Genomic DNA, 288,358 nt, shown 5'->3' on the forward strand with positions numbered 1-288,358 from the left:
TATTGCTGTGGCAAAAGGATGAAATCCAGGTACTCTCCGGACGTAGCAGTCACTACACACACACACACACACACATAGCACACACATGTATACACTGAGCAAATATACACACATATGTATATGTAGTGCCCCTTAACCCATCAGTGCACTACAAGGTACATGATCCTGTAAAGATGCAGCGCCTACCCCCCAGGGACCTGGAAGACCAGTGTCAGTAACAGCAAAACACATTGTAATCCTAGTTTTCCTCCATCCACACAGACTGGTGACAGACTAGAAATGGACCCAATGGATGGACACCCAGGGGTGGAGCCGATCCAGTCCACTTCACAATGACCAGGTGGGAGGGGACAACGGTTGGGCAGTTAGAATTAGTAATTGGATGTGAAAGGAGACGGACGTAACTGCTCAGACCCGGGAGTGTAACAGAGACCTGAGGCGTGTGGTTGCCGGTGGAGTACGGCAAAGTACTCCCGGAAACATAGCACCGACGGGGCACAGAGCCCTAGGTCCGGCAAATGCTCCAGGCAGACCTGATAAAAATCTGCACAGTGAGGGGACCATCCAGGACCTCACTACCTTAGAAGTCCGAGGGCATCAGCAGTAACTGGAGAACCAGGGACCGGAAGGGAACACCGACCCTACAGGGTTCACACTGCCCACTGTGGACCAGAGACTGAGAGACAAACAGGAGAGGACCCCAAGATGCTCCAAGTCACGGGGACCCACCAACTTGAGAAAGGTGCAGGGGAAAGAAGCTACCAGCTCACCAACCAGCACTAGGACTATGGGAGCCACAGGTGAATACCAGCCTTCCTCCGGGCACCAGTTACCATCTACTGTGAGTAAAGAGAACCAGTTAAACAGTAACCCCTCGTGTGGCCTTCCCTTCTTTCCGCACCTAACTCCTTCACTTAACCCCCTGGGGCCCCGGCCCTACTTGCAGAGGGCCCAACATCCAGGCTGCAATCACATCAGCCCCAGTGGAACAACTGTGCAGTGGAAGTTCCATCACCATAACCGCAACCCGCAAATGGCATCATGACATAAACTCTATTGAACATTCCCTTGTATATAAGTCCCTTTTTAACACGACCCCAGGGTCACGGAACCGGACAACAGCCACCCAGTGACACATCCCAGTATTACACAGCCCGGGACTGAGTACCCCATAGCCCTGGGTGGCACAGCTTTCTTGCCATCACGAATAGGATTAGACTGGACCTGTTAAAACCGGGTGACGTGTGCCTTATGGACTGTTTTTGTGCCTTGTGCAACTGTCGCTGTTTTGTGTGAAAAAGTGACTGCGCCATCATTGTGGGGAAAAGCGTGCAAACACAAATTCCGCCCCCGGGGGGTGTGGAACATGTAAAACGAAACTGGAAGCAGGGAGACTGGGAACCCTGCGACAGTATGCTCCCAGACTCACCAGGAGAATGTTGACTCCAAAGGACCAGGGGAACAAATCAGGTCGCTCTGGGGCCTGGACGGCAGACAAGCTAGAGGCAGAGGTCCAGCGGCTGTGTTGGACGATGCGGGCACAGCAGCTTCGACAAATTGTGGAATGGTGGACAAAAATGATGAAAGACGTAGCTGCCGTACGGGCCCAAGAGTTCCGGGCCCCGATGGCAGAGACGGCATCAGGACCACCCAGACCACTGCAACCCGAATGCTGGTGCTGTTCGTCGACCGGACTGTATTGCCGCCTGACCCGGCCAGACTAGACCAGGCTGCACCACCTTACCCAGCCGAGAAGGACCAGTGCACACAAACCCAGAGTGCTGATCCCAGCAGGCCTGTTGATAAAGAGGGCCCCTTTCCAGTTCCCTGGTAGCTATGACCTGTTGTGCTACCGAAAAGGTTTTCTGATTCCATTTTAAAAATGTTGATTGATGTTGCCTTTAACCAGTTTTGAATAATGTTTGCTAATAAAAATGGACCCAGACTGCAGGACTGGCAGCAGTCAAAAGGTTTACCTGTAAATAAGTTACACCAGTTGTGCCTACTACCAGAGTACAACTCTGCCAAAAAGGACCCTCATTGACACCACCAGCAAGAAGAGGAATAGGTCGCAGCAAGGGTCTGCGGCAGAGGCGACCGAGACCCAGTCACCATGGAAACCGGTGACATTCCTCCTAGGGGTTTTGGGACCAGGACCTTTGAGTGGTGGTTGAGGGGGGGGGAGTACTCCAGTTTGCAATGTTTAAGAAAGTGCCTCCCTGCGAGGGAAGAATGTTTCATGTTTAAAATACCAAAAAAAAAAATGTTAACCTGTGTTACCCTTTGCAGCCCGAGGACGTGCTGAAATTAACCAAGGGGGAAGGTAGCGCCCCTGTGAACCCATCAGGTCACTACAAGGTACTGCATCCTGTCAAAGATGCAGGGCCTACCCCCCAGGGACCTGGAAAACCAGTGCCGGTAACAGCAAAACACAATGTAATCCCAGTTTTCCCCCAACCACACAGACTGGTGACATACTAGAAATGGACCCAATGGATAGCCTCCCAGGGGTGGAGCTGATCCAGTCCACTAGACAACGACCAGGTGGGAGGAGACAACAGTTGGACAGTTACAGTTAGTAAGTGGAAATGAGAGGAGAAGGACGTAACTGCTCTGACACGGGAGTGTAACGGAGACCTGAGGGCCCAGGCATGTGGTTGCTGGAGGAGTACTCCTGGAACCATAGCACCGACGGGGCACAGAGCACTATGTCCGGCAAATGCTCCAGGCAGACCTTATAAAAATCTGCACAGTGAGGGGACCATCCAGGACCTCACTGACCTTCAAAGTCCGAGGGCATCAGCAGTAACGGGAGAACCAGGGACCGGAACAGAACACCGACCCTACAGGGTTCACACTGCCAGGCGTACGGAGCAGAGACTTAGAGACAAACAGGAGAGGACCCCAAGATGCTCCAAGTCACGGGGACCCACCAACTTGAGAAAGGTGCAGGGTAAAGAAGCTACCAGGTCACCAACCGGCACCGGGACTAAGGGAGCCACAGGTGAATACCAGCCTTCCTCCGGGCACCAGTTACCATCTACTGTGAGTAAAGAGAACCAGTTAAACAGTAACCCCTCGTGTGGCCTTCCCTTCTTTCCACGCCTAACTCCTTCACCTAACCCCCTGGGGTCCCGGCCCTACTTGCGGAGGGCCCAACATCCAGGCTGCAATCACATCAGCCCCAGCGGAACAACTGTGCAGCGGAAATTCCATCACCATAACCGCAACCCGCAAATGGCATCATGACATAAACTCTATTGAACATTCCCTTGTATATAAGCCCCTTTTTAACACGACCCCCAGGGTCACAGAACCGGACAATGGCCACCCAGTGACACATCCCAGTATTACACAGCCCGGGACCGAGTACCCCATAGCCCTGGGCGGCACAGCTTTCTTGCCATCACGAACAGGATTAGACTGGACCTGTTAAAACCGGGTGACGTGTGCCTTATGGACAGTTTTTGTGCCTTGTGCAACTGTCGCCATTTTGTGTGAAAAAGTAACTGCGCCGTCACTGTGGAGAAAAGCGTGCAAACACAAATTCCGCCCCCTGGGGGTGTGAAACATGTAAAACGAAACTGGAAGCAGGGAGACTGGGAACCCTGCGACAGTATGCTCCCAGACTCATCAGGAGAATGTTGACTCCAAGGGACCAGGGGAACAAATCAGGTCGCTCTGGGGCCTGGACGGCAGACAAGCTAGAGGCAGAGGTTCAGCTGCTGTGCTGGACGATGCGGGCACAGCAGCTTCGACAAATTGTGGAATGGTGGATGAAAATGATGAAGGACGTGGCTGCCGTACGGGCCCACGAGTTTCGGGCTCCGATGGCAGAGACAGCATCAGGACCCCCCCCCCAGACCGCTGCAACCCGAATGCTGGTGCTGTTCGTCAACTGGACTGTATTGCCACATGACCAGGCCAGACCAGACCAGGCCGCACCGCCTTACCCAGCCAAGAAGGACCAGTGTACCCAAACCCAGAGTGCTGATCCCAGGAGGCCTGTTGATAAAGAGGGCCCCTTTCCAGTTCCCTGGTAGCTATGACCTGTTGTGCTACCGAAAAGGTTTTCTGATTCCATTTTAAAAATGTTGATTGATGTTGCCTTTAACCAGTTTTGAATAATGTTTGCTAATAAAAATGGACTCAGACTACAGGACTGGCAGTAGTCAAAAAGTTTACCTGTAAATAAGTTACACCAGTTGTGCCTACTACCAGAGTACAACTCTGCCAAAATGGACCCTCATTGACACCAGCAGCAAGAAGAGGAAAAGGTTGCAGCAAGAGTCTGCGGCATGGGCGACCGAGACCCAGTCACCATGGAAACCGGTGACATTCCTCCTAGGGGTTTTGGGACCAGGACCTTTGGGTGGTGATTGAGGGGGGGGGTGAGTACTCCAGTTTGCAAGATTTAAGAAAGTGCCTCCCTGCGAGGGAAGAATGTTTCATGTTTAAAATACCAAATTAAAAAAAAATGTTAACCTGTGTTACCCTTTGCAGCCCGAGGACGTGCTGAAATTAACCAAGGGGGAATGTAGCGCCCCTGTGAACCCATCAGGGCACTACAAGGTACTACATCCTGTCAAAGATGCAGGGCCTACCCCCCAGGGACCTGGAAAACCAGTGCCGGTAACAGCAAAACACAATGTAATCCCAGTTTTCCCCCAACCACACAGACTGGTGACATACTAGAAATGGACCCAATGGATGGCCTCCCATGGGTGGAGCTGATCCAGTCCACTAGACAACGACCAGGTGGGAGGAGACAACAGTTGGACAGTTACAGTTAGTAAGTGGAAGTGAGAGGAGGCGGACGTAACTGCTCTGACACGGGAGTGTAACGGAGACCTGAGGGCCCAGGCATGTGGTTGCTGGAGGAGTATGGCAAAGTACTCCTGGAACCATAGCACCGATGGGGCACAGAGCCCTAGGTCAGATAAATGCTCCAGGCAGACCTTATAAAAATCTACACAGTGAGGGGTCCATCCAGGACCTCACTGACCTTAGAAGTCCGAGGGCATCAGCAGCAATGGGAGAACCAGGGACCAGAACAGAACACCGACCCTACAGGGTTCACACTGCCAGGCGTACGGAGCAGAGACTTAGAGACAAACAGGAGAGGATCCCAAGATGCTCCAAGTCACGGGGACCCACCAACTTGAGAAAGGTGCAGGGGAAAGAAGCTACCAGGTCACCAACTGGCACTGGGACTAAGGGAGCCACAGGTAAATACCAGCCTTCCTCCGGGCACCAGTTGCCATCTACTGTGAGTAAAGAGAACCAGTTAAACAGTAACCCCTCGTGTGGCCTTCCCTTCTTTCTGCGCCTAACTCCTTCTCTTAACCCCCTGGGGCCCCGGCCCTACTTGCGGAGGACCCAACATCCAGGCTGCAATCACATCAGCCCCAGCGGAACAACTGTGCAGCGGAAGTTCCATCACCATAACCGCAACCCGCAAGTGGCATCATGACATAAACTCTATTGAACATTCCCTTGTATATAAGCCCCTTTTTAACACGACCCCCAGGGTCACAGAACCGAACAATGGCCACCCAGTGACACATCCCAGTATTACACAGCCCGGGACCGAGTACCCCATAACCCTGGGCGGCACAGCTTTCTTGCCATCACGAACAGGATTAGACTGGACCCGTTAAAACCGGGTGACGTGTGCCTTATGGACAGTTTTTGTGCCTTGTGCAACTGTCGCCATTTTGTGTGAAAAAGTAACTGCGCCATCACTGTGGAGAAAAGCGTGCAAACACAAATTCCGCCCACTGGGGGTGTGCAACATGTAAAACGAAACTGGAAGCAGGGAGACTGGGAACCCTGCGACAGTATGCTCCCAGACTCATCAGGAGAATGTTGACTCCAAGGGACCAGGGGAACAAATCAGGTCGCTCTGGGGCCTGGACGGCATACAAGCTAGAGGCAGAGGTCCAGCGGCTGTGCTGGATGATGCGGGCACAGCAGCTTCGACAAATTGCGGGATGGTGGACGAAAATGATGAAGGACGTGGCTGCCGTATGGGCCCACGAGTTTCGGGCGCCGATGGCAGAGGCAGCATCAGGACCCCCCCCCAGACCGCTGCAACCCGAATGCTGGTGCTGTTCATCAACTGGACTGTATTGCCACATGACCAGGCCAGACCAGACCAGACCGCACCGCCTTACCCAGCCAAGAAGGACCAGTGTACCCAAACCCAGAGTGCTGATCCCAGGAGGCCTGTTGATAAAGAGGGCCCCTTTCCAGTTCCCTGGTAGCTATGACCTGTTGTGCTACCGAAAAGGTTTTCTGATTCCATTTTAAAAATGTTGATTGATGTTGCCTTTAACCAGTTTTGAATAATGTTTGCTAATAAAAATGGACCCAGACTGCAGGACTGGCAGCAGTCAAAAGGTTTACCTGTAAATAAGTTACACCAGTTGTGCCTACTACCAGAGTACAACTCTGCTAAAAAGGACCCTCATTGACACCACCAGCAAGAAGAGGAAAAGGTCGCAGCAAGGGTCTGCGGCAGAGGCGACCAAGACCCAGTCACCATGGAAACCGGTGACATTCCTCCTAGGGGTTTTGGGACCAGGACCTTTGGGTGGTGGTTGAAGTGGGAGGGGGAGTACTCCAGTTTGCAACGTTTAAGAATGTGCCTCCCTGCGAGAGAAGAATGTTTCATGTTTATAAATGCCAAATTAAAAAAAAATGTTAACCTGTGTTACCTTTTGCAGCCCGAGGACCAACTGAAATTAACCAAGGGGGAATGTAGTGCCCCTGAACCCATCAGGGCACTACAAGGTACTGCATCCTTTCAAAGATGCAGGGCCTACCCCCCAGGGACCTGGAAAACCAGTGCCGGTAACAGCAAAACACACTGTATTCCCAGTTTTCCCCAAACCACACAGACTGGTGACAGACTAGAAATGGACCCAATGGATGGCCACCCAGGGGTGGAGCTGATCCAGTCCACTAGACAACGACCAGGTGGGAGGAGACAACAGTTGGACAGAGTTAGTAAGTGGAAGTGAGAGGAGACGGACGTAACTGCTCTGACACGGGAGTGTAACGGAGACCTGAGGGCCCAGGCATGTGGTTGCTGGAGGAGTATGGCGAAGTACTCCTGAAACCATAGCACCGACGGCGCACAGAGCCCTAGGTCAGGCAAACGCTCCAGGCAGGCCTGATAAAAATTTGTATAGTGAGGGGTCCATCCAGGACCTCACTGACCTTAGAAGTGTGGGGGCACCAGCAGTAATGGGAGAACCAGGAACCGGAACGGAACACCGACCCTACAGGGTTCACACTGCCAGGCGTACGGACCAGAGACTTAGAGACAAACAGGACTGGACCCCAAGATGCTCCAAGTCACGGGGACCCACCAACTTGAGAAAGGTGCAGGGGAAAGAGGCTACCAGGTCACCAACCGGCACTGGGACTAAGGGAACCAGAGGTGAATACCAGCCTTCCTCCGGGTACCAGTTACCATCTATTGTGAGTAAAAGAGAACAAGTTAAACAGTAACCCCCTCGTGTGCCCTCCCCTTCTTTCCATGCCTAACTCCATCACCTAATCACCTAGGGCCCCGGCCCTACTTGCGGAGCACCCAACATCCAGGCTGCCATCACATAACTCCCGCGCAACGACTGTGCAGTGGCGGTTCCATCACCATAGCCACAACCTGCAAGTGGCGTCACGACAAACTCTATTGAACATTCCCTTGAATATAAACCCTGCGCCACATGTCAGTTTATGCTGCGGAGAAAAGAAGCACAGTGGGCAAGAGATTACTATAAAGCCCATCCACTGTGCCTCTACTGTGCAACACGTTTTGGATGCAGTGGAAACATGCTGCATCCAAAACGCTGCTATTCCTGATCGTGGGCACAGACCCTTATACTTTTCCTCTGATTATTCCACTCCACAATTCAACAGCGTAGCCTTTTAGGGCAGATCTATCTGCACCAAAAATCACTAGGAAGATACTATATTGGCAACGAGATTGGTTATGTGATAAAAAGGTCTAGATATTGCTGTGATCAGCCATACAAACATTTGTAAATTGTTACATACATTTAATTTTTACAAACAATATAAAGAATCTGCCATATTGTTCCCACTTCTGTAACTGACCTGATTCTTACATTTGTCTCTTTTTTGTTATTATGGTACTTACTAACCAATGTACAAATATTAGAAATAACATTGATACAATGTGTAATACTGCATCAATAAAAGTCATTCTACTATAAAAAATATACAGTATATAAACTACTTTGATGCTATGATGTTTATTACACTTAGTTTGCATTTGCTTTACGCCATTCTTGCCTCCAATAAGTTATCATTAAAATATCCTGAAAACTACATGAATTAAAGGGAACCTGTCACTACTTTTTTGGCTATAAACTGCGGCCACCACCACCAGGCTCTTATATACAGCATTCTAACATGCTGTATATAAGAGCCCAGGCCGGGGGTATAACATAAAAAACACTTTATAATACTTACCTAATGGTCGCGCGGTTGGCCATATGGGCGCCTCTGTTGTCCGGTGCCGGCACCGCCTCTTTCGGCCATCTTCGTCCTCCATCTTCTAAAGCCGCGGAGAATGACGCGTCCAACGTCATACGCACTCGCCGCCATTCAGGTCCGGCGCAGGCACAATTTGATCTGCCCTGAGCAGAGCAGATCAAAGTATTGTAGTGCGTCTGCACAGGACCGGCGAGTGTGTATGACGTAGACGCGTCATGCACACAGGCTTCAGAAAGACGACGAAGATGGCCGAAAGAGGAGGCGCCGGCACCGGACAACGGAGACGCCCATATGGCCCACCGTGCGACCGTTAGGTAAGTATTATAAGGTGTTTTTTATGTTGTCACAGCAGCCTGGGCTCTTAAATACAGCAGGTTAGAATGCTGTATATAAGAGCCCGGTAGTGGTGGCCGCAGCTTATAGCCAAAAAAGTGGTGACAGGTTCCCTTTAATACACTTGCCTGAACATTAGACTATTGACCACCAGGTGGCGATATATAACAACAAATGAATAGGACACAATACTAAAGGCTATTTGCAGTATAGAAGTAATTGCTTTGAAATAACTACTGTACATTTTTAATATTTCGAGAGTTTAAAGAAAATTGTCCACTTTAAAAAAAACCTGTAGATGAGTTCATAATATTATTATATAGAAGTTACTCATTCGCTTGTATTTCCCTAATCTTAAACAGTTAAAGACCACATCATTTTGCCTCATTCGTGACCCGGCTCATCTTTCTTTCTGTACAAGTGATTTTAAAAGCTCTAGAATTTTTGAACCTTTTAATATTCATCAATTTTTTACTTATTTTCAAGATATATTGAGGTTAATTTTTAGGCCAGTTACAGAATATATTTTCATTTTTCTTATGCTGATTTCTGGGGAAAATGCAAAATAGAAAGTAAGTATTTGTATGTTTTTCCCATAAAAAAAGGATGACCACAAAGGATTCATACAAAATAATAAAATACATCTTAAATTGTATTTACCTTTGCGTAGCAATTATTTTCATGTATCTGACATGTGTTGACAGCTATTTGTACTAACAGCTATCAGTGTCTATCTTTTTATTTCATTTTATTTATTTTTTTCCTGCTTTCTTTTTATTCTTCCGTATTTTTGTATTTATTTATTTCATACATTCTGCCCACCATAAGCTCATAAGTCCTTTTGGGGACATATTTCAATATAATTCCTATGGCTGATTGCCCCTGTAACTGAGGCTGGCATAATATGCTCACCAGTCATATGTTGTAAATTGTTGGGTAGTTCATCTTAATCTTAATTAATCTTAATTTGGTGCAGAAATCTGGTGCGGACAATTCAAAACCAAATTTGCATCTCCTGGCAAAAAACCGCACCAACACAGCGTTAAAACTGTTTTTGTGCATTTTTTTGCCAGGAGATGCAGATTCGGTGCTGAAATTTCTAAACCAAAATCATGCACAAAATCTGCATCTCGTGGCAAAAAATTGCATCAAAACAGCATGCGTTATGATGCAGTTTTGATGCAATGTTTTACCAGGAGATGCAGATTGGGTGCAGGAATATGGTGTATAAATTTCAGTACGAAATCTGTATCTGCTGGGAAAAAAAATGCGGTTTTCTGCCAGAAGATGTAGGTTTGTAAACTGATTGACCTCACTCAAGGTGAGGTCACCGAGTTTAATGCGGTCACCTGAGGTCAGTTTACCCGCAGTCACAGGTGTGGGGTACCTTGGGAACCTCCAGCTATGACCGCAGATAAATTGAGTGACGCCACCGCTCATCGCTGTGGGTCAGTCAGTCTCTGCCTGAAGCTCACAGCATTTTGACGTTCTGTGGCCACGCATTGTGACTTCAGTATCTAGTGGAGTCAGGATTGTCATGGGACCTTGTGTGGATTACATCAGAACTGGTTGTTTGGAGTTAATAAAGGGGTGAGAAAGGGTTGGGTTTTTTATTTTAGCTCAAATAAAGGATTTTTTCGATGTTTGTGTTTTTTTCATTTCATTTACAGATTAGTAATGGGGGGATTTCATAGATGTCTCCCATTACTAATCTAGGGCTTAGTGGCAGCTGTGAGCTGTCATTAACCCCTTATATTTCCCCGATTGTCATCGCACCAGAGCAATTGGGGTGAGCCAAGTAAAGTGGTAGAATTGTCACATCTAATGGATCTGACAATTCTGGGCGGCTGCAGGCTGCTATTTTTGGGCTGGGGAGGCAATAACCATAGGCCTTCCAAGCCTGATAATACCGACACCCAGCTGTTGGCTTTATCATGGCAGTGTATAAAAATTGGGAGGATCGCACGCCTTTTTTAATTATTTAATTAATTAATTTAAAAAAGCTGCATGGGGTTCTTCTCAATTTGATACACACAGCCAAGATAATCACATGGCTGGTGGCTGCATCCTGTAGCTGTATGCTTTATCTGTGCTGAGTATCATAATATGGGGGGACCCTATTCCAATTATTTAATTTATCTATTTATTTTTACACCACAATAGAGATGCACACAGCGTGTACAATTGCAAGCAATCAGACATGCTGTCACACATTGTGGGGGCTCAGACTGACTGCAACCAATCAGAGACTCCGGGACTGCAAGTGGGTGGGGAAGCAGTGAATATATATGAGGGTAATGAGCGGCTCAGGAATTAGTGTTAGAGCCGCAAGGAGACTGGTAAATATAACGCACCTGCTTTCTTCCTAATTTCTTTCTTTTTCTGTTATTTTTTTTTAATTACTCAGCCGGAGTTCCCTGAGAACTTCAGGCTCGGGATCGGTGCACGGATACTTGGTGAACTTTTACAGTCCGGCTTCGCCCATTACTAGTTAAGATATCTTCAGTGTTCAACAGTTCGTGTTTAGTGTTCATGTTCAGCAGCTTCAAAACAAACAGCGTTGTTATCAGAGGGCTTCATTTCAATAGCTAAACTAACCTCCTATTTTAATGTGTATATATATATATATATATATATATATATACTAGAAGGTGGCCCAATTCTACGCATCGGGTATTCTAGAATTTACGTATTGTGTAGTTTATGTATGATTTTTGTTATATATATATATAGATGTTGTTGTGTGTAGTTACCAAGTGTTTGTGTAGGGCGCTGTACATGTTCTGGGTGTTGTCTGGGTGTGACGGGGGGTGAGAGTGGTGTTGTATGTGTGTTGCGTGTGTTGCGTTGTTTGTGGAGCGCTGTGTGTCTGTAGCGTTGTGTGTGTGTTGCGCGGTTTGTGTGTGTGTGGTGTGTTTTGGGGGAGGTATGTTTTGTGCAATGTGTGTGTTGTGCGGTATGTGCATATATTTGTGTGTGCCGCGGTGTTTGTGTGTTGGGTGTTGTGTGTGTGCAGCGTTGTCTGTGTGTGTGGGTGTCTGTGTAGGGCAGTTGTTTGTGGTTCCCAGTGTGTGTGTGTGTAGTGTGTTGTGCAGTGCGCGCGCGTGTGTGTGTTGGGGGGAGGTGTGCACTTCCCATCGTGCTCCATCCCCCATGCAGCGCACTCCCCATCGTTCTCCATCCCCCATGCAGCGCACTCCCCATCGTGCTCCATCCCCTATGCTGCGCACTCCCCATCGTGCTCCATCCCCTATGCTGCGCACCCCCCATCGTGCTCCATCTCCCATGCTGTGCACTCCCAAATGTGCTCCATCCGCCATGCTGCGCACTCCCAAACGTGCTCCATCCACCATGCTGCGCACTCCCAAACGTGCTCCATCCGCCATGCTGCGCACTCCCAAACGTGCTCCATCCGCCATGCTGCGCACTCCCAAACGTGGTCCATCCGCCATGCTGCGCACTCTCAAACGTGCTCCATCCGCCAAACTCCGCACTCCCCATCATGCTGCATCCCCCATGCTGCGCACTCCCAAACGTGCTCCATCCGCCATGCTGCGCACTCCCAAACGTGCTCCATCCGCCATGCTGCGCACTCCCAAACGTACTCCATCCGCCATGCTGCGCACTCCCAAACGTGGTCCATCCGCCATGCTGCCCACTCCCAAACGTGCTCCATCCGCCATGCTGCGCACTCCCAAACGTGCTCCATCCGCCATGCTGCGCACTCCCAAACAAGCTCCATCCGCCATGCTGCGCACTCCCAAACGTGGTCCATCCGCCATGCTGCGCACTCCCAAACGTGGTCCATCCGCCATGCTGCGCACTCCCAAACGTGCTCCATCCGCCATGCTGCGCACTCCCAAACGTGCTCCATCTGCCATGCTGCGCACTCCCAAACGTGCTCCATCCCCCATGCTGCGCACCCCCATCATGCTCCATCCCCCATGCTGCAACAGCATCAGCCTCTCTGCCCGCAGCATCAGCCTCTCTCCTCCCAGCATCAGCCTCTCTACCCGCAGCATCAGCCCCTCTCCTCCCAGCATCAGCCTCTCTGTCCCCAGCATCAGCCTCTCTGTCCCCAGCATCAGCCTCTCTCATCCCAGCATCAGTCTTTCTCCTCCCAGCATCAGCCTTTTCTGTCCCCAGCATCAGCCTCTCTCCTCCCAGCATCAGCCTTTTCTGTCCCTAGCATCAGCCTCTCTCCTCCCAGCATCAGCCTCTCTCCTCCCAGCATCAGCCTCTCTCCTCCCAGCATCAGCCTCTCTCCTCCCAGCATCAGCCTTTTCTGTCCCCAGCATCAGCCTCAGCCTCCCCCAGCATCAGCCTCCCCCAGCATCAGCCTCTCTCCTCCCAGCATCAGCCTCTCTCCTCCCAGCATCAGCCTCTCTCCTCCCAGCATCAGCCTCTCTCTTCCCAGCATCAGCCTCTCTCCTCCCAGCCTGCATCAGCCTCTCTCCTCCCAGCATCAGCCTCTCTCCTCCCAGCATCAGCCTCTCTCCTCCCAGCCTACCCCAGCCTCAGCCTCCCCCAGCATCAGCCTCTCTCCTCCCAGCATCAGCCTTTTCGGTCCCCAGCATCAGCCTCTCTCCTCCCAGCCTACCCCAGCCTCAGCCTCCCCCAGCATCAGCCTCTCTTCTCTCAGCCTCCCCATCCCAGCCTTCCCCAGGATCAGCCTCTCTCCTCCCAGCCTCCTCCAGCACGCCGTGCTCCTCTGCCGACACACACACACCTGATCGCATACACTCTCACACACACACACACACACACGATCGCATACACTCACACACACCCGATCGCATACACTCACGCACACACACATTGACGATATTGCACATACGCGCTCACACTCACAACATCCGGAGATACCACATGCTTCTGGCCATGTGATCCTCCGGCAGGTCCTGGAAGCTCACAGCACAGTATCGCCGCCGAGAAGCAAGCGATATCCCAGGATGTTGTGAGTGTGTGGATGCGATGTGATGTGTGTGTGAGAGTGAGTGTGATCTGATGTGTGTGTGTGTGTGTGTGTATGTGTGTGTGTGTGCTGTTGTGTGTGCGTGTGTGTATGTTCCGCCGCTGCAGGACCTTGATGCGCTGGTAACTATGCTACCATGGTTACCAGCGTATCTCGTCCCCCGCTCGCACGGGAGCCCACACCAGCATACGCCGGCCAGCCCCAGCAATGCGAGGGTATGTGTCGGCTGGTTTGGCGGCGTACGCTGATGTGGGCTCCCAGGGGTACAGTACTCACCTGGGAGTCGTGGCTCCGTGACCGTGTCGGTTCGGGGAATGCGTGGGGGGGCGGGGCCAGAGCTAGCGTGCATTGCGTGAGGGGGGCTGGGCGTGGCCGAGTTGCAAATGCCTGCAGGGTGCCGGGGCGAGAGGCCAATCTGTGGGGGGGGCGGAGCCTGGGCGAGCGGCCGGCCAATCCGTGCGGGGGGCGGGGCCATGGCAAGCCCAGCGGCCAATCAGCTTTGTGTCACCGTAAGGACACAATTTTGGAGCAAGACAGACAGACAGACAGACAGAATAAGGCAATTATATATATAGATATATATCAGAAATAATTGAGAAGGGGGCTAGGTTAGCTATTAAAATGCTACTCAGAATCAAAGCAGGAGTTTAAGCCATTCTACAAAATGCCCATCTAAGACTGGGTGCACACTGTCAGGGTTTGCAGCGTTTTGGGCGCATCATGTTTTTGCTACATCTAAAAACGCTGCATTGTACAGTACAAGCACAGTGCATAGATTTATAAAAACCCCATGCCCACTGTGCTTCTTTTCTCTGCAGTGTAAGCTGACATGCCGCATGGCTCTCCGAGCCGTAGCATGTCAATTTATGCGAGTGTTCTCCACAGGGAGAATAGAGCTAAAGTCCGAAGTGCCCCGAACCCTAATTGTGGGCACAAGCAGCTACATTCTCTTGCAGGCAACACTCGTGGCCCCACAGGAGAAGACACGCTGCATCCAAGTCACAACGTGTCCTGATTGTGTGCACCCACTCTTAAAAGGAATCTGTCATCAGACTTTTTTACTCCATCTTAGAGTGGGACAATGTAGGATGTGTCACTTACTGGACTGCTTGCCGTAGTGTTGATATAATCATTGATTGACAGCATTGTGTGCACGCTGTGCATAGGCACAAAGCTGCCAATCAGATTTTTGGATGTGCGGATCATGTCTTTTTCTAGTTATACGGAATCTATGTGTCACTTACTTCTCCTTGTTTTGCTGTGTCATTACAATCAGTGTATTAACGGCAGGAGATTATCAATACAGAACAACTGTCCTTGTGCTTCCAAGTCCAACCCCGTGCCAAGCACTGATTAGCAGCTCTCTGTCACTATAGAATGTACACAGAAAGCTGTTATGTGGGCAGGGTTATAGGATTATATACAGCTCAACATTTCAGCTCTGCTAGAACTGCAGCAGAGAAAGTTGTGATTCTATTGTAACTGCTGCACCCAGTATACTAAGTGACATATTGCTGGAATCAGTCTCTCTGTCTCTGCTGATCGATTCCCTTTAATGCTAACCGACACAATGAGCAGCAGGCATTCATTATACTTAATGAGTTTTGATGTCCTTTTCAATGAATAGTCTTTATTTTTTTTATATATTTCACGGTTTTCTTGCTTGCGCCACAATTTTTAACCCATTAATGACTCTATGAGTCTAATGCCATTAATGAATTTTCATTGTTGCATTTTAATTTTTTCTTTTCCTTTTTGAAACAGCCAAAACTTTTTTTTCCCACCAATAAGGATGTGTGAGTGCTTGTTTTTGGTGGAATAAGTTGTAGTTATGAACGACACCATTCATTCTACCATATAGAGTAAGGGAAAATTGTAAAACAAACAACAACAACAAAAAAATAACAGTGGCTGTTCGTATAAAACATCAAAAAGTTTTATTATATAAATTTTTAAAAATTGGGTTTCAATCATTACAAAAAATATATATGGTGCTAATAGCGGACAAGGTGAAATACCACATATAAGTGGGGGAGCAAAGGTGACAAACACCCCAAATGGGGAGGTAATCTTAGCAGGGACAAAGGATCATAAATAGTCATAGATGACAGCAGATGTAATCCGTGCGAAACGCGCGTAGGAAGGCTCCTCTCACTGGTGTGGGACGCTCTGGTGATCACCCTCTTGACTATGTGTAAGTTATGGGATTGTTATTGGATCTTCTTCATATGACTAGTCTGGTCTCTGGTGCCTCTGCCCTGTTCAATGGTTTTATGCCGATTTGGCTATACGTCTTCACATACCTTGTCAGGACAGAGGCGCCATATTTGTTAGCCAGCCATCTATGACTATTTATGATCCTTTGTCCCTGCTAAGATTACCTCCCCATTTGGGGTGTTTGTCACCTTTGCTCCCCCACTTATATGTGGTATTTCACCTTGTCCGCTATTAGCACCATATATATTTTTTGTAATGATTGAAACCCAATTTTTAAAAAAATTTATATAATAAAGCTTTTTGATGTTTTATACGAACAGCCCTTGTAAGCTCCAGTTCTTTCTTGTTTGTTCCTGTGCCTTATGGAGTGGCGTTGATTCTGACGCGAGATGTGCTTTGGTTCAATGTTTTTGTGTCTCAAAAAAATAACAGTGCAGTGAAGTGGGGAAAAACCTCAATTCCGCCATAGTTTTTTCGAGTTTATTTTTGCAGTTGTCAAATGAACATTGAAAATGAATTATAGTGATACCAAATGTGTATAGCTTTCTTTCTACTTTAGTGATTTAAAAAAAATCCAATTTTTGTAAAAATATAATAATAATAATAATAATTAGTTTGTGTTGCTGTTTTCTGAGACTTATAGCTTTTTGTTATGGGAATGTGTTTTTGCTTTTATTTATACCATTCTTGCTTACATGCTATGCTTTGATTGCTTCATATTGCATGGCATTTTTGTAATTTTGGTGTTTGAATTTCGATTCCATTTAACGGCATATACTGATTGGGTTAATTACCGTAATTTTAGATTTTGATGGATGGAATTTTATGGATGCTGCAATAGCAAATATGAATATTTCATTTATTTCTTACATTTCTTTATTTTTAACTGTGGAAAATGTGGGTGATTTACATTTTTATATTTATTTTTATATTTTTGCTATTCACTTCTATGGGATTTGATTTTGCACGATATATAGCAAACTATACAATATTGCTATATATACTCTGGAGATCAAAATTAAAGAACAATGTATAATCACTTGCTTTTTTCATAAATAATGTAATCTACATTGATCAACATTTGAAGGGGTTTTTTTTGGAAAGGGTACACCATGCCACTTAAGCTGGTGTCACACTAAACGACAGCGACAACGACGTCGCTGTTACGTCACCATTTTCGGTGACGTAACAGCGACCTTGTAAGTCGCTGTTATGATCGCTGCTTAGCTGTCAAACACAGCAGAAGCAGCGATCATAAGGTCGCTGTGCTACATGTGCAGAGAGCAGGGAGCCGCGCTTAGCGCTGGCTCCTTGCTCTCCTGCAGCACACATCGGGTTAATTAACCTGATGTGTGCTGCAGCTACATGTCACAGTTCAGAGAGCAGGGAGCCGCGCTTAGCGCTGGCTCCTTGCTCTCCTGCAGCACACATCGGGTTAATTAACCCGATGTGTGCTGCAGCTACATGTCACAGTTCAGAGAGCAGGGAGCCGCGCACACTGCTTAGCGCTGGCTCCTTGCTCTCCTTGCTACAGTATGCATCGGGTTAATTACCCGATGCATACTGCAGCCACATGTCACAGTGCAGGAGCCGGCACTGGCAGCAAGAGCGGAGGCCGGTAACCAGCGTAAACATCGGGTAACCAGGGAAAGGTCTTCCCTTGGTTACCCGATGTTTACGCTGGTTACAGCTTACCGCAGCTGCCAGTGCCGGCTCCTGATCGCTTCATTTCGTCGCTCTCTCGCTGTCACACACAGCGATGTGTGTGTCACAGCGGGAGAGTGACGACCAAAAAATGAAGCTGGACATTCAGCAACGACCGGCGACCTCACAGCAGGGGCCAGGTCGTTGCTGGATGTCACACACAGCGACAGCGACGGGACGTCGCTGCAACGTCACAGAAAATGGTGACGTAGCAGCGACGTCGTTGTCGTCGTCGTTATGTGTGACACCAGCTTTAGACTTTGCTTAAAACAGTGTTTTAGATAAGATCCAAAGCTTATCAACATAAAACCTTTATTTTGTCCAAAACGGGATGAGCATAATTAGTGAACAACAATGACTGTAGCACAGAGGAAGATTATAACTAAATTTTCTGAAGGTAACAGTCACCAATCAGTGGGAAATGTACAGGCCTTTGCTTTGAATCACTTCTGCACATCTGCAGCCACAGGACATCACTAGTCTCTCACACTGCTTTGGGCCTGTGCCACACTCATGTGGAAATCACGCACGTGCCGCGAAACACGTATTTTCCCTGCGTGTTGTGTGTGGTAAGTACGTGTCTCCGGTACGTGCGGTCCACGTGTGTTCTCCGTGTGCTATCCGCGATAACACACAGAGAACCGGTAATTTGCATACTCACGTGGTAGATGCTGCTGTCCAGGGTTCTGATCTTCGGCTCCAGCCCCGCCCACTCCCTGCTGATGCTGCTTCCGGCCGAGCGGAAGGGCGGAGATTAGAGCCCGTGACAGCAGGCCCACCTCCATAACACACTCATAATGACCAGCGAGCAGCAACAACTGTTTGGAGGGGAAGGTTCTGCAGGGCTGGTGGAGGTGAGTATGTGTTTTTTTTATTTTAAAATAATGACACGTGTTTCTCCGGCGCATGTCACAAGGGACCGCATCCACACTACATCCGTGTGGTACGGGTGCGGCCCGTGCTGCCGGAGAAAACGTGGACAAGTCGGCGTGAGGAACACACGGACACACGTAAGTACGGATCGGACACACGTTCTGTTCCAAAATACTTATGTGTGTCCAAACCATTATGAAATCATATGTCCACGTGTGTACATGTCTCCGGTATGTTAAAAAACTGCCAAACACGTACCGGAGGCACGAACGTGTGACAGAGGCCCAAATGCGATTTTGGTCCACTCTTCTTCCAGTCTCTTCCACAGTTCTTTGACTGTTGTGGGTATCGTGGTCATAACTTTGTCACCAAAGATTTTCCAGAGGTTTTCTATTGAGTTTAGATCAGGACTCTGGCTGGCCATATTATTGTTTCAATGTTTTCTGTTTCAAGGAACTGCTTTATCCATTTTGTTGTGTGACAGGGGGCATTGTCCTGCATGAAACTTGCTGGCTGATTGAGTGATGAACACAAGTAAGGAACCATGTGTTGCTGAAGAAGGTTCTGATACAGACTTGCATTCACTCTGCCATGTAGCTATATGAGAGGTCCAACTCCTTCTGCAGAAAATATTCCCAAAACCATGACACTTCCTCTACCACCACCTTTTACTCACTTCTTAACACACTTTGGGTTGAGTCCTTCCCCAGTTTGTCGATGAACATAATGTTTTCCATCAGACCCAAATAAATTAAACTTGCTTTCATCACTAAAATTAACTGTGGCCCACTTCTTCACTGTCCACACAACATGCTCCTCAAAAGGTAGGTCTAGCTTTTTGATTCCTTCTGCTAATGAGATGTTTGGTCACTGCAGAGTGGGTTTTCAGTCTAAATGCTCTTAAACGTCATGACACTGTATGACAAGACAGATCCTTACCCTGTTCAGTGCTGAACTGGCAAGCAATTCCATCTGTAGTGTTGAAATGATTACCCATGGCGATTCTCCGCATTATCTTGTTCACTCTTGTATTTGTCTTTAGAGGTCAATCAGCCTTCTTGGGGGACTTGAAAGAGTTTGTGATGCTGTAAAGATGCAACATTCTCGAAATCACAGACTTGAAACGACCAACTTCTCTTGCTATGACTGATACGGTCACTCTTTTGACCTTAATCTGGACAACCTGCTGCAGGAGGGTTTCAGTCACGTTGGAACGGCACACCATTTTTGCCAAAATCAGTGCAAACTTGAAAGTTATGCTGACAGTTAAATAAGGTTTGTCAGATAATTAAGGAAATTAGCACCAGGTGCCAGATTAACACCAATAACCTGCAGGTATTTGAAACTGTTCTCTAATTTTGCTCAGTGTTCTTTTTCATTTATCTCATTTATATTTTTATTATGTGCTTTGGAATAAATTCAACTAATGAAATAAGCTTAAAATACTGTGAGTTTACTCATGTTAGGATATAATCACATAGGACAACACACAACAATGACCTTAACATTTAGGAAATTGTGTGTTGTTCTCTAATTTTGATCTCCAGTGTAGTAAAAATTACAGTCTCCTATGATGCCCACTCATTAGAACTAAAATGACAGGCACAGAGCCTTCAGCAAGTCCCCAACTGTCATAGTAGTTATCCATTGGATGATGTGCACCCAAACATTCAAAACAGATCGCAGAACCTAAATGCCACCATCAATGATTGACAGCAGCATTTAAGGGGTTAACAGCAGCAATTGGTTGTAATCTGTTACAGGCAGATGCCAGTTATGTAATATAGCTCCTTAGCACACTCCAAACACACTAACACCCTGACACACTCCATGATTGCAGTAGTTTCTGGGATTTAGTTCTTGGCTCCGACTTAGGCTTTCAAGAGCCCTCCAGTTGTTTTATCAAATACCATGCTATGGTCACTTTTTGCAGAGAAGATGGGTGTGTATCATCTTCAACCTCCCCTCTGTTATATCATAAAGAATTTATATATTTCCACCATTATTCTTTATAGTTGTTTTCAGGTTCTTCCAGTAAAATAATATATTAGTTTTTCCCAAACAGATGTAATGTTGCTGCGGCCAAATTACAGTATTTTACTTGTTTGTCCAGAATTAATAGTTTAAAGGGAACCTGTCACTTCGTTTTTAACACCTAATCTGACAACAGAATAATTTTGAGACAGAGACCCTGATTAAAGCGGTGTGTCACTTATTGGGCTGTTTGTTGTAGTTATAAAATCACAGAGTTGTCAGCAGAGAATTATCACTAGAGAACCAGTAAACCTGCTACTAGCTATTCCTCCATATTGTAAGCTGTGTATAACCCAACCCCACCACTGATTGGCAGCTTTCTGCATATGCACAGTATACATAGCTGCCAATAGTGGTGTGGGCGTGGTTATTCACAGCTCAGTATTCAGAGAACTGGTAGTGCTGAAGCAGATAAAACAGTAATTTTATCAAAACTACAGAAAGCAGCCCAGTAAGTGACACATCACTAGAATTAGGGTCTCTGCCACTACATTGTGCTCCTCTCAGACACAGTAGCAAAACCCACTGAGACATTCCCTTTACGTACTCCTGTTATTTTCTCAAGTGTTTATTGATGCACTTTAGTATTTTGCTAAAGTTTTCTCAGGACAGCAATGATTTATTATTACTATCACAATCTCAAGATGATGGACTTGCAACCAAAATTATTCAACCCGCCATTGCAGATTAGGTTTATTAATAAATGTACAGATTTGCTGCTGTTTGCAATAAATCCATGGAAAAAAGGCATATCTCCAATCAACTAATATAACAAGTGGTTTCTCAAGATTTTACATAAAATACCACTTTTAATGACTATTGCAGTCTCAGAATTGTTTAACCTCTTCATGAGAACTGTCTTTAGTACTTAGTAGAGCCCCTCTGGCTGTTATGACCTGTTACAAACATGATGCATATCCAGACAGCAGCTCTTGGCAGCATTGCGGATGAATCTTAACTAAAGGGTACTTCATACGCTGCGATATCGTTAGTGAATTATCGTCAGGGTCACGGTGTTTGTGACGCACATTCGGAGTCATTAACGATATCGCAGTGTGTGACAAGTACGAGCGACCTTAAACGATCGCAAAAGCGGTCAAAATCGTTTGCCGCGGAGAGGTCATCCTGAAACCAAAAATCGTTCTCTGCTTATTAGCGATGTTGTTCCTCGTTCCTGCGGCACCACACATCTCTGTGGGCTGTAAAGGACCCATATTTTGTTCTTCCACAGGGGCCCCTTTCTGTCTGTGTTTGCCAGTGGAATAACCTGCACGTTAGTAGCGTTCTGAAGTTGCGCAGCACCCGCATTGAGAGCCTAGCTGATGGTAGATTATGAACCTTACTCCTCCTGGCAGCCTCGGGCTTTCAGTCATAAGGATGGCACGGCATGGCTTCAGCCACCACTCTGTGCATAGTGAATGGCGACTGTAATCACACTGTAGCACTGACTGACAGCCTACTGCTGAGCTGTCGCCAACCCTATGACTGAAAGTCCAAGGCTGCCGGGAGAAATAAAGTTAGTTTCTTCCCGGCAGTGGGGCTCTTATTGTAAGCACCAGGCAGCTTCAGAACGCTAATAACTCAATTTCTTCAGATCAATAGCGTTTTTTTTTAAATGACAGGTTCCCTTTAAGTGTTTATTAAATGACGTAGAACATTTAGTGTGACAATTATGCAATATATGTTTTGAGGGTTTTTTGCTTCTTTGTTTATGTACATAAAAATACAGCAGCCTGTCAAATCACCATAGACTTATTCAAGGAGTACCAGTACTTTTGAATGTACGTATATATCTGATTCTAGCTGTATGTTATGTAATATTGCCGTATACAAAGGAAAGCAACTTACACCATTTTAGCTGCTCTTACAAAGTTTAAAAGAATAAGCTGCTGGAGAAGGGGACACAAAAGGCGCAAATAGGGTCTTACCCGGTAATAACCGTATGAAGATAAAGATAGGTACACTCACCTGGTAAGGTTGTGCCAGTCACAACCCCTTATTTGGCATGTGAGTGCCCGCGTGGATCAAGCAGCGGCCCCGTGGAGACTTAGTAAAATATATATATACTAGAAGGTGGCCCGATTCTACACATCGGGTATTCTAGAATTTACGTATTGTGTAGTTCATGTATGATTTTTGTTTTATATATATATATATATATATATATATATAGATGTTGTTGTGTGTAGTTACCAAGTGTTTGTGTAGGGCGCTGTACATGTTCTGGGTGTTGTCTGGGTGTGGCGGGGGGTGATAGCGGTGTTGTTTGTGTGTTGCGTTGGGTGTTGCGTTGTTTGTAGAGCTCTGTGTGTCTGTAGCGTTGTGTGTATGTTGCGCGGTTTGTGTGGGTGTGGTGTGTGTGTGTGTGTTTTGGGGGAGGTATGTTTTGTGCAATGTGTGTGTTGTGCGGTACGTGCGTATATTTATGTATGCCGCGGTGTTTGTGTGTTGGGTGTTGTGTGTGTGCGGCGTTGTCTGTGTGTGTGGGTGTCTGTGTATGGCGGTGTTTGTGGTTCCCAGTGTGTGTGTGTTGTGTTGTGTGTGTGTGTGTTGGGGGGAGGTGTGCACCTCCCATCGAGCTCCATCCCCCATGCTGCGCACCCCCCATTGTGCCCCATCCCCCATGCTGCGCACCCCCCATCGTGCTCCATCCCCCATGATGCCCACCCCCCATCGTGCTCCATCCCCTATGCGGTGCATTCCCCATCGTGCTCCATCCCCGATCCTGCTTACCCCCCATCGTGCGCCATCCCCCATGCTGCGCACTCCCCATCGTGCTCCATCCCCCATGCTGCGCACTCCCCATCGTGCTCCATCCCCCATGCTGCGCACTCCCCATCATGCTGTCAGGGCCGGGAGTACTGGTGGGCCCAGGAGGTGGATCCACTGGACATTGCACCCCACCGGAGGGCAGGGCACACGGCAGCCGGAGCACTGACGTGGCAGGGACAAGTATAAGCAGGTCACCAGAGTCACAGAGTTCTTTAGGACAATAATGTAAACAGGCACAGGTACCAGAGTGCAAGGACAAGAAGTCAGTAGGACATGGTACCAGGGGACCTGAGCACCTAGCTCATAAGACTAGCTACAAGACACGTTGATCAGGCCCCGCCCACATGGAAAGGCAAGTCTTATATACCCAGCACAGCCTCATGTCATTTCCTGCTGCAGGTGTGCTGGGCTTATAAGACCAGGAGAGTGGGCGCGGCCCGGTCCTATACAGAACCATGAGGCCAAGACTCAGTCAGACTCCTGAGACCAGGACTCAGGGGAGCAAGAGCGGGAGCGGCAGCAATGACTGGTGAACACATGGACTGGAACAGTGGGTAAGGAGCGGTGCTGGGACACGGGGAGCGTGACACATGCTCCATCCCCCATGCTGCGCACTCCCCATCATGCTACATCCCCCATGCTGGGCACTCCCCATCGTGCTCCATCCCCCATGCTGCGCACCCCCCATCGTGCTCCATCCCCCATGCTGCGCACCCCCATCGTGCTCCATCCCCCATGCTGCGCACCCCCCATTGTGCTCCATCCCCCATGCTGCGCACCCCCCATCGTGCTCCATCCCCCATGCTGCGCACCCCCCATCGTGCTCCATCCCCCATGCTGCGCACCCCCCATCGTGCTCCATCCCCCATGCTGCGCACCCCCCATCGTGCTCCATCCCCCATGCTGCGCACCCCCCATCGTGCTCCATCCCCCATGCTGCGCACCCCCCATCGTGCTACATCCTCCATGCTGCGCACTCCCCATCATGCTCCATCCCCAATGCTGTGCACCCCTCATCGTGCTCCATCCCCCATGCTGCACACCCCCCATCGTGCTACATCCCCCATGCTGAGCACCCCCCATCGTGCTACATCCCCCATGCTGCGCACCCCCCATCGTGCTCCATCCCCCATGCTATAATAGTTCTCCTATTATACTCAGAGAGGAATATAATAGGAGGACTATAATAGGAGGAGTAGTCCTGGGGGAAGAGGAGTATAATGCTGGCTCCCCGGGAGGCGGTGTACGCTGGTAACTATGATACACATCGGGTAACTAAGGGACCTTAGTTACCCGATGTGTATAATGGTTACCAGCGTTCACCAGCTCCGTCAAGATCCCAGCATCGCAAGGTTATGTCTGGCGCTGCTGGGATCGTGACGGAGCGGGTATACACTGGTAACTATGATACACATCGGGTAACCAAGGGACCTTAGTTACCCGATGTGTATAATGGTTACCAGCGTTCACCGGCTCCGTCACGATCCCAGCATCGCAAGGTTATGTCTGGCACTGCTGGGATCCTGACGGAGCCGGTGTATGCTGGTAACTATGATACACATCGGGTAACCAAGGGACCTTAGATACCCGATGTGTATAATGGTTACCAGCATCGCAAGGTTATGTCTGGCGCTGCTGGGATCCTGACGGAGCCGGTGTATGCTGGTAACTATGATACACATCGGGTAACCAAGGGACCTTAGTTACCCGATGTGTATAATGGTTACCAGCGTTCACCGGCTCCGTCACGATCCCAGCAGCGCAAGGTTATGTCTGGCGATGCGTGCGGAGGGCCGGGGCCAGCGGTCAACACATGCGGAGGGCGGGGCCAGGCCGAGGCGAGTGACCAATCCGTGGGGGGGCGGAGCCGAGGCGAGGCGAGCGGCCAATCCGTGCGGGGGGGCGGGGCCATGGCGAGCCCAGCGGCCAATCAGCTTTGTGTCACCGTAAGGACACAATTTTGGAGCAAGACAGTCAGACAGACAGACAGACAAACAGAATAAGACAATTATATATATAGATAAGGAAAAACGGGTTTTAGCCGCGCTAAAAAACCACTGTTAACAGGATATTAATAAAAATCTCTTTTATTTCAGAATTCCAGCATTGGAATGCTGAAATAAAAGAGATTTTTATTAATATCCTGTTAACAGTGGTTTTTTAGCGCGGCTAAAACCCGTTTTTCCTTATATATGTATATATATATATTTTAAAAGAATAAGCTGACAGATTACCATTTATAATGAAAAGAACACACAAAAAAATAAGATCTTATCCAATTGCCATTAAGCATATGCCATAAAGGTCAGGTGCTGGTAGATGCCAATATTACTTCCAATCACTGCTGTTTAACCATATAGATGCTACTGTCAATTACTCACAGCAGCAATTAAATGATTCCCAAGTGTATGTTTTGGGACAACCTTTTCTCAATCCTATGACATGATCATAGAATACAAATGCATTACTATTAGTGATGAGTGAGCACTACCATGCTCAGTACTAGTAACAAGCAGTTGGACGCTCGTTACGAGTACCGAACATTCAGGAAATCATTCCGGAGAAATGTTCGAGTTCCCCATTGACTTCCATTATATTTGGTACACAAGTACACAAGTCAAGCCCGTCTGACCGTCCATCTGCCCGTTATGAGTATTGAGCACCCGAGCATGGTGGTGCTCACTAATCAATAATTACAAGCACATATCAGGGATACAGGTGGTGGGGGAGGGTGAGGACGTGCAGTGCCGGACAACCCTTGCCCTACGGGAGGGGACACTCACCGCTCCTTACTTAAAAAGGAGTCCAGGCTAATTATGGATTTGAACGCTCTCGGGCCCCTAGGCTTAAATGATAAGAACGACCTATCAGTCTTTTTGTAATGTTTAGGCTTGATAAATTTCCTTCCGCACAAGATATATAGTGGATAAAAAAAAAAAGATAAGAAATTTATATTTGATATACTGTCAATGAAAATACACTGTATTCCATGTTTGTACTCTTGATGTAGTGATTACAATTATTTATGCTATGCTGCATGTTATTTGTTCTATGTCCACTCGATATAATTGCATCTGGTCTTTTTTTATTTTAACATATTTTAATCACTCAGTAATGCTGCACCTGCACTCACCTTGCATTTAAGGGCGGGTGCAACATCCCTGACTTCACTGGACCCGTAGAAGCAAGTTATTTGCAAAACGGTCCGCCGTTGTCCGGCGCTGCACGTCCTCACCCTCCCCCACCACCTGTATCCCTGATATGTGCTTGGATTAAAGCTTCATCTTTCATCCAGATCCTTGTCTAGTGCGACCCTTCTTTTCTATACTTGGATTTTGCATTGTCTGTGCTTTGGAATACGCACCCGGATCTCCCCTGACTTATTGGGAAACTGTGACAGCCAGTCGTATGTGGATCAGCTGTGCCCGGTACTCCTCACTGCTGCTCTAATCAATAATTACCATAGTGTAACACCTGCCTGGATAAACAGACTCAGGTAGGATGTAATGGACAGACTAGAGGGAAGCCCCTCACCAAGCAGGACCCCAGGACCCTGAAACCCTTTAACCCCTATACAGGGATTTGGAATTACACAAGGCCCTGGAGATCTCTACCCGTGGAAGGCTGCAGTCCGATGAGAGTAGTCGTCAGGCAGGGTCAAACCAGGAACAGCAGAACAGGGACAGAATCGGCAGGCAAAGGCGTAAACAGAAAACGTAGCAGTGGTCAGATCCGGGTCGGGCAGCGAGGTACAAAACAGCAGGCAGAAAGGTAGTCAACAACAAGCAAGTCCGCGCACAGGAATCACAAAACAAACAGCACATGAGCCAGAATCAGAACTATCTCTGGCAGAGGCCAGCAGACAGGAGGGGGAATAAGAAGAATGTGGTGTCTTCCCATTAGCTGTAGCTGAATGATGGTACTTCAGCTGGGACACCTGCCACCTACAGTCAGCCAGCGGTACTGCAGATCCCAAGATAACCCAGCCCAGTGGATGATTGGAGCCTGTGCCCACCGGTGCTGCTGGCATCGACTCCTCTCCCATCACCAGCACCATCCACGGCAGGAACACGGCGTCGCCTCGCGATCGGAGCAGAAGTCGCTAGAGCAGACTCCGGCGGTGACGTAACAGTACCCCCCCTCCACGAGGGGCCTCCGGACCCTCAAAACCCGGCTTCCCAGGAAATTGGAGGTGAAACCGCCGGACCAGACCCTTACCATGAATATTGCTTGCAGGGACCCATGACTTCTCCTCAGGGCCGTAACCCTTCCAGTGCACCAAATACTGTACCGCCCCTCTGACAATACGGGAATCAAGTATTCTCTGTACCTCATACTCCAAGTTACCTTCAACCAAAACAGGAGGAGGGGGGTCACTGACTGGATGAATGGGGACACGATATAACTTGAGAAGGGACTTATGGAACACATTCGATATCTTAAAGGACGAGGGGAGTTGCAGACGGAAAGCTGTGGGATTAATGACCTCGATTATCTCGTAAGGTCCAATAAATCTCGGACCCAGCTTAGCAGAAGGGACCTTGAGTTTGATATTCCGTGTGGATAACCATACCTTGTCCCCAACTCCAAGGCTAGGGCCCTTGGAATGTCTCTTATTAGCAGAGGAGGCTTGACCAACCTTTGCCTTCTTCAGGTTCTCTTTCACCTCAGACCAGATAGCCTTCAATTTGTCCACAGTTGATTCAGCCTCAGGAGTATCCACCACAGCGGAAGAAAAATAACCAAAACGGGGATGCAACCCTAAATTGCAGAAAAAGGGGGTAGTCTTGATGGATTCCTGATACTGATTATTGATTGCGAACTCAGCTAGCGGCATATCTTCCACCCAGTCAGACTGACGGTCATACACATAACACTGGAGATATTGTTCAAGGGTTTGATTGGAACGTTCGGTCTGACCATTGGTCTCTGGGTGGTAGGCAGAAGAAAAAGATAGCTCTATATTGATCTTCTTACAAAATGCCCTCCAGAATTTCGAGACGAACTGTGTTCCTCGGTCAGAAACAATATTTTCCGGAACCCCGTGTAACCGCACAATATGCCTAATAAACAACTTGCTAAGAGTTTCAGAATTGGGTAATCCGGACAGAGGAACAAAATGACACTGTTTGCTGAATCTATCCACTACTACCCAGATACAGGTCTTCTCTTCTGAGGGTGGAAGGTCAGTGATGAAGTCCATGGAGAGATGTGTCCAAGGGCTTACTGGGGTAGGTAGGGACTGGAGAAATCCGGCAGGGCGGGTACGAGGTGCCTTGGCTCGAGCACAAGTTTCACAAGCCAGTACATATTCCTTACAATCTTTCGCTACGGTTGGCCACCAAAAATGCCTGGTTACTAATCGGAGGGTATTGCCGATACCAGGGTGACCTGCCAGCACAGACTTGTGGGATTCCTGAATATGCCCGTAGGCGAAGTGAGGGGGCGACAAACAGTTTATGGACAGGAGTGGTTTCAGGAGCTTAATCTTGGGTATTATGGACCTCTTCTATCAAATCTAAGGAAACAGATGACATAATAATGCCTTTAGCTAAAATATGCTCTGGTTCAGAGTTTTCAGACTGAGAGGGACAGAAGCTACGGGAAAGTGCATCAGCTTTGGTGTTCCTGGTACAGGGCCGGAATGTTACTACAAAATCAAATCTGGAGAAGAACAATGCCCACCTAGCTTGCCTAGGATTGAGTCTCTTAGCAGATTCCAGATAAGTGAGGTTCTTATGGTCTGTGATGACTGTGACCTTATGTTTGGCGCCTTCGAGGAAGTGGCGCCATTCCTCGAAGGCCCATTTAATTGCCAACAGCTCACGATTACCAATGTCATAATTTCTCTCTGTGGGAGAAAACTTGCGGGAAAAGAAGGCACAAGGACGAAGCTGAGTGAGAGACGGAGTACCTTGTGATAGCACCGCTCCCACTCCAACCTCGGATGCATCGACTTCCACAATAAACAGACGCATAAGGTCAGGCTGAACCTGAATCGGGTCTGAGGAGAAACATTCTTTTAATTTTGAGAAGGCATGGATCGCCTCTGGCTTCCAGTTAACAACATCAGCCCCCTTTTTAGTCAAATCAGTGAGGGGTTTGGCAATTTTGGAAAAATCTCTAATAAATTTGTGGTAATAATTAGCAAACCCAAGGAAACGCTGCAAGGCTTTCAGAGACTTTGGTTGTACCCACTCCTTAATTGGTTGAAGCTTAGAGGGATCCATGCGGAAGCCTTCTGCGGACAATATATAACCCAGGAAATTAACCTCTGCCTCAAAAAAAACACATTTCTGATATTTAGCAAATAGGGAGTTCTCTCTGAGTCTCTGGAGTACAGTGCGGACATGTTGGACATGTGACGTAGCATCAGGAGAATAAATCAGGATGTCATCCAGATAGACCACCACATATTGACCACAAATATCTCTGAAAATGTCATTTACAAAGTTCTGAAACACCGCCGGCGCATTAAACATTACCAGATACTCATAGTGTCCCTCTGGAGTATTAAATGCCATTTTCCACTCATCCCCTTCTCTGATGCGGATTAGGTTATATGCTCCCCTGAGATCCAGCTTTGTGAACCACCGGGCTCCTATGAGCTGGTTAAACAGATCGGGGATGAGTGGCAGAGGGTACTAATTCTTTACAGTAATAGCATTCAGTTCACGGTAGTCAATACAAGGTCTGAGGCCACCATCTTTCTTATCAACGAAAAAGAATCCAGCGCCGACTGGTGACCTGGATGGTCTGATGAACCCTCTCTGCAGACTGTCTGCTATATAATCTTTCATGGCCTGACGCTCCGAACCAGAAAGATTATATATTTTACCCTTGGGGAGTCAGGAATTGGGGACCAAATCTATGGGGCAGTCATAATCTCTGTGCGGAGGTAATTTTTCAGATTCAGATACAGAAAACACGTCAGCAAAATCCCTGAATGCATGAGGTATGAAGATAGGTTCAGCTCTGGTCAGGTTAACAGATAACGACATACACGTCTCCTGACACTCAGGGCTCCATCGCACAATCTCACCCTGATGCCAGTCTATGACGGGGTTATGCTTACGTAGCCATGGCATGCCCAAAACCACCGCTGACATCAGATTCTCAAGAACAAAAAATGACACGGATTCTACATGCAGAGCCCCAACAAGCATGGAGATCTCTGGAGTTACAAAAGTAACCACACCCTGCGTGAGAGGTGTACTGTCAATAGCAGAAATTCTAATAGGCGCATTTAACCTTAGCAAAGTCAAACCCAGCTCTTTTGCTACAATAGTGTCTATAAAATTAGCAGCAGATCCACAATCAACAAAGGCCTGCAGCCGCACAGAATTACCCTGGTGAAACAATGAGACAGGTATCATTAACCTCATAGGGTCTGCAGGAAGTACCTGGGCACCTGAGCGGGTATCCTGGGGCCCGCTCAGGTGCGGTTGCTGCCTTGGAAACGATTGCCTCAGAGATCCAGGCCCTCCACGATCGGCTCCACAACGTGATCTGTTCCCTTGCAGTCGACGGGACTCTGGACATGCGGAGGCCGGTGCTGTAGGGGCTTGAACCTGAGCAGACCTGAGATCCTGCACTTGCTGTGTAAGTCCATGTACCAGGCCAGAAAGGGTGTGCACCTGATTCAGCACAGCATGGAGAGAATCCATTTTTTTTTTGTTTAGTGGGCCAGAGATAATGTAACACCTGCCTGGATAAACAGACTCAGGTAGGATGTAATGGACAGATTAGAGGGAAGCCCCTCACCAAGCAGGACCCCAGGCCCTGAAACCCTTTAACCCCTATACAGGGATTTGGAATTACACAAGGCCCTGGAGATCTCTACCCGTGGAAGGCTGCAGTCCGATGAGAGTAGTCGTCAGGCAGAGTCAAACCAGGAACAGCAGAACAGGGACAGAATCGGCAGGCAAAGGCGTAAACAGAAAACGTAGCAGTGGTCAGATCCGGGTCGGGCGGCGAGGTACAAAACAACAGGCAGAAGGGTAGTCAACAACAAGCAAGTCAGCGCACAGGAATCACAAAACAAACAGCACATGAGCCAGAATCAGAACTATCTCTGGCAGAGGCCAGCAGACAGGAGGGGGAATAAGAAGGGTGTGGTGTCTTCCCATTAGCTGTAGCTGAATGATGGTACTTCAGCTGGGAGACACCCGCCACCTACAGTCAGCCAGCGGTACTGCATATCCCAAGATAACCCAGCCCAGTGGATGATCGGAGCCTGCGCCCACCGGTGCTGCTGGCATGGACTCCTCTCCCATCACCAGCACCATCCACGGCAGGAACACGGCGTCGCCTGGCGATCGGAGCAGAAGTCGCTGGAGCAGACTCCGGCGGTGACGTAACACATAGCTACTGGAAGCCTTCTATAAGCCATGTCCAGCCATGGGCTGATATCTATAGAAAATTGTTATTTTGATTGTATACTGAAGTATCCATAGGAATACTAAAAAATAAGTGGTGTAATAAAAAATATTTTTTAAAAATATTTAGAAAAAAACTACATTTTGAATCACCTTTCTTTTTCCCCATTCAGAAGTGAAGAACTTAAAATAATAAATATATCAGAGATGGCCGCTTTTGTGAAAGTGCAATGTATGAAAGTATAATGTTAATGAACTCAAATTGTATACAGCATAAAACACAAAAAAAAAATAAAAGCTGAAATCACCATTTTCCAATCACTGCAGCTCCCCCAAAATGTCAATGAGTCACAAAAAAACGTGGACTGTACCTCCAAATGGTACAGTACAGTTTGCCACAATAAAAAAAAACCCAGCCCTTTTACATCTCTATTTGCAGAAAAATAAGAAAAGTTAATGAGTCTCATTAAATGGTGGCACACATAAAAGATTTTTTGCAGAGTTTCTGATTGTTTTGCAACCATTCAAATATAAAGCAAAACTACATACATTTGAAATCACCGTAATCAGAATGACTTGGAGATTCAAGTTCCCAGGTCATTTTTATTTTCAGTAAAACATCCTTGTGTTGATGTAAAGTTTTAAAAGTTATGACTTTTAGGTGAAAAAAGGCAAAAAAAAGCTCAAAAATGAAAAATTGCCAATTATCGAAGGGGTTAATTAAAATTATTTTTGTCAAGTTTTTACCATTCAACACAATAAATGCACATGGAGAAAGGCTAACAGGTTCCCTTTAAGGGATATTAGATTATATAGTGTGTGTCTTTTAGCTAAAATTGTGTTAGCGTTTAGATTGTAAGCTTGTGAGCAAGGGCCTTCACTCCTCTTACAAATTGTGAATTATGTACTGTCTGCATATGTAAACCCCTCTGATTTATAAAGTGATAATAATATGATTATTATTTATCACGTTCACTGTTCCTATATCCAAGTTTATATATTATTAATGTTTATATAGTATGTTGTGTATAGTAGGGAAACTTTAAAGGGAACCAACCATCAGGATTTTCATATATAAGGTAAAGCCAGTGCTATACTGGCCCTAGGATGCTGAATGTAAGCATAGCTTTTGTTCAGAGACTGTATGTTTTATTTCAGAAATATGTGCAAGTAAAGTTCCAGCAATGCACTGCTATTTGATTGACAGGTGCAACAGGGGCGGGAATATGTGGGTCGCTTCTTGCTATCTATTCCCGCCCCTGTCTGTCTGTGCCGGATTTAACGTCTATTACGGCTACAGGGGAGGAAGGCCAGGCAGGCAGACAGGGGCGGGAATAGATAACAAGACCCGACTCACATATTCCCGCCCCTGTTGCACCTGTCAATCAAATAGCAGTGCATTGCTGGAACTTTACTCGCACATATTTCCGAAATAAAACATCCAATCTCAAAACAAAAGGTATGCTTATAGTAAGTATTCTAGCGCCAGTATAGCACTGTCTTTACTTTATATATGAAAATCCTGCTGGTTGCTTCTCTTTAAGTATAATTTTGGGAGGATATTTTGTAGAATGTCACTTGAATAGCTAGAGCGTTCACGAACCTGTATTATTTATTTAATATTGATACTGGTTAAGTATTGTCTCTTCTCAAAACTGTAATAAAGTCTCCATCATATCGACAGATGTCACCTTAGTTTAAGGCACAGCATGTAAAGAGCAGTGTGACTTTGCAGAATCATCCCGTTGTAGCTGCACTTACTATTAGGTACTGAGGGGGAACAAGCTTTGTCATGTAAGTACCAAACATGCTTCACATTCTTGACAAATAATTGCACAATGGGAATATTTCCTTGCAGCAAGGCCTTTGCTACATTGAGACCCATATTTAAATCAATAAAATGTCTTACGAAACATATAACTTATGATATTAAATATATAATAAATAAAACAAAACTGATCACACGCACATTTATATGGCTCTCTCCCTGCTGCCAAGTTATAGCATTTCTGTGATACAACAGTTTATGCAACTGAACCGACATCAGCTAGAGATAGAGCCAACGCAGTGTACTTAGCACCTTGGTTGGAAAACATTGTCCTACAGAGAAAGCGACTGAACATTGCCCCCCAGTGTGAAAAGTAGAGCAAAATGAAGTTAACCCCTTCACTTCCCCAGTAATTACCTCTGTTACTACAGTGGCCTCAAGCTATTTCCCCAGTCACATTTTCTACCGCCAAATTATTTTTGTAGAATTTTTTTGTGCATATAAACAAATGAGATTAAAGATAACGTCAGGAGTGATTTGTACCACTAACTAATGGTAGTGTCGTATGGACTCCGTTCCTATGTGTAAATCCGTTCCTTTTTTATAGAAATCCGACTTTGAATTTATATGCAAATTGTCTGTAAGTGCTCTAAACGTCTGTCAGTGCACTTTCAGCGCCAATTGCTTACGAGCCTAGCGACTCCTTCTTGCCTAAGAATAAGATAGCGGTCCACGTGTTGTCATCAGCTTTTCCTTGCTGAGATCTCTAGGAAGCGCAGTCACTGCCTGGGTGGGCTCAGTACTGTAGACTAGTGCTGGCACATAGATGAGACTGTACTGGACCACTGTAGGCAGAGATAGGGAACTCAACAGATCAGGTAAGGGGAGGCAGATGTCGCCTGGACTGATATATGAATCATAGTCAGGAGATAGGCATCGGGCCAGGTAAAGCACTGAGGACCAGAGAGATGGACTGACACACCCAGAGCACTTACAGCTAATTTGCATATAACTTCAAAGTCAGATTTTATATCAATTGTAGGAGAATTTCTTCTAGAAATTTATCAATTTTATCAGGGTAGCAGCATTTATACAGCCATATCATTAGTCAAGAGTGGAAATTCCTTCTAACAGGATCCTTTTAAAGGGGTTGTCCACTACTTGAACAACCCCTTTTCATGCTCCATGTTTGCCTTCATAAAAATGACAAATCATATACTCGTCTCCAGTGCTGGCGCTATGCCAGCGCTGTTCCAGTGATGATGGAACAATGATGTTCCCAAGCTCTACTTGACATTGTTATGACACCCGAACCCTGAGACCAATCAGAGACGGCTTCCTTCTCCCTGCCTCCAAGGAAATAACTCTGGAACACTTCAACGGATCAACGGATCCTAAGACTGTTTTTTTGTGACATATTGTACTTTATGATAGTGGTAAATTTGGGATGATATTATATTATATGCATTTATTTGTAAAAATATCAGAAATTTGTTGAAAATTTTAATTTTTATGCCCTAATCTAAAGAGTTATGTTGCACTAAATAGTTAATAAATAACATTTCCCACTTGTCTACTTTACATCAGCACAATTTTTGAAGCATAATTTTTTTTTTGTTAGGAAGTTAGAACGGTTAAAGGTTTATCAGCAGTTTCTTGTTTTTCCAAGATTTACAAAATCATTTTTTAGGGACCTCATCACATTTGAGAGGCGTAGGTGACAGTAAATACCCCAAAGTGACCCCATTCTAAAAACTGCTTACCTCAATCAGCTCAAAACCACATCCAAGAACTTTATTAACCCTTTAGGTGCTTCACAGGAACTAAAGCAATGTGGAGGGAAAACATGAAAATGTTACTATTTCCCACAAAAATGTTACCCCAAACTTTGCATTATCACAAGGGTAATTGGAGAAAATCCCCCATACAATTTGTTGTGCAATTTTTCCTGCTTGTTCAGGCACAACAGGGGTCTCCAAACGCGACATAGTATCTGTTATAATCTCCAGCCAATTTTGAGCTTCAAAATTCAAACTGCACTCCTAATCGGAGGCATGCTGTAAGCCCAAACAGTAGTTTTCCACCACATATGGGGTATTGGTGTACTCAGGAGCTACTCAGCTACAACAACATTTTTGTTGGAAAAATATGATTTTTTTTATTTTCTAGGTTGAACATTATACAATTCTGGGAAACACATAGGGGTTCAAGGTGCTCAGCACACATCTAGATTAATTCCTTGAAAGGTCTAGTTTCTAAAATGGGGTTACTTGTGGGGAGTTTTACTGTTTAGGCACTTCAGGGGATCTTCAAACGTGATATAGCGTCCACTATCAATTGCAGCCAATTTTTTGTTTCATAAGTCAAATGGTGCTCCTTCCCTTCAAAGCCCTGCAGTGCACCCAAACAATAGTTTTCCACCACATATGGGGTATTGGTGTACTCACGAGAAATTGCACAACAATTGTACAAGGCATTTTCTCTATTTACCCATGTGAAAATGATAAATTTGGGGCTACAACAACATTTTTGTGAGAAAATATGATTTTTTTATTTTTTTCTCGGCTCAACGTTATAAAATTCTGTGAAACACCTAGGGGATCAAGGTGCTCAGCACACATCTAGATAAATTCCTTGAAAGGTCTAGTTTACAAAATGGGGTCACTTGTGGGGGGTCAGCATCACTGTCCTCATTAGGGCTCACAATCTAAGCTCCCTATCAGTATGTCTTTGCAGTGTGAAAGGAAACCCATGCAAATGTGCCGCCCCCATGTCAGCAGCCGGGCTGCTCGGATCAGGATCCGCAGTGGCTCGAGGGGTCTCCGGACCTGGGGGTCGTGCGGACACTCAAATAAAAGGGGCGTAATATGTGCAGGGGATTGTTGTAAATACTTCGTGACACCACCCACGGTGTGTGGTAAGGTGGAGTACCACCGCTGCTGTTGGAGAACCTCAGGGGCAATGGAATGGCAGGTGGATGTTAACCCCTCCGTATGTTGGGGTGGATGCCCTAGCGCTCAGTGTCCAGAACACTCGAGTGTCAGTGTCAGTGGCCGGCTGCCACTTCCGGGTGTATTCGGTTCCCACACCTGGCTGGTGTACCAATGTCCCTTCCTCCGGCACTCTGTATTGTCCTTCAATTTTAGATGACCTCGTATGGAACGGGAAAGTCCACTCCCGGTTTGGTTTTGGTTGGGATATGTGCCCACGAAAACTGACCCTTGGGATCTCAGTCGGTTGTTGTGGATACCCTATTCCCCGCGGTGGGCTGCCGTTTCGCTTTATCTGGGCTAACACTCTGGAATAATGTCTGGAACAGGGGTGGGCAATTAATTTTCCCGGAAATGAAGAGAGGGAACAGGGCACTACTCAGCAACAACCATATCCATAAAGTAAAGTCCGAAGCATACAGGCATGAATCAAAGCTGCTCTGGGGTGCACATATGCAGAGAGACAAGGTATAATCCAATGTAGGAAGGAAAACGGCACTCACCAGATCTTTTGCTGTGCAGGATACGGCTTTATTTCAAGCGTGGAGGTTACATGTGCGGAGGGGGCTGGAGGGGAGGGAGAGCACGCCGGGCACGTCAGACGACGGCCATTTCGCACTTACACAGTGCTCCAGCTGAAGCACTGTGTAAGTGCGAAACGGCCGTCGTCTGACGTGTCCGGCGTGCTCTCCCTCCCCTCCAGCCCCCTCCGCACATGTAACCTCCACGCTTGAAATAAAGCCGTATCCTGCACAGCAAAAAATCTGGTGAGTGCAATTAATTTTCCCATGGGGCCGCATGAGAAGTTGGGATGGTTTTAGAGGGCCGGACTAATATAATTAACTCGGTTCTACTATATATATATATATATATATATATATATACATATATACACACACGCATATATACTGTGTGTGTATATAATATATATACACATACACACAATGTATACATACATACACACACAATCCCCATATACTACATCACTACACCCGCCACATACTACACCTGTAATATACATCCCTATACACTACACCTGTAATAAACTACACCTCTATATACTATACCACTATATACTACATCACTACACCCTTACATACACCTGTAATATACTACATCACTATATACTACACCTGTAATAAACTGCACCACTACATCACTATATACTATACTTGTATTATACTACACCACTACACCCCTATATACACTTGTATTATACGACACCACTACACCCCTATATACACCTGTATTATACTACACCACTACACCCCTATATACACCTGTATTATACTACACCACTATATACACCTGTATTATACTACACCCCTATATACACCTGTATTATACTACTCCCCTATATACACCTGTATTATACTACACCCCTATATACACCTGTATTATACTACACCCCTATATACACCTGTATTATACTACACCCCTATATACACCTGTATTATACTACACCCCTATATACACCTGTATTATACTACACCACTATATACACCTGTATTATACTACACCCCTATATACACCTGTATTATACTACACCCCTACATACACCTGTATTATACTACACCCCTATATACACCTGTATTATACTACACCTCTATATACACCTGTATTATACTACACCCCTATATACACCTGTATTATACTATACCCCTATATACACCTGTATTATGCTACACCCCTATATACACCTGTATTATACTACACCACTATATACACCTGTATTATACTACACCACTATATACTACACCTGTATTATACTACAGCACTACACCCCTATATACACCTGTATTATACAGGTGTATATAGGGGTGTAGTATAATACAGGTGTATATAGGGGTGTAGTATAATACAGGTGTATATAGGGGTGTAGTATAATACAGGTGTGTATATAGGGGTGTAGTAAAATACAGGTGTATATAGGGGTGTAGTATAATACAGGTGTATATAGGGGTGTAGTGGTATAGTATAATACAGGTGTATATAGGGGTGTAGTGGTGTAGTATAATACAGGTGTATATAGGGGTGACTGTGCGGAGCTGCAGTGCGGACTGACTGTGCGGAGCTGCAGGATCTGTCATCTGTTTCCTACTCGGAACGCAGCGTGTGATGAGGGCAATCTGACCACGGGCCTCCCGGAGCCTGGAGCTCCGGACAACAGGTCAGATTGCCTTCATCAGTGACCGGCCAGCAAGGATGCCCTGGGCCAGGCGGGCCGGTCACAGAGAATAGGCGGGCCGGATGTGGCCCGCGGGCTGCCCCTTGCCCAGGTCTGGTCTGGAACCTTGCTCCCGGCCTGGTTAATTAGAAAAGGGGCTTGCAACCATCTTCTAACTAGGGTCCAGGTACCCCACCTGTGCACGGTTTCCGGACCGGAACTCCGCTGTCGGTACCGGCAGGCTCCAACCCTGTCCCGGTCCACTCTGGATTTCCTGCGACCGGACTCCCGTCGCCTTTGGACATGGTCCACTGCTTGCCACCTATCCAGTAGACCAGGGCCACTACCCTGGCTACCCTTCACTAGGCTCAAATGTGACTCCTCCAACTTGCACCTCCAACTTCAACTTGAACTAGCACTTCACTCAAGCTTAAATGTCACTGACTGGTTCCCTCCCCCGTATCCTCAAGACCCTTAGGTGAGCGCTCCCAATCCGCCTGGTCCCGTCCACTGGTGTGTCCTTCCTACCCTGAGGGGGTGGCTAGGGTTTTGTGGCTGATGGAACCTGGCTTGGGATGGTGTTGTGTGGGGTGTATGTTTTTCTGTGACCACCTGGCGGCGCCAGGGCGTCACATTCCCCCTTGGTTTAATACAGCCCGTCCGCGGGCTGTCCGACCACTGACATTTATTTTTACAGCAACTAGAAATAGAAAAGGGGTAACAAGCATATAGAAAACGTTTTAAAAACATTTCATCCCTTACAGGAGGCACATTACTTGAACGTTGCATAAACAGGGTTAAACATTACTTTCCCCTCCTCCGTTCGCCACCCAAACAACCTGGTATCTTGGTGCCACCTCTAATAATGATGGGCACCCCTTTTCCCCAGTCCCAAGCTGTTCCAGGTAATGCCTGCACGGTCCGGGTAAAAAGTTCCTTATCCGGCAGTCCATCTCAAGGGCCCGTAGTCCGGTGACCCTTGGCCTGGAGGTTAGCCACCGGCTTCAATAGTGGCTGGGCCTCGGCCTACTTTACTGCAGGCCCTTCCTCCAATCTACCTCTCCAGAGGCAGTGCAGGGTGAGGAGTAACAAGAAGGTAGGTAAGGGTATTTACAGGACCCAAGAAAGTTTTTGGGGTGACCTCACCAGTCCTGAGGTCTTGGTCCATGAATATAAACTAGAAATGGGGGTCAACATTAACAATTTAACGGGTAGCTGGGAACCGCTACCTACTCTTTATCTTCATGCAAGAAGCGGTGGGAGGTGAGGCAGGGGGTTTCGTTCACTACCACCCACTTCTTTATATCAAGGGCAAACCACCCTCGCTCCCCACAGTGTCGGGTGTAATTCACCAGGTTCCCGGGCTCCAGATCTCGGTCCGGGTGACCTGTTGGCAAATGAGGGGCCACATCCCTCCGGGACACGAAAATTTCGGAGTCCAGTCCTGGCTCATAGCTGAACCCCCATCCCTTTTGGGGGTTAAAGTGGCGGACCTGCCCTCGGTAGGTCGGGCCCCGCACCCGGAAGGTAGACTGCTGTAGGTGGTTCTTTTCTTGGTAGGTGTGTGCCAGCACCTCAGCTTTACGTTTCTCCCGGGCAGCGATTTCCTGCTTCAGCTGCTGCTGCTGTCGCTCCCAGTATGGGGCACGGGTACCGTGCTCCTCCTCCTGCTCGGGAATTTGGCCCACACGGATGCCCTCGGTGCCGGCTATGACCAGTCTTTCTCTCTGCAGAGGGCTCCACTTTTCATCGGACTTCTCTGCTTCCCTGAAGGTACATGCCGGCTGCTCCACAGCCGGGATCGGGCACTGGGTAGCAACTTGCACGGCTGCCACAGGTGGCTTCCGATCGGCACCGCCTCCGTTGTGGCTGGGCGAACTGCCGGAGCCGACGTCATCACAGTTGCGGCCGGGCGGACTGCAGGAGTTGACGTCATCACAGTTGCGGACAAGCGGACTGCCGGAGCCGACATCATCACAGTTGCGGCCGGACTGGGGGCCAGAGGGGATGTCTTCCGGACTGCGGTCCGGCGCGGGGCCGGGACGGGTGTCGGAGAGGGGTTGCAGGTATGGCCCGAGGTCCCCATTGCTGGGTCCTCTTCGTTAGACATGATGGGTTCCGCTGCCGTTATTTGAGGTAGCGGGCCGATTGGGATGCTGGCCGCGGACACGAGTGGCGAGGGAGGCGACGTGCTGGACGAGTGCAGGCCAGGCCCCTCAGCTGATACAGCCAGTTCCTGGGGAACATAGGGGCGTGGTTCACCGCTTACCCGCTCCTCTGAGGCCATCCCCATCTCGCGCGCCCGGACAGCTGCAGCCAGGCCAGCGGTCCACCGCGTCATGAGGAAATGCGCCTGGGCCTGGATCGTCCGACACATTTTATCCGTCTGCGCTTCAATCCAGTCAGCGGTACCGGGAATGGGCCTCTCCACTTGCTGGTTGCCGGACCCCTGAGACATCCTGCCGCTTGCTTGTCCAGGAATGGGATTTGGCAAAGTCCTGGTGTCCTTGCCTATTATCTCCTTGTGTCACATGCCGCTTTTTCTGTCCTCCCCGTTGGTTTTTCGACAGCAGTCTCACAGGACCCACTGTCCTTTGCACTTCCTGTCTGGGGAGTCACCAACTCCGCTCGCGTTCCCAGGGGGCGGGGCTTCAACTTTTCGCTTTTTTCCGTGGAAGAAAACGCCAGGCTTGTTGTTTTTCGCGCCCAAAAATGGCGGCAAAATGGCGGCTGTCGAAAAACCTTGAAACGGAGCACCATTTACAGTCTAAAACAAGGCACACTTCTACCAGGTAGGTGGATGGGTTACAATCCTGTTCGTCACAGCAGGTTTTGAGGTGTGACGCCCCCATGTCAGCAGCCGGGCAGCTCGGATCCGGATCCACAGTGGCTCGAGGGGTCTCCAGACCCGGGGGTCGTGCGGACACTCAAATAAAAGGGGTGTAATATGTACAGGGAATTGTTGTAGATACTTTGTGACGTTACCCACGGTGTGTGGTAAGGTGGAGTACCACCGCTGCTGTTGGAGAGCCCCGGGGGCGATGGAATGGCAGCTGGATGTTAACCCCTCCGTAGGTAGGGGTGGATGCCCTAGCGCTCAGTGTCCAGAACACGCGAGTTGATAGCTGTTGGTGGTGATGCACCGGGCCTGACAGGAGGGTGTTGGTGTACTCCTGATTGAATAAATGCACACGAGTCTGCTGGTAAACCAAGGTGTCAGTGGCCGGCTGCCGCTTCCGGGTGTATTCGGTTCCCACACGCGGCTGGTGTACCAATATCCCTTCCACTCTGTATTTTCCTTCAATTTTAGACGACTTCGTATGGAATGGGGAAGTCCACTCCCGGTTTGATTTTGGTTGGGAGATGTGCCCAACCAAGGGTTTTGTGGCTGATGGAACCTGGTGTGGGATGGTGTTGTGTGGGTTGTATGTTTTTCTGTGACCACCTGGCGGCGCCAAAAAAAAAACCAAATAAAAAAAAAACTGGTCCTTTATCTAGTAGTTTGTCCAGAGAGTTTGGATGTGACGAATGACAAGGGAACATTACCTGCCTGACTGCAGTGTGCCAACTGTAATGTTTAGTGGGGGAGGGACAATGCTATGAGGCTGTTTTTCATGAGTTGGCCTGGGCCCTTTAGATCCAGTGGTGGGAAGACAATTGTATGCTTCAAACTTTGTGGGAACAGTGTAAAAACGACCCTTTTCTGTTCCAGCATGACTATACCCCAGTGCACAGAACATGGTCCATATAGGCATGGTTGGTAGAATTTACTGTAGAAGAACATGACTGACACAGATCCCTGCCTGCAACCTTATCCAGCACCTTAAAGGGAACCAAACATCAGGATTTTCGTGTATAAGGTGCAGCCAGTGCAGTACTGGCACTATCAGGCACAGGCTGTACATACCATTAGGGTGCAGCTCGGGTGTTTAGTCAGTGAAATCCAACTTCATAAAGTTTGAAAATTCGTGCACTTTTTGATTGACGTGTGCACCTCGCTGCTAATGTCCGGGCGTGTTATGGACGTTTATCCCCGCTCCCCCGCCGCCTGTTCCTCCCTCTCTCCTAATGTCCAGGCGTGTTATGCACTTGTATTCCCGCACCCGCCGCCGCCTGTTCCTCTTTCTCACTGGCCGTATCTAAATTTCTCTCTTCAGAAACATGGCGCCGGAGTTGGCACCTGCGCATAGCGCTTATCTCCGGCGCCATGTTTCTGAAGCCCGCTAAGGAGATTCTAAACCCAACAGTGTATCACATAGATTACTGGGTGCAGACATTCTCACATAATCAAAGATTTGAGTTTTAAGCATGTAGCCCGGCCCAGAGACCTGTCCCGCCCACACAAGGCTCTCTATAGAGAGTGTACAATGACTGCGAGGTGTCAATCACAGCAGCGAGCGTGTTGGACTTCCTGCATGTGTGTTTGTAGTCCTGCAATGTTAGGGTACCTTCACACTTTAGCGACGCAGCAGCGATCCCACCAGCGATCTGACCTGGTCAGGATCGCTGCTGCGTCACTACATGGTCGCTGGTGAGCTGTCAAACAGGCAGATCTCACCAGCGACCAGTGACCAGCCCCCAGCCAGTAGTGACGTGCAAGCGACTTTAAGCTGCGGACACTGGTAACTAAGGTAAACATCGGGTATGGTTACCCGATGTTTAACTTAGTTACCAGCGCACACCGCTTCGCTTAGCGTGTGCAGGGAGCAGGAGCCGGCACTGGCAGCGTGAGAGCTGCGGAGGCTAGTAACGAAGGTAAATATCGGGTAACCACCTTGGTTACCCGATGTTTACCTTGGTTACAGCTTACCGCAGTCTGTCAGACGCCGGCTCCTGCTCCATGCACATTCAGGATTGTTGCTCCCTCGCTGTTACACACAGCGATGTGTGCTTATCAGCGGGAGAGCAACAATAAAAAAACGAACCAGGGCTGTGTGTAACGAGCAGCGATCTCACAGCAGGGGCCAGATCGCTGCTCAGTGTCACACACAGCGAGATCGCTAATGAGGTCACAAAAAACGTGACTCAGCAGCGATCTCAGTAGTGATCTCGCTGTGTGTGAAGTACCCCTTAATCAGAGGGTAATAAAGCCATTAGTTTAAGTAAACAACAGCACACACAGATAAGAGAGGCATAGTTGCTTCTTGTCTTTTAACCCCTACAGCATGCTGTCCTCAGCTTACATAGCAAAAACCTGCTGACAGATTCCCTTTAAGAGCTGCAAAGGAGGGAAAACAACTCCATTTTAATGCCTATAGATATAGAATGGGATATCAAAAAAAGCTCCTATAGGTGTAATGTCTAGTTGTCCCAATACTTTCGTCCAAATAAAGTTTATGCACTGAGTTTACTCTTTTGCAAGGTGCAGACAGAATGTTATAATTTTTTCTATGGATGTTAGAAAGTAGGGGATTTGAAGAATCAAATAAAGGGGAGTTTTTACTTTTCCCAGATAGTCTTATATGAGGTTGTTGAGTTCTGATCAGGAGACCAGCAGATTCTCCGGACATTGCAATCCATTTCTGAATGTCTATTGTGTATAAACGACCTTCGATGAATTGGAGGTATAGTTAAAAAAATCCAAAATGATATAGGGAGATATCTAATGATTTAGCATTCAAATTTTATGTATGTTGTGATTTCTTGAAAACATTATCTCTGCTCCATTAGGCTGAGTTAACAGGCACACAAATGCTGTATCCATGCTACAATCAATTTCTTATGCACATCAGACCAGTTTTCTGGCAATTGGCCATTTATACGCACCAATTTAGATTGACATTGGTCTGCATTGTTTATGTGTGTACATGGACGGTGCATTTGTACATTGTCACTCATGTTTGCTGTTTATGAACTTACCTGATTTAATGTGCTTTTAATTTAGAGGTTATTATAGTTGTCATTGTTTAATATTAATAGAATTGACACTAGTTTATGATGAAAATGTCACACTTTCCTAGACCTCTGTGGGGTGAAACATCACAAAGTTGATTATACAACATGAGTTGAACATTATTTGTCAGGGATCCCTAGCAGAAGGCCCTGTATAACCCAGCACCCACTATCTTTGCATCTGGTTTGAGGATGTTGCACTGTGCCATTTTTCAGAACATAACAGTACAGTGGCTTGGGAAATGTTGCACACATACCCATCGCTGTTCATTTTCTTCTTTTCACTCAGTGACTAACATAAAAGCAATAATTAGATCTAGAGATCAATAGTGTACTGTCTGCGCGCTGAATCTGAACTCTTGTATTATAACAGGATGAGAATCTGTGACTTCTAAAGCTTCTAGATTCAAAACCACCACTTTAATGTGAAGTTTTCTGCATTTTCTACAAAAGCTACTACAGAGATCCAATAATAGAGACTGCACATTTATATATCACATATTTAGTTAATGGTCATATTAATACATGCTGTATTATTCCTTCATCCTTGCAACGACACCATTGGAACTATTGTAATGACACTCTTATTAAGGGACCTGTGTCGGAATGTGCTGCAGAAGACCAGAGAAGAGGGAAATCTGCAGAGGTGAGCTGTGACTGAAAAGTCAGCATGGCATCTAGACAAAGAGACAAAAAGAAAGTGATGAATTCAACCAAAGAAGACGTCACTTATAGGGTACCTGGATGTAAATGTTTAATCTTGATATTGATTGCGTCTCATCAGTACTGTGGTTCCTCTATAGTCCGCAGTCTGATAATGACTGATAACAACTCCCAGCATCCCCTTACCATTGTGAAAGATATACTGGAATTTGTAGGTTTCAGGCGATACCACTGTATATGGGGTTGATCTGACAATTTGTCGCTGTACTAACCTTGGTTCTGGTATTCATAGTAATTCTGGTGATGTACTATATTCGTGTATGAATGGTGGTTGTGATGATGTAGTCACATAATAGTATTACTTTACATTATTACATTACATTATCTGGTGATGAAATTTTGTACTGATGGTGTTTCTGGTGAAGCATTCAAGTACTGATGGTGGTTCCGGTGATATATTCATATATTGGTAGTAGTTCTAGTAATGTATTAATGTACTAAGGGTGGTTGTGATGACATATTCATGTACTTATAGTAGTTTTGTTAATGTATTAATGTACTTATGGTGATTCTGGTGATGTAGGCATGTGCTGATGATGGTTTTAGTGATGCATGCATGTACTAATAGTGATTTGGGTGACGTAGTTATGTACTGCTGGTGCCTTACTTGTTTACTGATGATGGCTGCGGTGTCATATTCATGTACTATTGACGACTCAGTTGTTCTACTTTGGTTTTGTATCCATTTACTGATTTTAGATGAGCAAACCTTTGGAAGTTCGGTTCGCAGGGTACAGTCGAACCCTAGATAAGGTTCGGTTTGTTACCTTGACTTGATCCAAACCTCATTAGAAGTCAGTAATTGTGCAGTTCATGTCTCCGCCCACATGCAGCCACCCATAAGCAGAACAATTCCAGGAAAAGGTGGGTGGGGTTTTTCAAATTTCTTTCCATTTTTTTTTGTGTGTGCACATTACATCAGATCATGCTTATTTTACCCCCAGTGTGAGCCTTTCAAACACTGCATGTGACTTGCACAGAGCAGAGCATCAACAATACCCAAGCACAGTGCTGCTCGCTTGAGTGGTTTGCAGTTGTAACTCACTTGAACTTCAAACCTGAACTTTGTTTTTTTGTTAGTTGGTTTCCGAATCTGAACCTCAAACCTCAGGATCGCTCATCTCTAGTATTGATGATGGTTCTGATGATGTATACATCACCAGAATCATCACAACTACATAAATACATCACCAAATCCATCAGATGTACATGAATAAAGCACCAGAACAACTGTCACTATATGAATATCTAACCAGAACCATCAACAGTACATGAATACATGATCAGAACATTCCAGAAAGAACTAAAGTTTAAATGACTAAAACAAAAGTCATACGAAATCTTTTCTAATACAAATATATATCAATCTGCTCAGCTCCCCCTGTTCTATAAGGCTACTTTCACACATCCGGTTTGAGCACTGCGGCTCAATACGGCTGTGAAACCTATGCAACGTATGCGGCGAAAACACCGCATCCTTTGCATACGTTTTTACATGCGGCCCGTCCGTTTTTTTCCGGTTGTGGCACGCTACTGAGCATGCGCAGTGGAAGAAACCGCATGCGGAAAAATGCGCCGCAGTGGCCGGATGCGGCTTTTTTTGCCAGAGCAAAAAACGTGCCAGGGAACGTTCCATCCGCCGCATTGGCTAAATCTGCCGCATGCGGCAAAAAACGGACGGAATACAAGCCCATGCGGCACAATGCGGCGCCAATGCAAGTCAGTGCTGGAAAAAACGAAACCGGCGGCAAAAAAAAAACGGTTTCGTTTTTTCAGCAGAGCACCGGATTGTGCCGCACTGCTACAGCCAGATGTGTGAAAGTAGCCTAAGATAATGACTGCAGATTGGACTGCATTATCATGGTGACAGGTTCTCTATAAGTGTTTCTATATCCATTTTAATCTAAGATATATTTATTTTTATTTTTTAAGTGATGTACAAGTTATTGGCAATTTTTACAAATTTCTTGAAAGGATAAATGTGTCTTGTTCAAAAATAGGCAAGCAGTTAAAGGTTACATTTTCTGCTTTCGTTTCAGTAAAAAAAAGAAATACAGACCAAACAAATAATTTCAAGTATGAAAATGCTATAATGCTAAACAATTAAGTAAATGTATTTATTATATTATTTATAGTGGTAAATTTTAGATCATTTGTAGAACTACAATGTAACATGCACTTTCATGGATGAAAGACTCTAAATTTGTGTTTCTGTTCCTGTCTGGGAAATAATTTTACAATGTAAAAAAAAATCCAGTCTTACAGCTTTTTTCATAGTTGCAAATTTTCAAATTGCAGTAATTTTCAGTAAATTTATCCAAAACATCTTAATAATTGTCCTTGTTTTCTCAATTATGAGCATAAACTATAAAAATCATATTCTTACTTGATGTTTTTAATGCAACAAACAGGTTTTCAAGTTTTCTTTTTTTTTTTGCTGTGGTTGTTCTACTTGTTCCCTTAAAAGCATGTGTGAATCAATGGTCAGTGTGAATGCCACATGTTCTATGGTAAAAATGTGTTCACATACCTACGAAGAAAAGATGAAAACCTTTCCCGAATGTTCCTGTATGTACTGCAAGGAAAAAAAATGGGACTGTTTCTAATTATTGAGTTTAGACATTTTGACCCACTTATCTGCTAACAGGCACTTAAACTGAAGCTTGCTACTTTATAATCTTTATAGGTAAAGCATGACTATTATGGGTTCTACTGAAGAACTTTCTGATAATCAGCACGGATCATGAAAAATGCAAAGTGGAACCGTCTTAATTATAATTGTTAGTCCCATGTCCATCACCGACCAAAAAAATAAAATATATAAACAGAAACAGGAATGGACACTGAGAGAACAAGATATGCGCCTTTTGTGGTCCAATAGGTCATCATTTGCACAATTCAACCTGCTTTTGAGGTAGAAGTGACCCCACTTATCTCTTGGGCCTCTGTGCAGCTGCACAAGTTGTAGCAATTATATGTCCATCCCTAAGCAGATACCTTTGGACTACCAATTCTGTGATCTTGTGAAGTGGAAATGGCATGGAGCAGCTGCAAGGTTGTAGGCCATACAATCTCGGAGAACAATGTTAATGCACGTAAAAAAAAATCATATCCCCTTCATCGTACCACCATCCGCAAAGTTGGAAACTGCCTCTGGAAGCCACATCAGCACAAGGACTGCTCGTCAGAAATGTAATAGATTAGGTTACTATGGTTGAGAAGCTGCATAGAAATCTGAGCTCGCCAAGTACAATGCCAGAGTAGCCTGGAGTTATGTAAATCGCACCCACTATAGGACTTTGAAGATGTGGAAATTCATGGAGCAATAGAAAAATCCTACCTGGAAATTTGCTACATAAGTCTGGGTTTGGGGCATACTCAGGCTCGGTCTGGCGTGGCGGGGTACCGGTGACACCCCCGGTAGGCCCTGCCCTTGTCTATAATTTATGCTGTCTCCGGCAGCCTGCAGGGCCCCCCGCCGGGTGTATTATGACCTGCGGCCGTGGCTCGCCAGACGCCACCGTAGGTGATAATTTTGTATACAGGCAGCACTCAGATGACAGCGGGGTGGAGGGAGGGGCGCTCGTGACCTGGAGGTTTGCTGCAGTGCGGCAGGGGCAGAGCAGGATCCATCCGAGAGGAAGGAGATGCATTCTAGTGGTGCATCAGCAGGACCTGCGATGACTCATGCCCATGTGACCGTGTGGGAGGAGCCGGGCAGGAGCTGCCGTTCAGGGATGATGTGCCGAGGAAGAAGTGTCCAGTGAGGGGGGGGGGGATGAGTGGGACATGGGGAGGGGGGTGTGCAGGATGAGTGGGACATGGGGAGGGGGGGTGTGCAGGATGAGTGGGACATGGGGAGGGGGGGTGTGCAGGGTGAGTGGGACATGGGGAGTGGGGTGTGTGCAGGATGAGTGGGACATGGGGAGGGTGGGTGTGCAGGATGAGTGGGACATGGGGAGGGGGGGTGTGCAGGATGAGTGGGACATGGGGAGGGGGTGTGTGCAGGATGAGTGGGACATGGGGAGGGGGTGTGTGCAGGATGAGTGGGACATGGGGAGGGGGTGTGTGCAGGATGAGTGGGACATGGGGAGGGGGTGTGTGCAGGGTGAGTGGGACATGGGGAGGGGGTGTGTGCAAGATGAGTGGGACATGGGGAGGGGGGTGTGTGCAGGATGAGTGGGACATGGGGAGGGTGTGTGTGCAGGATGAGTGGGACATGGGGAGGGGGGGTGTGCGCAGGATGAGTGGGACATGGGGAGGGAGGGTGTGCAGGATGAGTGGGACATGGGGAGGGGGTGTGTGCAGGGTGAGTGGGACATGGGGAGGGGGTGTGTGCAGGGTGTGCAGGGTGAGTGGGACATTGGGAGGGGGGGTGTGCAGGGTGAGTGGGACATGGGGTGGTGTGCAGGGTGAGTGGCATATGGGGGGTCCAGACTGTGACAGAGGGGTGTTAAGAGTTACAGGGTGTGTGGCACATGCGATTTCAGTGTGACTGAGAGAGGGGTAATATAATAATAATAATATTATACGGAAAAGGGTGTGTGCCGTGTGATTTGGGGGGTGCTGGGTGTGTGTAATTTGGGGGGTGCAGCCAGGGTGTGTGTAATTTGGGGGCTGCTGGGCGTGTGTGAGCCCCTGCTGCATGATGTGAGTGAAGTCCACACAGTAGACATATATCAGTAGTAGGGATTAGGGAAAGAGGGATAGCAGCAGTCACAGCATGGGATGGGATTGGGAAAGCTGAGTGCTGTGCTGAGGGAAAGAAGCTCTTTTCCTCCTAATCATCTTTTCTGTGGTGTGATAGATATCCATCTTGTCCTCAGCTTTCCCATTCTTTGATATGAAGTGTCTTATCCTGTACCCCCAGTGTCAATGGCATTATCCTGTACCCCCAGTGCCAGTGTCAGTATCCTGTACCCCCCCAGTGTCATTATCCTGTACCCCCAGTGCCAGTGTCATTATCCTGTACCCCCAGTGTCAGTGTCACTATCCTGTACCCCCAGTGTCTTTATCCTGTACCCCCAGTGTCAATGTCATTATCCTGTACCCCCAGTGCCAGTGTCATTATCCTGTACCCCCAGTGTCAGTGTCATTATCCTGTACCCCCAGTGTCAGTGTCATTATCCTGTACCCCCCAGTGTCATTATCCTGTACCCCCAGTGTCAGTGTCATTATCCTGTACCCCCAGTGTCAGTGTCATTATCCTGTACCCCCAGTGTCATTATCCTGTACCCCCAGTGTCAGTGTCATTATCCTGTACCCCCAGTGTCAGTGTCATTATCCTGTACCGTCAGTGTCATTATCCTGTACCCCCAGTGTCAGTGTCATTATCCTGTACCCCCAGTATCAGTGTCATTATCCTGTACTCCAGTGTCAGTGTCATTATCCTGTACCCCCAGTGTCAGTGTCAATATCCTGTACTCCCAGTGTCAGTGTCATTATCCTGTACCCCCAGTGTCAGTGTCATTATCCTGTACCCCCCGTGTCAGTGTCATTATCCTGTACTCCCAGTGTCAGTGTCATTATCTTGTACCCCCAGTGTCAGTGTCATTATCCTGTACCCCCAGTGTCAGTGTCATTATCCTGTACCCCCAGTGTCAGTGTCATTATCCTGTACCCCCAGTGTCATTATCCTGTACCCCCAGTGTCAGTGTCATTATCTTGTACCCCCAGTGTCAGTGTCATTATCCTGTACTCCCAGTGTCAGTGTCATTATCCTGTACTCCCAGTGTCAGTGTCATTATCCTGTACCCCCAGTGTCAGTGTCACTATCTTAGGCTATATGTAATTACTCTTCAGGGGGCCTCTATATGTGATGATAGTACAGGAGGAGCTTCAATATAAATACTGAATATGTAAAAAAAAAAAAAAGAAAAAAAGCCTAATCTGTCTATAGAGCAGTGTTGTCAGAATACACAGGACTAGTGAAGGGTTTATCCAACATGTAACACTAGTTTAGAAACTATAGTGAAGACAAATATTCACCACAGTCTCCAAATGGTAAAGTGTATTGGGTGGTAATGCTTCACACCACCACATACTGAGGGTATGTGCCTACGATCAGGACTCACTGTGTTCTGCATGGAGCGGGTCCTGACCTGCGGGGCCGTGCCTCTCCTCCGCAGGAGACCGCAGCTGTCAGTACCCACAATCAGGCTTCAGTGTGCTGCGGTCTCTCGCTTGTGTTCTTCCTACGGAGGATCATGGAATTACGCAGCAAACAATTGACATGCTGCGGTCTAGAAAGAAGATCCGCAGGTCAGTGTTTGCTGCGGAAAAAAGAAGCACATTGGGCACGGGATTTCTAGAAATCCATCCACTGTGCTTGTACTTACAACGCCGCGTTTTGGATGCAGCTGAACCATGCTACAGCCAACATGCTGCAAACACTGATCGTGGACGGCTGGGCACGCACCCTTACAGGGGATTTCCCAGATAGATGGGGCAGAGGGGGATTAAGGTTAGTAAATGTTTCCATATGAAGATGCTGGATAACGTTCTGCTTCTCTTTGATTATTGTTTGGCTGATGGACTCGGTGGTTTTCCTAGGACAAGGAACGTCCGTGTGTAATAAAAACTGCGACTGACTGTAAATAACAGATTCCATTATTAAGTACAATAAATAAGAGGCTACAAGAAATCCTGTGCTATCTGCAGGCACAATACAGGTCTCTATGCGCTATCTGCAGGCACAGGACAGGGCTCTACTGCGCTATCTGCAGGCACAGGACAGGGCTCTATGGACTATCTGCAGGCACAGGACAGGGCTCTACTGCGCTATCTGGAGGCACAGGACAGGGCTCTATGGGCTATCTGCAGGCACAGGACAGGGCTCTACTGCGCTACCTGCAGGCACAGGACAGGGCTCTACTGCGCTATCTGCAGGCACAGGACAGGGCTCTACTGCGCTATCTGCAGGCACAGGACAGGGCTCTACTGCGCTATCTGCAGGCCCAGGACAGGTCTCTATGCGCACTGTAGAGTTTGCTAATAAGCTCACATTATACTGAGAAAAGCCGAAAATGTACAAGTAATAAAAAAGTGAACGCTGTCTCCACGTGGATTTTGCAGAGGCTGGGAACGCTCTGAATATTGCAGGGAGCCCCAACTACATGCTGGTATATAGTTTTAAATTTATTTGGACCGGACATACCAATTGCAACCTGAGGGGACCCTAGTCCATTCATCCACACTGACACAGAAAAGAAAAAAGCTTGTTGAAGGGGAATTATGAATGGGCATGTCATTAATAGGTGACACCATCATTCACCTAGAACGTACAGCTTTGTCCCCGATGAGATGACAAAAGTCTGAAAAATATTTCTATAACAGGATTTTTTTGTTCTGTAACATCCACACTAATATTTTATGGAACTCTGTATTACCTGGCAACCTTTGGAGTCTAAAGATACGCCAGCACCAGAGGAGACTATAATAGTCATATGTACAATCTGAAGATCATCTGTTTGATGTACTCTGTTTGGGGAGATTACAAAAACTATGTCTGCATTCACTTTATGATTGGAGGATAATGTATAAATTATTTGTATTTTTCTATACTACTTTTTGATGACCCCTGAGGAACCTTCTATTAGAAGGGGAAACGCGTCGGGTCGATTAGGGGTAGAAGGTTGACAGCCTCCTCACTAATATAGGAAGTGGCAGTATATACAGAATTATATCTCAGTGCAGAACCAACTAATTTAGGGTAAAGTGCTGCCTTTAGGGATCTTGACTGTAGGACCCTTGACTATTGGACTGTTTAGGGATATATTTTTGTATTGCGCCTTACTGACATTTGTTCTTGCTCCTAAATTGGGGAAACACATAGGAATATAAAAATAAGGGGGATATATGTTTGAATTTGTTGTATGGCACCAATGAATATTTTCTATATAATGTGGAAGTGTGTTTTAATTGCTTCTGTTAATAAAATTAATATTTTTTAAATTAAGGAGTTTTTAGTCTGTGAACCAGTTTTGAGCTCTCCTTGTATTACTTTTTTCGTGAGAACTGATGGACTCAGTGGTTTTCCTAGGCCAAGGAACGTCCGTGTGTAATAAAAACTGCGACTGACTGTAAATAACAGATTCCATTATTAACTACAATAAATAAGAGGCTACAAGAAATCCTGTGCTATCTGCAGGCACAATACAGGTCTCTATGCGCTATCTGCAGGCACAGGACAGGGCTCTACTGCGCTATCTGCAGGCACAGGACAGGGCTCTATGGGCTATCTGCAGGCACAGGACAGGGCTCTACTGCGCTATCTGCAGGCACAGGACAGGGCTCTACTGCGCTATCTGCAGGCCCAGGACAGGTCTCTATGCGCACTGTAGAGTTTGCTAATAGGCTCACATTATACTGAGAAAAGCCGAAAATGTACAAGTAATAAAAATGTTAAAAATGTTTATGGTAGCTATAGTGTGGGCCCCTAGAGGCAATTTCCCTGGTAGGCCCCTGGCACCCCAGTCCGACCCTGGGCATACTGCTCTCAGCTTAAATGTACAGAGCTGAATATAAAGTTTGGAGTGGGGAATCATTTTGTGATTCATCATCATGTGGGTTGACTTCAACCTTTTTGGCTGGGTCTGCAAAATTTGTGAGTGAAATCTAAAAGAGACTCTCAGACGAAGCAGAAAATATCCACTGGATTTGTTTATGGATTCATTTTTCTGCGGATGTATAGCATACAGCTACTTTCTAGAAAATTCTGAGTTTCTAAGTTTGTGGCAACATTTTGGGGAATGATGTTTCCTGTGTGAGTATAGAAAAATCTCAACACCTAAAGCAACATCGTTTGGCATGGAAGAACATTGTTGGCCTATCCATACATACCACTTTATATCTCTGCCCATGGATACAGAGGTGCATATTTTTGGTAGAAATAGAGTGAAAAAAAAAAACGTTGATCTGTCTGTATGTCACATTCATACTAAACAAGATAGCCAATGTTTCGGTCCCGCCCGGTCCTTGATCATAACTTATTAGGAGCTGTGTGATGGATGAGCATTCATCACACTGCTACTTAGGCTGTGTGCACACAATGCAGATTTGCTGCGTTTTTCAGCGTAGATTTGCCACAAAGCATGAAGGGTTTTCAGAAGCCAGCAGATTGAATGAGAATCCTGAAGGCTCATGCACAAGTTGAGTATTTTTTCCTTGCAGATTTAAATCTGCAGCATGTCACTTCTTTTAGCGTTTTTTGCTACAGATTTAACCCATACTAAGGATTAGGAGATAACTTTATACCAAAACTGTGTGGCAAAAAGCACATTTTTCCTGCTAAAAGATGCAGAAATAGTTGAGAAATTTTTGCACCACTATACACATACCCCAACTGGTTGTGATGAAGGGCTAGGAAGATGAAAACATTGGCCATCTTGAAGCGTGTGCTACCCTTTAACATGAAATGCTTTCAGATCAATATTTTCTTCACCGCAAATAAGGAGTGCCGTGGACTTTTGTACATTATGTTCTGGATATCTTTCCATCCTACCAGATCACCACCATCCACCTGGATTGCCAACCATAACCTTTCATAGGCAAAGATGAGGCTGCTGAATTTGGATCAGAACAAATGTGGATGTTTGAAACTGTGCAAGCTCTAAAGCTGATAGGTGTAAGACATGTCCCAGTCAGTATGCACTGTGGAGGTGGCGGTGTATACATGGGCCTATGGGGATAGAGCAAAAACATTACATTTAAGTAGGGTGGCACGGTGGCTCAGTAGTTAGCATTACAGTCTTGCAGTGCAGGGGTCCTGGGTTCAAATTCCACCAAGGACAACATCTGCAAGGAGTTTGTATGTTCTTCCTGTGTTTGCGTGGATTTCCTCCAGGGTCTCCGGTTTCCCCCCACACTCGGGGCTCACAATTTAGATTTTGAGCCCCGACGGAGACAGTGTTGCCAATGTATGTAAAGCGCTGTGGAAGTAATAGCACTATGTGTGAAGAATTATTTTTTATTATTATTAAATCTAGTTAGAAGAAAAAAACAAACAAACTTTTCCCTGATGGTAAAGTTTCTATAGACAGCATCACATTATGTAAGTGAATAAAAACCTTATTTATTGTGATCTAGAACATTTAATAAAAAAAAAAAACATTACCGCAAGAAATAAATGACACAGATTAACTTGCCCATACTGTTTGTTAGTCTGCAGGATTTCCCGCATGTACACTGGGGTTAATCTCCTGCTAATCTGTTCCATTTTTGGCAGAAGATCGTCTGAGGGGTGGCGCTTAGCTATAGGGCGGACATTACCATCATTATGTCCCACTGGTGACAGGGAGGGTGGTGACTCCTGCTGCAGCCGGTTGTATGGTGAGGAGGAGGTATGGCTGATGTCCTAGGTCACCCTGGAAAGATTGCTTTACACATTTCTGTTTTATCAGCCAAATTAAGATCAAATTGTGAGATACTTATTAGATCCACATAAATAGAATCAGTACAGGCCCTCAATTAGATAAAGGAGTTTTCTAGGACTAACATATTAAGAGCCTGTCCATAGGATAAATCATCAATGAGATCAGCAAGGGGCCCACATCCACCATACTTACTGATCAGACAATAGCTACACTGGCAGTGGCTGCACGTAGGCAATGTACAGAGAGGAAACTCACACAGATACCGCAGATCAGCTCCAGTGCAATAAACAACATGCAGTGTGCCGCTGTCAATTGTTTTCATCTGGACGGTGCCTAGGCAGATAAAAGCTAAGCAGTGCGGTGCCACATATCAGATCATGTACTAATCTCAAATTGATGATTTATCCTATAGCAGCTCCCTTCTAAATAAATCTGTCACATTAAAACCTAAAACAAAACCACTACTAACTGGCAGGTTAATAGCGTTATGATGCAGTGTGACTTCTGCACTAAAGAGCCCCGCTGCCAGGAGGAAATGAACTTTATTCCTTGGGAAGCCTTGTATTTTCAGTAGAGGGTTCAGTCACTGCTCAGTGCATAATGGTGACCATCTACATCCCCAGCACTCACTGACAGCCGACTCAGCAGTGCATCGATATATAGAGCCAGCTGTCAGTCAGTGACGGGGACGTAGTCACCACTATGCACTGAGCAGCGACTGAAACCTCAACGGCTGCGCCCTATCACTGAGAGCAAAAGGCTTTCAAGAGGAATAAAGTGAATTTCCTCCAATCAGCAGAGCTCTCAGTGCAGCAGTCAGTATCAGAGAACTATTAACCTATAGATTAACCCTATACCTGCACTCTTTTTACATGCCAGGTTCCCTTTAAAAGGTCACATTGGCATTTGCCTATTTTGGAGTTAAGCAATAAGCACAAAGATTCATGTAGCCTGGTCCATCATCTCTTGTGGCCAGACCTGGGGAGTCTGATTCTGCAGCTAGCATCCTGAGCACTTTTGGAGCACATACTACATCTCAGAACATCCCAGGCCCGAGTAAGAGCAAGATTCTAGGATACCAGCCCCAGGAGTGAAGACCTCCCTGGTCCACCTGCCATTAAAGACTGGATGACAGACCAAGCCAACAGGAATCTTTTTGGTCAACTCTAGTATTTAGGATCAAACAAGCACAAGGGGTAGTCTCAACCCACCAAAGCACAAAACTTTCACTTATACTTTCTATTGGTCTACTTCCAATTTTGTCCTACAATATTTATGTAATACAAAATACCCAAGTTTACATTAGTCTTATTCTCAACATCTGCATACTGTTTTGTAACTTGCTGACTGGGTTACATGCAACTAGGGTCTTAAAACTATGGAAGTCAACTGTCTAGTTTAAAGGGAATCTGTCACTAGGTTTTTGCCACCTTATCTGAAAGCAGCATAATGTAGAGACAGCAATCCCGAGTCCAGTTATGTGTCATTTACTGAGCTGTTTGCTGTCATTTTGATAAATTCGCTTGTTTTCTCTGCTGCAGATCTAGCAGTTATACAGAGCTTATGAATATGCTGCACTATCTGGCAGCAAGCCAAGTAGTCCTCTAATGATGATCTACTGCTGATTAATCAGTTATTTTTTCAAAACTAAACTAAGCAGCCCAGTTAGTGAAACACCACTGGAATTAGGATCTCTGCCCCTACGTTATGCTGCTCTCAGATTAGGTGGCATAAACCTGGTAAGCTACCCTTTCGGTAACATAACATTTGTACTCTTGCTACTTGCTCATTTTCCATTCTTGGTTCACTGGTACCGTCTTATTTTGATGAACACTGTTTTTAGCACTTTATTCAAATTTAAAAGGATCAGTATTGCAGGTTGTTAAATAACTATACGTAATGCCTTAAAGTGGTAGTCCTATACCTATAATGCCCTTCATACAGTAAATAACCCTCTTTAAACCTCTAACCACTTTTATAATTAGCGTTATTATTGAATACCCTACACGTTTTAGGACGTTTCATTTGAAAGGCGCATCAAATGAAGCTTAAGCCATACTCACTTCTCTGCAGCAACTCTCACACCTCAGGGCAATGCAGCAGTCACCAGCTATGGTCACCACTGGCCCGATAACATCTGGTTCAGTAGGTGATCCAGTGAGCAGTGTCAGTCGCTGACACCAGACACTGCTTCTAACATTAGTCTCTGTCCCTGAAACAAATAGTCATCAGGGGGCGGTGATAGAAGCAGTATAAGTGACACCAGTGCTGCCTCCTGCTGACAATTCGTTTAAAGGTAGTGATAGAAGCAGGGTTACAGCAGTACCACACCACAGCTTCAATCATCACCTTCAAAATGGTCATTAGGGGGTCAGTACTAGTGACACGCACACAGCGTCCATCTCTGCCAAAAATGATTATTTTTTTTTTTTTTTAGGGATACAGATTTGTACAGCTAGACACCGTAACAGCTACTGAAGCTGCAGTCACTTTTCAATCAGCTCCAATGAGCCAGTATGTTATTAGGGAGTGACAGCAGCTGTGATAAATTACCAGTGACCCCCGATAACATCCTGATTCAGAAAGGGGCGACAGACGCTGTAGAGAAGCGAGTGTAACCTCAAACTCCTTATATGTTCAGTTTGAGATTCCTCTCAAACGAAATATCACAGTAAGTTAAAAACAAACAAAAAATAACCCAAAACACCCACATAGGAAATAGCAGGATAAGGAGAAGTGTATGGAATGTAATAATAAAGCCAATTTAAAATAAAATAAAAAAAGTGGTTAGGGCTCAGAGATACCTATTAATATCACAGGTTCATTACGGCCCCCTCCTTACTGCCCGATTCAACCTATGTTGACAGAAAGCAAAGACAGCCCTGCACCGCTGCAGCCTTTCCACCGTGTCCATGCACAATCACTTAATTCTGCAGGTGAACAGTTATTGACCAATAGTTTAGTATGTAAAAAAAATAAAAACCGCTTCGGGCCAGGGAAGACCGTCTGAGTGGGGGAGCTGTCATCAAAGAAGAGGGAGAGTGTGGAGATTAGGGGAAAACTAGCAGGTTGAAAGGTGTATGTAATGATTAGCCCCGCCATGATGGGCAGAGCACATTTACTTGGCTTGAACAGTCATGCTGTGGTAACAGAGTCCCTTTAAGTGCATGTACATGGAAACTATGGAAAAACCACAGCAACACAGGGTTGTTGTGGATTTCAGCCACAGGCTAGTCTGTGTGCAAATGCAGCCTTTACACAGGCCAACAAAACTGATGGGAGCAGAACAATTGTTATGAGCCTTTTGTCCCCAAGTAGTATGTTGTAAACAGGACTCTTACTACCAACAAGGGGAGATACACAGCCAATTACAAACGTCTTCCCACTTATAACCTTGGAATATATATTGTGTAGATAGAAATACTGACCTATTTGGTCTCATTAATGGATTTTCCTTAAACATCCAGGACACTGGCTGTGTATGGCAAATTTAACCTCTCTAATCTGGGTATATATACTGTGCAGATAGAAACATTGACTATGTGTGATATTTCTCGGGCCTAATATCGATATACATTGTATGGTTCCTTGTGGACATATTTATGTTAAGTTACCGTGCCTTGTAGACCTATTTTGCACATGTGGGGACCTGTAACATTTTCTATAGATAAATCCATACTATAATGCGGTTCATATTATATTCCGTGTATTAACAGAGAACCTTTTATATCTATGCAGTCTATGGTCTGTCTATTGTTCTACACATATTGTTGATTGTATCCACATAGTGGTTTACCATACTATGTTATCTATGTTTTTCTGAGTACTCTATAGTGCATTTTTATGTCTGATTATCATGCCAGATATTTAAAATTGCAGGAACGGGCCTTGTGCAATATCTATCAGAGTGTCCTTGTCATATTTATATTGTTTATTATACACCACTGGTTCCTGGCGGACATGTTCTTTATGCCTATGGCTTTTTAAGTGTTTTTATCCTGTGTCACTGTGTTTAATTCCTAGTGTGGCGACATGTCTCTTGTTGTTTTGTCTGGCTACAATTTAATATAATAAAAATTATTTTCTACATTATCTCATGGTGTGGTGATCAAGTGTTGGTATACCCTTTTCTCTCTTGGGACCTTAAGAGCTCATTCATGCATCTGTGACTATACCATGATGCACAGACTGGCCACAAATCTCATGGCATGAACTCCACCTCATATGGCCATAAAGCCGTCAAGTTTGGGTCAGGACACGTCACAGATGAATGAACTGACCTCAAGAATAGGGAGCTGTCCAATAAGTAGCCATTCATTTAACTTCTATTTATCTGGTCTAGTAAGAAAGTTTGGACGTTACTTCTGCATGTCATTTTTCTGCAGTTTTGGAAGGCAAAACTAGCATGAATTGAAGTCTTAATGAATAAAAACAAGACTCAAACACCACACAGTTAAAACAAAAAGAAAGCCTGCAAATTAAAATTGCAGTTTTATTGACAATACTGCCGCACACATCCAGCCAGGCCAAGAAATGACAAAGTAAACAGCAACTTCAGACAAAAAAAAAAAAAAAATTATATCTTTGGCCATTTAACTCATCCAAACCCATCTAAAAGTACAGCTAAAAATATGCTCGAAAAAAAAAAAAAAAAAAAAAAAAAAAAAAGTAAAAAGTTACTGGAATGATCAGAATATTTTTTTCTTATATGGGAATTTTGTCTTATTTATTTAGGTTTTTTTGTAACAACTTTTTTTATTTTTTTTGTAAAGATTTCTCCATATGCTCCCCTTGGAGAAGAAACAGCCCTGGTCTTACTCCACCCTGCCCGCCACCCCACCCGGAAAAGAAAAAAAAAAATACATCAGGGTTCAAATTGGCAGAAAACTATAGGTGCAATTTAAAATTAAAATAAAATTACATTTGTAATTTAAAAGCCCCACACCCTGTCAGCCGGATTCCCGGTACAGAAAAAGGACAGCTGTATACCAATATGTACAAAAATATAAAATGTAAATAAAAAATACAAACATAGGAACCCTATTGAAGGGTGCTTTTTAGTTTCCCATATCATAATTTTAAAAAAGAAAGCAAATTATTCTTTTTTTGCTGCTGTGAGCCTCACACCCCTTTTTCTTCTCGGGACTGGGGAGGACAGCAGCAAGTGAATGCAACCCAAACTGGCAGTGAAAGGGTTGGCCCACCAAACTAAAGAGGGCCAGGGGGGCTGTTTTAAAAAGAATGCACCAAGGGCACATTGACTGGCACCACAGATGCAGTAATGTGCACGGACGGAGAGAAGGGCTATGGGAGCCTGTGAGAAGGGCAGGTGGGACGGATGCATCACTTTAAGTGACCATATTCTGAGCGTGATAAGGGTGGGGAGGCAGTGGAGAAGGATTATATATAGAATTTATTTTAAGACAGGGAAAAGCTCCCCTCTAGTCATCTTCATCTCTTTTCTGCTTCTTTGTTGTTTCAACGTCATCTTCGTCCTTGATCAAAGAAAAAAAAAAAATTTAAATTAAGTGGTATACATTATAAAATATGACACTGAAAAATAATACCAAAACACATTTCTTAATTATGGTCTAGTCCAGGTCTATTTTCCCCATGTGGTTTAGACAATCCTTTTTGCTAGAATGTTCCCCTGACAAATGATCAAAGGGTGTCCCATTTCAGAACCCACACCTCCCCAGGGAACAGATGTAATTGGGTTTAATTCCCCTACACAGCCTTCATCTAAATCAACCGGCTGTCAAAATAATCCCCCAGTGAATTGCCAGACTCTTGGAAGTAGATGATGCTCATTATCCTCCACCTACCCCTTTAACATCCCTAGTAAGTTATAAACAGACACCTAAAATGTAAGTTTACATGATGGGTGTCCTTTAAGATTAAGTACACAAATTGTACTACCCATATCAAACACAATTTATTTATTTTTTTTATAAAAGCCATATTAGATATAAATTTGGTAAAGAATAATACTATCTGCAAAGGGTTTGCCTTGTAGAAAAGACACCAATAGAGCAATTAACTGTTTTTCATTGCGGCACAGTACAGCTACATCCGACCATGCATCTCATCTGAAGTTGCAAAGTATTGTTCCCTTAATTTTAAGTTTGGAAGAGTCTATGGAGTTCTTAATAGAAACATATAAGCTCAAGAACGTCTGCCCCTCAGACCACTTTCTCCTGAGATCTGTTCTGACATTTCTAGAAACATTAACATATTCATTTGTTTATCGATTATATTTTTTTTAATTTTAGCCTCTATACCAGGGCTGGATAAAGTTTGGCCAGCAAGCCACATCTGGCTCCCTGGCTGTTCCAGATACACAGCTAAAAAGGTTTCAAAACAGTGGACTGCAGGCCGCACAGTGCCCTCCGCCGCCCCATGTCACCGCTATGTGCAGGATGCAGATAGCAGTGAATACATTGGTGGAGGAGGGGTCGCGAGCCCCTTCTTCCACCAATCTGTGTGTAAGACAGCTGTGCGGCGGGTTAGTGCCACAGGGCTGCAGGGGAACTGGAGAGAAGTGTATAGTGGTTTGTTGAGCACATACTGTATAGAGCACTAATGCTGTATTTCAAATGCTTGGTGGGGGAGTCATGCTGTATTTAGAAGGCTATCTGAAGGGTCATGCTGTATATGCTGTATATAGAGAGGCTCACTATACATAAGGGGCTATGCAGGGGCTCATACTGTAAATAGTGATCTCTGTGGGCTCATACAGTATATAGGGAGCCTGTGTTTGAGCTCACAGTATATTGGGATCTCCGCACACTTAATTCTGCTCAATATTAAAATGATACAAATGTTAATATAAAATTATAATATGATACTGGAGCCTATTGGTTCAACCCAAAACACCAGTCACTGTCTCATATGGCCTCTTGGGAAATTGAATTGCCTACCCCTGTTCCACATCATAAAAAAATGTATCCTATGCAAAAGGAAAGCGCCTGTCTATATACGGCTTAAAAGAAAACCTGTCAAACTTCTACATAGCCAAACTATTTATATGGCTGTGTAGCCGTTTAAATGATGGGAAAATGTATCCCTTTATAACCCTGAAGTGATGATCCTACTTTTGAGGTTCTTCAGGTATGCCTGCCAGTTGATAAAAGGCAAGACAGCGTACTTACAGCTTCTTAGCTTCAAGCTGTATTCCCTGCCTTGTATGAAAGCCACAGACGTGTAAAACAGAGTGGCGCAAGGCTGAGGAGCTGTAAGTGCATCATTTCACCCCGATGCAAATATAATAACTTTAAAATGTGATTTCTTGCTGGTGGGCATCAGTTGATGGGGGGGGAGGAGGGTCAAAAAGATTAAAGGGGTATTCCCATCTCCAACATGCTATCCCAATATGTAGTAGGTGTAATAATATTAGGGAATGCCTCCAATAAGAAATATAGTATAGTTTTCCTATGTCTCTTGCCTCATGTCCCTATATGTGTGGCCGTAACCTTGGATACCTAACCTACTGTAATGCCCTGCACATGAGGTAAGGGACATCACTTTTTAGAAGAACTATACTATATTTCTACTTGGAGGAATTTGCTGATGCTGCTGATAATAATCTACTACCACTAATAATAATAATAATAATAAATAATAATATTAATAATAATAATAAATACCTACTACATATTGGGATAAGAACTTGGAGGTGGGAATGTCCCTTAACTTGCTCTTTTTTTTTTTTTTAAAAGGCTACACAAACAAATGGTTTGGGCTTGTACCTGACAGGTTCCCTTTAAGGGCATAGTGACATTAAGTGCATGTCCTCTCTTGGAAGCCATCCTTAGGAGCTAGATAAAATAGCAACTAAGGCAAGTTGTTTGATATGGTTGCCAGTTAATTTGCGTTCTGTAACGCCATACTATGACTGTGCAACTACTCAATTTTTTTTTCCCCCCAACCTACATCGTCATCATCAGCTGCTCTTTTTCCAGTGGGTCCATCTGCTTCATCATCTTCATCCCCCTCATCATCGTCTCCTAACAAGAGAAGTGACATATTAATACATAACTAAAGTTAATATTGGAGCAACGCTAAACCAAAACTGAATTCTATCTTTTTTTTCCCCCCAAACAGAACTTTTAGGTGGAATGCATTAGGTTACATATTACTCCATTCCCTAACCAAGCACCCTGCCAATGTACTACCCTAGTCACATGGCACGTGGAACCTGGACTGCATTCTGGATGCCAAGTTAAACCAATATTGGTAATATAAAACTAGCTAGTTGTCAAGAGTTGAATTATAACGGAAGTGTCCAATCCACAGAGCAAGCCATTTTCTAGAATGTAGTTGCAATAATATCGAATTTAAAAAAAAACCAAAACAACACCATATTGTCAAAATATACGATCCATTTTCTACAGGAGGGTGCTTTACAGGCTTCAGTGCCAAATACACTAAAGTAATGTTCTGTGTAAAGTTCATTTCCCCTCTCTGCCTGATCTTCACTTTAGGCTTGTTAGTGCTGGAGTGTATGGAGGTATTGGATCTAAGTGCACTTCCTTAAGAAGAAGAGGATTTAAAATTAAAAAAAAAAAAAAAAAGCTTTAAGAAATTTTAATGAAACCGCACCTTCTACTTCATCCTCCTCGTCTTCTTCATCAACCTCTTCCTCTTCATCCCCATCATTGTCTCCCCCATCATCGCCATTCTCTTCATTCTCCTGCAATAAGGGTGACATTTTTAGGTCAGTAAATATAGGACGCGTTTAGTTATGTGGCTATGCTCCAGATAACGTCTGTTATACATATTATATATCACAGCATGTAATTTTTAGTGATCTCCAGATTGTTCTAAGGAAATAGATTAACCCATTTGTGACATAAGCTGAAAGAAAACAAGTCACTCAGGTAAACAGCTGGTACGGCGCAGGAGTACGGATTATACAGCAGAGCCCTCTACAGGCCTGTGCAAGCACTGCAACCAAGCTGCGGAGAAGTATGGGGAACACTTACTGCGTTTCCATTCGCCGGCTTCTCCTTTCCATTTTCTGTTTCTTCAACAACCTCTTTTTCTTTTCCCTTCAAGTCCTGTATAGAAAAGAAAAAATAAATCTGTGAGAACTCAACTTCTACTAACTCCCAGAAGACAAGCACTTGGCCGGGATATTCAGCTATTACTATGTTTAGGGCATTCCTGTCTTCACAGCCTGAGTGCCACACTGACCAACACTGCAGTTTTCCTGTTGATCGTTAGTCTGGAGGCCATGTTCAGGAATGGGAGACAGGATACCTGCCACCACACAGACCAATCTAGATGAACAGATTATCAGGCAGATTAGAGCCAGCACACTCCATACAACGGCCTGTTATAAGTCTCATTGATTGATGAGGCACAGGGCAAATTACACAGCGGCCGTGCATGATGGGGCCTGATCATCTCTCACATCCTGAGTAATAAATTAGGGACGCAATAGTAACGGAGAATCCGGTAACGCTCTCCCATCAGAATGACTACTGTAGTACATCACTAAGATGTGGACATTCTTTAATGTCAAAGTTTACTAAATGGCTGTCATACATGAAGCATGGGATTACACGGCAGACAGCACTGTGATGGGGGCACCACAACTCAGCCAGACTGAACTACAGGTAGCATTTAAACATTTTGCTTTAGCTGGACTCTACAAGGCACTGTCTGCAGAATGAGTTAGCTGAGAATCAGTCAGGGAGCTCATTCTTAGAGGACAGTTTGTAATTTGGATGTGACTTTCTGAGCCCCCTTTCAGCTGGTTTCAGACCACATCAAATTGGAATGTGCAGGAAAACAATTGTTTAAAAGAACTGAAGTCCTCAGTGGTTGATACCTTTTAATGGCTAACTGAAAAGATGGTAATAATTGCAAGCTTTCCAGACTACTCCGGCCTCGAAAGCAGGAAAACAATATTAGTAAAAGGCACAGGTGCACATTTTGTAATGACACCCAATAGCAGTAATGATTTTTCTGGCCAGATCGCAGTGCTGGTACCATGACCTGCCCACTAGCTGGCACCCACCACAGTCTATGCACACGCTGTAAACCCTAGTTCAAATTTAGAGCCTCTCATGCCCCGCAGCCATTGGCTGGCTCTGTGCTCTTGTTCCCGCCCTCCGTCCTTACCCTGCGTTTCGGAGCCGCTGATTGGCTGCCGCCTCCTGGGCCCGGCCCACATGTAGCGCACAGGCTCTCGGGATTTGTAGAGCGCTTCCCCTAGACTCGCCCTACTCCCTCACGCAGACACGCCCGGAGAGGAGGCGGAGAAACTACAACTCCCAGTAGGCTGTTCAAAGCAAGTTCTGCTGAGTGACGCACGGGCTTCACGCGGGGGGTGAACAATGATGTATAGAATAAACGAGGTAACATGGTAATTGATGAGCTGCACTCACTGTAAGTGATCGCAGCTGACGTGCCCGAGCGCCGCCGGCCCCTTCAGCCACACGGCACCGGAGGGGTTAAAGGGGATCCTATTTACCACTGTCCTTGTATGAAATTACAGCGCAGGTAGCAGACATCGTGCCACGAGCGGAGCCAGTAATTAGCCCTCCCCCACCTCTAATTAAGGCTCTGCCTTCAAAGTCTTAATCCGGTTACCATCTGTCCCCCTCCCCTATTCCCCGTAGATCCATCGTCTCCCGGGATTGAGCCGGTGGACGTGGTGGAGAACTGTATACAACACAAACAAGTGGCAGAGCCCTCCCCCCATCATAACTCATCCACGCAGCTGGGACCTTATTAACCCCTGCACGGCAACAAAGGCTTTCCGCTGGGGAATCGCAGCGACTCGCCAGAGATCCGCACCGATCAGTGCCCAGGATACAGATCGGCTGCATCAATCTGGACGGAGAGTCCGCCTACCTCCCGGCACATCAGCCGTCAGCGAGATCAGAGGGCACTGCCAGCTGTAGACGCCTCTGCCATCAGTGACAGGAGCGGCGATCACAGCTCATCACTGATCAGACAGTACGGGAGCCGTGGATAGCAGCATCTGTGTCCGGGGCTGCCGTGACCGATCACCCCGTATATACAGGGGGCTAGTGAGCGATCACCCCTTAATGACAGGGACGGGTGAGCGATCGCTCCATACAGCTCATATACAGGGGCTAATGACAGACCAACCCGTATACACAGGGGCTAGTGAGCGATCATCACATACAGCTTATATACAGGGGCTAATGACAGATCACCCAGTATACACGGGGGCTAGTCACCGATCACCCTGTAACGCGCATATATACAGGGACTAGTGATCAATCACACCATACATAAATGGACTAATGACTGATCACACATTATGTACAGGGGCTAATAACCGATCGCACCATACAACTTATATACAGGGACCAATGACAGATCACCTTATACAATGCATATGCACAAGGGTTTAATGACAGATTACCCCATACGTAGTGACTAGTAACCGATCACTTCATATAGACTAATGACCGATCTCCGCCGTCTGTACAGGGGATTAGTGACCGATCGTCCCACGCACAGTAGTTATTAATGACTGATCATCCCATACAGTGCCTTTATACAAAGGGTCAATGACCGATCACTCCATATTTGAGACAAATAACTGATCGCCCCATACATACAGAGTGACTAATGACCGATTTGTGCAGTTTGTATAGGAGCAATGACGGGTCCCCATACAGTGAATATATACAAGGAGCTAATGACCGATCACCCCCCACACAGTGGCTACTGACCGATTTCGGCAGTCTGTACAGGGGCAATGACGGATCCCCATACAGTGCATATATACACAAGGGGTTAATGACTGATCGCCCCCCCACACACGGACTAATGATCATTCTGCGCAGTCTTTACAGGGGGCAATGACAGATCTTCATACAGTGCATAAATAGAAAGGGTTAATGACCGATCGCACACACCCTCCACACACACGGGCTAGTGACCGACCTCCGCACAGTCTGTACAGGGGACTAATGGCCGATCTCCGCACAGTCTGTACAGAAGCGATGACGGATCCCCACAGAGTGCATATATACAAAAGGTTAATGACCGATCGCCCCCCACACACAGGGACTAATGACCGATCTCTGCACAGTCTGTACAGGGACTAATGACCGATGTCCGCACAGTGGCAGTGACTGATCCCCACACACCGCCCGCACGTCATCCATCAGGAGGCAGATCTGCCATCACACCGCGGTGCCACTCTCTCCTGTGGGGGTGCCAGTCCTCCCACCCTGTTGCGTGGGCACCGGCCGGGAACACGCCGCTCCTCGGCAGCACTACCCGGAGCCTGGAAAGTTTCGCGCCCGTGTGCAGACATCTGGTACCCAGAGCGCCAGCCTCATCTCCTGCCTCCGTGTAATCACCCAAACTTGTGCTGAGCGCAGGTGCAGCCACAATGGGGCGCCGGGCACACAAAGCTGCCGCTCACCTTGGCTGTCTTATCCACACTGGCGTCCAAAGCTGTGTCTGATGACATGGTGAATGGAAGAAAATAGAGTCTAGTCTAGAGATGGAGAAAGTAAAAAAGAAAAGTGCAGGTAGATCCCGGGGCTGGAGGAGCGGAGGCTGTGCGGGAACAATGCAAAGATGGCTTTTTTTATTTTTTATAGTGACTGCCAGTGAAGGACTCACGCGGCGCCAGGGACTTTAATATAGATTAGTGGGAGGAGCAACGCACCGGCTCCTCGCCACCTCATTGGTTAATGTGTCCTGTGAGAAGGGGGGTGAGGCCCACCAGGCTCCGGATTCGCCTGAGCTCAAACAATGGGGGAGGGGGGCTTGTTTGCCTTTCCTCTCTTAGCTGCAGTACCAGCAGTGACCGCTGCGCCCCGTGTCTCGTTTGCGGAGCATGCGCAGTAGCTCAGCATTAGCAGCTCTTAGCTTTGGCAATCCAATGCAAATGAACATCATTTTTTTCCCTTCTCCTGGAGAGGGAGGAGGGGCGCGGGATAGTGGCGTGTGCAAAATTACACACAAAAAAGCCGAGCAACCCCTCTACATTGTGAAACATGCCCCCTGGGCATTTACTCGCCCTGTGCGCACACTGCTGTGTATTGTCCTGGAGTAGAGGAAGGGCGCACGCTCAGACAATGCAGCGCTTCCATAGTGTCTCCAGTGTGGGGCGCTGTGGAGCACGATCTAGTCGGCAGTACAGTGGGAAGACATAAAAGCGACGATTGTTATCTGCACGATGACGATTGTGAGCGGAATAGTCTACGGTAAATATCGGCCGACCAGAATCCACAGACGCCATATTCCACGCGCGCCGGTAACCTTCCCCCACGAGGCTCACTTTGCGAGGGAAGGGGCTCTTTCCGCTGTTAACCCTTAAGGTGAAGGGCAGACGAAGTGGGAATTTTCCACTCGCCATTAACCCTCCCCCTCAAACTGTCACCCGCGCGCCCTCCCCTCCCGCACACCCTTTCCCTGCCGGGTGGCGGTGCAGTACCGCTCCCTGCCGCCAGGCACAGCTCAGAGCCGAGTGTGGAGACTGCGGACAGTGAGCGCAGGTGTCGTGCACACAGTGACTGTCGCGATACAGCGACTTCAGTCCTCACATTGTCCAATTATTATCGGCTGAGTGCGGAAATCGCATTGGGCTAGCCCGGCACGGAGGTGGGGGACGTAGAAAGACGGTAATCGGGTTATACAGCCCCGAGCGGGCTCCATGCGCTGCTCACGGACGAGGTACAATAAGCCCGTCACAAGCAGCCGGTACACCGGGCTTAGCAGGGGTTAAACGCGCCATATCGGTTCCCCTGTATGCCCCAGCCTTATATAACACCTCTGCACACAGAGCCGACCCGCTGCAGCACATGCCCAGCCCCTCCCTGCTGAGCCCGCGCCTCACAAAAACGCGCCAAAACACCCCAAACACGACTCGTACTCACGGCAGCTACTCGGAATGTGCCACCGAGTGAAAACGCCGCCGAAAAATGGACAATTAATAATACAGCTTATAACGGGCAATAGGGCTGTGCGAAGCAGAAAGAAATCGCCACAACTAATATGGCGCTCGGACAACCAGTGTCACACATTTCATCAAATAGTCCGCGAACTTCCAGCTAAAAGTGACACTCTTTACCCACAATGCATCTGAAAGGTACAGACAAAGCGCGACCTGCAGAGAAACAGGACCAAAAAGCCTTCATTGGGGCAAAAACGTCGACGAAGACGGAGTAAAAACAGCTACGTTTGTGCCACACACAACATGGCGCATGGAATATGTCAAACAGTGACGCCACTGCAAGGCTCGGCTATGATTGGTGCCAGTAGCGATGTTTGTAGTTAAACACGCCCAGAAACTGTGTGATTGGCTAGAACATTAGAACGAACACAAAACTGACGCTTTGCGGCTGCCCATTGGTCAGAGGTAATGCCCATCATATGTCATGTCTAGAGTGTGGCGTTGGTAAAACCCGGAGACCAGAGAGGAGCCTGGAGTCCAGACTGATGTGAGTCAGGAAGCTGGTGGAAAGTCTTAGGTCAGGGAGAGGATTTGTCTTCCTGACGGATTAGTTGTGTGCAGGACCATGGAGTCCCCACCTGAGGAGAGCATTGCTGTGGCTGCACAATATTCTGCCTTACTGACAGATGGCCCTGTAATTGGCTCAGGAGGGCAATGTCTGGATTTGTACAGTAGATTACAGTGGACATTTCACAAACCTCATCCTTTTGCTGCACAATGTTTTTCTGCTGAGAAATTCAGTTTCAGCTGCAGATTTCCCCACTTACAGCACAGAGGAGGAATTCTCTAAATGTACACTGCGCGTCTGCTACCTTTATGCCTTTTTTTACATGACAAGATCTCCAATGAGGTTTAAAGTAGAAAAGCGTTTTTTTAAAAATCTCATCCACATCAAGCTGAAAAAATCCGCACAAAAATTATAGCTTGCTCCACATAGTGCCCTCTGTAGCACATTTATCCTGTGCAGATTTCACCCAGTGCAATATTTTATTATGGTGTGTCCACATGTCCCAGATAGTGCCCTCTGTAGCACATTTATCCTGTGCAGATTTCACCCAGTGCAATATTTTATTATGGTGTGTCCACATGTCCCAGATAGTGCCCTCTGTAGCACATTTATCCTGTGCAGATTTCACCCAGTGCAATATTTTATTATGGTGTGTCCACATGTCCTAGATAGTCCCCACTGTAGCACATAATCCTGTGCAGAGTTCATCCAGTGCAATACTTTATTATGGTGTGTCCACATGTCCCAGATAGTGCCCTCTGTAGCACATTTATCCTGTGCAGATTTCATTCAGTGCAATACTTTATTATGGTGTGTTCACATGTCCTAGATAGTCCCCACTGTAGCACATAATCCTGTGCAGAGTTCATCCAGTGCAATACTTTATTATGGTGTGTCCACATATCCCAGATAGTCCCCTCTGTAGCACATTTATCCTGTGCAGATTTCACCCAGTGCAATATTTTATTATGGTGTGTCCACATGTCTCAGAAAGTCCCCTCTGTAGCACATTTATCCTGTGCAGATTTCACCCAGTGCAATACTTTATTATGGTGTGTCCACATGTCCCATATAGTCCCCTCCGTAGCACATTTATCCTGTGCAGATTTCACCCAGTACAATACTTTTTATTATGGTTTGTCTACATGTCCCAGATAGTCCCCTCTGTAGCACATTTATCCTGTGCATATTTCACTGAGTGCAATACTTTATTATGGTGTGTCCACATATCCCAGATAGTCCCCTTTGTAGCACATTAATCCTGTGCAGATTTCATCCAGTGCAATACTTTATTATGGTGTGTCCACATGTACCAGATAGTGCCCTCTGTAGCACATTTATCCTGTGCATATTTCACTGAGTGCAATACTTTATTATGGTGTGTCCACATATCCCAGATAGTCCCCTTTGTAGCACATTAATCCTGTGCAGATTTCATCCAGTGAAATACTTTATTATGGTGTGTCCACATGTACCAGATAGTGCCCTCTGTAGCACACTAATCCTGTGCAGATTTCACCCAGTGCAATACTTTATTATGGTGTGTCCACATGTCCCAGATAGTCCCCTCAGTAGCACACTAATCCTGTGCAGATTTCACACTATATAAGGCCCCCTTCACACATCCGTGTCTCCGGTACGTGTGATGGCCGTTTTCACACGTATCGGAGACACGGACACATGCGGAGCCATTAAAATCAACGGGGCTGCTCACACGTGCATGTTTTCACTTGGTCCGTGTGGTGCATATGTGTGTTCGTGTGCTCCATACATAGACATGTCCGTTTTTCTCCGGCAGTAGGGGTGTCCCACAGACCACACGGATGTGATCCATGTGACATCAGTGTGATATGTACTGGAGAAAACCACGTTTTTTGTGAAATAAAATTAATTTCTACACCCACCTTCTCCAGGACTGCTGTCTCTGCTGCTGCTGTCATTGCTTCCGATTCCCGCTCATTATGCTCATCGCATATTCACTGCACCGAGGACCGGAAGCAGCAGCAGCGAGGAGTCAGCGGGGCTAGAGACCGGAGAACGGAAGACATCAGCACCATGGATAGCAGCGCCAGGGACAGGTGACCATAAAGCTCCTGTTCTCCATGTGTTATCACGGATAGCACACGGAGAACACTCATATGCCAAAATCACGGCACACGGAGGGCCATATGCACGGACGTGTGAAAGAGGCCTAAGGCTGCATGCGCACGTTGAAGTTTTGTTGTCACAAAAAAACTGCACCTTTGAGACATCAAAGACTGCACCTTGTCCCAGAGAGCCTAGAAATGTAAAAAAATAAATAAAAATCCCGCTTGTAATGATGCTGCGTTTTTGGCAATTCTGATATGATGTGTTTATTTGTGAAAAATAGTGATGGCCACACGGGACTGTAAAGTACAACCCCCACGGGTTCAAAGGCAAATACCAAGTTTCCGGCACAGCTGTAACTGCTCCCGCGGTCACTCATTCTTCTTCCAAGGCCATTCATTAGGCTCATGCATATTTACTTCTTCCACCCACCGACATCGGGTATTGGTTGCAGTCACACAGTGTTCCCATCCTGCGTGACAGCCTGTCTGATGCTTCCAATCACAGACCCGGTGTGCAGGTCTATGGCGTACAGTAAAAATAAATAAAAAAAAAAATTGGGTTAGGGTTCACCCATATTATGATACCCAGGACAGATAAAGCCAAGGCTACAGGCTGCAGCCCCCAGACATGCGCTTATCTTGGCTTTGTATCAAAATAGGAGGAACCGCACGGCACTTTTTTTTTTTTTATTAGTTAAATAATTTTAAAAAACGACGTGTGGTCCCCCCCAATTTTGATACCCAGCCAAGATAAAGCCAGACGGCTGGGAGCTGGTATTCTCAGGCTCGGGAGACCCATGCCTATTGCCCCCCCACCCCCCCCAAGCCTGTGTGACAGCGTCTGATTGCAAGCAATCACAGGCGCTGTCTGCGGGTCGATGTTGTACAGTGAAAAATAAATTGGCTTACGGTCCCCCCCATGTTATGATATCTAGAACAGATAAATCATACGGCTACAGGCTGCAGCCCCCAGACGGGCGTTTGTCTTGGCTGTGTATCAAAATAAGAGAAACCGGATGCGTTTTTTTTTTTTAATTACTTAAATAATTTAAAAAAACAGCTTGCGGTCCCGCCCAGTTTTGATATCCAGCCAAGTTAAAGCCCGACAGCTTGGAGCTTGTATTCTCAAGCTGGGGAGACCCATGCTTATTGCCCTCCCCAACCTACAAATATAAGCCTGCAGCCGCCCAGCATTGTCACATCCATTAGATGTGACAACCTCAGAACTTTACCCGACTCCTCCTGATTCCTCTGGTGTGGTGGCAGTCAGGGTAATAAGGGGTTAATATCAGCTCATGGCTAATACTAAGCCCTAGATTAGTAATGGAAGGCGTCTATGAGAGCCCACCATTACTAATCTGTAAATGAAAAGAAATAAACAAACACCGAAAAAATCCTTTATTCGAAATAAAATAGAAAAAACACCCTCTTTCACTACTTTATTAATCATCAAAACACCCCTTCAGGTCCAACGTTATCCACACAAGGTCCCACGACAATTCCTGCACTGCTACATCTGAATCACAGCGCGCGATTATGGTACATGACCGCACTCTGTAAATTCAAGCAGAGATTGTGCAGCTATCAGCGTTGACGTTGCTTAGGTTAACCGCGGCCACAGCTAGAGATTCCCATGGTCTTCCAACTGTGACCACAGGTAACTTGACCTCAGTTGACTTCAGGGACCTGAGTTCCTTGAGGGTCTCTGAGGTCAGGTTACCTGCGGTCACAGTTGGAGGACTGTGGGCAGGGGAAGGAGTGAATATGGATGAGCCAATTGAGCTGCCCAAGAAGAAGAATGAGAAACCACGGGAGCGTACAGCCACACCGGTGAATCGGTAAGTATGAAGCACTTGCTCCTTCCTACTCCTTTGCGCCAGATTCTGATTCCCATAGATTATATGGGGCCCGGCCTCCGTCCAGATACCAGGGATTGATTTGCGAGTCCTCCCATCAATAGTGAAAAATGCAGGGATAAAACGCAATAGAATAAACATGCTGCAGTTTATTTGTCAGAAGTTTGTGACAAATAAACAGCAGACAAAAAAACCCTGCACCATGCGCAGAGCAAATCTGAATTCTCATAGACTTTGCTGGGAAGTTAAAAGTGAGAACTTTCTGGAAACAAAACTGTGGCAAAAACGCTGCAAAAAATCCAACGTGCACTTGTATGTAGCCTAATACTTTATTATGGTGTGTCCACATGTCCCGGAAAGATTTTTGGTGGCCTTTCCTGCAGAAGTTAAGTTTACTTCAAAACGCGTTGAATAAACCACCTTTTATTTTCATTTCTTACATTGGACTCCTTCACTGACTGCAGCGCAGGACTAACCACGATTTTATTCCTGTCTTCCCCTGGATTTTGCTTTCAATCAGAGGCGCTGTGTGTTTATTGCTGTAAAAATAAAAAAAATTGCTTTGCATCCGCCCATATTACGATACTCAGCCATGATAAAGCATACGGCTACAGGTTGCAAATCGCAGCTGTCTGCTTATCTGGGCTATGTATCAAAATAAGAGAGACCACATCCAGCTTTTTTATTTTTAACTACAGTACAGACCAAAAGTTTGGACACACCTCATCTCTAGAACAACTATCAAGAGGAGACTTTGTGCAGCAGGCATTCATGGTAAAATAGCTGCTAGGAAACCACTGCTAAGGACAGGTAACAAGCAGAAGAGACTTGTTTGGGCTAAAGAACACAAAGAATGGAGATTAGACCAGTGGAAATCTGTGCTTTGGTCTGATGAGTCCAAATTTGAGATCTTTGGATCCAACCACCGTGTCTTTGTAGAAAAGGTGAACGGATGGACTCTACATTGCTGGTTCCCACCGTGAAGCTGGAGGAGGAGGTGTGATGGTGTTGGGGGTGCTTTGCTGGTGACACTGTTGAGGATTTATTCAAAATTGAAGGTATACTAAACCAGCATGGCTACCACAGCATCTTGCAGCGCCATGCTATTCCATCCGGTTTGCGTTTAGTTGGACCATCATTTATTTTTCAACAGGACAATGACCCCAAACACACCTCCAGGCTGTGTAAGGGCTATTTGACTAAGAAGGAGAGTGATGGGATGCTACGACAGATGACCTGGCCTCCACAGTCACCAGACCTGAACCCAATCGAGATTGTTTGGGGTGAGCTGGACCGCAGAGTGAAGGCAAAAGGGCCAACAAGTGCTAAGCATTTCAGGGAACTCCTTCAAGACTGTTGGAAAACCATTTCCGGTGACTACCTCTTGAAGCTCATCAAGAGAATGCCAAGAGTGTGCAAAGCAGTAATCAAAGCAAAAGGTGGCTACTTTGAAGAACCTAGAATATAAGACATATTTTCAGTTGTTTCACACTTTTTTAAGTATTTCCTTCCACATGTTTTCATTCATAGTTTTGATGTCTTCAATGTAAATCTGCAATTTTTAGAGTCATGAAAATAAAGTAAACTCTTTGAATGAGAAGGTGTGTCCAAACGTTTGGTCTGTACTGTACTTAAATAAGTAATTTAAAAAACTGGTACGTGGTTCCGCCCAATTTTGATACCAAGCCATGATAAAACCTACACGTGGGAGCTGGTATTCTCAGACTAGGGAGACCCATGGTTATTGGCCCTCCCAGCCTTAAAATAGCAGCCTGCTGCCACCCAGGATTGTTGCATCCATTAGATGGAACAATCCCGGAACTTTACTAGGCTTATCCCGATTGCCCTGGTGTGGTAACAATCGAGGTAATACACCGTTTGCAGAATTATTAGGCAAGTTGTATTTTAGAGGATTTTTTTTATTGATCAACAACTATGTTCTCAATCAACCCAAAAGACTCATAAATATCAAAGCTTAATATTTTTGGAAGTTGGAGTGTTTGGTTTTTTTTAGATTTGGCTATCTTAGGAGGATATCTGTTTGTGCAGGTAACTATTACTGTGAAGAATTATTAGGCAACTTAATAAAAACCAAATATATTGCCATCTCACTTGTTTATTTTCACCAGGTAAACCAATATAACTGCACAAAATTTAGAAATAAACATTTCTGACATGCAAAAACAAAACCCCAAAAAATTAGTGACCAATAGAGCCACATTTCTTTATGATGACACTCAACAACCTACCATCCATATATTCTGTCAGTTTATTGATCTGTTTACGATCAACATTGCGTGCAGCAGCCACCACAGCCTCCCAGACACTGTTCCGATAGATAAATATAAATAAATAAAGACAGATGTACTGTTTTCCCTCCCTGTAGATCTCACATTTTATGAGGGACCACAGGTTCTCTATGGGGTTCAGTTCAGGTGAACAAGAGGGCCATTTCATTATTTTTTCCTCTTTTAGACCTTTACTGGCCAGCCATGCTGTGGAGTAGTTGGATGCCTGTGATGGTGCATTGTCCTGCATGAAAATCATGTTTTTCTTGAACGATGCCGACTTCTTCCTGTACCACTGCTTGAAGAAGTTGTCTTCCAGAAACTGGCAGTAGGTCTGGGAGTTGAGCTTAACTCCATCCTCAACCCGAAAAGGTCCCACAAGTTCATCTTTGATGATACCAGCCCATAGCAGTATCCCACCTCCACCTTGCTGGCGTCTGAGTCGGAGTGGTGCTCACTGCTCTTGACTGATCCAACCTCTTGTCCATCCATCTGGCCAATCAAGAGTTACTTTCATTTCATCAGTCCATAAAACCTGAAAAATCAGTCTTAAGATATTTCTTGGCCCAGTCATGACGTTTTATCTTATGTTTCTTGTTCAAAGGTGGTCGTTTTTAGCCTTCCTTACCTTGGCCATGTCCCTGAGTATGGCACACCTTGTGCTCTTTGATTCTCCAGTAACGTTGCAGCTCTGAAATATGGCCAAACTGGTGGCAAATGGCATTTTGGCAGCTTCACGCTTGATTTTCCACAATTCATGGGCAGTTATTTTGCGCCTTTTTTGCCCAACATGCTTTTTGCGACCCTGTTGGCTATTTGCCATGAAACGCTTGATTCTTCGGTGGTCACACTACAAAAGTTTGGCAATTTCAAGACTGCTGCATCCCTCTGCCAGACATCTCACAATTTTGGACTTTTCAGAGCCTGTCAAATCTCTCTTCTGACCCATTTTTCCAAAGGAAAGGAAGTTGCCTAATAATTAAGCACACCTTATATAGGGTGTTGATGTCATTACACCACACCCCTCCTCATTACAGAGATGCACATCACCTGATTTCATTAATTGGTAGATGGCTCTCAAGCCTATACAGATTGGAGTAGGCAACATGTATAAAAAATATGTGCTCAAAATACTCATTTGCCTAATAATTCTGCACACAGTGTAAAAAGTTAGTGACAGCTCACAGCTGCCACTAAGCCCTAGATTAGTAAAGGATGGGATCTATAAGACCCCCCCACCACTACTAATCCATAAGTGAAAAGAAGAAAACACAAACACTGGAAAAATAATTTATTTGAAATAAAATACAAAAAACACCCTCTTTCACCTGTTTATTAACCCCCAAAACACCCAGGTCTGACGTAATCCATATGATGTCCCATGACGATTCCAGCTCTGCTACATCTGAAGTGACAGCGCGTGGGCATAGAACATGATTGCCCGCTGTGCGGTCCAGGCAGAGAATGATTGAGCCTCAGCAATGAGCAGTGATATCACTCAAGTTAATTGCATTCACAGCTGGAGGTTCCCACTGTCCTCCACCTGTGATCGTAGGTAACCTGACCTCATTGAACTGAACTGAGTGACATCACCGCTCATTGCTTGGCTCATTCTGCCTGAAGCGCACAGCGGGTGGTTATGTTCTATGGCCGCACACTGTTACTTCAGATGTAGTAGAGCTGGGATCGTCGTGGAACCGCGTGTGGATTACGTCAGACCACGGTGTTCCTGGACTGCAACCAATCAGAGACACCAGGACTGCTGGTGGGAGGGGAAAGCAGTGCATATGCCTGAAGATAATGAGCAGCCGTGGAAGTAGAGTAATCAACTTGGAAGCAGTTACAGCCGCGCGGAGACCAGTAAGTAAAAAGCTCTTGCTTTATTTTTTTTTCTTAACCAGGTGACCAAACCCGGATTATTATCCGAGTCCGTCCATCACTAGTCCTGGGTTCAAGTACCACCAAGGACAACATCTAGAAGGAGTTTATGTGTTCTCCCCGTGTTTGTGCGAGTTTCCTTTCCTCACTCCTAAGTCTTAAGGCTACTTTACACGCTGCGATATCGGTCCCGATATCGCTAGCGTGGGTACCCGCCCCCATCTGTTGTGCGACACGGGTAAATCGCAAATCGCTGCCCGTGCCGCACAACATTGCGCAGACCCGTCACATATACTTACCTGCCCGGCGACGTCGCTGTGACCGGCGAACCGCCTCCTTTCTAAGGGGGCGGTCCGTGCGGCGTCACAGCGATGTCACTGAGCGGCCGCCCAATAGAAGAGGAGGGGCGGAGATGAGTGGCCGGAACATCCCGCCCACCTCCTTCCTTCCTCATAGCGGCCGGGAGGCAGGTAAGGAGAGGTTCCTCGTTCCTGCGGCGTCACAAATAGCGATGTGTGCTGCCGCAGGAGCGACGAACTACATCATTACTGCTGCAGTAACGATAATCGAGAATGGACCCCCATGTCACCGATGAGCGATTTTGCACGTTTTTGCAACGATGCAAAATCGCTCATCGGTGTCACACGCAGCAACATCGCTAATGCGGCCGGATGTGCGTCACAAATTCCGTGACCCCAACGACTCCGCATTAGCGATGTCGCAGCGTGTAAAGCCCCCTTTAGTGATGGGGAACTTAAATTGTGAGCCCCAATAAGGGCAGTGATGTTAATGTCTGTAAGGTGCTACAGAATCTGATGGCGCTATAAATTCAAAGCATAATCCCTACAGATTTTTTGCAACAGATTTGGCTTGTTTATTCAAAGAACTGAGTAAACTGTGTACGTAGAAAGCCAATTTTTTTGTACCAAAGACAGAATCAGTAATTATCAGGAGGGATGAGCGAACCCAAACTGTAAAGTTTGTCTTCAATACTGGGTGTTCGGGTCCCGGACCCGAACACAGACTTTTACCTGTATGTTTGGTTCCTGTTCAGGTTTTTCATCCATATAAAGCTTGTTAACAGGCCGCAGTGCAAATCAGTGCAAATCAACGGGTCCGCTCATCTCAACTTATCAGCCACTTAAGGCTATGTTCACATAGGGAGTTTTTGCTGCATTTTTTTGCAGGTATAGTTTGTAAAATGGGGTAATTTATGATGGAATTCTACTGTTCTGGTACGTCAGGGGCTCTGCAATGTGACATGGCACCTGCAAACCATAACAGTCAAATCTGCACTGAGATATGGTGATCCTTCCCTTCTTCACTTTGTACTGTGCCTCAAAAGTAGTTTTCAACCACATATGTGGTATTGCCGGACGCATGAGATATTGCATAAAAAAATTGTACCCTTCGTTTTCTCATATTACTCCCTTTTGAAAACTTGAGGTTAGTGAAACATCTATTTTTATATTTATTGGAAAAAATTGGCATTTACTAAGCCCAATTTTATACAATTCTGTGAATCGACTGTGGGTTAAACATTCTCATTACATCCCTAGCCGAATTCCTCGAGAGGTGTAGTTTCCAAAATGGGGTCACTTGTGGGGGCTTCTGCTTTTTTGGCATGTCAGGTTCCTTTGAGATCTGACATGGCGTCAACAATCTATTTCAGCCAAAATGGCGCTCCAAATTTGAAATAATGCTCCTTCTCTTCTGACCCCTGCCAAGTGCCCAAACAGTAGTTTTCCCTCGCATACAGTACAGACCAAAGGTTTGGACACACCTTCTCATCTCTAGAACAACTGTTAAGAGGAGACTTTGTGCAGCAGGCCTTCATGGTAAAATAGCTGCTAGGAAACCACTGCTAAGGACAGGCAACAAGCAGAAGAGACCTGTTTGGGCTAAAGAACACAAGGAATGGACATTAGACCAGTGGAAATCTGTGCTTTGGTCTGATGAGTCCAAATTTGAGATCTTTGGATCCAACCACCGTGTCTTTGTAGAAAAGGTGAACAGATGGACTTTACATGGCTGGTTCCCACCGTGAAGCATGGAGGAAGAGGTGTGATGGTGTGGGGGTGCTTTGTTGGTGACACTGTTGTGGATTTATTCAAAATTGAAGGCATACAGAACCAGCATGGCTACCTCAGCATCTTGCAGCGGCGTGCTAATCCATCCGGTTTGCGTTTAGTTGGACCATCATTTATTTTTCAACAGGACAATGACCCCAAACAGACATCCAGGCTGTGTAAGGACTATTTGACTAAGAAGGAGAGTGATGGGGTGCTACGCCAGATGACTTGGTCTCCCAAGTCACCAGACCTGAACCCAATTGAGATGATTTGGGGTGTGCTGGACCGCAGAGTGAAGGCAAAAGGGCCAACAAGTGCTAAGCATCTCTGGGAACTCCTTCAAGACTGTTGGAAAACAATTTCCGGTGACTACCTCTTGAAGCTCATCAAGAGAATGCCTAGAGTGTGCAAAGTAGTAATAAAAGCAAAGGTGGCTACTTTGAAGAACCTAGAATATAAGATATATTTTCAGTTGTTTCACACTTTTTTAAGTATTTCATTCCACATGTTTTAATTCATAGTTTTGATGCCTTCAATGTGAGTGTACTATTTTCAGAGTCCTGAAAATAAAGAAAACTCTTTGAATGAGGTGTGTCCAAACTTTTGGTCTGTACTGTATGTGTAAATGCAAAATTTGGGCTAAAGCAATATTTTTGTGGGAAAAAGTAATATTTTCATTTTTTCCTTTCACATTCCTTTAAAGGGAACCTGTCATCAGAAATTTGGCTGACAACCTAAATGTTTCCCCCTCTGCAGCTCGTGGGCTGCATTCTAGTAAGGTTTCTATACTTTTTGTGCCCCCTTTTAAACCAAAATAAATACTTTATAAAACTGTACCTTTCGGTTTGAAAATCTTGTAAATTATCCATGGGGGCGGGCCGTGTGGCGTCCGTTGCTGTATCTTACGCCGTCCCCCATGCTCCAAATCATCCCTCAGGACACCGCCCACTGTGCCCGAGGTCCCGTGCACGCCAGGACACCTAGTGACGTGGTCGCAGGCACGAGAGTATGGGCGGCGCCGTGATTGCATCGCAAGTGCCCGCCCATACTCTCGTGGGCGCGCTCTCCCCTCTGTACGTCGCTCAGATCCTCCGCTTCTCCTGCAGTGGCCTGCTCCGCTCCTCCCATCTATTTCTTGATGCAGGGTACGATGGGAAGGAGGTGACGTCGGGCCGGCGCAGAACGCTGGAGGCAGTGGGGAAAGGGCGGGCACGAGAGTATGGGCGGGCACTTGCGATGCAATCACAGCGCCGCCCATACTTGTGCCTGCGACCACGTCACTAGGTGTCCTGGCGTGCACGGGACCTCGGGCGCAGTGGGCGGCGTCCTGAGGGATGATTTGAAGCGTAGGGGGACGGCGTAAGATACAGCAACGGACGCCACACAGCCCACCCCCATGGACGATTTACAAGATTTTCAAACCGAAAGGTACAGTTTTATAAAGTATTTATTTTGGTTTAAAAGGGGGCACAAAAAGTATAGAAACCTTACTAGAATGCAGCCCACGAGCTGCAGAGGGGGAAACTTTTAGGTTGAAAGCCAAATTTCTGATGACAGGTTCCCTTTAACTCCTGTGAAGCACCTAAAGGGTTAATAAACGTCTTGTATGTGGTTTGGATCAGTTTGAGGGATGCAGTTTTTAGAGTGGTATCACTTTTGGGTATTTTCTGTCACATAGGCCCATCAAAGTCACTTCAAATGTCATGTAGCCCCTTAAAAAAAATAAAAAAAAATTTTGTTGAAAAAAAATGAAAGATTCCTGATAAATATTTAACTCTTCTAACTTCCTAACAAAAAAAGCATTTAAAATAAAAAAAAAATTGTGCTCATGTAAAGTAGACATTTGGCAAATATTAACTTTTTTTGTGTGGTATAACTATCTGGTTTAACCCCTTCACCACCCAGACTGTTTTTACCTTGATGACCAGGCCAATTTTTTTCAATTCTGACCAGTGTGACTTTATTAATAACTCTGGAACACTTCAACGAATCCTAGTGATTAAGAAATTGTTTTTTTTCGAGATATATTGTACTTCATGTGAGTGGTAAATTTAGGATTACATTTTTTTGCGTTTTTGTAAAAATATCATATTTATCGGAAATTTTGCAATTTTAAAAATGTAAATTTTTATGCCCTTAAACCAAAGAGTTATGTCACAGAACATAGTTAATAAATAACATTTCCCACATGTCTACTTTTACATCAGCACAATTTTTGAAACATAATTTTTTTTTTTAAGGAAATTAGAAGGGTTCAAAATTTATCATCAATTTCTTATTTTCCTAACAAAATTTACAAAACCATTTTTTTTAAACACCACATCACATTTAAAGTGGCTTTGAGAGGCCTGTGTGACCTTAGTCCCAAATTTTACATTTTCACAAGGGTAACAGGAGAAAATGTACCATACAGCTTGTAGTGCAATTTCTCCTGAGCACGCCAATACCCCATGCGTCGTGGGAAACTATTGTTTGGGTGCACTGCAGGGCTCGGAAGGGAAAAATCACCATTTGTATTTTAGAGTGCAAAACTGTCTGTAACAGAGACGCTATGTTGCGTTTGCAGGGCCCCTGATGTGCCTGAACAGTGGAGCACCCCCCCACTCCCCTGAAGCTGACCTCATATTGTAAACTAGAACCCTCAAGGAATTTATCCAGATATTTAGTGAGCACCTTGAACCCCCAGGTGCTTCACAGAATTTTATAGCGTTGAGCCAACATAATGGAAATATAAGTTTTTACCCCAAAAATATTGCTTTACAGGCAATCTGTCACCCTTTTGCATTTTTTTGTTGTTCTTAATGAGGGTATACAGGTGGCATAAAGGTGAAATTAGCCATACCTGTATGCCTCCTGGATGATGGGTCATTTGGCAGAAATCCTCTTTTATATCTTCTATCTTCAAGGCTATGGGAAGTGAGCTTCACAGAAGATAAACAGGCCTCTAGTATTTATTATGCAGGTTTCCTACTCCCCTTCTAACCCCTGATGTCTCTGTGCCATCAGATGCACGGCCGGAAATCTCACGCCTGCGCATTGGGCCTGCAGTCCCTCCTTGTACTGTCCTTCTCTTTTTTAATTTTGCTGTGCGAGGGCACTGGAGAGTCACTGCTGGTTCACAGTGCAGGGGAGACAGAATGTGCAGGTGCGGGATTTCTGGCCGCACGCCTGATGTCACAGGGACTCTGAAGAGAAGGGGAGGAAGAATCTGTACATTGGAGGCTGGCTTATCTTCTGGGCAGCACACGCCCCAAAGCCTGGAAGATTGAAGATATACAAGAGAATTTTTGCCAAACGACCCATCATCCAGGAGGCATACAGGTATGGCTAATATCACCTTTATGCCACCTGTATGCCCATATTAACGACTACAAAATGCAAAAGGATGACAGGTTCCCTTTAACCCCAAATCTTTCATTTTGACAAGGGTAACAGGAGAAAATAGGCAGTACCTGTTGTGCAATTTCTCCTGAGTTTGCATTGTGGTGGAAAACTGGGCACACAGCAGGGCTCGGAAGGGATAGAGCGCCATTTGACTTTTTGAATGCAAAATTGGCTGGAATTGTCGCGCTTGCAGAGCCCCTGATATGATTAAAGCTAACCAATCACCAGGATTTAGCTATGTAAACTAAAGCCAGTGCAATACTGGTGCTATCATGCTGAATCTATACATACTATTAGTTGTCAGATTGGATGTATAGTTTTTGAAATATAGATAAGTTACAGAAATGTACAACTTTTTGATTGGCAGCAGCTGCCGAATAGCTAATATGTGGGTTGGGTTTTGCTATCTATTCCCGCCCCTGTTTGCCTCCCTGGCCTCTATGGATGTTAGACTGTATGGGCTGCATTTCTAAAACACTCCTATCATGTGACAGAAATGATTCATACCTGGAAGGAGCCCATACAGTCTAGCATCTACAAGGTCAGGCAGTAGACAGGGGAGGGAATAGATAGCAAAACCCAACCCACATATTAGCTTAGGCAGCTGCTGCCAATCAAAAAGCTGGACAAAACAATAACTGATCTCGGGGAGACCAGCCAGAGAAAACACTGCCGGCAGCCAGCAAAGGCGCTCAACACAGTGAAATCCTAGGTGCATTGCCCCCTGGGAAGTATGCAAATCAAAAAAGGTACGTGGAGCCTCTGTTAGGAATCAAAAAGCTGTACATTTCTGTAACTTATCTATATTTAAGAAACTATACATCCAATCTGACAACTAAAGGTATGTATAGGATGAGCATGATAGCAGCAGTATAGCACTGGCTTTAGTTTATATAGCAAAATCCTTGTTGATTGGTGCGCTTTAAACAGTGGAAAACTCCACACACACCTGACCCTATTTTGGAAACTAGGCCCATCAAGGATTTTTTTTTATTATTTAAATTTTTATTGAATTATACAACCATATCCATCAAGGAATTTATCTAGATGTGTGATGAGCACCTTGAACCCACAGGTGCTTCATAGAAATTTATAACGTTGAACTGTGAAAATTAAAAAAAAACATTTTTGCCAGAAAAATGTTGCTTTAACCCCAAGTCTTTCATTTTCACAAGGGCAACAGGAAAAAATAGACTATACAATTTGTTGTGCAATTTCTCCTGAGTTTGCCAATACTCCATATGTTGTCAAACTTCTTTTTAGGTCCAGTACATTGTAAAGAAGGAAAGGAGCGCCATATTGGAGTGCAGTTATAGTTGGAATGGTTTGCGGGTGCCCTTTCACATTGGCAGAGCCCCTTGAGGTACCAGAACAGCAGAAATCCCCCAGAAGTGACCCCATTTTAAAAACTGAATCCCTCAATTAATTTATCTAAGGGTGCAGTGAGCATATTGACACCCAGGGTGTGTTACAAAATATTATATAGCCCCAGAATTCCAATTTTCACATGGGGAACAGGTAAAAAGGTCCCATAATATGTTACACAATTTCTCGTGAACGTGGCAATACCCCACATGTGAATGTACAGTACTGTTTGGCCAGACTGCAGACCTCGGGAGGGAAGGAGTGCTGTTTGACTTTGGGAGCACAGGTTTTCCTAGAATAGTTAGTGGACTTCATTTGCAGAGCCCCTTAGTGCCAGAACTGCAGAAACACCCTCAAGTGACCAAATGTTAGAAATTACACCCCACTGGGAATTTATCTACGGGTGCATTGACAATTTGGTCTGTGGAATACAGCCATGGAGTCAAATGCAGTTAATGTTGCAGAATTGAAAATAGCAAATAAGCCCTTGTCGTGCCCAGTACATTGTAGTGCCCGAAAAGGAGAAAGAATATCTGGACTAAGGTGCATTGAATTAAAACAAGATTTTTACAAGATACATTTTTAAAAAGTTAATTGGACAAAACAAACATAAATAAGCTTTGTAGACATTAAATACAATGAGCAATAAGTATAGTGAGCACAACAAAAAAAAAGAAACCATATAGATCAGTATGACAAATGCAGTCAATGTTGCAGAATTGAAAATAGCAAATAAGCCCTTGTCTTGCCCAGTATATTGTAGTGCCCGTATGTGGACGCTTAATGTGGTTTAGGCACATTGTGGGGCTTTGAAGGGAGGGGAGCATTTTGAATTGGGAGCCCAGATTTTGTTGGATTTTTTTTTCTTTTTTATAGTGGGAGCTATAGCGCTTCTCCAGAGCCTTTGTGCTACCAGTAACCTCGAAGCCACCTATATTTCTGTTAACAGATGAGAGACCTGAGTGGGAACTTGTGTTTTTGTGGGTTGAGTTAAATGCTATTTGGAGTACAGAACATTTTGGATCAGTTCACATTTATCCTGTGCCCTCTGCTGACCAAATATATTAGGGTTTCCATCTATATCTCCGAAATACTTGATTCAGGTGAAATGCCTGACAGATCTATTCACTACAATGAGGCAGCAGAGTTACTGCAGACTCCATTTGGCCTCTGTTCAGCGATGTTCATCTTTTAAAAGGTGCAGAAAACTGTTGTTGACCACTCTTTTGTGCACGCGTAAGTAAATGGCCACTGCTGGACCACAGGCCAGATGGGAGTTCAAAGTGACACCCTCTGCCCCAGCACAGAGAATTTGCCATTGGAATTTTGTCTGAATCACATTTTTCAGAGATTTACCGTACACATAATCCGCGGTGTAAGTGCTCAGCGTACAGCGCAAGCAAAATGTGAGCCGCACCGTACTGCGATCTTTGGAAGGCAGTATGAACAAATTAGCAGCAGTTGAAGAATTTGCTTTATTACTAGTTTTTTACACCATTCACCATGTTTTATAAGTGATTAGGAGACATTATTCCTCAGGTCAGTACGATTACAGCAATGCCAGATTTATATAGATTGTTTTTTGTTTTGTTTTGTTTTTTTTTTAGGTTTGGCTATTATAACACTAAAAAACAACCCGCTTTTTAACAAAATAAAGGGTTTTGTTGTATCACCGTACTTTTTTTGTTCCGCTGTACACCGTATTGTAAAAGACAGCTTTATTCTTTTGGTCAGTACTATATTGCAGCGATACCAGGTTTATATTTGTATGTATGTGTATATATATATATATATATATATATATATATATATATATATATATATATATATATATATATATATATATATATTGTGAGGTATCAACCGGCTGTATTACAAAGGGCCGGTATGTTTTGCAGAAGCGTGGGTGCTCTGCAATGTGAAGCTGGCTGGGACCTGTGGTTCCATAGGATTGCATTACATGCAGAGCCATGGAAGGGTGTGTGATGCTGATTACACACTCCTTACCACCTGTGGGTGTGGCTCCAGGGGTTAAAGCAATCCTGTCTCTGAACCTGGGAGAAGTGTGTCTAGGGCAGTCTAGAGAGAGACTGGCTCTAGATTTCCAGTGTGTGGACTGGAAACAAGTGAGAGCAGAGCCGGGAGCTTTGGGTGTATCAGCCTGCATGGAAGCTGATCACAAGGCTCTGATATTGAGTCTGAGGTGAGTGCGGCCAGGCCAGGGCTGTAGGGCCGAATCTCTCCTGGAGGAGAGACAGACAGGGGTCTGCAGAGGGCCCTGGGTGCTGGAAGGAACCTTGGCTAGAGTTGTACGCTGGCAGGAGCCAGAGAGTGGGGAAGTTGCTAAACTTCCATTATGGACTTATTGTTTATGTTTGAGGGCAGTTTATGCTGAGTGTTTTTAATAAACTGCCAGAATTTCTATGAAGAGACTGTGTACGTGTGTTGCTGAAGCTACCTCACACCGCTGCAAGCGAGTGAAACCCCCACGTTGCAGGGCGCAACGTTCACATATGGTGTCTCGAATGCGGGCATGCGGTCCGGTTGCTAGGGGCAACGCAGCCTGGTTGCTAGGGGCAACGGCCTAGGACATATTCCTGTGGATACGGACTGCTTGCGGTGGATCGGCGGGTCCACGAAAATTGTCTGCGCACTCAAGCAGCTGGCGGTGGATCGGCGGGTCCACGAACAGGGACAGCGCTCTCAAGCACCTGGCGGTGAATCAGCAGGTCGTTGGGGACCCGTGCTGCAGTGGCGAGAGTCCAGCGACTGGAGGTTCCAGGCCAGCCGGAATTGCAAGGCCCTGCTTGGTGAGCAGTGATACACCACAGGCTGGAGATCCTGGTTGTACGGGCAGTACAACCCGGAAAGGTTAGTGGTTCTCTAACCCCCCCCTGTCTTTGACCACCGGGTATTACCCATTGGAGCGCCCCTCCTGTGCCTCTTTTTCGTTACAGCATGGAGGAGCTCCTGAACCAGCTGCTGCAGCACCAACAGCATGTGCCTGGAGGTCCAGTGACAGCAGTGGGGGCTAAAAGCCAAAAAGAGGGAATGGTCCCTGCGGATGTTGTGGAGGAGCTGTACCAGTTCCTGGTCCAGGGACAGCAGGAGCTGTCGGTGTGTAGCGATGTCACAGCCATGGACCAGTTTGAGCGTTCCCTTCAGGGGCCAGTATGGACACTGGGTGCCCAGGGAGACAAGGGCAAACGGTGTGAACTGGGGGCTAAGGACATTGCATGGAAACCGCAAAAGGGGGCGGAGTCCCAGAAGGGAATAGTTGCCCATAAGGGGGTGGTTGCCCATAAAGGGGTGGTTGCCCATAAGGGGGTGGAGGCCCATAAGGGGATGGAGTCCCAGAAAGCGGTGGTCCCCCAAAAGGGTGCGGCGCATCCCAAATCCAAGGGTGAAGTGGCGCAGATGGACTGTAGCCAGGGACAACAGTGTTCATGCCACAAGTGTCCTTTTTGCAATATAGACCACCCATCCGACGAGAAGCCACGTCTGTGTTCCGTGGAAGTGGATGGGGAATCTGTAACAGGAGTCGTAGACTCAAGGAGCTTAGTGACCCTGGTGAGGGCCACCTCTGATGTCCACTTGATTCCTGGAAGGAAGATCCACGTCGGCTGCACCCACAGTAATGAGACAGAATACCCGGTCTCCAGCGTGGTCATTAAGACAGCCTGGGACAGTGGTTCTCATGATGTTGGAGTAGTCTCAGATTTACTGCACCCAATTATTATAGGTTGGGACTTGGCACTTGTGGAAGCAGGGGGACGTATACGGTTGCTTGTGTAAGAGCCGGAACAGCCCAAAGGAAACCCCACCACATTGGGAGGTGAAAAGGGGTCCTTGTTGTGCAGTTATGTGTGGTAAGGAGGAGATAGCACCTCCTAAAATTGACTGTCCTAAGTTAGGGGTGACCAAAGAAAATGATGGACGGACCCAACTTAGTGTCATAAGGACTAAGGGAATAACCGATAGTGTGACCGTTAAAAACGGGGTAGCCCCAGAAAGGGAGGCAGATATCTGGTTAAGTGGGGACATGATAGTCCAGGATACCAGGGGGAGTGATGATGACTCCAGTAAAGACACTGACTCTAGTAAGGTGACAAACGAGTACAGTGTGGTACAGATGGGCGAGAAGGGCAAAACTTCCTCCCGACGCCGAAGACGTAATAAGCGCCAAGAGGGGGCACAGGGTATGCCGTCTGAGGAAGCAGAGAAAGTGACATGCCTGGTTAATGAAGACATGGTGCTAGTAACAACTGCTACGGTGGAGTCAGACGGTGATATCCTACAAAAGACTGAGGAATCAGAGATTGAACTGACACATTGTGACGACAGAAATCAGCGGGCTGCAAGTGCAGAGAAGGAGCCAACCAAGGACGTAATGGTGGTGGTCCCTATGATTTCAAAGTGTGAAGTTGATAGTCTGTCAGGCGAGAGTGGTATAGGAAATGGAATCCTAGAGAGTGTGGGGGAAGGAATAATCCCCAACAGTCGTGGTGAGCAGACTGGTGAACTACCAAGTGCTGGGGTGGATGACAGCGAATTTAGCCCCAAATCTCTAAAAGGAACAGAGTGCCATGTTGAAGGGTGTGACACCCAGGCTGAGGGTGACACTGCAGAGACCCCAGAGGAAGTGGAAGATAATGCAGTGAAGAACCAAGAAACAGCTGGCGCTGAAGTGAAGAGAGCCTCTGAGGAGGTGAAGTCTGGACCAGAGGTCTCATCCAGGACTGGGAGCCTGCCTGACCTGCTTGGTAAAACCACGATGGAGGATATAGAGAAGGTCGTGGGTAAGGTGTGTAAGAAACCCAAACGTTCTGAAACTGAGATGGAAGAAGCCTCAGAAATAGTGTGTCCTAGACCAGAGAGGTCCGCAAGTGAAGACTCATTCAAGAGGATGAGCAAAGACCATCTGCAACAAGAGATACTTCTTAGGCAGGCTACTGAGAGTCGAGTAAGGGAGCTGGAGAAAGAAGTGGCTGAGCTCCGAAGTCGCTTGGCAGAGTACCAGTCCAAGTCCCAGGGAGCCTTGGAGCAGATGGAGCAGCGAGTGTCAATCCTGACCAAACATGTTGAAGCAGAGGAGGCCAAAAGAGAGCTGACTCTGGAAGCTAAACTTGACAAGCATGTGGCAGGGATGAATGAGACTTCTGTAGTCAAGTGCATGGTGGATATACCTAAGGACTTAAGAGAAGCGTGTGCCACCGAGTGCATGCATGACGAATTTAAGAGAGCTGTGGAAGCGTGTGAGGTCTACTGTACCCCAGGGGCTGAACAGTTAGTGATATTGTCCACCAGTGAAATTACTGGGCAGCGGGTGGCTATTCTAAAGGACATGCACTTCAGATGTGTTCGTATGAAGTGGCAGGTCCAACTGCAAAAGGAAGAAGCCACTAGACAGCTAGAGTATAAAAGGAAAGCGCAGAGTCTGGCGGAAGATATTGTCCAAGTACCCCGGGCTCTGGTGGGGAGAGTCATTGGAAAAACCGGACGAGTCATGCAAGACATGGTGAATAAATCAGGATTGGTGAGATTAAGAATCCCTGCTGCTAATGAGAGCAAGATACCCAGGGAAGCTGGTATGGTTGCGTTTGTTTGTGTCGGGACTGTAGAGAGTCTTGGAAACATTCGAAGCCTTATTGAATATCGGGTACACCATGTACGTGACATGGAGCGGTTGTGGCAAGAAAGCCTGAAAATTAAGGAGCAGCTTCGCCAACTGTGTGGGGGACAGCAGCCGTCTTCCACCCGTTGTTCAGGGGAAAGAAGTGGAAGATGGCGTGTCGGTCCAGTAGTTCAGACGCGCGATAAAAGGAATCGCCGACAGAGAGGTAACCTACAATGTACTGTAGATAGTGGCCGCTATCAGCTTAGAGTTCCCGACAGTAGCCTTGGGGGTACTCGAGAAAGCCTAGGTTCGGACAAGACTGTAGGTTTGACTGGGGACGTGTCTCTCTACTGCAGTGACCCTGGGAGGAGGTCAGGGAGAGAACGGTCTGGAAATGGGACGTCCTTTAACCCTAGGTTGACCAGACAGGGTTTGGTGACAGTGTCGGGCGATGCCTCAGGGACTACTGCTCTTGGACGGCCCTCTCAACTGGTGGGGCATGGCAGCGGGGATGCCCTGTCTCGCGGCCCCAGGTCATTGGCAAGTGTTCTCCCCTACGGGTTTGAACAGAGGGGGAGGGTATGTGAGGTATCAACCGGCTGTATTACAAAAGTGTGTCTGGGGCAGTCTAGAGAGAGACTGGCTCTAGATGTCCAGTGTGTGGACTGGAAACAAGTGAGAGCAGAGCCGGGAGCTTTGGGTGTTTCAGCCTGCATGGAGGCTGATCACAAGGCTCTGATATTGAGTCTGAGGTGAGTGCAGCCAGGCCAGGGCTGTAGGGCCGAATCTCTCCTGGAGGAGAGACAGACAGGGGTCTGCAGAGGGCCCTGGGTGCTGGAAGGAACCTTGGCTAGAGTTGTATGCTGGCAGGAGCCAGAGAGTGGGGAAGTTGCTAAACTTCCATTATGGACTTATTGTTTATGTTTGAGGGCAGTTTATGCTGAGTGTTTTTAATAAACTGCCAGAATTTCTATGAAGAGACTGTGTACGTGTGTTGCTGAAGCTACCTCACACCACTGCAAGCGAGTGAAACCCCCACGTTGCAGGGCGCAACGTTCACAATATATATATATATATATATATATATATATATATATATATATATATATATATATATATATATATATAATGTTATGCTGCTTTTATACTGTAAAAACAATCTTATAGAAAGAAAAAAAATAGTTATAGCTTTTTTATTTTTTCACCGATGGAGCTGTATGGCAGCTTGTTTTTTTGTGGCACAAGATGACTTTTTAGCTATATCATTTTAATTTAAATGTGCTTTTTTGATCATGTTTTATTCCACTTTTTTTGTCAGCTGTATGATAAGATATGTTTTTACTACGTTGTGAGTGTATTTTTTTTTTTTTTACTATGACCACTGAAAGGGGTAACTAGTGTGACCGTTTTATACATCAGGAAAACCGAGGCAATTATTTCCATAGGAATCAATGTAATCCAATTCATTTGTTTTAGACGCTCCAAAATACAAAATATATATTTTATAGAGAATAAAGATAGTGTTTAATACTAAAACCAAAAGGAAATTAATATAAAATTAATATTAAATGAATATAAAACATTAATGTAAAGAATAAATACATTTTCTTACATTTGTTACATACATTTTGAAACTGACGAGTAGGGTGATACATACAGTGCCTTGCGAAAGTATTCGGCCCCCTTGAATTTTTCAACCTTTTCCCATATTTCAGGCTTCAAACATAAAGATAAACATTTTAATGTTATGGTGGAGAATCAACAAGTAGGACACAATTGTGAAGTTGAACGAAATTTATTGCTTATTTTAAACTTTTTAAAAAAATAAATAACTGAAAATTGGGGCGTGCAATATTATTCGTCCCCTTTAATTTAATACTTTGTAGCACCATTTTTTGCTGCGATTACAGCTGCAGTCGCTTGGGGTACGTCTCTATCAGTTTTGCACATCGAGAGACTGAAATTCTTGCCCATTCTTCCTTTGCAAACAGCTGGAGCTCAGTGAGGTTGGATGGAGAGCGTTTGTGAACAGCAATTTTTAGCTCTTTCCACAGATTCTCGATTGGATTCAGGTCTGCACTTTGACTTGGCCATTCTAACACCTGGATACGTTTTTGTGAACCATTCCATTGTAGACTTTGCTTTATGTTTGGGATCATTGTCTTGTTGGAAGACAAATCTCCATCCCAGTCTCAGGTCTTTTGCAGACTCCAACAGGTTTTCTGCAAGAATGGTCCTGTATTTGGCTCCATTAAGCTTCCCATCAATTTTTAACCATCTTCCCTGTTCCTGCTGAAGAAAAGCAGGCCCAAACCGTAATGCTGCCACCACCATGTTTAATAGTGGGGATGGTGTGTTCAGGGTGATGAGCTGTTTTGCTTTTACGCTAAACATATCGTTTGGCATTGTGCCCAAAAAGTTCGATTTTATTTCATCTAACCAGAGCACCTTCTTCCACATGTTTGGTGTGTCTCCCAGGTGGCTTGTGGCAAACTTTAAACAACACTTTTTATGGATATCTTTGAGAAATGTCTTTCTCCTTGCCACTCTTCCATAAAGGCCAATTTTGTGCAGTGTACGACTGATTGTTGTCCTACGGACAGACTCTCCCACCTCAGCTGTATATCTCTGCAGTTCATCCAGAGTGATCATGGGCCTCTTGGCTGCATCTCTGATCAGTCTTCTCCTTGTTTGAGATGAAAGTTTGGATGGACGGCCGGGTCTTGGTAGATTTGCAGTGGTATGATGCGCCTTCCATTTCAATATGATTGCTTGCACAGTGCTCCTTGGTATGTTTAAAGTTTTGGAAATCTTTTTCTAACCAAATCCGTCTTTAAACGTCTCCACGACAGTATCACGGACCTGCCTGTTGTGTTCCTGGGTCTTCATGCTGCTCTCTGTGCTTTAAACAGAACACTGAGACTATCACAGAGCAGGTGCATTTATACGGAGACTTGATTAAACACAGGTGGCTTATATTTATCATCATTAGTCATTTAGGACAACATTGGATCATTCAGAGATCCTTAATGAACTTCTGGAGTGAGTTTGCTGCTCTGAAAGTAGAGGGGCCGAATAATATTGCACGCCCCACTTTTCAGTTATTATTTTTTAAAAAAAGTGTAAAATAAGCAATACATTTTGTTCAACTTCACAATTGTGTCCCACTTGTTGTTGATTCTTCACCATAACATTAAAATTTTTATCTTCATGTTTGAAGCCTGAAATGTGGGAAAAGGTTGAAAAATTCAAGGGGGCTGAATACTTTCGCAAGGCACTGTAATGCCACACAGAGCAGGAGAATGAATGGATCACTCTTGGTTGTCGCAAAATTAACAGCGTAGTCACATGGGCATGCCGACAAAAGCAATGAAATCCGAGCCAATCCACGAAAACCGAAGCAACATTTTAGTGCAAGAAATCAACGATAACCGATGTCAAAGAAAACCGAGGTACCACTGAATTTATTGGGTTTAGGGGGGTTGTTTGTTTGTTTCTTCAGATTTTTTGTAAATATTTTTTTAGTCTCCTTGTTTGGTTTTTTTACTTAGTCCCTATATGGGTCATTAGCCTTTATTGTCCTGCTTGCTGGTATAATGTGTGACCATGCACTAGCATTGCAATACATTATAGCTGTCAGTGATGCACTGACACAAGCCTCTGAGATCATGCTCCTGGCACAATCTCGGAGTCTTTCCGTAGCTGGGTGACCCGGAGGTTGTCATGACTACCTCGAGTCACAATGGCAACGATAGGGCCCGCGCGATGATGTCGCGGGGTTACCATTTGAACAGGAGAGGGAGCGCACTCCCTCTCCCAGCCCCCTAAATACTGTGATCAATATCTATTGCGGCATATAGGGGTTGAACAGTCAGCAACGGCGTGGGGATCATCCCTGGTTGTGACAGCCAGGGTTTGGCTATCATGTAAGCCGAGTTACCGGCAACGATCGCGTGGGAACAGCTCCTGTGTCCGCACAATTAGTAGGATGTATCAGTATGTCCAAGGTCGGGAAATCCTCGCCAAATAGGACAAACCGATACGTCCAAGGTCCTCAAGGGTTAAATCCATAAAAATTCAAAATGTGAAAATTGTGAAATTTTACATTTTTGTAAAAAAAAAATTTTCATAAATAATCGCATCCACCAAAATTTACCATTAACAGGAAGTAAGAGTCATGATAAAAACAGTCTCAGAATCACTGGACTATATTGAAGCGTTCCAGAGTTATTACCATGTAGAGTGACACTGGTCAGTATTGTCAAATTTGGCCTGATCAGAAAGGTGAAAATAGGCTCAGGTGTGAAGGGTTTAAAGAGAAGATGAAGCTTTGTTCTTCCGCAGCCACCCGCTTCCAGTTATCTGGGTGCTGCAGGGAGCTGTAATTGTCACCGCTATATGCTATGGTCTATTAATCTTAGGTCACTATTGCTGTTTCCTCCTTTTTTTTTTAGAGTATTTTTCTGTTTTTGGACTGGAAACAAGTGAAGTCCAGCATGTTGAATTTTTTCCTTTCTAAATATCTAGAATCCAGACTAACCCCATAATAAGCAATGAGGTCTCCCCTACTTCCATTTGCATAGTAGTGCATAGTTGATACAAGTGACTAATTAGGGCCTGTGCACACATTGCAGATTTGTCACGTTTTCTTCTGCACAGTTTTGTCACAATTTCCTGATGCCAGCAAAGTGAATGGGAATCCTGAAGTTCCATGCATACATTGCTTATTTTTTCCTTGCAAGCCAAGGCCCCTAATTTTACCTCAAAAGACTGGGAAACCTTATTGACTCGAATATAAGCCCAGGGTGGGAAATGCAGCAGCAACTGTTAAATTTCAAAAATAAAAATATATACCAGTAAAATGTAATGTGCCCATATTGTCTCCTATAGTAATGTGCCTCATCCTTCTGCCCTTTAGTAATGTGCCCATCCCCCTGCCCTATAGTAATGTGCCCCATCCTTCTGCCTTATAGTAATGTGCCCCATTGTGCCCGTCGCTGCTGTCAGTGCTTACTGCAGTTGAATCCTTTACGATGCCGCAAAGCATTCAACTGCAGTAAAGCCATGATGGCAGCTGCAGCTGCGTGCACTGGACGAGATAACCGAGGGGTCTGTGTGCCTGTAGACTGCAAGATGCAGCTGAGGACACCACGGGAACAGAGGACAGGTGAGAAGAATTTTTATATGGGAATCTCACTCGAGTTTAAGCTGAGGGATGTGTTTTCTGCGTAAAAAATGGGCAGAAATACTCTGCTTATGCTCGAGTATATATGATATATCTGCAGCATGTCAATTTTTTCAGCGTTTTGTAGATTCAGTCATCCTAAGTGGGAAAATCTGCTCCGAAAACGCTTTTTTTTTGCCTCTGCGTTTTACCTGCCAAAAAATGCAGAAATTTTTGCACCTAACATGTAATGTGTTTTCATACCCTAAAGGCCGCTTTACACGCTGTGACATCGCTCAAGCGAACTCTTTGGGGTCACGGAATTTGTGACGCACATCCGGTTGCTTTAGTGATGCCGTTGCGTGTGACACCTTTGAGCGATTTTGCATCCTTGCAAAAACATGCAAAATCGTTCATGGTTCATGGTGGTGACATGGGAGTCCATTCTCTAATATCGTTGCTGCAGCAGTAACGAAGTTGTTCCTGATTCCTGCGGCAGCACACATCGCTCCGTGTGACACCGCAGGAACGAGGAACCTCTCCTTACCTGCCTCCCGCCCGCAATGTGGAAGGAAGGAGGTGGGCGGGATGTTACGTCCCGCTCATCTCCGCCCCTCCACTTCTATTGGGCGGCAGATCAGTGACTCAGCTGTGACGTCGCTGTGACGCTGAACGAACCGCCCCCTTAGAAAGGAGGCGGTTCGCCGGTCACAGCGACGTCGCAGGGCAGGTAAGTAGTATGACGGGTCTGGGCGATGTGCGCCACGGGCAGCGATTTGCCCATGTCGCACAACCGATGGGGGCGGATACCCACGCTAGCAATATCGGTCACGATATCGCAGCGTGTAAAGCGGCCTTTACTCTTTCTGTTCCTAAAAAGAAATAGAAAAAGAGTATATCTGAATGGACATGTGAACTGAGCCTAAAGTCTGAGTTTGTAGTTCGTTGTGCCCGGGAAGGATCGCAATGCCTGAACTGGCCGGCGGCTCTTCTGACCTGAGCAAGTCAGCATGTATTTCTATGCAGCTGTCATGCTTGGGTCACCAGAGCCGCCAGCCAGTCTGGGCATTGTGCTCCTCGGACGAGTCATATGTCCCTGTGTACCTTGCCTAAGGCTGGGGTCACACAAGTGTATGGCATCTGATGCAAGAGCATAGGATGCGATATGCTAATAACCCTCAGCTCCCGCTGTGTTGCGAGTGATGCGAGTGAGAACTGACATGTGACTGATCCAATCTTGCAATCAGATCACAGCTGCAGAGGAGAGGGAGGGATTATACTCTCCATCTACTCCATTGTCAGCTGATTAGATTATCGCACTGCACTCCAGTGTCATCCGAGTGCAGTCCGATGCTTTATTCGCACCCCTGGACTTGTATGGGTGCAAGTGAACTGTCAGCATGCTGCGATAGTTTTCTCAGTCAGATTAAGGCCCGTTTCACACGTCAGTGAAAAACACTGACGTTCTTCACTGACGTGTAAAACACGCACATGTCCCTCCGTGTTCCGTGATTCACGGCACACGTGGGTTGTCCATGTGCAATCCGTGATCCCGTGATTGCATATGGACATTACTCACCTGCCTTCACTGCTGCTGTCCATGGTGCTGAAGTCTCTGGCTCTGCAGCGTCCGCCCACCGCTCTCAGCACCTACTTCCTGGTCGGCAGTTCCTGCTTTCATGAATATTCATGAGCCAGGCAGGAGCTGCCGAGAGCGGAGCAGGCACAGCGAATCGCAGGCAAGGTAAGTTGAACATTTTTAATATTTAATATGTCCATGATTTTCTTGTACGTGTTTCACTGATCACACCATAGTTTGGTCCGTGGGTCATCAGTGATGCCAAAAACTGACATGTCTCCGTGCAGAATCACGGCCAAGGGTGCACGCTGCACGGAGACACGTTCAATGAAAAATCACTGATGTGTGAGCAGACCTATTGATTAGAATGGGTCTGCGTATGTCAGTGATTCTGGTACGTATAAAAAAAGCACAAACGTACCAGAATCACTGACGTGTGAAAGGGGCCTAAGGCTGAGAAAAAAATCGCAGATGGGAATGGCCCCATAGAGTAACATTGGTCCAAGTGGAATGCAATTTTTTTTTTTGTCGCATTCCACTAGTCTGATTTTAGTTGCCGTGTATCCTGGTGAATCTCTGAGTTAGGCGGCTGACATTGCCACAAGTTTTTATGTGCATTTTGACAAATGTTTATTTTGTAAGTAGTATTAAAAGGCTTCTTGCGATAAAACATATCCACAGGGCTTTTCACTATAGGGAGGACGTGTCTTCTTTCTTTCTTGTTTCACAACAGGCGATACGGGAGACACCTACAGATGGTGTGTGTGCAGCATGGATGAATGAGGGAATTAACACCTGTTTTTGCTGACAGGGATGAAACTGAATAAGATCTAACAAGTTCCATTTACTCAGAAAAGAAACCTGTCAAATTCAAGATAAATCCTACAAATACAAGGACGTTTTATTTGTTTTGTTTTTAAAGCACCACTCCAGCATTTTGCTTTTGTTTGTTTTTTTTCAACACTGGAGTGGCGCTTTAAATATAAGTCCCCTGTCCTGGTATTATACTTGCTCTCTGGCATTTTCATGCTTTTTCAGCGCCACTCTGGTCCCGCAGTGCAATCTTGTGACTGTAACTTCTGCTGGGCCGACGTCAGAATATATAATAATAATGAATATCACCATTTGTCCCTTGTAATATGTGAATGGTCCGCAAACAATATATGTAACTGAGAAAATGCACTTTCTATTAAGTCAGACCCCTAATGTACACCACCTTTTTACCTATGCTGTATCATATTTTTTGGTGAAAAAGGTAACAACTTAGGTCAGGTAACAAGCTACGATGCCCACTTGCACTATCAGTGGGTGGGGGGAGGGGTTGCATTTGGGGTCCTTTTTAGTGATGGACGGACTCGCAGATAACTTGGACTAGCGGGTCTAAACCGGGTTAATAAAAAAACTGATCACGTGGTTGACTCAGTTTCTGCCTGCAGTTCACAGCAGGTGATCATTATTCTATGGCGCTCACTGTAAGCTTCAAATATAGCAGAGCTAAAATCGCCGTGGGATCTCATGTGGATTACGTCGGAGCTGCAGGGGTGTTTTGGGGTTAATAAAGTGGTGAAAAAGGGTGCTTTTTGTCTCTTATTTTAAATAAAGGATTTTTTTCGATATTTGTGTTTATTTCTTTTCACTTACAGATTAGTAATGGAGGGGTCTCATAGACACCTTCCATTACTAATCTAGGGCTTAATGGCAGCTGTTGGCTGTTATTAACCCCTTATCACTCCGATTGCCACTGCACCAGGGCAATCCGGAAGATTCGGGTAAAGCGCCCCAGGCTTGTCACACCTAATGGATGCAACAATTTCAGGTGGCTGCAGGCTGCTATTTTTAGGTTGGGCTGTAGCCAATAAGCATGGGTCTCCCAAGCCTGAGAATACCAGCCCCCAGGTGTCGGGCTTTATCATAGTTGGATATCAAAATTGGGGGTTGTCACGAACCACCGGGGGGGTCACTCAGAAATTCCCCGCGCTGGCTACCAGTACGTCACAATCAGGGGGTAACAAGTGGGGTCACCCCTCCTTTATACCTCCCGACCGACAGACAGAGCACGTGACGCGCTCTCTAGCGCCCCTCTTATAGTCAGGCCAATTATGGAATTGCCCGACAATAAGCAAGGAGGCCGCTATACTACTTATGCCGATTATTGAAGGGTCCCCGGTGAGAGTAGGGTATATATTCCCCCGACCTCCGCGGGCGGAATATATAAAACCTCCCCGGATCTCACTGGCCTCCCCACAATAATCCTTGGCACAACTCGCTGCCACCAACCGCTTCACGGTAACTATTAGCCGAACACACAGACGTGGGATTCAAGATCGAGATAACAGAACAGCCCAAGATTAATTATATAATTTAATCAGCCTAAAGCACACTAGAAACTACAATATATACAATAGGGAATCTACAGAATATACATATGTCAGAGTACAGTTACAGATAAAGCATGGTTTACAAACAGGTATGCAATTCAATCAGTTACCTTGTGCGTCTGGCCACAGGGGGGCGCTGTAGACCAGGTTTCTAGGAACTCCCACAGATGTTTCCTGCACGTGACCCCCAGCGAAAGAACACTGGAAAATGGCCGAAGTAGGGTTATCAACCTGGGCAAATCCAGGTCCCCTCCTACCTTAGTGACCTCAGAGGGAGCACTGCTCCACCCCTGGCTGGAGTTATGGACAATCCACAACATGGAATATGGCCATAACTTTGCCTGGGAGCGTCGTAGGCGGACGCCGACGCTCTCATTGTGACAGCTATGAATTTAGCTACAGAACGAGAGGTTTCATGACTTGTCTACTAGTTCCCCATTGGCTGATATCACGCCTGGGGTATTTCCCAAGCTCCCGCTCCCATAAAAAGGGTGTGCCAGCATCGTCCGCATGCGGAGACACCATTTTTATGGTTGCCATATTTATCGGGAATATGGCTTGCGAGATATGAACCATTTTTTACTGGAGTCGTTCTGTCTGGATACTTCCAAGCTTGCTAATTAGATAGCAGCTCCTACCACAGGGTCACGGCAGGGAGTCATCCTGTGTCCATTGTTCCCACATCACCTAATTTCCATATCATAGGAGATGGCCATGGGATGTGACACCTTCACAGATGCTGGACATTGAGAACAAGAAGGGAGGGGGCACTGCCAGGGAGTGATGAGCGATTATGACTGGAAGTCATAATTCATCTTCATATCCCGGGGTTTGCCTCACACCTCCCCCCTTTTGAGGGCGCTAGGGGGCAGCACACTCCGGTGTTCCCCCGTGCGCCCGTCCGCGACCTCTCCTTGTCGGGACAGCCCGTCTGCGTTACCGTGGTCCCGGCCCCTTTTGTGGCGAATGGTGAAGTTGTATTGCTGGAGCGCAAGGCTCCATCGCAACAATCGCCCATTCGTCCCAGAGACGGTGTGCAACCAGCTGAGGGGATTGTGGTCCGTCTCCACGATGAAGTGGCGCCCGTATAGATAGGGTTGCAGACGCTGCAGGGCCCACACTATGGCCAGGCACTCCTTTTCCATCGTGGAATAGGCCACTTCCCGTGGTAACAGCTTCCTGCTCAGGTACAAGACTGGGTGCTCTTGGCTCGCAGAGTCCACCTGGCTGAGCACCGCACCGAGGCCAAAGTCACTGGCGTCGGTCTGGACTACAAACGGCCGCGTGAAGTCGGCTGCCTGTAGCACGGGCGGGCTGGACAGGGCGTCCTTTAGGGCCCGGAAGGCTGTCTCGCAGTCCATTGTCCAATCGACTGCAGAGGGCAGCTTCTTCTTGGTGAGGTCCGTCAAGGGCTTTGCCAGGCTACTATAGCATGGAACAAACCTCCTATAGTACCCAGCGGTCCCCAAGAAGGACATCACCTGCTTCTTGGTCCTGGGGGTGGGCCAGGATGCGATGGCTTCCACTTTCTCAGGCTCGGGCTTCAGTGTTCTCCCGCCTACCCGGTGACCGAGGTACTGGACCTCGCTCATGGCCAGCTGACACTTTCCCGGCTTGATGGTCAAACCTGCCTGGTGGATCCGCCTGAGCACCTGTGCTAGATGCTCTAGGTGATCTTCCCAGGTGGGACTGAAGACGGCAATGTCATCCAGGTACGCGGCCGCGTACCCTTCAAGTCCCTTGAGCAGGGTGTTGACCATCCGCTGGAAAGTGGCAGGGGCATTCCTCATCCCGAATGGCATCACCGTGGACTCGTACAGTCCAAATGGGGTAATAAAGGCAGAGCGTTCCCTGGCCTTGCGAGTCAGGGGGATCTGCCAATATCCCCGGCTCAGATCCATGATGGTCAGGTACTGAGCCCCGGCCAACTGATCGAGCAGGTCATCGATGCGTGGCATTGGGTACGCATCGGCGACCGTGACAGCATTGAGCCCCCTGTAGTCCACGCAGAACCGAGTGGTTCGGTCCTTCTTAGGGACGAGGACTACAGGCGAGGCCCAAGCGCTGTTGGATGCCTGGATCACCCCCAGCTTCAGCATCTCGTCAATCTCCTGGCGCATGTGTTGCTGCACCTCCAGGGAGACCCGATATGCTGAACGCCGGATCGGGGGATGATCCCCAGTGTCCACGTGATGGACAGCCAAGTTAGTCCTTCCGGGCTGGTTGGTAAACAACCCCCGGAAGGGGTGTAGGGTGGCCCACAGCTGGGACCGTTGGTCCTCCAAGAGCTGGTGGCCAACCTCCACATCCTCAATGGATCCGCCTGCCCTAACCTGGGCTAGCATATCCAAGAGGGTCTCCGCTTCTCCCTCCTCGGGCAGGTTGCACACGGGGAGCGCACATGCCTCCCGCTCATGATGTGCCTTCATCATGTTCACATGGAAGGGCTTCCGCCTTCCACGGGCAGGGTCCAGGGTGACCAGGTACGTCACAGGGTTGAGCTGCTGGTACACGAGGTATGGGCCTTCCCAGGCTGCCTGAAGCTTGTCCTGTGGTACGGGGACCAGTACCCACACCTTTTGACCCACTTGGTAGGTCCTCTCACAAGCGTTCTGGTCGTACCAACGCTTCTGATCGGCCTGGGCTTGAGCCATATTGTCGTGTACCAGTTGCGTCAAGGCCTGCATTTTGTCCCGGAAGCGCATGACATACTCGATAACCGACACTCCAGGGGTGGCCAAATCCCCTTCCCAAGCCTCTTTCACCAGAGCCAGGGGGCCCCGCACACGTCGCCCGTACAGGAGCTCAAACGGTGAGAATCCTGTTGAGGCCTGTGGAACCTCCCGGTAAGCAAATAACAGGTGTGGGAGATACCGCTCCCAGTCACGCCCATGGGAGTCGACCAACATCTTAAGCATCTGCTTTAAGGTGCCATTAAACCGCTCGCACAGGCCATTAGTCTGTGGATGGTACGGGCTGGCCACCAGATGTCGCACCTGGACTTGCTTACAGAGGGCCTCCATCAGCTGGGACATGAATTGGGTCCCCCGGTCAGTGAGCATTTCCTGGGGAAAACCCACTCGGGAGAAAATCTCCAGCAATGCGGTGGCCACCTTGTCAGCCCGAATGGACGACAAGGCCACTGCTTCTGGGTACCGGGTGGCATAGTCCACTACCGTCAGTATGAAGCGTTTCCCGGAGCTGCTGGGGATGGCCAGCGGGCCGACCAGATCCACAGCCACCCTCCTGAAAGGCTCATCGATGATGGGCAGAGATACCAGTGGGGCTTTGGGGCGTGGCCCCGCCTTCCCCACTCTCTGACAGGTTTCACACGAACGGCAGTAGGCAGCCACATCGGCCCCCATTTTTGGCCAGTAGAAATGCTGGTTTAACCTGGCCTTGGTCTTAGCGATCCCTAGGTGTCCGGCCATCGGAATCTCATGTGCGATCTGCAACAACTCCGTCCGGAACGGATAGGGTACCACCAACTGTCGGTCCCTGGGCCACGCCTCCGGTGAACCCTGCTGGACCGTGGCCCGGTACAGCCGTCCTTGGTCCCAGACCACTCGCTCCGGGTCCGAGTCCGAGGGAGGCTGTGCCGCCTGCTCCTTTAGAGCTTTCAGGCTGTCGTCAGCTTCTAACGCTGCCTGAAACCCCTGACTAGATGTGGCCAGAATCGACGAGACTGTCACATCTTCGGTCAGTACCCCGGGACCTGTGTCCTGGCCTCCACCTGACTCGGCTGCCACTTGGTCAGAAGGGGAAGAGCTATCGGACCTCCGGGAGGCCCCTTGGCTTCCAGCACTCCCACTGCGGGTGACAGCGGCCACAGCCGCTGCGACCGTGGGTCGTGCCTGCTCCTCCTCCGTTCCTGACCAAGTCGCCGGTTCAGGCAGACCTACCTGGCTTCCTGACACCCCGGTTGTGGGGGAACCATGCACCGAGATCTTACCTGGGAGCACTTCCGCTCCTGGACCGGCCCCAATCTCACCTGCCTGTTCCCCTCCTGCAGCAACAGAACCCCGCTGTGAAATCTCTGGGGACCCCACATTTGCTGTGGTAGCCCCCACCCCACACACTGGTCCCCCCCCTGCAGCACCCTGCTCTCTGCTTATCCCTGCAGAGGGCAACAGATCCCAGCTCACAGGCTGGTTACTTGTAGAGGCATTGTCACACCTTTCTCTGACCCCCTCCCCTGTCACAGCTGCAGCTGTGTGTGTGTCTATGGTGTCTGTGCAAGCAGAAATATCAGAGTTCACTCCCTCCTCCCTTACATCATTCATAGATAACACATTAACATTGTCAGGAGTCATGTCAGTACTGGCTGAAGGTTCAGCCCTTGGGGGGGGCCCAAACTGGGAGGTTATCTGCCCCAAATCTGTCCCAAGTAGCACGTTTGCAGGGATCCGATCAGTTACCCCCACCTCTCTCACCCCTCGCCCTGCGCCCCAGTCCACATAAATGTCAGCAACAGGCAGCGCCGGGTCAATGCCTCCAATCCCGGAGACAGCGAGGGTTTTTCCAGGGATCAAGTCTTGGGGGGACACCATCTCAGGCCGCACCAGAGTCACCTCCGAGGCGCTGTCTCGCAGTCCTATGGTCACAGACCGGCCGACGGTGACAGGTTGGAAGCTGTCCAGGGACCTACCACCACCCCCACCCACACAATACACCTTGGGCGGCCCTTGGGACGGGGACGGAGCCGGGGCCTTGGGACGCTGAGGGCACATGGCCTTGAAGTGTCCAGGTAGGTTGCACTGGTGGCACCGTCTTGGTTCTGCCACGGGCCTGGAGAGGGGAGTTGAGGGGGACACCCCCTGCAGTCTAGGGGCAGGTGGGGCAGTCGCAGAGTTCATCTTACCCCCTCTCCAGGTGCTGCTGGTGGCTGCTCTCCTGGCCTCAGGAGCCCGATTGTTGGTGTAGTCATCGGCCAGGGCAGCTGTAGCCGTGGACCCCTTTGGCTTCTGGTCTCGGATGAACTGGCGGAGATCCTCAGGGCAGTTCCACAAGAGTTGCTCCGTGATGAACAAGTCCAGGATCTCCGGTCCGGTGGAAAGCTGCAGGCCTTGGGTCCAGTGGTCGGCAGCTCGGGCAAGTGCCCGCCGGTGGTCAGCCCAGGAGTCCTTTGGTCCCTTTTGCAGGGTCCGGAACTTCTTGCGGTAGGACTCTGGAGTGAGGTTGTACTGTTGGATCAGGGCCCGCTTGATGGTGTCGTAGCCCTGATCTGCCTCAGCAGGCAAGTCCCCAAGGATATCCAGGGCCTTACCCCTTAGACGGGGGGTCAGGTATTTGGCCCACTGATCCTTGTCCAGATGGTGCTGCAAGCAAGTCCGTTCAAAAGCAGTCAGGAAAGAGTCCAAGTCTCCATCCTTCTCCAGCACTGGGAAGTCCTCAACACGGACCTTTGGAAGTTTGGTGTTTTGAAGGTCACATGTGGCTGATGAGGGCCGGAGCTGAGCTAGCTGCAGCTGGTAGTCACGGTCTGCCTGTCGCTCTCGCTCTCGCTCTTCACGCGCTGCCTGCCGCTCCGCAGCCTCACGCGCTGCTTGCCGTTCCGCAGCCTCAGCGTCACGCGCTGCTTGCCGCTCCGCAGCCTCAGCGTCACGCGCTGCCTGTCGCCCACGCTCGGCCATGAGTATCTCGTAGGTATCCCGGTCTCCAGCCATAAGCCTGGCCAAGGCAGCTTGAAGGAGGGCCTCTGCACCTCTCAGGCCGGAGGGATTGGCAAGTGGTGATCTGCGGCACGCTGCAGAGCCAGGTGATTCACTGTCCATTTCAGAGCGGAGGGCTGGCATCTGGCTCGTTGAGGACCCTTGGGCGAGCTCCTCCTCATTTTGTCCAGCAGTGCCAGGTTGTGCGATGTCCTCTGCAGAGCTGTTCTCTGGCGTCTGGCTCCTGGAGGACTCGTGGACAACCTCCTCATCGTCTCTGGCCTTAGCATCGGCCATTCCTTTGGCTTTGCTCCTGGTGCTCTCAGCCATTCTTGCAGACTTTTGGTCACTGACACAGAACTGACACCTGATGCCTCCACACACCTTACAGTATCTGCACTCTGACACTCTAGTGTTGGTCTAGTCTGAAGACCCCAGCAGCCACAGCTGCTGCAGGCAGTCTTTAGTGTCTGGGAGTATGGGTCTCACACTCACACACACTATTATCTCGATCCCACCGCTATGCCACCAATATGTCACGAACCACCGGGGGAGTCACTCAGAAATCCCCCGCGCTGGCTACCAGTACGTCACAATCGGGGGGTAACAAGTGGGGTCACCCCTCCTTTATACCTCCCGACCGACAGACAGAGCACGTGACGCGCTCTCTAGCGCCCCTCTTATAGTCAGGCCAATTATGGAATTGCCCGACAATAAGCAAGGAGGCCGCTATACTACTTATGCCGATTATTGAAGGGTCCCCGGTGAGAGTAGGGTATATATTCCCCCGACCTCCGCGGGCGGAATATATAAAACCTCCCCGGATCTCACTGGCCTCCCCACAATAATCCTTGGCACAACTCGCTGCCACCAACCGCTTCACGGTAACTATTAGCCGAACACACAGACGTGGGATTCAAGATCGAGATAACAGAACAGCCCAAGATTAATTATATAATTTAATCAGCCTAAAGCACACTAGAAACTACAATATATACAATAGGGAATCTACAGAATATACATATGTCAGAGTACAGTTACAGATAAAGCATGGTTTACAAACAGGTATGCAATTCAATCAGTTACCTTGTGCGTCTGGCCACAGGGGGGCGCTGTAGACCAGGTTTCTAGGAACTCCCACAGATGTTTCCTGCACGTGACCCCCAGCGAAAGAACACTGGAAAATGGCCGAAGTAGGGTTATCAACCTGGGCAAATCCAGGTCCCCTCCTACCTTAGTGACCTCAGAGGGAGCACTGCTCCACCCCTGGCTGGAGTTATGGACAATCCACAACATGGAATATGGCCATAACTTTGCCTGGGAGCGTCGTAGGCGGACGCCGACGCTCTCATTGTGACAGCTATGAATTTAGCTACAGAACGAGAGGTTTCATGACTTGTCTACTAGTTCCCCATTGGCTGATATCACGCCTGGGGTATTTCCCAAGCTCCCGCTCCCATAAAAAGGGTGTGCCAGCATCGTCCGCATGCGGAGACACCATTTTTATGGTTGCCATATTTATCGGGAATATGGCTTGCGAGATATGAACCATTTTTTACTGGAGTCGTTCTGTCTGGATACTTCCAAGCTTGCTAATTAGATAGCAGCTCCTACCACAGGGTCACGGCAGGGAGTCATCCTGTGTCCATTGTTCCCACATCACCTAATTTCCATATCATAGGAGATGGCCATGGGATGTGACACCTTCACAGATGCTGGACATTGAGAACAAGAAGGGAGGGGGCACTGCCAGGGAGTGATGAGCGATTATGACTGGAAGTCATAATTCATCTTCATATCCCGGGGTTTGCCTCACAGGGGTACTGCACGCTGGTTTTTTAAAATTATTTATTTAAATAGTTTAAAAAAAAGTATGTGGTTTCTCTTATTTTGATACACAGCCAAGATAAGCGCACGGCTGTGGGCTGCAGCCTGTAGCTGTATGCTTTATCTGTGCTGGGTATCATATTATGGGGGACCCTATGCCAATTTATTTATTTTTACTATACGATAAAGACCCGCAGACATTACCTGTGATTGGTTGCAGTCAAATGCTGTCACACAGGCTGGGGGCATGTCTGACTGCAACCAATCACAGATGCCGGGACTCCCGGTGGGTGGGGAAAACAGTGCATATGGATGAACAATAATGAGTGGCCTCAGAAGAAGAATGATATGCATGTGGAGCAGTTACAGCCATGCCGGAGGGAGACTCTGTAAGTATGAAGCACTTGCTTCATTCTTATTTTCTTTATTTTTCCTTTATATTTGTTTATTTCCTGAGTATTGGATCTGGATCATTTACAGTCTGGGTCTGCCCATCACTAGCGCTGTTACCTTTAGTCTCTGATCCACTCCTTTGCTTGTGAGCAGTGAGGAAGAGGGGGCGCCCCATTGTCTTCATCTATACAACAGCAGAAATTTCTTCTTTTAGATTATAGGGGTAGATTTACTAACAACTGTGAGCCAGAATTATGGCATGCATAATATGTGCCATATTTAATAAGGGGTTTAGATACTTAGGAAACTACAAATGCAGTTGTGACCAAGGATGTTTGTAAAACAGGCCAAATTTACTAATACTATGCTCTAGTTTTTTGGCCTGCAAAGAGGTTTAAAGGGAGCCTGTCACCAGGATTTTCCCTTATGAGCTGCGGCCACCACCAGTGATCCCTTGTATACAGCATTCCAGAATGCTGTATATAAGTGTCCAGGCTGCTCTGTATAACGTAAAAAACACCTCTGATGGGTGTCGCTGCTCTTAATCCGGTGCATCCTCCATCTTGCGCGAACGCCGTCCTCCTTCTTCTGAGGACTTATGTCATCCACACAGGCCGGCATTGTGGTCCTGCGCAAGTGCATTTTGATCTGCGCCGCTGAGGGCAGATCAAGTACTAAAATGCGCAGGTGCGATGAAAGGTCAAAGACCACCCACGCATGCACACTACAATACTACGGGCAGATCATAGAGTGCAAGCACAGGAGCGCAATGCCAGCCTGCGTGGATGACGTAGGACCCATCATGCACAGGGGCCTCAGAAGAAGGAGGACGGCAGTCGTTTAAGATGGAAGAGACGCCGGACCGAGAGCAGCAATAACTCAACGGAGTGGACTGCCCCTTGAGTGTGTATTATAAGGCTACATGCACACGCTGCAGAATTGGTGCAGACATTTTTTACACCAAATCTGCACGTTGTAGCGAAAAAAGTATCAAAAACCAGATGTGGTTTTGATGTGGCTTTTTGGGCCAGCAAGAAAGAAAATGTTGTCAATAAAGCTTAGTGAGGGGAAAAAAAGAAGAAAAAATGTTTCTTGATGTCAGAAAGGATAATATTTATTTCACTGGGAAAGAAGATTTCCCCCCGATAACTTATTTCCTGGCGCCGGTGCACATCGCTATTGCTGGGTCACTGCCTGTCATTTCTCATGGCCAGTGATGTTACTAGCACCGCTGCTGCCGAGTTCAGTGTGTCGCACTGCTCGGATGTCACCAGTAGAGTTGAGCGCGGTTCGAGGTTCTCCAGTTCTAAGCTCGAGTGATTTTTGGGGCTGTTCGAGATCGAACTAGAACTCGAGCTTTTTGCAAAAGCTCGATAGTTCTAGATACGTTCGAGAACGGTTCTAGCAGCAAAAAGCAAAGCTTTTTACAGCTACAGTGTGCAGGAGCCATCGCTGGCAGCCTGCCACAAGCTGGTAACCAAGATAAACATCGGGTATCCAAGCAAAGCGCTTTGGTTAGTAACCCGATGTTTATCTTAGTTACGTGCAGGAAGCCCACACTTCCCGCTCAGATCACTCCGCCCCCTCCTGCCCGCGGCATGTACACATATACACACACACACGTACACATACATACACACACACACACACACACATCCCCCCCCCCCCGCTCGGCTTACCTGCGGTGATGAAGTCCCGCCATCCCGACCTCAGCGCTGTCACTGTCCTCCATGGCCGCCGCTTGTCACATCGCCTCTTGCTTCCGACCCGAGACTGACTAGCGGTGACGTCACGGACCTCTCGCGATATTTGGCTGTGAAGGCGCCGGTCACTGAACTCAGTGACGGGCTGTCGGCAGTGCTGGAGATCAGCGCAGGTAATGTACCTCGCTGACAGCAGCACTTGTCATCCCCTGCAGTGACCTGGGCTGACCCATTGATGTTAGCTCAGGTCACTGCACTGCTCTCCCAGCCAATGGGGAACATCCTGCTCTTCATTGACTGGGACAGTGTGGATCGTCATGGCAACCCCTTGGATTACAGCAGACCTGGATTTGTTTTTCATTCTAATAAATTTGTTAAAGAGGGAATGTTTTGGGGAGTGTTTTTTCAAATAAAAATGTGTTTGTCGTCTATTTTTTTTTTTATTACTGACTGGGTTGGTGATGTCGGGTATCTGATAGACGCCTGACCTCACCAACCCCAGGGCTTGATGCCAGGTGACATTACACATCTGGTATTAACCCCATATATTACCCCGTTTGCCACCGCACCAGGGCGCGGGATGAGCTGGGGCGAAGCACCAGGATTGGCGCATCTAATGGATGCGCCACTTCTGGGGTGGCTGCGGCCTGCTATTTTTAGGCTTGGGAGAGTCCAATAACCATGGACCTCCCTAGTCTGAGAATATCAGGCCCCAGCTGTCTGCTTTACCTTGGCTGGTGATCCAATTTTGGGGGACCCCTACGTGTTTTTTTTTTTTTTTTTTTTAAATTATTTATTTAATTTAAAATAACAGCGTGGGGTGCCCTCAGTTTTGGATTACCAGCCAAGGTGAGGTTGCCAGCTGTGGTCTGCAGGCTGCAGCCGTCTGCTTTACCCTAGCTGGCTACAAAACTAGGGGGAACCCTACGTCATTTTTTTTTTTTTCATTTTTTTGGCAAAATACAAAGCTAAGCACCCCTTAGTGCCATATGAAAGGCACCAAAGGGTGCTCCACTTTTTCTCCACTTTTTTCTCCACTTTTTTCTCCACTTTTTTCTCCACTTTTTTCTCCACTTTTTCTCCACTTTTTCTCCACTTTTTCTCCGTTCTTTTTCTATGGTCGGTCTACCCATTAGCTCTGCCATGCATACTGTAGCTCTGCACCTACTGCACATGTTACTTTATGATTGACATCTCTTTCGTACCAGAGCTGTCTAAGTCTACTCTGACCCCATATTTGTCATTACTATATTGTCCTTGTACTGTATTATGACATTTGTATCATGTGTTTCATTTCTTGCTGTGTTGCAATTTTTTTGCTGCATCCCAATTGTACCTCTACATTGTTCGAGTTTATGTTATTGTTCTCTCACTCTTATGTGATACTGATTATTGTCATTTTTCATGATTACATGCAGATAAGTCCAATCTGACGAAGGCTCAGGCCGAAACGTCATTTGTAACTTGTTTTGGACAAAAACATATATGCTTATGAAAAAAAAAATGTTCTTAATACGGACCAATAAAGAGTGATTTTGCATTACTATCCATTGTGACTTACTGACTTAGTCTGGGAGATTTAGAGTGCCGAGGTTACTCACTAATTTTATCTATTATTACCTCTGAGCACCTATATACCAGTGAGCAGAGCTTCCTCTACAGTAGTTCTCCTGATTAGGCATGCCCTTACCTCATGAGCAGGGCATTGCAGCTTTGGTAGCAACCATTACGACATGGACTCTGCTGCTGTCGACCCGGGGAGAGTGAGTGCAGATTCATTGCACCCACACTCCTCACATGAAGGGTCCGCACTCCTAGAAAATGGGGGATACGTTCCCTGAGTGTCTCCCCCCCATATTCTAGACGGTCCAGAGTCGTCGTGGGACCCCTTTATTTTTTTTCTTACAATAAATTGGTGAAATGTTTTGGGGACTGTTTTTTCAAATAAATTTCTTTTGTCGATTTTTTGTTTTTGTTAGTACTGACAGTTTATGATGTTGGGTATCTAATAGACGCCATGACATCACAAACTGCTGGGCTTGATCTCAGGTGACTTTACAGCTAGTATCAACCCGATTTATTACCCCGTTTGCCACTGCACCAGGGCACGGGATGAGCTGGGGTGAAGTGCCAGGATTGGCGCATCTAGTGGATGCGCCACGTCTGGGGTGCCTGCGGCCTGCTATTTTTAGGCTGTGAAGGCCCAATAACTATGGACCTTCCCACCCTGAGAATACCAGACCACAGCTGTCCGCTTTACCTTGGCTGGTGATCCAATTTGGAGGGGACCCTACTTTTTTTGTGTAATTATTAATATTTATAAAATAATTATAAAAAAGAGCCTGAGGGGACCTCCACATTGGATCCCCAACCACGGTAAAGCTGTCAGCTGTGGTTTTCAGGCTACAGCCGTCTGCTTTACCCTAGCTGGCTATCAAAAATGGGGGGACCCAACGTCATTTTTTTTTTTAACTATTTTTTAAATAGAAAAAATTAATGGGCTTCCCTGTATTTTGATTGCCAACCAAGGTAACGGCAGGCAGATGGGGGTGGCAACCCATAGCTGTCTGCTTTATCTGCGCTGAGAATCAAAAATACCGCGGAGCGCTACGTCATTTTTTTAAAGATTTATTTTTACAGCACTGTGATGTCCAGCAATCAAAATACAGGGAAGCCCATTTTATTTTTAGTTATTTAAATAAATAATTAAAAAAATAAATATGGGCTCCCGCTGCATTTTTTGTATTGCTAGCTAAGGGTAATCCAAGCAGCTACTGGCTGCTAACCCCCACTGCTTGGTGTTACCTTCACTGGCAATGGAAAATCCAGGGAAGCATTTTTTATTTTTTTTGCCAAAAAACTACAAAAAAAGGACGTGAGTTTCGCCATATTTTTGTATGCTAGCCAGGTATAGCAGGCAGGTGCTGGAAGAGTTGGATACAGCGCCAGAAGATGGCGCTTCTATGAAAATGCCATTTTCTGAGGCGGCTGCAGACTGCAATTCGCAGCAGTGGGGCCCAGAAAGCTCAGGCCAACCTGTGCTGCGGATTCCAATCCCCAGCTGCCTAGTTGTACCTGGCTGGACACAAAAATGGGGCGAAGCCTATGTCATTTGTTTTCTAATTATTTCATGAAATTCATGAAATAATAAAAAAAGGGCTTCCCTTTATTTTTGGTTCCCAGCCGGGTACAAATAGGCAACTGGGGGTTGGAGGCAGCCGTACCTGCCTGCTGTACCTGGCTAGCATACAAAAATATGGCGAAGCCCACATAATTTTTTCAGGGGGCAAAAAACTTCTGCATACAGTCCTGGATGGAGTATGCTGAGCCTTGTAGTTCTGCAGCTGCTGTCTGTATGGAGAAGAGCAGACTGCAGCTGCAGAACTACAAGGCTCAGCATACTCCATCCAGGACTGTATGCAGAATTTTTTTGCCCACCAAAAAAATGACGTGGGCTTCGCCATATTTTTGTATGCTAGCCAGGTACAGCAGGCAGCCACGGGCTGCCTCCAACCCCCAGTTGCCTATTTGTACCCGGCTGGGAACCAAAAATATAGGGAAGCCCGTTTTTTTTTAATTATTTCACCTATTTCATGAAATAATTAAAAAACAAATGACGTGGGCTTCGCCCCATTTTTGTGTCCAGCCGGGTACAACTAGGCAGCTGGGGATTGGAATCTGCAGCACAGGTTAGCCCGAGGTTTCTGGGCGCCTCTGCTGCGGATTTCAGTCCGCAGCCGTCCCAGAAAATGGCGCTCTCATAGAAGCGCCATCATCTGGCGCTGTATCCAACTCTTCCAACAGCCCTGGAGCCGGGTGGCTTGTTGGGTAATCATGAGTTAATACTGGCTTTGTTTTACTAGCCAGTATTAAGCCAGAGATTCTTAATGTCAGGCACGTTTGACCCGGCCATTAAGAATCTCCAATAAAGGGTTAAAAAAAAACACCACACAGAGAAAAAATACTTTAATAGAAATAAATACACAGACACATTAGAGACTCCATCTTTATTACCCCCTGTCAGCCCTCCACGATCCTGCTCTTCTGTCTTCTTTCTTTCTAGTGTAGTAGTAGTGATGATTGTAGTGAGGAAGGATGAGGTTCACCAGCTCATCACTTGGGGCTGGGGAACCTCATACTCACTACAATCATCACTACAATCGTGAAGCAGCGTGCAGCCTTCACTCCGTGAGTGATCAGTGCTGGCTGCTAGCGGTAACGCTGACAGACGCGTTACCATAGCAACGGTGCTCTCGGAGCCACGGTTAGCGGTGACGTCACCGCTAACTGTGTTGCTATGGCAACGGTGATCTCCGTTAATGACCGGCTGTGTCAGCCGGTCCCTAACGGAACGGGGAGTCGACCGTGTGCTAGAGCATGTCGCCGGTACACGGCGATACACATATGTGCACCGTGTACCGGAGAGATGCACTCGCAGGTCCTACATGACGTGTCATAGTCATGTGACCAGTCTGTAGCCAATGAGATAATAGCCACGTGACTGGTCACATGGCTATTTTGACGTCACGATAGGTCCTGCATCTCTGCTGGCAGTGCAGGTCACCGGGAGGATTCAGCGATCATCGGATGGAATAGCGGCAGGAGACAGAGTGCAGAAGGGATCGCGAGGACCGGTAAGTGTTATGGCAATGTTTATTAACTGTTTGTGTACATTTATAATGCATTTTTATGTGTTTGTGATTGCCTCCCATTATAGCCTATACGTTCGAGTTTGGTTCGTCGAACGTTCGACGAACCGAACTCGAACTGGACCCCCGTTCGGCGAGCCGAACCGGGACCGGTTCGCTCATCTCTAGTCACCAGTCATGGGAATTAACCGTGAGTTACCTCTGAACTCTCATTTTCTAATAAAAGAGGCTCCAGAGTGGACTTTTGCTGTGGGATCTCTGTGGATTACAGCAGACTTCTTTTTTTAATTATTTTTATTAAAATGGGTAACGAGGGATTTGGAGAGTGATTTTATTTTATTCACAGGTTAGTAATGGAAGGTATCTAATAGACGCATCTACATTACTAATACCAGTGCTTGATGCCAGCTGTTAATTCACAGCTGACATTTACCCCTTTATTACCCCTTTGCCACCGTACCAGGGCAACATGAAGAGCCAGGTAACTGCCAGATTTGTCACATGTTATAGATGCGCCAATTCTAGGGCAGCTGTGGGACACTATTTTAAGCCTGGGGGGCCAATAACCATGGGCCCTGCCAGGCTGAAAATAACCAGCTCCCAGCTGCCTGGTTTTACCTTGGTTGGCAATCCAAAATAGATCGAAGCACACATTTTTTATTTACTTATTATTTTTTTTTTATCATGGAATGCTGTATATAAGGGCTCACTGGTGGTAGCTGCAGCTTATAAAGGAGAAAACTGGTGACAGGTTCTCTTTAAAAGTAAGCCAAGTAATACATGGTGTAAATTTGGACTAGACAGTGTAAAAAATACATTGGATTTATCATCCAGCAAGTCCACTGTCAGGAATGTGGTACATTTTAAGACTGCCTTGTCTTGGGGGTCATTCAGATGTTGGTTACCTATTATAGTCTATGGGAGAGTTTACTTGTTCGTGTACTTTTGCAGAGTGTTCCACATGAATTCACGGAGACATGTCCAATTTTTTTTATCCATGTCTCAGATCATAACCTCAAATGCAAGTCTGTGTGACAGTGAATATACGAGGAGCTGCTGCTAGGTCTTTGGCTTTACCCAGAAAGAAACGAGATAGGATGATGAAATTTTACATTTATTCCACATACTCTTCACTGATGTCAACACACTTCTTACATCGGTATTCCAAGTTCTGTAAGTCTAGCAAAAACAAGGATTTCGGTTGTGCCTCAAACCAGGCATCCATAGCAGCCATGGCATCAGAAAGGGTGTGAATTTCTCTGACGCCTCATTGGGGGACACAGGACCATGGGTGTTATGCTGCCTATCCATAGGAGGACACTAAGTAGATGCAAAAGCATAGCTCCTCCTCTGCAGTATACACCCCCTGGCCGGGCCAGGCAAGCTCAGTTTTAGCTTAGTGTCTGTAGGAGGCACTTCCTTTCAAGGTTTGTTATTTTTTAAGGGCGACGGTTTCCTTTGGGACCGATCTCCCACTACCATCAACGGGCGGGAACGTGGAGTGTCGCCTCCACGTACCCCCTCCTGCGACGCTGGATCCTGGCTGGACGACGGGTTCCACAGACACCGATTTTCCAAAGCCCAGGGTAGAGGCCTGTGCCCCTATAGCCCAATTCCTCAGCCCCTCTCTGCAGGCTCTGAGTTGAAGATGGCACCAATTCCTCAGCCCCTCTCTGCAGGCTCTGAGTTGAATATGACACTGACACAGCAAGCTGACTCTGCTATTTTCACTGCTTGGAAAGCAGTGTTTTAAGGTGAGATCCACCCGACTGGTTTCCCAGACAAAGGGAGAAAAGACGCTGCAGGGAAGGCTCCCAGGACATTTACAGTATTTATTATGTGCAAGGAGCAAGGATCCTGCACACACAGTGTTAACTTTCTCTAGCTTGCTGGCTGGAGGAAGGGGAAGTTCTGCTGTTTGCAGAAAGTCTTGCAGATAATTTCCCGGTGGCGGGGGGGGGGGGGGAGGGCTCAGGGACTCACGCTGTTTTTATTTGCTCTGTTTATTTGCTCTAGCAGAAAAGCCGGCTGATAACCACTGGTGACAAGCTGTGTGCTGACTGTAGGGAGATGGAGAAAAACTCAGAAGCTCACTTCCCACCATTTTTTACTACCCACAGCAGGGGGGACACACTGACTCATCTTCCCGCTCTTTTAGCGCTAAGCCCCACCCCCCCACCCCCGCGGCCGCGATAAGCCCCGCCCCCCCAGGAAAGCGTGCGAAGATCTTCATAGAGCTTAATCCCTCCTGAGGACAGGGTCATCGGCTGATTCTGGGGAGGTGCTTGCTTCAATTGTAGATCTGCTGAGCAGTGCTAGCTATGGCAGCACATGTGCTCAAAGGCAGAGCTACACAGAAGATTAGCATATTAGCATGGCCCCTGCACAGCAGGCCAAGGATGATGACATGGAAATGAAATGAAACATTCAACATTTAATTGCTCCCCCTTCTGGCATACTCCTATTAGGAACATGCAGAAATCTAAGGGCACTAAGAGTACTAAGGCCCACATAGTCTATTATTCAGCCTGCACTGCCTGCCACGCTGAGCTACCACGTAAACACACCTCTTTTCTCTGTGAGTCCTGTGCCCCTATAGCCCCCCAAGAACCCCCTGCCACCACCGCCGCAACCTGCAGCCCAGAGCCTAGGGCCCCCAGCCCACCGGAATGGGCACAATTTCTGTCCCAATCCATGGAAAAACTGCCACAGAACCTGGTTCTGGCTATGCAATGTCGTCCTCCACACCCTTCTGGGTCCCTGGACAGAAAGCAGCCTGAGGATACCCCCATTGAGGATCCTTCTGAGGTAATCCGGGCATATGCTTCACCGGTTGCAGGGATCAGGAAAAGAGCACACGGCCGGGTGTCTCCAGCGGGCTCTCCCTCGGGAGCACACAGGGCAGGCTCTCCCACACGCTCCACGGCTTCTGATGAGCTGGAGGAGGGAGAATCCTGTTTGTACCAGGAGGATTCCTTGGTTTCATCACCCCCAGATGATCAAACTGCAATAGACTCTCTTATAGCAGCAATCAACCAAACTCTGCATGTGGAGGATCCCCCATCCACTACCACTGACCATGCGGTCTCCGTTAAGAGGGCAAGGAAACCCCAAAAGGTTTTCGCTGATCACCCAGAGTTTCAGGATATCCTCACAAAGCAAAGGGAGAAACCTGACAGGCGCTTCGGTAACCGAAAACTCAGGAGTCCCGGTACCCTTTTGCCTCACCTGCCCCTAAGGGCTGGGCCGATCCGACCTCGGTCGACCCCCGGTCTCCTGCCTTACCACAAAGACGCTCCTGTCTTTACCCGATGGTTCCTCCATCAAGGACCCAACAGACAGACAGGGGGAGCACCTCGCCCGCTCTGCTTTTGAGGCTGCGGGTTCCTCCCTCTCGCCCTCCTTTGCCTCTGTGTGGGTCGCAAAGGCGATCTCGGTCTGGGCAGACTCCCTTAACACTTTGCTTGAGGAATCCCAGTTCACTCATACCTTCACAGAGGTAACAGCTCAAATTGCCGCTGCGGCGGAGTACCTCATCCAGGCTTCCATGGACGCTGCTACCTGCGCAGCGTTTGCCGCCTCAAATACCATAGCCATCCGTAGAGCTCTCTGGCTCCGACAATGGCAAGCGGACTCTGCCTCCAAGAAGTCTCTCACGGGCCTTCCCTTTTTTTCCAGACCGATTGTTTGGCGAACGTCTGGACAAGCTCATTTCTCATGCCACGGGAGGAAAGGGTACCTCCCTCCCCCAGCTGAAGTCCAGGACGTCCTTCACCAGACGTCCACAGTCCTTGTTCCGCTCCTTTCGGAACTCATTTGGTTGGTCGACATCCCGTGCTGTCCCCGCCACCAGCCGCGGACTACGCAGGGACTGTTCTTCTCAGCTCTCCCCGAAACCCACTTCGTCATGGCAGCCTAGACCGAAACAGTCCAGGACTAGGGAGACTCGAGACTCGGCCACGACGTTTTCCCCCCTCATGACTCCTTTGGCACCCCGGAAGACACACTCATTGTAGGAGGTCGTCTGCGGCTCTTTCAACACATCTGGGCTGCCGCCTCAGGCGACAAATGGGTGCGAGACCTTGTGTCTTCCGGTTACCACATAGAATTTCGGACCCGACCCCCGAGTCGGTTCTTTCTCTCAAACCCCCCAAAGACTCGAAAACGACGCGAAGCTTTTTTCTCAGCAATCCACTCGCTTCAAACAGCAGGAGTGATAATACCTGTCCCAGACGACGAGAAGTTCGGGGTTTTTTATTCCAACCTCTTTGTGGTCCCCAAAAAGGATGGGTCAGTTCGACTCATCCTGGACCTCAAACACTAAACAAACATGTGCACGTACGGAGATTCAGAATGGAGTCCCTAAGGTCCATTATTGCATCCATGGTCGAAGGGGAATTCCTAGATCACCAAAAGTTCCTCCGCTTCGCAATTCAGGACTCCCACTTTCAATTCGTAGCTCTACCCTTCGGCCTTGCCACCGCACCAAGGGTCTTCACCAAAGTCATGGCGGCCGCCATGTGGACACCCTATCCCGCTTAGGGTGGCTAGTGAATCTGGACAAATCATCCCTGATCACATCACGATCCATCACCTTCCTGGGCATGTCCCTGGACACCCATCGGGGCTTGATCCTTCTCCCTCAGGACAAGGCATTCGCTATTCAACGAGCGGTACGCTGCCTTCTACGTCCTCCGTCTCACTCCATTCAATTCAGCATGAAAGTGCTCAGCAGGATGGTGGCGGCTATGGAAGCAGTACCCTTTGCTCAACTGCACCTCCGCCCACTGCAGCTAATCCTTCTAGCGGCCTCGGACAAGAGCCCCTTCTCCCTGAACAGACATCTTCACCTGACGCCTTCAGTCAGGTACGCACTCCGCTGGTGGCTTTGGTCCTCATCCCTATCGAAGGGGAGATCTTTTCTCCCAGTGAACTGGCTGGTCCTGACCAACAGACGCCAGCCTCCTAGGCTGGGGAGCAGTGTACCGGCATCACACTGCTCAAAGACGTTGGACGCCCCAGGAGTCTTTCCTACCCATCAACATCCTGGACCTCCGCGTGATCTTCCTCGCGCTCAGAGCGTTCTGCCCTCTGCTAGCGGGTCGTCAGATTCGAGTCCCATGGGACAATGCGACAGCTGTAGCCTGTATCAATCGGCAGGGGGGCACCCGCAGCAAAGCGGCTTATCTCGAGGCCCACAAGATCCTCAGCTGGGCCGAATCGACGGGATCAGTGATATCAGCAGTACACATACCGAGGGTAGAGAACTGGGCAGCAGACTTTCTGAGTCGCCAAGGCCTGGCTGCCGGAGAATGGTCTCTCCACCCAGATGTGTTTCTACACATCTGCACTCGCTGGGCACACCAGACGTGGACCTAATGGCCTCAAGGTTGAATGCAAAGGTACCTGCGTTCATAGCCAGGTCACGCGATCCGCAGTCCATCGGTGCGGATGCTCTAGTCTGCTCCTGGCACCACTTCCGCCTGCCTTACATATTTCCACCTCTACCCCTGCTGCCGCGGGTAATCAGGAAGATCAAGGCAGAGGGAGTCCCGGTGATACTGATAGCACCGGACTGGCCCAGGCGCGCCTGGTACGCCGAATTAGTACAAATGCTCACGGACGCACCGTGGCGCCTTCCAGACATCCCAGACTTGCTGACCCAAGGGCCCATTTCCCATCAGAACTCCAGAGCCCTGAAGCTGACGGTGTGGCCATTGAGACCTGGGTATTAGCAAGAGCGAGATTCTCCCCCACGGTTATTGCCACCATGATCAGCGCCCGAAAGCCTGCTTCATCCCACATTTACCACCGTACGTGGAAAAATCTTCCTTTCATGGTGCAGGGAAACTAACGTCCAGCCTATGACTCTGGCCATTCCCAGAATTCTCGACTTTCTACAGTCTGGCTTGCAAGCGTAGTTGGCTCTCAGTTCCCTTAAAGGGCAGGTCTCAGCGCTCTCAATCTTCTACCAATGCCGCCTGGCTCAAAAACCGCAAGTCAAGACCTTCCTCCAGGGCGTTTCCCATCTAGTTCCCCAAACGGCCGCTGGAACCATGGGACCTCAACCTCGTTCTGGACGGTCTCCAGAGGTTTCCCTTTGAACCCCTCAAGGAATCCTCCCTTGCTCTTCTGTCCTGGAAGGTAACATTCTTGGTGGCAATTACGTCCATCAGACGGGTTTCGGAGCTAGCAGCACTCTCTTGCCACGAGCCTTTTCTGATCTTTCACCAGGACAAGGTGGTTCTGCGCCCCCTTCCGGATTTCCTTCCAAAGGTTCTTACCCCGTTTCATTTGAACGAGGACATTGTTCTGCCTTCCTTTTGTCCACACCCGGTTCATAGGGTGGAAAGGTCTCTGCATTCGTTAGACCTCGTCAGACCTCTCAGATATTACATATCCAGGACAGCCCCTTTAGGAAAACGGACTCTTTGTTCGTCATTCCTGAGGGGCCTAAGAAGGGACAGGCAGCTTCAAAGGCGACGCTGGCTCACTGGATTCGCTCTGCGATCAAAGAAGTCTACCGCTTGCAACTCAAGCCCATTCCTAGTGGGCTGCGGGCTCATTCCACGCGAGCAGTTGGCGCTTCGTGGGCCATTCGGCATCAGGCTTCAGTGGAACAGGTGTGTAAGGCTGCGACCCGGTCTAGCCTACATACGTTTTCAAAGCATTACAGAGTCCATACCCAGGTTTCAACTGAGGCAAATCTGGGTAGGAAAATTCTGCAAACAGCAGTAGAGCACCTCTCTCAGTAGGCGCTCCAGGCTGTCTGGGACTGGTTCCTAGTCCTTGGGTTGTGTTGTCTTCTTTTATGTTTCCCACCCATGCGCTGCTTTAGGACGTCCCATGGTCCTGTGTCCCCCAATGAGGCATCAGAGAAAAACGGATTTTTGTGTGCTCACCGTAAAATCATTTTCTCTTAGCCATCATTGGGGGACACAGCACGCACCCTGTTGCCCTGTTGGTTCTTGGTTCTGTCAGTACCTTATTTGGTTATGACTCTTTTTTTTTCTCATGTTCCTCTGTTGAGGTAAGTTTTTACTGTTTTTTTCTCCTACTGCTTGTGTACTAAAACTGAGGTTGCCTGGCCCGGCCAGGAGGTGTATACTGCAGAGGAGGAGCTATGCTTTTGCATCTACTTAGTGTCCTCCTATGGATAGGCAGCATAACACCCATGGTCCTGTGTCCCATGGTCCTGTGTCCCCCAATGATGGCTAAGAGAAAATTAGAGATTTTACGGTGAGTACACAAAAATCCATTTTTTTGTACCCTTGAGGAGTTTATTCAGGTTTGGAAACAGATGATAGGCGGAGGGAGCTAGATCTGGTGAATAAGGTGTTTGGTCAACCAGCTGGAAGCCCAGCATTGCCAGTTTTGCTGTGGTCGCTTGTGCTTTGTGAGCGGAGGTGTTGTCTTGCAGGAACAAGATTCCTTTGGACAGTTTGCCGCACCTTTTGGCCTTCAATTGGTCTAAAAGTTCAATGTCATACCTTGCATTGATGGTGGAACCCTTTTGAAGGTAGTCCACTAGCAGTATACTCTTAGTGGCTAATTTTTGCACCTGAACGTTTTTGGACGAGGAGAACCACTGCGCCTCCACTCTTTTGACTGCTCCTTGTTTTCAGGGTCATACAAATAAATTCAGGTCTCATCCTTAATGACTGGTCAATCCAGGAACTTCTTATCAGTCCGGAAACTCTGTCAAATGGACCAGGAAGTTTTCACTTGCATGCTTCTCTAATCTGTTGTAAGACATTTGGGGACCCACTTTGCAGATAGCTTCCTCATGTCCAAATATTCATGGATAATGACACAAACACGTTCACGGGAAATCCCCATGATGTGTGCCATTGCTTTAGCTGAAATGCATTGATTCTTCGGTATGAAGTTGTGCACAAGATCGACGATCTCCGGAACAACAACCACTCTCAGTCACCCAGGACGTTCTTCGTCATTGGTGCTGAAGTGGCCCGTTTTGAATTTGGCAACCCAGTTCTTAACTGTGGAATAGGAAGGGCATTGATCCCTCAATGTCTGCGACAAATCACCATGGACATTCTTTGCGGACATTTCGTGCAGAAACATGAATTTTATCACTCCTCTGCTCTCAGTTGCTGTCAATATCACATTAGACTCCGCCATTTTGTTTTCCCGCGTGCGTAAAACACTGTTGCCATAAGCAACAAACACAAAATTTTGAAAACATATATTAGACACATAAGGCTTTCATGTGATGTAACATTCGTTACCATAAAAACAAAAAAAGATCACAAAGCCAAAGAAGTATCAGCAGCCTCTTGTATCTGGCAGCACAGAGAAAATCAGGTTTGTTTTGTTGTGTTTTTTTCATCCAAGAAAAACTGATGAAACTGATTAAACTCTGATTGTAAAAAAAACTGAAGAAACTTGGACCGTTTTCTGGATATGAGAAAGATCTCTGTCTGAATGCTACCCAAGTTTACGCTGCCACACAGGATTAGTAAATGTACCCCAACGTCCTTTACAACATTTTATCTAAATGAATCCCAAAACTGTAAAAACCGGCAAACCAATGTGAATAAAATGTACATAATGTGGACAAATGTTTCCTTTAACACTCCAGGTAGCACTTCCTTTTTTCATGATCAGCAGTACAATAAGGCTATGTGCCCACGGGACTCTGTATCTGCGGATTTTTCTGCAGCTAAATCCGCAGCATTCCCCCGGAATCCGCACCTTTTCATAGGTGCTAATTTTGTGCGGATTTGTTGTGGATTTGTCGCAGATTTCGTTGCGGATTTTGCGTTTTTTTGGGTTTTTTTACATTCAATTGAATAGGCAAAATCCGCAGGTAAATCCGCAACAATAATTGACATGCTGCAGATTTTTTCGATGCGGAAATCCGCATGATTTCCGCTGCGGAAAAATCCGCAGCGTGGGCACAGCATTTCCCAAATGCCATAGAAATGGCTGGATTCTGGAAAATCTGCGTCTTTTTCGCGAGAAATCCGCAGCAAAATCCGCGCATTTTCCGCAGCGTGGGCACATAGCTTTAGACATGACTGAGAAATACAGATGAAGTTCAGAAGGTCAGTGTATTAAATCAGTAGTCACCTGGCAAAAGACTAAAAAGATTCAGGTTTTATGTAAGAAGATTAGACCCTAGGCTGCACCGCAATTAGGGATTAAAGAGGAAGTAACTTTTCCTGTAAGAATTTGTCATGAGCTGCTGTTTTGTGCTTTCAAGTTGTAAAATGTGCAGTACACAATCAGAATTCAGTTCTAGTAGGTCCAGAGTAAACATCGTATCTGTTACTGTAGACTGAGGCTAAGCTGTACAACACCTTGTGGGATTTGGTTTTCTTCAAGAATGCTTTGAGGAGTAAGGAAGCTATTCATCTATTATTTCTGTATTTGGAAGGTCCCATGTATGGCTGTAATATTAGTCACTGCAGTTATTCACATAGTTGTATCTTTTATGCAGCACATTCTAATACCAGAGCCACATTTTCTCTGGAGAAGACTGGAGTTTGGAGATATTAGCTCCTTCTTATTTCTATCTGCCAATTCACTTTTTGTCTCGAGCATCAAAAAGTTTTGAGGTACACAATGATAAATGCAGATCACACAGTCTATATACCTTGTTCTTATTTATATCCATATTTCAGCCATTTCTTAATACTTTGTGACAGAAGTCTGAGATATTTCCTAATGGAACTGAATGTTCCCTCATACATCCTTCACCTGAACTTATATCTGTATGGGTATGTTGGATTTTTTCAAATAATGACAATGAGGTCATGATCTGGCATACTTTTTAGCATCAGTGCCTGACCTGATCTTTCTTGCTTCATCTTTTACAGCTACTTTATAAACTTTCTGTTTTCAATCTCCAAGATACAGACTTAGGCCTTATTTAGATATTTGTGTTGTATCTGTGTTATTCACAGATAGAACACATACATATTATGGTTTATGGGACGGGTTACAGGTCTGTGGGTCTCTTTGTGTATGTAAGAATATAGATATGCATTGCTGCTAAAGGAAATCTAGGAAAAAATTGAGATATTTAGCATATAAAAATTGTCATTTTTATATCTACCCAGTAGCCACGTCAAGGCATACATAGTATACAAGGTATGCCTTGATGTGGCTATTGGTCAGATATTTAAAATTGCTGTTTTTGTATGCTAAATATCTCAATTTTTCCTATATTTCCTTTAGCAGTACTACATATCTGTATTCTTACATTCATGGTTTTCAAGTGTTAGCATTTCAGAGTGCAGCTGTCTCTTTTTTGTCATTTTATGTCATGTTCAGTTATGCACCTGTTCACATTGCAGTTTTGGGAGTACGGTCAGTCTTTTTGTCTGGATTAATGTTGATTTCTTTGTGAATTGACTGGAGGAAAAAAAAAATATGCATTTGTTTCGGATCCCAATCACTAAAGCGGGCTTTACACGCTTTGTCACGGATTTTGTGACGCACATCCGGCCGCTGTAGCGATGCTGTTGTGTGTGACACCTATGAGCGATTTTGCATCGTCGCAAAAACGTGCAAAATCGCTCATCGGTGACATGGGGGTCCATTCTCAAATATCGTTACTGCAGCAGTAACGAAGTTGTTCCTCGTTCCTGCGGCAGCACACATCGCTCCGTGTGACACCACGGAATGAGGAAGCGCTCCTTACCTGCCTCCCGGCCACAATGCGGCAGGAAGGAGGTGGGCGGGATGTTCATCCTGCTCATCTCCGCCCCTCCGCTTCTATTGGGCGGCGGTTCAGTGACGCTGCTGTGACGTCACTGTGACACTGAACGAACCACCCCCTTAGAAAGGAGGCGGTTCGCCGGTCACAGCGACGTCGCAGGGAAGGTAAGTAGTGTGATGGGTCCAGGCGATGTTGTGCGACACGGGCAGAGATTTGCCCGTGACGCACAACCGATGGGGGCGGGTACGCGCGATGGCGATATCGGTACCGATATCGCAGTGTGTAAAGCGGCCTTTACTCTCCAATGGGTCCGTGACGAAATACAAAATGGTTAGCACTAGGATGCCATGTGTGTTTCAACTGTGTGCAGCTTGTTTAATAGCATAAGCCTGGAATTTTATATTTTGTTATTGTTTTTTTGCATTTGAAAACAACAAATGCTACACTGATGGTAAAAATGCACATGGTCAAAAAATTGATGTAAATTAGATCTAACACATCATTATAATTTTTCTGCCAGTAAGCGGAGAAGTAAAAGCACACGTCATAAAAATGAACAAAAATACAGCCCGTCCACTATCATGTATTATGTGATGTATAGGCTAGGAGATCCCTCAGGAAATGATCCACCATCTCATCAGGAGCTTGCATAGATGTTGCGAGGAGTGTATACAGGTACGTGGGGGCCATTCACACTGATGCGTCACATTATGGATTTCTGTTATAAATTCATACAAATTAGATGTCTGTGATTTCAGTTTTTTTTATTTTAAATTTCTCAAGTAGAATTGCAAATTGCTTGTAAAAATAAACTTTGCAAGTTACCTCCTACTAACCCCTTCCTGCAAATGGACGTAACTGTACATTTAGATTGAAGGTGATTTCACGCAATGGGGTGTATAGTTAGGGTTCTTGGATGGTTCTGACACCATGCTGTCTGCAGCAGAAGTCGTCAGTTACACAAAGCTAACTTTTTACTGTGGGTGCTGAGAATGGATATAGGGCTAAGTTCGGCACTTTAACTCTCCACTACCACTGTCATAGTGATGGCGGCAAATTCGCAGTTGGATAACTGGAAAGCACTCCTGTTGTCAGCCCATTGGCACCCCCATAGCACAATCATGGGATCCATGGTGATGGCTGCTTTGTAACAGGAGGCCTTACAATGACTTGTGTGGCTGCCATTCCCCTCAGCCAATTGCCTGATAAGCTGTCAGTCAACCACTGATAGATTAGATAATGCACAGTAGTGCATAAGCAGTACAGTATTATCAATGCAATCAAAGGTCCATGTCCTTGCATGGGACTAGTAAGTTCTGTAAAATGGAAAATAAATGTTTTTGAGGAAAAAAAAAATACTAAATCAGATTTAATATTTTTTTTGTGTGGAAAAACATCCTCTTCCCCACACCAAAGGGCACATACAGTTAGTTCCAGAAATATTATAAGTGACTTAAGGTTTGCCATTTTAGCTATCAAAACATGTTCATAATATAGTTAAATAATCAATATGGGCTTAAAGTGCAAACTCTCAGCTTTATTTACAATCTGTTCAAATCCTAATTGGAGGTCAGGAATTACAGATCGTTAATATTTAGCTGACTCTTTTTCAAAGGACCAAAAGTAATTGAACAATTTTCCACAAAGGTCTTTAAGGGCTGCATTGACAATTCCTTCATTATTCCATCATTAATTAAGCAGGTAAAAGGTCTGGACCTGATTCTAGTTGTTGCATTTGCATGTGGAAGCTGTTGCTGTGAACCCATAAATAAGTAGCTCTTAATGGAAGAGAAACAGACCATCATTAGGCTGGTAAAAAGAAAGAAATTCATCAGAAAGTTGGCATAAATGTTAGAAGAGTGATCAAATTAATAGTTAGAAACATTCTGCAAAAAAAAAGTACTCTGGTAAGCTTGGGAACTCAAAAAGGCCTGGATATCCACAGAAGACAACAATGGTGGATAATCGCATAATCCTTTACATGGTGAAAAAAAAAACATTTCACAAAATTCACCCAACTGAAGGACATTATGCAGGAATTCGGTATTTCAGCATCTGTCTACCCAAAGAGAAGAAGAAGAAGAAGAAGACTTCATGAGAACAAACACAGAGGGTTCACCGCAAGGTGCAAATAGTTAATCAGCCTTAAAAATAAGCCAGTTTAGACTGTCAAAAAACATCTAAAGAAATCAGCCTAGTTCTGGAAAAGCATTCTGTGGACAGATAAAACTGAGATCAGCCTGTACCAGAATTATGGTGAGAAGAAAGTATATAGGAGGCATGAAACGGCTCATGATACAAAGCACCCCACATCTCTGTAAAACATGGTGGAGGCAGTGTGATGGCAAGGGCATGCATGGCTTCCAATGGCGCTGGGTCACTAGTGTTTATTGGATGTGACTGAAGATCTAACACACTCTGGTTGGGATGGCGCTGTTCCCCACTGCAATCAGCAGTCCCATAACGCGATCACGGGGCGCCAATGGGTTGTCATGATAGTGTGGGGTCAGATGATGAGCACCAGCACTCACAGGAGAGCAACGTTTCTCCTGATCAGAGCTTTGCAAAAACATTGCTCTGATCAGGAGAAGCGTTTGGAGTATGCAGCCATAAAGTCACCTATGGGGACTAGTAAAATCAATAAAAAATATGAAAAAGAAAAAAAATATGACCCCCCCCACCCCAAAAGAAAAGTTCAAATCACCCCCTTTTGCCCCATTGAAAATAAAATAATAATAATAAAAATACACATTTGGTATTACAGCGTTCAGAAGTTCCCGATATATCAAAATTTAAAATCAATTAATCTGATCAATAAACGGCGTAGCTGGAAAAAATCAACACCCCAAAATATGTCCTTTTTGGTCGCCACAACATTGCATTGAAGTGCAATACCAAGCAGCCCCAGATAAGAACACTATGGGTCTCGAAAAATGGCGAAAAAAGCTCAATTCTTTTTTTTTTTTTTACAAACTTCTGAATATTTTTTCACCATCTTCAAAAAAGTAAAACTATACTATATATGTTTGGTATCTACAAGCTCGTACTGACCTGGGGAATCATAATACCAGGTCAGTATTATCATATAATAAAGATGGGGAGGAAAAAACGGAAAATCGCCCAGGGGCGAAGTGGTTAATTAAACCTGAAAGTTTATACTTCAATGGCATCGCAGTTGTTTAATTTTAAATCAAACATAGTGGAATACAGAGCCGAAATCACGAAGATTCTGTCAATGTCAAAATATTTCTGGACCTAACTCTATTTCCCATCTCCATATTCGTAACAACCCATACTATAAAATTGTATCACTTTTCATCTTGCGCAATGAATGCCATTAAAATGTCATGATTGTTTGTTTAGTTAATCTTCACTTTGTTTTTTAAAACACGATAATAAAAAAATTAAATTGCTTTCACATTTTTAATGAGATTTTTGTTGTGAAAAGGTAGTAAAACCTAAAAAAAATGTATAAATTGTATATCAGCTTTAGGCTATGTGCGCACGTTGCGTACAAGCCCTGCAGAAATTTCTGCAGCGATCTGAAGAGCACATGTGCGCTTTAGATCGCTGCAGAAATGTCCGTAGTGAGCGCCGATTCCATGCGCTCTGCCTGCAGCTCCTGCCATAGACAGAGCAGGAGCTGCCGGCAAAGCGCAGGAAAGAAGTGACATGTCACTTCTTTTTGCGCAGCGCTTCGGCAATAGCCGAAGCGCTGCGCTCTTAAACGCCACGTGCGCACGGCCCCTGCACAGTCTCCATAGACTGTGCAGGGGACGCAGGACGCATGCAGTTACGCTGCGCTACAAAGCGCAGCGTAACTGCATGTTTTTACGCGACGTGCGCACATAGCCTTACTTTGTTGTACATGTCCGTATGATTAATATGTCAATTATACTGCAAGGTATATGCTAAAAAAGCTATTACAGATCAAAATGTTATATGTAACCCAAAAATGGTACCAGTAAAAACTAAAGCTTGTCCCGCAAAAAAAAAAAAAGCCTTCATACAGCTCCATCTAGGATAGAAATAAAAATGTTATAAGTAGAGATGGGCAAACCAGCATGTGTTCAGGTTTGGCGGGTCTAGCTGGATTTTTTAAAAAAAAATCTGATTCAGGAAGGGACTTGATCCCGAACATCTGCCCGGATGCCGAATCACATTCAAGTCGATGGGAACCTGAACATTGTGGTGCAAATTGGCGTTATACTTACCGAGTCTCCTGTGCGGCTGTAACACTACTTCCGGTTCCACTCATTAACCTTCATACATATTCACTGCTTCCACACCCACAAGTCAGTCCCGACGTGTGATTGATTGCAGTTAGACCGTGCCTCCACCCTGTGTGACAGCATCTGTGGAATCACACACACTGTCTGTGTCTCTACAGCGGTGCAAAAATGAATAAAATTTGCGTAGGGTCACCCCATATTGTGATACCCAGTGCAGATAAATCATACGGCTGCAGCCCCTAGCCATGTGCCTATCTTGGCTGTGTATCAAAATAAGAGAGACCCCATGTGGCTTTTCTTCTAATTTAAATAATTTTAAAAAATGGCATGCGCTCCCCCCCCATTTTGGATACCTACCCATGATAATGCCAACAGCTGGGGGCTGGTATTCTCAGGCTGGGGAGGCTCATGGTTAATGGGGCCCCCCAGCCTAAAAATTTAGAAAACAAAAAAAAAGGGTTGCCAGCTTACCGCTTGCAAATGCCCACCTTGTATGCCGCTCTCCTTGTTTGAGGCTCACCTTCGGATTATAAGGCAAGAGCTCATGCCGCAATGGATATGGTAGAAGAACAAGGATATCCAGCGAGCCAATAGTGCAAAAAATAGGTGAATACTTTATTTCAAAGAGTAAAAAAAATGTTCTGCATACAGGCAATAAAATAGGCAGAGGTGAAATATCGTCTGTTAGGAGTAGAAATGAGACGCGTTTCGGCTACGCCTTTATCACAGTCATGATCATGATCCAGCCTAAAAATAGCAGCCTGCAGCCTGTCTTGCTAAATTCTACTAAAAAGGGGGCTGAAAGCCCGTACTTACGAAGCGCTCACTGATATCCTAATCAGGCACGAATACTAATATTCTTTATAGCAAGATACTATTTATTTTAATAGCACATGAATATAATCAATGGTACATAGGCATTTAGAATCTTATAGTCATAGAAACTTATACAATAACAGAAATATGCATCAACATTACCGTTATGTTGTAGCAATCCTTTCACATCGGAGGGAACTCGAGTTAAGATAAGGAATCAACATGGCATCTTGGCATGGCATCACAGGAACAGTGCGTACGTACACTTCAATGTCCTGGAAGGTATTTCCCTACCTTAAGCGAGTTCGATGTATATTTTATAGGAAAATATTGTAGGTTGTGTCTAAATGGTCACCAGCATATGACAGCTGAGTCATGTTCATGTAACTTGACCACAAAATGTTGTAGGTAACGGCAGCTTCCTGCACATTTCCAGCACATCCTGTCAGTTGACAACTGGCTGACCACAGTTTGACCAGTATTAGTGAAATATTGCAATGAGCCGTAAATTTCATCCTTAAAACTGTCTTTAAGCTAACCACAAGTTTCCTGTAAGTGGAACTGTAAATGTTACTTCCTTATTATCTAAAACTGCTTCAAGACATGTATTCCTTGGCATTAGTGAAATATTATCCAAAGGACATCTTCTTTGATACTGAATTATTGATGGATCAAATAATATCTGGGATCACTCCTATCTTATGATTATGATCCCTATCTAATAGTCATTCAAACTTCAGTCATATCACATTGGTATCACAATCGGTCCTTGATCCCAGGGATTATTTTCCATCATCAGTATTCCACTAGAAGAAGATCACTCGGAATATACCATACCATGACCAAGAAATATTGTTTGCCACAAATTTTGTCTTTGTTTGTTTGGATAAACGTTGAATCACAAATATAATCACTTTCACTACTTTTGTATAGTATATTAAAACTAAAAGCAATATTATCTGAAAAGCTCCCTTGAACATCATGTGTTTTGGCATTTGCTCGATATTCAAAGGAATCATTACACATTACATTTCCCGATATGTTACTAGAAGTTTCACTAGTCCCATTTATGAACATATTGGCATAAGGCCATAACATATCATGAATTGTCCTTTCCACTAAGCTGGGTTTAAAAGCATCTACAGTATTTATAGCTGTCCCAAAACTTATTTTTATATTCCCCATAGGGATGAATCCCAGGTTAGTCAGTCCAGTCTTATATCTTAGTACCCAAATTCCTCCCTTAAAAGCCAGATATTGCAAATTGGTGACTGTTGCATTCAAATTTCCTTGCCACCATGGAAGATTGATCCATCCCACTATGGAAATGGGTACTGTAGTATTCTATAGACGAACAGTTCGAGTGTCTTTATCAGCAAGATGATCAGAACAACTTTTCTACTTTAAGATTTCCTCCATCGATACCGGGACATCCAGATAAGGGATACTGGTGGCTGTAACCGGAGAATGTGTACAGATCCAGCAATCTGTGTGTTGAAAATGTGATGGTGCATCAGAAATTCATTCGCCACAGGTTCCTCCTGATGTAGACTTGTCCATCCAACGACCAGAGAGGCAAACATCAAACACAGGAATTTCTCCATCTCATCACTGTCGAGCTCTTCCCAGTAGCCGATACCATGGATTTCGCTTATTTACAACACCATCTGCAAATAAAGATACACTATTATTCTCGTAAATAACATTTTTCTTGTGGGACATATTCCCACTTTTCCACTCCTGGTCTCATTATCAGGAGAGTACGATCTTTTCTGACCGCTATTACCGCTGTCTCTGAGGGCGGTCCTTGGAGGTTTTGAATCCATATTTTTGCTCCTACATTTGTAATATTAGAGGATCCAAAACCTTTAGTACCCCGTATTGTTAATTCTGCTGGGGCAGTTCCTTCTCTTATTTCAGACAAGTTTATTGGAATTATTAACATCTGAGCCACCTTCTGGTGTTTCATCAATATCAAAGGTTCATTTCCCAAATTTAGCATCAGTACCTTGATTTCTCCCTGATAATCTGCATCTATTACCCCTCCCACCACTATGGCTCCTTTTAACACTAAACTAGAACAAGTGGCTATTTGACCATAATGATCCTTTGGTATATGGCAACCCAATCCTGTTGAAATTGGTTTTACCTTACCTGGGGGTACCACGACAGTTTCCAATGTACTGAGGTCTAAACCTGCTGAATAAGGCGTCGCTCTTTCTGGTGTGCCCAAACAGCTGTACCTTGCCTTGTCAACTGCTGGACTGATTTGTCTGATGGCTGCTGCTTTATCTGCTTCTGAATTAAACAAACGTTCAAGTGAGTTAGTAGGGACATGAGCATCGACATGAAATACAGTGGTCTTGGTAGATTGAATAATCCCTTCAATCTCTTGCCACACTTCCCTGACCATCTCAAACACATTTTGCTGTTCCTCTCCCCATTGGAACTCATATTGTTTCCTCGTTACGTTGTACAAATGAGCCAACATTTGTCCCAAATGAGGGATATGTTGTCTCCAAAAATCAAACAATCCAATATAAGACTGAGTCTTCTGTTTGGATTTAGGGACCAGAAAATTAATAATTTTCTGTCTGGCATTGGGCAAGATCTCTCTGTGCCCCTTGTTCCACTGAATCCCTAGACATGTTACCACCTGAGACGGTCCTTGAACCTTGGCATCATTAATTTCCCATCCTTTTCTCCACATATGAGCAATCAGTTTTGTCAATTGATCTTTCACACTTTGCTCATCTTGTCCTTGTATCATTATATCGTTGATATAATGTGAAATCTGCATTTCCTTATGACAAGACATAACCCCAAAGGAGAATTTTCCTTTGGTTAGATTAAGAGTCATCCATTTTAGGACATCAATTCCCAAAATATATTCTGGTATAGGTACTACCAGCACCGTATACTCCTTGATAGGTAAATTACCTATTTTCAAAGCTACCTGTGTCTGAACCCCAGTGATCACTTGACCACCTAGTCCAGCAATTTTTACTCTAGGTCCTTTTATTTTTTCTGGGTTTCCATGAATTAAAGTAGCCTCCGCCCCCGTGTCAATCAAAGCTGGTACTCTTTGAACATTTCCCCCTTTCCAATGTATGCTAAGATTGACGTAGGGACGTTCGTCCCTGTTTATCAATAGGGGGGCTTGGCTGGCTACCTATGGTAAATCACTTCCTTCTGAACTTTCATTTACACAGACTTCAGTCTGTGCATTAGCCCTTCCTTCCGTGACCTTTGTGGCCACGGCTGCAGACAGTTCTTCCCATGGATAAACTGACTGAAAATCTTCCCAAGACACTTTCGTTGGGGGGTTTTCCCCTTTTCCCTCTGATTTCTTTACCTTGGGGGTTTTTGAGCCCCCTTCCACATTTGTAGTGGTCACTTTCTTTGCGGATAGAACTTTTTGTTTGTACAACTTCCATAATTCTCCTGTCTCCTTTCCATCCATCCTTTCCTTATTGATCCCGGCTTTAAGCAAAGCCTGGAACATGTCTTTTCGAGGCACCCATGGGGCCTCCCCTACTGATTTCTCTTTCCAGTCAGGATTGTTTGGCTTACTGTTACCAACATGGCCTCCAGGGGACGATTTATCCCACTGTCCCATATCCTGTAACTCCCTCATCCTCCCTAGAACTACACCGATTGATTCTCCAGTCAGCGCTACAGTTAAGGTTAAAATAACTGTTTTGTATGCTGGAGGAGCATGTTTAACCAGCCTATTTCTTATGCTGGCTGTCAATGGGTACTGGAGATATTCATCATCCATTCCCAAAAGAGGAAGAGCATTCCTCATTGCTTCTTCCTTCAGCCTTTCCATACCATCTTTTAAGGTATACCAAGGTTTATCATTGATAGGAAAGTCTGCTTCTGATGGGTATTTGTCCAGAAAAGCATGGGCTAAGAGCATGATTAAGTTTTGAGTACCATGCTCATTATGATCAACAAAATAATTTTTTATTGATCTCTGAATTACTGGGTCACGAGACATGGTGACAAATTTTGCCACGTCTCCGGCGTCAAAGTGCACTCCACCTCCTCCGAGATCGTGCACCCTGACCAACCAGGGAATTTCTCCTTCTCCTGGTTTTTGTCTAAACTGTGTTAAAATGCTATCAACTTCTCCCTGAGAGTAACCTTCAATGGTTACTCGATTTTTTACATGAGGAATCGTTCTCTCATTTGTGATGGCATTACCATCTTTGTCATATTGCAGATTCCCCTGACCATCCCGGACATGTTCCCAGATGATCTCATTCTCTGTCCTCTCTAGGCACCTCCTTATGGGATTAGCCTGAATTTTCCCTTTATGGTAATCCTCCTCATCAGATGATGAAGATGAATCCCACACATCCCCATCCCAAGTATCGGGATCCCAGTTTATAGAAGCTGAGACGATACTTTTATGTACTTTGGTTTTATTTAACTTTCCTCTTCTTTTCTTGTACTTATTTTGAGCAATTTGGGTTTTATTTACCTTTCCTCTTCTTTTCTTGTACTTATTTTGAGCAATTTTTATGGCAGCTTTTTGTGCCACATTCTGATAATGTTCCAATTTATCCTTCAACAGTCTGGTATTACATTCCAGAACTGTTTTCAGGCCACCTAATTCTATCATCTTTTGTTCCATCTGGGAACTTTTCTTCTGCATCTTTAGATTACGCTCATGCATTACACTATATGCACTTGCCAAAATCCACATGTGCCGTGCTAAAGACACTACATCACCTGTTTTCACAGGGACACTACCGAATACATTCACAACATCAGTAGCTTCACTACCCTTAAGCTTATCCTGCCATTGTTTGCGCCGTGCTAAAGACACTACATCACCTGTTTTCACAGGGACACTACCGAATACATTCACAACATCAGTAGCTTCACTACCCATAAGCTTGTCCTGCCATTGTTCTGCCAATCCACAAGACACTACATCACCTGCTTTCACAGGGGCACCACTGAGTACAGTCGCAACATCAGTAGCTTCACAACCCTTAAGCTTGTCCTGCCATTGTTCTACCAATCCACAAGACACTACATCACCTGTTTTCACAGGGGCACTACTGAGTACATTCACAACATCAGTAGGTACACAACCCTTAAGCTTATTCTGCCTTTGTTCTGCCAATCCACAATTGACCAATTCATGTGCTATAAGATTGTAGGGAGCCTCAGTCCAGCCGGGGATCTCCACAACAACCTCCTTAACATTATCCTTACGTTTTCTGAACATTTTGACACTATATGCAAAAAGATTGAAAAAAATATCTGGAAATTTGCCAAATATATGTTTTTAATTTCTAAATTACAAAAATTCGTTAATTACTTCTTATAGAAGTAATCCTGCCGACTACGCCAATTTATGTCTTGCTAAATTCTACTAAAAAGGGGGCTGAAAGCCCGTACTTACGAAGCGCTCACTGATATCCTAATCAGGCACGAATACTAATATTCTTTATAGCAAGATACTATTTATTTTAATAGCACATGAATATAATCAATGGTACATAGGCATTTAGAATCTTATAGTCATAGAAACTTATACAATAACAGAAATATGCATCAACATTACCGTTATGTTGTAGCAATCCTTTCACATCGGAGGGAACTCGAGTTAAGATAAGGAATCAACATGGCATCTTGGCATGGCATCACAGGAACAGTGCGTACGTACACTTCAATGTCCTGGAAGGTATTTCCCTACCTTAAGCGAGTTCGATGTATATTTTATAGGAAAATATTGTAGGTTGTGTCTAAATGGTCACCAGCATATGACAGCTGAGTCATGTTCATGTAACTTGACCACAAAATGTTGTAGGTAACGGCAGCTTCCTGCACATTTCCAGCACATCCTGTCAGTTGACAACTGGCTGACCACAGTTTGACCAGTATTAGTGAAATATTGCAATGAGCCGTAAATTTCATCCTTAAAACTGTCTTTAAGCTAACCACAAGTTTCCTGTAAGTGGAACTGTAAATGTTACTTCCTTATTATCTAAAACTGCTTCAAGACATGTATTCCTTGGCATTAGTGAAATATTATCCAAAGGACATCTTCTTTGATACTGAATTATTGATGGATCAAATAATATCTGGGATCACTCCTATCTTATGATTATGATCCCTATGTAATAGTCATTCAAACTTCAGTCATATCACATTGGTATCACACAGCCACACAGAATTGTCGCATCTATTGGATGTGACAATTCTGACACTTTACCCGACTCATGCCAATTGCCCTGGTGCGGTGGCAATCGGGGTAATATAAGAAGTTAATGACAGCTCACACGACTGGGGGCAGCAGCCTGTAGCCGTATACTTTAACTGCGCTGGGTATCACAATATGGGGGGACCCTATGCAAATTTTTATCTATTTATTTTTAAACCAGTATAGAGACGTAGACAGCATGTGATATCAACAAATCATAAACACTGTCACACAGGGTGGGGCACAATCTGACTGCAACCAATCATACATTGGGACTGACAGTGAGCGAAGAAGTGAATATGTATGAGGGGAGGGTTAATGACTGGACCTGGAAGTAGTGTTACAGCCACATGAGACACTCTGTAAGTATGACGCTCCTGCTTTATTCCTTATTTTCTTTCTTTTTCCTTATTTTTTTTTTCATTATCCGGGTGGCCAAATCTGAACAATTATATGGAGTTTCGTGTCAACTCCGTGTTTGACACTAGGTATCTGATACGGATGCCAAACTTTACATTTTGGGTTCACTCATCACTAGTTATGAGCATCAGTATATAGTAAATAAAAAAATATATGTTTTCAAGTTAGTCCTTGTGTAAAATTAGCAAAGCATAAAATTAACTAAAGCATGATCATATCAACCCACAGAATAAAGATATGACAATTATACTAAATGGTGTTTGTTAAATATAAAAAACATAGAATTGTTGTTTTTTATCTTTTTCCCTACCAAAGAGTTAGTGAAAAGTGATAAAAAAGTTACATGTACAACAAAATGACACTAATGAAAGCTACAGCTTGTCATGCAAAAAGTAAATCCTCACAGCTTTGCTGAAGGAAAATTATGAAATTAATGGCGCTGAGAATATGGTGACCCCAAAACAATTGGATTTTAGTTTCAAAAAGTGTATAAATTGTACAGACGTAATAAAACTATATATATATTTCTTATCACCATATTCATACAGACCTGCACAACAGTTATTAGTTAACACTTAATTTGTGCAGCACGGCAAACAGCATAAAATTTAAAATACAAAAAAAACAGTAGCAGAACTGTTGTTCTGTTTATATTCCTTGTCATAAAGAGTTAATGAACGTTTTTACCCCAAAATGATGATACTGACAAATACACCTTGTTCTGAAAAATAAAAAAAAGCCATCATGGAACTACAGTGCCTTGAAAAAGTATTTGTACCCTTGTAACTTTTCCACATTTTATCACGTTACACTCAGAAACTTAAATGTAATTTATTGGTATTTTATGTGATTTATCAACACAAAGTAGCAAGTATTTGTGATGTGTAAAGGAAATAATATCCAATTTTCTAAATGTTTTGAAATTATAGATCTGAAAATAGTGCCATGCATTTCTATTCAGCTCCCTGTAATTTGATACCCCTACCTAAAATCCTGAGTGACCAATTGCCTCCAGAAGTCACCTAATTAGTAAATTGACTCCACCCAGGTGTAATTTATTTTCGGTATAACTACAGCTGCTCTGTGAAAGCCTCGGAGGTTTATTTTGAGAACACAAGGGATCAAACAGCATCATGAAAACCAAGGAACACACCAGACAGGTCAGGATAAAGCTATGGAGAGGAGTAAAGCAGGGTACAAAAAGAACAAGCTCTGAACATGTCACAGATCACTGTTGAATCCATCATACAAAAATGAAAGGAGTATAGCACAACTGCAAACCTACCAAGACATGGCTGTCCACCTAAACTGATTTTCCAAGCAAGGAGAGCATGGATTAGAGAAGCAGTCAAGAAGCCCATGGTCACTCTGGAAAAGCTGCAGAGAACCACATCTATGATTGGAGAATATGTCCACAAGAAAAGTATTAAGGGTGCTTTACACGCTGCGACATCGCTACCGATGTATCGTTGGGGTCACGTCGTTAGTGACGCACATCCGGCGCCGGTAGTGACATCGCAGTGTGTGACACTATGGAGTGGCGACCAACGATCGCAAAATCGTACAAAAACGGTAATCGTTGACACGTCGCTCCTTTTCATAATATCGCTGCTGCCACAGGTACGATGTTCGTCGTTCCTGGGGCAGCACACATCGCTATGTGTGACACAGCAGGAACGAGGAACATCTCCTTACCTGCATCCACCGGCAATGCGGAAGGAAGGAGGTGGGCGGGATGTTACGTTCCGCTCATCTCCGCCCCTCCGCTTCTATTGGGCGGCCGCTTAGTGACGCCGCAGTGACGTCTCTATGACGCCGAATGCACCTCCCCCTTGAAGGAGGGATTGTTCGGCGGTCACAGCGACGTCGTTGACAAGGTATGTGCGTGTGACGCTGCCGTAGAGATAATGTTCGCTACGGCAGCGAGCACCAAATGTCGCATATACTACGGGGGCGGGTGCTATAGCCCTCGACATCGCTAGCGATGTCGCAGCGTGTAAAGCACCCTTTAGTCTCAAACGCCACAAAACTGGCCTTTATATAAGAGTGGCAAGCAGAAAGCCACTTTTTTTAAAGCAAGACATAAGAAGACCCATTTGCAGTTTCGAAAAAGCAATGTAGGGGGCACACCATGTGGAAGAAGGCACTCTGGTCAAATGAGACTAAAGTAGTGTAGCCCCAAAAATGTTGTGTGTGGTGGAAAACTAACACTGCATATCACCCTGAAAACACCATCCCCACTATCAAATATGGTGGTGGGAGCATCATGCTGTAGGAATGCATTTCTTCAGCAGGGACAGGGATTCTAGTCAAAGTTGATGGGAAAATGGATGTACCATATTTTTCGGACCATAAGACGCACTTTTTTCCCCCAAATGTTGGGGGAAAGTGGGGGGTGCGTCTTATGGTCTGAATATAGGGCTGCGGGGAATGAGGGTGCTGCGGTGGCGCAGGTCATCGGGGACACAAGCAGGCTTCAGCAGCGCCGGCCGTGACCACGTGGGCCCGCTCATTCCATATGCACGCCGATCCTCCCGCCCATCTCTCAGCGCTGAAGCCAACGTTACAAGTGGGCGGGGTGATGGGCGGGGACGCGCGCATAGTAAACAGCCAGCTCGCGTGAAACTACAGCCTGGAGTGATCATGCTCGGCTGTATTCACTGCCCCCCGCGCATCATCAGCGCGGGGTGCAGTGGATCAATGTACTCACCATTCCCCTACAGCACCGCGATGTCCTCCTGTCTGCCGTCCGCAGCTGTATGGAAATTAGCAGTGCTCACAGTGATGACGTCATCGCTGTGCGCACGTGTCCACACAGTCGCGCAGACAGGAAGACACCGCGATGCTGCAGGGATCGTGGCCGGCTCAACACAGCGCTGCTGGCACAGTCTGGAGAAGGAGCGACGCTGCGTGGAGCGAGGAAAGGTGAGTGTAAATGTTTAATGTTTATTTATTTTTTTTGTGTGCCACAGGATGCAGGACGTATAGCAGGATGGGGGTATATGAGCAGGATGGTGGGGGTATATGAGCAGGATGACGGGGCTATATGAGAAGGATGATGGGGGTATATGAGCAGGATGATGGGGGTATATGAGCAGGATGATCGGTGTATATGAGCAGGATGATGCTGGTATATGAGCAGGATGGGGCCATATAGTAGGATGATGGGAGTATATGAACAGGATGATGGCATATAGCAGGATGATGGGGGTATATGAGAAGGATGATGGGGGTATATAGCAGGATGATGGGGTATATGAGCAGGATGATGGGGGTATATCTGCAGGATGATGGGGGTATATGAGCAGGATAATGGGGTACATGAGCAGGATGATGGGGGTATATGAGCATGATAATGGGGGTATATGAGCATGATAATGGGGGTATATGAGCAGGATGATGGGGGTATATGAGCATGATAATGGGGGTATATGAGCATGATAATGGGGGTATATGAGCAGGATGATGGGGGTATATGAGCAGGATGATGGTGTATATAGCAGGATGGGAGCACATACCAGGATGGCAGTATATAGCAAGATGGGGTTATACTAGGATGAGGGACATATATATACACAAGGCAGGAGGATCATTACCAGGATGGAGTACCTTAGTAGAGAATTTGGGAACATTACCCCCATAATAGTGTCAGCAGCAGATCCTCGCCCCATAAGAGTGTGTCATGACCACATTTTTTGCTTAAAATTTTCTTTTCCTATTTTCCTTCTCTAAAACCAGGGTGCGTCTTATGGTCCGGTGTGTCTTATAGTCCGAAAAATACGGTAGCTAAATACAGTGTAATCCTGGAGGAAAACCTGTTAGAGGCTGAAAAATACTTGAGACTGGAATGTAGGTTCACCTTCCAGCAGGACAAGTACCCTAAACATACTGCCAGAGCTACAATGGAATGGTTTAGATCAAATCATATTCATGTGTGTGAATAGCTCAGTCACAGTCCAGACCTCAATCCTATTGAGAATCTATGAGAAGACTTGAAAATTGCTGCTCACAGAAATCTCCATCTAATCTTGCTGAGCAAGAGCTAAGAAGAATATTTCAGTCTCTAGATAAGCAAACCTGGTAGAGAGGGAGTCTTGTGGTGCTGACGGGACTAAGCAAAAGCAGATTTACATTCTAAATCATCATTTTTCTTATCTCTCTTACAGCAGCACAACAGAAGGGGGATGTAGCAAGAAAATCCCTAGGGAGTGGCACATTTCTCAAAATTGACAGTAGAAAGATCTATAGAAAAAAATTGCCTTTGGCAAAGTGTTACTTTTCTTTACTGAGTGTATTAGGAGTGGCCAAGAGGCCACATTAAATATTTGCTCCAGTGACACAGGAGTGTAATGAAATACTTGGGGATTAGACTCAAGGCCTCAAGAATCTTACTGAATTGTTGAAATCAAAGACTGAAAAAAACTTTCTGGTAAAGTGGTGGCCAGTAGAAATTTTAGAAGATTTTTCTCTTTTTTCTTCCAAGTTTGGGTTCCTAAATAGGTCAAGGGTACTGCCAAATGAGAATTTATCTTCAGATGCATAGTTTTGCAGGACTGGAAAAGAGAACAAAGATGATTAATATTGAAAAAGGAAGGAAATTTTTGGGTAACAATGAAATAAAGTGTCGCGGGCGGGGGAACAGACCACAACCGGGGGGCGCTTGAGGCGCTTGGATCCGGGCAGTGACTGTGGCTCGGGTGGCAGCTGGATCCGGGGCTCGCGCAGCCGTCCATCGCCCACGAGTGAAAAGGGATTATTTACAGGGGATAGAGTCTTTGTCAGTGACGCTACTCGTGGGTTGCGGTGAGGGATGCTGACACCGCCGCTGCCTTGTAGGTGGGCGCCCGGGGCTGATGGAGCGGGGCAGCAAGGTGGGATCCCCTCCACGGGTAGGGGAGGTGGAGTCCCGGGGCCCAGGTTAGTGGTGAGGGATTGCAGGGAGCAGGATACTTACAGTTCGGTTGTCGTGGTGCTGGATGAGCTGCTGATGATTTGGAGGGTCAGTAAACACACAGAGTCCTTATTATAAACCAAGGCGGGAGCCTCTAGAGGGGTGTGCTGGATCCCATACGCAGATATACAGCCAGGGCCCCTTTCTCCTGCACTTTCTGTCTGTCTCCCTCTTGTTTGGACTAGTCCGCTTGAAACGGCCTCCGGACCGGGTCCTCTCTCTCGGCATCGGCGGGCTACAACCCTGCCCCGGTCTACCTCAGGTTCCCCTCGACCGGATCTCCGTTGCCTGTGGCCCTCACTGCCACCTAGTCAGTGTTGCTAGTCCAGTCATCCGGTGGTCCGGGGCTCCAACCCCGACTACCACCCTCTCCAGGGAGCTCCAACTTCCTCCTGCTCAGCTCTCCACTCCCTCTCTCTTCCTCTCCCTGACATAGACTGTTCTGCTCTGCTCCTCCACTTCACTGTCCTGTCTTGTTCCCTCCCATTGTCATGGGGGAGGGGTGGTGACTGGGGCCTGATTGGCTGTTGTATACCTGTGTGGAGACTGTGTTGGTGCCAAAGAGGAGAATGGCCTGCATTTTGGTAGATTTGTGCAGGCTCTGTGACAACCTGGTTTTGCCAGGGCGTCACAAAAGCCTCATCTATTCTGGATGGAATAGGTGGATCTGAATTAACTCAGACTATGAAGCTCATATGTTGTCTTTGCACAGGTTTAAGTAATTCTCTTTGAAGGTCTCAAAGTGAGGACCACACACTTAAATTTTTTTAGCTACACACTATAGAGAAATTAACCGTCATTATTAGTATGAGGCCTACTAACTTTAGTAATTTTTCAGATTGAGATAGTCCCTGGGATGTCACTAGAGCAGTATGAACTTCCTCAGAAAGTTGACAAGTTTGACTTCCCTGAGACAATAGATTTTCCCATAAGTCAGCAGCATGAATACGTTAAAAAAATACTACACAGCCAAATATAGAATTATGGCTAGAAGAGGTAAGACTCTACCACACTTTACCTACTGGATTAAATAAATCCATGGGAATGACCTTATATTCACTATCTGCAAGTCAATGGAAAATGAAGGCAGAACTTTAGGCAAGTTATTTTCAGGAGATTGAGACTGAAAGACACTGCATGTTGATAGGATGAACCTTGAACACTAATGTTATCTAGATGTGCTCTCCAGCCTACCTTGGAGTTTTCTTTCTTGGCTCTAAGGGGCACTTTGCATGCTGCGACATCGCAGGCCGATGCTGCGATGCCGAGCGCGATAGTCCCCGCCCCCGTCGCAGCTGCGATATCCTTGTGATAACTGCCGTAGCGAACATTATCGCTACGGCAGCTTCACATGGACTCACCTGCCCTGCGACCGTCGCTCTGGCCGGCGACCCGCCTCCTTATTAAGGGGGCGGGTCGTATGGCATCACTGCGACGTCACACGGCAGGCGGCCAATAGGAGCGGAGGGGCGGAGATGAGCGGAATGTAAACATCCCGCCCACCTCCTTCCTTCTGCATATCCTACGGAAGCCGCAGTGACGCCGGTAGGAGATGTTCCTCGCTCCTGCGGCTTCACACACAGCGATGTGTGCTGCCGCAGGAACGAGGAACAACATCTGACCGTCGCGTCAGCATAATCATGGATTACGCCAACGCTGCACCGATGATACGATTACGACGCTTTTGCGCTCGTTAATCGTATCATCGAGCCTTTACACACTACGATAGCGCATGCGATGCCGGAAGTGCGTCATTTTCAATTTGACCCCACCGACATTGCACCTGCGATGTCGTAGTGTGCAAAGCCCGCCTAAGAGGAGTTTTAAAATCTGATGTAATAGACTCTGGAGGATATTTTTAGGCTATGTTCACAGTGGGCGTTTTTGCAGCGTTTTTTTAGCTACGGATTTGTCTTTTTTATGCAACTCCATGCTATTAAAACGCTGCTTTTTACAGTCCCAGCAAAGTCTATGAGATTTCTGAAATTTCATGCACACACACACAGACACCTCCCGAATTTTCCTGACGGTTTTGTGAACCACCTCCGGTTTTGCTGCGTTATGAAAAGAATGAAAATGTAAATTATTTTCAGCACTTTTGCTACGGTTTTTCACCCTAGTGACAGGTGGACTCGCAGATACCCTGTATTAGCAGCTCTAGCCGGGTTAAAAAAAAACCTGGTAAGGCCCGGAATTGATCCATGGTATCTGGCCAGCACTTAAATAGTGGTGGGTGTAGAAGGGGAAACACCAGTAAATACTTTACTATAAAACCCACAGTTACATACCAACCACTATGGCACTCACACAGTTACAGCCCACCCAACAATATGATATTATCTATCCCTTTATGAGGGGTACTCAGCCATCCTTCTGTGTGTCCATCCAGGGAAGAAGAGAGAGAGGGGGTGAGAGGTCAGCTTAACGTAGGGCTTGTGACCAAGATTCATTTAGCCCTATGATTGGCTGTAACCTGTGATGTCATGGAGGCATGTGTGTAGCCAGGTGTTGGAGACTCCTCTTAAACTGGCTGAGGGTCAAAGACATGGTCTTCTGTGTGTGTTACCCTCCCCCATCCAGCACAAGAGAAATTATATTATTATATATTATTTCACAATTAACTTCCCTGCTACTGTGGGGATAGGGGAATTGGAGCAGACGCGGTATATTTACCGAATCACCGGCGCAGCTGTACGCTCCCGCGGCTCCTCCACTTCCCTGCTAATTACATATTCACTGTTTTCATTTGTGATTGAATGCTGACAGATGCGCCCCCAGCATCTGACTGCAATCAGTCACAGACCTGGTCTGCGGGTCTAGTGTAGAGAGAATGAATGAACCGCACATTCAGCGGTGACCTCACGCAGGCTAATTATGGTCACAGGTATCACCAGCTGTGACCGGGAATTACCTGAGTGAAGTGACCACTGATCACGCAGCTCATTCATTCTCGGGCAGGCCTGTTCTATGGTGCTCGCTGTGATCTTCAGATGTTGCAGAGTTGAATTGCCGTGGGACCTCGTGTGGATTACGTCAGACCTGCAGGGGTGATTATGGGGTTAATAAAGTGGTGAAAGAGGGGGCTTTTTGTATTCTATTTCATATAAAGGATTTTTTCGTTGTTTGTGTTTATTTCTTTTCACTTATTACAGATGGATAATAGGGGTGTCTCATAGACGCCAGCCATTACCAATCTAGGGCTTAGTCGCAGCTATGAGCTGTGATTAACCCCTGATATTACCCCAATTTCCACCGCACCAGGGCAATTCAGGAAGAGCCGGGTAAAGTGCTGGGATTGTCGCATCTAATGGATGTGACAATCCTGGGTGGATGCAGGTTGATATTTATAGGCTGGGTCTCTCCAGCCCGAGAATAAATAGTAGGAACCAAATTCTGAGGAAAATTTCAAAAATAGGTAACCAGTGCAATGCTTGGCACAAGGAGGAGGCGTCAATGTAACAGCTTCACAAAAATACAACCCTGGCTGTCGTATTCCTGATGGATTTTAGAGGAGAAAGTTTGGTAAGAGGGAGATTTAATAGTAGAGAGTTGCAGTATTTGATAGGACAATGAATAAGAGCAACATTAAGTGGGTTTGTTTTTTTGCAGTTTCAAAGGTGAGAAAAGGTTGGATTCTGGAGATGGTTTTTAAGGTGCAGATGACTTGAGTGAGTGACTGCATGTGGGGATTAAAGGAAAGTTCTGTGTGAAATATGACCCCAAGACAGTGAGCGTACTGCTTGGGCGTTATGATTGAACCACCCAAGGAATTTTAATATCCTGTATAGGTAGATTAGTAGAGGAAGGAAAAGCAAGAAATTCAATTTTGGAGATGCTTAGTTTCAGATAGAGGGAGTACATGATATTAGAGACAGCAGACAGACAATCCCTGGTATTTTGTATTAAGATAGGGGTCATGTCAGGAAATTATGTGTATAATTGGGTGTCGTAAGCATATAGGTGGTACTGGAAGCCAAATCTGCTGATGCTTTGTCTGATATCTGCACTGTATAGAGAGAAGACGAGGGGGTGTAGGACTGAACCAAAAAAAATTACCATAGCCATATTCAAGCTAGAGGCATTGGTGAAATCCATGTTATTTGTGCGGGGTACTTTACTAAATAGACCATAGACCTGAGATGATATTATCCACAGTGAAAGCCCTTGGCCCTTACAGTAACGTCTCTATTCACATAGACCTCTGACTGGATTTTGTAAACGTCAGTGCTGAGAAGGTATCAAGCAAATCTAAAGGCTTTGGCCCCTACGGTGGTGTCTATTCACCTTGTGGATTGTCGACACAATCTGACAAGATTTAAGGTATAAGGTAGGATTCACGCTGAAGGCCCTGGGCCTCTATGATGTTTTTTTTTTCCTTCACCTTATGGACTGACACACGCCACTTAATTAATTTGGCGCATTTACTCTGTGGTGTGTGCCTTGACAGAAATGCCACTTCAATCAGGGACTGGAGGAACATTTCTGCCATAAGTTACATCACTGACGTGGCATAACTTATGATGAAATCAGCTGCCGTCGCCATGCTCTGTTCCACTTATGCTTTACGCACTTTGTCAAAGTTGGCTGACACTGGCATCAAATCGTCAAAAATGCTGTGACTTTTTAAATGTTTTATGCCAGAAAATTGTCCTAAACATTTTGATGAATATGCCTCACAAGTATGAGCAATTTCTTTAAGCAATCAACTAGCACAATAAATAATACCCTAATTTTTTTGGGGGCCCCCTTCACATGTACGTGTCTCGGTATATGTGGCATGCATTTTTTTTTCCACGAATGCCACACATACCCATTATAATCTATGATGCTGCTGACATGTCCATGTATCCTTATGAACCACACGGAGATATGTTTAGGGTTTTTTGGCAGCATGGATGACAAGGGCTAATACAAATCTATGGATCTGTGTAAACATTTCCATCACATGGCTGGCATCCGGCTCCAATCCGTGTGCTGTATGTGTTTAACATTGAAAGTTTAGGAGAAGCTTTGCAATTTCATTTCATAGTCATACCTGAAAAACACAGATGACATACGTTTTTAAAATGTACACACAGATTGGTGATAAAACAAACACGGATGCTAAAAATAAATGTGTGAATGGGGCCTTAGAATGTATATACCCAAACTCGGATGACAATCATTTTAAAGAGGCTTTCCAGGACTCAGTTGTTGGGCCCATAGTTAAAAACAAACAAAAAAATATCCAGGCTGGTCGTTCCACCAGTTCTACCCGGCGCTGGCTCAAAGTGGTAACTGACCACTTCTGTCAGCAATTCAGCTTCTCCACGTTAAGCCCCGTTCACATGTCCATGTTTTGGGTACATTTGGTGTCCGTTTTCACACGTAGCAGACACCCGTTCATACGCATTATAAGTTAATAGAGATCTTCACACCTCCGTAATTTCACTTGGACTGTGTGTCCTTGTGGACCATCTGTGTGGTCCACATGGAGATATATCTGTTTTTTTTCGGCAGCACAGGTCAAATATGAACAGCATATGGATGGCATCTGTGTGACATGTACCAGAAAAAAATGGATGATACTAATATGAGTTGCGTAAAACATGTGCAAAGCTTGCAAAATGAGAGAGATAGATAGAGAGATGGCTAGATAGTTTGTATAGCTATTGAACAGAGTTAATAAATAATTTAAGAAAAAAATGACATGGGATTCCCCCTAATTTTCATAACCAGCACAGGTGCAGCAGCAGCTGCGGGCTGCAACCCTCAGCCCTTGACTGGTTTTGAAAAAAAAAGGGGATTCCACGCTGATTTTTTAAAAATAAATTGAAAAGGCAATGTTAAAAAATGGCGTAGTGTCCCCTCATTTTTTCAAAACCAGCCAAGGAATACCAGACAATCGGGGGCTGATATTATTAGGGTGGGAAGGTCCTTGGTTATTTCACCCTTCCCAGCCTAAAAATAGCAGCTCGCAGTCGCCCCAGAAGTGGTGCACCTATTAGATGCATCAAATCTAGCGCTGTATTCACCTATTCCCCTTGCCCTCGAGTAGTGGCAAATGGGGTAATATATGGGGTTGATGACAGCCATGAATTGACAGCTGGCATCAAGCCCTGGTATTAGTAATGGTTGGGTGTCTATCAGACACCACCATTACTAATCCAGTAGTTTAAAATAAAAGAAATACATTTTATTTGAACAGCTTACTGGATTAGTAATTGAAGAGCCTACTGGAATAGTAATGGGGGTGTAAATAACCATGGCCCATCGCATCCTAATAATACCAGTCCCCAGTTGTCTGCTATCCCTTGGCTGGTTTTGAAAAAATTGGGGGGTACTCTATGCCTTTTTTTTTTCTTTTCTTTAATAATATTTTTTTAAATAATTAAAAAAATCAGTGTGGGATACCCTTTATTTTTCAAAACCAGCCAAGGTACAACTGAGGGTTCCAGCTGCTGTTGTACCTGTGATGGTTGTGAAAATTAGAGAGAACATCACCTAATTTTTTTCTTAAATTATTTATTAACTCTGCTAAATAGCTCTACAAGCTATATAACCATCTCTCTATCTAGTGTATCTATCTCTCTATTATCTATCGAGAATGTATCTATCATTTTTCTGGTTTTGCACATTTTTTACCCATAAACAAAACCATTCATTTCAGTATCATGCCTTTTTTCCTGGTACCGGTCACATGGACGTGTTCCACAGACTTACAGATGTCTCGCACGGATGGCTGTACGGATGTCTAAAATAGACCATGCAACACGTGCATTTTACAGAGATGTGTGAAGGGGGCTTTAATAGAACAGCTCTTCCTCCTCCAGGCCGCCGGTAGGAGCTGTTTGTGTCCGCTCTGTCTGTGCCAGCAGAGATTACTGTTCGTAATTACTTGCCTGTTACATCTTTGGAACATATTAAAAAAAAAAAATAAAAAAAAAAAATAGTCCTTGATAACCCTTTTCACCATTCAGTAGAGGGATATCACAATATTCGCAGGGGAAATCTGCTATTGATGTTGTTTTAGACCTCTAAATACAGTATGTGGAATCTTATTTCCAATAGGGTTTTAGCGGATTCAAACCCATAAGCTTTACGCTCCTAGGCAGCAATGATAATTGTTATGACTCATACACATGTAAAAACATGTATCGGACATATTATTTGTGATCTACCATGCTGTAATTCTTCTTGAAAACTAATTAGATAAACAATTATTCACCTAGTGATTACTGAAATTAACATGCTTAGTTGCAGTTCAAAAACTGGACACAAGGCGGCCACCACAAAAGAATTCACAATATCTCGTACAGGAACCTAACAATGTGATAACAGAAAACAATAGCTCGCCACAGATTCATTTAATAGATTATTCTGAAAATTGAAATTTAGTGTGACTGCTCACACTCTCTCATACTGGTAACTGGAAGTTCAACATGGCACCTCAGGAGAAAGAATTTTCTGAGGATCTGAAAAAAAATGGATGCTCTACATAATGATGGCCCAGTTCCAAGACCGTACAGCAGTTTATCAAGGCAGGTTACACTCACAACAGGCCTTGTCGTGGTTTACCAAATAAGTTGAGTGCACGTTCTCAGAGAAATATGCAGAGGTTTGTCTTTTTAAAATAGATGTGCTGTCAGTGCTCAGACCATTCACCGCACACAGACTCAAAATGGTCTGGATGACTGTAATCTCAGAAGGAAGCCTTTTCTAAAGATGATGCACAAGAAAGCCCGTAAACAGTTTGCTGAAGACAAGCAGACTAAGGAATTGGATTACTGGAACCATGTGCTGTGGTCTGATGAGACCAAGATAAACTTATTTAGCTCAAATGGTGTCAAGCGTGTGTTGCAGCAACCAGATGAGGAGTACAAAGATAAGTGTGTCTTGCCTACAGTCAATCATGGTGGTGGGAGTGTCATGGTTTGGGGCTGCATGAGTTCTGCAAGCTGTGGGGAACTACAGCTCATAAAGGGAACCATGAATGCCAACATGTACTATGATATACTGAAGCAGAACATGATCCTCTCCCTTCAGAAACTGGGCCACTGGGTAGTACTCCAACATGATAACGACCCCAATCACACCTCCAAGACGACCACCACCTTGGTAAAGAAACTGAGGGTAAGGCTATGTGCGCACTTTCCGTTTTCACCTGCGTTTCAGGTGCGTTTAGGGTCAGTTTTGAACTGCAGCGTTTTTGTGCCCAAATGAATTAAACGCTGCAGTTGAAAAAGCAGCAAAAAAGCAGGTAAAAAGTAGAGTGCATTCTTAGGCCCTGTGTCCACGGTGCGTTTTTTCATGCTTTTCTGCAGCGTTTTCAACTGCACCTTTTTAGTGCCCAAATGGCTGCGTTTTGATTTCCCAGCAAAGTCTATGGGAAATAGGGTTTTCCTGTGCCCACCATGCAGTTCAAAATGCTGCGTTTAATATGCATATTTTGTGGCAAAAACCATGCGTTTTAAAAAGCAGCATGTCAATTGTTTTTGCCATTTGAGGTGCGTTTAGATAACATAGAAGTCAATGAGAAGCAGGGAGTAACCAAGAAACATCAAAATTCCAGCGTTTTACCTGCTTTTTAGGTGCAGAAAACATGCGTTTTGGACTACTAAAATGCATGCTTTTTGCACATCAAAATAATGATTTCGTATGTCCCTTTACACACACACAGTCCGACAATTTATGTAAAGAAAATCATTTTATTGCTAAATTTCCGTTTTTTATTAAATAATCGCTATAATTCTATTAAATCTTGCTATTTTCTTTTTTTTCATACAAATATTTGGGTCCCTTTTTTTTCTCTTTTTTCATTTTGTTTGACTGTTGTAACTTTATTTATCATTGTCTTGATGTTCAAAACGCATGTGTCAGTGCATTTGAAAAAGCATCTAAAAAGCGCTAAAAACGCACCAAATACGCGGCAAATACGCATGCGTTTTCAGCAGTAAAGTTCTGCAAAAGGCAACTTTGGTTAATTCAATTAAGGACAAAACGTGCATGTAGAACTGCAAGTAGGGAAAAGCAACGTGGACACATAGCCTTACCCTTAGGCTATGTGCGCACGTGTGCGCTCTGCACCGCACCGAAAATGTGCGCTTCAGAGCGCAGCTGAAAAGCTGCGTTCTGAAGCGCATGGTGCCGGCAGATTTGTGCGCTCTGCATGCTGCCTCTCCCTATAGACAGCATGCAGAACGCACGAAAGAAGTGACATGCTTGCCGAATCGCTGCGTTCTAACATGCCACGTGCGCACGGCTCCTGCACAATCTCCATAGATTGTGCAGGGGACGCAGGACGCATGCAGTTACGCTGCGGTGCAGAACGCAGCGTAACTGCATGTAATACGCACACGTGCGCACATACCCTTAGGGTAAGAACGCACTTTGCTTTTTACCTGCTTTTTACCTGCTTTTTTGCTGCTTTTTCAACTGCAGCGTTTAATGCCAAAATGGATGTGTTCTGCTTTTCAAGCAAAGTCTATGGAAAATTTGGTTTTCTAACACGCACTATGCAGTTCAAAAAAGGTGCCTTTTTGTTGCAGAACTTTGGTCAAAAACTCAGCTTTCCAGTGCAAAACTCAAATGGCAAAAACAATTGACATGTCAGTTGTTTTTGCTATTTGGGTTTTGCACTGCAAGGCCCCTTTCACACGTCAGTGATTCTGGTACGTTTGTGCTTTTTTTTAAACGTACCAGAATCACTGACATACGCAGACCCATTATAATGAATGGGTCTGCTCACAAGTCAGTGATTTTTCACTGCACGTGTCTCCGTGCGGCGTACCCGCGTGTGCGTGATTGCCGCACAGAGACATGTCCATTTTTTTCTGGCATCACTGATGTCCCACGGACCACGCAGTGGTGTGGTCCGTGAAACACGTGCCAGAAAAAAACGTGCATTTAAAATAATAAACATTTTTACTCACCCGGCTTCAGCCGCGTACTCTGCAGCCCGTGCAGCCTGCTGCTTCTAAGCCGGCTGATTACTGTCGCGCATATTAATGATGCACGACACAGCCGACCCGGAAGCAGCTGCTGCAGGGGTCACCGCCAGCCGGATGCTGCACTGCGGGAGCGATCAGCACCATGGACAGCGGGAGCGGGCGCAGGTGAGTTGATTTCTAAGTGCAATCACGGGCCACGGAGAACGGAGCCCGGATTGCACTTAGACAACCCACGTGTGCCGTGATTCACGGCACACGCAGGGACATGTGCGTGTTTTACACGCCAGTGAAAAACGTCTGTGTTTTTCACTGACGTGTGAAACGGGCCCAAAGCTGAGTTTTTGACCAAAGTTCTGTAACAAAAAGGCACCTTTTCTGAACTGCATAGTGCGTGTTAGGCTATGTGCGCACTTTGCTTTTTACCTGCTTTTTTGCTGCTTTTTCAACTGCAGCGTTTAATGCCAAAATGGTTGTGTTCTGCTTTTCAAGCAAAGTCTATGGGAATTTGGGTTTCTTGTCCGCACTATGCAGTTCAAACTGCAGCCTTTTTGTTGCAGAACTTTGGTCAAAAACTCAGCTTTGCACTGCAAAACCCAAATGGCAAAAACAAAAACATGACAATTGTTTTTGCCATTTGGGTTTTGCCCTGCAAAGCTGAGTTTTTGACCAAAGTTCTGCAACAAAAAGGCTGCAGTTTGAACTGCATAGTGCGGTTTAGAAAACCAAATTCCCATAGACTTTGCTTGAAAAGCAGAACACATCCATTTTGGCATTAAACGCTGCAGTTGAAAAAGCAGCAAAAAAGCAGGTAAAAAGCAAAGTGCGTTCTTAGCCTAAAGGTTCTGGACTGGCCAAGCATGTCTCCAGAACTAAAACCTATTGAGCATCTCAATAACATGTAAATGGCAGTCTCTGAAGACAGAGCAGTTGGAGAAGCATAACCCTACTAGAGAGGCTGCAATATTGAATGCATTATTTAAAGGGAGTTTCTACTCTGAGAAGGAAAATCTGCAGCACTCACACTGTGACAGCAGACTTCTGAACTTTGACATTGTGCGACGCGCACTGTCACGATTCCCCCATATTGCCTGTATGAGTGAGCAATTACGTGACCACATTTGTGTTTTGGATACTTTCAGTGGCATGCCGCCTAGACTTTCCCCTGCTGCAACATTGAGAAACAGAAGAGAGTGGAGGAGTTTAACATTTTTTAAGACCTGTAAAATCAGTTAATAAAATTATAAATGTGCTATCTCAGTTTTCATACAGACTTGCAGAATTAAGTAACCACTAACCAGGTGAAAGCCATAAAAATTAAACTAAAAAAAATCAACACCATTTTTTTCTTTATTTCACCTCACTTACAATTTTTTCTTGTTTTCACCAAATTACATGATAAAATTAATAATGCCATTCAAACTACTACTAATCTAGCAAAACAAAACAAAAAAAAACAAACAAAATCTCATGCTGCTATATCAATGATGAAAAAAATTAGCACAAACACTCAAATTGTAAAGCAGAGAGAAGGAGTTAAAAACTTGTGATTTTTCATGCTGGCACTATGCCTACTATTTCACTTGTACTTCATGTTCTGGAGAGATCACTTTTCAGCAGTCACCTCATCATCACAGGCAGGATTATGATGAAACGTAACACCTATATATAGGTAACAAAAGAATACACCATTCATAGTAGGCAATGGTCATAGCTCAGCTCCTCCCTTTCTCTGGACTATGACCTCTGCACAGATCACAGAACATGGCCACTCTATGTCAGAGGGCTCTTCTCCACTTGCGATTTCTATGTGCGAGTGCGATCAGATAGAAAATCGGATCTCACTCGCACCAGTGTTAATCAATGAGGCCGTGTCCTCTTGCTAAATGTTTTACGGCACGTCTCGTTCTCTCGGTGAAATCGCAGCATGCTGCGATTTCACCGAGTCTCAGCTCTCGCACCCCCATGCAATCCTATGGGAGCGAGAAAAAAAATCAGAATCCGGGTGGCATGCGCATGTCATACAGATGGCATACGCATGTCACACGGATCCTTGACACTTGCATACCGCGTCAGACTGGCAACCGGAGGAATCTCCAGTAATACCAGTCCTGGCCGCAGATACATGCACTGAACTCGGGAGCTGTTACCTGAGCTCCAGAGTGCACCCTGAACAGCGAGCGCCGTGTGCTTGATTCCACGGCGATTGGTGTTCAGTTCAGCACAGCTGCAGACAGACCAGGCTGATTTCTGGAGCTCAGGTGACAGATCCAGGTTCAGTGCAGGTAACCGCGGCTAGGACTGGTATTACTGGAGATTCCTCCGGTAGCCAGTCTGACGTGGTATGCATAAACACTCACATAGCACTCGCATGACGCTCGCATGTCATACGGATGTTATGTGAGGAAAAAAACACACCACACGAAGATCATACCACAGGACACGCGACTCACATTTGTAGCCGAGTGTCGCTGTGAATTTGTAAACGCAAGTGGAGAAGAGCCTAGAGTCAGTGAACGTCTCCAGTTTGTTTTTCCTTATACAGCAAGTTTCTGAATGCAGTTCAGCAGAAGCTCATGCATGAAGGCCTCCCTCATAATCATGTACAGAAAAAAAAGAAAATATTCTACAGTAAGAAAATACATTTAACGTTTTAATTTTAATGATTAAAAACTGACATAAGTGATGCATCCCCTTTAATTACATTTGTACTTACAATAAAAAGGTTGACATCCATCCTGTGCTAAATAATATTAACATGAAACTCTATTTCCATGCATTCTACGAAAGAAAACCTGGCTGTTACATTGCAGCCCTAATTAAGCGACGAAGAAGGAAGTGCCGCTCTAAAACCAGTCATCCCAGTGATTCAGTGGTTGGTTCCTCCTACTCCTATTTCATAACCCAACCACTGAAAGCAGTTAAACTAGACAAACCAACCTCAGGGAAATGGAGTTGTTTTGTACGCAGACATTCTGGAAAGAAAGCCAGCCTCGTCAGCTTTTTTTTTTCTCTCTGAAAGGTAGAAGAAGGTGAGGCTATTTTCAAACTGCCGAATGTATCCTTACCATGCTAATGACATCATGTTAGGCTGTGTCCGCACTTTGCGTCGTCCTAGTTGCAGTTCTAAACGCATCCTCTGGCAGAAATTGCTTTTGCCAAAGTTGCATTTGACCACAAAATCGCGGTAAATACGCGTGCGTTTTAGCCGCGTTTTTAGCGCTTTTTACCTGCATTTCAATTGCTTAAAGTCAGATGCGTTTTGATTACAAAGACACTACTAAATAAAGTTTTGACATACAAACACTATGAAAAAGGGGAAAAAAAATGTTAAAAATATAATTAGTTAAATCGAAACGAAAATAGTTATATTTAATATAATTATAGCGGTTTTATACTAATTATCGCTATAATTCCAATAAATTAATATGTTTCATTAATTTAATTGTCGGACTATGTGTGTGTGTAAAGGGACATATTCCATTATTTTGATGTCAGAAACGCATGCGTTTATATAGTCCAAAATGCATGTTTTCTGCAGCCAAAAAGCATGTAAAACGCTGGAATTTTGTTGTTGCTTGCTTTTTACAACTTCTCATTGACTTCAATGTTAGCAAAACGCAGCCCAAATGGCAAAAACAATTGACATGCTGCTTCTTTGAACGCTGAGTTTTTGCCCAAAATTCTGCAAATTAAACACAGCGTTTTGAACTGCAAAATGCGGACAAAAAAAAATCCCCATTTCCCATAGACTTTGCAGGAAAATCAAAACGCATGCATTTTGGCATGAAAACACTGCAGTTCAAAACGTTGCAGTTCAAAACGTTGCAGTTCAAAACGCTGCAGAAAAGCAGGTGAAAACACAAAGTGTGGACACAGCCTTAGAGATCGGCTCCGGGTTCAGCCATTCCGCTATGACATTACTGCACTCTTCAACACTAAAGAATCCCACAAAGATAAACTATCACTTTGTACGATATAAAAAATCCCACAAAGATGCACTATTTTATTTTTTTTTACAATAATAGTGACATATGTAGACAGCAGTATGACAAATCATTTCATTGTATATGGTGAATGCGCACTGAAAACAGTATGAACAAAGTCAACTTATCATCCCCATGGAGTTTTATGTCAGTTTTTTATATCTGTAATTTTATGTCCGTATGGCATCTGCTGTATACATCGACAATCTATGTAATCATTGCAATTCATACCTTTTAAAAAAGGCTGTCATACAAATAATCGGTTGGGGGTTTTTTGTTTGTTTTTTTTACATGCCCACTGAGTGGTTGAGTTTGATCCCCCAAAACATGGATCACAATATAGCATGCCAGATTTTATTTTCTTTAACATGTGGACCATTGTAAAACTATACATGTAAGGTAGCCTACTCGCTTGTATTGATCCATGTGTAGTCTGTTGGGCAAGCAGACAGTATGTAAACCAAAAATATGATTGTCTGAATGAACATGACATGCTTGCTATGATTAGATTCATATAGTCCAGGTTAAAAGGAACTTATCATATCTCTTATGCCCTCCAATCCAGCATTATTCACATATGTATGACTAAATTCCCTGCCAACAAGCCATGTTTGATGTTATTTACAATGATTAAAAAAAGTATTTAGAAGCTTTGCCTTTCCTATGCTAATTAGGCCTTTAATTAGTTGAAGGAGCGTTAGTTCCCCAGACTAACAAAAAAAGACAGTTGCACTCTGAAATGCTAAAGTATGAAAACCATGAATGTAAGAATATAGACATGAATTACTTTTAAACTAAATATAGAAAAAATGTGAGATATTTAGCATACAAAAATGGCCATTTTCATAACTGCCCAGTTGCCAAGTCAAGACATATCACGTATACTGGGTACCTACTCTAAACTGAAGCCTCTCTCTAGGTTTAAAAATAACCTGTGTATGGGAAATAGGAACCTTTTTTTAATGTCTTTATTAATGACCTTGTGGATGGGATTGATAGTAAAGTGTCAATCTTTGCTGATGATACCAAACTATGTAGGATATTCAAAACTGACCTTGATAGTACAATATTAGAAAATGATCTGGCTAAGATGTCGGAATGGGCAGATACTTGGCAAATGAGATTTAATGTTGATAAATGTAAAGTAATGCACCTAGGACGGAGTAATCCTATAGCTGCGTATACATTAAATGGAAGTAAACTCGGGACTTCCGAACAGGAGAAGGTCTTGGGTATTCTGGTTACAAGTAAGCTGATCAGCACTCAATGTCAAGCAGCAGCTGCAAAAGCAAAGTCAGCAAGTCAGTTTAAAGGCGAGCAACTAGATAATTACAAGGAATGGAAGGCCTCCCATATGATGAGAGGTTGAAAAAGTTGGATTTGTTTAGCTTAGAAAAAAAGACGTCTCAAAGGAGATCTCATTTCTATGTATGAATACATGTGTATTTAAATATAAAGGACTTCCTTCCAAAGGCACTGCTAAGGACCAGGGGGCATTCACTGCAAGTGGAAGAAAAGCGATTCCGGCAGCTAAATAAGAAAGGGTTCTTTACAGTTAGAGCAGTTAGACTGTGGTATGCCCTACCACAAGAGGTAGTAATGACAGATACTATAACAGCTTTTAAAAAAGGGCTGAATGATCTCCTCAGTACACACAACATTGTCGGTTATTAATTACTTAAGGACATGTATAATTGGTGGAGGAGGGTTGAACTAAATGGACCTAGGTCTTTTTCAACCTATGTAACTATGTAACCTGCTATAGAGAATAAAATCACCAGTGGCTAGTGGGAGAGGGGTGAACAGTTAAAAGGCATAACCCCCATTAATCTAGACAAAAAAGCCTGACTGCACTCCCAAAATTGCAACGTGAACAGGTGCATAACTGAACATATACAGTACCTATACAATATGGTGGGCCCTCACTTCCCCTGTACAGATTATGGTGGGCCCTCAGCTCACCTATACACAATATGAAGTTCCCACAGTTCCACTATACTACTTTGACATCCCTACTGCTCCCCAAAACACCATCTAATGACCCCCCAGATTAGCCCTCTTACTGTATAATGGCCTCACAGTACAACTCATACTTTATGATAGCCACCATAGTGGCCCCCAAACTGTATAATGGCCCCTGCATTAGTTCCTTTGCTGTATAATAGCTCCCATATTTTATGAGTACTCTTACAGATTTCCCTTCCATGTTTGAGGGCCCACCCACAGTATGAGAGCCTTTCAGAGGCCTACACGGTAAGGGGTCTTCTCAATAACACCAAAACTGTATGATGGTCCTTACATTAGCCGTAAAAATGCATAATGGCCCTCTCACTTTCAGGCCCCCCTCTGTAGTCTCACAATGTATGACAGCCCCGACATTGTTTGAGTCCCCACAGTAACCCCCACACTATATAAGTCCCCATTGTTTATGATGCCCGCACAGTCACTCCAGTGTTTTGTAATCCCTTCACCCTTGGGCGATTTTTCCATTTTTCATTTTGGTTTTTTTCCTCCCCTTCTTCTAAGAGCGATTTCTTCTTTCTTTTTTCCATCACTTTAGCTATATGAGGGCTAGCTATGGCTAGCCTCTCACTTCCTGTGGATTACTCATACGTCGGAAGGCGGGGACACTAACTAGCGATGAATGGGCGGATCTCGCGTGATGTAACAACTTCACATGAGCACTGGGAGAACATCACTTGAACAGTGCAGGCACAAGTGGTAAGTATAAGCTTTTTTATTTTAATGTGGAATGAGAAGGAGTTGTCTTAGTAGTGTACAACCCCTTTAAGGGGCAGTGTATAATCCTACCCCCTTATAAAAAAGAACCCTGATCACTTTAAGAACATGTAAATTTGTGTTCTTATTGCTGTTATTAATGTATATGCTGAAAATGCAATATGTATACTTTGTGCTTTCAGGTATATTTTTTATAGATGAGTAAATCAAATTTGTGTGGAATTTTTGGAAATTTACCCATCTTGACAAAACAATTTTCCATTTACTGCATGCAAGACGCATGAAATGAGAGCTGCTATTTTATATTGTGCAGAAGAATCACATGATCTCTGGTAGTCTTCCCCATAATGCCTTGTGATAATGACATATCAAATCACATGGTATAGCAATGCCATTCAATAGAAAGTATCATAGCCTGTATAAAATTAGAAGAAGGCAATGCAGCGGCCATTGGAAAATGAAGACATACAACACTAAAACTGTACAGAGTGTGTGTGTGTGTGTATGTGTGTTTCTGTTTGTGTCTGTGTGTGTGTCTGTGTGTGTGTGTGTGTGTGTAGGATAGTAGTGAAGATTATTAGTATGTGAGGAAACAAGAAAAGTCATACAAAGATTTCAAGGCAATTGAAGGCTTTGAAGTACTTTTGAATCACTATATATCGAGTTTCCTGTAAAAAAAATTGGCAAATTTGGCTAATTCAATTTTCCAAAGATTTCCTCATCTCAGATTATTTTACCCACACTACCTGTGCACTTTTTGATTCCAATGATTTATGAACTGATGGGACATGATCTACAGTGGTGGTGACATATCTTATCATTGTAGCTTACACTAGGTATGAGAGTTTCCTGGCTGCAGACTAACAAGATGGTGTGCCAGACTCAGAAAGGCCAAGATGCTGATGTGTGTTCTGGCGCTGACGCACTGTTCTACAGTGATGGTAGAGGGAGACCGAGGAGAGTGTACAAAAGGAGTGTTTTGGTTTTAGAAGGGAGAATGCAGTTGGAATGTGTAAATTGCCTGGAGAACCAGATTTTGGCCTGTACACGCAGGGGCAAAAGTTTTGAGACTGACAAATTTTTGTTTTCACAAAGTTTGCTGGATCCTTGTTTTTAGATCTTTAAGTTAGATGTTTCTTTGTTAACTGGAGTAAAGTGTTCAGCATTTGACAAGTTTTTACATGTTTGACATTATATAAATTTTATACAAAGACTCAATATTTACAGAGCTAACCCTTAAGATTTCTGCAATTCGCTGCAATTCGCCCTGTAAGCTGGATTTCAGCTTCAGGCCCAAATCCTGACTGATGGTAACCCACTCTTGTCTAATCTGTACTTTTGACCACAGGTTCTCAATAAGAGAGAGATCCTAAGAGCTTCCAGGACATGGACCCAAAATTTCAATGTTTTGTTCACCGAAATACTTAGTTATCACTTGTGCCTTGTGACATGGTCTCCATCTTGCTGGAAAAAGTATTGTTCATCACTAAATTGCTCCTAGACTGCTAGCGAAGTTGCTCGTAGAGGATGTTTAGATCTAAATCTTTATTCGTGGCAGTGTTCTTAACCAATTACAGACATGAATGGTCTCAGTATGATTTCAATGAATTAATGGAGGGGTGCAGTGACCATATTGACATTACTGGTGTGACACAAAATTTGATACTATTGGGCAGTGAAGAAAAAAATAACTACATTTTTTACCAGTAAAATGTTGTTTTAATTCCAGATTTCCAATTTTCTCAAGTGGAATAGGTAAAAAGAAGGCCCCATATGTATTACACAATTTCATATGAACGTGGAAATACCCCAAATATGACTGTACAGTACTGTTTGGATGCACCACAGGGCTTGGGAGGGAAAGAGTGCCATATGATTGTTGGAGCACATATTTTCCTAAAATCGTTTGCCGACTCCATTTGTAGAGCCGCTAAGTGCCTGAACAGCAGAAACCCCCTGAAGTGACCAAACTTTGGAAATTACACCCCTCTGGGAGATCATCTACAGGTGTAGTGAGGATTTAATCTCTAGAAAATATCCATGAAGTCAAATGCATTGAATAGTGGAGAATTAAAAATTGCAAATAAGCCCTCTTAGTGCCCAGTACATTGTATTGCCTGTGCATTGTGCCCAGCTTGTGCTTCTGGAATCCTACACCCATAAATTAAGCTGAGCACTAAGCATACTCGAGCACAGCAATCCTCACGCAAGTGATTTCCATATGTAAAGCAAACGAACTCTGGTGTTTTTTTTTGAATACCGAACCTTGGGTTCGCTTATCTCTAATAATGAACCAGCAGAGTTACTCCAGACTACGTTTGGCCTCTGTTCAGTGGTGTCCGTCTTTTCAAAGGGTAACAAAATTATTGATGACTGCACTTTTGTGCATGCCTAAAAAGATCCTTAAAAAGATCGACACCGCCAGATCACAGATCAGACGGGAGGTCCAAGTGACTTATTCTGCCTCATTACAGTGAATTTTCTTTTGGGAATTTCATCTGAATCACAACTTTCAAACATTTACACATAATCCCTGGTGTAAGAGCAAAGAGCACAGAATAAATGTGGGCTGCGCCGTACTGCGATCTTTGGGATACAAAATGACAAAATCAACAGCAGTTGAATTGGCTTTATTTATTTATTTTTTACACCATGCAGTATAAGTGATTAGGCGGCTTTATTCCTCAAGTCAGTACGATTACAGCGATACCATATTTATATATTTTTTTAGCTTTGGCTACTAACACACTAAAAACGCTTTTTACAAAATAAATTTTTGTATCACTGAAATTTGAAGGCTGTTTTTTTTTATTTTTCTGCCAATAGAGTCATGTGAGGGCTTATTATTTACGGGATGAGTTGTAGTTTTTATTGGTACCCTTTTGGGCCACATATTTTTTGATCCCTCTCTATTCCACTTTTTGTGAGGCAGAATTAAGAATCAACAATTCGTTAATTTTTTTTTGTTTTTTTTTGTTTTTTTCATGCCATTCACTTCATTCATGTCGAAAAAGTGATTAGACCTTTTTATTCTGCAGGTCAGTATGAATACTGTGATACCACATTTATATAGTTTTTTTATGTTTTGCCGCTTCTACACCATAAAAATTATTTAAAAAAAAAAAGAAATGTTTTTCCATTGCTGTATTTTCAGAGCTACTGCTTTTTTGTTTTCTCTGATGGAGCTGCTTGGCAGCTTGTTTTTCTGCTGGACAAGATGACGTTTTCAGCTGTACTATTTTTATTTATATGTGACTGTTTGATCACGTTTTATTCCACTTTTTTTGTCAGCTGTATGATGAAAAGACAATTTTTTGGTACGTTAACTAGTGTAACAGGTTTATAGATTGGGTTGTTACAGATGCAGATACCAAATGTGTACTTTTTACATAAATATACTGTACATATTTATTAGAATTAGTTTTTTTCATTCTTGTATTTTTATTTTTAATTTCTTTATTTTTGTTTTAAAAATATTTTTACAATTTTTTTAAAACTTTTTTTTTACTTTTTTACTTAGTCCCTATATGGGGCATATTTTATTGTACTGATCGCAGATATAATGTATTACAATGCACAAGCATTGCAATATACTATAGCTTTCAGTGCTGCACTGACAGAAGCATCTTGGATCATGCTCCAAAAATCAAATGACACTCCTTCCCTCCAGAGACCTGTGGTGCTACCAAACAGTACTGTACGGTCACATGTGGGGTATTGCCACATTCAGGAGAAATTGGGTAACACATTATGGGCCCTTCTTTACCTATACCCCTTGTGAAAATTAATCTGGGGTTAAAACAGCATTTTAGTGGTAAACATGTAATTCTTTTTTCTTCACTGCCCAATAGTATAATATTTTGTGACACACCTGTGGTGTTAATATGCTCACTGCACCCTTAGATGAATTCATTGAGGGGTGTCGTTTGTAAAATGGGGTCACTTGTGGAGGTTTTCTGCTCATCTGGCACCTCAGGAGCTCTGTCAGTGTTACATGGCACCCACAAACCATTCCAACTAAATCTGAACTTAAATATGGCGCTCCTTCCCTTCTTCACTTTGTTCTGTGCCTCAAAAGTAAGTTTCAACCACATGTGGGGTATTGGTTTACTGAGGAAAAATTACACAACAAATTGTATGGTCATTTTTCTTCTGTTACACTTGTGAAAAGGAAACATTTGGGGTTACACCAACATGTTTGTGGTTAAAAATGTATTTTTTCATTTTCACAGCTGAATATTCTAAAATTCTATGAAGCACCTGGGGGTTCAAAGTGCTCACCAATCATCTAGATAAATCCCTTAGGTGTCTAGTTTATAAAATACTGTCACTTGTGGGGGAGCTCTACTGTTTAGGCACCTCAGGGTCTCTCCAAATGAGACATTGCGTCCACTGATGATTCCAGCTAATTTTGCATTCAAAAATTCAAATGGCGCATCTTCGCTTCTAACCCCTACTGTGGGCCAAAACAGTAGATTTCCACCACATGTGGGGAATTGGCGTACTGAGGAGAAATTGTACAACAAAGTGTATAGTGCATTTTATCTTGTTATCTTTGTGAAAATACAAAATTTGGGGCTAAAGTAACATTTTTATGGGAAAAAGTAAAATTTTAAATTTTTCCTTTCACATTACTTTAGTTCCTATGAAGTACCTGAAGGGTCAATAAACTTTTTGGATGTGGTCTTGAGCAGTTTCAGAGGTGCACTTTTTAGAATGGTGACACTTTGGGGTATTTTCTGTCACTTAGACCTCTCAAAGTCACTTAAAATGTGATGCGGGCTCTGAAAAAAAATGGTTTTGCAAATTTAGTTGGAAAAATGAAAACTTTTAACCCTTCTAACTTTCTAACAAAAAAAAATTGTTTCAAAAATTACCCTGATATAAAGTAGACATGGGGAAATGTAATTTATTAACTATTTAGTGTGACTTAACTTTTGGATTTAAGGGTATAAAATTAAAAGTTTCAGAGGTGAAGGGGTTACTACAGACTTTTGGAGGATTTGAGCCATTTGATTTATTTTAATAGAGGTGGTGTGTGTGTGTAGTGTTTTTCATGTTTATTGTGTAACCAAATTTTATTTAGGCGTGTGCTTGCTGCATATATTATTCAATCTATCTGATCAGAATAGAAGTATAACAGACAAAGAAAAATATAAAACATAGGAATATGGAAATGAACAGATAAAAAAAGGAGAATTTTAACATTTTATAATATATAAAACTTAATTTGCAGATGCCAGTAAAAACAATTACTGAATGTCTGCCACTAATTGACAGTATGTTATTTTATACTGTACATTAACAGTAGTGATGAGTGCAAGTACTTGACACTTCTCAGTACTCGGTCACACAACGGGGACCTCGGGCATGCTCGTTACTCTGCCGAGTATTATTGGTGCTTGAGCGCCATGCTCGAGTCCTCGCCCCACATGTTTTGTAACTGTTAAACAGCCAATAAACATGCGGGGATTGCTTGCCGTACACGGTAATGTTGTCGCCATGATGGCTGCTGGCATTACTGTGATTAGCCAGCCGCATCGAATCATCGGGTCTTACTGTATATGCGGAGCAGTTCAGGAGAATTGATCTAGGAGGGAGAGCTTAGATTACAGCTGGGTTTGTATGCCTGTTCCCTTTTGTGCCTTTCCTGATAAAATAAAGGTTCTTTTTAGCCTTTTTTAACTTAATTGATAAATAAGTAATTTATAAAAACAACGGCTCAAAGCAGCTCTCAGCGAGACCAGGTGGCTCCTGTGAACAGATGTAGCTTGCTGCTATTAACAGTCGCCAGAGCTGTATTCGAGTATTGTGGACTATGATGGAACTTTGTGGGAACATTTTTAATAAGAAATTGGTGAATGAGGGATAGTGTGGGGAAGTCTTTATTCAAATAAACAATTTTTTTCCTCTGTCTGTTCTTTTGGAGTTTTTTTGTTTTTTTTTTCATTAATGGGTTAGTAATGGGGGTGTCTGATAGACACCTCTCCACTACTAACACCGAGCTTGACACCAGCTGACATCAACCCCAACTACTGTGATGGGTGGAGTTTCACAACACATCACAGCCCAGCATCCCTCCTGCTTGCGGCGCTCTGCGGTGAAAGAGTGCATAAGGTGCTCATCTGTCAAAAGCGGTGAAACTCCACCCACAGCCCAGTCACTCACTGAGATTGGGACCGGCCTCAGTAGTGTCAGGTCAACTGGAAGTTGACGTGACATCACCAGATCTCAGAGGTCACGGAGCCTGCGGGTCACATGATGGGGATGATCAGACCGCAATAGCGCCACTCAGAGTCACAATTGACTAAACAAGGTATTTGAAAAAAGTCTTCTCTATGAGCCTTACATCGATGTGGCCACTTTGCTGAGTATTAAACCACCTCTTTAATGCCTTGAGGATGATGTCTATTTTGGCCCTAATGACCAGGCTTTTATTATTAATTTTTTTCCAATGAAGGATCCATTTTTTTTTTTTGTTGTCAATGTAGCCATATGAAGGCTTGTTTTCTTTATTACTGGCTCCATTTTGGAGTGTTTATACCTTATTACTTTTAATTAACACTTTATGATAATAAATAATTAAAAAACAGCAATTCTGTCATTTATGTTTTATTATTCTATTATTGCACAATAAATGACTTGTAAATAATAAAGAAGGTGAGTATTGATGTCTATGTTATATTTTAATATTTACAAGCCTATACGAAAAAAAAAATGCTATTTCTGTGCAAAATCTTTAAGAGGTTTGCAACCTACAATATTTACATCTAATAAATAGTGAGAACTCCTAGGCAAGCTACTGAATGAACAAAGTTAGATGACGCATCCCTCAAAAACCTGATCATTAAAGACTTCTTATTGAACAATTGTGATAATAAATGGGTACCCTATTTTCTTTGGTGATGTTTGAGAATAACAAAATAAGGGATAACTCCTATTTTCTATCTTTATCTAACTGTAAGGGTGCATGCCTAAATGCTGCGTTGGACAGTACAGGCATAGTGGTCTGGATTTCTAGAAATCCGTTGCCCACTGTGCTTGTGTTTCTGCAGGAAACACTGACCTGCGGGGTGGCTTTCCAAGCCGCAGCATGTCAATTGTTTGCTGTGGATTTGCATGCGTCCTGCATAGGGAGAACAAAACCGAAAGACTGCAGCCAGGCCCGGTGTCAGTACCCGGCAAACCTGGTCAAATGCCGGGGCCCTGGGCTGCTGGGGGGGCCCACTCGCGGTGGCAGGGGGGCCCGATGCCCACGCTGTCACCGGCTCCCCCCCCCCCGCCGAGGATCGCACTTTCAATTGTATCGGCATCGCAGTTGCCGATACAATTGAAAGCAATGATGAGAGATGGAGCGGTGCACTCCCTCTCTCATCATTCTCCCCGCTGTGTCTGACACTGTCGGCGTTCTGAGCCTCTGACAGCTCATCAGCGGAGCGCGGTGACATCATCACTGTGCGCCTGCTGAGAGGTCAGAGCGACAGCGGTGAACGCCTCGAGGAGACCGGAGCAGCGGGGGAACGAGGAGAAGTGAGTATTTATGTAATCATGGTGGCCAGACGACCATGCAGGTGCATTAAATAATATGGGGCTGTGTACTACATGGAGGTGTCTAATGCTATCAGGGTCTGCACTGTGCTATATGGGTGCTGTGTACTACATGGAGCTGCCTAATGCTATCTGGCTCTGCACTGTGCTATATGCAGCCTGTATATTACATGAAGGTGCCTAATGCTATCAGAATCTGCACTGTGCTATATAGCTGCTGTATACTACATGAGGGTGCCTAATGCTATCTGGGTCTGCACTGTGCTATATAGGTGCGGTGTACTACATGAAGGTGCCTAATGCTATCAGAATCTGCACTGTGCTATATATGGCTGTATACTACATGAGGATGCCTAATGCTATCTGGGTCTGCACTGTGCTATATAGGTGCTGTATACTACATGAGGATGCCTAATGCTATCAGGATCTGCACTGTGCTATATAGGTGCTGTATACTACATGAGGATGCCTAATGCTATTAGGATCGGCACTGTGCTATATGGGGCTGTATACTATATGAGGATGTCTAATGCTATCTGGGTCTGCACTGTGCTATATACGGGCTGTATACTACATGAGGGTGCCTAATGGTATCTGGGTCTGCACTGTGCTATATAGCAGCTGTATACTACATGAGGGTGCCTAATGCTATCTGGGTCTGCATTGTGCTATATGGCGGCTGTAAACTACATGAGTGTGCCTAATGCTATGTGGGTCTGCATTGTGCTATATGCAGCCTGTATACTACATGAAGGTGCATAATTCTATCTGGGTCAGCACTATGCTATATGGCGGCTGTATACTATATGAAGGTGCCCAATGCTATGTGGGTCTGCACTGTGCTATATGGTGGCTGTATACTACATGAGGGTGCCTAATGCTATCTAGGTCTGCATTGTGCTATATGCACTATATGCAGCCTGTATACTACATGAAGGTGCCTAATGCTATCTGGGTCTGCATTGTGCTATATGGGGGCTGTATACTACATGAGGATGCCTAATGCTATATGGGTCTGCATTGTGCTATATGGTGGCTGCTTAATATTATATGGGGGTTGTATAATGACAGATGGGGGCTGCATAGAGAACTATGAGGGCTTCATAACACTATATAGAGGAATATGGGGGCTGCATACTACTATACCTCCAGAGTTGTATGTCACCTCCACCCCAGTGCTGTATACCCCCTCAGAGCTGTGTATACCCCCAGAGCTGCATGTCACCTCCCCACCTCAGAGCTGTTTGTCCTCCCATCTCAGAGCCACTGCCCCCCTCTAGACCTGTATGCCCCCCTCTGGAGCTGTATGGCCCCCATTTATGTATATCCCTTTCCTCAGTAATATGTATGCCCCCAAGTAATGTGTATGTCCCCAGCCTCTCTTATGATATATTTACAGCAGTGTTAGTGTTCTCTATGTGCGGCCATGTCTGTTAGTGACGACCACCAATCAGCGTAGCACAGACACATGCCCAGGAGGAGATGGATGGAGACAAGCAGGGAGGTGAATGAGGCTGTTGCCGGCTTCCCAATATTAGAAATCTCTCTAATGTGTCTGTGTGTGCATGTATGATACGTATCTATGTATGTCAGTGTATATGACTGTGTATAGATTTTTGTCTATTTATATATGTTTTTGTGAATTTCCCTTTAAATATGTATGTGTACATATGCCTGTATGTGTATGTATCTGTGCATGTCTATGTGTGGATGGGGCCCACTGAGACTCTTTCGCCCAAGGCCCACAAAAACCTGGAGCCGGCCCTGACTGCAGTGCACTGAACTCTGATTGTGGGCACAAGCAGCTGAAGTCTCCTGCGTTCTCCTGCGGAGACTCGCGGCCCTGCAGATCAGGAGGACCCACTGCATCAAGGACGCAGTGAGTCCTGATCGTGGGCACATAACCTAAGTCTATGTGCGCACCCTGAGTTTTTGTGTTCCAGATATTTTTATTAAATTTTAAAGGGGAAATAATACAGGAAATAGAAGGAATCATTAGCAGATGGATTTAAACAAAAAAATTATTTTCGTAAAGCAGATTCCTAAGAAAGGAGTGGGTAGGTTAAGGAATGGGGTAAGGGGATGGGAAAAACTTTATAGGGAAGGGGTAGAAGATGAGGGGAATGGAGGATCAAGGAGTATTCTTAAACATAGCTGAAAAAGCTTAAAATGTTGATTTCTAATAATACATTAACCCCTTAACGACCGCCGATACGCCTTTTAACGGCAGCAATTAAGGGTACTTCTTCCGATCCGCCGCTTTTTTACGGCGGTCGGAAAAAAGGGTATAGCGCCCCCCAGAGTCAGAAAATCTCCGGGGTTTCAGCTACCGGGGAAGCTACTGGGGGTAGCTGAGACCCTGGAGAACATGATTCGGGCCGGTTTTTCCGGTCACCGCTCACGTGATCACCGGTATACACCGTATACCGATGATCACGTTACAGTAAATGACAGCGCCGGTAAAAAATGATTTATCTCCCATCTGGCATGATCAAACATGTCAGATGGGAGATAAATCTCTTCCCCGGTCCCCTCCGGTCCCCCGGTGTCCCCAAAGTGCCCCCCGACCCCCAACCCCCTCGTGAAAATCCAAGATGGCCGCGCGCACAGCAGCGCGCCGGCCGCATTCACCCTTTTCCTCTGGTTTCTGTCGCATGTGCCATCACACATGCGACAGAAAACTGCTCCCCAGGCCCTGCCAGGTCACCCCCTATTCCCCCCCCGGTGTTCCCCGGTGTCCCCCGTACTTGTCGCAGCTCTGATCGCTGGTCACATGTGCAGAGCAGCTGACCGCTCAGCTTCCTGCTTTGCTTTCAGAAACGCTGGCTGCTGCTCGCACTTTGCAGCTGTGACCCGGGGAGAGTGGGTGCAGATTCTTTGCACCCACACTCCTCAAATGGAGGGTCTGCACTCCTAGAAAATGGGGGATACGTTCCCTGAGCGTGCCCCCCATATTCTAGAAGGTCCAGAATCGACGTGGGACTTCCAAAATGGATTACAGGGGACCTGATTTTTTTTTTTTCAATAAATTGGTGAAAGGGAATGTTTTGGGGAGTGTTTTTTCAAATAATTTTTTTTTTTGCTGTCAATTTTTTTTTTTTATTACTGTCAATTAGTTATGTTTGGTATCAAATAGATGCCGTGACATAACTAATTGCTGGGCTTGATGCCAGGTGACATTACACATCTGGTATCAATCCCATTTATTGCCCCGTTTGCCACCGCACCAGGGCAACGGGATGAGTTGGGGCGAAGCGCCAGGATTGGCGCATCTAATGGATGCGCCACTTCTGGGGCGGCTGTGGCCTGCTATTTTTAGGCTGGGAAGAGTCCAATAACCATGGCTCTCCCCACCCTGAGAATACCAGACCCCAGCTGTCAGCTTCACCTTGGCTGGTGATCTAATTTGGGGGGGACCCCACGTTTGTTTGTTTTTTAATTATTTATTTATAAATAATTAAAAAAAAAACAGCCTGGGGAGCCCTCCAAATTAATCACCAGCCAAGAGAAAGCTGTCATCTGTGGTTTGCAGGCTACAGCTGTCTGCTTTACCCTAGCTGGCTATCAAAAATAGGGGGGACCCCATGTCATTTATTTTAATTATTTTTTTTTGGGCTAAATACAAGGCTAGGCACCCTTTAGTGCCACATGAAAGGCACTAAAGGGCGCCAGCTTAGAATATGCAGGGGGTGGGATGTTATATATGTTTGACATCTATCCATTCATCCACTGTAGCATTTTAGGCTGTGTGCCCACAATCAGGGTTTGCAGCGTTTTGGACGCAGAGTGTTTTCCATAACGCTGCGTTGTGCAGTAGAAGTACAGTGGAAGGATTTTTAGAAATCCCATGCCTACTGTGCTTCTTTTCTCCTCAGCATAAACCGACCTGTGGTGCAGCTTCCTGAGCCTCAGCATGTCAATTTATGCTGCGGAGACAAGAGTGCTCTCTGCAGGTAGTATAGAGCTAAAGTCCACAGCAGCCTGAACCCAAATCGTGGGCATGGGCAGCTGCGTTCTCCCGTGGACAACACTCTCATCTCTGCAGGAAGGCTGGCACTGTGTACTAGGCGCCGTGTCGCTGGATCATGGCCACATAGCCTAACAGTGAGAATATTGTTGCTACAGCAACATTTTTGTGAAGTACCTGTGGATTCAAAATGTTTACTATACTCCTGAATAAAATCCTTGAGGGGTCCAGTGTCCAAAATGGGGTCACTTGTCAGAGGTTTCTGATGTATAGGTACCCAAGGGGCCCTGATAATGTGACATGGTGCGCGCAATTTATTTCAACTTTTCCAGAATTCAAATGGTGCTCCTTCCATTCCAAGCCCTCCCATTTATACAAACAGAGGTTTTTGGCCACATGTGGGGTATCCCTGCTCTCACAAGAAATTGGATAACAACCTGTGTGGTCCACGTTTTGTTGTTGCCTCTTGAAAAAGTGAGAAATTTGATGCTAAAACAACATTTTTGTGAAAAATGAAAATTTCAATATGGCAACCTAAGCTTATCAAATTCGGTGAAGTATTTGTGGATTCAAACTGCTCAATATATACCTAGATAAAAACCTTGAGGTGTCTTGTTTCCAGAATGGGGTCAGTGTGGGGGACCTCAACTGTTTAGGCACCTTAGGGGCTTTCCAAATGCGACATAGCGTCCGCTAATTATTCCAGCCAATTGTTCAGTCAAATGGCACTTTTTCCCTTCCGAGCCCTGCTGTGCATCCAAACAGTTGATTTCCACCACACATAAGGTATCAGCATACTCAGAAGAAATTGCACAATACATTTTATGCAGATTTTTTTCCTTTTACTCTTGTTAAAAAAAAGCTATCTGGTTAAAGTAACAATTTTGTGGTAAAAATATTTTTTTTTATTTTCACAGCTCAACATTATAAACTTCTGTGAAGCAACTGGGGGTTCAGGGTACTCACCAAACATCTAGATAAATTCCTTGTGGGGTCTATTTTCCAGAATGGGGTCACTTGTGGGGGACCTCCACTTTTTAGGCACCTCAGGGGCTCTCCTAATGCAACATGGCGTCCGCTATTGATTCCAGCCAATTTTGCAGTCAAATGGCACTCCTTCTCTTGCGAGCCCTGCCGTGTGCCCAAACAGTTGATTTCCACCAAACTCAGGAGAAATTGCACAATAAATTACATGGTGATTTTTTTTTCCTGTTACCCTTGTGAAAAAAAAGCTACCTGGTTGAAGTAACAATTCTGTGGTAATATTTTATTTTTTTATTTTCATGGCTCAACGTTATAAACTTCTGTAAAGCACCTGGGGTTCAGGGTACTCACCAAACATCTAGATAAATTCCTTGAGAGGCCTACTTTCCAATATGGGGTCACTTGTGTTTTTTTTTTTTTGCTGTTTATATACCTTAGGGGTCCTCCGAATGCGACATGGTGCTCGCAATCTTTTTCAGCCAAATTTCCTTTACAAAATTCAAATATTGCTCCTTCCGTTCCAAGCCCTCCCATTTCTCCAAACAAAGGTTTCAGACCACATGTGAGGTATCACTGCGCTCATAAAAAAGTGGGTAACAAACATTGGGGCCAAATTTTTGGAATTACCTCTTGAAAAAGTGAAAAAATTGATGCTAAAGCAACATTTTTGAGAAAAAAATGAAAATTTTCAATATGACAATCTAACGTTATCAAAATCTGTGAAGTACCTGTGGGTCCAAAATTCTCACTATACATCTAGATAGAAGCCTTGAGAGGTCTAGTTTCCAAAATGGCATAGCTTGTGAGGGGTTTCTGCTGTTTAGGTACCTTAGCGGACATGTAAATGCAGCATGGTGCCCACAATCTATTTCAGCCAAATTTGCTTTCCAAAATTCAAATATTGCTCCTTCTGTTCCGAGTCCTCTCATCTGTCCAAAAAAAGGTTTCTGACCCCAAGGGGGATATTGGCGCGTTCATAAGAAAGTGGGTAACAAGTTTTGGGGTCCATTTTGTTGTGTTATTACTTCTAAAAGTGAATAAATTTGGGGTAGAGCAACATTTTAGGTAAAATTTTATTTTTTGCTTTTTTTCATTCCACTTTGCTTTAGTTCCTGTGAAGCTCCTGAAGGGTTAATAAACTTCTTGGATGTGGTTTTGAGTACTTTGAGGGGTGCAGGTTTTAGAATGGTTTCACTTTTGGGTATTTTCTTTCACCTAGGCCTCTCAAAGTCACTTCAAATGGGATGTGGTCCCTAAAAAAAGGGTTTTGTGGATTTTGTTGAAAAAATGGGAAATTGCTGATGAAATTTGAACCCTTCTAACTTCCTAACCCCAAAATATTTTGTTTCAGAAATTGCGCTGATGTAAAGTAGACAAGTGGGAAATGTTATTTATTAACTATTTTGTGTGACATAACTCTCTGGGTTACGGGCATAAAAATTAAAATTTTGAAAATTGCAAAATTTTCATCAAATTTCCGATTTTTTCACAAATAGCAAAAAATATCGTTCTAAATTTATAACTATCATGAAGTACAATATGTCACGAAAACCAATGTCAGAATTACGGGGATCCGTTGAAGCGTTCCAGAGTTATAACTCATAAAGGGACACTGGTCAGAATTGCAAAAAAAAGGCCTGGGCATTAAGTACAAAACTGGCTTCGTCCTTAAGGGGTTAAACATAAGGAAACAAACAAAGTCCACAAGTAAATATTAATAAAAAAGGGGGAAGAGAGAGGGGATAAATTAAGAAGAATTGAAAAGAAAAAGTAAAGAGAAAACATTGAAGAGAAGAGATCGCACCCTGAGTTTTTGGATGTAGAGATTTTCTGCACCTTGTGTGTGTGTGTATGTTTTTAGGTGCGTTTTTTGGTGAGTTTTTGTGCCATGCTTTTTTTGTGTGAAATCAATGGATGGAAGGGATACAAAATGCAAGGAAAAAAAAACGCACCAATTTACATGCTGCTTTTTTTTTTTTACTCCCAAAACTGCAAGGAAGAAAGAAGCAATGTGCGCACAGAACTTCAGAATCCTCGTTGACTTTGCTGGCATAAGGATAGACATGCAGATTTGGGCAACAAAAACGCATAAAAAAATGCGGTGTGCGCACAAGGCCTAACCCAGGTTTTTTTCTTTTTAAAAGACAACTTCTTAACTTTTCTATAAGGGAACTACATCAAAACACAGGTAATAATTGTTGTTTGTTTGTTTTTCAATGTATTTTTCTATAGGGCTGGAACAAGGAACATCTCATACATTTTATATTATAGAATGTCATTCAATTTTTGTCACAGATTTACAGGTTTTATACTCCCTAGAAGTTATGTCAAATATATTGCTAATGGCAGAGGTTTCCTTACCCAACAAGTCCCTACTGGCCCTTTTAATGCTATTTTCCTTTGTAGTTTGCTTACTCGTAATGTCAAAGTAACTTGATACTAATATTAGGCATATTTATTAGATTTCATGTTATAAAGGAAGTCGCAGGGTTTATATGATATTATGTCAACTGTGACATCGCCGATTAGGGCTGGGAAAGGGTGGGAAGCAGGGTCAACTGTGACATCATCAATTGTGACTGAGAAGAGGTGGGGAGCAGGGTCAACTGTGACATCACCGATTGGGACTGGGAAAGGGTTGGAAGCAGGTTCAACTGTGACATCATCAAATGTGACTGAGAAGGGTTGGAGAGCAGGGTCAAATGTGACATCATTGATTGTGACTGGGAAGGGGTGGGGAGCAGGGTCAACTGTAACATTGCGGATTGTGACTGGTGGTTCCTGTGTTATCAGCTTTTTAAAGAGGTGTTAGCTGTCATTTTAATCCTGCCTCATATGGAACCCTGGTGTAAATTTCTTCCTGAAAGGACAGGAAGTAGAAATCTAAAAAAGTCCCAGTGGGGAGTGTGAAAATTGCAAGATTTACTTTTTCTTTTTTTTTAACAAGTCATAGCGAATATAATTTGCCAATAATTTTTTAAAAATAATATAACAGGAAAACCTGAGTTAAACAATTCCACGTCCTTGAAAATGTATTTATAATGACGTTTTGTTTATTTTTTTAATTCCCGGAGAATAATTGTAAAAGGAGTTTTCCCAGCAGTCTTTACTGGAAATGCTGTGAAAGTCAAAACCGCACTGCTCTTGAACAGCAGTCATATTGGTCCTAATTCCTGGCAGATTGCATTGGAGTCTACTCATGGACGGTCACTTTTTTATGGAAAATTTATAAAGTTATAGTAAAAACTACAACTACAGTTCTCCAGTCTTGCTATGAGTAAGAGCTCTTAGGAGCCTGAAACACGTAAGACAAGACATGTGTTTTTAAGCATGATTTTAAATGTGCACAATAATAGTTATTTCTTATGAAATGAAGAAGTCTGACGTGGATTAAAAAGTCAAATCGGATGATGCTGGACAACCCCTTTCTTGAATTTTGTTTTCACCAGTCAAATAGCCACTTTATATAAGGGCATCTACATAATTCTGGGAAGGTCGGCTGTACAGCCCTTAGAGTCAGAATTCAAGCGTCTTTGATATCTTGATCAGAAGGGAACCACTCATAAACAATGTATGTGGTCGAAATAATCATTTAAATGGATTGTACCCTGTCACCTATTTTAGACCATAAGCTTAGTTATGTATAAATTAACAAACTGAGCTTAACTTGACCTCCCCAAATCTATCTCTGCCTCTCCAATATCCTGATCTGTGTTCATTGGCTACAGTGTTTATGTTATGTGAATCACTGAGCTCAGCAGTTTACCAAATGTAGATGGCAAGAGCTACTGAGCTCCATGATTGGCTGTGGCTGTGTCAACATGATGTCATCGCTGCAACCAATCAACAGGGACTGGGGCAGCTTCAAAGACGTAGCACTGAAGCCAGGAAATTAAGTAAAGCTCAGTTTGGAATTTTACACATAAATGAGCCTGCAGGCTAAAATTAGGTAAAAGGGGACAATTAATTTCAGTTAAATCATTTGTCACCAGAAACTGCCTTTATGAACCCTACTTTGTGAGACCATTGTATTTAGATAATGAATGTCTAACTAGGATGTATTTCCATTGTTGTTAAAGAGGACCTTTCACTCATGTTGAACTGGACACAGGATGTAATAGTGGCTGCAAAGCAAAATAACATCATTTTTTTTTGTTTGTTTTCTTTTTATTTATGTTGTCTCTCCACTCTATTAGCAGTCAAAGTATTTGGCCCATACTGAGTTAATTTTCGCTAAGCCAATTGGGTATAAGAGTTTTCACAGTGGGGTGTACTTCTTCCTCCCATATGATGGTGAACAATTGTAAGAAGGCTTTACCAATCAAAGGAAAGACGCCCCCACAATAACGTAGAGCAGGTTTCTCCTTATGTGAGATGTAATGATATAGTTCTTTTGTGGGGGGGAGGGACACTACAACAGTAATGACCATGCTATAAAAGTAGGAGAGCTGATAGAAGGGTTTGTAATGTGACACAGCTAAACTCAGCTGCACTGCCCCTCCATATTGACTCATGCAGGAGGTTACACCAGGAGATCAGGGCTCTATCATTACTTCTCACACATTAAAAAAAACCTGGCTATGGTGGGCACATGTTATTCTTTCCTTTCAGTGTTGTTGCCTGTTTATTATTGTTCAGCATACTACAAGTAGAAGTGCATGCCCCCAGTGAAAACATTGATAACACCCACTTGGGCTTAAAATTAAAGGGAGTCTATCACCAGTTTTTTTCCACCTAATCTGAAAGCAGCATAACATAGGGGCAGAGATCCTGATTACAGCAATGTGTAACTTACTGGGCTGCATAGAGTAGTTTTGATAAAAATCACTGTTTAATCAGCAGTAGATTATCATTAAAGGACTACTTGGCGTGCTGCCAGGTAGTACAGCATATTCATCAGCTCTGTATAACTGCAAGATAACATTTATTTTATCAAAATGACAACAAATAGCTCAGTAAGTGACACATCGCTGAAATCAGGGTCTTTGTCTCCACATTATGCGGCTCTCAGATGGGGTAGCAAAAACCTGGTGATAGATTCCCTTTAACTTATTACTTTGACCGTAGATATTTCTGCAACAGAAAAATTAAATAAAAAAAAGTGTTTTGTTTTGTTTTTTTTTGCTCTGCAGCCAGTATTACACCCTGTGTTCAGTTCAATATGAAACATTTGGTGTAAGGTTCTCTTTAAGCATGAATATTTCTGTTTCCCATCCTATTTCATCAGTGTATATCACATCGGGTGCATGTGTCTGTTTCTTACTTGGGTCGACGGAAGCAGCAGATGCCACTTCTCTATACCATATGAGTGTTTTATAGCTACGTTCCTTTCAGCAGGACTTGCATAGCAAATATATAAATATATTCTGCACCTGTTTTTATTTATTTTTCCATCACGCTCTGCCTTAGCACTCATCTATCTTGGCTTAATCCAGGCACAGTTGAAATAAATTAAGAATTTATCCCATGAATGTTCAGTTCATTCATGTAGACAGTTAAATGCCTTATATTATGCTTCAGTAAGAACAAAGGGCTAATAATGGGAGAACTTTCAGAGGATCTAGCTCATAAAAGTTATGTCTTATAGCCAACTCTCTCATACAGTTAGCCAACAGGGAAAGCAGAATGAGATTTTTAGAGTCTCCATTTTTGAGAAGTGAGAAGATTTTTAATTGCAGTGTTAAAGTGAACCTGTCAGGTCCCCAGTGCACCCAGTACCACGAGCAGTTCTGGGTGCATATCTGTAATCCCTGCCTAACCGTCCCACCATACAGTAGAATACATAAACACATCTTTAGAAAAAGTATTTATAAAGATCGTTTATGAAATGCTAATGAGGGCTGTGACTAGTCGCAAGGGCGTTAGATCCCTGACTTGCCTGTCGGCTCACTTAGCATGATGTTAGCATGCCCCTGTGGGGGTGCAAACATGATTTGCAACAGTCAGCGTCATTGCAGCTCTATACAAAGCCGCACGGCATGCCGGGTGTATGCTTCCCGGCTTCACAGATGGTCACTGCCCATTATGTGAAACCGTCAACACTTCTAATCATGTGAACTACTTTCTGAAGCCGGGACATATACACCCTTCTGAGTAGTGCATATGACCAGAAGTGCGGGTTACATCTGATCATGGGCAGTGAGCCACTTTGGAGCCAGGATGCATACACCCGACATCAAATAAACTGAAAGCTGATGGGTACAAAGCTGCACAGCTTTGTATTGTGCTGCCATGACGCTGGCTGTTGCAAATCATGTTAGCACACCCACAGAGGGGTGCTAACATGCTAAATGGGCCAACTAGCCAGTCAGGGAACTAATGCCCCTGCGACTAGTCACAGCCATCATTAGCATCTCATAAAGGATGAGCATGCACAGCTTTGTATCTCGTTGTCATGACGCTGGTTGTTGTAAAGCATATTAGCATGTCCACAGGGGTATGCTAAGTGTGCCGACTAGCCAGGGAACTAACGCCCCTGCGAGTAGTCACAGTCTTCAATAGCATGTCATAAACAATCTTTAGAAATACGTTTTCTAAAGATCGGTTTACATTTGTAACTGTATGCTGGGACTGTTAGAGAGCTATTCTAGATGTGAACCCAGAACTGCTTGTGGTTCTGGGGACATGACAGGATCCCTTTAACAATTTATGATGATACATAGAATTCTTTTAGGGGACTTGTTTCTCTTTTTACAGTGGCATGCAAACGTTTTGCCACCCCTAGTAAAAATTGCTGTTATTGTGAAGCAAGGTGAAGATGAAATGATCTCTTAAAGGCATGAAGTGAAAGATGACACATCCTTTGCATTTTAGACAAAAAAAAATATTTTCATCTTATACATTTTAAAAATTACAAAAAGGAAAATGGGCAAGAAATGCAAAAGTGTGGACACACTTGGAGATCTCTGCTCACATAAGTTTGACCAAGGTTTCAGACCATAACTAGCCTGTTAGGGTTATGAGTTGTTCACTATCATCGTTAGGAAAGAAGGCCGGTGATGCAAATTTCAGAGCTTTATAAAAATCCAGCCTTCCCTAACCTTGTGCCAAAAAATAGTAGCCATGGATTCTCCTAAGCAGCTGCCTAGAACTCTGAAAATGAAAATGGTGGAGACCTACATAACAGGAGAAGGCTATAAGAAGATAACAATGCGTTTTCAAGTTGTCTATTCTTCAGTTCGGAATCTAATTAAGAAATGTCAGTTAACAGGAACAGTGGAGGTCAAGATAAGATCTGGAAGACCAAGCAAAATTTCTGAGAAAGCTGCTCGTAGGATTGCTAGAGAGGCTACAAAAGACCTTCACGAGGTAAAACTGTGGAGAGAAAAAGCGCAATAGGGTCTTACCCGGTATATATCCGGGGAAAATAAAAGGAATGCACTCAGCTTAAGGAGTTGTGACAGTCACAACTCCAATGAAAGCTTATATTGTTGGGATGAAATCTGCTGCAGCCCCCGTGGTTGATAGAGAACTATGGAGAAGGGGTTTATGCCGCGCTATTCATCAGGAAGGAGAACAGAGAGATGATCAATGTTCCTTTATTGTGGCTTGCATCTACGCGTTTCAGGAGCTCTGCTCCCTTCATCAGGACATACAGCACAAAAACAACATATCTGTTATTTTTGTGCTGTATGTCCTGATGAAGGGAGCAGAGCTCCTGAAACGCGTAGACGCAAGCCACAATAAAGGAACATTGATCATCTCTCTGTTCTCCTTCCTGATGAATAGCGCGGAATAAACCCCTTCACAAAAGAGCTTCAGGAAGATTTAGCAGACTCTGGAGTTGTGGTATATTGTTCTACTGTTCAGACATCTGCACAAATATGGCCTTAATGGAATAGTCATCAGAAGAAAATCCCTCCTGCATCCTCACCGTAATATTCAGTGTCAAAAGTATGTAAAAGAACATCTCAACAAGACTGATGCATTTTGGAAACAAGTACTTTGGACCGATGGTGTTAAAATAGAACTCTTTGGCCACAATGATCAAAGGCATGTGCAGAATTTCTGTAAAAGAACATATCTCCCATCCCACCTCATCTCACCACAGTCTTCCTCCCGACCCTAACCCAACTCTTCAACCTATTACTAACAGCTGGTGTATTCCCTTCATGCTTTAAACATGCCTCCATCACACCCATCTTCAAAAAGCCCTCTCTTGACCCTTTCTCTGTGTCAAACTACCGCCCCATATCACTTATCCCTCATGCCTCAAAACTATTGGAACAGCATGTCCATCTTGAACTGTCCTCATACCTCTCTTCCTGCTCCCTCTTTGACTGGTTACAATCTGGCTTCCAACCCCATCATTCCACTGAAACTGCCCTAACCAAAGTCACTAACGACCTACTAACCGCAAAATCCAAGCGACACTACTCTGTCCTCCTCTTCCTGGACCTGTCCTCAGCCTTTGACACAGTAGACCATTCCCTTCTATTACAAATTCTCTCATCTTTGGGCATCACAGACTTGGCCTTATCTTGGATCTCCTCATACTTAACCAACTGAACTTTCAGCGTCTCCCACTCTCAAACCACTTCCTCATCTCACCCCCTATCTGTCGGTGTCCCCCAAGGTTCAGTTCTTGGACCCCTGCTGTTCTCCATTTACACTTTCGGCCTGGGACAGCTCATAGAGCCCCACGGCTTTCAGTATCATCTCTACACTGATTATAGGCAGATCTACCTTTCTGGACCTGACATCACCTCCCTACTAACCAGAATCCCACAATGTCTGTCTGCTATTTCATCCTTTTTCTCTGCTTGATTCTTAAAACTGAACATGGACAAAACAGAATTCATTGTCTTTCCTCCTCCTCACTCAACCCCCCCACCTGATATATCCATCAATGACAATGGCTGCTCACTTTCCCCAGTGCCACATGCTCGCTGCCTGGGAGTAATCCTAGACTCTGATCTCACTTTCAAGCCACACATCCAAGCCCTCTTCACCTCCTGCCACCTCCAACTCAAAAATATTTCCCGGATCCGTACATTCCTTTCTCAAGAAGCTGCAAAAACCCTAGTACATGCCCTTTTTATCTCCCGCCTCGATTATTGCAACCTTCTGCTCTGTGGCCTCCCTTCTAACAGTCTCGCACCCCTACAATCTATTCTAAACTATGCTGCCCGGCTAATCCACCTGTCCCCCCGCTACTCCCCGACCTCTCCTCTCTGCCAATCCCTTCACTGGCTTCCCATTGCCCAGTGACTCCAGTTCAAAACATCAACCATGACATACAAAGCCATCCACAACCTGTCTCCTCCCTACATCTGTGACCTAGTCTCCCGGTACTTACCGGCACGTAACCTTCGATCCTGACAAGATCTCCTTCTCTACTCCCCCCTCATCTCTTCTTCCCACCATCGCATCCAAGATTTCTTCCGTGCCTCCCCCATACTCTGGAATGCTCTGCCACAACACATCAGACTCTCGCCTACCTTAACAGGCTTCAAAAGGAACCTGAAGACCCACCTCTTCCAACAAGCCTTCAACCTGCCATAACCCTCAGTCTGATATAGCGCCGCACAACCAGCTCTACACTAACCTACTGTATCTTCACCTATCCCTTGTAGACTGTGAGCCCTCACGAGCAGGGACGTATATCCTCCTGTACCTGTCTGTGCCTTGTTTTGTTTATGATTATTTTACTTGTCCCTATTATGTATACCCCTTTCACATGTAAAGTGCCATGGAATTGATGGGGCTATAATAATAAATAATAATAACAATAATATCTCCAACCAATAAGCACGGGGGGTGGATCAGTCATGCTTTGGGGTTGTATTGCAGCTAATTAGCGCATAGAACATTTTACAGGTAAAGTAAAAAATGGATTCAATTAAATTTAAACAAATTCTTGATGCAAACATAACACCATCTGTAAAAAAAGTGCTGAAGTTGAAAAGAGAAAAAACTATCCATTTACAAATGGATAATGATCCTAAAACACACATCAAAATCCACATTCAACTACATCAAAAGGCATAAGCTGAAGGTTTTACAATGGCCCTCACAGTCCCCTGATCTGAACATCATTGAAAATCTGTGGCTAGACCTCAGAAGTAAAAAAAAATCTGTAAAAAAATGCTGAAGTTGAAAAGAGGATGGCATTTACAAATGGATAATGATCCTAAAACACATCAAAATCCACATTAGACTACATCAAAAGGCACAAGCTGAAGGTTTTACAATGGCCCTCACAGTCCCCTGATCTGAACATCATTGAAAATCTGTGGCTAGACCTCAGAAGACCAGTGTATGCAAGACGAGCCAGGAATCTCACAGAACTGGAAGCCTTTTCCAAGAAAGAATGGATACAAATCCCTCAAACAAGAATTGAAAGATTCTTGGCTGCTACAAAAATCATTTACAAGCTGTGATACTTGCCAAACGGGGTACTCCTAGGTACTAACAATGCAGGGTGCCCAAACTTTTGCATCACCCATTTTCCTTTTTAGGTAATTTTAAAATGTGAAAGATGAAAATAATTTTCTTCTGGGTTTTTTTTATTGTAAACTACATGTGAAATGTGTCAGCTTTAACTTTATGCCTTTTAGAGATCATTTCATCTTCAACTTGCTTAACTGTTCACAATAACAATAATTTTTATCAGGGGTGTCCAAACCTTTGCATGCCACTAGTGGCATTCTAAAATTACATTCCTGTAATGTGTGCTTTACTATTCTGATGACTCCCTACTTTACTTCTATACACAAAAGAAAAAATAGAAAAAGTAATTAATATATGTAATCCCTCCAAAAATTCTTATTATACGCATTGGCCCCTTTTAGCGCTTACGCCTGAATCCCGTTTTGCGTAGCATTGGAAACCCCAAACAACGCGAATGTATGCTAAAACCCTATGTAAACATAGCCTAAATGTTACAGAGTAACATTACTCCTGTATTTCTTCTGGATGGTAACTAGCATTAAAAAATCTACTAAGGCTAAGACCGCACTTTGTGTCGTCCTGCTTGCAGTTGTAAACGCACGTTTTTGCCTTAATTGATTTAGCCAAAGTTGCCTCTTTCAAAAATTTAGCGCTAAAAACGCATGTGTATTTATCGCATTTTAGATGCGTTTTCAGCGCTTTTTCCATGCTTTTTCACCTGCGTTTTGACAGATGCGTTTTGAACATCAAGACACTACTAAATAAAGATTAAATAGTCAAACAGAATGAAAAAAAGAGAAAAAAAGCAAAACATATAATTTTTTAATTAATAAAGAGAATAGTTATATTTCATGAAATTATAGCGATTTTATAATATTTATTGCTAAAATAGCAATACAATCATAATTTTCTTTAATTTAATTGTCGAATTATGTGTGTGTGTAAAGGGACATATGATTCCATTAATTTCATGTTAGAAAAGCTTGCGTTTTGTTTGTTCAAAACGCATGTTTTCTGCACCTAAAAAGCAGGTAAATCGCAGGAATTTTGAAGGAATCTTGGTTTTTGCCATTTCTCATTGACTTCAATGTTAGCAAAACGCTGCAGAAATGGCAAAAACAATTGACATGCTGCTTCTTTGAACGCATGGTTTTTGCCACAAAATATGCAAATTAAACGCAGCGTTTTAAAACGCAAAGTGTGGTCTAGAAATCAACATTTTCCATAGACTATTATGGAAAAGCAAAACGCATGCCTTTTGGCATGAAAAAGGTGCAGTTCAAAACAGACCTAAAAAGCAGCTGAAACGCAGGTGGAAACGCAAAGTGCGGTCTTAGCCTAAAATCAATCTCAGAATTATTTTCTTGTGGATTCCACATCAGTAATATGAAAAAACAATAAACACTAATATAAATAGTATGTAGCCTGAAATGTGCTCCTAAATGGTAGAACACACCCCACTAAGAAACAGGCCCTCACATATTTGTGGTAATGGAAAAACAAAGTGAAAAATATCTAAAAAAAAAAAAAACCAAACTGCTGTTTGTCCTTAAGGAGTTAATCTGTTATCTCCAAGGCATTCATTTTAACATTTTAGCATATAATTTATTAAAAAGTGCAAATATTGTGAATGTTTGATATTATAATGTCAGATTTACTAGATTTGTCCTGTTGTAAAATAGAGTCGCCTTTATAATCTGTCTCCAAACAATGAATACATTCAATAGAAATATATATGGCAAAGCTGCAATGTTGTAATCGGTAAAGAGCTCCACCTATAGTATGATACGTGGAAGTTCAGGACAGAGAACATTCTGATTATACTATTCCGTAAAGTCACGTAAATCCCATTCACAAAAAGCACTACGACACCGCAAAACAGGCTTTTAAAGATTCCTTTTTTTTAGTGCGGCAGTTTTCCTCTAAACAGCTTTGGATAAGAAAAAAAATTTGTGAATTAGATATTTAATATACATACCATACTATACCGTGTGAGCAATACAGATGAAGAATCTGATAACTAATTCAGATGTACACAAGTATCAAGCCAAAGGTAAGAAATAATTAATCACAGGATTGTGACGCAAGACTACCAACTCATTACCTTAGGTCAGGGTCAGACAAGCGTATAGCATTGGATGCGAGAGCTAATGACACTCAGCTCAAACTCTGCTACGAGCGTGGGGTGAGTGTCATCTACTGTGCTTCGATCCTCTTGCTCGTGAGAATCGGAGCACAGGTGCAGAGAAGATGCAGAGATTGAGTTCTCCTTCTTCTCCATTGCCTGTCTCTCCGTATATCGGATGTCATTAGTACAGTCCAATGTTTCACAAGCATTCATAGACTTTTATGGGTGCGCATGAGCCGAGACGCGTTGCCAGTCGCAACATGCTGAGGAAGAACTGACAGATCTGCCCTTCAACATTGACTAACATTAATCCAAGTACAATGCGAGATTTTCTGTTCTCCGTATTATACATCAATGTGAGCGAGCCCTAAGGCTGCACACAGACATGCATCAGAACATTATGTCACATTATTGCATCCCATGATTGCCATGGAGTTCATGTTGTAAACACACACTCACAATGTGACTACTGCAAAAAAAATTCAAGTGTTTTAATTTTTTCAGTAGCATGTACCCTTAGGCCTGAAACACACATCCGTGAAAAAACAAGCACGTGTTTTACGTCCGTTTTTCGGGTCCGTGTCCCGTTTTTGTGTCCGTTTTTATGGTCCATGTGGCATCTGTGTGAACTGCGTATGCTAGCCGTGTGTGTGTGTGGAATGTCCGTGTGTGCGTGTAAAACTTAACTGACGTGTGTGTGTATTGTTCGTGTGAAATGTCCGTCTGTGATGTAAAATGTAGTTGCTACATGTCGGCTGACAGCAGACAGCGACGCGCGCTGAGAATGAACTCGGATGAACTTCACTCGAATTCATTGTCATACCGCGGCTCTGTCTGTGTCGCGTCCTGATTAGCGGTCACCCATGAAGGACTCACTGGTGACCGCTAATCCCCTGAGTGACTGAAGTGAACAGCGCGATTAGCGCTGCCGTCACTCAGGTTACCCGCGGCCAGCTGGATCCTCCCCCCATGACTGCAACTCACCTGTGACTTCATAGCTGTCACTCGGGCGACTTGCTGTCACAGGTGGAGGATCCAGCGGTGGCCGCGAGTAACCTCAGTGACAGCTCAGCTGATCGCGCGGCTCACCTCAGTTGCTGCATGGAGCTGTCAGGAGTGGCGGTGTTCTTCTGCAGCTCCTGTCACCTTCATGTAGCAGAGCTGGAAGCGACGCGGGACCTCCATTGATTACGCCGGACATGGATGGGTATTTGGGGCATAATAAATTGGTGAACGCAGGTTTTTGTAGTGTTTATTATTTCAAATAAAGGATTTTTTCACTGTGTGTGTTTATTTACTGTAACATACAGATTAATCATTGGGGGTGTCTCATAAACACCTGAAATGATTAATCTAGGACTTATTGGCAGCTATGGGCTGCCAATAACTCCTTATTACCCCGATTGCCACCGCAACAGGGTAAACGGGAAGATCCGGGTAGAGTCCCAGAACTGTCGCATCTATTGTATGCGGCAATTCCGGGCGACTGCTGGCTGATATTGTTAGGCTGGGGGGCTCCCCATAACGTGGAGCTCCCCATCCTGAGAATACCAGCCTTCAGCCGTGTGACTTTACCCTGGCTGGTATCAAAATGGGGGGGACCGCACGTCGTTTTTTTTTATTATTTATTTATTTTTTTTACTGCACAGGATAGACCCACCCACCGGCAGCTGTGATTGGTTGCAGTGAGACAGCTGTCACTCAGCGTGGGGGCGTGTCTCACTGCAACCAATCATAGGCGCCGGTGGGCGGGGAAAGCAGGGAATACGAGATAGAATAATGAGCTGCCGACTTTTTCAAAATAGTAAAAGCCGCCGGAGTTTATTGAACAGCCGTTCAGCGCCGCGCCAATGATCGGGGAACGGTGAGTATGAGAAAGGGGGGAGACTGACTGACAGACTATGAGAGAGGGACAGAAAGACAGAGAGACCGACCGACGGACTGAGGGAGATTGACCGACATAGACAGAAAAAGAAAGAAAGACCGACATCGCTACAAAAAAGCACAAAACGTACACGGAGCATACAGAGATGCATCCGTGTCATGTTATTGTGCGCACATACCCATTGACTTTCATGGGGTCCGTGTGTGCGTGTTCCGTGCTGAAAACGGACATGCTTCCGTGCAAAACGGAAACATACGGATCACGGACACGGACACATGGACCTTATGGAATCACGCACGTGTGACCTCAATGATAGATTAACATTGGTGCATGTTTGTCCGTGTCTCCGGTACATACAGAAACGGGACAAACACGCACGTGTTTAACGGATGTGTGTTTCAGGCCTTAGGCTGTGTATGATGATGAGTTTTTGATTTTCACTGCATCAAAAACATAGCATCTTACAGTTCCCACTAAGTGGATGGGATTTATTGAAATCTCAGGCCCACTGTGCTTTTTTTAATCCGCAACATGTTAATTTCTCTTGCAGGTACGCTGAGCTTTATGTGCGAATTTTTCTCATAGACTTGCACTGGATGTGGAAAATCCACAAGTAAATAATGCACATGTGTTTTTAATTGTGTTTCCGCTGCAGAATTGTATAAAAAAAACGTGTAATCTGCACATAAGTATATCAATAAAAGTTTTGGCAAAGCCAAATACCAGGAAGCATCAAAAACATAGCAATTTTGTTTAAAACATAACATACCAACAAGAGACAAAAACACAGCATCAAAAATGCTGTAAGTCCTAAAGCCCGCTTTACACGTTGCAATATATCTTACAATCCGTCGTTGGGGTCAAGTTGTAAGTGACGCACATCCGGCATCGTTCATGACGTATTTGCATGTGACACCTACGTGCGATCAAGATTGAACGCAAAAACGGTGATCGCAAACACATCGTATCTTTGTCTAGAATTGAACGTTTTGTTGCACATACCTAGTCAATTGAAACGTGTGACATCCCTCATACGATTTTGCAAATACAACTTTCAGGCCGGCTTCTCCCTTGCGAGTTTCTCGCAGTAGAGCAATGCGAGAAAATCTCGCATTGGAATCGGACACATGTTAGTGAATGATTCGACTCGCATTTGCGAGCAGGAGCGGCGGTGTCTTCTGCTGCTCCGGTTACCTTCATGCACCAGAGCTGGAAGCGACGCTGGACCATCCTGGATTACGCCGGACATGGAGGGCTTTTTCGGGCTTATTAAATTGGTGAACGAGGGAATTTGTTAGTGTTTTTTATTTCAAATAAAGGATTTTTCGGCTGTGTGTGTTTATTTTCTGTAACTTACAGATTAATCATGGAAGGTATCTTGGGGAGATGCCTGCAATGATTAATCTAGGATTTAGTGGCAGCTATGGGCTGCCATTAACTCTTTATTACCCCGATTGCCACCACACCAGGGCAAATCGGGAAGAGCCGGGTACAGTCCCAGAACTGTCGCATCTATTGTATGCGGCAATTCTGGGCGGCTACTGACTGATATTGTTAGGCTGGGGGGCTCCCCATAACGTGGAGCTCCCCATCCTGAGAATATCAGCCTTCAGCCGTATGGCTTTATCTGGCTGGTTTTAAAATTGGAGGGGACCGCACGCCTTTTTTTTAATTATTTATTTCACTGCACAGTATAGACACGCCCACCGGCTGCTGTGAGTGGGTGCAGTGAGACACCTGTCACTCAGCGTGGGGGTGTGTCTGACTGCAACCAATCATAGGTGCCGGTGGGCGGGGAAAGCAGAGAATACGAGATTGAATAATGAGCGGTCGGCTTTTTCAAAATAGTAAAAGCCGCCGGAGCAGTGTGAACGCCGTGCAGTGCCGCGCCGGGGATCGGTGAGTATGAGAGAGGGCTGCTCAATTCAGTCACTCAGGAGATTAGCGGTCACCGGTGAGTCCTTCACGGGTGACCGCTAATCAGGACGCGACACAGACAGAGCTGCAGTATGACAATGAAGTCGAGTGAAGTTCATCCGACTTCATTCTCATCGTGCGGCTCTGTCTGTGTCTGCTGTCATCTGCCATTCATCTCTGCTACATGGCTATCTGTGTCTGCTGTCAGCGGCCATGTAGCAGAGCTGAATGTCAGATGACATAGTAAAAACGGATCCCCTACGCATTACACACGCTTGGCAAGTCCATAAATAAAAAAAAAAGGGTGCACAATGCATACGTCACAGAACACATGATCTGGAAGATCACACACAAAATTGATCAATTTAAAATAGACTACTGACGCACGTGTGACAGCAAATGAACGACCTACGTGCGATCTCATAAGATCCCATATGTAATCTGGGTGTGTCACATCGCATACGAGATCGCACACCTAATTGTAAGGTGTAAAGCAGGCTTAAGACACACGGCATGAAAATCGGACCAAGTGGAGTGCGATAAAACATATTAACCTGTGTGTCAGCACCCATGAGTGATTATTTTCTCGGCCCCAATCGGACCGAGAAAACAATTGCAGCATGCTGCAGGTGTAATGCGAGACTCTTTCTTTCGTACCCATTCAAGTCTATGGGGTGAGAGAAAAATAGCACTGCACTCGCGGTACACCGGTGTACCGTGAGTGAGTGCAAAAATGGCAATAGCCGGCTATGGAGGAGAGAGGAAGATAAATCCCTCCTGCCTCTCCTCAGCGCTGGCCCGCCCATCCTCAGTGACGGCCCCCGCAGCTGAGGTCTGATCGCATGATCGGACTTCAGTCGCAGTGACACTCGCATGACACTCGGCTCCTGCTCTGCTGCCAGCGCGAGCCGAGTGTCATGCAAGGATCACATTAGTCCCCGTGTGGCCCCGACCTAACAATGCATGTAAAAGCGCAAATAACCGAATTTACAGAATTGGTGCAGAAATTCTGTTACATCAAAACTAACCAAAGCCCATCATAGGAATGTAATGTAAAAGAGTTTAATGTAAATTACATGTGACTGCACCTTGCTAAATAGATATCCGTTAACAGATCCCTTTTTCATAGTCTCCAATGTTAAAAAAGTACATCCTGCAGAAATCAGTTATTTAGAAATGTATGAAAAAGTTGTGTCTGTATAACTTTTTTTACCGATGGATTGCTGCAGGATTCGTTCTAAGGGCTGCTTCTCACTTGCGAGTTTCTCGCAGTAGAGCAATGCGAGAAAAACTAGCATTGGAATCGGACACATGTTGGTGAATGATTCAGCTCTCATCTGCGATTTTTTTCTCAGTCCAAATCGGACTGAGAAAAAAATCGCAGCATGCTGCTTTTTTGCGAGTTTCTCGCACCATTTGTCCCAATGATTTCCTATGGAAGGGGATTAAAAGTAGCATCACACACGCGCACCAGCGTTCACATTTGCGAGTGTGGCAGTAACTTCGCTCATTAGATGAATGTGACAGCACATTCCCATAGGTTAATTAAATGACACATGTGTAATAGCTTTTATCTAATTAAGATGTTGCATGAAACTAGCATCGCAAACGCGACACACACGCGAGCAAAAAGCATCGCACTTGCGTTGCACTCGCACCTAACGTGAACTAAAATCAGCCGAGTATTTTTCAGCCCAGTCGGACCGATTTTACTCGCATAGATGTGTTTCCACCCTAACGGTTGATTACTGGACATATGAACTTAGCCTTAAGGCCGCTTTACACGCTGCGACATCGCTCAAGCGATCTCGTTGGGGTCATGGAATTTGTGACGCACATCCGGTCGCTTTAGCGCTGTCTTTGCGTGTGACATCTATGAGCTATTTTGAATCGTTACAAAAACAGTCAATATCGCTCATCGGTGACATGCCCCCCCTATTCTCGAATATCGCTGCTGTTCGGTGTACGAAGTAGTTTGTCGCTCCTGCGGCAGCACACATCGCTATGTGTGACACCGCACAAACGAGGAACCTCACCTTACCTGCGGCCGGCCGCAATGAGGAAGGAAGGAGGTGGGCGGGATGTTACGTCCCGCTCATCTCCGCCCCTCCGCTTCTATTGGGTGGCGGTTCGGTGACGCTGCTGTGATGTCGCTGTGACGCTAAATGAACCACCCCCTTAGAAAGGAGGCGGTTCGCTGGTCACTGCAACGTCGCTAAGCAGGTAAGTAGTGTGACGGGTCCGCGCGATGTTGTACGCCACGAGCAGCGATTTGCCCGTGTCGCACAACCAATGGGGGCGGGTACGCATGCTAGCGATATCGGTCATGATATCGCAGCGTGTAAAGCGGCCTTTACTCTAATAACTCTACACAGGAAAGTTGGAAGACTTGTATGGGATAAAAGATAAGGTTGGATGAAAAATTATAGTATGTTCTTTGTCTATAGCTTTTTCCCTCTGCAGTATCAGAAATCTGCTTTTCTTTTGGTAAGTTTTGTCCACATTTAATGATGCATTAGCATGTCCATTTCTGCTTTTCGTCCATTTTGCATGTTTTTTTTCCTCATCTATTTTTCTTTTTTGTCACTTAACAATATAACAGTTACAAACAGATGGAATACTGAAGTAAAACAGGTGCTTCTGTTTTTAATGAATCCCGATAGATTTGTTTGGCTGAGTCTGATCCGTAAAAAATTACAAGAATCGATTGTGGCTACTTTCACATGGATATTTTTGAGGCTCTCAAAAAACTTGATTCTCTCAAGTAAAAGCTGCTTCAGGAAACGTTACCTTCTTTGGTAAATTCTTGGATGAGGTTTTTTTCCCCTAAACTAGAAAGGTTTTGAAACAAGTTTGTTTTGTTTTGGGTTTTTTTTGCTGAAATGATTTTTTTTCAGTCTTTAGATTTGACTGTGCATTTTTTTTTCTATCAAGCCTAATTCAAAACCATATTGGGGAAAAAAAAAGCTCAAAAACATATAAACAGTAAAGTGGATTTTCCATAGAAATAAATAGAAAGATATTTCTAAGCATTTATGAAATGTTTTTTGAGGAATATTTTGAAGAGGATCTATTCCAAACAACTTCTCCATGTGAAAATAGCCTTTAGAAATGGACACAGAGATCCAATAAAGAAAAAGATTTGTGAATGGTTCCATTAGGCCTCCTTCAGACATTCATATGGTAACTGTTTACACAGGTACCAGAGACACGTTCACACGCATACTCATTAGAATAAATGGTGTTTTCACCCAGACCGTGTGTCCGGGGTGAAACACCTGCCTGTCAGTGTGATACACATGGAGACAAGTCTGTTTTTTTGCCAGCAGCATGGATCAAATACAGACATCACACAGATGGCACCCAAGTGACATCCGTGTGACACGTACCAGTAAAAAACGGATGATACGGAAATTAATGATTTTTTTAATGTGTAAAAGATGCGCAAAGATAGAAAAATTATAGATAATTTATACAGGTTTGTAGCCTAATAAGTAAATAATTAAAGGAAAAAAATTACATAGGGTCTCCCTATATTTCATAACCAGCAGCATCTGCGAGCTGCAACCCTTAGCTGTTTGCTGTACCTTGGCTCAGTATCAAAAAGAGAGGTGATCCCATGCTGTTTTTTTATTGTTATTTGAAATAATAATTAAAAAAATACTTGGGGTCCCCCCCCCCCTATTTTTTATAACCAGCCAAGCAGGCAGCTGGTATTATTAGGGTGGTAATGTCCATGGGTATTAGGACCTTCCCAACCTAAATATAGCACCCTGCAGCCGCCCCAGAAGTGGTACATCCATTAGATGCACCAATTCTGGCTCTTCCCACTTCTGGGGCGAATGCTAGCTGCTCTTTTTAGGCTGGGAAGGTCCAAATAACCATGGATATTCCCACCCTAATAATACCATAATACCAACCCCCCAACTCTCTGCTGTACATTGGCTGATTCTGAAAAATGTGCGGGGGGACCCCGCGTCTCTTTTTTTTTTTTCTTACTATTTATTTAAAGAATAAAAATAACAGCATGGAATCACTTCTATTTTTGATATCCAGCCAAGGTATAGCAGACAGGTGAGGGTTGCAGATAGATAGCTTCTGCTATCTATCTATCTATCTATCTATCTAACATTTATCTATCAATTTTCTAGCTTTGCATAGCTTTCACACATAAAAAAAACATTCATTTCAGTATCATGTGGTTTTGTGTTTTTTTTCCAGTTCTGGTCATACAGATGCCACACAGATGTCACACATACGCCACAAACGGACGACACACGGATGACAGACACGTACGCACAGATTTACAAAACAGACCATGCAATATATGCGTTTTTTACGGACGTGTGAAAGAGGCCTTACACTGTATGGATCATTGTGCCGTATGTATTAAAAACAGATGCGTAAATGCAACCTTAGAATCTAAGGGAAAATAGATGAGGCACTCACAACTAGGCATTCATTACATTTCTTTATTCATGGATGGTTGCTCATTTAAAACAAGACAAACTGGACTGCCATAATAAAGAAATGTTTTTCTTCAATTTTAAGTAATGGACTTTTTTATGGTGAGCACCAGCAAGGCTATTCCATACTGTGAATCTAGCTGATGCACCTGCATGCAATCGATCCAGTGTGAACTGGAGCAGTGCCAAAGCCCTATGTCTATCACATGTGCATATATTGAATGCAACTTTAGCCTACAATTCAATATAATACCTAGAGTTTATAAGTGACTGCTGCGCTAGTGGGGTTAAACTGAAAGCAAAAACCCTTGCTTGGTGGAGGGAGATGGGTATGTTAGCTTATACATGCAGGTCCTTGAAGTAGTTATGGTCCTGCCTGAAAGGGTTATGTAGATCCCTAGGAGGTGCAGATTGACTGGTGGAGAGACGAGGGATGTAAGGTGACGTAATAAATACCCAAATGGAGGCTGGTTAATATGGAAACAACACGTGGGAACTAGCCTTTTGGTCCCAGAGAGGGATTGCTCTGATTATACAGGTTGATGGTGGATTATGTAGGACGGCAAGATGAATAGGTGGGTTTCACCTACAGGGATTATAAATGGTCATTGTACAATTACACAACTACAGATAATTTTAGTGGGTGTTGCTATTAGTGACAGGTGAATAAATTGGAGTAGATACCTGACACCTGAAGCTGCAATGTGGTGCAGAAGCCCCCTCAAAAGAGTAGTAGTCAGATAAAGTTGGTGGCCAGAAGAGGTTAACAGGCTGTGAGATGCAAAATGATAACCTGATTAGCTTAAAATTAAACACTGGTAAGGTTCTGATTACTATGGATGACTGAGCAGGACTTAAAAAAGAAAGGCACACACTTGCCTGGCTGTGGTGGTCATCTTGGTGGCCATTAGGTAGGCAGGGGAAGGTGGTGCCTTGGTTGTGATGTACCGCAGGCTGGTAGACGCTGTGAGCGGTAAAGCAGCAATCGACGGTCCACGTGGAGGAGAGTTCCTGCCAGAAACTGCTTCCTCCACTGACTGTGCGCAAGCGGAGAAGCTGAGTGATGTCACTCGCTAGAGACTACGGAAGCCTGTAGGGGGCCTAAAAGAGGAGAGCGAATCCAGCTTCTCCCCTTGTGGGTTCGCACTCCTGCTCCAGGCTATGGGCAGGACACAGATCTGCATGAGAATCTGTCTCCAGAACTTATTTTTAATAAGAAGGCATTACCAGTGTGAGATATAACTAAACTAACACAGAAAGGTAGAAGTTACAATTATCTTCTTACCAACACATTTGCTGCAGCTCTCACAGCTCTGCTGTATTGACAACAATATTGCAACATTTACTGCCATAGAGCTGAACCTGAAACTCTAAAGGCCCTGTCACACACAGATAAATCTGCGGCAGATCTGTGGTTGCAGTGAAATTGTGGACAATCAGTGCCAGGTTTGTGGCTCTGTACAAATGGAACAATATGTCCATGATTTCACTGCAACCACAGATCTGCCAAAGATTTATCTCTGTGTGTGACGGGGCCTTAAGAGGACACCTAGAGATGTGTTAATTAGGGCTCACTCAAACCGCAGTATAAATTGAACGCGTGATAGCTGATTTTTTTTATTATGCAGTATATAACTCCACAGAAAGTTATTCGAAGGGACAGTGTTGATAACCATTTTTTTTCTGTAATAGTCTGTCTGTTAAAAAAAATCAATATAGATGACAGAGGAAAGCGGGTTTAGGCTATGTGCACACGCTGCGTTTTTTGACGCTGCATTTTTGTGCGTTTTTGGCCGCTAAAAACGCACAAAAACGCACCCGCGGCAAAAACCGCACGCGTTTTTGGCTGCATTTTGCTGCGTTTTTGATCTCTGCGTTTTTCTGCGTTTTTCTAATGCATTGTATGGGGGGGAAATGCAGAAAAACGCAGGAAAGAATTGACATGTCCATTTTTTTTTCTAAGCTCAAATACGCAGCTTAAAAAAAAGTTGTGTGCGGACAGCAACAATGAAAACTCATAGACTTTGCTGGGGAAGCAAAGTCATGCAGTTTTGAGGCCAAAAACGCACCCGAAAACCGCGCAAAAATGCCGTGAAAAACGCACTGTGTGAACTTACCCTTATGCCGCGCTAAAAACCACTGATGCCAGTATATTAAAGATTCCTTTTTTATTTTACAATCCTACGCGTTTCAGAGACATTGCCCGTCTCCTTCTTCAGGAAAAAAAGAAATCATCATGTTGATTTCTTTTTTCGTGAAGAAGGAGACGGGCAATGTCTCTGAAATGCGTAGGATTGTAAAAGAAAAAAGGCATCTTTAATATACCGGCATCAGTGGTTTTTAGCACGGCATAAACCCGCTTTCCTCTGTCATCTATATTGATCCACGTCACCCACGGGGCCGCTGTTGAACCACGCGGACACTCACATATGCGCATAAGGGGTTGTGACTGGCACAACCACACCAGGTGAGTGTACCTCTCTTTATATTACCAACCATCATATTGGGTAAGACCCTATTGCGCCTTTTGTTCCCATCTCCACTCCAGCTATTAAAAAAAATCGTAACAGGCTGTGATTTCAGTATGAAATCAGATGGGTGCGAGAAAAAAAAATCAGATACCATATAGAGCCATGGTATCATATGAAATTATTACAGCTATATTACAATTCTGTAGAATAGGAGACGGTAAATGGCCCTGTAAATGATTAATGGCTGCTGAGTAAAAAAAAACAACAAAAAAACGGATTGCGTATGGATAGCACGTGGATGACAAGTGAGAATAAAATTTGTGCCACTGTTCTGGATGAAAATGGGGCCGATATGGCCTTGTGACATCAGCTTTTAATTTGACACAGTTTTGCCGTGACATCAGGAGAGCTGAGAGCGGCCATCACACTGGTAAGAGAAGAAAACGTGGATTTCTCAGGAATCTTTAATGCCAAAGTAAGTAGATTTAGGAAAATTCACTTTGTATCACATCTGTGTTTGTGTATCCCAGTGAGAAGCATCGGGTTCTACCGAAGTATCTGTTAAAAAAAAAATAGAATATGGTACAAAAGTGCATTAAATGAAGGTGATTTTTAAGACAATTGTTTGCATATATAATAATTAGTATCCAGTCTAGGCTATGCCCTGGCTCTGTAAAATGAATACATCAGCAGAAGAAACCTCTCTAGTATTTTTCATCATTGCAACAGTTGGAAGTCCAGTTTCAGCACAGAGCTTTATGATTTTTCTGAATCATTTTAAATCGAATAATCTCTGTGCTCAAATAACATCAAACGTAAGGGATATGATTATACACAGTGCTTAACATTAGAAATACATGACCACAAAGGGAATAGTAGGCGTCCCCCAGCCCATCACCATAGATATGTGTATCTCTTGGGGTAAACAATTGCTAAGAACCTAGGACACTATTCTATTCATATTTATTTTTTTGGGCGAGGAAAGATAGGTGTGTACTGCTTTCCAACCTCTAAACAAGAGAAACTAAATTTAATAAGAATTTGTTCCACAAAGCATTCAACATTAAAGGGAATCAACCAGCAGGATTTTCATATATAAAGTAAAGTGCTATACTGGCACTAGGATGCTGAATGTAACCATACCTTTTGCTCTGAGATTGGAGGTTTTATTTCAGAAATATGTGCAAGTAAAGTTCCAGCTATTTGATAGACAGGTACCATAGGAAGGAATATGTGGGTCGGGTCTTACTGTCTATTCCCGCCCCTGTCTGCCTGCCTGGCCTTCCTCCCTCTGTGGCTGTCATAGCCGTTAATTCCGGTGCAGGCAGACAGACGGGGGTGAAATAGACAGCAAGACCAGGATATTTTCAACGCCTACTTTAAACCATCAGTTTCTTATGAACTAAAGTATGTACAGTCCAAATTTCAGTACAATAGATTGTCTCTTTTAGAAGTTACATCAATTTTTCCCAGGTAAAGTAGCGAGTGACTCACCCTGTATTTGGAATGGAATGTATAATTTCCCTTCGAGGCACCCTGTGGTTATTCTATCAGGAACAATTATTATAGATATTGCATATTTATATGTGTTGCATGGTGGAAGAGCTCAAGGTACAGCAATTAATTGCTGTGGGCATATGCACCAACTGTGCAGCATAGTGCACCATCTCACTTTAGGTAGTATGTGCTCATCTCTGGATACAGCTGTCTTGGTCTTTTGTTCAACGCAACCGCCTGGAGTGGTGTTGATATGCCCTCCCCATGATGTACCTGGGTGGAGCGGTGCCTCGCTGGTTGCCAAATCTGAAAGTACTTGAAGCACAGTGCACTGACGCAACCGCTATACCCAGCTACCTTATTACAGGTAAACGACCTGTTTGGATGTTTCCCTTTATAAAACACCCTCTATTAACACATTTCTTTATAGAGGTTGCCCACTATTTGGACATATCTACTCATTTCCCTTGTTTGGTCCCGTAAAAATGAATAAACCTACACTCACCTTCGGGGCGGCCATGGGTCCAGTGATGTCTAAAGCTGGTCCTGTCAAAAAGACCAGATACAATTTCAGATCTACAGGTCCAGGAGCACTTGGGCAGCAGTGACCATAATATGGTAATCTTTAAAGTAATATTTAATAGAACATTTAAAAGGGGAAATACTAAAACCTGGAATTTTAGGAACGCTGATTTCAACAAATTAAGGGAAATGCTTAATTGTTTAGATTGGGCAATGTCATGGTAACTGGGGACACAGAATATAAATGGGGTAAGTTTAAGGATATACTCGTAGGGTCCTGTAAAAAGCTTATACCCTCTGGTAATAAAAGAAACCACTATGGATAAATAAGACAGTACAAAGTATAATAAAACAAAGGGTGTTCAAGATCTTGAAGGCTGAGAACACAGAAATAGCATTTCAGGAGTATAAAGATCACAATAGGAAATGTAAAAAAGAAATCAAGCAAGGAAAATTAGCTACTGAAACAAAAAATTCCAAGGAAATTAATATAAGTCCCATTTTTTTTTTATAAATACATTAATGCCAAAAGGAAAACGAAGGATGGTATTGGTCCCTTAAAATACAATAACTTAATTATAGAGGACAAAAGAAAGGGCTGAGATATTAAACAGGCACTTTTCATCCATATTCACCAAAGAACTGACTGTTCCAGGGATCATTCAACAAGTCAAAAATCAAAGTTCACCACCTGATATAGTTAATTTAACATAAGAAGAAGTACGTCTGCGTCTGAGTAAATTAAACATTGACAAATTCCTTGGGCTGGATGGCATTCTTCGATGAATATTGAGGGAATTGAGCTCAGTAATTGACAGACCTTGTAACAGGGTTGGTGCCAAAAGGATTGGAGGATTGCTAATGTGGTACTGATATTTAAGAAAGGTAAGGGGGTGAATCCAGGCAACTACTGTCCAGTAAGTCTGACATCAGTAGTGTGCAAAGTTTTTGAGGACATTTTAAGGGATGAGATGCAAAAATATATTGCAGAAAATAATATAATAACTAACAAACAGCATGGATTCATGAAAGATAAGTTGTGTCTAACCAACATGTTGGGGTTCTATGAGGGGGTAAGTGCAAACCTGAATATTGGTAATGCAGCTGATGTGATTTATTTGGACTTTGCAAAGGCATTTGATACTGTACCACATAATAGCCTTATACTGAAGCTCCATAAGCAGGGACAAGTGGAAACTATATGCAACTGGGTAAGGAATTAGCTAAAAGATAGGAAACAAAGAGTAGTCATAAATGGTCTATTCTCTAAATGGGCTATAGTCAGCCGTGGGGTACCACAGGAATCTGTGCTAGAACTGATTCTTTTCAATCTCTTTATTAATGACCTTGTGGATGGAATGAATTGTAAAGTGTCAGTCTTTGCTGATGACACCAAACTATGTAGGATATTAAAAACTGACCTTGTTCAGCTGCAGCACCAGAAACAGCTGATCAGTGGGATTACCTGGTGTCCCTCCCCACTAATCATACATTAATGACCTATCCTAAGAATATGTCATCAGTGTTATAGTCCAACCTCTTTAAGCCTCTTTTGGAGAAGCCAATGCAAAACACAGGTCAGGGATGCTCCTGATGGAAACACTGCATGGTAACAAGAGCTGTTCTTACATGGTACTCCCAAGTGGGTTTTTTTCACTCTAAACTTGCTGAAACCTTGTTATTGTGCATATATTATTGTTACAGTTAAGTGGTTGCTATCCTTCAGGGACTCTGTATATGGTATACTACAACCCTCCAACTACATTGCACTAAACACTTTCTCCATTTGTGAGGTTGTTTACTATGTGGAAGAATGAAATTTTTACATGCACCTTATTTATTTTGTCCATAGAATCCTGTATATGTTTGTAATTACTTTTTGTAGAAGTTGATTTTAATATATATTACACAAATCTGACTCATGGAATTATTTATACACCTGTAATACTGCAGCATACCAACAAGTCTTGTTTTCCGCATAATGTGTGTTTTTCCTGAATTTTATGTTTTCAGCGATTCTAATATGAAATTCCAAAATTCACAATTTTGGTAATAGACTGAAGTAAACTCTGGTTCTATATAGGATATATTTGACTCTTATTACTTACTGGGCCAATTTAATTAATGATATGCAAATTATGGAAAAGTGGAAGCAAAGTTTTGCATTGGCTGTTATCAATGAGGTTATTAATGGTTGTCTGAAGAATGCTCTGCCTTTCTGAATGCACTTGGGCATACAAATCATCAAGTTCCGCTGCTGTCAACTCCCTTTGTAATTGCCGATCAATGATGTCCGGGATGTGCTGCATGGGAGAAAAGTCGGCGACCCTGCATGTTTAGGCCATACTGGCTGCTCACAGTAGCAAGAGAAACATTCAGCTTGACATTGTCGTGTTAAAAAATGCCTCCTTGGACACTTTGGAAAGATGGCCGTTGTACTGACCAAATACAACGTAACACTGAGCTCAAGGGCGTACATAGACATCATGTGGCCCCACAGCAGAAGTCCTAATTGGGCCCCCCCAAAAAAATAAATAATATTTGGAAAGGTTACAGAAGAGCATATCTCATAATTCTGCAGCCCTTACAAAGTATTTCTCCTATTGAAACCCCATCTTGTTCCCACTCAGTAATATACTCCTTTCATGACCCCATAAAGTATGATGCCAGCAAAACTGCTGCACCAACAAAAGTGCCCCCCCCCCACAGTTCTCTCCACATGCACAGTATGTTGCCCCCAAGGTGACCCCAAAACAATGCTCCACACAATATGATGGCCCCAATATAATAATTTTAATTTCTATAGTGCCAACATATTCCGCAGCACTTTAAAATTCAGAGGGGACATGTTCAGACAATATCAAACATTATAGAGTAACACAATACTAACAATACTACAGATACCAAGAGCAGTGAGGGTCCTGCTCCCAAGCTTACAATCTAGGAGGCAATAGAGGAGGACCAAAAGGTAAATGGTAAAGAGTGCATGTATTGTATGGGCCAGCCATCTATATAATAAATAGGGTTTTCAGATAACCTGTCACCAGTCAGGATATGTACAAGTACAGATACAGCAGGTTATTAAAGCGGTTGTCCACTATTAGGGTAACCCCTTCTGATGCCACGTTTCCCCCAGGTAACATAAAAAGTGTATAGTCACTTCCAGAGCTCATGCAGTTCCAGCAGTGCTGGGGCTTGGGTTCCCGTTGTTGCATCACGTGAGCCTTTTGTCTGATCAGCACCGGCTTCTCTCTCCCCACCTTCAGACACAGATGAAATCAACAGGTAATGAGCAGCCGCAGCGCTCACTTCCTGTTGATTAACTCGTTTGTCTGAAAGCGGGGATACAGAAGCTGACTATCAATTTTGGTCAAGTATTCAACGCTTTTGGCTGTGAAACAGGTCCATACCATCAGGCTTCATCCACCGAACTTGACAGCTCCTTCAATTTCTCTATCCATCAGCCCCTTATTCCCTTGTTTCTTCCAGACCCATTTGCACCCATCAGAGCCTAGTCTATTGACTTTCGTCTCATCGCTCCAAATCACACGATTCCAATATTATACTGTCCACTTTTCTGCAAATTCAAGCTGACATTTCTTATGACGAAATTGAAATTGAGGCGTTTTTTCCCTTTTTTCAGGCCACTATTCCAGACATGGACATTGCTTGCATGTACATCTGTGATCTCACTATTACGACGCATACGAGCCACCTCCACTGCAGTGTTTGTCATGCCTGAACTGATAGACTTTATGATAAGTGGATTTGTTTTTGAATGGATAGACAAACAATTTCATATTCTTTCCAAATGTCATGGCACTCACATGATACAGTTTCACAATTTTCACAATTTGGCTGACAGACTGCTATCTATGAGCTGGATGATGCTGTTTCCCTTTTCTTGGGAAATATTCTCCATGGCTGCTCCTCAATTCGAACCAGTGACCTTTCTCTTGAGCAGTAAATATTTAACTGATGTAACGACTCCGACATCCCTGCATTATACTCGCTCCTCCTCCCGGCAGGGACCCTGACATATTCACTTTTGCTCTGCGCAGTCCTCTCCTGTGTTTCCTATTGTGGCTTCCGGCTCCCAGGCCCTGCACACCCTGTTCAGGTCTTTGGGGAGTGTGCTTAGGTTGCACCCTCCTCTGCTGTGAATGTCATCTGTGTGGGTGCTGTTTTGGCGCTCCCTCTAGTGGCCAGGAATGGTAGAGGAGCTGAGTCTCAGCCTGTGACTCAGACAGGTGTCGGCGTTAATTGGCAATTAGGGAAGTCCTATTGCAGACAAGTCTGGTCTATATAGGAGATCACTTTTTGTCTTGCTGGTTATAATTGTATTTTCCTCAGTCTCTGTTCCTGGCTTGGAGTTCTGTCCTTCCCTGTTTCCCTGAGCAGGACTTCTGCAAATAAGTTATCAGTTTTTTCCTTGCTTCCTCATTTACACCTTAGGGTGTTTGTTTTTCTTTGCCTTGTTTTGTATCTGTTTTCTTGCAGATGGAGTTTGGTTTCTTTTGTGTGTGAGCATGGGGGTTCCCCCTTTGCTAGCTATCCTGCAGGATAAGGGAGTTTATCCCTGTCTAACTTGAGTATTTGCACTTTTGTATTTTGTGTTCTTTTTGGTAGTTTGTTCTCCCATTATTTACAGGAATAACTGATATAGTGGGGGTGAGGTAGTTCGACCTCCAGGGCCATTTTTACTATCAGGAGATTGGTATTTTTCTACAGGGATTTTGTACTGACCACAATCAGTTTTCTTTCCTTTCCTTTTTATCAAGTTAGTTGGGCCTCGCCTTTGCTAAATCTATTTTTCCTCTCTGAGTATTGTGTTTTCCTACATCACCGTAATCTTTATATGTCGGGGTCTATCTAATCCTTTGAGGACTTCTCTGAGGCAAGGTTGATTTCCTCATTTTTTTCTGTGAGGCGTAGCTAGTTTCTCAGGCTGTGACAAGGCGTCTAGGTTTTTAGAAACGCTCCACGGCTACTTCTAGTGTGGTCTGATAGTTAGGGGATTGTGGTCAGCTCAGGTTCCAACTACTCCTGTTTCTTGGTGTTTTTTCACCAATGGGAGTTTTTTGTAATCTTTCACGGGCATCGGATCATAACACTCAACCCCTCCTAATAGGGCAGCACCCTTAATCTGGAAGTGCCTCAAGCCTATGGCTGAAAGGCACTGGATACTTAAGGCAGCCTCCACCTTTGGTAGGTGCCTGAGCAACAAAGTTCCTAGCCTGTTACATTCCTTTTGCATTTCAGCCAGTATCTAGTGCCCTTATCTCGTTCCTGTAACCTATACCCGCCTAGTGTCCAGCTGTGAACCCGAACCCGTCCAGTATCCAGTCTGTGTACCAGACCCAACATGTCCTGCCTGACACCTGTCACTCCGGGCCTGTTCTCGTGCCTGTCTATTCTAACATTCCTGAGCTATGGGATCAGCTGCTACTACTAGGGACTCTCCCGGAGTGGTACCAGATGTCTACCAGCAGCTAAGTCCATGATTACCATCAGAGGCTCTGGTGAAAACACGGTAAGCACTTAGTCACGCCCCTCCAAATAAAGCCTGGCCTGTGGCATGGTGGATCCAAACCCACATGTGTGATACCTGATTTGGTCGATCTTGTTTTTAAAATCTGCAGCAAACGCTTCTACAGAAATGAAGGATGTCAGAGGAGAGAATAAAAAGTGTTGAATTACTGTTGGGATAGATAAGATATGAGGGTCGTAAAGTATTTCTGTTTAGCACAGGCGAGGACTGACGAATGATATCTGAGCTACAATCAGCAATCTAATATGCACTTTGCGCATGGTCTGAACCGCAGGAGTCTTCTGAACATGCGCAGTGCGCGTCTGAAGCCAAGAAGCAAGCACCCGGATAACAAGGCTGCGGGAATGGTAAGTGCGCACGCGCGGGATCTCAAGGAGCGATGGGGACATCGCTCATGTAAATCCATTGTATCACGCCCACAGGGACGTGATACCACGGAAACCATGCATATGCCCACAGGGCGATGCGACGCCCAGGGGGCTAAAACCTCTGATCATTTACATAGGGAACATGTAAGTAATAAAACATATTTTTATACATTCATATTACACACTGTTACAACACAGGGATGGGTAGGAAGGTGTTACTAGGCCACACATCACCCTGCTTCTAGGTTAGAACTAGAGCTGATCGAACGCCCAAAAATTCGGGACCGGCGGATCACTGCCAGATTTTAAAAAGAGTCCGATCCGCTCCGGAATCCGGTGCCCATATAAGTCAATGGGGACCGGAATCTGGAGATTAAAAACGTTTGTGGATGGGATAGGGGGGTAAAAGCGAGCGCGGTGTACTCACTGAGGCGCTGTCATGGCGGCACACTCCTTTCAGGTCACGCTTTTACCTTCCGGAGCCGACAATTCAATATTCATTGTTTTGTCCGCCTATCAGCGCCCCCACCCTGAGTGTCAGCGTGTCAGTTGACTGCAACCAATCACAAGCGCCGGGCTGACCGGTGGGCGGGGAAAGCGGTGCATATGTCTGCCGTTCAGCATGGTGGTAAAAAGTAAACAATTGACAGCACAGATATAGCTCGCGGCTGCAGCTCCAGCTGTCGGGCTATATCTGTGCTGTGTATCCAGTCACACGTGCGAGGCTTTGCCGAGTGATGCCATGGCAGACTTGCGCGAGTCCCTCGCATGTGTGATTCCGATGAAACCGCATGTGGGGTTTTTTTATTCTTTTTTTAATTGAAATAAATAATAAAAAAAAATGACATGCAGTTCCCCCTAATTTTTATCCCCAGCCAAGATAACGCCAGCTGGGGGCTGGTATTCCAGCCCACAGCCGCCCGGTATTGCCGCATCTATTAGATGTGACAATCCCGGTGCGATACCGGCTCTTCCCGGTGGCATGATGCGGTGCCATTCGTGGTAATGAGAGGTTAATAGCAGCGCACAGCGCTACTAAACCATAGGTTGTGATGACACAGGCATCTATCAGATACCTGCATCACACCTGTAAGTGAATGTGAATAAACAAAGACACAGAGAAAAATCCTTTATTTGGAATAAAATACAAACACCCCCTCCTTCACCACTTTATTAACCCCCAACACACCCCTCCAGGTCCGACGTAATCCACAGGAGGTCCCACGCCACTTCAGCTCTGCTACATCTCAATATCACAGAGAGAGGCTATAGAGCACGACCGCTCTCTGTGAGCCTCCAGAGAATGAATGAGCTGCGCAATAAGTGGTGACGTCACTCAGGTCATTTGCGGTCACAGCTGGAGGTTCCCACGGTTCTTCACCTGTGATTGCAGGTAACCTGACCTCAGGACGAGGTCACTGAGTTCACAGACCTGCATCTCCTAGCAGAAAAATCGCAGTTTTTTTTGCCAAGAGATGCAGATTTTGTTCTGAAATTTTTACACCATATTCCTGCATCCATTCTACACCTCCTGGAAAAAAACAGTGGTGTTTTGACGCATTTTTTGCAGCGTTTTTTGCCGTGGTTTTTGCCATGGTTATTTTTCCGTGATTTTTGCTGCATTTTTTTTTGCCAGCAGGTGCACATTTGATTCTGAAATCGTCTGCACCAGATTTCAGCACCAAATTTCCATCTGCTGGCAGAATTTATTTTTTTTTTTGTTCCAAGAGATGCAAATTTGGTGCTGAAATTTTTACACAATATTCTTGCATCCAATCTACATCTCCTAGCAAAAAAACGCGGTGTTTTGACGCTTTTTTGCCGCGGTTTTTGCCGCGGTTTTTGCCGCGGTTATTTTTCCATAATTTTTGCCGCGTTTTTTTGACAGGAGGTGCACATTTGGTTCTGAAATCGTATGCACCAGATTTCAGCACCAAATTTCCACCTGCTGGCAGAATTTATTTATTTATTTATTTTCTTCATTTTTGGGCCAAGGGATGCAAAGTTGGTGCTGAAATATTTACACCATATTCCTGCATTCCTGCAATCTACACCTCCTGGCAAAAAAACGCGGTGTTTTGACGCATTTTTTGTTTTGCCGCAGGTTTTTTTTCCTCAAGGAGGTGTACATTTGGTGCTGAAATCGTCTGCACCAGATTTCAGCACCAAATTTCCACCTGCTGGCAGGAATTTTTTTTTTTGTACAGCCTGCCGTTCTCTGAACATGAGCGTGCATGTACCTAGAAACGCATGCATGCTCCTGTCAGAAGAGTGCTGCTGTGCCGGTAATGTCAGACTCTTGCGGGTCTGCCAAGCATGACATCACCCGCAAGAGTCTGCCGTTCTCTGACCATTAGTGTGCATGTACCCAGAAACACATGAACGCTCCTGTCAGAAGTGTACGGCTGGGTTGTGATGTCAGACTCACGGGAGTCCCTCGCATGCAGCTTTTTTTTTAATTTAAATAAATAATTAAAAAAAAATCCGATATGTGGTCCCCCCAGTTTTCATCCCCAGTCAAGATAATTCCGGCTGGGGGCTGGTATAATCTCAGCCCGCAGTGCCCGATATTGACGCATCTATTAGATGTGACAATCCCGGTGCATTACCGACTCTTCCCAGTGGCCTGATGCAGCGCCAATTGGGGTAATAGTAGGGGTTAATAGCACCGCACAGCTGCTACTAAACCCAATGTTGTGATGGCACAGGCGTCTATCCCTGTAAATAACAGTAAATAAACAAGACACAGAGAAAAATTCTTTATATGAAATAATGTACAAAACACGGCCTCCTTCACCACTTTATTAACCCCCAACATAGCCCTCCAGGTCCGACGTAATCCACACGACGTCCCACGACAACATATCCAGCACTGCTACATCTCAGAGTGAGCAGCCATAGAGAAGACTGCCAGCTCTGAGTGTAGCCTATTACTGAGCCGCGATAAGCGATGACTGCAGCAGAGACTGTCACAGGCGAAAACACGGAATGCTGTGTGATTGCGTGCACAGTACAGTAAATGAAAGCACAACCCGGAAGCAGTGTGCCGCCATGACACCGAGTCTCGGTAAGTATGAAACTGACGCTTATTTGTTGTTTTATTTTTACTTTATTTGCTGAATCCGGATCGTGCACCCGGAATCCCGCGTCCGGATCCGCTCAGCCCTAGTTAGAACGCATAACGGAACTGACTGGTTCCCTTTAAATACTGGTCTCGGAAAAAGCATCAATGTGGAATTATGCATTTAGCAAAAAAAAAAGTGGATGCAGAGTTTTTCAGATCAAAATATAGTTGACAGTGCAACAATGTGACTAGTCCACAAGGTATTGTATGTTCCTGCTGACTTTTTCCAACCACCTTTACACAAACACAGGAAGAGTAGTCACCTTGTTCCCGGCCACACTTTCAACTGTTTGGCGCACAGTAAGGTCATGTGCACACAGTGAGTATTTGTGAGTTTTTTTACGTCAGTATTTGTAAGCCAAATTCAGGAGTGGGAAAAAAATGCAGAACTGGTGCTCGTGTTTCTATTATACTTTTCCTCTGATTGTTCCATTCATAAATTTGGTTACAAATACTGAGGTAAAAAGCTTACCAATTACTCAACATGTGCATGTGGCCTACATAGATGTTTAGGATGCAGGAGCTGTCCACCGATTGCTGCTGCCTGTAGTTCTGGCAGCATGGATCAGCTGACAGGTTCATTTTAACTTTCTATATTACCATAAAGTCACATTAAAGATACAAAGGTATCTCACAATGTCAGAAGTTCATGTTCCTTTCCATACTGTACTGAAGAACTTGTTGATAACTTGCTTGATGTGAGGTGACCTGGCACTTTCCAGGTCATGTGTATGTATGTGATAAACCATAGAAAAAGATTGGTCTATATTCTATCAGCTTTTCATCAAGGCAAATCATATTCTGCTGTCTACTACTACCCTCTGCTGTTAGCCTATGAAATTGCAATGCAGACCACATTTTAACAGCCATGGGCTGTTCGTCTTTTCCTTGGCCTTTTGATATAATGAATAAGCCTTAAACAAGTTTACTGATTGTCACTCCCTGTTGCTAATATACTTTACTCACAAAAAATTAGGAATATTTGGTCTTTGAATGTATGTAAAATGTAAAAGATTCACGTTACAGTGATATTTTATCGTGAAAGTAAGGCAGTTAGGTAGAAGCATGTAATGGTGTTTTCTTCATCTCAGACAAATTATTGAAACAAAAGCCAACAACAGTAGTGGTTATACCCTAACCCCCCCCCCCTAAAATGTCAATGTCTTAATAATTTGTCATGTGGCTTGAGCATCAATTACAGCTTGACACCAACGTCTCATGCTGTTCACAATTCAACTTACTGTTAGGCATGGCATCCCACTCATCTTGAAGGGCGGCCTTCGGGTCATTCAGGTTCTGGGGTACAGAGTTACAAGCCTCTACATCGCAACTCAGTTGACCCCATAGTTTTATATAAGAATCTAAGAAGGTCTATAGAAAGTGCAGGCCACTCCATTTGAGGTGCCACAGTCTCCAGCAGCCATTCTCTAATAATCTGACTTCGATGAGCTGGAGCATTGTCGTCCATGAAGATGAAATTAGGCCTGTGTTGTTCATGCACAATGATGTCATTCAAATAGTAGGCCCTTGTCACTTGTCACTGTACCATTCACAAAGTGTAGGGCAGTTCTTTATTGACTAGACACACCTGACTACACTAACACCACCGCCAAAGGCTCGTCTGGTGACAACAGTGGTGGATGCATAGCGCTCTCCTTTACTTCTCCAACATCGTTGCTGGCCGTCTTTTCTGCGTGAATTGACGTCATCAGTGAACAGCACTGAGGCCCACTGTTCCCCCATCCAGTAAGACGATGATGCTTGTGGCCTGGTGGTGTGGTCGGGTACCCTTGCAGGTTGTCTAGCATGCAGAACCCGCTGATGTAAATAGTTTCAAATGGTCTGAAGGGACACTTACTGCAGGTGCCTCTTACTTCCCTTAAATGTGCATTCATCATCTGGTTCTGCAGCGCATTGTTCACAATGAAGGGGTCATCGGTGTGGGATGTGGCCAAAGGACGTACGCCTTATCTTTCTGTGATTCTTCAAGTCTCTCTATATCTCTGTTGTAACCTGCTGATGACACTCTGAGAACATGTTGCTTGAAGCCTTACAATGACGAGGTACTGTTGATGAATTGTTAGATGTCTTCTTGGTCTCATGATGTCAAAATGTTAACAGCATAATGAGGAGGACTGTTTAAATACCAATTAGAATTGAATCCCAAAATTATTTGGTTGATTCATGGCTCAAACACCTGTTGTGAATTTTGAGATTGAGCTCCTTGTTAGGCCGGTTTCACACATCCGGCTTTTCGCTTGTTTGCCGGATCCGGCGCTCTCCCATACAGTGACTACAGTACAGTGACAGCGCAACAAGCGTCGGTCACATGCTGTCATGTGACTGGCGCATGTGACCCGGAAGTTACAGCGCTGTCACTGTACTGTATTGTCTGTACGGGAGAGCGCCGGATCCGGCAAACAAGCGAAAAGCTGGATGTGTGAAACCGGCCTTAGAGGAGAGCAAGTTGTGAAAAAGTACTGAACCATTGACCAGTTGGACAAGTGCATTCAGAAGTTTAGAGAAGGTCACATTAAGGTCACCTGAAAAGGTTCCAGGATATTTTAGGATCATACTGAAATTTCGCCCGAAAGACAAATATCTCTAACTTTTGTAAATAATGTAACTACAGCAGGATAGCAACAGTCCATAAATTTCTATCCAGATTATAAAAACATAAATATTTTTTCTAGTGTCTGTAACAAAATTTAAAGCATCTATGATTTTTCTTTTGTAAACAGGAGGAGCCTATGATTATAAGTGTCAGCGTTTTACAGTTCACAGAGGCTGCTGCTTTGTTCATTTCAATATTCTAGACTGCAGATATTACTTATGATTCATTATGGTTTCCCAAATCAGTCTGTAAAAATATTAGCTCTCTGTGATTATTTTGCTAAATTGTTGAAAAAAGAAATTATTAGGTGGTAACTCATGTTATTGTACAACATGTATCACAAGTGGGATGAGTATTGTCATTTGCAACATGTTCAATACAATGTGAGATATTTAAAGTAGTACCCCTTCTCATTCCCCATGCTTGGTCCAATTTAATTAAAAAGCCTATACTCTCCTTCGCTGCCAGCGCCACTCCAGCAATGCCAACGCTCAGGTTCTCGGAGCTCATGTTAGGTTGTGACGTCACTCGAGCTCACTTACCCCCGTCTTCTGTCTCCCCACCTTCAGATGTGTGGGAACCTAACAAGAAGTGAGTGGCAGCTGCAGCTCTCACTTCCTGTTTATTTCTTATGCGTCTGAAGGTGGGAACAGTGAAGCTGGCGGTGACTAGGCGCTTGGTTCACATGACGTTACAATTTTACATGAGCCCCAGGGACGCAAGTGCTGGCAGTGTTGGAACTTTGCCAGGACTAGAGGTGAGTATATGTTTTTTTAGTTTAGTGGGGCCAAACATGGGGAATGAGAAGGGGTTGTCCTAGTAGTGAACAACCTCTTCACGGAAAACCTCGGAAAATCATATTTATCTGCAGGTATTGGATTAAATAGCATTATGATACTGCTTGCCTACAGTACTAAAAGTGCGGCTACTGGGAGAAAATTAACTTATTTCCTTCCGGGAGATGCCAGCTTTCAGTCATAGAGGTGTGGACGGTGTGGCTACAGTTAGTCACCATTAACTATACTGCAAGCATGTTCCTGCACTTTGATTGACTGCTGGCTCTGTAGCTTATACACGCAGAACAAGCTATCAGTCAAAATGCTGGAGCATTCTTACACCCACCACTCACTGTATATTGAGTAGTGCTATAGCCGATAATGCTAGCAGTGCCATGCCCACCCTATGACTGGAAGTCGGTGACTCCTAGGCTGAAATAACAATTTTCGTCTGGTAGCAACACTTTCAGTAAGATGGCCAGGAAGCATTTTAACCTTATTTACCTGCAGACTAACCTTATATTTTCAGGTAAATAGCATTTTTCAGGCAGAATGTTCCCTTTAATACATGCAATGTATAGCTGAGAATATCAGTATGCTATCATTGCATAACCAGAGACTCTGCATTATATTGTATATGGTCTCATTTATACAGGATCTATTATGACGAGTTACCACTTCATACAGTATATATAACGCTTGATTTCTTACCGCTCTGGCTCTTATGTGCATAATACGCCGTTCTGGATGAGGCCTATATCACAGTATTCTGTATATGGAGGTCTGAGCTAAATACGAGTTATAGGCCGTGGATAGTTATGCATATGGTGTTTGTGTACTATCATTCCCGTAGTGTCCCCATTTGAGTATAGAGCAATATTCTATTGGAACACTATCCTTGGTAAAATATGTGAAATGTCCCTTTCCGACCTTATGGCAAGAACACAATATGCTGCGTAACGTTGTAAATACTTCCCTTTATAGATCCTGCACTGTTTTTGGTCAACATGTTGTTTTCTTCATACTTTATATCGTAAGTGAAAGTAAAAATTCAGACTCTTCCTCTGTCTTTGGGGATCTCCACAGACAGTGATGTGATCTAACAACCAGGCTCTAAGTAAGGCTGTTACATTTCAATATAATGGGGAAGAGTGATCAGCTGAGCTCTCTGATTGGCTGACGCGCTATTGATGTGACAGCAGGATATTCAGCGAGGACTCCGTGAGAGAAGCCGTTTGTTTTTTTACTAATAACAGAGATAATAGAAAAAACTTTTCTGAAAGGGGACAACCTCTTTGTATGTCTAAAATGTAAATGTTTTTGTGAAAGCGGTTGTCCAGAATTAAAAAAACCCATAATGTATATACTGTGTGCAGAATTATTAGGCAAATGAGTATTTTGATCACATGATACTTTTTATACATGTTGTCCTACTCCAAGCTGTATAGGCTTGAGAGCCAAGTACCAATTAAGTAAATCAGGTGATGTGCATCTCTGTAATGAGGAGGGATGTAGTGTAATGACATCAACACCCTATATAAGGTGTTATTAATTATTAGGAAACTTCCTTTCCTTTGGCAAAATGGGTCAGAAGAGAGATTGGATGGGCTCTGAAAAGTCCAAAATTGTGAGATGTCTTGCAGAGGGATGCAGCAGTTTTGAAATTGTCAAACTTTTGAAGCGTGATCACCGAACAATCAAGCATGTCATGGCAAATAGCCAACAGGGTCGCAAGATACGTGTTGGGCAAAAAGGTCGCAAAATAACTGCCCATGGATTGAGGAAAATCAAGCGTGAAGCTGCCAAGATGCCATTTGCCACCAGTTTGGCTATATTTCAGAACTGCAACATTACTGGAGTATCAAAAAGCACAAGGTGTGCCATACTCAGGGACATGGCCAAGGAAAAAAAGGCTGAAAAACGACCACCTTTGAACAAGAAACATAAGATAAAACGTCAAGACTGGGACAAGAAATATGTTAAGACTGATTTTTCAAAGGTTTTATGGACTGATGAAATGAGAGTGACTCTTGATGGGCCAGATGGATGGGCCAGAGGCTGGATCAGTAAAGGGCATAGAGCTCCACTCTGACTCAGATGCCCGCAAGGTGGAGGTGGGGTACTGCTATGGGCTGGTATCATCAAATATGAACTTGTGGGACCTTTTCGGGTTGAGGATGGAGTGAAGCTCAACTCCCAGACATACTGCCAATTTCTGAAAGACAACTTTTTCAAGCAGTGGTACAGGAAGAAGTCAGTATCGTTCAAGAAAAACATGATTTTCATGCAGGACAATGCTCCATCACATGCATCCAACTACTCCACAGTGTGTCTGGCCAGTAAAGGTCTTAAAGATGAAAAAATAATGACATGGCCCCCTTGTTCACCTCATCTGAACCCCATAGAGAACCTGTGGTCCCTCATAAAATGTGAGATTTACAGGGAGGGAAAACAGTACACCTCTCGGAACAGTGTCTGTGAGGCTGTGGTAGCTGCTGCACACAATGTTGATCGTAAACAGATCAAGCAACTGACAGAATCTATGGATGGTAGGCTGTTGAGTTTCATCATAAAGAAAGGTGGCTATATTGGTCACTAATTTTTGGGGGTTTTGTTTTTGCATGTCAGAAATGTTTATTTCTAAATTTTGTGCAGTTATATTGGTTTACGTGGTGAAAATAAACACGTGAGATGGGAAAATATTTGATTTTTATTAAGTTGCCTAATAATTCTGCACAGAAATAGTTACCTGCAAAAACAGATATCCTCCTAAGATAGCCAAATCTAAAAAAACCCACTCCAACTTCCAAAAATATTAAGCTTTGATATTTATGAGTCTTTTGGGTTGATTGAGAACATAGTTGTTGATCAATAATAAAAAAAAATCCTCTAAAATACAACTTGCCTAATAATTCTGTACACGGTGTATGGAGACAAACAACTGCCTCTAGTGTCTGCTGTTGAGAGAATCAAAGATGCAACAAGTATGTTGGATAATTAACATGACTGAACCTTTGTCTAAGGGTATGTGAACATGATCAGGACCCGTTGCATCCTGGGTGGGTCCTAACCTGTGAGGCCACAGGTCTCCTCCACCCATGATCCTGGCTCAGTCAGTTGAGGTCTTTCGGTGTGTTCTCCCTGCGGAGAACGCTTTCATCTCTGCAGCAAAGAATTTACATGCTTCGGCTCGGGAAGCCACACCTCAGGTCAGTTTCCGCTGCAGGAAAAACAAGCACAGTGGGCATGGGATTTCTAGAAATCCCGTCCACTGTGCTTGTACTGTACAATGCAGCGTTTTGGACGCAGCGAAAACATACTGCGTCCAAAAACCTGTGAACCCTGATCGTGGGCACGCAGCCTAACGGGAGTCTGTCAGCACAGAATGACTTTTCAAACCAAGTGCAGCTCAATGCATCATGGCAGGGACAAACATTTAAGTGCACCTTCCTACCTCCTTGTTTTCCATCTGTCTCCGCCTTTCACTGGCTCTATCAAGCCAGATCTGTCAATCAGAGGAAAGAGGGGGAATAGAAAGAAAACAAGCAAATGGAAAAGTGCACTTAAATGATTGACCCCGCCATGATGCACCGAGTGCTTGTACTTGACTTGAACAGTCATTCTGTGCTTACTGACTCAGAAGGGTATCAAGAAGGAAATCTGTCAGCACAGAATGACTGTTCAAACCAACTGCAGGCGCTTGTGCATCATGACGGGGCTAATACTATAAATACACCATCTCACATGTTTATTTGCTTTCAGTCTCCACCCCAAGCCCTTCTTTGATTGACAGTTTTGGATTCATAGAGCCAGAGAAAGGAGGAGATAGAGGGAAAATAAGCAGGTAGGCAAGTGTACTTATATGCTTGGCCCCGCCATTATGCACCAAACTTTTGTACTTGGTGTGAACAGTCATCCTGTGCTGACAGACTCCCTGTAACTGTGATGGAGATATCTAGCAGTTGCTGATCCGCCGCATGACAACAAACACCTGATTTATTAGGAAAATTCTATAAATATAAATTTACTTAAAACTGCAGAAACACCTCTTCTGTTTCTGTTACATGTTAAGCAACCATTACCATTGTAAGAGGTAGTAAGATTTCTGTATTGTTCCATGTCTTGCTCATAGGAGTGTCTGTGTCTTATGGGTGGAATTTGAGCAATAAAGACCTATGCCAAATACTTTAATTACTAATATCTCCGCAATGAAGATGCAAAATAAAATGAAAAAAAAAAAATGTATTCCACTTTGCAGCCACTATTATATCCAGTGTACAGTTCAACATGAAAGGTCCTCTACAATTATTGTATGGATGAGGAAGTTTCTTCTATCATTAAGCATAAAGTGGACTTGTCACTTTTAATTGGGCAACTAGAGATGACCGGACACGTAGAAATTAGCTTCGGCAGGTTCAGCTGGACTTTAGATACAGTTCTGACCTGGACCTGGACTTGACCTGATCATCATTGGGAGTCACTGATTGAGCAGTTTGGGTCTCCACCCACATGCAGCCAGCCATAAACAGAGCAATTCCAGGGGCGGATAGGAGGGGTTTTTCTATTTTTTCTTTTTTTGGGTACACACTACATCCGATCATGTTGTTGTTACACCCAGTGCGAGCCGACCAAAAAATGCAAGCGGCTGGCACTGGGCTGAACACCGAGCTTGGGTGAGTACAACGATGCTTGTATGAGTGGTCTTCACACACAAGGCACCTGAACTGGTTTTTTTTGTAAAGTCTGTGTACGAACACCGAACGTTGGGTTCACTCATCTCTATTCGTAACATGTTTGATGGATCTGCTCAATAAACATCAGATTATGTTTTAGATGTGTTAAGCCTGCTTTACACGCTGCAATGTATCTTACAATGTGTCGGCGGGGTCACGTCGTAAGTGACGCACATCCGGCATTGTAAGGTACATTGCAGTGTGTGACAGGTACGTGCGATTGCGATTGAACATTAAAACGTTCATCGCATACGCATCGTACCTTTCTCTAGAATTGCACGTTAGATTGTTCATCGTACCCGGGGTAGCACACATTGCAGTGTGTGACACCCCGGGAACGATGAACAGATCTTACCTGCGGCTTCCGGCCCACAATGCGGAAGGAAAGAGGTGGGCGGGATGTTTACGTCCCGCTCAGCTCCGCCCCTTTGCTTCTATTGGCCGGCTGCCGCGTGACGTCGATGTGACGCCGAACGTCCCTCCCACTCCAGGAAGTGGACGTTCGCCGCCCACATCGAGGTCGTATGGAAGGTAAGTACGTGTGACGGCAGTTAATCGCTTATGCGGCACGTTCAACAAATTGAACGTGCCACACATACGATGGGGCGTTGCAAATCGCATACAATATCGTATGCGAAATTGCAACGTGTAAAGCAGGCTTTAGATCACCTTTATCTTCTATGTTACACCTTGAGATCAGAAAAGGGTTTTGTGCTCTCCTTCTATTGAGTTCACCCTTGGTTAGCATCTGAGATTCCTGATGAAACTTGGCATTTGAAGAACTTTCTTTTCTCCTTTCCATCAATAATAAGTTTTATACATTTCTTAATTACTATGATTGATGATTAGTTCAGCTTGTCATTCTCAAACCATTCTTGTATTTATGAGATAAATTGTTAATAATTAATACAGTATGTACTGTATTTGCTTCTCTAGTCCAGAGGTCCCCAACTCCAGTCCTCAAGGCCCACCAACAGTGCAGGTTTTTGGGATTTCCTTAAGGTCCAGTCACACTAAGCAACTTACCAGCGATCCCAACAACGATAGGGATCGCTGGTAAGTTGCTAGGAGGTTGCTGGTGAGATGTCACACTGCGACGCTCCAGCGATCCCACCAGCAACCTGACCTGGCAGGGATCACTGGAGCGTCGCTACACAAGTTGCTGGAGAGCTCACCAGCAACCAGTGACAAGCCCCCAGCGCCGCGTGGAAGATGCTGCGCTTGGTAACTAAGGTAAATATCGGGTAACCAACCCGATATTTACCTTGGTTACCACCGCACGTGCAGAGAGCAGGGAGCAGCGCACACTGAGCGCTGGCTCCCTGCTCTCCTAGTTACAGCACACATCGGGTTAATTACCCGATGTGTGCTGCAGCTAAATGTGCACAGAGCAGGGAGCAGCGCACAATGCTTAGCGCTGGCTCCTTGCTCTCCTAGTTACAGCACACATCGGGTTAATTACCCGATGTGTGCTGCAGCTAAATGTGCACAGAGCAGGGAGCAGCGCACAATGCTTAGCGCTGGCTCTCTGCTCTCCTAGCTACAGCACACATCGGGTTAATTACCCGATGTGTGCTGCAGCTAAATGTGCACAGAGCAGGGAGCAGCGCACAATGCTTAGCGCTGGCTCTCTGCTCTCCTAGCTACAGCACACATCGGGTTAATTACCCGATGTGTGCTGCAGCTAAATGTGCACAGAGCAGGGAGCAGCGCACAATGCTTAGCGCTGGCTCCTTGCTCTCCTAGTTACAGCACACATCGGGTTAATTAACCCGATGTGTGCTGCAGCTACATGTGCACAGAGCAGGAGCCGGCACTGACAGTGAGAGCGGAGGAGGCTTGTAACAAAGGTAAATATCGGGTAACCAAGGACAGGGCTTCTTGGTTACCCGATGTTTACATTGGTTACCAGCCTCCGCAGAAGCCGGCTCCTGCTGCCTGCACATTTAGTTGTTGCTGTCTCGCTGTCACACACAGCGATCTGTGCTTCACAGCGGGACAGCAACAACTAAAAAATGGCCCAGGACATTCAGCAACAACCAACGACCTCACAGCAGGGGCCAGGTTGTTGCTGGATGTCACACACAGCAACATCGCTAGCAACGTCACAAAAGTTGTTCGTTAGCAGCGATGTTGCTAGCGATGTTGCTTAGTGTGACGGGGCCTTTAGTATTGCACAGGTGTTAATGTAATTACCTGCCCAGGTGCTGGTTCCAACAGAAGTGCAATGCTAAGGAAATCCTGAAAACATGCACTGTTGGTGGGCCTTGAGGACTGGAGTTGGGGAACCCGTCTAGTCAACACATACTGTACTTTAAAGATTCCTAAAGGGCTTTTCAAAGACTGTAATATTAAAGAGAAACAGATAAAACTAAGATATATGATCAGTGGGGATCTGATTTTTCTTTGTTTACTCAGTCACACTGTTATACAATAAATTATGGCTTTTTGGTACTGCAGTAGACAAGGCTGGTTACTCACATCCATGCAAGCAACACACGAACCATACTCGGATCGGAATATTTGGCCTGACTGCTGGGTATCCAGATCTGAGCTAACATTCCACATACTTACCATGAGCCAGTTAGGTCAAGTCAGGAGACCTGATAGCCGGGCAGTGAATTCAGATCTGAGCACGGTTCATGTTTCAGACATGTTCAACCGGCCTCAGCAGCTGCACTACCAGGCACAACTAATTGTATGGCGCTGTGCATGTTTAAACAATAAAGAAAAATCAGATACCCTCCAATCAGATATGGATGGTCTGTTCTGTATCCCATCAATAGTACAGTCTTGGAAAAGCCCTGTAGAAATCTTGGAAACCTGTGAGAATCCTGCCTAAGGGTCATCTCACACTCATGAGTGCAATCCTATAAAAAAATGTCATACAATGAGGCAATGCTGATTTGAGATTTTTTTCCTCAGCTGTATTCGGCCTGATGGAAAAATCGCAGCATGGTTGTGTAAAACAGCCAAAACTCGTCAATGGGTGTGAGAGAAAAAAACCCATCACATGGACCATCTGTGTGCTGTCTGATTTTTACGGATATCATTCTTCAGCATAGAATACTATGACTGGTCTTGTAAATGGTTGTAGAATTATTACATACGGATGCTAGGTGAGAAAAAAAATCGCACACTCGCATGACATACTATGGAATGACATACACATGACACTCGTCTAACTATTCTGGATGAAAATTGGAGTGATCTTTTTATACGCAAGTGTGAGCGAACACCAAATTTGACTCCCATCAAAGCTACAATCAAATGTACAGTGCTGTATTTGGAAAACAATGAAGTGATATGTCTCCTTGATTTGTAAGACCATTACTTTCAAAGTATTTATTTTTTCAGTTGATTGGCTGCTAAAACTATGCTACAACCCTCTGCCGTGCATCCGCTGGAGATGTGCAGAGAAGGGGAGGGCATGAATTCTTCGCTACATATCTAAGAAAAGATGTTGTTCAGGCTTTTAACCACCAGAAGGCCACTGCTACTCATTTCCTGGATTAATATTTACGTGTTGTGTTTCTCTTTTGCCTTTGAACACTGACAATCCGCCACATAGATCATTTGAAACAAAAAGAAGAGATATTATTGGTCACTGCTTTCTGTAAATTGTTTAGCAGTAATGGGGCGCGGGGTGCACAGTCCTTTCCAGCTTACTAATTACTATGCTGTTACAAGAGCAGTGTCTGTAATGGTATCTTCATGAGATCTGTGTAATGCTGAGCCTTATCCAGTAGGGGGAAACCTTACCGTCTCTTCTTATATTGCGGTAGAAGCTAAAAATATTTGCAATGGAGACAAAACAAACCTACATAGCTCATCATCAAGGGAAAAAATCTTCTTTACTTAACGCCCGCAGCACTGACGGTTTGGATAATTATAGACGGCACGTTGACAAGCAGAATATCTTCCTGCCTATAGCTCACAATTCTTACTCACTGTTTTCCACTTCTGGGTGCAGGTTAAGAGACAAAGGAAAATTCCTTTAACCTCTTCACCACCCGGCGATTTTCCCTTTTAATTTTTTCCTCCCCTTCTTCAAAGAGCCATAACGTTTTTATTTTTCTGTCAATATACTCATATGAGAGCTTGTTTTTTTTGCGGAACAAGTTGTACTTTTCAAAGAAACTATTAATTTTACCATATAATGTACTGCAAAAAGGAGAAAAAAAATCCAAGTTTGGTGAAATTGCAAAAAAGTGCGATTCCACAATTGTTTTTTGGGGGGATTTTATTTACCATGTTCACTATATGATAAAATTGACCTGGCAATATGATTCCCCGGGTCATTACAAGTTCGTGGATACCAAAAATGTATGGTTTTCTTTTATTATTTAATTGGTGGAAAAAAATCTGAGGTAAAAAAAAGGGAAGCCATATGTAGCCGTTTTCCAAAAAACGTGACATTTTCATTTTTTGAATCGGGATCTGATGCTGTGTGATGGCTTATGTCTTGTACCCTGAGCTGATGTTTTTTGGGTAGGTGCAATGTTTTAATTGCGTTTTGTTGCAAAAATAGTCGTAACGTTTTCGATTTTTTTTCTGTTACGCTGTTTACTGATCAGATCATTTATTTTATATTATGATAGATTGGACATTTCTGAATGGGGGGATACCAAATACAGTGGGGGGAATAAGTATTTATTACACTGACAATTTTGTAAGTTTTCCGATCTACAAAGAATGGAGAGGTCTGTAATTTTTACGTAGGTACACTTCAACTGTGACAGACAGAATCCAGAAAATCCACATTGTATGATTTTTAAATAATTAATTTGCATTTTAATGCATGAACTAAGTATTTTACCACCTATCAACCAGCAAGAATTCTGGCTCTCATTTTTTCTTTAAGAAGCCCTCCTACTCTGCACTCATTATCTGAGAAGACTCTCAATCTTACTTGGTCTGAGGCTCCATGCAAGATCTCACCTCATGGGGTAAGGAGGATTAAGAGAAAGGTCATTAATCAGCCCAGAACTACACAGGAGGGCCTGGTCAGTGACCTGAAGAGACCTGGGACTACAGTCTCAAAGATTACTGTTAGTAACACACTATCCAGTCATGGATTAAAATCCTGCAGGGCACACAAGGTCCCCCTGCTCACGCCAGCACACGTCCAGGCCCGTTTGAAGTTTGCCAATGACCATCTGGATGATTCACAGGAGGCAGGGGAGAAGGTCATGTAGTCAGATGAGACCAAAATTAAACCTTTTGGTATCAACGCCACTCGCTGTGTTTGGAGCAATAAGGATGAGTACATCCTCAAGAACACCTACCCAACTGTAAAGCAGAGGGGTGGAAACCTCTTACTTTGGTGGTGCTTTTCGGTCAACGGAACAGGACGATTGCACCATTTTGAAGGGAGAATGGATGGGGTCATGTACCTCAAGATTTTGGCTAACAACCTCCTTCCCTCAGTAAAAGCATTGAAGATGGGTCCAGCTTGACAATGACCCAAAACACACAGCCAGGGCAACTAAGGAGTGGCTCCGTAAGAAACAATTCAAGATTCTAGAGTGTCCTAGCCAGCCTCTAGAACTGAACCCAATAGAAAATCTTTTGAGCGAGCTGAAACTCAATGTTGTCCAGTGACATCCCCGAAACCTGAAAGATCTAGAGAAGATCTGGATGGAGGAGTGGGCCAAAATCCCTGCTGCATTGTGTGCAAACTTGGTCAAGAACCACAGGAAACGTCTTACCTCTGTAATTCCAAACAAAGGTTTCTGTACCAAATATTAATTTCTGTTTTTCTATTTGTAATAACATGCAAATTAATTATTTAAAAATCATTCAATGTGATTTTCTGTAATTTTTTTTTATTCTGTCTGTTACAGTTGAAGTGTACCTACAATAAAAATGACAGAGCTCTCCATTCTTTGCAGGTAGGAGAACTTACAAATTCGGCAGTGTATCAAATACTTATTTTCCCCACTGTATGTGTATTTTTTTTATTTATTTTTTTTGTTTTATTTTTAATAGAGCAAAAGAGGGATGATTTTAACTTTTATGGGGTTTTTTTCATATTTTTTAAAACTTTTATTTTATTAGTCCTTTTATGGGACTTGAAACTGTGATACGCTGATTGCTTGTGCTGCAGAGAGCGGTACCTCAGCACAACTCTGTGCAGCACAAATGCTGTCTTCCTGTGAATGCTGGTGTTCACAGGAACTACATCGAGATAGTGACTCGAGTCATCACCTGACCCCTGGCTGTCATGACAACTCATCGATGTCCCCCGATCACGTCACATAGCCGCCAATGGGAGTGGGGTATGACGCGCTCCCCGCCTTTGCATGTTAAATCTTGCTGCCAGAGATGGACAGAGAGATTTAACTAGCGAACAACAGCGAGGGATCTCCTATCAGCCTGCCGATGATAGACACATGTTGGCTGATCAGATCAGCCAATATGTGCAGAGAAAGGTGCAGGTTCAGCGCGTGAGCCCACATCAAAGGCAGGGACATGACCTTGGATATACCAGGACGTCCAAGGTTGTGAAAGGGTTAACTTGACATTCGGTGTTCCAGAAATTTAGCAGATTTGGCACCTGGGTGCAGCACAGTATTGCAAGATAATTTCTGTTTTACAAACATAGAGACAATAGCTGTTTTAGAAAAAACATAGTTTGGAATTATCCAGGTTCAAGAAAGAGAGCATCTGCTGAGCTTTGGTCCTTCTGCTCCTTTTTGCCTGGCTCGGCTTAGTTGACAGATGTCCCGTTGTATATGCCAGTCTGAATGTAGAGGCGTGGTGGAATAAGATGCTCCTAATTCATTAGTGGGCACATCTTATCACTGGCATACCTCATCAGAAATGTTACTCTAGTCAGGGATGGGAGTACTTCTCTGATATAACTTTTGAAGAATTTATAATGCTGGCCTTGCCACGGCTCATCTCACCCATGCTCCGCCTACTTTGTCAAACCTGACAGGGACTGGCATCAAACTATCAAAAGTCACAAAAATTTTACACAACTTTGAGTTGCTCAAAGTTTTTTACTGCAGAGATCTGTCGAAAAACACTTTGAGGAACCAGAGCCTTCATCACTACCCAAATACTTAATGAGTTTTCTCAAGGTGTCTCTTGAGCAGGTAAGACCAATGTATTCTCTTTAGGCCTTCAACACACTCACGTGAAAATCACGCACGTGCCGCGAGACACGTATTTTCTCTGTGTGTTGCATGTAGGTATGTGTCTCTGGTACGTGTGGGCCACGTGTGTTCTCCGTGTGCTATCCGTGATAACATACGGAGAACAGGTAATTTACATACTCACGTGGTCCTTTCTGCTGTCCGTGGTGCTGATCTTTGGTCTCCAGCCCTGCCGACTCCCCGCTGGTGCCTGCTGCAGTGAAGTGAATATTAAATGAGAATAATGAGCGGCGGTCGGCAGAAAGTGACAGCAGCGGCAGAGACAGGAGGGCAGGAGAAGGTGAGTTAAGCTTTTTTTTTTTTTCTCTGACACGTGTGTTTTCTCCGGCGCGTGTCACACGGGACCACACCCACACTACATCCGTGTGGTACATGTGCGGCCCGTCTGACACCCATGATGCCGGAGAAAAACTGACATGTCAGTGTGCAGGAAAACGCACACACGTACAAACGGACACGGACACACGTTCCGTGTGGTTTTACGTGTGTGCGCCTGCTAGGCATAGGGTAGCATTTCTGTATGTGTCTCCGTGCCGCCGGTACGTGTAAAAAATGGCAAACACGAACTGGCGGCACGGATGTGTGTCGTAGGCCTTAGGCTGTGTGCGTACTTTGCGTTTTTTCCTGCATTTCCGCAACGTTTTGAACTGCAGCGTTTTAATGCCAAGATACATGCGTTTTGATTCACCAGCAAAGTCAATGGGAAAGTGGGATATCTTGTGCGCACTATGCTGTTTAAAACGTAGCGTTTTGGATGCAGAAATGTTGTCAAAAACTCAGCGTTTAAAGAAGCAACATGTCAATTGTTGTTGCCATTTTGGCAGCGTTTTGCTATCATTAGAGTCAATGAGAAGTTGCAAAACGCATTCTACATCAAAATTCTAGCATTTAACATGCTATTTTGATGCAGAAAACAAGCGTTGTGACAAATTAAATGCATGCGTTTTTGACATTATATTAAGGGCATGATATGTTCCTTTACACACACATAGTCCGACAATTAAATTTATGAAAATCAATAAATTAACATTATTTCATACATAAATATTAACACACAGTTATCATTTTAATTAAAACAGCTATTTTGTGCATGATTTTATTCATAATATTTGTTATAATTTTTTTCCCTTTTTTCATTGTGTTTGAATGTTTCAACTTTATTTAGCAGTGTATTTGTCTTCAAAACGCATGTGATTTTAAGCAATGAAAAAGCATGTAAAACGCGGTAAAAACGCAAGCGTATTTATAGCGTTTTTGTGGTCAAAACCAACTTTGGCAAAAACCATTTCTGCCAGAGAATGCGTTTAGAACTGCAACTACCTCGACGCAAACTGCGCACATAGCCTAAGTTTCCTTTCTTCATGAATTCTAAAAGGGCGGGCTCTCCTCCTTGAGTGATAGTTCTGGTAAAAGTAGAGCTGTGGTATTAGTAGAACTATAAAGATCAGCACAAGTTCTGCTGTAAGACATTAAGCCCTCAGTGGTTTGTTCTGGAATCTGCACTGCTACCACTGTATTTACAGTAGGGGAAATAAGTATTTGATCCCTTGCTGATTTTGTAAGTTTGCCCACTGACAAAGACATGAACAGTCTATAATTGTAAGTGTAGGTTTATTTTAACAGTGAGAGATAGAATATCCAAAATAAAATCCAAAAATCACATTGTACACCATGTGCAGAATTATTAGGCAAATGAGTATTTTGATCACATGATACTTTTTATACATGTTGTCCTACTCCAAGCTGTATAGGCTTGAGAGCCAACTACCAATTAAGTAAATCAGGTGATGTGCATCTCTGTAATGAGGAGGGGTGCGGTGTAATGATATCAACACCCTATGTAAGGTGTGCTTAATTATTAGGCAACCACCTTTCCTTTGGCAAAATGGGTCAGAAGAGAGATTTGACGGACTCTGAAAAGTCCAAAATTGTGAGATGCAGAGGGATGTAGCAGTCTTGAAATTCCCAAACTTTTAAAGCGTGATCACCGAACAATCAAGCGTTTCATGGCAAATAGCCAACAGGGTCGCAAGAAGCATGTTGGGCAAAAAAAGGCGCAAAATAACTACCCATGAATTGAGGAAAATCAAGTGTGAAGCTGCCAAGATGCCATTTGCCACCAGTTTGGCCATATTTCAGAGCTGCAACCTTACTGGAGTATCAAAAAGCACAAGGTGTGCCATACTCGGGGACATGGCCAAGGTAAGGAAGGCTGAAAAACAACCACCTTTGAATAAGAAACATAAGATAAAACGTCAAGACTGGGCCAAGAAATAATCTTAAGACTGATTTTTCAAAGGTTTTATGGACTGATGAAATGAGAGTGACTCTTGATGGGCCAGATGGATGGGCCAGAGGCTGGATCAGTAAAGGGCATAGAGCTCGACTCCGACTCAGATGCCAGCAAGGTGGAGGTGGGGTACTGCTATGGGCTGGTATCATCAAAGATGAACTTGTGGGACCTTTTCGGGTTGAGGATGGAGTGAAGCTCAACTCCCAGACATACTGCCAATTTCTGGAAGACAACTTTTTCAAGCAGTGGTACAGAAAGAAGTCTGTATCGTTCAAGAAAAACATGATTTTCATACAGGACAATGCTTTATCACATACATCCAACTACTTCACAGTGTGTCTGGCCAGTAAAGGTCTAGTAGATGAAAAAATAATGATATGGCCCCCTTGTTCACCTCATCTGAACCCCATAGAGAACCTGTGGTCCCTCATAAAATGTGAGATCTACAGGGAGGGAAAACAGTACACCTCTCGTAACTGGGTCTGGGAGACTGTGGTGGCTACTGCATGCAATGTTGATCGTAAACAGATCGAGCAACTGACACAATCTATGGATGGTAGGCTGTTGAGTGTCATCATAAAGAAAAGTAGCTATATTGGTCACAATTTTTTGGGGTTTTTGTTTTTACATGTCAGAAATGTTTATTTCTAAATTTTGTGCAGTTATATTGGTTTATCTGGTGAAAATAGATGGGAATATATTTGGTTTTTATTAAGTTGCCTAATAATTCTGCACAGTAATAGTTACTTGCAAAACAGATATCCTCCTAAAATAGCCAAATCTAAAAAAAAACACTCCAACTTCCAAAAATATTAAGCTTTGATATTTATGAGCCTTTTGGGTTGATTTAGAACATAGTTGTTGATCAATAATAAAAAAATCCTCTAAAATACAACTTACCTAATAATTCTGTACACGGTGTATAAATTATATAAGTTTATTTACTGTATTTTTCGGCCTATAAGACTCACCGGACCATAAGATGCACCCTGATTTTAGAGGAGGAAAATAGGAAAATAAAATTTTAAGCAAAAAAATTTGGTCATGACACACTGTTATGGGGAGAACATCTGCTGCTGACACTGTTATGGGGGTAATGTCCCCAAATTCTCTACTAAGGTACCCCATCCTGGTAAAGTCCTCCTGCCTTTTATATGATCCTCATCCTTTTATATATGTCCACCATCCTGGTATGTGCCCACATCCAGGTACCGTATATGCTCCCATCCAGGATTATGCCCACATCCTGATATGTGCCCCCATACTGTTATTTACCCCCATCCTGGAATATGCCCTCATCCTGGTATATGGCTAGCATCCTGTGGCACAAAAAATAAACATTTATACTCACCTTTCCTCACTCCATGCAGCATCGCTCATCTTCCTGTTTGTGCCATAAGCAGCACCGCTGACCTGCGGGGAGCCGTGTGCACAGCGATGGCGTTATCGCTGTGCGCACTGCTCTCCACACACATCAGCAGTCCGGCAGACAAGAGGACATTGCGATGCTGCAGGGATCGGTGGCCGGTGAGTACACATATTCACTGCCCCCTGCGCTGATGATGATGCGCGAGTGGCAGTGAATATAGCCACACATGATCACTCCAGGCTGTAGTTGACAGGGATGATCACACGGGCCGGCTGTTAATTATGCGCGCATCCCCCACCCTGTCGGCGCCGGCTTCAGCACTGAGAGATGATGGGCGGGAGGATGCAGTGCATATGAAAAGAGGCTAAAGGGCGGGTCCACGTGGTCACGGTAGGCGTTGCTACAGCCCGCTCATGCCGATGATGACCCGCTCCACCGCAGCACCCTCATTCCCCGTAGCATACATTCGGACTATAGGACACACGCCCCACTTTCTCCCAACATTTGGGGGAAAAAAGTGCGTCTTATAGTCCGAAAAATACAATATATAATTTATGCCGCTATGGCATGAGAAATTAATCACAGATGTTTTATCGGATTGCACTCATCCATGCAAAACGCAAGTGGATCCGTACCCTTATAAACAGCATCACTTCATAAGATGAGAGGGAGGGGAGGGAGGTGAGCAGCTAACTGATGTATAGAAATCAATGAGCTGGAGAAAGTTGACTAGCATGTTAAGAGTCAACTCTTCTTTTGGTATGTAACTACTCTATACTCTAGGCCAGGTTCTGGAGGCCGAGGTCCAAGGAAACAAACTGTATACTGTAAAATAAAATCTCTCATTGCAGAAGAATGACAGCAGATAAAAAAAAGCAAGTCAATTGCAATAATGCTTAATTCCATGCAGTCTAACTAATTAAAGCAAGATAGGAAATTAAGAAGGTAAGAAGGGGTTAACCACTGGTGTTCATAGCTTATACAACATCCTATACTCATGGCTTACACAACACAGCCAGCCAGCAGTTACACAACACAGGAGGCATAGCAACAGGTTTTTGCCAGCACTGGTGAATCATCAGGAAGGTGGGGGCTGCCTGGGGAAGTGAGCGAACACAGACAGTTTCACTTGAGAGCAGTTTTACCTCAGAAGAGTTTGGGCACAGGAAAGAGAACAGCTTCAGACAGAGATGTGCAAGGTCTCTGTGGGGATGCTGAACGGCTCCCCCCAGAGGGGCCGACCGGGCACCGGGCAGACCGAGAGATAAGTAGGAGACGACTGGGTGGAGCTGTGAGTCAGAGGAGCAACTCGGTAGCCGGAGGGTGAGCCTCAACAGCCCCTTAGGGACCGGCGCCACACAGGGTGCAGAGCCCTAGGGTAGAACATGCTTCACATTGGACTACAAGAATCTACAGGGAAGGAGGATTTCACATCCCATTGCCCACCACCAAAAGTCCCGGGGCACCAGCAGCACATAGAGACAGGAGCCACGGCCACGGTCAGGTCCATAACAAGTTTCGCGCTAGCCTGCGTACGGGATGGCAACTAAAGCCAAGGACACTGGGGTCCCCAAGTAGCTTCACGCCACGGGAATCCACACTACAAGGCGCATGGAGGAAGGTTTCACACGCTTCACAACACCGGTGGTGACCTCTGATTCATCTGAGATCGGCTGAGGCCCATCACGGTGATGACCGGTACTCTGAGGGCGCAGCACACGAACTGTGAGTAAAACACCTAGAACTGCAGCCCCTGTGTGAGACTCTGATTTGCCGACGCCACCCCCTGCGCTTCGGCGCCAATGGCCCTTCTCCTATCACCATTGTCCTCCCTTGGGCTCGCTCCACCTGTGGGGAGCTGGACTATCTGAGCTGCAATAACATCAGCCCCAGAGGAGGGTGACATCTCGCAGCGGCGGCAAATCCCTGGCCGTTCACCACGGGTGGCACTGCAAACTCCCATCCCCTACTACCCGTCACCTTGCACCCTCTTTGAAGTAGCCGAGGGGCCACGGAGCCGAGTCAGGCCATTCACAGCAATCCCAACTACCACTGCCCCGGTGATGAGTAGCCCTGCAATGCTTGTTCACTATTTATTGTGCAGTGTAAATGCACATTTAGGCCATGTTCACATGTAGTGTCGTGTTCATATGTAGTGCCATTGCTGTTATTTTTTTGTTGTTTTTTTTGTGCTATTTTTATCAGAATGTTTTCTACAGGTATGCACACCAAAGACCACTGTAGCAATGTTTTATTACTTTTATTAGGCGTTTTTTTCCTTTATTTCTCCTTTATTTGATGAGACCTTTATTTGATGAGATTTTGGAGCAGGGCTATTTTAACGCATTTTTTTAGTATTGAAATACTTTGACTTCACTTAAAAATGCAATTGCATATATTTCAGGATCCACATAGAGCCTATAGAGAAGAAAATGCGTCTTTGAAAATACAGTCAAGCTCATTCAGACATCTAAGATTTTTCACATGTTCAATGAGCGATCTGAGTTTCATCAATGTTTTGGAGCCAATGTTCATTATTATTTGGTTAATCTGTCAGCTTTACCATCAGTGTTTCATCAGTAATTTTTACAATTTTTTATATTAATAAATAAATTAGAAAGCTTCTCCTATACATGACAGTGTTAAGCATGGACAGCACATGTCTCTGTGATTTTTTTTTTGCGGACAAAAAGTCTGCAAAAAAACATAGTGTTCGGAGCTGGCTTTGGATTAAAGACTATTGGACCAATGGATGTTGAGTGCAGTCAACAGCTCTAAGGGATGTGGACTTTTTGCAGCACGGAGGGCTGGTTGCTTCGATCTCATTGTTGTTCTCATTGTTGTGTTTTATTAGATATTTTTGTGCCGCCCCCATGCCAGCAGCCGGCGCTGCTTGGGTCTGGGTCTTCTGGGGTGGTGGCCTGAGGGTCTCCGGACCCGGGGGTCTCGCAGGCACGCCGAATAAATGGGGGGACGTAGATGTACGGGCTAGGCCGTAGTAAGTTCGTGACGCCACCCACAGTGTGTGGTGAAGTGGGACACCACCGCTGCTGTTGTAGGGCACCCAGGGGAGATGTTGTGCAGCCAGTTGTTAACCCCTCCGTGGGTAGGGATAGTGGCCCCGGGACCCGGTGTCTCTGTGCAGGAGATAGCGACCGCAGGGAGTGTTGGTGAACTCACAGTTAATAAACCACACAAGTCTCTGGTAAACCAAGGTGATGGTGGCCGGTGCCGCGGCCGGTTGCATTCGGGTCCCCCACCCGGCTGGTGGTCTCTATCCTTTTCTCTACACTGCATTGTGTAAGGTGGACTTCCTAGCGTGAAACTCAGGAGTCCGCTCCCGGCTGGATGTGGCCTAAGGAGCCGTTCCCGCAGACGTTGGCCGTGGGATCTATGGGCCCTGGCGGTGACCTCTTATCCCTGTCGGTGGGCTGTTGTCTTCTATGAGGGACTTTGGGTGGGACATAACCTCTCGTCCTGGCCTCATCGGTGAATTAACCAGTCCACTTGTTTCCGGTTCTGGCTTCAGGGTCCGAGTACCCCCCTTTGTGCTACGGTTTCCGGGTCGGTTCCCCGTGTCGGCACCAGCGGGCTACAACCCTCTCCCGGTCCACCTCGGTTCTGCCGAGCCGTCTTTTCGTCTCCTGCTGACAGAGACCACCATCTGCCTCCTAGCCAGTGGCACCAGGGCTCCTACCCTGGTACCGTTCAACTTGAACTTTCCTGCTGGAGCTACCCTTAGCTCCAGCCCACACTCCTCTCCAAACTGAACTTCAGACTAATCTCACTTAGACTAACTGTTTTCCCGCCCTGTGCTGTCTGTCCCAACCGCCTAATCACGCCCACTAGTGTGTCTATCTTTCCCTAAGGGGGGGTGACTAGGGTTTCTGGTTGGCTGTGTGTTTCCTAGTGAAGGAAGGTGTTATGCTGGGGCCTATTTGTGCCTACCTGGTTTTGCCAGGGCGTCACATTTTCTTGCTTGTCAGTTTAAGGTACACAGAAGGCCAGGCACGAGATTGGCAATTACAGTAAAGCAATCATTAATCGTTCCTGGGGGGCAGCTTAGGGTACTTAGGACACTGACGAAAGGATGGGGGTTTGCTGCTGGCTGGAGCTGGATACACGCTCTAGAGTTGTGGCATTCATCATTTGGAGGACCTTAGGCTGTGACTGCAGACTACAAAGGCTTGGAGATACAAAAGCTGTGTGCCCACCGAAAGTTGGGAGACAGTGGGTATCGCCTCGTATTGGGCAGTGGAACTATCGGTCCCGGTTTGGCAGTAAGACTGTGGATGAAAGAAATAAAATAATTGCATTGTTAACATACCTAGGTGATTAATATAACCCACAACCTCAGATTTTCACACTTGGACATGTGAATAGCACCATAGTGTATATGTGAATAGCACCATAGTCTATAATGGCAACATGTTCTGTATATCATGGATAGAACGGCTATGGGATTCACGGACATCTGAGTGAGGTCTAAGCATGAGTTTTCATCAAATCACATCTACTTTTCTTGGACAGATAAACGCACAAAATGCAGCAGGAAAAAGAGAGTATGTTACATGGGAGCATTGCCTTAGAGTAAAACATATTTTGATAAAAATCAAGGCAGCTGAAGGTAGATCATGCTACCTGGGAAACATGACGTAGATAACAAGATTCCTTTAAAAAGGTTGTGAGATTTTACAGACTCATAATTTAGACATCTAATATAAGGGGCACTTGCATTTGTTGAAGGGAAAATCGAGATTCTTTGTAATCATTAAAATTGATTTTATTGTTCTTCCAAATCCCTTAATGAACAATTATTTTCCTTTACCGCTTGGGACATCCAGCCATGCCCCGCAGGCGAGACACAAAGTGCCGCAGGAGGTTTCAGCCTGGGGAAGGATCTCTCCCTGCCATAGTTTTCATTTCATAATTGTTATCAGGAGATGAACCTGTCATTGCTTCTTTTTATTGAACACCGTCAACCCCTTAAATTAGAAAGCAATGTAGATCTCTAGCTACAGCCTGCTTTACACCATACGATCCAGCATACGATATCGTATGCGATCGTACACGCCCCCATCGTATGTGCGGCACGTTCAATTTTTTTAATGTGTCGCACAAACGAGTAACCCCCCGTCACAAGTACTTACCCGTGCATACGACCTCAATGTGGGCGGCGAACATCCACTTCATGGAGTGGGAGGGACATTCGGGGTCACATTGACGTCACGTGGCAGCCGGCCAATAGAAGCGGAGGGGCGGAGATGAGCGGGACGTAAACATCCCGCCCACCTCCTTCCTTCCGCATAGCCGGCCGGGAGCCGCAGGACGCAGGTAAGATGTGTTCATCGTTTCCGGGATGTCACACACTGCGATGTGTGCTACCCCGGGTACGATGAACAACCTGACGTTCAATTTTTAGGAATTGAACGACGTGTATACGATGAACGTTTTACCGTTCAATCGCACGTAGCTGTTACATGCTACAATGTAACTTACGATGCTGGATGTGCGTCACTTACGACGTGACCCCGCCGACACATCGTAAGATATATTGTCGCGTGTAAAGCGCCCTTAAGGTTGACTATAGACCTGAGAAATACTGGATACAGATTTTTTTTTCCTGTTATTGGCCATTAGTGTTCATCTTCTATATACAGTACATGTACTGTATGTGCATCATTGTAAATGCTTGTAATTTAAAAGATACAATCACACATCTGCTGGGTGTTGTAACTATCTTTGGCCAGGATTTGGCCTTGTGCACATAGCCGTATCATAGCTCTATACAATCTCTGAACAGCTAGTGTGCCACACTATACCTCTTTAAAATACATTTTATGCCATTAAAGGGAACCTGTCATGTGGAAATATGTTATTGACCTGCAGATATGGGGTTGATTTTCAAATAGCATTTTGAACCTGCCCAGGGTCTACACATTTCAGTTATTTGGGTGGCACTGGCGCGGGTTCAGTCGCCACTCTGTGCATGTAGAGTGGCGGATGTAACTACCCCCGCACTGAATTAGAACCAGCTGTCAGTCAATGCCAGGGGCGTGGTTACAGCCGCCACTCTCCATACATATAGCAGTGACTGAACCCGCACCCGCGTTGCCCCCCATGACTGAAACCTGAATGCTACGGGAAGGAATAAAGTTAATTTCCTCCTGGCAGGAAGTTCAATGTGTAGGGGCCAGACAGGTTCAGAATGCTATTAACCTGCAGATCAACTCCATATCTGAAAGTTAATAGCATTTTTCCACGTGACAGGTTCCCTTTAAGGCTAAGTTCACATGTCCAGTAATTATCTGTTAGAACAGATCCACCAGCAATCTGTTGGCAAAACGGTTGTGCATCTACATTATCTTGTGAGATCTATTGCCTATATGCATCCTGATGAACCTGGACAGCAGAGGAAATGCATTGAGACTACCTTGGGACCTTACCAGTTGAGGGAAGTACTTACATATTTAGTCTTATGCAATCTTGGTGTGGCACCCCTAAGGCTTCAGTCGCCACAGAGTACTGCATCTCACTTAAGGTGCAATACTCATCCTGGATCCAGAGGAGGTTGGTACCGGTTCCACCACACACCAACTCATACACACAACCAGGTTGACCTCCCCACTGGGAACCAGCTAGGGTTGGGTCTTAAGGCAGTCGCCAAATATGGGTGGCTGACACTCACTGGTGACAGAAAACCGGGGGAGGAACAGCCACCAGGGGGAGTTTGGAGCAACACAACAGTTAGACAGTTCTCCAGCAGGAGACGAAGAGAGGAGTCGGGCTTTACCAGTGACTCTGGTGGGACGCAGGAGTCAACACGGTCGCTGAGGGGAGAGCTTCATTGCTCCCTCGGGACCGGCGCAGTGCAGGGTGCAGAATCCTAGGGTGGATTATATTTCAGGTGGTCCACCAAAATCTGCAGGCCAGGAGGATTGCACGTCCCTCCGGCCCCTACAATTCCCAGAGCACAGTACCATATAGGATTCAGGGTCGTGTTCCAAGGCAGGCCCCAAAACGGACCCGCGGCACCTGCATACGGGACGGGAGTAACCCTTTTCCAAGAACCGGGCTCCCGAAGAAGCTTCGAGCCACAGGGATCCACACTTAGAAGCGCAAGGAGGAAGGGCCCACTGTCCACTGTACTGGTTCTGACTTCCAATGGATCCGTGATCGATTAGGGCCCATTACGGCGGTGACCGGCATCTCCCAGGTACACCAGGACTGTGAGTAAAGAAAAACCTTGAAACCGCAGAGACTATGCCCGCCTGTCCGCCCCGGCGCCCCGCACTTCGGCGCCCGCCATTCCTAGTCCCCTCATCATCCTCCCCGGGGCCCGTTCCACCTGTGGGCAGCAGAAACATCTTAGCTGCTACTACCATCCGCCCCAGAGGACAATGACAGCAGCAGCGGCTAATTCCCTGGCCGCATACTGCAGGTGGCATCATGAAAACAATCCTACACCATCATCACCCCCAACCCCTTCTTTTTATTGAACTGGGCAAAAGGCCACCCGTGACATCACTAGACCCGACATCACTAGGCCCAGCAATGAGTAATTTAACCCTTGCCCCGTGGGTGCTACATTTGCTTTATATGAGTTTTGGCATTGTTGGTATAATCTATATGGACAACATTGTTGCCAGGGTTTGTGGACCAAACTTCATAACTGAAGCTTACACATGGTCCTTATTGGATATTGGATATAAGTTCCCCCTTTTATTTTTAGTGCCATATCTCAGGAAGCCATTTGTTTATGGTCCACAAACATAACCTCTCTGTACTGTGGTTCCCATTGTGGAGATGCTTATTAAATGCACATGCATATTATTGCAGGGATTCATCAGGGATAATTGGGGAGAGCCAACGACGAACAGTGGCATCATTTGCGTCATTTTAGGGTGCCAACCTCCTTGGCCAGGTAGGGCTGTTTTTCCTAGTATTAATTCCTCATAGGTGTGTGCCGCCCCTGCAGTGGTCAAACCGCTCGGTTCCGGGGGGGAGTTTGATGTGGCTCGAGGGTCTCCAGACCCGGGGACTCGAGGCCACTCAAGGGGGGTATTTACAGGGGATAATAGTTTGTGACGCCACCCGTGGTTCGCGGTAAGGGGAGTACCACCGCTGCCGATGGGAGTACCCGGGGGAGATGGAGTGGGGGCAGCCAGATGATGTTTCCCTCCATGGGTAGGGGAGGCCCCGTGACTCTGGATGGTGGTGTTGGGGAGCGGGGTGCGGATTGAAAGCAGGGGAGGACCATGTACTCACTCAGGCAGTGTTGGTGATGATGCGACCGCAAAGCAGACTCTGAGAACAAGGTAAAACAAGTCTCTGGGTGCCTCTGCCCTCTTGGGGGAGCCCGTTCGGGTATCCGTCCCCTATAGTACTGCTGGGTGGTCCGGAGCCTGCCTCCGTGCACAAATTAGAAGTGTTCTTGTGATCCATTGGCATAAAGCTGTCTGGGCCCCGCTCCCTACTTTTTGGTAGTGGAGCTGTGCTCTCAAGGGCTCACGCTTAGGATTTCTGTGGGCTGTTTGGGTTGGAAAGCCCTATCCCCCTCGTTGCGCTAGTGCACCTGATCTCTGAGCTTCTTGGGGACAGTTCATAAAGTCACTATCCTCCGCAGGTTAATTGCCGGGTTGCCTGCAGCTACTCCCCGACCTAGGGTCTAGTACCCCGCCGTCCTTTCGGTCCCGGACCAGTTATTAGACTCAGATGCCTCCCATCCTCCAAGACCGGGTCCAGGCACCCAGCCTCAATACCCTGCGACCAGGTCTCCCAACTCCTCCAGCCCAGACCACCGTCTGCGACCCAACCTTTAACTTCCAGGGAGCCACACACTCCCCTAGCTCCTCACTCCTCGAGGGCTACCACTGCTCTGTTCTACTGCCCTCCCACCAGTCTGCCAGATCCCTAGGTGGGCGGCTCTATTTCAGCTCAGCAGCCCACTAGTGTGTCTGACAGGGTGTGGTGTGAGGTGTGGTTGGGATTTGGATGCTGATGGAGGCAGTACCATAGGTTGGGAACCAGAACCATGGAGGGTTGAGTCCTGCATTAAGAGATAAAGAGCGTGCAATACCCTGTGACGCTCTGACTAGTCCAGGTCACAGGTGAAATTATTATAGCCTGTCTGATTTTCCTCCCCTCTGTATTGTTTCCTGCACTTTAGTTTTTTAATTTAAGGGAAAGTTTATTTCAATACTGCTTGATCATTTTAAAGTATATCTAATAAACATTTGTTATAATAGGAATTTTTTTATTTGTTAACACAAAACAGGTAAATCCTTTCACAATCTGAGTGTTTGCCCTATTAAAATAACAACACTTATACTCTGGTTTTGGCACTCAGTTTCCCACAGGTAGTAAAGTTGTTACATCACGCGAGTCCTGCACCCAATCAGCGCTGGCGTCCCTCGCCTAGCCTTCGGACAAAGTGAACATCAACAGGAAGTCGGAGCTGTGGCAGATCTCTCACATATGTTTGATGTCTGAAGGCGAGGCGAGGGAAGCTGGGGCTGATTGAGTGCAGGGCTCTCGTAATGTAACAACTTTGTTACCTGTGGGAGAGTGAGTGCCAAAACTGCTCAAATGGCACCGGCACAATAATATAAGTGTTGTTATTTTAATGGGGGCAAACACTCAGATTGAGAAGAGGTTGTCCGAGTAGTGGTCACCCCTTTAATACAAAAGGTTGAAAATTCTGTGCTGATAAATTTCAGAGGTTAAAATAGAACTCCAATATTTAAAAAGATAACACATAGGCTACTTACAGCCACCACTTGGGGGAGCGCGGATGCTCAATGTGACATCACTGATAGACAGTATGCAGTGGGCGCCTGTGGTCCCTGTAGTGGTGACTGTACGCGACCAGCATGGTGCAGGACAAATCTGTATCTATGTAGGGGATTTAGAACTCACAAAAACAGAACTCCAACCTCACTAAAGATATATTAAGAAATTAATTAGCAAATCATTTTAAATTTTGGATGTAAAAACAAGATGAAGTTAGAAATTGTGGATTCACTGTAAGGTTTGGCTTTACATGGATTACCATAATAGTTTTTGCCATCTCATCTGTACAAATACTGTATGTCTGCAGCTTGCAATGTGTTTCCTGAAATATTGCAGGTGAAACAATCTGGGCGTGTGTGCACCCAGGTGTGTTATCATGCCTACATTAGCGTTCCTATGGGTGTGCCGTTATTGTTATGCGTGTTTGCAGTTGTTACTATGTAAGTAAGACAGAAGGAAAGCAGGAAACAAAGGAGAACAGTTTATTAATAAAGTGAACATTTTATCACCTGCTCTACAGTAAAAGTTCTACATCTCATCAAATTTGGAAAGCTCAAGGTTAAAATACAAATCTGTCTAGAATTTTTTATTCAAACACCTTAACTTTACATTATCTCCCCCTAAATCTAGGAACATGCTCCAAAGTGACGGATTCCAGTCTCTGCCAGTTTATTTTTGGCTCTGAGCTGTGGTTTTCTCCCCTTGGCCCAGACTTTACAGCATGGAGTTAACATACATTCTTCATATCTACTGCACCATCTACGTACTTACTATCTATTTATACAACCAATTGACAGCTGTCTATGAGATCAATGTTACTCGATAACATCTCAGCTGCATCTCCCCTCACAGATCTTGAGATGTAATTTTAGTCTCCTAGGTTTTGATGGCAATTTATGAATGCAGATTACAATAGACTGATTACGCTACTTCTGTTTTACCTGTCACTGTGACTGTCACCTCACTGGAAGCTTATTGTTACTGTGGCAGCTTTGATCCAGAAGTGCTATGTAAATCCAGAGTCCTCAATAAAACAATGAGATTTCCTATATTATGCCAACGATCTTTATATCTGTGACAGGGTGCGAAATTTGTGTTGTAGCTTACAAATCATTTCAAGTGTAAATAAAGCATCCATAGTATACTGCCCCTCTGTGGTTAAAGCTAGAAGTGGAGGCCATGGTACCACACTGCATCAACAACCAATGTGATATGCACAGACTAACTGCCAGATACTTGGAATCCACATGCCAGCAGTAATAGTGCCCAAATGTAGGTCACACTTTTGTACAGAGAGATTAGCACATGATCCCATTAAACAGAAGCACAGGCTCACATCAGATATAAAAGCGTTTTTGTCCGAGAATGACTTCAACACAATGCAATGCAAATTCTGTAAACCTATTGTCTTGTAGCATGAGATCTGAAAATATTTCCCATTATACCTACAGAATAGTACTCAGACACAAAAATAAAATGTTTATAGAGAGATGTATATTGATAGTCTATGGTCTACTGCAAAATCAATTCTTGTGCCCAGCAACCATGATGTGCTATTACTTGTATTGCGGTTATAAGGTTTCTTTAGGGTACATGGCCTATCAGCCTCAGATTTGACGGCAACGAACTAGCAAGAGCTACTCCGCTACATTACCGTACCAAAAAAAGTTCGGAAAAATTTCAGATGCAAATGGTTGTATTATAGTTTCCTAATACTTAGAAGACCAGAAGTAGATACCTGAGAAGTGTACCACTGGGTCATCAGTTACTAAGCAATGTATATTATGTTACTAGTTTACCAAACACTATCTTCACTTTAACATCTAGTTTACCATAGGCTAGCCTCACTAAATCACCTAGTTTACCAAAGACTGGCCTCACTGGGCCGCCTAGTTTTCCATAGACTAGCCTCACTAGACTATTTAGTTTACCAAAGACTAGACATACTAGACCACCTAGCTTACTAAAGACTAGCCTCAAGAAACCACCTAGTTTACCACAGACTGGCCAGACAAGATTGTTCCCAGCAGGAGCTACCAACAATCTAATGTCTCTGGTGTCTGCCTGATAATCGCTTTAAGAATCTGAGAGGATGAATTTCAAGCCAAGTAGTAGACAACCCCTTTAACAATATATGAGTTAAAAATGGATGTAAATTGAATGCCCCATAGTCTTTAACACTAGAAGTCCCAAAAATTTCAAGCTCCCCCCTGAAGTCCCGAAAGAGGGTCAAATGGCATACAATAAACTGAATAGAACTAACTAGAAACTAAATGGCTAAACTCAGTGGAAAACAACAACCTCCTGTAGTGCGACAGTAATGGCCTTAATTGCAGAACAAAAGACGGTAATTATACGAAGTTAGCTAAAATCCTTCAGGTCACTCGACCCGTCTCTGGGTTCCAAAGGTAGAAATTTTAAATGACCCCTCTCTGGGACTTCTAGTGTTAAAGAGGACCATTCACAAAATTTTTCATGTTGAACTGAACACACAATGTAATAGTGGCTAGAAAGCAGAATTCAACGCAAGTTGTTTTTTGTTGTTTCTCTGTGTGTGAGATGTAATGATACAGTTCTGATCACTTGGTCTAACCTCCTGCATGATTAGATAGTGCTGGGTTTAGAGCACAAATGACTTACTCCTTTAAAGGGGCTGTCCAGCGCACACACTATTTCACCAGTTTCTGAGCTGGGAACAGCGTTCATGTGACCATGATTGTGCGATATGCATGTTTCCAGCCAGAACTCCAGAACTCGACTAGTGTGCGCCTTCTAGTGTGCCATCTTCAATACAAGTTTATGGAATGTGCGCATCCGACTAGTAGGCATGGCAGTCTAGTGGAAGTGGACTTGCTTAATACATTTGTATTGAGTGAGGCCACGCTCACTTGTCGGGTTCTGGCCAGAAACAAGCAAATTGCACAACTACAGTCACATAGAGTGACTTCAGACCTATTATTTTAGACAGGACAACTCCTTTAAAATAAACTTGATGTGGAGGAGGGGTAGCACAACTGAGTTCAGCTGTGTCACAATACAAACCCTTCTATCATCACTGCTCCTCTCACAGTGCACCTTACTTCTGAAGGTGAGGACATCTGGGCTACAACCCTGGCCCTGCTCCTAACCAGTCCTGATCTAGTTCCCCCTCTCCCTCACCCCAGGGGAGGACCGGGATCAGAGTAGTTGCCCCACAGAAAATAGACAAACAGGGTGTAAAAAACAAAGCTCAATCACACTGCACCAAAACACAGAGGTATAAGATAACAAATGGTAAGGGGAGGAACGAAGCAGGGAAGAAACTGCAAGACATGGTGTAGATTCACAACAACAGCAAGAAACATATAGCAAAACTTGAAACAGGTGCAAACGACTTCCTCTCTCCACGGCAGGACTTGCTAGAATGAGATTCTATCAATTGCAAGGAAGAGGTGACTGATGGGCCTTTTAAGTAGGAGGGGAATGGCCACAGAAAGCTGCAGCTGAGCTCCAATTAAGCAACCTGCAGCAAGGGAAAACTGACATTAACCCTTGCTGCACCAACAGAAAGCAAATCATTTTAAATTTGTCGTGCAACATTTGCGGCCATATACACCTACTTGAGTCAAGCAGCAAGACGTAGTCGACTGCGTCTTTCTTACTGCCTCCAATAGCCATATACAGGCGACAATGATGCATGACAGAGCACACTGTGACTCCAACTGCATCATTAGAACCCTAGGGGGTTCAAACATTAGCCCAGATGGAGCCACTGAACATAGTGGCAAATGCTATGTGAACTCAGCCTAAGGTCTCGCTATTATTTGCGTATAAATCGGGCGAGTGCAATGCGATGTTTTCTCTGATGTTATTCAATGAGGCAGTGCTCATCTTTGAGTTTTTCCTCAGTTCTAATTGAGCTGAGGAACAAAAACGCAGCATGCTGTGTATGGTCACGTATATCAGCCAAGACTCACCAATGCAAGTCAAGGGGTGTGAGAAAAATATCGGACTGCATACGGACCATCCGTCTGCGGTCAAATTTTTACACACACACATCTGAAAGGAAAAAAATAAAATAATATAAACCTAAAGATAGATGACAGATAGAGAGACAGATACTGTAGATAGATATCCTGAAGATATATAATGTCACAATCCCCATGCATATTATAAACTTGCACCCTTTAGTGCCTTTCATGTGGCAATTAAGGGCGTTTAGCCTTGTTTGACCTAATAAATTATTTAAAAAAAAAAACATTTGGGGTCCCCCTCTAGGTAAAGCAGACAGCTGTGAGCTGATATTATCAGCCTGGGAAGGTCCATGGTTATTGGCATAAACCAACGCTACAAAGAAACTGGCTCACATGAGGACTGCCCCAGGAACGGAAGACCAAGAGTCACCTCTGCTGTGGAGGATAAGTTTATCCAAGTCACCAGCCTCAGAAATCGCAGGTTAACAGTAGCTCAGATTAGAGACCAGGTCAATGCCACACAGAGTTCTAGCAGCAGACACATCTCTAGAACAACTGTGAAGAGGAGACATTTTGCAACAGGCCTGGTAAAATAGCTGCTAGGAAAACACTGCTAAGGACAGGCAACAAGGAGAAGAGACTTGTTTGGACTAAAGAACACAAGGAATGGATATTAGACGAGTGGAAAGCTGTGCTTTGGTCTGATGAGTCCAAATTTGAGATCTTTGAAACCAACCACCGTGTCTTTTTGCAATGCTGAAAAGGTGAACGGATGGACTCTACATGCCTGGTTCCCACCGTGAAGCATGGAGGAGGAGGTGTGATGGTGTGGGGGTGCTTTGCTGGTGACACTGTTGGGGATTTATTCAAAATTGAAGGTATATTGAACCAGCATGGCTACCACACCATCTTGCAGCGGCATGCTATTCCATCCGGTTTGCGTTTAGTTGGACCTGCATTTATTTTTCAACAGGACAATGACCCCAAATACACCTCCAGGCTGTGTAAGGGCTATTTGACTAAGAAGGAGAGTGATGGGGTACTACGCCAGATGACCTGGCCTCCACAGTCACCAGACCTGAACCCAATCGAGATGGTTTGGGGTGAGCTGGACCACAGAATGAAGGCAAAAGGGCCAACAAGTGCTAATCCTCTCTGGGAACTCCTTCAAGACTGTTGGAAGACCATTTCCGGTGACTACCTCTTGAAGCTCATCAAGAGAATGCCAAGAGTGTGCAAAGCAGTAATCAAAGCAAAAGGTGGCTACTTTGAAGAACCTAGAATATAAGACATATAAGACATTTTTTCAGTTGTTTCACACTTTTTTGTTAAATATTTAATTCCACATGTGTTAATTCATAGTTTTGATGCCTTCAATGTAAATCTACAACTTTCAGAATCCTGAAAATAAAGAATAAAACTCTTTGAATGAAAAGGTGTGTCCAAACTTTTGGTCTGTACTATATATATATATATATATATATATATATATATATATATATATATATTACAGTTGCTAGCTTGGGTATATATATATATATATATATGTATGTAGAGTAAAGGGCGCTTTACACGCTAAAATATATCTTATCTTACGATGTGTCGGCGGGGTCACGTCGTAATTGACGCACATCCGGCATCGTAAGTTACATTGTAGCGTGTAACAGCTACGTGCAATTGCGATAGAACGGTAAAACGTTCATCGCATGCGCGTCGTTCAATTCCTAAAAATTGAACGTCAGGTTGTTCATCGTACCCGGTAGCACACATCGCAGTGTGTGACACCCCGGGAACGATGAACAGATCTTACCTACGTCCTGCGGCTCCCACCGGCAATGCGGAAGGAAGGAGGTGGGCGGGATGTTTACGTCCCGCTCATCTCTGCCCCTCCGCTTCCATTGGCCGGCTGCCGCGTGACATCGATGTGACGCCGAACGTCCCTCCCACTCCAGGAAGTGGATGTTCGCCGCCCACATCGAGGTCGTATGGACGGGTAAGTACGTGTGATGGGGGGGGTTATTCGTTTGTGCGACACGTTCAACAAATTGAATGTGCCGCACATACGATGGGGGCGGGTACGATCGCATACGATATCGTATGCTGGATCGTATGGTGTAAAGCAGGCTTTAGTAGAATAATAGACTGTTGACTTTTGATGTGTATAATAAATATTCTTTAGTATCAGTACACGGTAACATCTCATTTGAGTCGCAGTTCTTACATATACTAAAGCACAGAAATAGAATAGGGAACAGAAAACATTAAGGTGTAATTTATTATGATACAGTCTAGCTTAAGGCTGCCTGCTCACGATCAGGGTTCACAGCGTATTGGATGCAACGTGTTTCAGATTTCCGAGCCACAGCATGTCAATTCTTTGCTGCGGAGACACAAGTGTCCTCTGCAGGTAGAACACAGCGAGAGACCGTAACTACCCAAGCCCCAGTCGTGGGCACAAGCAGCTGAGGTCTCCTATGGAGGAGACTCGTGGCCCTGCAGGTCAGGACCCACCGTGTCCAGGACGCAGTGGGTCCTGATCGTGTGCACATACCCTAACAGTTTCTGATACTGTCAGGATGCTTCTGCTTTATGGCTTCATGCTATCCATGTGACAACTGCTAGGTGCAACCTTACTCTTAGGGGGCAATCTGTATATTGTAATGGGGGCAGGCTGTGGAGACGAGGGATTGGTTGGGGGGACATACATGGGGCAGGCTGTGGGGATATACGAGGGGCTGTCACAGGTGACAAAGTCCTGTGGTGTCCGGCTATAGAAGGTCACAGTGTTTGGCTGCACAAACTGCTCCCTTACCTTCTATTATTCCTGCTTGGTGTATGTGGTATCTTATGTAGACCCTGCAAAGTTCCTCACCCTGTCAGTTATTTTCATCAGCACTTCCCTTTGTGTCATTAAAAACTTTCATTCCCCTCTGGTCTGTGCAGGTGATAGGTCTTAAGCCCGCTACACACGCTTCAATATATCTCACAATCCGTCGTTGGGGTCAAGTTGTAAGTGACGCACATCCGGCATCGTTTGTGAGGTATCTGCGTGTGACACCTAAGTGCGATCAGGATTGAACGCAAAACCGTTGATCGCAAACACATCATATCATTCTCTAGAATTGAGCGTTTTGTTGCACGAACCTAGTCAATTGTAACGTGTGACATCCCTCATACGATTTTGGTGTCTGATGCTATGTGCGCAGGTGTGCGCTCTGCACCGCAGCTTAAAAAAGGTCTGCTTCAGAGCGCAGCTGAAAAGCTGCGTTCTGAAGCGCCTCACAATGTCTGTCATTCACTAATCTCTGTCAGTCCGTCACTATCTCTGTCCCTCACTCTCTGTCCATGTCAGTCTATCCCCCTCTCTCATATACTCACCGATCCCCGATCCCCGGCACTGCACGGCGTTCATACTGCTCCAGCGGCTTTTACTGTTTTGAAAAAGCCGGCCGCCCATTAAACAATCTCGTATTCCCTGCTTTCCCCGCCCACCGGCGCCTATGATTGGTTACAGTGAGACACGCCCCCACGCTGAGTGACAGGTGTCACACTGCACCCAATCACAGCAGCCGGTGGGCGTGTCTATACTGTGTAGTGAAATAAATAATTAAATAATTAAAAAAAAACGGCGTGCGGTTCCCCCCAATTTTAAAACCAGCCAGATAAAGCCATACGGCTGAAGGCTGGTATTCTCAGGATGGGGAGCTCCACGTTATGGGGAGCCCCCCAGCCTAACAATATCAGCCAACAGCCGCCCAGAATTGCTGCATACATTATATGCGACAGTTCTGGGACTGTACCCGGCTCTTCCCGATTTGCCCTGGTGCGTTGGCAAATCGGGGTAATAAGGAGTTATTGGCAGCCTATAGCTGCCAATAAGTCCTAGATTAATCATGTCAGGCGTCTATGAGACACCCTCCATGATTAATCTGTAAATTACAGTAAATAAACACACACACCCGAAAAAATCCTTTATTAGAAATAAAAATCACAAACATATACCCTGGTTCACCACTTTAATCAGCCCCAAAAAGCCCTCCATGTCCGGCGTAATCCAGGATGGTCCAGCGTCGCTTCCAGCTCTGCTGCATGGAGGTGACCGGAGCTGCAGAATACACCGCCGCTCCGGTCACCTCCACGCAGGTAATGAAGACAGCCAGCGATCAGCTGAGCTGTCACTGAGGTTACCCGCTGTCACTGGATCCAGCGGTGGCCGCGGGTAACCTCAGTGACAGCTCAGCTGATCGCGCTACTCACCGCCGCTCCTATCACCTCCACGCAGCAACTGAGGTGAGTTGCGCGATCACCTGAGCTGTCACTGAGGTTACCCGTGGCCACCGCTGGATCCAGTGACAGCGGGTAACCTCAGTGACAGCAGCTGATCGCGCGGCTGTCTTCATTTGCTGTGTGGAGGTGACCGGAGCGGCTGTGTCTGCTGCAGCTCCGGTCACCTCTATGCAGCAGCGCTGGAAGCGACGCTGGAGCATCCTGGATTACGCCGGACATGGAGGGCTTTTGGGGCTGATTAAATTGGTGAACCAGGGTATATGTTTGTGTTTTTTATTTCTAATAAAGGATTTTTTCGGGCGTGTGTTTATTTACTGTAATTTACAGATTAATCATGGAGGGTGTCTCATAGACGCCTGACATGATTAATCTAGGACTTATTGGCAGCTATGGGCTGCCAATAACTCCTTATTACCCCGATTTGCCAACGCACCAGGGCAAATCGGGAAAAGCCGGGTACAGTCCCAGAACTGTCGCATATAATGTATGCGGCAATTCTGGGCGGCTGTTGGCTGATATTGTTAGGCTGGGGGGCTCCCCATAACGTGGAGCTCCCCATCCTGAGAATACCAGCCTTCAGCCGTATGGCTTTATCTGGCTGGTTTTAAAATTGGGGGGAACCGCACGCCGTTTTTTTTAATTATTTAATTATTTATTTCACTACACAGTATAGACACGCCCACCGGCTGCTGTGATTGGGTGCAGTGTGACACCTGTCACTCAGAGTGGGGGCGTGTCTCACTGCAACCAATCATAGGCGCCTGTGGGCGGGGAAAGCAGGGAATACGAGATTGTTTAATGGGCGGCCGGCTTTTTCAAAACAGTAAAAGCCGCCGGAGCAGTGTGAACGCAGAACCGGGGATCGGGGATCGGTGAGTATGAGAGAGGGCTGCTAACTTCAGTCACTTAGGAGTTTAGCGGTCACCGGTGAGTCCTTCACAGGTGACCGCTAATCAGGACGCGACACAGACAGAGCCGCAGCATGACCGTGAAGTCGGGTGAAGTTCACCCGAGTTCATTCTGACAGTGCGGCTCTGTCTGTGTCTGCTGTCATCTGCCATTCAGCTCTGCTACATGGCTGTCTGTGTCTGCTGTCAGCGGCCATGTAGCAGAGCTGAATGGCAGATGACATAGTAAAAACGCATCCCTACACATTACACACGCTTGGCAAGTCAATAAATAAAAAAAATAAAAAGGTGCCCAATGCATACGTCACAGAACACATGATCTAAAGGATCGCACACAAAATTGACCAATTTAACATAGACTACTAACGCTCGTGTGACAGCAAATGAACGACCAACGTGAAATCTCAAGATCCCGTATGCAACCTGGGCGTGTCACATCGCAAATGCGATTGTACAACTAATTGCAACGTGTAAAGTGGGCTTAAAGGCCCCTTTACACACTGAAACTTTCTAGCGATCCCACCAGCGATCCCGACCTGGCCAAGATCGCTGGAAAGTCTCTGGTGAGCTGTCAAACAGGCAAACCTGGCTAACGACGCAGCAGCAATACGGACCTGCAGAATGACCTAGCTGGTCGTTGGGGACATGTCAAAGCAGCTATTTGAAAGGGAAGTCGCTAACAAAGTCGTTGTATCGGTGTCAAACACAATGATGCTTGCTGCGCAGCGGGAAACAATGGACCAAAAAATGTTCCTGAGAGAGGTGTAGCGATCAGCGACCTCACAGCAGGGGCCAGGTCGCTGATGCGTTTCACAAACTGCAATGTTACTGGGGAGATCGCTATTACGTCACAAAACTGGTGACGTTACAGCGATATCGCTAGCGATGTTGCAGTGTGTAAAGGGACTAGGCAGCACGGTGGCTCAGTGGTTAGCACTGCAGTCTTGCAGCGCTGGGGTCCTGGGTTCAAATCCCACCAAGGACACTATCTGCAAGGAGTTTGTATGTTCTCCCCGTGTTTGCGTGGGTTTCCTCCGGGTACTCCGGTTTCCTCCCACACTCCAAAGACATACAGATAGGGACTCTAGATTGTGAGCCCCAATGGGGACAGTGTTGCCAATGTATGTAAAGCGCTGTGGAATTAATAGCGCTATATAAATGAATAAAATTATTATTATTATTATTAAGACCCTTAAGTCTTCAGTGCAATCTGGAGAAACTTTGTTGTTTTTGCAGTTCCTCTACCTGAGTCATCTGGAGATAAGTTATTTGTTCAGTCCCTTAGTATTCTGTGTGTTTTTTACAGCTTAGTGGGGTTGACGAAGCGCTCATCCCATCCATTCCCTACCTAAGGCCATTTCAGGGTCAGGTATCCTGCTTGGCACATACAGGTGCATCTCAATAAATTAGAATATCATCAAAATGTTAATTTATTTCAGTAATTCAATAGAAAAAGGGAAACTCATATATTATATAGAGTAATTACAAACAGAGTGATCTATTTCAAGTGTTTTTCTGTTAATGATTATGGCTTACAGTCAATGAAAACCCAAAAGTCATTATCTCAGAAAATGAGATTATATAAGACTATCTGAAAAAAATGTTTTCATCTCAGAAATGTTGGCCTGAAAAGTCTGTACAGTAAATGTACTCAATACTTGGTCGGGGCTCCTTTTGCATGAATTACTGCATCAATGCGGCGTGGCATGGAGGTGATCAGCCTGTGGCACTGCTGAGGTGTTATGGAAGCCCAGATTGCTTTGATAGCAGCCTTCAGCTCATCTGCATTGTTGGGTCTGGTGTCTCTCATCTTCCGCTTAACAATACTCCATAGATTCACTATGGGGTTTAGGTCAGGTGAGTTTGCTGGCCAATCAAGCACAGTGATACTGTGGTTATTAAACCAACTATTGGTACTTTTGGCAATGTAGACAGGTGCCAAATCCTGCTGGAAAATGAAATTTCCATCTCCAAAAAGCTTTTAGGCAGAGGGAAGCATGAAGTACTCTAAAATTTCCTGGTAGACGGCTGCTCTGACTTTAGTCTTGATAAAACACAGTGGACCTACACCAGCAGATAACATGGCTCCCCAAACAATCACTGATTGTGGAAACTTCACACTAGACCTCAAGCAGCTTGGATTGTGTGCCTATCCACTCTTCCTCCAGACTCTGGGACCTTGATTTCCAAATGAAATGCAAACTTTACTTTCATCTGAAAACAACACATTGGACCACTGAGCAACAGTCCAGTTCTTTTTCTCCTTGCGCCAGGTAAGACACTTCTGGGGTTGTTATTGGTCATGAGTGGCTTGACACAAGCAATGCCATAGTTGTAGCCCATGTTCTGGATACGTCTGTGTGTGGTGGTTCTTGAAGCACTGATTCCAGCAGCAATCCACTCCTTGTGAATCTCCCCAAATTTTTTAATGGCCTTTTCTTAACAATCCTATCAAAGCTGTAGTTATCCTGGTTGCTTGTGCACCTTTTTCTATCACACTTTTTCCTTCCACTCAACTTTCCATTAATATGCTTGGATACAGCACTCTGTGAACAGCTAGCTTCTTTAGCAATGACCTTTTGTGGCTGACCCTCCTTGTGGAGTGTGTCAATTTCTTCAATCTGGACATTCTGACCCCATGATTGTGTAGCCTACTGAACCAGATGAAGGGGCCATTTTAAACGCTTAGAAAGACTTTGCAGGTGTTTTGTGGTAATTATTCTAATTTCGCGAGATAATGACTTTTGGGTTTTCATTGCCTGTAAGCTATAATCATCAACATTAACAGAAATAAACACTTTAAATAGATCACTCTGTTTGTAATGACTCTATATAACATATGCATTTCCTTTTTTGTATTGAATTAAATAAATGCATTTAATTTTTGATGATATTCTAATTTATTGAGATGCACCTGTAGGTGCGGGACTTACGTGGGTGGTGACGGAAGCCAGGGACCAGCAATAGGTTTGGCCAGGGGTCACTATCGTCCCCTTCCCTAGACACAGGGTTTCCCTTCCCTTTTGTGGTTAGTTTGGTACTTCCCCATACTTAGTGTGACAGGGTAGGCTGTGGGAACATTCATGGGACTGGCTGTAAGACATACATGGGGCAGGCTGTGGAAACATATGATGGGCTGGCTTTGGGGGACATAAGAGGGGCCGGCTGTGGGGGACATAAGAAGGGCAGGCTGTGGGGACATACAAGGGGCTGACTGTCGGGATATATGAGTGGATGGCTATGGAAGACATGAGAGGCTAGCTTTGGTGACATACATGGTGCAGACTGTGGGGAGATACGAAGGGCTGGCTGTGGTGACATACATAGGGCAGGCTATGCAGACTTACATGGGTCTGGCTGTGGCACATATGAGGGGCTGGCTGTGGTGACATATGTGGGGCGGGTTGTGGAGATATGAGGGGCTGCTGTGGGGACAAATGAGGGACTGACTGTGGGAACATACATGGGGTGGGTTTTGGGTCATACATGGCTGTAGGGACATTCATGGAGCTAGCTGTAGGACATACATGAGGCAGGCTGTCTAGACATAAGGGACTGGTAGTGAAACATACATGGGGTAGACTGTGGGGACATATGAGGGGCTGGCTGTGGGGGATATAAGAGGTGCTGGCTGTGGAGACATATGGGGGCTGGCTGGGCCACATACAAGAGGCTGGTTGTGGGGACATATGAGGGGCTGGCTGTGGGGTACATATGAGGGGCTAGCTTTGGTGACATACGTGGTGCTGGCTGTGGGGAGATATGAAGGGCTGGCTGTGGTGACATACATGAGGCTGCCTGTGGGGAGATATGAGGGGCTGGCTGTCATTACATACATGGAGCAGGCTATGCAGACATACATCGGTCTGGCTGTGGGACATATGAGGGGCTGTCTGTGGTGACAAACGTTGGGCTGGCTGTAGAGACATGAGGGGTTGGCTCTGTGGACATATGAGGGGCTGGCTTTGGTGACATATGTGGGCAGACTGTGCGAACATACATGGGTCTGGCTGTGGGGACATATGAGGGGCTGGCTGTAGAGCTATGAAGAGCTGACTGTGGGACATAATAGGGGCTGCTTATGTTGACATACATTGGGCTTGCTGTAGAGACATGAGGGGCAGGCTGTGGGGATATACATGGGGCAGGCTATGGGGACATAAGAGGTGCAAGCTGTGGTTACATAAGAAGGGCTGGCTGTGGGGACCTATGTTGTGCTGGCTGTGGAGACATGAGTGGTTGGCTGTGGGGACATAGGAGCTGGCTGTGGTGACAAATGTGGGGCAGGCTGTGGGGACATACTCGAGGCAAGTTGTGGGGATATATATGGGGCAGGCTGTGTGGACATACATGGGTCTGGCTGTGCGGACATACACGGGGCTAGCTGTGGGGATATATGAGGGACTGGCTATAGAGATGTCATGGGTGAGGGGCGCAGACCATGGCAGTGGGCTACTCGAGGCACTCGGATCCGGGATCGTGGCTGTGACTCGAGTGGCAGCCGGATCCGGGGCTCGTGCAGCAGCCCTCCGCCCACAACGTAATAAAAGGGGTTTTGCAGGGGAGAGTTTGTCAATGACGCCACCCGTCGGTTGCGGTGATAGTTTGGTGACACCGCCGCTGCCTTGGTATGCGGGCACCCGGGGCTGATGGAGCGGGGCAGCAGGCTGATATCCCCTTCACGGGTAGGGGAGGTGTTGTCCCGGGACCCAGGTGTAGGTGGAGTGCAGTGCTGGGTCGCAGCCTGTAGGCTGGACCAGATTACACCGGTGTACTCACTGTTGTTGAATAAACCACACAAAGTCCAAGTAGTAAACCAAGTGCCGGATACCGGTAGCCTCCGGAGGGGTGTGCCCGGGTCCCGCACACCGGTGAACAGATCAGTGGCCCTTCCTCCTGCACTTCTAGTTTTTGTGTCTTGTGTGTTAACTAGTCCGCATGGAACGGTAAAAGTCCACTCCCAGTGTCTTTTGTTGTGGGAACTGTTGCCCGCGAGATCTGACCCTTGGGATTTTTGCAGGCACTTGCAGACGCTCTATCCCCCGTTTTGGGCTTCCTTCTCGCTCTATCTGGGCTACTCGTGGGACAAGATCTGGAACCTTGTCCCCTGCTGGCTAATTGACAAGGTGCTTGCAGCTGTCCTCGCCCTGGAGTCCAGGTACCTCGACTGTGCACGGCCCCCGGACCGGATTCCCGCTGTCGGCACCGGTGGGCTACAACCCTGCTCTGGTCCACTTAAGGTCTCCCGCAACTGGATCTCTGTCGCCTGTGGCCCTGCTCTGCCACCTAGTCAGCTCAGGTAGTCCGGTAGTCTGGGAGCTACAACCCCCGACTACCACTTCACTCATCTCACTTCCACTGTCTACTCAGTTCAACTCCTCCACTCTACTGACGTGTTCCCTCCCCTGACACATCAGGAGCCCTAGGTGGGCGTCTCCATCTGCCTGGCCCCGTCCACTGGTGTGTCCCTATTGTCCTGGGGGGTGACTAGGCTTTGTGGCTGGTGTTTGTACCTGTGTGTGGGGTTGTGTTGGAAGGACAAAGAGGAGTGAGTCCTGCATCTGCAAGATGGATGCAGTCTCCTGTGACAACCTGGTTTTGCCAACGGCGTCACAGAGACATGAAGGGCTGCCTGTGGTGACATAATTTGGGCTGGCTGTGGAGACATGAGGGGCTGGCTGTTGGGACATATGTGGGGCAGGCTGTAGAGATATATATGCGGCAGGCTATAGGGACATAAGAGGTGCAGGCTGTGGTTACAAAAGAAGGGCTGGCTGTGGAGACCTACATGAGGCTCGCTGTGGGGACATATACTTGGAGCTGGCTGTAGGGACATTACAAGAGGGCCTGGCTGTGGAGTAGGGTGTTCCATTTTTCTGAAGTTAAGATTTTCATATGACTTTGCTTGAATCCTTGGTCCAACTCATCTAAAAGATCCATGTAAAAACTTTTAGCAAAATCGATTAATATTTAGGGGTTGCACACTTGGATTACTTTTATCTGAAAGTACTGAAATTACTGAAAGTCTATCATCGACATCACACTAATGTGTAAATTGTGTTTCTATTATTTTTTGCAGGTAGTCAAACTGAAAATGAGTACTAGAAAGGGAATTTGGTTACTTGAAAAGGTGTCTGGTTATGAATTTTTGGGAGCTCGACTCCCTTCCAAGGAACAAGTGCTTTTAGTTTTTATTTACTATCACAAGGAAATGAAAGAAACACTCTCATGTGCTGCTAAATCCACAACTATTAAACTACAGGAAGTGTGGAAGAATGCAAGTATCCCTGTCATGACAGAGGAGAATATCCGAACTCGTATACAGAAGTTATACAAGGAATATCAACATCTGGGTAAAGAGAAATCAAGAAACACTGACAAAGCAAATAAAAAGCTGCAGATTTGGAAAGGTGATCTTGTTGAGCTATTTGATATTGCCAGGCAAAATGTGATGTCCATGAATAGCGTACTAGAAGACGATAAAGCATTCCTTATGTCACAAAGAGAGAATTGCATGAGTTCATCAATGAGTGGTGTAGATAAGGTTCTCGCCTCACAAATTAGAAAGAAGAAAATAAATACAGAAAAAAAGGAGGCATGCATGATGAAACATTATAAAGAAATAACCAAAATGAACAAGACAGTTATAGTGGAATACTCATCTCTATCATCATCAAGTCACGAAGAGGACGAATTTTCTGTACCACCAGTGAAAAAATCTTGTGCAGGTCGTAGATTAAAACATCTTGATCATATATTCACGGGTACATGGGATCGAGAACAACTTTCCATTCGACAAGCAAGTACCGTATTTTTCGGACTATAAGACACACTTTTTTCGCCCAAATGTTGGGGGAAAGTGGAGGGTGCGTCTTATAGTCTGAATGTAGGACTGCGGGGAATGAGGGTGCTGCGGTGTAGCGGGTCATCGGCAGCACGAGCAGGCTGTAGCAGCCTGCCGTGACCACGTGGACCCGCTCATTTAATATGCACACCCATCATCCCGCCCATCATCTCTCAGTGCTGAAGCCAGCACTGACAGGTGGGCGGGATGATGGGCAGGGTATGTGCGCATACTAAACAGCAAGCCCGCATGATCACCCATGGCAACTACAGCCTGGAGTGATCATGTGCGACTGTATTCACTGCTCCCCGCGGATCATCATGCACGGGGTGCAGTGAATCAGTATAACTCACCGGCCACGATCCGTGCAGCACCGCGATGTCCTCCTGTCTGCCGGCGGCTGTGTGGAGACTAGCAGTTCGCACAGCGATGACGTCATCGCTGTGCGCACGTGCCCACACGCAGCCGCCGGCACAGACAGGAGGACATCGCGATGCTGCAGGGATTGCGGCCGGCTCCACACTCCAGCGCTGCTGCTGACACAGACAGGAGGAGGAGTGATGCTGCAGGGAGTGAGGTAAGGTGAGTATGAACGTTTACTTTTTTTTATGTGCCACAGGATGTGGGCCGTATACCAGGATAGGGGTGTATAGCAGGATGAGGGCATATAGCAGGATGGGGGTATATTATGAGCAGGATGGGGGTATATGAGCAGGATGGGGGTATATGAGCAGGATGGGGATATATATGAGCAGTATGGGGGTATATGAGCAGGATGGGGGTATATTATGAGCAGGATGGGGGTATATTATGAGCAGGATGGGGGTATATGAGCAGGATGGGGGTATATGAGCAGGATGAGGGCATATAGTAGGATGGGGGTATATTATGAGCAGGATGGGGGTATATGAGCAGGATGGGGGTATATGAGCAGGATGGAGGTATATGAGCAGGATGGGGGTATATCAGCAGGATGTGGGTATAGGAGCAGGATGTGGGTATATGAGCAGGATGGGGGTATATAGCAGGATGGGAGTATATGAGCATGATGGGGGTATATGACCAGGATGGGGGTATATAGCAGGATGGAGGTATATAGCAGGATGGGGCCATATGCCAGGATGACGGTATATAGCAGGATTGGGGCTATAGCAGGATGAGTGACATATACTGTATATACAAGGCAGGAGGATCATTACCAGGCTGGGGTACCTTTGTAGAGAATTTGGGGACATTACCCCCATAACAGTGTCAGCAGCAGATCCTCGCCCCATAACAGTGTGTCATGACCATATTTTTTGCTTAAAATTTTATTTTCCTATTTTCCTCCTCTAAAACCAGAGTGCGTCTTATGGTCCGATGCGTCTTATAGTCTAAAAAATACGGTACTTCATTTATTGCAACTGCAAAAAGCCTTGGTTACAATGTTTCATGCATTTCCTTATCAACATCTACCGTTTTCCGCGCTCGGGCGATTAACAGAAGACAAACAGCTGAGAACATGGAAAGTCACTGTTTGAAAATCCTCCACATTTAGTCTTACATTGGAATAGTAAATTGTTGCCCTCGGTTGCCTGTGGGACTGTCAGAACTCTAGAAGATAGAGTTGCTGTTCTTGTAACTGGAAAAGATTTTAAACATTTGCTTGGTGTACCTGTTGCCCGGAAAAGTACTAGTGAGCTAATAGCTGAAGTTGTTATTCAGGAGGTGGACCGATTTGCGCTACGTGACCGTATCATTGGTATATCTTTCGATACAACTGCATCTAATACAGGAATGATCCAAGCAGAATGTATCAGAATTGCAACTGAATTTGGGCTACCATTGTTGTGGTTGGCTTGCCGCCACCTCACCCACGAATTAATCTTGAAAGGAGTGTTTGGTAAGTGTTGTAACATACCATCAAGTGTTCCTGACATCCAGATTTTCCGAAGGTTCCAAAATCAGTGGAATTCAGTTGATAAGAAGTTTTATTCCACGATGTTAGATGAAGAAAATCCCATTTAAGGTTTTCTAGAAGAACGTGTGGAAATGGTGCACTACCTCCACAATGTCTTGAAAGATGACAGTCATCCAAGAGATGATTACAAAGAGCTATTACAACTATCACTTCTATATCTTGGAGGTTAGGATGAAAATGATTTTGAATTTAGGGTTCCAGGGGCTCTGAATAAAGCAAGGTGGATGGCAAAGGCCATATATGTACTCCAAATTGTGCTATTCACTAAACAATTGCATATTTCTAATAGCGAATTGAAAGGAATAAAAAAAGTAGCACGTTTTGTCTGTCTAATATATGTCCGCTTTTGGAATGAGGCAGTTGTAAGTCAATGGGCTCCAAAGATTGATTTGGATATGCTACAGCTTTTGCAATATTATTCACATAAAGATGTCAGAGAAAGTGCCCTCACAGTGGCTAAGAGACACCTTTGGTGTCTGTCAGAAACTAACATAGGATTGGCATTTTTGGATGAATGTATGGGTCAGGCTGAGAAGGATAAGATGTTTGAAAATTTAAGAATGAAACCTGCTTAGATAAAGGAACTGAAACGGTTCGAAGGTAAAAACCTAGTTTTTGAAGGAAAAGACATCAGAGATTTTGTTACAAGTAAAACAAAGACATGACCAGCTGAGGGAGGATTCTCCGGTCGTGATATCTGTGTCACCAAACCCTTAACATCTATATATATAATTGCCTTATTCTGTCTGTCTGTCTGTCTGTCTGTCTTGCTCCAAAATTGTGTCGTTACAGTGACAGTGTCGTTACAGTGACAACTGTCGGATTGGCCGCTGGGCTCGGCCTGGCCCCCCCCATGGATTGGCCGCTCGCCTCCACCTGGCCCTGCCCCCCGTATGGATTGGCCGCTCGGCCAGACCCCGCCCCTCGCGCGCATTGGCCCCTTGGCCATGCCCCGCCCCCTCACGCATTGGACGCTCAGCCTGGCCCCGCCCCCCCCGCACGCATTCCCCGAACCGACACGGAGCCCCGCCGACAACCCCAGCAACGTGAGGATATGTGTCGACTGGCCCCGACTCCCAGGTGACTGCTGCACCCCCGGGAGCCCACACCAGCGTACGCCGGCAAACCCAGCAACGTGAGGGTATGTGTCGGCTGGGTTGCTGGTACGCTGGTAACCATGGTATACATCGGGTAATATTGTGTAGCATGGTTACCAGCGTATGCCGGCTCCCTGCCCATTCAGATCGTTGGTCTCCTGCTGCCACATGCCGATGCGTGCTGCACAGCAGGAGACCAACAAACAAAAAGTGAACCAGCACTGTCGCTTTAAATAGTTACATGATGTGTGCCATGCTTATTAGATTACCCCGGCTCCCGACACACGTGTCTCGGAGCCGGCGAAAGCTGGTAACCATGATACACATCGGATAACTATGGAAACCGCTTTGCATAGTTGCCTGCTTGGCCACGCCCCCCACACACTCTGCCCGCTTGGCCACGCCCCCACACGCTCTGCCCGCTCGGCCACGCCCCCCACGCGCTCTGCCCGCTCGGCCACGCCCCCCACACGCTCTGCCCGCTCGGCCACGCACTCTGCCCGCTCGGCCATGCGCTCGGCCACGCCCCCCACGCGCTCTGCCCGTTCGGTCACGCCCCCATGTGCTATGCCCACTCGGCCACACCCCCCACGCGCTGTGGCCGCTCAGCCACGCCCCCCACACACTGTAACCGCTTGGCCACGCACCCTACACACTGTAAAAGCTTGGCCACGCCCCCCACACTGTAACCACTCGGCCACGCCCCCCACACACTCTGCCCGCTCGGCCATGCCCCCCACACACATTGGGCACCTATACACCTCCCCCCAGGATTACTCCACCTATTATACTCCTTTCCCCCCAGGACTATTCCTCCTATTATACTCCTCTCCCCCCAGGACTACTCCTCCTATTATACTCCTCTCCCCCCAGGACTACTCCTCCGATTATACTCCTCTCCCCCCAGGACTACTCCTCCTATTATACTCCTCTCCCCCAAGGACTACTCTTCCTATTAGACTCCTCTCCCCCCAGGACTACTCCTCCTATTATACTCCTACCCCCCAGGACTCCTCCTCCTATTATACTCCTCTCTCCCCAGGACTCCTCCTCCTATTATACTCCTCCCCCCAGGACTACTCCTCCTATTATCCTCCTCTCCCCCCAGGACTACTCCTCCTATTATACTCCTCTTTCCCCAGGACTACTCGTATTATACTCACCTTCAGGACTACTCCTCCTATTATACTCCTCTCTCCCCAGGATTACTCCTCCTAATATACTACTCTCCCCCCAGGAATATTCCTCCTATTATCCTCCTCTCTCCCCAGGACTACTCCTCCTATTATAATCCTCTCTCCCCAGGACTACTCCTCCTATTATCCTCCTCTCTCCCCAGGACTACTTCTCCTATTATACTCCTCACCTCCAGGACTACTCCTCCTATTATCCTCCTCTCTCTCCAGGACTACTCCTCCTATTATAATCCTCTCTCCCCAGGACTACTCCTCTTATTATCCTCCTCTCTCCCCAGGACTACTCCTCCCATTATACTCCTCACCTCCTGGACTACTCCTCCTATTATACTCCTCTCCCCGCAGGACTACTCCTCCTATTATACTCCTCTCCCCCCAGGACTACTCCTCCTATTATCCTCCTCTCCCCCCAGCACTACTCCTCCTATTATACTCCTCTTTCCCCAGGACTACTCCTCCTATTATACTCCTCTCCCCCCAGGACTACTCCTCATATTATACTCCTCTCTCCCCAGGACTACTCCTCCTATTATACTCCTCAGCCCCCAGGACTACTCCTCTTATTATACTCCTCTCCCCCCAGGACTACTCCTCCTATTATACTCCTCTCCCCCCAGGACTACTCCTCCTATTATACTCCTCACCTCCCAGGACTACTCCTCCTATTATACTCCTCTCTCCCCAGGACTACTCCTCCTATTATACTCCTCTCCCCCAGGACTACTCCTCCAAGACACACACACACACACACACACAAAACATACCTTCCCCCAAAACACACACACACCCACACAAACCGCGCAACACACACACACCACCACACACACACACACACAACGCTACAGACACACAGCGCTCCACAAACAACGCAACACACACAATGCAACACACAAACAACACCGCTCTCACCCCCCCCCACACCCACACAACACCCAGAACATTTACAGCGCCATACACAAACACTTGGCAACTACACACAACCACATCTATATATATAACAAAAATCATACATCAACTACGCAATAAATTCTAGAATACCCGATGCGTTAAAATCAAGCCACCTTCTAGTATGTAAATAAACACACGGACTGCATGCGACTTGGTTCAAATGGCCACAGCAGCCTTTTATTGCCTATTGTTTACATACTAACACCTTGGGGACGCCGTCCAATGGGCGACCCCAAACAACAACATAAAGGTAACAATAGACAATACCATTCCACATAACCCCCCGGGGCAGGCCCAGTCCATGAACTACTACTCCCCTTATCCCTGGGCGCAACACACCGACCCAGGGATGAGGTGCCAATCACCCATGGATTGACAAACCAACACTTTAGCAGAACCCCATGCCTGCAACATCCCGGAACCGAGAGCCACCATACCAAGACGTGACTGTCGGTCCAGTTACCAATCACTTCCAAACCTCTGGACCAGACCTACCCCCTGCCACAGGACAGACCACGTGACACCTTACGTGGCCTGGACCCGCCACACACCAAAAGCTCGCTCCACACCATCCTGCAGGCCCAACGCCCATAAATCCGCACCAATGTCGTTGAGGTGCACACCATCACCACTCCGAAACTGCCAATTTGGCGACTCCAACTCCCTGTGCCTCACCACAATCCCACCATTCCTGGTCACAAACCGCGCCACCACCCAATTCACCTGGGCCCTAGCCTTATTGACCTTGTCCACCGAACGAGCCCCCCTCCACGACAACCTGGCCACTATGTCGGACCACACAACAATCAATCCCAGGTACTGCTTCCACAACCGCAGCAAATCAATTTTGATATCCCGGATCAGATCCCGCGACGCCCGAACACCCAAATCGTTACCTCCCACATGTAACACCAGCACGTCCGGGGGCCGTTCCACCTTACAATGAAACCGAAATTCTGGGACCACCCTATACCACCGAACTGTCACCTTCGCACGATCCAGACCTAGTTGCCGACCGTTCGAGCGAACCTCAGCCCGACGGGCACGCCAAAAGACGAAGGAATGCCCCAAAATCCATATTAGGCACACCCCTACAACAAAGTGAGACAAAAAACAAAACAAAACATCATTGTAACAACCATCGAACAAAGCTCATATTTACCACCTCTACATCTGTCATTTTTTTTTTTTAACAACTCAAAACCGCCAGACCATATTCACCCAACCCAAAGTTATCACAACGCTACACCAACTGCGGTCGCACTTAACGCCGAAAACAAGAGGATTCTTATCTGCCAATGCGCTTCACCACCTCATCTCCAAGCCCCCCAACGAGAGGCCTCCGTAGCTGCACCAATCCGGAAGGAATGCGGCCCAAAATCCTCCGGGCGCTCCCCCACGCCCCGTAAACTTTTCCGTAGAACCGCCACCAACTGAAATCTCGACAAGAAAGACCCATCCATATGCCGCAAGAACGGGCCTGGTAGGCCCCCCCTCACGGCCAAAAATCTCTCCACCAAACGCACTGGGCACACATCCTCCCACGGAACTGCGTATAAAACAACCAGCCTACCGCGACCCAACTGATCCGTCTTCGACCGACGGATCCAACACTCCAGCTGACTACCGCCCACACTCACGTCCTGGAGCATCAAACCACCACCCGTCACCCTGGACGAGCTCACCAGCTCCCCGATCCGGAAAGCCCCATAGAAAGCAAAACCGTCTCATAAGCCGACGCGCAAATGCCACTCAGGCCACCCACCATCCGTCTCAACAAACCAAACGATATAGGACGCCTCTTGTCCCTCTCCAGTACACCGCGGCGAAAACCCCGCAAGGCCTGTCAAACCCGAAAATCCTGAGAAACATCGCGCTCCCCTCTCATTTTTTACCAAAACGCCACCGCCGCCACTCGATGAGCCACGGCCGACACCGATCGCCCGGCTGAAAAATCCGTACTCACCACCGACAATAAAGCCACCAAGTGATCCATGCTTTCCCCTTCAAACATTGAGCCCAACAACTCCTCCCATTCAGCCCACACCTTGGCATACCGACACCAAGTCACCTCGGTCACCGAATTCCGGATCAAGTCCGAGATCACAGCTTCACCAGATTCCACAATTACTTGGGACACTCCACTCCGACCTCGTCCGCCCATGGCAATAGCGCCCGAAACCTGCTGAACTGAAAATGAGACAAAGCGTTAGCCACCCCATTGTCAACTCCTGGAACATGCCTCGCCACCACCTGTACATTCTGCTGCAGACATCTCAACACCAAATGCCTCAAATATACCACTACCGGCTCCGACTTCACAGACAAGTTGTTAATAGAATGCACCACTGCCTGGTTATCGCAATGGAAGCACACCTTCCTCCCGGCAAAGTACGACCCCCATAACTCAACCGCCACCACGATGGGGAATAATTCCAACAGAGCCAGATATCTAACCAGCCCGCTCTCACACCATGCCTCCGGCCACTGACCCGCATACCAGTGACCCCGAAAAACCGCCCCAAACCCGGCCGACCCAGCCGCATCCGTGAACAGCTGTAACGCCCTGTTAGACGCAACCTTCTCCATCACCAACGCCCGGCCATTAAAACACTGCAAGAAATGATCCCATACCAGAAGATCGTCCTTGATTGCCTTCGTGGTTCGCACAAAATGAGTCGGTGACCTCACACCTGCTGTAGCCGTCGCCAACCTCCTTGCAAACACTCTCCCCATCGGAACAATCCTGCAAGCGAAATTCAATATACCCAGCAAGGACTGCACCACTTTTAGCCGCACCTTCTTTGCCGCATTCACCCCTGCCACCGCGGCCCTCAAATCGCGAACCTTCTCCTCCGGCAACCTACATTCCATAGCAATGGAAACAATCTCAATCCCTAGAAAACGCATTACCGGCGCCGGTCCTTCCATCTTGTCCGGCGCCAAAGGAATTCCGAAGCTGCTCCCAACTCTTTGCAACGAAAAGAGCAACCCCGCACAAACCATCGAACCCGCCGGCCTGACACAAAAGAAATCGTCAAAATAATGAATAATGGACGTCAGCCCGGACACATCCCGCACCACCCACTCTACAAACGAACTACACGCTTCAAAATAAAGCGGGCTTTACACGCTACAATATATCTTACGATGTGTCGGTGGGGTTACGTCGTAAGTGACGCACATCCGGCATCGTATGTTATATTGTAACGTGTGACAGCTACGTGCGATTGCGATTGAACGTTAAAACGTTGATCACACGCACGTCGTTCAATTGTTAAAAATTGAACGTGGGTTGTTCAATGTTCGGCCAACATCACGGCCTTCTTACCCAACCGCGGTTCGGCGTCCACCGCATCGCTGTCCGTCCGAATCTTCTGACAGACCGACATCCTCTTCCTCCTCGCCGCTGTCCTCCTCTTCCATCCGACATCTGGGAGGCGCCTCTGCAGCACCTCCCCCACCATGGCCACCAGACCGGGCCGCCGCGTGGGCAGAGCCATCTCCGCTCCGTCTCTTGTCTCGAGCTGACAGCCCAGGAGACTGTCCTGTCCCCCGCGCCGGCAACCCGGGTCTCGACCTCTTCCGCCCACGCCTGCCCCCCTGCCAATTGCCAGGGGGCTCCGGACACGGACGCACAGACGCCCGGCTCTGAGTCCCAGCCGTCGCCGCCTCCGGCCCTCCAGGGCCACCGCAAGCCCCCTGTCGCCGGGTCCTCCCTCCCCCAAGGGAGACCGCTGCTACCGGGGGCTGCACAGCGACCTGAGTGACCGGGCGGTCACCGCAGGGCTCCCGCCATCACTCTTACTCCCTGCCGCACCAGGGTCAGGCACCAAAGCCCTCCCCCTGGCGCTGGACCTACTGCCGCCTGCAGCCCCACGGTCACCCCGCTGACTGCAGAACCAGAAGCCGCTGCAGTCTCAGGAAATCCAGCCCGGAGGCCGGGCCCGGAAGTAGGCCCCGTGCTGGCCACTCTCACCTCCCGACCGCTGCGGCTGGAACGCAGATTCCTCCCGCCGGCCAAAGCAACAGCCAGACTTCGCTGCTGCTCGGCCCGCCGCGGAGAGTCCCTGGAGGGGCTCTGCCATTTCCTCCTCGCCCCCCCCCGCGCCCAGGGAATACCTGCGGGGGGGCGTGACTGCCGCCTGCTGCTACTGGGGGAGCGAGGGGAAAGCGCCGACGGGTTAACCCCGGCAGCCCTGATGTGGGACTGAACTGCCAGGGGCCTGTACGCTGCTACCGCCGCCCGGATCAGCCGCTCTATTTCTTGGAGATCCGCCATCAGGAGTGCACGTGTGGATCCTTCAGCGTCCGGAAGAAGAGAGGAGGTAACCACTTAAAGTTCCCAGACTAACCCTTTCCCTACTCCTCCTCTTTCTCCCCAGCTAAACCACCCACTAATGCCATATTAGGAGGGCAAGTGTATCTTGCTGAAACGCGTTGTGTTAATACAAGAGCTTTATGTTATTAATAATAAAGCCAAATTTCTTAAAAGATCAAAGACCAAAGATCTATTACTAGCGCTCACAAAGACCGGAATCTTTTTTCTACATGCCTACTCCCATAAGGGAATCCGGGTAGAGCTGCTGTGAGTAATAGAATCCATCAGATCATTTGAACTAACAGCGGGAGGACACAGGTCCGCACAGAGCTCCAGGATTCAAAAAGTCGGTCAATCTGAAGCCAGCAGCGGCAACAAACCTGGATCCACCCAGCAAAACAACGGATAACGCCAGCTGAGACAGTCCCTCATCCCCCGGTGGAATTATACATCTAACACCGGAGTTGTGCGAGAGCGCACAACCTAACCAGGTGAGCAATTCTATAATATAAATATACAGAAATCACTCCACGGGTGCTTCTCATATGCGCTATATTTTTATCTCTACAGTGATATTTGGCATCCCTGCACACACTGTCTCTATAAACCCCATCACTCCCTCACCTCCCCCTTGGTCATGTCGCCCCTCAAGCCCAGGGATTCCATGGCTTTCTTTCTTTGAATTGTTTGGGATCCACGACGTAGAAGAATATTGCAATGATACACTAAGGCGGGCTTTACACTCTGCGACATCGCTAGCGATTGCTAGCGATGTCGAGCGCGATAGCACCCGCCCCCATCGTACATGCAATATATGGTGATTGCTGCCGTAGCGAACATTTTCACTACGGCAGCTTCACACGCACATACCTGGTCGGCGACATCGCTGTGACCGCCGAATAATCCCTCCTTCAAGGGGGAGGTGCGTTCGGCATCACAGCAACGTCACCGCGATGTCACTAAGTGGCTGGCCAATAGAAGTGGAAGGGCGGAGATGAGCGGGACGTAAACATCCCGCCCACCTCCTTCCTTCCGCATTGTCGGTGGACGCAGGTAAGGAGATGTTTGTCGTTCCTACGGTTTCACAAACAGCGATGTGTGGTGCTGCAGGAACGACAAACAACATCGTACCGGCAGCAGCAGCGACATTATGAAAAGGAGCGACGTGTCACCGATCAACGATTTTTGATGTTTTTGCGATCGGTGATAGTCGCTCCTAGGGTTTACACGCTGCGATGTCAGTAACGTCGCCGGATGTGCGTCACTAACGACGTGACCCCGATGACATATTGTTACCGATGTCGCAACGTGTAAAGCCCGCCTTAGAAGCTCCGTCAATGCTCTTAAGTTGGTGAATGCCACCGTGGAAAGTGGCACTGCTCTGATAAAGAAATTTAATAATTCAATCAGAGATGAACAACAGAAACAGTTCTTGTTAAGAGTTGTCGAGTATCAAAAAAAAGCCGTCACCAAGCGAACAAAAGAAGGAGTCTCATCTTTCACAGCATATTAGTGTAAATCATTTAATACGTATGATACTGCCTATCAGTGTTACTGTTTATTATCACTATTATTCTAAGTTTTTAGTTGTTTGAATTTGTAATAAATAATACTTAACATTGAAAATCTGTTTTTTTGCGTACTTTTATTAAACTGATACAAGTGTGCAACCTTTAACTATTGTTCGATCGTCTTGAAATTTGGCATATATACTTTTTACATTAGTGAGACTCGGGGCGTAACCAAAGTCTGCAAAAATTTAATTTTTACCATGCAAAATGAAACACCCTACTGTGGGAACATCATATTATGTGGGAAACTGTGGCGAACATTATACTGGGAGCTTTGAGGGATATCATACTGTTCAGGGGTGTCCTGCGGGGGACATCGTAATGTATATGGGACTGAGGGGGACATTATACTGGGGGCTGTGCAGGACATTATACCTAGGCTGTGCAGACCTCATACTGTACAGGAGTCTGTGGGAGATATCATAATGTATAGGGGACTGTGGGAGACAATATATTGAAGGCTGTGAAGACATACTGTAAAGGGGGCTGTGGTGACCATACTGTATTGAAGCTGATGATGACATTATACTGTTTAGAGGCTGTGATATACTGTACAGTCATGGCCAAAAGTTTTGAGAATGCTACAAATGAAGGGAATTTTGTTACTTACCGTAAATTCCTTTTCTTCTAGCTCTTATTGGGAGACCCAGACGATTGGGGTATAGCTACTGCCCTCCGGAGGCCACACAAAGCACTACACTAAAAAGTGCAAGGCCCCTCCCCTTCTGGCTATACCCCCCCGTGGTATCACGGGTTCTCCAGTTTTAGTGCCAAAGCAAGAAGGAGGAAGCCAATAACTGGTTTAAACAAATTAACTCCGAATAACGTCGGAGAACTGAAAAACCGTTCAACATGAACAACATGTGTACCCGCAAACAACAAAAAAATCCCGAAGGACAACAGGGCGGGTGCTGGGTCTCCCAATAAGAGCTAGAAGAAAAGGAATTTACGGTAAGTAACAAAATTCCCTTCTTCTTCAGCGCTCTATTGGGAGACCCAGACGATTGGGACGTCCAAAAGCTGTCCCTGGGTGGGTAAAGAGATACCTCATGTTAGAGCTGCAAAACAGCCCTCCCCTACGGGGATGTCACTGCCGCCTGCAGGACTCTTCTACCTAAGCTGGCATCCGCCGAAGCATAGGTATGCACCTGATAATGTTTGGTGAAAGTGTGCAGACTCGACCAGGTAGCTGCCTGGCACACCTGTTGAGCCGAAGCCTGGTGTCGCAAAGCCCAGGACGCACCCACAGCTCTGGTTGAGTGGGCTTTCAGCCCTGAAGGAACCGGAAGCCCAGCAGAACGGTAGGCTTCCAGAATTGGTTCTTTGATCCATCGAGCCAGGGTGGCTTTAGAAGCCTGCGACCCCTTGCGCTGGCCAGCGACAAGGACAAAAAGTGCATCTGAACGGCGGATAGGCGCCGTGCGAGAAATATAGATTCTGAGTGCTCTCACCAGATCTAGCAAACGTAAGTCTTTCTCATACCGGTGAACCGGCTGAGGACAAAAGGAAGGCAAGGATATATCCTGATTAAGATGAAACGAGGATACGACCTTAGGGAGAAACTCCGGAATGGGGCGCAGCACTACCTTGTCCTGGTGGAACACCAGGAAGGGAGCCTTGGATGACAGAGCTGCCAGCTCAGACACTCGCCTAAGCGATGTGATCGCAACAAGAAACGCCACTTTCTGTGACAGGCGAGAAAAGGAAACGTCCTTTAGAGGCTCGAAGGGCGGCTTTTGCAGAGCAACTAGTACTCTGTTCAGATCCCATGGATCTAACGGCCGCTTGTACGGGGGCACAATATGACAGACCCCCTGTAGGAACGTGCGCTCCTTAGGAAGACGTGCTAGACGCTTCTGAAAAAACACAGATAGTGCCGAGACTTGCCCTTTAAGGGAGCTGAGCGACAATCCCTTTTCCAACCCCGATTGCAGGAAGGAAAGAAAGGTGGGCAATGCAAATGGCCAAGGGGATACTCTCTGTGCAGAGCACCAGGATAAGAAAATCTTCCACGTTCTGTGGTAGATCTTAGCAGACGTTGACTTCCTAGCTTGTCTCATTGTGGCTACGACTCCTTGAGATAATCCTGCGGACGCTAGGATCCAGGACTCAATGGCCACACAGTCAGGTTCAGGGCCGCAGAATTCTGATGGAAAAACGGCCCTTGGGACAGTAAGTCTGGTCGGTCTGGCAGTGACCATGGTCGACCGACCGTGAGATGCCACAGATCCGGATACCACGATCTCCTCGGCCAGTCTGGGGCGACGAGTATGACGCGGCTGCAATCGGATCTGATCTTGCGTAACACTCTGGGCAAGAGTGCCAGAGGTGGGAAGACGTATGGGAGCCGGAACTGCGACCAATCTTGAACTAATGCATCTGCCGCCAGAGCTCTTTGATCGCGCGACCTCGCCATGAATGCCGGGACCTTGTTGTTGTGCCGGGACGCCATTAGGTCGACGTCCGGCACTCCCCATCGGCGACAGATTTCCTGAAACACGTCCGGGTGAAGGGACCACTCCCCTGCGTCCATGCCCTGGCGACTGAGGAAGTCTGCTTCCCAATTTTCTACGCCTGGGATGTGAACCGCGGATATGGTGGATGCTGTGTCCTCCACCCACATTAGAATGCGCCGGACTTCTTGGAACGCTTGCCGACTGCGCGTCCCTCCTTGGTGGTTGATGTATGCCACCGCTGTGGAGTTGTCCGACTGGATTCGGATCTGCTTTCCTTCCAGCCACTGTTGGAAGGCCAGTAGGGCAAGATACACTGCCCTGATTTCCAGAACATTGATCTGAAGGGTGGACTCCTGCGGAGTCCACGTCCCCTGGGCCCTGTGGTGGAGAAACACTGCTCCCCACCCTGACAGACTCGCATCTGTCGTGACCACTGCCCAGGATGGGGGCAGGAAGGATCTTCCCTGAGACAATGAGGTGGGAAGGAGCCACCATTGTAGAGAGTCCTTGGCCGTCTGGGAAAGAGAGACTTTCCTGTCCAGGGACGTTGACTTCCCGTCCCATTGGCGGAGAATGTCCCATTGAAGTGGGCGCAGATGAAACTGCGCAAAGGGAACTGCTTCCATGGCTGCCACCATCTTCCCGAGGAAGTGCATGAGGCGCCGTAAGGGGTGCGACTGGCCTTGAAGGAGGGATTGCACCCCTGTCTGTAGGGACCGCTGCTTGTTCAGCGGAAGCTTCACTCTCGCTGCTCGAGTATGAAACTCCATACCAAGATACGTTAGCGACTGTGACGGTGACAGATTCGACTTTGGAAAGTTGATGATCCACCGGACGTCTGTAGAGTCTCCAGCGTAGCATGTAGACTGAGTTGGCATGCCTCTTGAGAGGGTGCCTTGACAAGTAGATCGTCTAGGTAAGGGATCACCGAGTGTCCCTGAGAGTGCAAGACTGCTACCACCGCCGCCATGACCTTGGTGAAGACCCGGGGGGCTGTCGCCAGACCGAATGGCAGAGCTACGAACTGAAGATGGTCGTTTCCTATCACAAAACGTAGAAAACGTTGATGTTCTGTAGCAATTGGCACGTGGAGATAAGCATCTTTGATGTCTATTGAGGCAAGGAAGTCTCCTTGAGACATTGAGGCAACGACAGAGCGGAGGGTTTCCATCCGGAACCGTCTGGCGTGCACATGTTTGTTGAGCAGCTTTAGATCCAGAACAGGACGGAACGAGCCGTCCTTTTTTGGAACCACAAAGAGATTGGAGTAAAACCCTCGCCCTTGTTCCTGAGGCGGTACAGGAACCACTACTCCTTCCGCTCTTAGGGAGTCCACCGCCTGCAGCAGGGCATCTGCTCGGTCTGGATGTGGGGAGGTTCTGAAGAACCGAGCTGGAGGACGAGAACTGAACTCGATTCTGTACCCGCGAGACAAAATGTTTGTCACCCACCGGTCTTTGACCTGTGACATCCAAATGTCGGAAAAGCGGGAGAGCCTGCCCCCGACCGGAGATGCGGAGGGGGGGGGCTGGAAGTCATGAGGTAGCCGCTTTGGAAGCGGTTCCTCCATTTGCTTTCTTGGGGCGTGCGTGAGCCCGCCAGGAATCTGAGACTCTTTGCGTCCTCTGCGTCCCTTTGGACGAGGAGATTGTGTCTTGCCCGAACCTCGAAAGGACTGAAACCTCTGCTGCCATTTTTTCTGCTGAGGTTTGCTTGATCTGGGCTGGGGTAAGGAAGAGTCTTTACCCTTGGACTGTTTAATGATGTCAGCCAATGGCTCGCCAAACAGTCTATCTCTAGATAAAGGCAAGCTGGTTAAACATTTTTTGGAACCAGCATCTGCTTTCCAGTCCTTTAACCACAAGGCTCTGCGCAAAACTACCGAATTGGCGGACGCCATTGAGGTGCGGCTGGTAGATTCTAGGACCGCATTGATAGCGTAAGACGCAAACGCAGACATCTGCGAGGTAAGGGACGCCACTTGCGGCACCGCTGGATGTATGATAGCATCCACTTTTGCTAAACCAGCTGAAATAGCTTGGAGCGCCCATACGGCTGCGAATGCTGGAGCAAACGACGCACCGATAGCTTCATAGACAGATTTTAACCCAAGGTCCATCTGTCTGTCATTGGCATCCTTAAGTGAAGCGCCATCCTCCACTGCAACTATGGATCTAGCTGCAAGTTTGGAAATCGGGGGGTCTACTTTTGGACACTGGGTCCAGCGCTTGACCACATCAGGGGGGAAAGGAAAACGTGTATCCTTAGAACGTTTAGAGAAACGTCTTTCTGGATGAGCGTCGTGTTTCTGGATTGACTCTCTGAAGTCAGAGTGATCCAAGAAAGCACTCAATTTACGCTTGGGATAGAGGAAACGAAACTTCTCCTGCTCTGCAGCTGCCTCCTCTGCAGAAGGAGCTGGGGGAGAAATATCCAACAGTCTATTGATGGCTGAGATAAGCTCGTTTACCATGGCGTCCCCATCCGGGGTATCCAGATTGAGAGGGGTTCCAGGATAAGACTCCTGATCACTCTCTTCAGACGCATCACAGGGCGACTGATTGCGCTGAGACCCTGAGCAGTGTGATGACGTTGAGGGTCTTTCCCAGCGAGCTCGCTTAGGGTGGCTGGGGCTATCATCTGAGTCATAATACTCAGCCTGGGAAGCCGGGGACCCCCTTGCAGTCTGGATTAATTCCAACTGAGGGGGATTAGAGGACAGAGACCTCGCCGTGTCCATAGACTGAGCCCCAGTCATGGATTGCAAAGTTTCAAGGATTTTTGCCATAGTCACAGACATTCCATCAGCAAAAACTGCAAAGTCTGTCCCTGACACCGGGGCAGGACTTACAAGCGTCTCAGCCTGGGTCACTACCCCTCCGGACTCCGGCTGGCGAAGCAGCACCGGATCTGAGCATTGCACACAATGGGGGACTTTGGAACCTGCTGGTAGAGCAGCCCCACATGCAGCACACGCAGTGTACACAGCCCTAGCCTTGGCAGCCTTGCGTTTTGTGGATGACATGTTGCTGCCTCCTCAGAGCGATCTGGGTCCAGCCAGGAAGCGACCTCACAGTGCAAGAAATAAATAAATATATATATCTGGTGACACAGTACACCAATACACACTGAGGCACTAGAGGGGCCAGCTGAAATGCCGCTTACCGCCCGCTTAAGAGCGGGTGTGTGGTCTCCAAAAGCCCCCTAGTCCAGGTCTCCCAGAGCCTTGCGTCCTTCCTCCAGCCAGACTGCATGTAATGGCTGCCGGCGTCCTGGGAGAGGAGGGGGGGCGGGCCCTGGGCGTTCCTGACTAAGAGCGGGAAGCCTGCTTCCCTCTGTGCCTAGTGAGAGGGCTGGAGCATGTAAATCAGGCTCCAGCCCTCGTCGCTGCTGCGAAACAGCGTCTCTCCCCTACCCTGATTGACAGGGTGGGGGCGGGAACGAAGCGGAGCTAGGCCGCAAAAAGCCGGGGACTAAAGTTATAAACGCCGCCGCCGTAAAAGCGCGGTCGGCGTGTCCCCGGCGCACCACAAGTCACAGCAGCGCCGCCCGATCCAGTGGGGGTCGGCGCTGCGTTCCCACAACACAAAGTCCCCCAGTAAACTGTAGGAACACTAACTCCAACGTTACGGTCCCCGGCGCACTACAACACCCAGCCAGCCCGGAGTGTGTCTGTGCCTGCCGGGGACACAGAGTACCTGTATGATGCAGGGCCATGTCCCTGATTGTACTCCTGCTCCGTATCCATCAGGTGCTATGGGTCTGTGGATGGAGCCCGGCGTCAGAGCTTAGAGGCCGGCAGGATCCCACTTCCACAGAGCCCTACAAGGGGATGTGGAAGGAAAACAGCATGTGGGGCTCCAGCCCCTGTACCAGCAATAGGTACCTCAACCTTACAACACCATCCACGGGTGAGAAGGGAGCATGCTGGGGGCCCTATATGGGCCCTCTTTTCTTCCATCCGAAATAGTCAGCAGCTACTGCTGACTAAAATCTGTGGAGCCATGCGTGGATGTCTGACCTCCTTCGCACAAAGCTTGAAAACTGGAGAACCCGTGATACCACGGGGGGGTATAGCCAGAAGGGGAGGGGCCTTGCACTTTTTAGTGTAGTGCTTTGTGTGGCCTCCGGAGGGCAGTAGCTATACCCCAATCGTCTGGGTCTCCCAATAGAGCGCTGAAGAAATTAATTTTTACAAAGTCTACTGCTTAAGTTTTTCTAATGGCAATTTGCATATACTCCAGAATGTCATAAAGAGTGATCAGCTTAACAGCAATTACTTGCAAAGTCAATATTGGCTAAGAAAATGAACTTTAACCCCCCAAAACACATTTCAACATCATTGCATTCCTGCCTTAAAAGGAGCAGCTAACATTGTTTTAGTGATTGTTCCATTAACACAGGTGTGGGTGTTGATGAGGACAGGGCTGGCGATCAATCGGTCATGATTAAGAAAGAATGACACCACTGGACACTTTAAAAGGAGGCTGGTGCTTGGTATCATTGTTTCTCTTCAGTTAACCATGGTTATCTCTAAAGAAACACGTGCAGCCATCATTGCTCTGCACAAAAATGGCCTAACAGGGAAGAGTATCGCAGCTACAAAGATTGCACCTCAGTCAACAATCTATCGCATCATCAAGAACTTCAAGGAGAGAGCTTCCATTGTTGCCAAAAAGGCTCCTGGGCACCCAAGAAGGACCAGCAAACACCAGGACCGTATCTTAAAACTGTTTCAGCTGCGGGATCGGACTACCAGCAGTGCCGAGCTAACTCAGCAATGGCAGCAGGCTGGTGTGAGTGCTTCTGCACGCACTGTTAGGCGGAGACTCTTTGAGCAAGGCCTGGTTTCAAGGAGGGCAGCAATGAAGCCACTTCTCTCCAGAAAAAACATCAGGGACCGACTGATATTCTGCAAAAGGTACAGGGAGTGGACTGCTGAGGACTGGGGTAAAGTCATTTTCTCAGATGAATCCCCTTTTCGATTGTTTGGGACATCTGGAAAACAGCTTATTAGGAGAAGAAGAGGTGAGCGCTACCACCAGTCTTGTCTCATGCCAACTGTTAAGCATTCTGAAACTATTCATGTGTGGGGTTGCTTCTCAGCCAAGGGAATCGGCTCACTGACAGTCTTGCCTAAAAACACAGCCATGAATAAAGAATGGTACCAGAATGTCCTTCAAGAGCAACTTCTCCCAACTGTCCAAGAGCAGTTTGGCGCCCAACAATGCCTTTTCCAGCATGATGGAGCACCTTGCCATAAAGCAAAGGTGATCACTAAATGGCTCATGGAACAAAACATAGAGATTTTGGGTCCATGGCCTGGAAACTCCCCAGATCTTAATCCCATTGAGAACTTGTGGGCAATCATCAAGAGACAGGTGGACAAACAAAAACCAACAAATTCTGGCAAAATGCAAGCATTGCTTATGCAAGAATGGACAGCTATCAGTCAGGATTTGGTCCAGAAGTTGATTGAGAGCATGCCAGGGAGAATTACAGAGGTCCTGAAGAAGAAGGGTCAACACTGCAAATATTGACTTACTGCATTAACTCATTCTAATGGTCAATATAACCTTTTGGTACTCATAATATGATTGCAATTATATTTCTGTATGTGATGTAAACATCAGACAAACACAATTAAAAACCAGAGGGCAACAGATCATGTGAAAATATAATTTTGGTGTCATTCTCAAAACTTTTGGCCATGACTATATATTTGTGGGCTGTGGTGGACATAATACTGCGTGACAGCGGGATTTAACTAGATATAGCCCATGCCTGATAGCTGCACATGTACAGGGGAAAATGTGGGCTCGCTGCGCAAGCCCGCATTAAAGGGACAGACACGGCCTTGGACATACAGGTATATTCAAGGTTGGGGCGGGGTTAAATGACCCAGTATGGATCAATGAAATTCTATAGGTCTGTGTGCGATCTCAGATAAAAACGACATAATTAGAATGTGTCACCAATGGATGTGTGAATGTAGCCTTATTCATGGACTTAATGTGTGGCAATTTTTCTGGAGGGAATGTTGCCTTAGGCCTCATTCAGACAGCTTTGGGGGTTTTTTCCCACATACCCCAAAAAATGTTACACGTTTCATCAGTCTTTTGGAGCAGAGTTTCATCAGTGTTTGGTCAGTGTGTCAGTTTCATTGTAATGTTAATCATGGATGCCATCAGTGTGCTGTCCATTATTTTAAAGGGAACCTGTCAGCAGAAATTTCCCCTAAAACCTAAAAGATTCCCCCTCTGCAGCTCCTGGGCTGCATTCTAGAAAGGTCCCTGTTATTATTGTGCCCCTTTTCTGACCAAAATACAGAGTTTATAAAGTGGTACCTTTTTGGATTTGGATTCTGTAAATGTGACACGGGGGCGGGCTGCCTGATGGCCGTTATTCTGCCTCCTGCCGCTTTAGGCCGTCCCCCATCACTCCTTTCCATAGCTGTGGACGCCGCCCAGTTCTCCACAGGTCCCCGCGCATGCCCAGTGCTCATCTCTCGTGGATGAGCACTGTGCCCAGTGTCACCGCTGGTAACGTGCGCGCAGGCTTTAGATTATGGGCGGTGCTGTGATGTTTATTACCTAGCAACCGCCCATAATCGCGGGACCGCGCTTTCCCCCTCGGCGTCCTTCGTTCTGCGCAAGCGCGGTGCTGCTGACCCCACGTCACCTCCTTCCCATCTATTTCCTGCCTCAGGGCAAGATGGGAAGGAGGTGACGTGGGGTCAGTAGCACCGTGCTTGCGCAGAACGAAGGACGCCGAGGGTGAAAGCGCGGTCCCGCGATTATGGGAGGTTGCTTGGTAATAAACATCACAGCACCACCCATAATCTAAAGCCTGCGCGCACGTCACCAGCGGTGACACTGGGCACAGTGCTCATCCACGAGAGATGAGCACTGGGCATGCGCGCGGACCTGAGGAGCACTGGGCGGCGTCTATGGAAAGGAGTGATGGGGGACGGCCTAAAGCGGCAGGAGGCAGAATAACGGACGCCAGGCAGCCCGCCCCCGTGTCACATTTACAGAATCCAAATCCAAAAAGGTACCACTTTATAAACTCTGTATTTTGGTCAGAAAGGGGGCACAATAATAACAGGGACCTTTCTAGAATGCAGCCCAGGAGCTGCAGAGGGGGAATCTTTTAGGTTTTAGGGGAAATTTCTGCTGACAGGTTCCCTTTAAGGCTTTGTGCCCACGGGACAATGTACCTGCGGATATATCCGCAGGTGTGTCCGCAGGTTTCCCGCAGGAGCTCCCCGGAATCCGCAGCTATCCATTGTTGCGGGATTCCAGCGAAATATCTGCGGTAAACCTGCGGACACTCGTGCGACTTGCCTGCGGAAGTCCCGGCCTCTATCTGTGGCACCCCTGACTATATCAGGGTACCACAGGGTACTGCAATCCTTACCCAGGGTGCAGGGCCTACCCCCCATGGTTCCCGGTTTCTAAGAAACCGGTGTCACTACCATCAGCACCACATATCCCAATCACACCTCACATCATGGCCTGTCAGGCACACCAGTGAGTTGGTCAAGCTGGAAGAGGGCCACCCACTTAGGGGTCAGGCAGACTGGTGGGAGGGAAGAATAAGTTGAGTGAGAGCCTTCAAAGAGTGAGGAGCTGGGGGGTAGAAGCTCCTGGGGAGCTAGACCGAGGTTGAGTTGCAGGACCAGAGGAGTCGGGAACGAGTGGCATAGACATTGGAAAAGGGTGCGACGGACATAGTCTAGGAGGACTGTCGGCATCAGAAACCCAAAAGAACTGACCGGTACCGAGCACGACGGGGTACAGGACCCTAGGTCAGGAGCCAATTCAATGTCCTGATAATTAACCTGGGAGGGAGAGTATCTTTATGAACTTCCCTAAGAGCTCAGAGATTGAAGGCGACAGCACACTGTGGGGGATAGGGCTTTCCATTAAAGCGGCCCACTAAAATCCCAAGTGCCAGCCATCAAGAGCACAGCTACACTAAATATAGTGAGATGGGCCGTAACAGCTTCAAGCCAAGGGGCCACAACAGAGAACTAAATTGTGCACGAAGGTGGCTCCGGATTACCAAGTGACACCGGTGGGAGCGGACACCTGGACGGGCTTCCCCATAGTGATTGTGATGCACAGAGACATTGGTTTATCTTCCGTGTGAGTGTCTGCTTTATAATCCTCATCCAGCACCACGACTACCCACAGTGAGTAACCTGGTTCCCCTGCACCCTGCACTCCTAAATATCCCACCAAAACCCCAGAGGCCGGGGCCTTCCCTACCTGCGGAGGGACTGACACCTTGCTGCTCCACACCATCTGCCCCGGTACGCCTACCAGCAGCGGTGGTACTCCCATTACCACAACCCTCAGGTGGCGTCACGAACTTCTCCCCTGTAAATAATCCCCTTCCAAGGATTGGAGTGTTTGCCAAGCCTGGGTCCGGACCCCTCGAGCCACGACCACCCTGGATCCGAGCACACCGGTCTGCGCCGGGGCGGCACATATCTCCATAGTGGAGGGCAGAGAATTCCACAGATATTTCCGCATGAATAATTGACATGTAGTTACGTGCGGAAATCCGCAGCATGTTCCGCAGCCGCACATACCGCAGCATGGACACAGCACTCCCCATGTCCCATAGGATAACATGGGGAGTGTCTGTACTTGCTAAAACCTGAGGATTTATCTAGAAAATCCAGATAAATCCGCAGGTTTTCCGCTGCAAAATCCGCTGGTACATTGTCCCGTGGGCACATAGTCTAACAGACCTATAGACTTGTATTGTTACTTTTAATCCATGATGCTGATATAAACCGGACATGACTCACAAAAAATACACGTACATATGAATAGCCCCATAGACCATAATTGGTATGGTATGTGCTCTTTCTTAGAGAAACACAGCTAGAACTCATACCTAAAACACGAACAACTGAACGAGACCTTAGGTCATTGTTGCCCATCCGACATTTGAAGTCCGTACTCTGATCATGAATGTTACATGGGTGAAACCAGCCTGAAGTAGAAAAATACAGTAGCTTAAACTTGTAGCGGCAAAAAAATGAATGAAAGTAGACAAAAATCTACAATATAAGACTACATTTATAACATAAACAACAATGGATAAAAAATGTGGCTATTTCACCTATGTAACCTAACTTCTCTGTTGTCAGATCACTTCAACAAGCCCATATAACATTGCAAATACTTTTTATAGCAATATATCCATTACCTAGATAACAGTGCCACCTGGTGGCAGCAAAGAAGTTGACAGTTGGCCTTTTTCTAAATGCCTTTTCGAAATGCATATACAGTATATACCATAGATATAAAATAAACTATTCAGTATATTGTTTGTGCAATTCTGTAATCATAGAGGTTTATGAGTGGTAAATATACAGTCTAAACGTACACTATGCTTTATTTTTACCTGATAAGCAATCAAAGACTATGGTTAGCATTTTTTCATCTTAAGATATATGGTTTTATTGGGAACCAGTACATTTTTTTTGTTATTAAACGTTTTAGGAAAAGTTAGTTTTCACGTTATTTTCACTTTATTTTTATCAAGTTAAGTGAGTAAAAACTGTTTAAAATATATTCACCTTGTTATTTCTCTTTGTGCATAGCAGCTATATGAAATGTCCCGTATGGGCCAATTATTTATAAAATTGATATCACATATTGCTGGGGGAAAAAAAAGGTCATAAATAACATTCAATACTTAAAATACCAGTCCCCAGCAGGATACAGACAGGACCCAATAGTGTATGATGGCGCTGCCACAGGTGCAAAATAATGCTAAACGTCCACTCACACACAATCATCTATGGGGGCTGGGGTGGGATTTTGATGTTTCTCTTAGTGAATTATATTCATATGATATTTTACAATCAAACGTTTGTGGCATCAATACAATCTGACTTTTTCTCTGGACTTGATATCAAGTGATTACTCACATGCTGCCTTTATATATTGTGGGACGCACTGATTGATCACTAATCATTGTATATATACACTACTCACAACAAGTTAGTATATTTGGCTGTTGGGTGAAATGTATGTAAAATGTAAAAAAGTTCAGGCTATCATATTTTATCATGAAAGTAGGGCATTTAAGTGATTTCCTCATCTTTAACAATTAATTGAAACAAAAGTCAACAACAGTAGTGGTTTTATCACCCCAAAGAATTGTCAATCTCTCAATAATTTTTCATGTGGCTTTGAGCATCAATTACAGCTTGACAACGATGTCTAAGGCCTGTTTCAAACGTCGGTGATTCTGGTACGTTTGTGCTTTTTTTTTTAAACGTACCAGAATCACTGACATACGCAGACCCATTATAATGAATGGGTCTGCTCACACATCAGTGATTTTTCACTGCACGTGTCTCCGTGCGGCGTACCCGCGTGTCCGTGATTGCCGCACGGAGACATGTCCATTTTTTTCTGGCATCACTGATGTCCCACGGACCACGCAGTGGTGTGGTCCGTGAAACACGTGCCAGAAAAAAACGTGCTTTTAAAATAAAAATCATTTTTACTCACCCGGCTCCAGCGATGTCCTCTGCAGCCCGTGCAGCTTGCTGCTTCTGAGCCGGCTCATTACTGTCATGCATATTCATGATGCACGACACAGCCGACCCGGAAGCAGATGCTGCGGGGGTCAGCGCCGGCCGGATGCTGCACCGCGGGAGCGATCAGCACCATCGAGAGCGGGAGCGCGCACAGGTGAGTTAATCTCTAAGTGCAATCACGGGCCACGGAGAATGGAGCCCGGATTGCACTTAGACAACCCACGTGTGCCGTGATTCACGGCACACGGAAGGACATGTGCGTGTTTTACACGCCAGTGAAAAACGTCAGTGTTTTTCACTGACGTGTGAAACGGGCCTTATGTTCTTATTAACAAGTGGAATTATCTGCTGAGGCATGGCATCCCACTCTTCTTGAAGGGCGATCCTCAGGTCATTAAGGTTCTGGGGTACAGAGTTACAAACATCTGCACGGCGACTCAGCTGATCCCATAGGTTTTCTAAGTGATTCAGGTCTGGAGAAAGAGCAGGCTATGCCATTTGAGGTACGCCAGGCTCCAGTACCCGTTCACCAATGATGCGATCTCGATGAGCTGGAGCATTGTCGTCCATGAAGATCAAATTAGGCATGTGCTGTTACTACAAGGGAACAGTGACTGAATTACTGTTAGTCAAGTAGTAGGGGTTTATTATTGTATCATTCACAAAGTGTAGGGCAGTTCTGTATTGACTAGAGACACCTGCCCACACTGTAACACCACCACCAAGAGCTTGTCTTGTCTGATGACAAGCACTTTCATTGACTATAGTCTACAAAATGGAGAGGTGCAGTGCAGGGAGATTGAGTCTCCCTTCTCTGCCGCAGAGTTTAGCTGTATCAGCGCACTGTTAACAGTAACGACTGCACCCCCGCTGCCCTCCCGGTAGCTATGCTACTGATTAGAGGTGTATATATTATGTCCAGATACTTATATATACTTTTAAAGGTTATTTTTATGAAGCATGAATTCATAAGAAACAGCATTAATACTGAATTCACTCTTGTGTTTAAAGGTCACAAAAGAGTTTCTAGAAGCAGAAAACATTTCCGCCAATCTGTGCTATGAATTATTGTGTCTCTATGGGGTGTCAAACTCAAGGATGCCAAATCCGGTTTGCCACATCATTTTATGTGGCCCATGAGGTCAAGACACAGAAGGGTCAGCTGTACACTTTTCCTGTAGGGATAGCTGGTCCTTTTGTGTCCGCAGCATGTGAATTTCTTTTAAAGAATAATGTGGATATATGCACTGAAACTCAAAATCCAAGATGCCATGTGCTGGTGTCATCCCCTCTAGTACGTACAGGCTGTCTTTTACGTTGACACAGCAAGTGCTTATAAGAGGGGCGGAGCCAGCAAAAGGGAGTTTATGCCATCTTGGAATCTTTGTGGACGCAGCCAGTGCTTAGTAAAAGAGGCAGCTCCAACACAAAAAATTGGTTGCTATCTTTGAAATCGAAGGGGACGCAGTCAGCAGGCACTTAAGACTAGAAGTCCCAGAGAGGGGTCATTTAACATTTCTACCATATGAACCCTTTGGAGCTCGAAATTTCTGGAACTTCTAGTGTTATCAAAGGGGATGTTATAAGCACAGGGAGCAGGATCCATTTTTGAACCTTTAAATCAGCTCAGAAGCAGTCAGTATTTAGCATAAAGTCTGGCAAAAGCAAAGGAAGCAGGTTTCATCTGTGATTTAGAGCAGATGCAGTCAATACTTAGCATACGGAGCAGTCTATCTTGGACTCTAAGGTTCAGGTCAGTGTCCTTAGCCCCTGCAAACCAGGGACAGCACCCTTAGCTCCAGGGATTTGATGTTATTTTTAACCTGATGGTCCTGAGGAAGGGAGCAGGTGCTCCAGAAACGCGTAGACCTGTATGAAAATAAAGTGACATTGGTCTTCATCATCTGAATGAGTGATCTGTTGGCGCGGCAATTGAACACCCTTCAGTTGCTGCATGGAGCTGACAGAGAGTGGTTGTGGTCTGTGGCGGCTCTCTGTCAGCTTCCGATGAAGCAGATCTGAAAGCGTCATGGGACCTCGTGTGGATTATATTGAACCTGGAGGACTGTTTGGGGATTAATAGAGTGGTGAAAGAGGGTGTTTTTTTTGTCTTTTATTCCAAATAAAGGATTTTTTGGGTGTATGTGTTTATTTTCTTTAACTTACAGATTAATCATGGGGGTGTCTCATAGACACCTGCCATAATTAAACTAGGACTTAGTGGCAGCTATGGGCTGCCATTAACTCCTTATTACCCCAATTGCCACTGCACCAGGGCAATTCGGGATGAGCCGAGTACAGTCCCGGGACTGTCACATCTAATGGATGCGGCAATTCCGGGTGGCTGCTGGCTGATATTCTTAGGCTGGGGGGCTCCCCATAACGTGGAGCTCCCCATCCTGTGAATACCAGCCTTCAGCCGTGCGGCTTTACCTTCAAAATTAAAATATCAATCAAATATCAATCAAATATCAATCAATCAAATATCAAAATTGGGTGGGACCGCACATCGTTTTTTTAATTTTTTATTTATTTATTTTATTGCACAATATAGACCCGCCCACCGGTGGCTGTGATTAGTTGCTGTGAGACAGCTGTCACTCAGCGTGGGGGCTCGTCTGAATGCAACCAATCATACACGACAGTGGGAAGGGGAAGCAGTGAATACGAGATGGAATAATGAGCGGCCGGCATTTTCAAAAGCAGGAGAAGCCACCGGAGCAGTGTGACAGCTGTGCAGCGCCGCGCCGGTGATCAGTGAGTATGAAAGAGAGAGGGAGAGACCAACCGTCAGAGAGAGAGAGAGACCGACATCGACAGACAGAGAGAGACTGAAAGACCTGCGTTTTGTTTGTCAAAACAGCATGCAGAACGCAACAAAAATGCAGTGCAAACGCACAGCTAAACATTTTGGTTGCGTTTTGACACATTTCATTGATTTCAATGGGTGGAAAATGCAACCAAAACGCACAAAAGAAGTGACATGCTGCTTTTTTAAATGCATCGATTTTGTGAAATATTTGGCATCCAAAATGCTATGTTTAAAAAAGCAACGTGCGCATGGAATTTGCTGACTTCTCTTGGACTTTGCTGGGGAAGCACAACACATGTATTTTGACAATGACACGCTGTAGTTTTAAACGCAGCCAAAACGCAGGAAAAAACGCAATGTGCGCACATAGCCTTACAAGCGACCCTTTGAAGGAAACCATAATGCTGATGTGGCCCTTACTGAAAATTATTTTGACACCGCAACCCTAAGACATTGCAGTAGTAGAGCAATAAAACTTAGATATATACTTGTACAGAACTTACATTTACCTGCACTGCAGTGCGTGTACAAGTACTACACCAATATCAATCTATGCCATTACAAGCTTATGCTCTGGACAAAAAGCAGGTAAAAAGCAAAGTGCGGTCGCACCCTTAGGCTATGTGCGCACTAGTGCGTTTTACCCGCGGATTTACCCGCGGATTTGCCGCGGAAATTTCTTGAGAAATGTCTGCAATCTTTGTGCAGACATTTCCCAGCAAATCCTATGTGAAAAAAAAATAGCTGTGCGCACACTGCGGATTATTCTCAAGAAATTTCCTTGAGAAGAATTTCTTGAGAAAATTTCTTGAGAAAACGAGCATGTCAATTCTTTTCCGCAGGTACCCTGCGTATTTCGGCAGTACAGCCTGCAAAATCTGCAGGGAACAACCTGCGAGAAAATCGCGGCAAATTCGCAGCTAATCCGCGGCAAATCCGCATGCGGATTTGCCGCGGATTTTTTCCGGAGGTCCGGAAATCTTCCACTCCCAGAAGTTTCTCAAGAAATTTTCTTGAGAAACTTCAGTTCTAGTGCGCACATAGCCTTATAGCTGTTTATGTTCCTTAAACCATTCGTGAACAATATTGCAGTGTGATATGGTGCATTATCCTGTTAAAAGAGGCCACGACTATCACCGAATAAGGCCCCTTTAACACGTCAGTGATTCTGGTACGTTTGTGCTTTTTTTTAAACGTACCAGAATCACTGACATACGCAGACCCATTATAATGAATGGGTCTGCTCACACGTCAGTGATGTTTCACTGCACATGTCTCCGTGCGGCATATCCGCGTGTCCGTGATTGCCGCACGGAGACATGTCCATTTTTTTCTGGCATCACTGATGTCCCACGGACCACGCAGTGGTGTGGTCTGTGAAACACGTGCCAGAAAAAAACGTGCTTTTAAAAAAAAAATAATTTTTACTCACCCGGCTCCAGCGATGTCCTCTGCAGCCCGTGCAGCTTGTTGCTTCTGAGCCGGCTCATTACTGTCGCGCATATTCATGATGCACGACACAGTCGACCCGGAAGCAGCTGCTGCGGTGGTCAGCGCCAGCCGGATGCTGCACCGCGAGAGCGATCAGCACCATGGAGAGCGGGAGCGCGCACAGGTGAGTTAATCTCTAAGTGCAATCACGAGCCACGGATTGCACTGAGACAATCCACGTGTGCCGTGATTCACGGCACACGGAGGGACATGTGCGTGTTTTACACGCCAGTGAAAAACGCCAGTGTTTTTCATTGACGTGTGAAACGGGCCTAATGTTGCCATATAGTTGTGTGCTTAATCGTTAACAATGTTTAGCTAGGTTGTGCATGTCAATGTAACATTCATATAAATTCCTGGACAGAAAGTTTCCTAGCAGAACATTGCCCACAACATTACATTGTCTCTGCCTGCCAGCTCCTCTTCTTCCTGTAGTGCATTCTGGTACCATATCTTACCCAGGTAGGCAACACACATGCACGCAGTCCTCCACACATTGTACAGCCTCTTTCATATACTGTTTCTGTGTAAAAAACGCATGTGTTCCAGGTCTGTTTTGCTCATCTGTGTGGCCATCCATTTGTATGTGTGTGCTGTCCATGTGTGACATCCATGTGATGACTGGACAAAAACGTATGATACTGAAATTAATGGATTTTTTTTTGTAAAAAATGTGCAAAGCTAGAAAAATGATAGATAGATAGATAGATAGATAGATAGATAGATAGATTGTATAGGTTTTTAGAAGAAGAATAAATAATTGAAGGAAAAAAATAAATTGGGGTCTCCCTATTTTTCATAACCAGCACAAGTAAAGCCAAAGCGGGCTGCAACTCTTAGCTGTCTACTGTACCTTGGCTGGGTTTTTTAAAAATGATTTAAAGAAATAATAATAATAATAATAATAATAAAAAAAAAAAAGACATGGGGCCCCACCTTTTTTTCATAACCAGCCAAGGTACAGCAGACAGCTGGGAGCTGGTATTATTAGGGTTGGAAGGCCCACTTGGCACTTCCCAGCCTAAAGCATATAGCAGCCCGCCCCCACCCCAGAGGTAGCGCATCCATTAGATGCACCAATTCTGGTGCTGCACCCGACTCTTCCCAATTGCCATGGTGCGGTGGCATCATTCACCAGTCCCACAATGTTCCCCAGCCTATAAAGAACGTTCAGAGTAGGAACCCTATAGGCTAGAACAGCAGCCATTGTCGGCTCTCACACTGCACTGTGTGAGAACCACCAGCGGCAGTTAACTGTGGTGACCTCATGAGGTTACCGCAGTTCACTATTGACGGGTCACATAGAACGTAATGTGAGCTCCACCAGCAGCTGTGACATCATGAGGTCACCTCTTGTCACAGCAGCTGGGTCACACAGAAAGTAGCACGAGAGTCGGTGGCAGTGAACTCCAGTGACTTAATGACGTCATTGCCACTGTACCAGGGCAATCTGGAAGAGCCTCGTACAGTGCCAGAATTGGCGCATCTAATGAATGTGCCACTTCTGGGTGTGGCTGCAGGCTGCTACCTTGGGCCTTTCAACCCTACTAATACCAGCCCCCAGCTGTCTGCTTTACCTTGACTGGTTATGAAAATGGGGGAACCCCACACATTTATTTAAATTTATTTATACTGCTCAAAAAATAAAGGGAACACTAAAATACCATTGCGCTGTTTAACCCCTTCACGACCGGCCGACTTTGCGCTTTCCGTTTTTTTTTTCTTTCGCCTTTCTTCTTTTGAGAGATGTAACTTTTTTATTTTTCGGTCAATATGGTCATGTGAGGGCTTGTTTTTTGTGGAATGAGCTGTACTTTTAAATGAAACCATGAATTCTACCATATAGTGTACTGGAAAACAGCAATAAAATTCCAAATGTGGAAAAATTGAAAAAAAAGTGCGATAGCCTATTGTTTTTGAGATATTTTATTCACTGTGTTCTCTATGTGGTAAAACTGATATGTCAGTTTGATGCCTCAGGTCAGTGTGAGTTCGTAGACATCAAAAATGTATAGGTTTACTTGTATCTAAGGGGATAAAAAAAAAATCAGAAATTTGAAAAAAGTGGCGTACGTTTTATGCCATATTCCATGACCTATAGCGTTCTCATTTTTCAGTATCTATGGCCCAGTGATGGCTTATTTTTTTGCATCTAGAGCTGATGTTTTTATCTAAATCCTAGATACATCTTGCACCACACCTATCAGGCACACCAGTGGGCTGCTTAAGCAGGAATAGCAGGCATAGGGCCGCCCACCTAGAGGTCAGGCAGAGTGGTGGGAGGGGGAGGAAGTGCAGAGCAGAGCTGACAAGCTAGTGATGGGCAGTCTGGCTCTTTTTGGTGATCCGGTTCCCATGGCTCCGCTCACCAAAAAGAGCCGGATTTTTCAGATTGTTCTTGGCTGCTTATTAAATATGCGTTCACCCCAGGTGAACACGTATTTAAGTTTATAGTAACGCCGCAAAAACCCCGCCCACCCCTGGCCAAACCCCACCCATTTACAAGTGATCAATTAGATTGTTGAGTTGGCGGAGTTTAGCCGCTGGTGGGCGGGGTTTCAGCGGCGAAAAGAGACGTTTAGAGATTTTAGTGGCTCTCACTGGTGATTCGGCTCCTGTCAGTCACAGCAGGGAGCCGAATCTTTGTGTCGGATCGTTCACGACCAACACATCACTATGACAGACAGAACAGAAGTAGCTACCAGTGAGTGAGGAGCTGGGAGTAGCAGCTCCTCAGAGTTCAGTGGTAGCCCTCGAGCTGTGAGGAGCTCTGAGGAAGCTGGGAGTTGTAGCTCCCAGGGGAGAAGCAGACTAGGTCGCAGACGGAGGTCTGGACCTAGAGGAGTTGGACCCCTGGTCGCAGATTGAGGCTAGGTGCCTGGAACCCGTCAAAGAGAACGGTCAGCAGCCTGGTCCTATCACCGGTCCAGGACCGAAGGCACGTCGGGGTATACGGACCCAAGGTCGGGGAGAAGCTTCAGGCGACCCGGCAATTAACCTGCGGAGGACAGGGCCTTTATGGACTGTTCCCATGAAGCTCAGAGATCGGGGGCACTAGCGCAACGAGGCAGATGGGCTTTCCTAACAAGCCGCCCACTGAAATCCCAAGCGTGAGCTCCTGAGAACAGGCTCCCTCACTTAGCCATAGTGGGGAGCAGGGCCCGGAAAGCTCCAAGCTACCGGGCCTCAACGGACAATCTAAATTTTGTGCCAGGAGGCAGGTCACGAACCTCCAGGCAGTGCTGCAGGGGTCGGGACCTGGTCGAGCTCCCCCAAGAGGGCAGCGGCACCCAGAGACTTGATTTAGCCGGTTGTCAGCGTCTGCTTTTTTGCTGAGTGAGTACCCAGTTAACCCCTGCAACCAGCGAGCCTGCTCATTCCTCCTGCATCCCACAGCACCCTCCAGAGTCCTGGGTCCTTCCCCTACCCATGGAGGGCAACGACACCTTGCTGCCCCACTCCATCACCCCGGGTACTCCCAACGGCAGTACTCTCAATTACCGCATACGACGGGTTGCGATACAAACTAACTATATCTCCCCTGTACATAACCCCTTTCCATTTGAGTGTGGCCCCTAGACCCTGGGTCCGGAGACCCTCGAGCCACGAGTAATCACCACCCCCGGATCCGAGTGGTTCGGTCCGCTGCAGGGGCGGCACATGGGCTTGTCTCCGTGAACATCAAATGGAAACACAGGTGTTTCACAGCTACAAAGGGCCCATGTGAAATCACGGAGATGTGAAGATACGCATTGATTTTAATTAGTATGCATATGAATGTATCTCCGTTGCGAGTGAAAACGGACACCACACGGACGTGTGAAGGACTAAAAGAAAGCCTGATTGCTACATGGTATAACTCTGATGCCCAGGTGACCACTTCAGACACTTAATTGTAGACAGGAGTCAACACAGTTGCTCTGACTTTTCTGCAACTACACAGCCATAGACCGACAAATTGCAATGCTTTTCACTCATAGGCCGGAGTTTCACTTGCGTATGACTTGTGTGAGTCTCGCATCGGTATCACCCGACATGGCCGCACACTCCCCTGAAGGTAGTGGGTCGGCTGCATGTATTTCCATGCAGCTGAGACGCTCCTGTCAGGCCGTGTCGTGTGATACCGATGCGAGACTCGTACGAGTCATACGCAAGTGGAACTCCGGCCATAGCCAGTATCTTTTTCATCAGTTTGTGTTACAGTAAGTCTGTGTAATTGAACTGGACAGACTAGGCTTCACGCCCTATATTTACGAATGAGACAAGGACATGTGTGACCTCTGATTTATAGCACATTAACCTTAAAAATCCACTGTTCAATTGACAGAGACAATTGTGATAAAATTGTTTTGCACTTCATCTGTCATTGGTTTTATAAAATTGTTTTACACTTCACCTGTCATTGGTTTTATTGCTATGGCTAATCAGTGTATATTTGTATACTCTTTTATTCAAACATTATATATGTCATACATGACTCAAGCAAAGCGTGAATGGAGAATTTGCTGAATATGCCCAGGAAAGCCTCCACTCCTGGCTTACAAGTCAAAAGCATTTCTAAATCGAATGTGAGAACATACAACTCGTCATCTGAACTGGGAATCCCCAGCAATGTTTGTACACTGATTACATGGCTCATTATTCAGACTGGAATCCTCCGTCAGTTGGCCTGTGGCCAGGGCTTGTCAACCAGTGATTAGACACTCCTAGTTTTCCACTCTTTAGATTTTCGACTTTACAAACCATGGGGCTGGAGTTTGATCGTATGTATTAGGCCACATTCACAAAACCGTGTCTCGCGATCTGTAAGCCACGGATTTTTCTGACACAAACTCAACAGCCTTATATATACTCTTTAGATTGTCAAGTTCCGGTTACGAGAACCATGACCGGTCTGTGCTTTGCAATCCAAAGTCAGACTGCAAAATACGGGTGTGTGAATGCGACTTTAAACAGGAATCCCATGATGCCTTATGACTGAAATGTTCCTAGCAATGTCTGCCGGACGCAGCTGTTCCTCATACAATAATGCTGCATGGGAGGGGGAATTCCTGCGTCCTATAATAGAATCCAACCAGCTCATCGTGTCTGCCCTGTTCTGTTTTAGATCCTTTGGTAAAATGAGATACATGCTGCACTTTTTTTTTTTTCACTTTAGGTGAAGAAAGCACACTGTCAAGCTTTCAAGTAAAAACAAAATGTAATTACTATGATAAAACACTTTATGGTAAATATGTTCTAGAAATATCACTGAAAATAACCTCATGTGTCAGTCTGAGCATTTTGATGTTGATTAATCACGGCTGTATCTTTGCACACAGTTGCCATAGGGCTCATGTACACTGTATTTTGGCTCTATAAAACCTCTGTGCTGCATGGAGCTGTAGTAAGGTTTGTATACGCCAGTCCTCCAGTCTGATGAAGGAGATGCTAGAGTAAAAAGCACCAAAGGTGTGTGCCTCTGAATGAATTTGGTGCCTCTTTCAGCTGCCACGTGCCAATGTCAGATATGTACCCCAGCCATAAACACATCTTAAATAATGCGTCTTTGATGAATCTGAAAGACTGTGCTTGGCCATGTCCTCCTTGGTAAGCTCTAACCATTTTTCAAAAATTTGTTAGAGCTGGTGTGAAAACACGAAAAGTTACATTTTTGCAAAAAAAAAAAAGTAACGTTTCAAACAGTTTTTTTTGGTACAAACCAATTTGTCTCTATATCTTGAAGATCCAACTTGTGGGGGGGAAACATTGTGAGAGATTAAGGCGACACTTTGGGAGGTCCGTTCTCCACTGGAGCAGGAGAGAGAACATCACGTAATATGCGTTTAGAAAATATGACTTTTTCTTGTGCCCCAATCTGACTTTTGATCTGTAAAAAACACAGTGAAGTGTGATCTCTTAAAAGAAGAGGCCTACAGCTCCCTCTGCTCAAGCATGAAGATTTATGAGTGATATTAGAAGAACTTGTACTTCGCATCTTTGCGAAATGCATTTTTTATGTATTGTGAACATGGTATGTGTTAGTGCTGAATACTATAGATTGAGATGAACAGAGATTTGCTGTTGACTTGTTCTATGGCAAAATATCATATTATCACTTTTCCATTTTTTACACAAGTTTTTAAAACATTTTATTCATGTAAATTTGATTAAATGTTGTATAGAGATATGGCTCATTCAGCAGTATGTGGGATAGGCATGCGAGGCGACTTTAAATAAAAGTCCAGACTGTTTTCTTAAAATTGCATAAAGCAAGCCACAATCAAGGAAAATAAACACCTTTCTTGGCAGGAAAACAGGATACACAGTCCTAACAATAGCACATCAGTATTTGAACAGCATACAAGTCCAAGCATGGAGACTTCACACAGGAGATCTTCTTACCTTCACACACTGACAACGAATGATTCCACCTGGACCTTCTTATGTCCAGCATACCACGCCCTGGGGTGGGGATATGTGAGCAGTCAGTGCCACCCATCTCTTTGACTGCTGTTAAACCTGGCCCTTGTCAGCTTTATTTTATTACTACTGTACTATACTTACAGGAGTTAGCTTTCAGGCTTTCATGACAGAGGATGACCACCTCTGTGATACATATCTCCACTCCATTGCGTGTCAGGCGGCCATCTTACAGTGAAAATATAATTCATGTTTCACATACCTTCTTTTTCCATTGTTTTCTGTTGATCTCCCAAGGATGTCCTGTTGGCAACCACACAGGTGGTATTCGTCAACATATAGCATGAGAAAAAAATGTATAGTAAAAGTTCAGCAGGCTATCACAAAAAGTACATGATTTTCTTAATGTGGCCAATGAATTATATTGGTATATGTCAGAAATATCCATCAAATATATAGTTGCAGGAATACTCTACTTTGACTGGGTTTGAGCAGAGCTTAATCTATATTGATAGTGAATACCTATCTATAAGATAAGTGATCAGTGTTGACTGATTATTTAGCACCCTCACCAATTACCTGTTATATGCTCTGGCAAAGGTTGAATGTACACAGATTAAACATAAACTGTTCTGCAGTAACGGGCAATGGTCACTAAACATTAAACTTAGGCTGCTTTCACACTCCATTTTTTTAACATGCGTCATGAACGTTTTTTTAACGCAAAAACGGATCCAGTGCAAATGCGTTTTCATTTCAATGCATTTGCAATGAGCTCGCGTCAACATGCGTTCACATGCGTTTGCGTGCGTTATAGTGAGGATCCAGCGACTTGCAGTTTTTTAACTTTTTTCAAAAACGCTACTTGTAGCGTTTTTGAGCTGCGTACAAATACTGTTTTTCACTGGATCCTGACTATACTGCACGCAAACACATGTGAACGCTGGCATGCTGATAGACAGGATCCTGCTTGCTCTACTGAGCCTGCCCAGAAACCAGCCTGGCGTGATCAGTCTCTCTCTCCCCCTCCCTCTCTCCACCTCCCTCTCACCTCTCCTGTCTCTCTCCCCCGCCTGAGAGCGGCAGACGCTCGTAACCAAGGTAAATATCGGGTAACCAAGCAAAGCGCTTCGCTTAGTTACCCGATGTTTACCTTGGTTACGTGTGCAGGGAGCAGGCAGCCCAGCTTCTAGCAGCTGCGGACGCTCATAACCAAGGTAAATATCAGGTATCCAAGCAAAGCACTTTGCTTAGTTACCCGATGTTTACCTTGGTTACCAGCGTCCGCAGCTGTCAGATGCTGGCTCCCAGTCTGTCACATTGATTCCCCTCACTCCCGATCACATGACTTCAATACCCGCCCATAAACTTTAAGTGACAGGATCCTGCAAAATAACACATGCGTTTGCATGCGTTTTTCTTTGTAAAAACAGGATCCACTTTTCAGCAAAAAAACGTTCATGACGCATGTTAAAAAAATGTAGTGTGAAAGCAGCCTTAGCTGCAATGTGCAGCTCAATTAAATGTGTTTATACTTGAGAACTGATGGAGCTTATAACAACTGATCATAAGGGTGTCGGGTGTCAGACCTTCTAGCAGTCTAAGGTTGAGAACCTGACAATATTTTGTGAACGGACAACCCTTCAAGAGGACTCACTAGAATAATCGATTTTTTTTCCACCTAAAAATCTGCCATAGGGCTCATGCTCACAACTGTATTTGTGGCTCTATAAAATCTCTACGCTGTATACCGTAGATACTGTTCTATACGTCTTCAGTTTCAAACTATTCAAAAATATTATCCCCCATATTAAATATAAAAACAGTCTGTAGAAGCAGTGTACACAATGATCATGATGAGGTGGTGTAAACAGGTTCTATGGTAGACAAAGTAAATATACGCAGCATTGTGCATTGCGTGGATTGTAGGCAAAAGTATTGTAAGTATAAAACACGGTCCGTATTAACTCCCTCTTACAGCAGCCTATTAAAAAAGTTGCACGCTTTTAACAATTGATGGGGCTCCAAACGATCATACTCCAAACGATGTTGCATTCATTAGCTATAAAGTGGGTAAAGATTTCTTTGGCTGAAATACATCTCAAATTATCAGAAAGCACCGAAAGATGGGTATTTTAATACCTACACATTACTGATAGCTCATGTTAGGGGCAATAAAAAAAGCAATTCTACAGTGGTCCTTTGGGTGACGACTCCACATAATAATACACAGAATATCATAAGAGATGGCAATTTATTTATTGAGAATTGAGCCAAAATCCTGCTTCAGAGCTGCAGTATTGACTCTAGTTTTTCAAAGCTGAGACATGATTGATAATGTTTCTTTTCTGTAGAACAGCTGCTTGTGGCCTCAAGCTTGAAGGTTCAGGATATGCCTATGGCAAATCCGTCATATATTTTTCATTGGAATCTACAGCAGATCTTGGATTTGTGCCAGTCAGTGGCATTATCTAAAGGGATCTTAGTGATTGCAGTCTCAACCAGACCTTAATGCTGGTTGTTCTCATAACCTCATGCAACACGCCTGCCATCAGGGTTAGTGTCGTAATTGTGGCTTCTACAACAGAAGCCGCAATTACTCCACTAACTTCATTGACAGGTGTGGTGCAAGGTCTCATGGTACAAACTATGTAAAACTACTTAACCTCATTACTACAGCAATACCTCCATACACTTGTCTTCCTTACTTCTTAAGGCCTCCATACACATTACTGTTGATAGCCGAACCCATCAGTACCGATGGGTTCGGACAACACTTTAATGTTTATGAGGGCGCCATCCAACTGATTGTTGGAGTAAACGCTAATCATGCATGTCTGTTTTCTGATTGGTTATCAATGTGTTCTCTCAGACATAAGCTACTAGCAGATATGTTTGTCAGTGACATTTTTTAAGCTACGTGCGCACTTTGCTTTTTTTCATGCGTTTCGGAAGCGTTTTGAGCTGCAGCGTTTTAATGCCAAAATGCATGCGTTTTGATTTTCAAGCAAACTCTATGGAAAATAGGGCTTTCTTGTGCGCATGATGCATTTACAAACGCTGCATTTTAGTTGCGAAAAATCTGTCAAAATCCCTGCATTTGAAGAAGCAACATGTCAATTGTTTTTGCAATATTGGCAGCGTTTTAATAACATTGAAGTCAATGAGAAATGTCTAAATGCATATTTTTCAAGAAAGAATGCATTTCACTTGCTTTTTACTAGCGATCTGCATGTGTTTTTGACATAATAAACGCAGGTCTTTCGGTCTCTCTCTCTCTGTCGGTCAGTCTGTCGGTCGTCTCTCTCACTGTCTCTATCTCTCTCTCTGTCCATGTCGGTCTCTCCCTCCCACCCCCTCTCACATACTCACCGATCCACGATCACCGGTGCGGCGCTGCACAGCGTTCACACTGTGGTGGCTTCTCTTTTGAAAATACCGGCCGTTCATTAATCCATCACGTATTCCCTGCTTCCTCCGCCCACCGGCGCCTATGATTGGTTGCAGTCAGACACTTCCCCACGCTGAGTGACAGCTGTCTCACTGCAACCAATCACAGCCGCCGGTGGGCGGGTCTATATCGAGCAGTTAAAAAAATAAATAATTTAAAAAAAAACGACGTGCGGTTCCCCCCCAATTTTAATACCAGCCAGGGTAAAGCCATATGGCTGAAGGCTGGTATTCTCAGGATGGGGAGCTCCACGTTATGGGGAGCCCCCCAGCCTAACAATATCAGCCAGCAGCCACCTGGAATTGCCGCATCCATTAGATGCAACAGTCCCGGGACTCTACCCGGCTCATCCCGAATTGCCCTGGTGTGGTGGCAAACAGGGTAATAAGGAGTTCATGGCAGCAGCCCATAGCTGCCACTAAGTCCTAGGTTAATCATGGCAGGCGTCTCCCCGAGATACCTTC

At 45.4% G+C, this 288,358-nt stretch overlaps 1 protein-coding gene across 1 annotated transcript; it reads right to left on the reverse strand.

Moving 5' to 3' along the window:
* Positions 1–60,181: 60,181 nt before the first annotated feature.
* PTMA (prothymosin alpha) lies at positions 60,182–68,352 on the reverse strand. Its single transcript, XM_075340400.1, has 5 exons — positions 68,147–68,352; positions 64,713–64,787; positions 64,330–64,420; positions 63,661–63,734; positions 60,182–61,223 (listed from the first exon to the last, which is right to left on the reverse strand). The coding sequence occupies exons 1-5, from the start codon at positions 68,192–68,194 to the stop codon at positions 61,170–61,172; spliced, it is 342 nt and encodes a 113-aa protein (XP_075196515.1). The 5' UTR covers positions 68,195–68,352; the 3' UTR covers positions 60,182–61,169.
* Positions 68,353–288,358: the final 220,006 nt, after the last annotated feature.

Source organism: Anomaloglossus baeobatrachus, chromosome 3 (assembly GCF_048569485.1).
Source record: "Anomaloglossus baeobatrachus isolate aAnoBae1 chromosome 3, aAnoBae1.hap1, whole genome shotgun sequence".
Taxonomy (NCBI): domain Eukaryota; kingdom Metazoa; phylum Chordata; class Amphibia; order Anura; family Aromobatidae; genus Anomaloglossus; species Anomaloglossus baeobatrachus.

Bases quoted from the DNA above. Each gene is read 5' to 3' on its own strand.
- PTMA (XM_075340400.1), bottom strand. From the start codon at position 68,194: ATGTCATCAGACACAGCTTTGGACGCCAGTGTGGATAAGACAGCCAAG. The intron at 64,788-68,146 runs GTGAGCGGCAGC...TTTTCTATACAG, and splicing joins GTGTGGATAAGACAGCCAAG to GACTTGAAGGGAAAAGAAAA. The intron at 61,224-63,660 runs GTAGGTTGGGGG...TCTTTGATCAAG, and splicing joins GAGCAGCTGATGATGACGAT to GACGAAGATGACGTTGAAAC.